This window comes from Giraffa tippelskirchi, chromosome Y (assembly GCF_054371585.1).
Source record: "Giraffa tippelskirchi isolate mGirTip1 chromosome Y, T2T-mGirTip1v1.2.pri, whole genome shotgun sequence".
NCBI classification, from domain to species: domain Eukaryota; kingdom Metazoa; phylum Chordata; class Mammalia; order Artiodactyla; family Giraffidae; genus Giraffa; species Giraffa tippelskirchi.
The window spans coordinates 20,582,460-20,870,817 of record NC_137290.1 but is presented as its reverse complement, the minus strand read 5'-3'; the positions used below and the strand labels follow the sequence as shown (position 1 = coordinate 20,870,817).

The following is a 288,358-nucleotide window of genomic DNA, read 5'->3' as shown; positions in this document are numbered from 1 at the left end:
CAAATCACTGGAAAGAACCTGATGCTGGGAAATATTGAGGGCAAGAGGAGAAGGGAAACACAGCAGACGGGATGGTTGCAAGGCATCACCGAATCGATGGACATGAATGTGACAGGGAGCCCAATATAATGCAGTAAATGGTCTCCGAGTGTCAGACACAAAACAAAACATCATAAATTAAGTGTAGCACAGCTTGTGGGACATTTCATAAAGCATATTAATCTCTCATAGTACATAGGGTGATAAGTGAGATTGAGGACAATGAGAAAGCACGCAGTTCTTGTCAGTTTCCCTCCTATCCTTCCTCAAAATGTAATTTTACACATTTTTTGGAGAGCTTTCCAGGGCAGGAAAACTTCTGTAGAGTCATGTGGAATGCTGAGATGGAAGCCTTACCCACGTGTCACTCGAATGTACAACCTTGGTCTTATGCAGCAGCAGGCATTGTCTCTAAATACTTCCTAGACCTCACCATTTTTGGAGGTGTTGGCATGCCTGCCATGTGACCTGAGCTAGGAGATGAGAGGTAAAACAAAACTAAAATATCTCAATCAAGCTCTGTAATCCTGGGAGCAGCATCTTTGACCTGTGCATGCTAGTAGCCCTTAGAAATACTTATGTGGGTTGACTTTGCTGAGCATATAGGGAAGTAGGCTACCTGCTTCATTTTTACTTTCCCAATTGCCTTCTCTGTGAAGAAGTCATTTCTCTCCTCTTAATGTTGCATTTTTTGTCTACATATGAAGGGTAAGGGTTGGGAAAGTAAGTGAACGTGTATTGAAGCCCCCCAAAATTGATGACTGAGAGCACAAAGTTTTCCACTTCGAGTCAGCTCTCAAATATTGTGGCCTTATTAAGACACACACACTATCAATGCATACTAAAATAAATTATATTCATGAAATTCTTATTGGCTGGTTGCTACAGACAGTTAAAGCCAGAAGTCCTGTATAGTCAGCAGCTTAGCAGTGGGGTGCGGCTTGGAATTTGAAGGTATTAGGTGAGAAGAATATGGATGTTATACCTTCTGTCTATTTTAACTGTCTTTCTGGTACACTTGGGCATGGGGAAGGCATGTTCCACCTTGTGGGAACAGAATTCCAAATTTCATTCTTTGTTTCATTTGATTCCCAAGAGTATTTTTCCTTATTGATGAGTGAGCAGCCTACCTGCTCCCCATAATTCTTAACTGTATCTTCCTGCCTAGAAAGGGAAGGAATATTCCATTACATGAAGGTCTGATAGAAAATTCACATGTCTAGTTATCCTTCTCTCTTACTGCCATAATAGAGGGAGGCTGTTTTGTTATTGCCAGATAGTAGACATCTAAGGTCCCACTCAATTTATGCTTGGCTGACTGTGAAAGTTCCAGAGTTTTTAGCTGTGTTTTGCTGAAGTAGCTTGGTTATTAACTAATTGTTCTCAATCTTTTTAATTCACCCCTGTGAATAGAGAAACTAGTCCTTGTAAGTTCATTTTCATTTGTATTTCATTTCCCCATTTATATTTCTGGGTTAATCATTTTTTTAGGGAAAAATCTGTAAAGTGGAAGTCAAAAAGAGTACTCAGACATACACAAACATTTTATTCCTATGCACACACACACAAGCCCTGCCATACTCTTATATGTCCAAATCACAAATAACAGGGAAAAAAATGGAAAATTGAGAATTGTAACTCAGGGACCCTTATTGATTCCAAAAATCTCTCTCTCTTTTTTTTCTTAACCAAATGTGGGAAATTATTTTTATAGTTAAATGATTTCACTCTAGTGACATCCTAAACAATAACACTTTAAAAGATACATCTTCATTCTACATTTCAGGGTTTCTTAGAATATTTTGTATGTAAGACTATTCTGTGATTGGTTACATAAAATTATGCTGTCAGGAAACAATTTTGAAGTCGCACTGATCTCTGTATCCTGCATTTACCCATTTGCTTGTTACACTTTAAGCATCCAATTACATCCTCTGATCTTACCCATCATTTTATCTGTCTTTTTTCCAAAATTTCTGCATTTTCATCCCTGAAATTTTCCTTTTCACTCTTACTATTTTAGGCACCAGACAGAAAAAAAAAATGAATCCATGCACACTGTCTAACTAATATACTGAGATATATTTTCTTATCCTTTTCAGGATTGTAAACACTGATACAACAAAGACATATAGGAATAGAGCAAAGGTGTAATGTGTCATGAAATGTGAGGATGTAGCCAGGTTTCCCTAGGTAGGATGATGGAGGCATAATTTGATTATATGTGCCACAATTTGATAATATTCAGGAGTGGATAGAAACAGAGGCTTGTCAACTTGAGATATCTTGACGTCAATATCCGTGCCTTTTTAAAAAAAAATAAATTTATTTATTTTAATTGGGGGCTAATTACTTTACAACATTGTAGTAGTTTTTGCCATACATTGACATGAATCAGCCATGGGTTTGCATGTGTTCCCCATCCTGAACCCCCTTCCCACCTCCTTCCCCATGCCATCCCTCTGGGTCATCTCATTGCCCCAGTCCTGAGCATTTGTCTCATGCATCGAACATGGAATGGTGTTCTGTTTCACATATGGCAATATACATGATTCAATGCTATTGTCCCAGAACGTCCCACCCTCACCTTCTCCCTCAGAGTCCATAAGACTGTTCTATGCATCTGTGTCTCTTATTCTGTCTCACATATAGGGTTATCATTACCATCTTTCAAATTCCATATATGTGCATTAGTATACTGTATTGGTGTTTTTGTTTCTGGCTTAATATCCATACCTTTTAGTAGCTATCCCAAAGGACTATAGAGATTAATCCTGTTATCATTGGGAAGGACCTTTCACTCAAGGTAGAATATGAAAAGAAGCTGAAAGGGAGTCAGAAGGAATAGTCTGTAGCAGGCAATTAAATTGAAGATGCAATCGCGTTTATGTAGATTCTGCTCAAAGCACGCACATTTGCCTACATATCACGATGCCTGAAATCTAAACTGAGGCCATTTAACTTAGTGCTTGAAATGATGATTAAGGACACCAGTGTCAGTGACTCAGATTTGCTGCAAAATGCTTAATTCTCTAATGCATAGTATTCTGACCTGCATTTTAAAGACAATTTTCAGGGCAAGAAGAATGTGCTGTTGTGAACAACTCCCTTATCTACACAAAGATTTCCCAAACCTCACTGTGCATTAGCCGCAAGTATGAGAATGATGACCTTAACTTGATGTTGCCCTATGTGGAGTAGCAAACAAACATACGGACATGATTCGATGTTGCCACCACTGCCTAAGGGAATGGCTACAAGTGAGATTGCCCACAGTTCTAAATAGAGTTCATAAAAGTCTGGGTAGCACAGGCCAGCAAGCAGATACTTTGCTCAGAGTATTTCATTGCACAATATATTAAGGAGCAGCCACCGATTTGGGGCCATGCTTTCTCCATGACTTTGCTAGATGATTAAACTGAATGATTACATTTTGTTTTATATTTATCTGTAATTACTATTGAATTTTAGGGAAGTGCCGGCTGAAACAGCATGCTTAGAATGGGTTCTAATAGACTAAATTTCTTGAGAGCATACAATCGTTCTATACTTTGAATTATCTCATTTGCCTTTCACATAAATATAATACATATTTGATAAAGCAAAAAATTCTCAGTCAATTATAAGGGTCAATTATAGCAATACTGGAGGATATGAGATGTTGTTGAGTAATGAATATAGCTTTTGATTGGTTATTACACTTTTTTATTGCTAACTCAGAAAGTACTTAAAATACCTCATTTGGCAGGCACTATATGTTTGCTGATGTGCAAAATACATAAGGAAATGTGTGTAAATACATAGAAGGCCTGATATCTGTGCTTACTTTGGCAGGTAGGCTAACAGGTGCCTTCCATCTGCAAGAAAAGGTTGAAGCAAAGTGGTGAGAAAGGGCTTAACGTGACTGAAAGTAGTTTGCCTTCTGCAGCTACAGAAGGACAATGAAAGAGGAACTTAATGAAGCTACTAAAGCAAGCAGATATCAGGTCTTCCAAGAATATTTGAACCAACCTGAGGTGTTGCATTCCACAGAAGGATGTAAGTCTGTCTTTGCAGGAAAAGGCAAGAAACATCAAAATATGCATTTGGAAAAATAGAGTGAAATCCTATTAATAGGCAATAAACATACGCATTAAAGACAGAAGAGCAAAAGTGACCGTTTATAATACCATTTGTAAAATACCTATTTTGTGCTATGTTACAATTTTTCACTCTGTCATATTCTCTCTGATATTATCATCCTGATCATGATTACTGAGCAGGCTACACCACATATATTTTCAAGTGTGAAACATACTTTTTAATGGAGATAACCTCATGTCTAACTTCTTTTTCTTTTAAGTGAGAGACTAGCATGCAGCTGAGACAGCAGTAGGATACATACTGTGCATTTGCTTTGTCTCAGATAGATTTGTATCTGTGCTTTCTCCCATACCATCCTAATTTTGTTATCCATTCAGATCAGCCTAAGTGATTTCAAAAGTCACTTTATCCATGACTGCTTTGCCCTTTGCTTTCATTTCCTTTTTTTTCAAACAATTGATTATATGTAATTTACATAGGATGCTTATCAAAAGGTTCCTGGAAGTAAAGTGTTTATATTAAAACACTGTCCAATAGTCAGACATTGAAGGAAAGTGTAATTTTACTCTTATTAAAAAAAAAGTCTATTAAGATGAGCATATATCTTACTGTTGAAATAAGAGATGTAAGAATTTATTAACATGCACCAGCATTAATTTCACTCTTCATTATCCTGCATAATCTGACACTTATTTGTTAGATCATTTGTAATTAGCATAATTTTCATATAAGAAAGACAGTTGATGAGTTAACCTTGAAAGAGAGGCAGCAGATGTATCAGCGATCATTGGCACTGGGAACCATGAATTTCCTGTATGTCCCAGCTCAGAGACAGGTCCATAATGTGCTGACATATCTCTGTACCTAACTGGAAAGTTAGACATCTCAACCATTAGTCCAAAATAACTGCTCTGTCATGGAGATAAGATGTGGTACTGTGACGTAGAGGTAGTCATAGTAGCAAACTTCTCAATATGATCATTTGTTTGGTGTAGCTGTTCTGTGAGTGTTGATGGAAAAATGTTCAAGTGATTGAAAACCATAGGTTGATCTATCACAGTTTGCTCTGGTGGTCTAACTGATATTGATGATGGAGAAGAAAAGCCCTTTGATTTGGGGCACGTGTATTACCAATTATCTGGCTAGTAGAAGGTTTTAGTATGAAAGGCACACTTAAACTTGTTGAGGCTGAAAATACACTCCTCTAGTTTCAGAAGGAAAACCAGAGGAAAACCAGATTATGACAATCCACATTGTCCCTTGCTTTAACATGCTTCTTCTTGTAACCATTGATTATAATGAAGATAGTGGAGAGATATTTTTAATTCCAGTTTATTGTTTTCGTTCTTACAAAAAGCTGGGGATAGCCTCGTTTAAAATTCAGATTATGATAAAACTGCATCTAAATCCCAAGAAGAAAATTAGTGAGTTTATAAAGCACGGTAAAACAAAAAAGCATAGCTCAAATATAAAATCGATTCATTTAAGCATACAAACTTATTAGCATCTAAACACCTCCATTAGAAGTTTTAAATACATACATATTCGAATTTATTGTGTTCCACAAGTAAAAATATATTGCATAGCAACAGTAAATAACACTTTCAGTGGCTTCAGGATTTCTTTCTAGTTGAAAATTGCTAGGAAATTTTTGAAATCTCAAATGTTTTAACATCCAGCTCTTCTCAACTTAAAAAAGAAAAAAGAAAAGAAAAAAAAAGAAAAGAAACAAATATCAGTAGCATGTTATCTCAGTTTTAAAATCAGTTTTAAGTACCTATGTGAACACATTCACTAGGTCACACGGATTAATCTCATGCGTCCCTGAACTAAGTGAAAAAATATGAATAACATGTTCAAAACATATATATGTGTGTGTATATATATATATATATATATTTTTTTTTTTTTCTGCCAGAAAGTCGGTTAGTGAAGGAGATTTTGAAAAGTCTGTTGCATTTTACTAAACCCATAAAGGTTAAGCTGTTGTGCTAAATTTTTCATATTATCGGTTTTAGATATTTTGCAAGGGGCCTTTCCTGGTGGCTCAGACAGTAAAATGTCTGCCTACAATGCAGGAGACTGGGGTTTGATCCCTGGGTCAGGAAAATTTCCTAGAGAAGGAAATGGCAACACATTCCAATATTCTTGCCTGGAAAATCTCATGGATGGAGAATTCTGGTAGGCTACAGTCCATGGGGTTGCAAAGAGTCAAGAGCTCTTTCTTGACCTCTTTTCATTGATCACTATAGAAAGGTCACTCCCATCCCACCGAATTGATGTAAGCTGATCACTTTCAACTATATTCCAACGTTTTTGAGGAAAAGTGAGTGAAAGAAAGTCATTTGGTTCACCTGGATCAGAGATAGAAAATGTGTAAAATGATTCTTTTATCAGAAATTCTTCAGACAAAACCTGAAAAGGATCTTCTTCAATCAGAGACCTCAAGACCAAGTTCCCAGTAATTGTGTGAAATGATGAAGGAGATCTAATGAAGGTTTCTGAACCAACTGATCCATCTTTGGGAAATACACTTTTAATTTCTGAAAAACTATGTGCCATCTCAAATCTTTCTTCAGACACTTTTCTAATTTGTCTGATTTTACACAGTGCAAATTCAAATGATGTGTAGTTACACTACAAAGCTGATCTCTCTACCTCATCACAGATCGTCACTGTTTCTCAATCTGAGTAGCACTGACATCACACAATCACTCGTTTCCTAAAAATTAAAGGGTAACACTTACCCAGTGTTTACTTCAGTTCAGTTCAGTCTCTCAGTCGTGTCCGACTCTTTGCAACCGCATGAATTGCAGTACACCAGGCCTCCCTGTCCGTCAGCAACTCCCAGCGTCTCCCCAAACCCATGTTCGTCGAGTCGGTGATGCTATCCAACCATCTCATCTTCTGTCGTCCCCTTCTCCTTCTGCCCCCAATCCTTCCCAGCATTAGGATCTTTTCCAATGACTCAACCCTTCACATAAGGTGGCCAAAGTATTGGAGTTTCAGCTTCAACATCAGACCTTCCAATGAACACCCAGGATTGATCTCTTTTAGGATGGATTGATTGGATCTCCTTGAAGTCCAAGGGACTCTCAAGAGTCTTCTCCAACACCACAGTTCAAAAGCATCAATTCTTCGGCGCTCAGCTTTCTTCACCGTCCAACTCTCACATCTGTACATGACCACTGGAAAAACCATAGCCTTGAGTAGACGGGCTTTTGTTGGCAAAGTAATGTCTCTGCTTTTAAATATGCTATCTAGGTTGGCCATAACCTTCCTTCCAAGGAGTAAGCATCTTTTAATTTCATGGCTGCTGTCACCATCAGCAGTGATTCTGGAGCCCCCAAAAATAAAGTCTGACACTGTTTCCACTGTTTCCCCATCTATTTCCCATGAAGTGATGGGACTAGATGCCATGATCTTAGTGTTCTGAACGTTGAGCTTTAAGCCAACTTTTTCACTCTCCTCTTTCATCTTCATCAAGTGGCTCTTTAGTTCTTCTTCACTTTCTACCATAAGGGTGGTGTCATCCACATATCTGAGGTTATTGATATTTCTCCCAGCAATCTTGATTCCAGCTTGTGTTTCTTCCAGCCCAGCATTTCTCATGATGTACTCTGCATATAAGTTAAATAAGTAGGGTGACAATATACAGCCTTGACGGACTCCTTTTCCTATTTGGAACCAGTCTGTTGTTCCATGTCCAGTTCGAACAGTTGCTTACTGACCTGCATACATGTTTCTCAAGAGACAGGTCAGATGGTCTGGTATTCCCATCTCTTTCAGAATTTTCCAGTTTATTGTGATCCACACAGTCAAAGGCTTTGACATAGTCAATAAAGCAGAAATAGATGTTTTTCTGGAACTCTTTTTCGATGATTCAGCACATATTGGCAATTTGATCTCTGGTTCCTCTGCCTTTTCTAAAATCAGCTTGAATATCTGGAAGTTCACGCTTCACCTATTGCTGAAGCCTGGCTTGGAGAATTTTCAACATTACTTTACTAGTTTGTGAGATGAGTGTAATTGTGTGGTAGTTCGAGCATTCTTTGGCATTGCCTTTCTTTGGAATTGGAATGAAAACTGAGATTTTCCAGTCCTGTGGCCACTGCTGAGTTTTCCAAATTTGCTGGCATATCTAGTGTAGCACTTTCACAGCATCACCTTTGAGGATTTGAAATAGGTCAACTGGAATTCCATCACCTCCACTAGCTTTGTTTCTAGCGATGCTTTCTGAGGCCCACTTGACTTCACAGTCCAGGATGTCTGGCTCTAGGTGAGCGATCTATTATGTAAATTATATCAACCTAAATTATAGGCTGCTTACTTAATAGAATCCACAAATGTGAAACTTGCAAAATTTCATTCCTCAAGAAATTTTACACAAACAAATCACATCAATAAATCTCCTTGGTTCTTGAAATAAAAGTATTGTATCACTCTTTGGTACACACACTCTTAGATGTGAATACTGTTACCAAAACAAATTTGGGTGTGCTCGTTTGTGTGCATTAAAGTCAAACAACTGACTGTGAGCTGTGGTGAAAGCAAGTGTAGTGTAATGTTTATTGTAGGTCCAAGCAAGCAGTATTCTTTGGCATTGCCTTTCCTTGGGATTGGAATGAAACCTGATCTTTTGTAGTCCTGTGGCCACTGCTGAGTTTTCCAAATTTGCTGACGTATTGAGTGCAGAACTTTCACAGAATTATCTTTGAGGATTCAAAAATGGAATTCCATAATTTCCACTAGCTTTGTACGTAGTGCTTCTTCCTAAGGCTCCCTTGGTGTCACATAGCAGGATGCCTGTCTCTAGGTGAGTGATCACACCATGGTGACTATCTGGGTCATGAAGATATTTTTGTACAGTTGTGTGTATTCTTGTCACCTCTTCTTAATATATTTTGCTTCTGTTAGGTCCATACCATTTCGGTCCTTTATCGAGCCAATCTTTGCATGAAATGTTCCCTTGGTATCTCTAATTTTCTTTAAGAAGTCTCAAGCCTTTCCCATTCTATTGTTTTTCTCTATTTATTTGCACTGATCACTGAGGAAGGCTTTCTTAACTCTCCTTGCTATTCTTTGGAATTCTGCATTCAAATGGGTATATATTTCCTTTTCTCCTTTGCTTTTCACTTCTCTTCTTTTAACAGCTATTTGTAATGTCTCATCAGACAGCCATTTTCCTTTTTTGATTTTTTTTTTCTTTGTGGGATGGTCTTGATCCATCTCTCCTGTACAGTGTCATGAACCTTCGCCCATAGTTCATCAGGCACTTTGTGTATCAGATCTAGTCCCTTCAATTTGTTTCTTACTTCACTGTATAATCGTAAGGGATTTGATTTCAGTCATACCTGAACGGTCTAGTGGTGTTCCCCACTTTCTTCAATTGAAGTCTGAATTTGTCAATAAGGAGTTTATGATCTGAGCCACAGTGAGCTCTCGGGCTTTTCTTTGCAGACCATAGGAAGTTTCTCCATCTTTGGCTGCAAACAATATTATCAGTATGATGTTGGTGTTGACCTTCTGGTGATATGCATGTGGAGAGTCTTCTTTTGTGTTGTTGGAAAAGGGTGCTTGCTATGATCCATGAATTCTCTTGGCAAAACTCTATTAGCCTTTGTCCTGCTTCATGTTTTTTACTTCAAGATCAAATTTGCCTGTTCCTCCAGGGGTTTATTGACTTTCTACTTTTCCATTCCAGTCCTCTACAATGCAAATGACATCTTTTTTTGGATGTTCGTTCTGTAAGGTCCTGTAGATCTTCATAGAACCGTTCGGCCTTCTTCTGCTTTATTAGTCAGGGTATTTACTTGGATTACCATGATATTGAAGGGTGTGCCTTCAAAAGGAACAGAGATCATTCTGTAATTTTTGAGATTGCAATCAAATACTGCATGTCTTTTGTCAACTATGATGTCTACTCCGTTTCTTCAAGGGGACTCTTGCCCACAGTAGTAGATATAATGATCATCTGAGTTAAATTTACCCATTCCTGTCCATTTTAGTTTGCTGATTCCTAAAATACTGCTTTTCCATCTCCTGTTTGACCACTTGCAATTTTACTTGATTCATGGGCCTAACATTCCAGATTCCTAAGCAATATTGCTCTTTACAGCATGGGACTTTGCTTCCGTCACCAGGCACATGCACAAGTGGGTGTTCATTTTGCTTTGGTTCTTTTTCTTCATTTTTCCTGCAGGTATTTCTCCACTGATCTCCAGTAGCATATTGGGCACATACCGACTTGGGGAGTTCATCTTTCAGTGTTCTAGCTTTCTACCTTTTCATACTGTTCATGGAGTTCTCAAGGCAGGAATACTGGAGTGGTTTGTCATTCCCTTCTCCAGTGAACCACATTTTGTCAGAGCTTTCCACCAAACCTGTCCGTCGTGGTTAGTCCTTCACGGCATGGCTTAGTTTCATTGAATTAGACAAGGCTGCAATCCTTGTGATTTGATAGGTTAGTTTTCTGTGACTGTGGTTCAGTCTGTCTAACCTCTGGTGCCCTCTCTCATCACCTACCGTCTTAATGCAGTTGCTCCTACTTGGATGTGGGGTATTTCTTCACAGCTATTCCAGCAAAGTGTAGCCACTGCTCCTTACCTTGGACGTGGGGTATCTCCTCACAGCTGCCACTACTGACCTTGGCTGTAGGGTACCTCCACTCTGTAGCTCGCTACTCCAGCGCCATGCAGCCGCCATTTCCCACTCCATCTCCAGTGCCACACAGCCACCACTCGCTGCTAAATCTGCATCCAGGTGAGGAAGAAACAGTTAGATCCGGACTGGCAAAGACAGACTGGCTCCAACTAGGAAAAGGAGCACAATCGAGGGTGTATATTGTCACCCTGCTTATTTAACTTATATGCAGAATACATCATGAGAAATGCTGGGATGGTTGAAGCACAGGTTGGAACCAAAGTTGCTGGGAGAAATATCAATAATCTCAGATACACAGATGACACCACCCTTACGGCAGAAAATGAATAAGAACTAAAGAGCCTCCAGAGGAAATGAGAGAGGAGACTGAAAAAGGTAGCTTAAAGCTCAACATTCAGAAAAATAAGATCATGGTATATGGTCCCATCACTTCATGGCAAATAGATGAGGAAACAGTGGCTGACTTTATTTTTATGGGCTCTCAAATTCCTACAGGTGGTGACTGCAGCCATGAAATTAAAAGACGCCTATTCCTTGGAAGGAAAGTTATGACCAAACTAGATGGCATATTAAAAACCAAAGACAGCGCTTTGCCAACAAATGTCAGTCTAGTCGAGGTATGCCCCCCCCCCCCCAGTAGTCAGGTATGGATGTGAGAGTTGAACTACACAGAAAGCTGAGCACTGAAGAATTGATGCTTTCGAACTGTGGTGCTGGAGATGACTCTTGAAAGTCCCTTGGACTGCAAGGTGATCCAACCAATCCATTCTAAAGCAGATCAGTCCTGGGTGTTCATTGAAAGAACTGATGTTGAAGCTGAACCTCCAATATTTTGGCCACATGATGAGAAGAGCTGACTCATTGGAAAAGATCCTGATGCTAGAAAAGATTGAGGGCAGGAGGAGAAGGGGACAACAGAGGAGGAGATGGTTGGATAGCATCACTGACTCAATGGAGATGAGTTTGAGTAAAGTCCGGGGGTTGGTGATGGATAGGGAGGCCTACCGTTCTGTATTCTGTGGGGTGGTAGAGTCAGACATGACTCAGCCACTGATCTGAACTGACCTGAGGCGTCCAAGCAGCTAATGCTTAAGAGACCCACACTCCCCAACGGCTTTCAGGGAAAGACTTTCAAAGTCAGAATGGTACCCATGGGGTGTGTGTGTGTGATCAGTTTTAGGACAGTCTTCTAGTGGGTTGTTACCAAGGAAATTGGGAGTCAATGTGTTTGATCGTCCAGCTCCAACTTCTCTGGAGTATATACACTTAACATGTCCAGCCTGGTTGAGGATCCATATCTATAAGAATGCTCATAGTATATCAATCATAATATTATCTCTAGCTCTTGTGGAGGAACTAAAGGTCTTTGACTTGACTGAATGTTTAAAGCATTATCATTTTCTTTTGTTTGACTATTTTCCTTTGTTTCTGCCTTTTTTCAATTCTCTGATTTAAATTATTCTTGGAACTCACAGAAGTCTACAATCTCCTACTTCTTTCTCTCTTCATCATTTTCATACTTTTCAATCTTATTTAGGGACTGCTTAGAACAAGAAAGGGAGTAAAGATGGGAAAGAGTTAGATCATAATTGTGGCAGAAAATCTCAGTTACAGGTTCAAATTCTGTTTCATTTTCCCCCAGCTCTTGGAGCGATTCCATCAAAACTAACCGATTATTTCCTGTTGAAATGTAACACAGAGTTTAAATAATCCTGCGATTTAAGCTTGTCATCAATGCTTTTGATATTTTTTTGTGTGTTATATCACTCCTTGTTTTGCCATAAAACTTGTACAACTGTTTGAAAACCAGAGGGTATTTTTTTTTTTTTAAGAAAAGAGGATGGTTACACAAAAGGGCCCTCAAATATTAGATGCCACGAAGAGTATACATTTGGAAACCTGTATTCTCTACAATTACGCACAAAAAAAAAAGAAAGAAAAAAAAGAGAAAAAGTAGGCTTTCAAATCGTTTTATACTTGGATTTTAATTTTTCTTCATCGCTGTTATACATAACAGGAATTATAAGCCAATGTACTTTTCTAGAGTCTTTTTTTTCCTCAAAATATAATTTAAGTCAATTTTTCAGTTGATTGCACAGTTTACATCTGCTCTAAATAGACTAATGAACTCTTTGCACCACCCAATATTTGTTACTAACCTTCTGGCTGAATAATTTAGTGCTTTTCGTTGAAAGGCTAAATCTTAATCTGGCTCATCTTCTTCTATTCTTTCTGTAATAAGAGATGGTATTTATCCTTATGAGGAGACCTTGAGCCCATAAAGTTGCAACTGTCACTTGATTCGAGATATTGTTCTAAGAAAGCTGTCCTTTCCTTACATTAAATAGAATTTTAAGCATTCAAAGTTTCAGTAAAATAGTAACAAGTCTGAACAATATCCCCAATGGTCACCTAGCTGCATTTCGGGTAAGAGCTACCCCATTTTTCTTTTTTTAATGTATTCCCCTGCCCCCTCTCACATGACAATCTTTGGGGCTTGCCCTCCTTTGTATTTGCCTAGAGCCCACACTAGGGAAAAACTAACTAGATATCATAAACAATCTCAAGATATTATGTTAATGAGGACAGTTTTCATAGGTTGTGCATTTTATAAATATTTTAACCAGTTGTCACAAAACTATAGCACAGTAGAAAACTTAAAACAGCAGTATTATATATAATGAGTAAATATTTTCATAGAAATCTCCTAGACACGATTTCTTATCCAAAAAACTGAGGAAAAACAAGAGTAAAAAAAAATATCAATGTTGATAGGGAACTATCTGTTAAACAGTACATTTGAATTCTCAGTATGGCGGAAACTAAGATCACGGCATCTGGCCCCACAGTTCATGACAAATCTAAGGGGAAAAGACAGAAGCAGTGACAGGGTTCTTCTTTTGTGGTTCTAAATTTATGCAAATCATGAAAACAGCCTCACATTTAGAAGACAATTTCTTCTCAGTAGAAAAGCTATGACAGATCAGCAAATTGTGTTAAAAAGCAAAGACATGATTTGGCCAATAGAGGCCCGTAGTGTCTCATCTATGGTCTTTCCAGTAGAGGTGTACTGATGTCAGAACAACAAAATATTGAAGCTTTTGAACTGCTCTACTGGGAAGGGTTTGTGAAATTCTCTTGGATGGCAGAGAGATCAAATGTGTCGATCCTAAAGTAAATTAACCCTGATGATTTAATGGAAGGACTGATGTTGAAGATGAAGCTAATGCTTTGACCACATGAAGAGCTGGCTTATTAGAAAAAATACCGATCCTTAGGAAATGATGGCAGAAGAAGGAGCAGTGGATAAGAGAGGATGAAAATTTTGGATAGCACCACTGATTCAAAGGATTCGATCTCAGGAAGACTCTGGGAGAAGATGAGATACAGAGTCTTGGTGTGCTGTAGTCCAAGAGGACATGAAGAGTCAAACAAAGTTTAGTGACTGAACAACAACAGTGTTTCAGTTCATAAAATAGCCCTTCCAAGGGTGTCATTTGGGTCTCAAAATGTCAGAGGAATAGGAGTCAGAAACCAATTCTTTCCACATAAATATATCTAAGGATCATTGGCACATGGAACAACTTCCATAAAACAACTTGTATACTCTGTTGCCTGGCTCTTCAACTCAGTTCAGTTCAGTTCATTTCAGTTGCTCAGTTGTGTCCGACTCTTTGCGACCGCATGAACCACAGCATGCCAGGCCTCCTTGTCCATCAACAACTCCCAGAGTTTACCCAAACTCATGTCTATTGAGTCAGTGATGCCATCCAGCCATTTTGTCCTCTGTCGTCCCCTTCTCCTCCTGCCCACAATCCTTCCCAGCATTAGGGTCTTTTCCAATAAGTCAGTTCTTCGCAAGTGGCGGCCAAAGTATTGGAGTTTCAGCTTCAGCATCAGTCCTTCCAATGAACACCCAGGGCTGATCCCCTTTAGGATGGACTGGTTGGTTCTCCTTGCAGTCCAAGGGACTTTCAAGAGTCTTCTCCAAGAACATTGTTTAAAAACATCAAGTCTCTGGTGCTCAGCTTACTTCACAGTCCAGCTCTCACATCCATACATGACTACTGGAAAAATCATGGCATTGACTGGATGGACTTTGCTGGCAAAGTAATTTCCCTGATTTTTATTTTATTTTATTTTTTTAAAATTAGTTTATTTATCTATTTTTTAACTTTTCGATATTGTATTTGTTTTGCCATACATTGACATGTATTCACCGTGGATGTGCATGTGTTCCCCTTCCAGAATCCCCTTCGCTCCTCCCTCACCATCCCATCCCTCCGCATCATCCTGGTGCACCAGCCCCTTGTACTCTGTAATACGCTATCTAGGTTGGTCATAACTTTCCTTCCAAGGAGTAAGTGTCTTTTCATTTCATGGCTCCAACCACAATCTGCAGTAATTTTGGAGCCCCAAAATACAATGTCTGACACTGTTTCCCCATCTATTTGCCATGAACTGATAGAACCAGTTGCCATGATCTTAGTTTTTTCTGAATGTTGAGCTTTAAGCCAACTTTTTCACTCTTCTCTCTCACTTTCATCTGGAGGCACTTTAGGTTCTTCACTTTCTGCCATAATGGTGGTGTCATCTGCGTATCTGTTGTTATTGATAATTCTCCCGGTAGTCTTGTTTCCAGCTTGTGCTTCGTGAGAGTCCAGCGTTTCTCATGATGTACTCTGCATGTAAGTTTTATAAGCAGGGCCAATATACAGCTTTGAATTATTCCTTTCCCTATTTGGAACCAGTCTGTTGTTCCATGTCCAGTTCTAACTGCTGCTTCCTGACCTGCATACAGGTTTCTCAAGAGCCAGGTCAGGTGGTCTGGTATGCCCATCTCTTTTAGAAATTTCCACAGTTTACTATGACCCATACAGTCAAAGGCTTTGGCATAGTCAATAAAGTAGAAATAGATGGGGTTTTTGTTTGTTTGTTTGTTTGTTTGTTTCTGGAACTCTTGCTTTTTTTGATGATCCACCAGATGTTGGTAATTTGATCTCTGGTTCCTTTGGCTTTTCTAAAACCAGCTTGAACATCTAGAAGTTTATGGTTCATGTATTGCTGAAGCCTGGCTTGGAGAATTTTGAGCACTACTTTACTAGCATGAGATGAGTGCAATTGTGCGGTAGATTGTGCAGTCTTTGGCATTGCCTTTCCTTGGGATTGGGATAAAACTGACCTTTTCCAGTCCTGTGGCTGCTGCTGAGTTTTCCGAATTTGCAGGCATATTGAGTGCAGCACTTTCACAGTATCATCTTTCAGGATTTGAAATAGCCCAACTGGAATTTCACCACCTAGATATCCATAAAGGCAAACCAGTCTCCAAGAGGTGGAAGGACAAAGTATAAGAAACATAAACAGAGATAAATTAATCTGGGGATGGATTCCCGTTTTGTAGAAGGAGTCGTAAAGGAGGAGAAGCTTGCACACAATAGGAAACCCTCTCACATCCGTGTCAATGGGGAGCTTGTGATCACAGAGGGCAGCCTAACTGGGGAGAACAAAACAAAAACAAAAACACAGACTATACCCTTAAATGCAATTATCCACAAAGAAATGACTCAGAAACGCCTGTACACGATCATTTAATGGGTCTTAAAAGGTAGGCCCAGACTGTATCATCTGCCTCACGGTAAAGGCCAGCCTTTAATGTCCTGAGGACAATTTGACAGAGCAAAGGTGGCAGAGCAACCTAAACTGTGGGGAAACTAGAGATAAAATTTATGCAAAAACAACAAAAACAACAACAACAACTTTCTTCCAAATAGGCTATAAGGCCACATAGTGAATGCTGTCATGCTCACAAAACAAACATTTGCACACTGGAAAATACAAAAGGAGACCACGTCAGCCACCTTTTATGACCTTTTCACCAGGGAGGCAGAGTGCAATGTGTGTGACAGCAAGAGGCAGAAGTCAAGGGGCTGCTCATATCTCAGCCACAGAGACGACATCTCCCACCAAGCTCTGAACAGGCTGCCAATTGTTCACCGTGTCTTCCTGGGTTCATGGACAGTTCACATTGGCCAGCAGCCTCACAGCCTGAGACCAGCTCCGTTCTGGAGACAAGTGGCACACCTGCAACCGTGCCTTTTTGGCACAGCCAGCAAAGAGAGTGCCTGGGGCCATACAGGTGAGTAAGATGTATAGCCCATCTGAGACAGTGCCTTGCTCCCCACCCACTCACTTGTTCCTCATGGACCTTGTCAGGGGACAAAGCACATAGACAAACAAAATCAGTTGCCTTGCAGAAAACCTGAGAAACTGAGTTGCTTAGACCTGGGAAATGTATGAAATGCAGGGCTCATTTGGTTCAGTGGCCCTGTGGAACAGCCAGGTACCTGAGCAGAGTGGATCAAGAAATTACATGACACCTTTGGAAATGGTAAGCCCACTGTGGTCCATCCATTCAAAAATCCACAGATATCTCAGTGATAATTGTTTTCAATGTTCCCATTCTCACCACCAAACCACTGAGCATGTGAGCTTGAATGAGGGGTCGCTGCTCCCTCACCTCAGGGTGGAAAATCAACACCGAATTGACTTGCAAACAAAGGAAGTGAAATGAAGCAAAGAAGGGTAAAATACCCCAGAAGTGACATGTGCAACAGATTAAAACTCAGCAGCTAATATGGAGATTGTTCAGTTGAGGGTCAATCGTAGCCAATCATGACAAGCAGAATCTGGAACAAGTGACTATCTGACACTGAACTGCACCACATAACAAACAACTCAAAGGAAATACCTAGACCTCTCTTTAAATTATGCTTATTATCATTTTTCAAATTTGTGTTCATTATTATTTCCTTAACTTTCATTTCTATATTTTGTCCATGTAATGCAAAGAGCTGACTCATTTGAAAAGACCCTGATGCTGGGAAAGATTGAAGGTGAGAGGAGAAGGGGACGAAAGAGGAAGACATGGTTGGATGGCATCACCGACTCAATGGACATGAATTTGAGTACTCTCCAGGAATTGGTGAGACACAGGAAGGCCTAGCATACTGCAGTCCGTGGGGTCACAAATGACTGGATAACTGAAGTGAACTGAAATGAATGATTGCCTTTCTAATACTAATAATACTAATAATACTAAGCAAACCTATTTATTAACATATTTCATATATATATATATATATCTCTCATATATAGTAAGGTAGAAAACAACTGTGATCTGGGAGTCTCCCCTCTTTCTAGGTTCTTAATTTGTTTTTAAAATTTGCTATGAATGATATAACCTTAGGAATCTAACCTTTAGGATCTGTTTTAATTTATGTTTTTTAATCCTGAGTTGACTGCTGTATCCCACTTTGATTCTCCATTTTCTGCTCCCAGACACCTCTATATCTCTGCTCTATGTATTTCTGTGAATCCCATTTGCTATTTCTGGCTATGGAGAGTTGCTTCATCATTAACCTTGATTTTTATTTTCAGTTTTGTATGCACACAGAATTCCTGATGATACTGTAATCAATTCAGTTGCTCAGTCATGCCCAACTCTTTGCCCACAAATCCTTCCAAGTATCAGGGTCTTTTCAAATGATTCGGCTCTTTGTGTCAGGTGGCCGAAGTCTTGTAGTTTCAGCTTCAACATCAGTCCTTCCAATGAACACTCAGGACTGATTGCCTTTAGGATGGACTGGCTGGATCTCTTTGCAATCCAAGGGACTCTCAAGAGTCTTCTCCAACAACACAGTTCAAAAGCATCAATTCTTTGATAAAGATGGGGAGCCCAGCTCCTCATTTACCCAGAGACTTCATTCTTCATCAACCTAGTCTCAAGCTCACGTTAGAAAGAAAGGGAAAATAGGAATGTCCTTGGTATCTGCAGGTACAGACATTAAGACTCCATATTCCAAATGCGGGGAGCTCAGGTTTGATCTCTAGTCAGGGAACTAGATTCCACATGCCACAACTAAGGGTTCACATGCCACCAAGGAAGGTCAAAGATCCCGTGCCTCACAAATAAGACCCTGCCTAGCCAAATAAATATTTAGAGAATGGGAAAATAGAAGACAGACATATACTCCAGGTGGTGTGCTGTACCTCCTTTTGGCTCCTTGCATCTATCTGAGGAATGGGGACTAATTAGTCTTGGACATGAACATGTGTCTTATTGCTCAGGTAGGGTGCCAACTCCTCCTCACACTGACTGTGGGAAAATGCCTCTACTTAATGACTCAGATCCAAAGTTCCTGCCTGTCCCTACCACCAACCCAACCTCCATGTCTGCTGTGGGTCTTTGTTTGACCAAGCTGGCCCAGATTCCCAAGGATCCATGAGCTTGCATTTCTTGAATTCCTTCCCCTCTTCCTCAGCTGCTGCCTCTAGTGACCCCCAAAACGTAGCAAAGGGACAAAACGGTGGAAGCAGCAAAGGCCCAGAAAACAGTGAGAGACTATGCAGACAGGAAACATTGTCTTTCACCCTGACATCACCTCCGATAGACCCGAATGCACTTAGGCTCTGATAAGGGGTGCCGAGTTCCTCTGACTGTTCCCTGAAAGCAGGTCAGAAAGGATGTAGGCTCCCTCAAGGATCCCTCAGGAACAAAGATGAGCCACCTCTGAGCTAGTTCCACTGGCTGTGAGCTCACTACTGACTTCTCCCATCTCTTTGCTACCCCTACCCGGAACGTCAGCTCCATCCACCAACCTGGTAGAAAGACCAAGGTACAGACTGAATGCTGGAATGCAGGGCTCCTCCAAAGCCTTCATTCTCCCTCTTAACATGACCCTTGCATGCTGCCCTGCACCCAAGAAGTGGGGGGGGGTGCTCCTAATACCACACACCAGAGACTTACCATTTTAAGGGGCCACAGGTAGTCACCCCAAATCCCCACCCAACCCACTCATAGGAGACTGGAGCCACAAATCGCTCCAACTTCATTTATTACCATAATGAGGCAAGATTAGGAAGGGCCCTGTCCCAAGGAAACACTTGGGGTTGGCCACCAGCGAGAATCCAAAAGTGAGCTTTCAAAGCAAACTGGGACAGCAATCTTGTCATTAAAGAAATAGCTCTAAAAATTCTGACCCGAGTGTGCACGTGTGCATTCATGTGTTTGTCTGGTGTGTGTGTACCTGATGATCTGGGGCCCTTCAGAGACACTCTCAGGACCAGGGCTGAAGATGCTTGCAAGGAGAATGGCTGAATGTGCAGCTACTTTAGAGGAGGAAAAATGTGCATTCAATTTTACTGGAAAGGCCTCTTACAAACTGAACAGGCAGCATGAAAGAGGGATAAAAGTGCACCCCCCCAAAAAAAAGGAGGAGGAGGACTGATGAACATAGAAAAGAGGAAGTTCCAACTAAACAGCAGTATGATTAGGACTTCAACAGTTGAACTGAGAACATGACAGTAAAAGGGGAAAGACAGGAGGCCCATTTCATCGTTTCTGCTCTCAGAAATGAGGAACCCCTGCATTCCAGAGGGAAAACACAGGCAGCCTTTTCATGCATAAAGTTGGAAAAGAAGTATCTCACAAAAATTCTTCCCATGAAGCAGAGTAGCTGGGGATGGCAGTGTTGCCCATGTTACAGGAGGACATCTTGTTCTCTACAACATTCCTATGTGGTTAACAGATTCCACACAGCTCTTACCGAAAAACACAACTAATCATATCAGTCAGGGGTCACCCAATATTTTCCATAACAAGCCACAGAGTAAATGAATCTCTGCAGGAGTACAGGCTCTACTCCAAAAGTGCCATAAAATATTGTGTTACATGCAGGTGGCTGCGTTCCAATAAAACTTTATTTACAGAAACCAGTTGGGGGCCAGATTCTGTTCACAGGCTGGAAACTGTGCCAGCTGCTGACTGCTAAACTTGGCTTAACACTGGCATTGCTCCAGTCCAGAGCTTTAGAAAAATAAGCCTGACTACTTGTCCCCACCCCCAAACACTGAATTCAGCGGCATGAGGGAAGGCCCGAGCACTGGCCATATAAAGGTTCCTTAGGTGTTTACAATTGGCAGGTAAGGCCTTAAGCCCCTGTTTTGCACCAATGCTGTCTATGAGTACAGAAAATGCTGCATGATTTGCCTTAATCCTTGTGTACCTTGTATGAATCTTTGGGGTTCATACAAACAGATCTACACATCACCAAAATACTCAGGGTTGAGCATGCGTGTGTACCTGTGTGTGTCTGCACTGAATTTTGTTTGTTTATTTTTGCTTTTGTTTGTGTGTGTGTGTTCAGTCATGTCAGATTCTTTGCAACCACATGGACTGCAGTCCAACAGCCTTCTCTGTCCATGAGATTTCCCAGGCTGGAATTTTGGAATGGATAGCCATTTCCTTCTTCAGGGGATGCTCTTGACCCAGGCATCGAACCCACGTCTCCTGCACTGGAGGAGGATTCTTTCCCACAAAGCCACATGGGAAGCCTAAAGGGCATGTTGCCTCCCCGGGTGTATCTAGAGTAAGTGCAATCTCTTAATTTTAGCCTAAAAACTGAATATTCATAATCAAGAACAATGAAAAATAAAGCACTTCTTTTCACAAAACATGAGGTCAAGGAGCTATTGTAATGTGCATTCTAAGGAGAAACCACCCAAAGCCAGGGAGTGGACTGCTCTAGGCTCCCTGGGAGTGGACCTTTAGGAGTTAAGTCTCTCAAACTTTCAACTGTGTATGGACTCAACCATCTTCCACAGAGAGAAAAGATGAGCTTCTCTTTCTCATTTAGCTCCTAGTAGCTTATCAGGACACCTTCTACCTCTGCCCTTCTACATGGGGAATACTTGCAGAATTCACCCTGGCTGTCAACATTTGAACTTCTCAGCCGATAGGAAGACAGCTTAGGCTATAAATGCAAACCAGGGGTTAAAAGAAAGAAAGAAAGAAAGAAAGGAAGGAAGGAAGGAAGAAAAAGGAAGGAAGGAAGGAAGAAAGAAAGAGAGGAAGGAAGAAAGGAAGGAAGGAAGGGGGGGAAAGGAGGAAAGGAAATGCAGATACTAATATGTGTGTTCTTGTGTTTCTCAGTGTGGACATTTGGGCCTAGTGGGGTCAGGGTAGAGGGCCTGGAGCGATTCTGACACTGCAAAATGTTTGACAGAATTGCTGACCTCCACGCACTAGATGGCAGTAGCACTCACATTCCAGTTGGGACAATAAAAAGGGGTCCAGGGGATTCCCTGGTGGTCCAGTGTTTATGACTTCATCTTCCAACTCAAGAAGCACAGGTTTGATCCCTGGGGAACTAAGATCCCATATGAGACACACAGTGCAGCCCTCCCCTGGACTTCCTGCTTCAAAAGTGTCTAGACATTGTAAGATTGGGACCAGATCACCCAGACTGAGGTTTAAAAGAGCTACCCAAGGAGACTAAATAGAGACAACAGGGACCGAGGATGGACAAAAAAAAAAGGGGCCAACACTGGTCACACTTTTTTTTTTTTTTTGGTGGGTGAGGAGGTTGATAAAGAGGAACAGTGATCATAAGTTGCAGGTATAGACTGGATTTTCATTAATCATCTTTCTGTACTTTGACTTGCATAAGGGGGGACAACCCACTCCAGTATTCTTACCTTAAGAATTCCACTGCTGGGCATACACACCGAAGAAACCAGAATTGAAAGAGACGCATATACCCCAATGTTCATCGCAGCACTGTTTACAATAGCTAGGACATGGAAGCAACCTAGATGTCCATCAGCAGACAAATGGATAAGGAAGCTGTGGTACGTATACACAAGGGAATATTACTCAGCCATTAAAAAGAATACATTTGAATCAGTTCTATTGAGATGGATGAACCTGGAGCCCATTATACAGAGTGGAGTAAGCCAGAAAGAAAAACACCAATACAGTATACTAATGCATATATATGGAATTTCAAAGATGGTAACAAAACGCTATATGCGAGACAGAATAAGAGACACCGATGCATAGAACAGTCTTATGGACTCTGAGGGAGAAGGTGAGGGTGGGACGTTCTGAGAGAACAGCATTGAAACATGTTTATTATCATATGTGAAACAGAACACCAACCCAGGTTCGATGCATGAGACAAAGGCTCAGGGTTTGGGCAATGGGATGACCCAGAGGGGTGGGATGGGGAGGGAGGTGGGAGGGGGGTTCAAGATGGGGAACACAAGTGGACCCATGGCTGATTCATGTCAATGTATGGCAAAACCCACTACAATATTGTAAAGTAAGTACCCCAACTAAAATAAATAAATTTATTACAAAAAATAAAAAAGAATTCCATGGACAGAAGAGCCAGGCGGGCCATAATGGGATCGTACTTTGTTTGCTCCCATGTGCATTCATTATGTAAATAAAAACATTTCTTTTTCTTCAACTATGCGATTCTGCAAAAATCAAAACACACTAACCAACGCCCAACTCATCCCTGTGGTGTCCTGAAAGAAGACAAGCCAGCTTAGATACATGATGGACTAAAATCCCACTACCTATGTCTCCAGCCATAAGAGGAACAGCCATCCAAACAAAATGCTTTAAGGGCACTTCCTTGGCAGTCAGTGGTTAAGACCATGCTTTCACTACAGGGGGCACAGGTTCCATCTCTGGTCAGGGAACTAAGATTTTGCATGCCATGAGTCATGCCCCACCTACAACAAAGTTTTACAACAAAAATATAAGCACTTCTTTTTAAGTTAAAAAAAGGTAAAAACTCCTTTATTCAGAAGACATAGGCAGACTGTAAAGAATGGTCTTTCAGGAGGCACCAGATAATGGCTCCTTCACAGGAATAGTATTTTTAGACAGGACATCCTGGCAGATGCTCTTATCAATCAGTAAATCAGAGATCTTCCTCATCTCATTCACTCTGTAAGAAGAAAAAAAAAATTCAAGACAACATCTGGAAATCCGGGGTACCTGGCCCTGCATCCATGCCCTCAAAGAAAGCCTGGCTTCCAAAGTCTTGCTTTCTGCAGAGAAAAGCAAGGAGGCTGGTGATATTGACAGTGAAAGAATAAAAAAGAGGAAAGTTTTCAGGTGGGAGGATCGCCCTTTTTCTTCAAAATACAGGATTGGATAGAACTATTTCAATGGGTGGGAGCTGCTTTCTTGAAGAAAGCACTTTGTGCTTCATTCCACTCCCATAAAAATCCTCACCTAAGCCTTGATTCCTACCTCTGGGACAACGAACCCTACAACACTAAGTGGTGAGGACCCATGAAAGTGAAGAGATGCCCTGTCCTGCAACATTGCAGTTCATTGGTCTTAGTTGAAAACACAAGCTACATGGCAGACAGACCCAAGTCTAAAGGCCAATTTCAACCACAAATCATGCATGATCCTGGGTAGGTAACTTTATTTCTCTGTGCAATGGGGCCTTACCTTGAAGGTTACTATATATTTTAATGTATATTTTTATATTTGTATTTCTAAGGAAATGACACCCCACTCCAGTATTCTTGCCTGGAAAGTCCCATGGGCAGAGGAGCCTGGGGGCTACAGTCCATGGGGCTGCAAAGAGTCAGACAGGACTGAACAACTAAACAACAATAACATGGGCAAGTGGCTCAGGCCTCTCACTCTTTCTTTATGCTCTGGGTCAGGGTCTCTGAACGTTAGCACTACTGCCATTGCAGCTGGATAATTCTATGTCATGGGGAATGTTCTGTGCACTGCAGAAAATTTAGCAGCACCCCTGCTCAGCAATCACTTGCCAGCAGCATCCCTCACTCCCCACCTCCCCTAAGTTATGAGACCTACTGCTTTGAATCCAACCCCATGAATAAATCCATATTCTCAGAATTACATGTTCTGTCCTGACCTGGCCCGATTCAAGCCTCCACCTGCCCTCATGTCCTCCCCACCTAGGAATCTAGCAGGCATCTCAAACTTGCAAAATTGAAAACTGAGCCCCTGTCTCCTGTTTCTCCTGCTCTAACCAAATCTGTCAACCCAGGCACAATCCAGCAAATCTCTGTTGCAGAGCCTTCTCTAGATGCCAGTAGGAACAGCCTCCTTACCGAGCTGCAACAACGGCTTCAGCAATCCCACAGTGGTTGGAGCAAAACAGAAATGCAGCTCAGCTAGGCATGTGTCTGGAGATGAAAGTAGAGATCTGATGCTGTAAAGAATGGCATTGCATAGGCACCTGGAATGTTAGGTGCATGAATCAAGGTAAGGTGGACGGGGTCAAGCAGGAGAGAGCAAGTGAAAACCTCAAAATCTTAGGATTCAGGGAGCTAAAATGAATTGGAATGAGCAAATTTAACTCAGGTGATCATTATAGCTACTACACTGGGAAAGAATCCCATAGGAGAAATGGAGGAGACCCTGCAATGGCAGGAGACCCCAGTTCCTGGGTTGGGAAGATCCCCCGAAGAAGGGATAGGCTACCCAAGCCAGGATTCTTGGGCTTCCCTGGTGGCTCAGCTCATAAGGAAACTGTCTGCAATGCAGGAAACCTGGGTTTGGTCCCTGGGTCAGGAAATCCCCTGGAGAAGGGAAAGGCCACGCCCTCCAGTATTCTGGCTTGGAGAATTCCATGAACTGTATAGCCTAAGGGGTCACAAAGAGTCGGATATGACTGAGTGAATCCACTTCACTTCACTTTAGTTTATAAAGTGGCATCTCTGTCAGCTCTACCTCTTCCTGGCTCACTAAGAGAGGGCGGCCCTAGACCAGCAGTTCTTGAAGAAGAAGGAGTGACTGTGACAAATTCTAGGGGTGTGGTTTTTTACTGTTGTCTTGATACGGGGTGGGGGGGGCACTACACATGGGGGCAGGTGCCTGCTTCATGGCATACACGTTAGACATGAATGATTCTCAAATGTTCTGCCAGATATTTAAGTTAGTCCAAACCCATTCATAATACCCTGAGTGGAGACCCTTATCTGCACTTTGTCCCATGAGTTTAATAAAAGTTTTCCAGGGCTGCAATTATTGTGTAAACCTGAGAAGTCTATATTTTGTTTTATTCAGAGCCTAACCATGGGTTGCTTTGCAGTTTGTTGCAATCACATGATGACCACAGTGCCTCGATGGCTTTCTGAATGGCTGAGACTGCACACTTGTGTCCTCCTGCATTTGCCAGGCTGAATCCTCAGTGAGGACACATCTGGGTGCAAGTGTGAGTGCTCAAACATTGACCTACTGGAGCATGCGTTCTTGTGAGTATGAATACATGTGTGTGTTCAGTTGTGTCCAACTCTTTGTGACGCTATAGACCCCAGGTTCTTTTGTCCCTGAGATTCTCCAGGCAAGAATACTGGAGTGGGTTGCCATGGCCTCCTTCAGGGGACCTTCCTGACCCAGGGATCAAACCTGTGTCTCTTATTTCTCCTGCATTAACAGGTGGGTTCTTTATCACTACCACCATCTGAGGAACCCTTGAGTATAAATGACCTACTCTTAGTTCTTTAAAAAAAAAAAATGTGGACCAGTTTTGAGCTCTTTACTGAATTGTTATCATATCACTTCTTTTATGTTTATGTTATCATATCACTTGTTTTATGTTTTGTTCTTGAGACTTGTGGGATCTTAGCTCCATGTAGATAGAAGCTGCACCCCCTGCATTGGAAGGTCAAGTCTTAACCACTGAACCAACAAAGTGTTCACTCCCTATTTCTCTTTGTAGTACTGGATGTTGATCTCCAAGACAGTTGTGTTTTTCTTTTTGTTTCTTTTTAAAAATTTCCTGGAACAGAACATTTTAGTTTTAAGGAGGTATTATTATCCATTAGTATTTCACTTCACAATAGTAAATGATCATTTCAAAACATCTGCTACACCACCCTAGGAAACCCCCTTTAACGTGAGAAACCAAGTGAATAGCAGTAACAGCTCTATGGACTTCTCTGTCATTCTCCAGGTAAGAATGAGTGTGCATGTAGTGGGGTGCCCACGACCAGAAGCCTAAGCAGGTTCTCAATCTAACTCTGACAGAAGCAAAGTTTCTTTTGATCTCTGTCGCATGCTCAGGGTAGAGATTCTTCTCAATTAGATCTGAACTTGGAAAAGGGTCTCTAGACTCTCCCTCTCACCCCAACAGAGGGCTTCACATAGGCTCACCTGAGACCGGCACTTGACCTGGTACACCAATTCTGGAAACATGTGCTAATTCATTAGATTCACACCACTGATTTGGTCAGATCTTGGTGTATCACCCCTATCAGTCAGTTCACTCGCTTAGTCATATCTGATTCTTTGTGACCCCATGAAATGCAGTACGCCCTGCCGTAGGCTTACCTGTCCATCATCAACTCCCAGAGCTTGCTCAAACACTTGTCCATCGAGTCAGTGATGCCATCCCAGCAGCTCATCCTCTGTTGTCACCTTCTTTTCCTGCCTTCATTCTTTCCCAGCATCCGAGTCCTTTCCAATCAGTCACTACTTCCAATCACGTGGCCTAGGTATTGGAGCTTCAGAATCAGTCCTTCCAATGAATATTCCGGATGGATTACCTTTAAAATGGACTGGTTGGATCTCCTTGCAGTCCAAGGGAGTCTCAAGAGTCTTTCCAGCACCACAGTTCAAAAGCATCAATTCTTTGGCGCTCAGTTTTTCCCATGGTCATTCTTATAGCTATTATTAATATTGTCTCCTCCAAACTGAATATATGCCATGCCATGTGGCATGTGGGAACTCAGTTCCCCAAGCAGACGTCAAACCTGTGCCCCTGCATTGGGGCCCCTGAACCACCAGTGTTAAGGACAGCCAGGTAACAAAGTTCCTCTATATCGATTCATTGTTAAAGTTAAAGAAATCTGCTTTAAAAATAAGTGCTTGGACAAAATGTTGAAGTGCCTCCAAAGGCCCCAGGCACCTCCATGACCACACCACCCGTACCCACATTGCCCTTTGCTTGGTGCATCCCTGAGGGCACTCTGTCTTTCCACACAAAGCTCCAACCTTTGAACTCCTTGATTCCTCTCCGGAAATTCCATCCCTTTTATGCTGTCTAGGCTTAGTTCCTCTCCTGCCACCTTTTTCCTACTGTCACATCAAAACCAGGCAGGCCTTGATCACCACATACCCCCCCATCCTGCCTATCCCATAGAGCCTGCTCTGTTCTCCATTCTCCACTTTATTTTTTCTCCAAAGATCTGGTGGTCAACTGATACGCTTGTTACACTTAGGTGCTGACTGCTTGTAGACAGGCCATGAGCTGAGTGATGGGTGAGACGGCCTGCATATTCTGCTCACTGCCCGTGCAGAGCGACTGTGCATGAGAGACCAGCACACAGTATGTGCTCAGCTAATGGAGCTTACACTCCACGTGGAGGGTCGGTGATGAAGCCATATGTCACAAAGGTAACTCTTTCTTGACAAGAGGGGAGGAGGAATATTGGGAGCTGGGGGAGGGAAGTGCAGGCAGACCTGACTGAGCTGAAAGGTTCGAGTGCGAGCTGGGAGGGAATGCTTGCTCTGGAGTGAGGCCGAGGCTGGAAAAGGATGAGTCCATAGAGCTGGGCAAGGGGAGGAGCCTTCCAGGAGGCTGGAACGATATATGTAAAGCTTTCTCAGCTTTTCCTCTCATGAACCCTTCTCTCAGGACCCTCCATCTTCTCATGGGTTTCATCTGCTGAGACCCTAACCATTTTTGCATTTCCTTAGAATCTGTTTCTGAGGCAGGAAGTGGCAAACCATGTCCCCCAAATTAAGCTCTGTGACATTAACAATCCACTTGCCAGGCCTCTGGGTGGGGTGGGGGCTGGCAGGCTCTGTGGGGTGGTGCACACAGGTCCAGATCCAGGACTTTAGCAGCTCCTTCTTTTCCAAGAATGGAGCCGTGGCCACCAGAACCCCCTTGCAACGAGAAGCCCTTGCAACACAACTCTAGATTTGCCCCTTGCTCTCTGCAACTAGAGAAAAAGCTCGTGCAGCAATGAAGACCCAGCACAGCCCAAAATAAATCAATAGAGTACTTATCTATATGAAATTCTTACATTACAGAGATGTTGCAAAGAGCAAAAGAAGCTATTACTCTTGGACAAAAAGTCTTCATAACAGAGCCTTTCATAGAGGATATGCTCAATAACCATGCCCAGTTGCCAGGGCTGCAACCACAGAAAATCTGTCCTGAAGAACTGATGGTTTCTCTGCAGAAAGCAGACAACAGAGAAGAATCTAAAAGACTCTGAAGCATAACTGAAAGGAACTAGTGATAAATGCTACTGAGTACCTGCTGTACTCCAGGCACAGAATCCTGCCTTTTGTATGCATGAACAACAAACCTTTCAGTCACCAGGGATGCAGAATTATTTTTATCCCCATTTCACTGACTTAGAAACTAAGGCTTGGGGAATAAGAAAGTGGCAGCGTTGGGACTAGAAATGGGTTCTGTCCAGCCAGAGGCCCGAAGATCTTCCTGGGACTCTACTCTTTCTGAAAATGGGGTCAAGGAGCAGATGGAACAGTTTATTATCCACATACACAAATCGTATTCCCTTTACCAGCCAGTAGCTGCTTAGAGACATCATGATAATCAAAAACATCCCCATGTGCCTCCTGGGGGAGAAGCAGCCTCACCTGTAAAGGTCAAAGACCTAGAGAATTCCAGAAATAGTGATCAAGGGTCATTGGTGAATCAACCCTGCCTCCGGCACCCTGCAGGTTTCTTGTTCAGTGTGATAAACCAACGCTCTCCTGACATGGTAGCTGGTGGCTTTCATAACTTGTCCACACAGTAGAATCCTCCAGGGAACTCAGTAAGTCCCAATGCCAAGCAGCGGATAGGCCAAAAACAGCAGAACGGTAAATTCCTCAGGGGATCCCAAAATGAGCCAAGCTTACACACCAGTGTTTTCACAAATCACCGGGGAGTCTTGTTAAAGACACAGATCTGACTCAGTTGCCTTGGGAGGGGCCTGGAGTCTACATTTCTAACAAGCTCCCAGGAGAAGAACTCGTGTGGTTGCTTCAGAGACCACGGCCAGAGTAGTCAGGGCAAACCCCGTGGTCCTCAACTTTCAACAAGCATCAGAATCACCTGGAAGTCCACTTAAGATGTAGAGGGCCAGGCCCACCCCAGAGCTGCAGATCTGACAGGTTTGAGGTGGGGACCAGAGAGTCTGCATTTCCAAGGAACCTCCAGGTGACCCTGATGCTGCTGGTCCAAGGACCACATGTGGAGCACCACGGTAGGGCCCGAGGCAAAATCATGGATAGGCAAGACAAGTCATCTCTCCTTCAGCTTCCCCAGACCCAAAGTGGGGATGATGAGATCCTCTCCCAGAGGGTGTCATGAGGGCGACACTGAGTGGGCTAGGATTTGTAAGCCTCTTGGAAGCTGGCACCGAGCAGGTGGGATATGAGTGACAGCATCCATTCTTGATGAATTTCCCTTGGTCTTGGGGTGCTCCTGGAGCCCAGGCAGACAGACCCTTCAACCACCATGGATGGCCCTCTCCCTGGCTCACTCACTGCCGACATTGTTCCTGTAGGCGTTGTGCATCTCCTTCACCCAATGGTCGCAGAAGGACAGCTTTCTCATCCAGTCCGCACCATCGTGCACACTGGAATCCAGGCATAGCCTGGCTCCCGGGCGGAACTGTGGAAGCCATCAGTGGAGAAGTTGTAGGGGCTAGGGAGATGGAAGAGGACATGGGGATGGAGAGGAGACAGTGTTACTGTGGGGAGCTCAGAGCTTTTTTCCCAGGAGACCCATGGGTTGGCTTAGGGCTGTGTTTCACTATGTCCCCGAGTGCGTGCGGGTGCTGTGAGTATCTGGCTTCGGGGAGAAGCAGGATCAGAGCTTCCATTAACTTCCCAAACAACGGTAGCTTCCTGTGCTCGTACCCAGTCAGCCTCCATTCTCTTTTCTTCTGGTATCACGGAGCATGTTTGGTTTTTTGAGAGGCAGTCATTCTGTCCCCTGCATGCAGTGAGTGGCCAAGCCAAAGAAACCCTCTCTATCTCCCACTTTGGACTTTGAAGCTCGAAGGCAACTCCAAAAAGTGGTTGGCCTTGGTTCATCCCAAGAGTAGGGTGCAGAAGAAAATATCAGCGGGCTCTTGATACTTTGATCCCCAAATTTGCCTGCTTCACATGCCTCAAAAGGCCTGGCTGCTAACCTTTTCTTCCTATTCTGTGAGCATCTCTAAATCTTTCTATAGGCATTCCTCATGTTACTTTCATCTTTTCAATTAGGTGGAGTCAGACTTCTCTGCTGGTCCAGTGGTTTGGAATCCATTTGGAAATGCAGGGGGACACAGGTTCAATCCCTGGCCCCAGGAGATTTCACATGCTATAGAGTAGCTAAGCCCCCAGGCCACAATAACTGACACCATATTCTAGAATCTTTGCTGTGCAACAGGAGAAGCTACCTCAATGAGAAGACTGCACTCTGCAGTAAGAAGTAGCCTCTGCTTGCCCCAACTAGAGAAAGACTGTTCACAGCCATGGAGAAAAAAAAAAAAAGTAATAATAATAATAATAATAAAAATAATAATAATCAGGCAGAGCCAATTGAATACGTACAGTGTACTTTGCATACATTACCCTCCTTCAGCATGAAGCATGCCCTGGGACAACGTCGGAGTGTCATGGGACGTTAATGACAGGAGTGGTAGCTAGGAGCCAGTAGGGGAATTGTGGGGAATTTGTCACCGATAGCAGCTAGAGTATGAAAATGAAAATCCCAGCTCTCATGGAACACCATTTTCTTTCCCCCCACCAGAGGCCTGGTTTAGGTCTGCAAAATCACTGGACATCCCAAGGCAATGTGTAGACCAAAAACTTCAAAAGTGAAAGCCTTTTCAGAGAGAAAAAGCCTGGGTGGGGAGCAGTTCAGCATGGTACACCAGGGCCTCTCCATGGTTGGATTTGGCTGACACTTTTCTTTTTCTATTATTTTGTTGTTTCTGGATTTTTTTGTGATGAGTTTAAGGGTAGAGATATGAGGTTCTAGGAATGAAACAACACTTGGGAATTGTACCTAAGGTATCCCCAGTTTAATGCCAGTGCTGCCACAGAGAAAACAAATTGGAAAATGGGAAGCACTGGGTCATACTCTCCTGTGCTTCAGGCTCAGCTTGAATATCAAACCAGGGACAACAAAACCCCTGCAGGATCCACAGAGATGCCTTGAGTGATACCTCAACTTCGAAAGCAAATTTCACCACTGGGGCAGGCAGACCAGAAGGATGCTGACTTAATCGGAAAGGGCTCAGTGACAGACTAAGTTGTACTTAGAAGTTGTACTTTTCTAAGAATTTGTCCACTTCTTCCAAGTTGCTGATTTTATTGGCATCTACTAGTTGATAATAGTCTCATGATCCTTCATAATTTCTGTGCTGTCTATTTTGATCTCTCCATTTTCATATCTTATTTTGTTGATTTGATTCTTCTCCCTTTGTTTCTTGATGAGTCCGACTAATGGTTTGTCAATTTTATATATCTTCTCAAAGAACCCACTTTTAGCTTTGTTGATTTTTGCTCTAGTCTCTTTTGTTCATTTTACATCTGTTTCTGCCCTATTATATGATTTCTTTCCTTCTACTAACCCTGGATTCTTCATTTCTTCCTTCTCTAGTTCCCTTAGGCCTAGAGTTAGGTTGTTTGTTTGACTTTGTTCTTGTTTCTTGAGGTAAGGCTCTTTTGCTATGAACCGTTGTCTTTGCACTGATTTTATAGGGTCGCATAGGTTTTGGGGTGTTGTGTTTTCATTTTCTTTTGTTTCTATGAATATTTTGATATTTTTTTTTTGTTGTTCCATGGTGATTTGTTAGTTGTTTACCAGCGTGGTATTCAGCCTTCATATATTTGACTTTTGAATAGTGTTTCTCCTGCAGTTGACATCTAGTCTTACTTGACTGTGGTCAGAAAATATGCTTGGAATGATTTCAAGGTTTTTTTGAATCTACCAAGGCTGGACCTATGGCCGAGTATGTGATCTATCTTGGAGAAGTTTCCATATGTACTTGAGAAAAAGGTGAAATCCATTGTTTTGTGGTGAAATGTCATATAGATATCAATTATTTCTAACTGGTCCATTGTATCATTTAAAGTTTGTATTTCCTTGTTAATTTTCTGTTTACTTGATCTATCCATAGGTGTAAGTGGGGTAGTACAGTCTTTCACTATTATTGTGTTATTGTTCATTTCCCCTTTAATGCTTGTTAGCCTTTGCCTTACATATTGTGGTCCTCCTATGGTGCATGCATATGTATTTTTAATCGTTCTATCTTCTTCTCAGATAGAAGTTTTGATCATTATGTAGTGTGCTTCTTTGTCTCTTTTACAGGCTTTATTTTAAAGTATATTTTGTCTGATATGTGTATTGCTACTCCTGCTTTCTTTTGGTCTCCGATTTGCTTAGAATATCTTTTTCCAGCCCTTCAATTTCAGTCTGTAAGTGTCCATTGTTTTGTGGTGGGTCTGTTGTACACAACTTAAACAGCAGTCTTGTTTGTGTATCCATTAAGCTAGTCTTTGTCTTTTGCTTAGGACAGTCAACCCATTTCCATTTAAGGTAACTATTGATAAGAATGATCCTTTTGCCATTTGCTTTGCTGTTTTGGGTTTGAATTTATACAACCTGTCTGTGTCTCCTGCCTAGAGAAGATCCTTTAGCATTTGTTGAGGAACAAAAAGAAGAATTGGGAATAAAAATATCTCTACAGCATCTTCATTAGTCCGAGATTACAAGAAGCATGTTAAAGCAAAGGGTAATGTGGATGATCAAAACTCTAACTTTCATCCTGAAACTAGAGGACAGAGTGTATTTTCAGCCTGCACAAGTTTAAGTGTGCCATTCATACGAAAGCCTTCTACCCTCCGGATACCTGCTGATACAAGTGCCCCAACTGGAAATGATTTCTCTTCTCCATCATAAATATCAATTAGACCGCAGAAGCATTTATTGTGGGACATCAATCTACGGCTGCTTTAATTGTTGCTGTTTTAATTGAAGAGTAATTGCTTTCCAGAATTTGGTTGTATTCTGTCAGAATCCAAAATCAAAAAAGTAAAAAAATAAAAAATCAACCATAGATGCACATATAACCCTTCCCTTTTGGAATACCCTCCTATCTGCCTACCAATCCCACAATCTAGGTTGAGCATTTGTCATGGGATTTCACATAGTAGCTGCACTAAATCAAATAGCTCCAGTGAAAATTTTCCAGCTATGTCTACTTCTATTTCTCCGTACCACAACCTATCTCCATTACAGAACAGTTAGTTTGGACTGAGAGTGGAGCCTTCTACCTTTCCAGGTTTGTATGGTAATATGTCAGCCCATGACCATCCTTTTCCTAAACTACAACAGTCAGGCAATTTATTTTTCCCAGTGCCAAAGATCCCTGATACATCTGCTGCTTCTCTTTAAAGATCCACTCATCAAACATCTTCATTATTTGAAAACTGGCCTAATACAACTGATCTACCAAATAGGTGTCAGATTACGGAGGATACTGAAGTGTAAAATTAATGTTGGGAGATGTCAACAAATTCCCACAATTCTCTTATTTGAAGAATAAAGTTACATATTCATCTTCTTAGTGCCAATTTCTATTTTGAAATAATTAAGGTTAAAATGCTCAACCAGTTGAGCATGCTGCAGCTTAAATACACATGATTAATGACACAGACCCTGTGTCTATGGAATACATCAGAAGACAATAAGAGCTCAAACAAAAGAAAATGCCCAGGCTCAGGTAGCTGTAAGAATGCACAGGAGTTATAGCAGTTTTGAGTCTGAACTGTCCCTAGAGAGATCAATAGTCTAATTCTCTCCACCTTTGGAGAGCTTCCAAAAAAGTTGTAATTGTCCTGTGACTTACGTTGGGGAGGACAGTGATCAGATGAGGCACTAGGGAATATGTATTATTCTTCTGATGCTTTCAATTCTTGTGTTGTCGGTGCACTATTTTTCTCAGTTGTAGGCTTCTTTGTTCCTACACATTAATTTGGTCTTTAAAGATTATTTCAACCAATTTTTTGTCTATATATTTCTATTTTTATTTTGTTTTCCTATTTGCTGTGCCTTTTGGTGATGTTGCATATCTTCATTTTTTAAATAGATGTGTATTTCTCTATTAACTGTGATATTCGGCTATTCTGTATGAGCTGCATGTGTTCTTGTCAGATTTGCTTTCTTTTTTTTTTTCAGAACTTTACATATTTATTATAGAACTGATCCACAGTTTTTTATTTTTTTTATTTTATTTTTTTATAAATTTATTTATTTTAGTTGGGGGCCAATCACTTCACAACATTGCAATAGTTTTTGCCATACATTGACATGAATCAGCCATGGGTTTACATGTGTTTCCCCTCCTGGACCCCCCACCCACCTCCCTCCCCATCTCATCCTTCTGGATCATCCCATTGCCCCGGCCCTGAGCCCTTGTCTCATGCATCGAACATGGAATGGTGTTCTGTTTCACTTATGATAATATACATGTTTCAATGCTATTCTCCCAGAACGTCCCACCCTCACCTTCTCCCTCAGAGTCCATAAAATTGTTCCATGCATCTGTGTCTCTTATTCTGTCTCGCATATAGGGTTATTGTTACCATCTTTCAAATTCCATATATATGCATTAGTATACTGTATTGTTGTTTTTCTTTCTGGCTTACTTCACTCTGTATAATGGGCTCCAGTTTCATCCATCTCAGTAGAACCGATTCAAATGTATCAGATTTGCTTTCTTTATTCATCAGTTGACACTCTACAATGTTGTTATTTTTTGCCTTGAGATTCATTTGATGAGTTTCTTTTTTTTTCTGTTAAATTTGTTCTTTAATTAAATGACTACTTATTGCAGGAAATTAGCCTGAGTGTTACAGTTTCTTGGGGTGCAGGTAAGAGATTTTTTTTTTTAGAAGAAGGATCTGTGAAACAAGTCAAATATTATTGAGCCATCAGAAGCCAAACACAGAAAGGAGAATTCAAACTTTGCGTGTGTTTTGTAAATTCTTTTAGTATTTGTGGTTTGTGCCTTAGGAAATATTGAGATAACAAAGGATCAGAAGAGACTATAACAAACAATTTTAAGTTAATAAAGTTTAGAATCTGAAATCTATGGACAAACACTCAGAAATTCAAATAAGAAGAAACAGAAAATATGAACATAGCTATTAGAAACACTAACATTGAAACTGTGATGGCAAAAAATTTTGCAGTAAACAAAATTAAAGCCATATGGCTTAACAGGGAAATTTTATAAACCAGTCAGAGAACCACTAACAGATGAGCTTCTGAAACTCTTCCAAAATTCTAGAGAAGAAGGGAAACCCACAAACGCATCCTACAAGGTTACCATCACCCTGATACCGACACCAAGATAACACAGAAAAAGAAAGTTAGAGACCAATATCACATAGAGGAACAGAATCATACATCGTTAACAAAATGCCACAAAAAAACACCCCATCAATCTAAAAGGATTGAACACCATCATTAAATGGGGTTTATCCCAGATATGCAAACATTCTTCAGTAGCTGCATATCAATATATATTGAAGGATTAAAACTATATGATCACCTAAATAGATGTTGAAAAACCTTTGACAGAATTTAACAAGTGTTTGTGATAGAAACTCCTAGAACTGACCACAGCAAAAACTACCTCAACTTAGCAAAGGCACACAAATCAAAACTACAATGAAGTATCACCTCATACCATTCCCAATGGCCATCGATAAAAGCAAATCTACAACAGGAGACTTCTCTGCTAGTCCAGTGGCTAAGACACCATGATCACAATGCAGGGGTCCCAGATTTGACCCCTGGTCATGGAACTAGATTCCATATGCAGTAACTGACATTTGTCGCAACCAATAAAGAAGTATATATATATATGTACGCATCTCTGTGTGTGTGTATATAATTGTATAATAATATATGAAGAAGATGGTGTAGAGAATAGAGGATCCTCCTGCCCTCCTTCACTATTGTTATAAATGTAAATGAATGCTGCCAGGATGCCAAATATTATGAAAGATCTTTAGATAATTAAGAATGAAACTGCCATATAACCCAAAAATCCCACTATTTGATATACACTCAAAGGAAATGATAATTGAAATAGACATAGGTACCCCAGTAACCACTGCAACACCATTTATAGTAGCCAATAAAGAAAAGCAACCTTAGTGTCCATTGAAAGAATGGATAAAGAAGCTATGTTACATATGTAGGATGAAAAATTACTCACCCATAAAAAGAAACAAAATTGATTTATTTGTAGAGTTACAGATGAATCTAGAGCCCATTATTCAGTGAAATAATTCAAAAACAGAAGGACAAATATTGAATATTAATGCATATAAATGGAATCTATAAACCAGTAACTGAAGTCCCCGTTTGGAAGTAGAAAGAGATACAGTCATAGGAAACAGACTTGCGGACACAGAGTGGGATGGAGAGAATGGAATGAATTGAACAAATTGCACTGACAGATGTAAAATACCAAATATGTAGTAGATAGCTAGTGAGGAGTTCCTGCTTAGTGCTATGAAGTGCTTTAGTGGAGTGCATTGTGGGCTAGGAGAGCAGACTCCTGCGGGATATGGGAGGACTGTTCAAAAGGGTGGCTCAGCTATATTCACTAATAACTGATTTATTTTACTGTGCAGCAGAAACTAACATAACATTGTATATTTATTATACTCCAAATTTTAATCATTTTTTTCAAGTGAAGCAAGAAACTCAGTCCTTGGCCAACTTGTGCAAGTGACAAGAAAAGCATCACAGTGTGTGTCGAGAAAAATGTATAACCATGATTTCTTTAGTATGTATAGACAAAGAAAAAAAAAACTTAAAATGCAGAGCTAAGTTACTCAGAATAAATTCAGACTCTACACTTAGGTGTCCCTTCACTTCCCCTTTGTCATTGTTTCTAAAAGTAAAGAAGATGTTTTTAAAATTAAAGTAAACATGTATGGCTATAGGTTTTCTTAAATTGATGTCACCAATTTATGAAAAGATGAATTCCCACAAGTTTTAATAAATAGTAGCAAACTTTTGACTTTCAGAACAATGCTACGTAGGAATTAGTAAACATAGGCTAAAGCTGAAATGCTGCACAAGAATCCCTTATTTTGCAATTCTAGCATGTGTGCTACTGACTGAGAATAATGCATAGCCTAAAAGTGACTAATTATGTTTTCTTCCTCAGGACTTTCATCCTAAGAAGGATTTAATCATGTGGAGCAACTTCTCAAGTAATGCAAAAAGACTGCTCTGAAGAATTGGAGGAGCCAGGTTTTACAGAAGTTTTGGTACAATGATTAGGTATGGAGAAGGTCCAAATATTATGGTTAATGAAATAAAATCAGGACACATCAAGTGAATGGATTGAGATATTTTCTACCTATGGGAAGATGCAAGAATCTGGGTTCCTTGAAATAATTCCTTTGTTAAGCACCTTAACTAGGGCTAGTATCTATTCTTTCTGTCTCAAGTCAGTTTTTCGGGCACTGGTGACAGCTGTAGTAGCTAAGAACTTGACAGTGGGCAACCTGATTTCATCAAGGGTGCCCTCGTGTTTTACATTTAGAGATGGATACAATGGCTTATAACTTGATGCCCGCAGCCTCTTTTGTTTACTGATATGGCTGGCAACATTCTTGATTCACAGTGTGCTCTATTCCCTACCACCTCAGAAATAAGTTACTGTCTGTAGAGAGATTCTTATACTTAAAAAAAAAAAAAAAACAACAAAAAAGGTGACTGTTGGCTTCTCCCTCCACAGGACATAGAGTGGACCTAAGGTAATGTGAACATACTTAACTCAGGTTTACTACAAGTCCCAAAGAGAGAGGAGACTGAATGCAATATATAAATTTAAAGAGCATCATCTGAAACACTTCAAGATCAAGGAAGGGTAAGTAGGAGGGGGATGTTAGGTTTTCAAGTCATATACCTATATATACATATATATTGTATATATACATTGTGTGTATACACATGCACACACATATATGTATACACACACACATACACACACACACACATATTCATAAGTATCTGAACATTCTCTCGAATATTCTTGTAAGTACGCTTTACATTAAGCCATAAAAAATCTTTAAATATTTCAAATGATAGACAGTGTGTTCTCTGAAAATCAAGAAGTGGAGCTAAAAGTTAAAAATGGGATACGTGTTTGCAAATTTGTCAATCTGTGGAAAATTAAAGAATACTTTTCTAAAAACCAAATGTGTTAAAGTGTAAGTCACAACGGAAATTAGATACTACTCTGAGGTGAATGTAAGCTAAAGCACATTTAGCAAATCATCAGATCCTGCAAAGTAAATGTCTACAGTTACATACCTCCTGCTAAATATATACTATAATGTATAGACAGCAAAATTATATATCTAAACTGTCGACATATACATAGCCATGTATATGTGCAGGTATGTGTGTATATCAGTTCAGTTCAGTGTCTCAGTCGTGTCCAACTTTTTGTGACACCACAAATCACAGCACGCCAGGCCTCCCTGTCCGTCGCCAACACCCAGAGCTTATCCAAACTCATATCCATTGAGTTGGTAATGCCATATAGCCATCTCGTCATCTGTTTTCGCCTTCTCCTCACGTCCCCAATCCTTCCCAGCATCAGGGTCTTTTGCAATGGCTCAAATCTTTACATGAAGTGCCCAAGTATTGGAGTTTCAGCTTTAACATCAGCCCTTCCAATGAACACGCAGGGCTGATATTTTTACGGATGAACTGGTTGGATCTCCTTGCAGTCCAAGAGAATCTCAAGAGTCTTCTCCAACACAACAGTTCAAAAACATCAATTCTTCGATGCCCAGCTATCTTCACATTTCAACTCTCATATCCATACATGACTACTGGAAAACCATAACCGTGATTGGATGGACCTTTCTTGGCAAAGCAATGTCTCTGCTTTTTAATACGCTATCTAGGATGGGCAAAACTTTCCTCCCAAGGAGTAAGCATATTTTAAGGCCATGGCTTCAATCACCATCTTCAGTGATTTTGGAGCCCAAAAGGATAAAGCCTGTCACTGATTCCTCATCCATTTCCCATGAAGTGATGAGACCAGATGCCATGATCTTAGTTTTCTGAATGTTAAACTTTAAGACATCCTTTTTCACTCTCCACTTTTGCTTTCATCAAGAGGCTTTTTAGTTCCTCTTCACTTTCTGCAGAGAGATATTAAGATACTAAGAAGAGGTGGCAATAACACTCAGAGGAATAATTCAAAAAAGATCTCCATGACTCAGATAATCACAATGGTGTGATGACTCACCTAGAGCCAGACATCCTGGAATGTGAAGTAAAGTAACCTTAGGAATCATCAACATGAACAAAGCTAGTGGAGGTGATGGGATTCCAGTTGAACTACTTCCATTCCTGAAAGATGACGCTGTGAAAGTGCTGCACTCAATATGCCAGCGAATATGGAAACCTCAGCAGTGGCCACAGGACTGGAAAAGGTCAGTTTTCATTCCAATCCCAAAGAAAGGCAGTGCCAAAGAATGCTCAATCTACCCCCAATCGCACTCATCTCACACGGGAGTAAAATAATACTTAAAAATTATCCAAGCCTGGCTTCAGCAATACGTGAACAGTGAAAGTCCAGATATTCATGCTGGTTTTCACAAAGGCAGAGGAACCAGAGATCCAATTGCCAACATTTTGTGGATCATTGCAAAAGCAAGAGAGTTCCAAAAATAAAAATAAAAATCAATTTCTGCTTTATTGACTATGCCAAACCCTTTGACTGTATTGATCACAATAAAGTGTGGAAAATTCTGAAAGAGATGAGCATGCCACATCACCTGATCTGCCTCTTGAAAAACCTGTATGCAGGTCAAGAAGTCACTGTTAGAACTGGATATGGAACAACAGACTGGTTCCAAATAGGAAAAACAATAAGTACGTCAAGGCTGTATATTGTCACCCTGCTTATTTAACTGATATGCAGAGTACATCATGAGCAATGCTGACTGGAGGAAATACAAGCTGGAATGAAGATTGTCAGGAGAAATATCAATAACCTCAGATAGGAAGATGGCACACTCTTATAGCTGAAACTGAAGAAGAACTAAAAAGACTTTTGATGAATGTGAGAAAGAAGAATGACAATGTTGGCTTAAAGCACAGCATTCAGAGAACTAAGATCATGGCATTTGTTCCCATCGCTTCATGACAGATAGATGAGGAAAGAGTGGAAACAGTGGCTGACTTTATTTTTCTGGGCTCCAAAATCACTGCAGATGGTGATTGCAGCCATGAAATTCAAAGGTGTTCACTCCTTGGAAGGAAAGTTATGACCAACCTAGACAGCATGTTAAAAAACAGAGATATTACTTTACCAAAAAGGTCTGTATTGTCAACACTATGCTATTTGCAATGGTCATGTATGGATGTGAAAGTTGGACTATAAAGAAAGCTGAGTGCCAACGAATTAATGCTTTTGAACTGTGGTGTTGGAGAAGACTGATGAAAGTCCTTTGAACTGCAAGGAGATCCATCCTAAAGGAGATCAGTCCTTCAGCTTCATTGGAAGGACTGATGTTGTAGCTGAAACTCCAATATTTCGGCCACCTGATGAGAAGAGCTGACTCACTGGAAAAGATCATGGTGCCTGCAAAGATTATGGAAAGGAGGAGAAAGGGATGACAGAAGTTGAGATGGCTGGATGGCATCATTGATCCACTAGCCATGGGCTTGAGTGGACTCTGGGAGTTGGTGATGGACAGGGAAGCCTGGCATGATGCGGTTCATGGGGTCGAAAGTGATGGACATGACAGAGAGACTGAACTGACCTGAAGTCATGTTCTGCCATAAGAGTGGTGTGATTTTCGTATCTGAGGTTATTGGTATTTCTCCCAGGAATCTTGTTTCCAGCTTGTGCTTTTTCCAGCCCAGTGTTTCTCAAGATGTATTGTGCATATAAGTTAAATAAGCAGGGTGACAGAATGCAGCCTTCATGTACTCCTTTGCCTATTTGGAACCAGTCTGTTGTTCCATGTTCCATTCTAACTGTTGCTTCCTGACCTGTATAAATGTTGCTGAAGAAGCAGGTCAGGTGATATTGTATTCCCATCTCTTTCAGTTTTAACAGATTATTGTGATACACACCGTCACAGGCTTGGCAAAATCTCTCTCTCTCTCTTATATATATATATATATATATATATATATATATATACATATACATATATATATTTGTATGTGTGTATATATCTAAACATATATATATATATGCACATTATATATTTGTGTGTGTGTGTATACACACACACACACACACACACACACATATAATGTGTCACAGAGATGTTGTTTTGATCCATGGGTCGGGAAGATCTCCTGGAACTAGGCATTGCAGCACATTTTATTTCTTCTCCTTTAGAATCCCATGGATCGAAAATAAACGTGGGCAACAATTGTGTGATGAAGAGTGTCAGACAGGAGTGTAGTGACTTAATACACTTTAAGGTGTTACTAATATATATATAGTATACCTGTGTCTTTAATATATTGCCAATGAGATACTCAGCACAAATAGCACTATATATAGTACAGCATAAAAAAAAAAATCGGTTCTATGCACTTATTTATGAGCAATGCATTAAGCAATTCAAGTTTTTTTTATGAATCTATTCGTTTTTTCCAGTTTCCAAAATTGTTTTAGCCGTTCTGTTATTCTAGCTATTTGACTGCTTCACGTAACTTGAGACTATTGTTGACAGAAATACATTTTTTAAATACCAAAAATTCCTCTTTATTTAATATGTTTAAAAGCAGCTGAATTCTACCAAAAATTTAGAGAAGAGCTAACACCTATCTTACTCAAACTCTTCCAGAAAATTGCAGATGAAAATAAACTTCCAAACTTATTCTAGGAGGCCAACATCACCCTAATGCCAAAACCTGACAAAGATGCCACAAAAAAAGAAAACTACAAGCCAGTATCAATGATGAACATAGATGCAAAAATCCTTAACTAAACCCTAGAAAACACAATCCAACAACATATTAAAAGCATCATGCATCAAGACCAAATGGGCTTTATCCCAGGGATGCAAGGATTCTTGAATCTCTGCAAATCAATCAAGGTAATACACCACATGAACAAATTGAAAAATAAAAACCATATGATTATTTCAATAGATGCATAGAAAACCTTTGACAAAATTCAACATCCATTTATGATAAAAACCCTCCAATTAGCAGAAATAGAAGGAAAGTACTTCCACATAATAAAAGCTGTATATGACAAACCCACAGCAAACATTATCATAAATGGTGAAAAACTGAAAGCATTTCCCCTAAAGTTAGGAACAAGACAAGGGTGCCCACTCTCCCCACTCCTATTCAAAATAGTTTTGGAAGTTTTGGCCACAGCAATCGGAGCAGAAAAAGAAATTAAAGGAATCCAGGTTGGAAAAGAAGATGGAAATATCTCACTATTTGCAGATCACATGATTCTCGACATAGAAAACCCTAAAGGCTCCACCAGAAAATTACTAGAGCTAATCAATGAATATAGTAAAGTTTCATGATATAAAATTAACACATATAAATCCCTTGCATTCTGATACACTAACAACGAGAAAACAGAAAGAGAAATTAAGGAAACAATTCCCTTCACCATCACAACGAACACAATAAAATACTTAGGACTATATCTACTTAAAGAAACGAAAGACCTATATATAGAAAACTATAAAACACTGGTGAAAGAAATCAAAGCAGACAGAAATAGATGGAGAAATATACCGTGTTCATAGATCGGAAGAATCAATGTAGTGAAAATGAATATACTCCCCAAAGTAATGTATAGATTCAATGCAATCCCTATCAAGCTAGCAACGGTATTTTTTCAGAGAACTAGAACAAATATCATAATATGTATGGAACTACAAAAAACCTCGGACGCCAAAGCAATCTTGAGAAAGAAGAATGGAACTGGAGGAATCAACCTGCCTGAGTTCAGGCTCTGCTACAAAGTCACAGTCATCAAGACAGTATGGTACTGGCACAAAGACAGAAATACAGATAAATGGAACAAAATAGAGAGCCCAGAGATAAATCCACGCACCTATGGGCACCTTGGAGAAGGCAATGGCATCCCACTCCAGTACTCTTGCCTGGGAAACCCAATTGATGGAGGAGCCTGGTAGGCGGCAGCCCATGGGGTCGCCAAGAGTCAGACACGACTGAGCGAATTCACTTTCACTTTTTGCTTTCATGCACTGGAGAAGGAAATGGCAACCTACTCCAGTATTCTTGCCTGCAGAATCCCAGGGACAACAGAGCCTGGTGGGCTGCCGTCTATGAGGTCGCACAGAGTTGGACACGACCGAAGCGGCTTAGCAGCAGCAGCAGCATCAACACCTTATCTTCAACAAAGGAGGCAAGAATATACAACGGAGAAAAGACAATCTCTTTAGCAGGTGGTGCTGGGAAAACTGGTCAACCACTTGTAAAAGAATGAAACTAGAACACTTCCTAACACCGTACACAAAAATAAACTCAAAATGGATTAAATATCTAAACATAAGACCAGAAACTATAAAACTCCTAGAGGAAAACATAGGCAAAGCACTCTCCGACATAAACCACAGCAGGATCCTCTATGATCCATCTTCCAGAATATTGGATATAAAAGGAAAAATAAACAAATGGGATCTAATTAAAATTAAAAGCTTTTGCACAGCAAAGGAAACTATAAGCAAGGTGAAAAGACAGCCTTCAGAATGGGAAAAATAATAGCAAATTAAGCAATGGACAAATAATTAATCTCAAAAATATACAAGCAGCATCTGCAGCTCAATTCCAGGAAAATAAACGACCCGATCAAAAAGTGGGCCAAAGAACTAAACAGACATTTCTTCAAAGAAGACATCCAGATGGCTAACAAACACATGAAAAGATGCTCAACATCACTCGTTATCAGAGAAATGTAAATCAAAAGCACAATGAGGTACCATTTCATGCCCGTCAGAATGGCTGCTATCCAAAAGTCTAGAAGCAATAAATGCTGGAGAGGGTGTGGAGAAAAGGGAACCCTCTTACACTGTTGCTGGGAATGCAAACTAGTACAGCCACTATGGAGAACAGTGTGGAGATTCCTCAAAAAACTGGGAAAAGAACTGCCACATGACCCAGCAATCCCACTGCTGGGCATACACACCAAGGAAACCAGAAGTGAAAGGGACTCGTGTACCCTAATATTCATCACAGTGCTGTTTATACTAGCCAGTACATGAAAACAGCCTAGATGCCCATCAGCAAACGAATGGATAAGGAAGCTGTGGTACATATACACAATGAAATATCACTCAACCATTAAAAGGAAAACATTCAAATCAGTTCTAATGAGGTGGATGAAACTGGAGTCTATTATACAGAGTGAGGTAAGCTAGAAAGAAAAATACCAATAGAGTATACTAACACATATATATGAAATTTAGTAAATTGGTAAAGGTAACCCTGTATGCGAGGCTGAAAAAGAGACACAGATGTATAGAACAGTTTTATGGAGTCTATGGGAGAGGTTGAGAGTGGGATGAGAGTGGGATGATATGGGAGAATGCCACGGAAGCATATAAATTATCATATGTGAAACGAATCACCAGTCCAGGTTCGATGTATGATACTGGGTGTTCGGGACTTGTGCACCAGGATGACCCGAAGGGATGGGATAGGGAGAGAGGTGGGAGCGTGGTTCTGGAAGGTGAACACGTATACACCCATGGTGGATTCATGTCAATGTATGGCAAAACCAATACAATATTGTAACTTAAAAACAGATAAATAAACTAATTAAAATAAATAAAAGCAATGATATACTATTCATTCTCATTTCAGTAACTAAATCTTCTCTTTTTGTTTGTTTAGTTTACCTAATATTCTTATTACTAATTTTGTTTTTTGTTCAATTTTCTCTACTCCTTTACTATTTATAGTATCTTATACCCATACTAATATTTATTGATTTCCGATCAGGCCTTAATATTCATTGGAAGGGCTGATTCTGAAGCTGAAACGCCAATTCTTTGGCCACCTGATGCAAAGAGCTGACTCATTAGAAAAGACCCTGATGCTAGTACATCAGGTACCTCTGCCCTTCTCAGGGCAGGAGGAGAAGGGGTCCACAGAGGATGAGATGGTTGGATGGCATCACCAACTCAATGGACATGGGTTTGGGTGAACTCTGGGAGTTGGTGATGGACAGGGAGGTCTGGCGTGCTGCAGTCCATGGGGAGGCAAGGAATCAGATATGACTGTGTGACTGAACTGAATATATTTAATGTCATTTTTTTCATATACTTTTTTTTAATTTAAAATCTGTTTTGTCTACTGTTAGTATAGTAACTATTGCACTCTATCACTTATCGCTTGCATAAAATTTTGTTTACAACATAATGTTTAAAATCTATTCAATTGTAAGAGTTGTCTCTTTGACAGTCTATTGTTGCCATATTACAAAACAATCAAACAAACAAACAAAAACATTGTCCTGTCTTCTAGTATACCACCTTAATGTGTTCTGTTGTTTTCGTTGTTTATATTTCTTTTACTAAATAGATTTTAGAGTGATTGTAAAGATTAACTCTAGATATTTTGATTGCTATTGTTCATTCATTCAGTCATGTCCAACTCTTTTGTGACTCCCTGGACTGAAACACTACAGGCAACCCTCTCTTTCACGGTCTCCCATAGTTTGTTCAAACACATGTACATGGACTTAGTGAAGCCATCCAACCATCTCATCCTCTGTCACTCCATTCTCCTCCTGTCCTCAGTCTTTCCAAGCATCATGGTGTTTTCCAGAGTTGGTTCTTTGCATCAGATTTGGAAAATCCTGGAGTTTCAGCTTCAGCATTAGTGATTCAAAAGTATATTCAGGGTTGATTACATTGAGGATTGATTGATTTGATCTCCTTGCAGTCCATGGAAGCCCTAAGAGTTTTATCCAGCATCACAGTTCGATGGCATCAGTTATTCAGCTCTGAGGCTTCTTTATGTTCCAATTCTCACAATCTATGCATGACTACTCGATAAACCACGGGCGTTTGTGACTAAGGGGGCCTTAGTTAATAAGCTGATGTCTCTTTTTTTTAAACAACAAAAAAAGTCTAGGTTTGTCATTGCTTTTCCTCCATGAAGCAAGTAAGTATCTATTAATTTGATGACTGCAGTCTCCATTCACTGTGATTTTTGGAGCCCAGGAAAATTAAGTCTGTCACTGATTCCACGTTTTTCTCTTCTATTTGCCAAGTAGTGATGGGACCAGATTCCCTGGTGTTTGGCTTTTTGAATGTTGAGTTTTCAGCAAAATTTTTCACTTTCCTCATTCATCCTCAAGACACTCTTTAGTTCCTCTTCACTTTCTTTTCCTACAGAGTTCCCATCAGACTATGTAAGGTTGTTAAAGCTTGTCACAGAAACCTTGATTCCAGCTAATTATTCATCCAGCCCGGCATTTTCAATAGTATAGTCTGCATATATTTCACATAAGCAGAGTGATTATCAGCAGTTCTGTCACTATCTTTTCCCAGTTTTAAACTGGTCAATTGTTCCATGTCTTTTTCCAGTTCTTCCATCTTGACCTGAGTACACGTTTCTCAGGTAAGAGGTAAGATTGTCTGTGACTTCTGTCTCTTTGAAACTGTCCAGAGTTTGCTGTGATAGTACTCAGTACTGTGTGTGACACACTCAGCCAATGTCTTTGGTGGAATCACTGAAGCAGAAGTAAATGCTTTTCTGAAATCCCGTTGTTTCCTCTAGGAGCCAATGAATGTTCCCAAATGGTTCTCTGGCTCATCTATTGTTTCCAAATTTAGCTTTCACATGTGGGATTTCTTGGTTTATGTACTGCCTACGAATTTTGACTGTTACCTAGCTAGCATGTGAAAGGAGCAAGAGTGCGTGCTTGTTTCATTTTGAGAATGTGCTACCATCCTCTATTGGCCAAAAGAATTTCTCCTGAAAGATCAGCAGCTATCCTTATGGGGATCCAACTGTATGATATTTATGTCTTTCTTCTCGTTGTACTTGATGTTTGCTTTTATTTGTGTGTGTGTGTGTGTGTGTGCTTAAATTTTCTGAGTTTGAATAAAATATTTGTTGCGGGGTGTTTCAGTTTGGGTTCATCCTATGTGGGACTCTCTGGTGTGTTGGGACTGAGGGAGTTACTTCCTTCCACATTTAATGGAGGTTCTTCTTTTCTACCTCCAGCTTAATAGTTCTTTCTCCGTCTCAGTTATTCTACTGTTGGTTCCTTCCAGGATGTTGTTAATTTCCATTATTGCACTGACCATTACTGCTTGACTTTTCTTTATTCCTTATAGATCCATGGTAAATATGTTCATTTCTCCTCAGTGTGGGCCTCCAGTTCTATTTACTCGTGACTCCACTTAGCTTTCAAGCTTTTGGTCATCTTTACTATCATTGTTCTGAGTTCTTTTTCAGGAAGACTTTCTATCTCCTCTTCTTTTGCTTATTTTGGTGAGTTTTTATCATGTACCTTCACCGGCTGCATATTTCTCTCCCATTTCATTTTGTTTAGATCCTGTGGTTTGGGTCCCCTTTCTGCAGGCTACAGGGCTATGGCTCCACTTTGCTGTGGAAGCTGATCTTTGTGGGTGGGATTGGACCTGTAAGTTGTCAAGGTTTAATGCTTGGGGGATCTTGTGCCTGTGGTCTGTCAGGTGGAGCATGATCACTGCTCTATGAAGTGCAATGAGTTGTCCTATAATGTGCTTTGTGGTGTCTGTGACTTTGATATGGCTTCATGTAGCACCTTTTGTAATATTTATTTTTGTGTTTGGGCTTTGCTGAAGAATACCTGTGGGTTGTCGTGCACTGAAATTGCTGGCTTCAGCTTGGGGCTTGATTTCCATGTAGGCATGGGAACTTTTGGATGCACTCCTCTTTTAATGTTCACTGATGTCAGGGGTTCAAAAATGATCTAAATATCTGGAATTGACCTCGTGGCCTCTGGGTTTTGGTCCCCGAGTTACAGTAGCAACAAGAATTCTGTATCCACAGAACAGAAGATAAAACCCAAGGTTGATGGTGAAGCAGTTCTCCATAGCCAAAAACAGTCAAAGGGATTCATAGAGTTATACAGAGCAGAACAAGGTGAGGAGGGAGATAGAAACTTCTAAGAGGAGAAAAGGGAGAGTAAAAAGGGAAGAGTACGATCAACTCAGGAATTAAATCCGTAAATGGAAATCAATTCTAAAGATCGAATTCCTAAAGTTATAATCATTGATTTAAAAAAAAAATCAAAAAGCAAAGATTAAGAAACTAGAATAGAATTTAAACTACTATAAATACTGGAAAAAAGATGGAAGCCAAAGTCATTCTCAAAATATAACGCGGTATATAGAAACGAAAGTAAAGGGAATGATAAAGAACAACAACAACAAACATGAAAATAATAAAGAATAGTCTAACAATTTCTCTAAAGTTGCTCTGAGCTTTGTGGTGTCAGATCAGTGTCAGATAGTCTCTTTATCCTGCTTTTACTTGTTGTCAAAAGCTATTGTTGTCCCTAGATTACACAGTTTCTGCACTAACGTCAGTGTTTCAATTTGTTGCACCTGTCACTTCTGGGCTACTTTGCCCTTCTTTGATTGTTCTTACTTCCTCAGTTTGCAGCTCTCTTTCATGACTAATTTACTTATGACTAGTTTGCACCTGGAGAAGGTAATGGCAACCCACTCCCCTGTTCTTGCCTGGAGAAACCCAGAGACCGGGTAACCTGGTGGGCTGCCATTTATGGGGTCACACAGAGTCGGACACCACTGAAGCGACTTAGCAGAAGCAGCAGCAGTAGTTTGCACCATGACACGAGGGGACAGAAGGCCGTTATTCGACCTCACTTGCTCAGTGGTGCAGTGGTGGTGCTGGTGAGGGGGCGGGGGGTCACTGAGAACAAATACGACTGGGATATGTGGGGTGGTTAAGGTGCTTTGGCCACCAAGGTGGGCTTGCCACTGACAAATGTGACATATACTTTCTCAGTTCACCTTGCTCGGGTTCCCGGGTGATCTGCGAGGTCACTGTCCAAAGTGGGCCCTCTGATTCACACATTTCCCAAGTCTAAGCCACTCAAGTTCTCGGGTGGTGTGCAAGGGCACTGACCACAATCGACGATGTGCTTTGTTTCCCTCCCAGGTCCAAGTTTCTCAGGCAATTGGGTGGCAGGCAAGGCACTGTCCAAGGTAGTCCATGCATCTTAAGTATCTGTCGTGTTCCAGCCAATCAGTTTGTTTTTAGGGTAAGGGAGTTAGAGAAGGTGAGGTTCAGCAAAATAATGAGACTGGCACTTTATAGGAACAGATCACCTTTAATGAGGCAAAAAGGGGCAGCAGTCAGATAAATGAGCTGCTGCACTAACCCAAGAAAAGAGTAAGTATATACAGACATATATGTGGAAAGCTACTGTCTTAAGGGGGCCTGTTCTTCTCCAAGGTTGTTTTGAGTAGATATCTCTTAAATGGCTGGGGCCAGGAATTTTGGAGATCGGCCAGAAGCTAGAACGACTTGGAGCTGGGTGTAACAGCCTTAATGTCCATGTTTTTTTCAGGTGAGACAGTTCTTTGTTTTTCATTGAATGGTTTAGAGGACATTAAGGGGAGTTTTAACTCCAGGCTATTTAGCAGCCATGTAATTAAAAGACCCTTACTCCTTGGAAGGAAAGTTATGAGCAATCAAGATATCATACTAAAAGGCAGAGACATCGTTTTGCCAACAAGGTCCGTCTAGTCTGGGCTATGGTTTTTCCAGTAGTCATGTGTGAATGTGAGATTTGGACGGTGGAAGAATGTTGAGCACTGAAGAATCGATGCCTTTGAACTGTGGAGTCCCTTGGACTGCAAGAAGGTCCAACCAGTCCATCCTAAAGGCCATCAGTCCTGGGTGTTCATTGGAAGAACTGATGTTGAAGCTGATTCTCCAATAGTTTGGTGACCTCATGCGAAGATTTGACTCATTGGAAAAGACCCTGATGCTGGGAAGGATTGGGGGAAGGAGGAGAAGTGGAAGACAGAGGATGCGATGGCTGACTGGTATCACTGACTCGAAGGACATGAGTTTGGATAAGCTCCAGAAGTTGGTGATGGACAGGAAAGCCTGGCGTGCTGCAATTCATATGGTTGCAAAAGTCAGACACTACTGAGGGACTGAGCTTAACTGAACTGATTTAGAGACATCCAACTTTTCTTATGGAAGAAAGCAAAGAAGAACTCAAGAGCTTCCTGGCAGAAGTGAAAGAGGAGAGTGAAAAAGTTGACTTAAAACTCAACAATCAGAAAACTAAGATCATGATACCTGGTCCTATCACTTCACGGGAAATATATGGAGAAACCGTGCAAACAGTGTCAGACTTTATTTTTGGGGGGCTCCAAAATCACTGCTGATGGTGAATCCAGCCATGAAATTAGAAGACACTTACTTCTTGGAAGGAAGGTTGTAACCACACTAGATAGCATACTGAAAAGCAGAGACATTACTTTGCCAACAAAGATCTGTCTAGCCAAAGCTATGGTTTTCACATGACGTATGGATGTGAGAGTTGGACAGTGAAGAAGCCTGAGCGCTGAAGAATTGATGCTTTTGAGCTGTGGTGTTGGAGAAGACTCTTGCGAGTCCCTTGGTCTGCAAGAAGGTTCAACCAGTCCATCCTAAAGGAGATCCGTCCTGGATATTCTTTGGAAGGACTGATGTTGAAGCTGAATCCCCAATAGTTTGGTGACCTCATGCGAAGAGTTGACTCACTGGAAAAGACCCTGATTCTGGGAAGGATTGGGGCATGAGAAGAAGAGGACGACAGAGGATGAGGTGGCTGGATGGTATCACTGACTAGAAGGACATGAGTTTGGATAAGCTCCAGAAGTTGGTATTGGACAGGAAGGCCTGGCATGCTGTGATTCATGAAGTTGCAAATGTCAGACACGACTGAGTGACTGAGGTGAACTAAACTGATTTAGAGACATGTAACTTTTCTTTATTATTGGCTTTGCCATAAGGACAAATTGCAAGAGTGCATGTGTCTCTGGACGGGTGCTGAACTCAGGCTCTGACCCTTCTGTCCTATGTGAACTGTACATGAACGCATGAAGACATGATTAGCAACTGGCTGCCTGCTCAGATCTTGGAGGGAGATGTTTGTCTCGGAGGATGATATAACAGCACCATCTTGCCTTCTGTTCTCACTGATCCGAGCATTCCTCTCTGCCTCCGTGGAGGAAATGGCCATAAATGTTAGCTAGGTTACACATCTTTGATATCTGTAAGGTGGAAAATTTTGTGCTGTGAGTGTGTCAGTTTTCGCTATGTGGTCTTAGAGACTTCTCTCAAGAATGGCCCTTTTTTGCATTTTGTCTCTGGTATTCCAATGGTTTCGGTTGCTACATCACCTCACCTCTGTCAGATTGTCCTCAGAGCATTAAAGCTGGGTCTTTACCATAGGGCAGATGATACAGCCCAGATATCCCTCCCAGGTCCACCTCAATGATGGTGGACAGGAGCATCTGAGCTTCTTCTCTGCTGGTAGTTTCACTTAAGGACATGTGTTTTTGTTTTTCTTTCCCTTGATTATGTTGCTCTATGTGATCCCAGAGTTCTCCACTGTCACTGATCTGAGAGGGTTTACTATTCTTTTACAACGTCCTCTCCAAGACCAGCCTCAGCCCCTAAATACTTTGTCTCTTTTTATGTCTCTTTTATTTTGTCTACCTCCTTTTGAAAAGACATGTTTGACTTTCTCGGTATCTTGGGCCAGTCAACCATGTTCACAATTTGTTTTCTGAAAGTTCTTCCATGTGTAGTTGATCCTTAGATGAACTCGTTGGGGAGAGAGTGGTCTTTGTCTCCTATTCCTCTGATATTTTGGAACCAACCTTCAACCTGCAAGACCCATTTGATTAACTCAAGTGTCGCTGTTCTTCAACCACTAAGTCATGTTTGACTCTTTGTATCCCCTTGGACTGTAGCACATCAGGCTTCTCTGTCCCTCACCATCTCCCATAGACTCCCTGAGATCATGTCCTATGAATCGTTGATGCTATCCAAATGTCTCATCCTCTCTTACCTACTGCTCCTCCTGCGTTCAACATTTTTTAAAGATTAGGATCTATTTTAATGAGTCAGCTCCTTGCCTCAGATGAACAAGCTTTGGAGCTTTATTTTCAGCACCAGGCCTTCCAATGAATCTTCAGTGTTGATTACCTGAAGATTCACTGGATTGATCTTCCTGCAGTCCAAGGAACTCTCACTAGGCCACCACAGCAGAGTAGTTCAAAATAACCAATTCTTTGGTGTTCTCACATCTGTACGTGTCTTTGGAAAGACAGTGGTTGTGACTCTATTGGCCAATCAGGTCTTAGTTTTTAAAAAAAAAAAACTTCTAAATTTGTCACAGCTTTTCTGTCAAGAAGCAACTGTCTTGTAATTTTAAGGTTGTCGTCACCATTTGCAATGAATTTAGAGCCACAGGAAGTGAAATCTCTCATTTTTTTCTGCATGTTCCCATTTTATTTGCCTTGAACTGGTGGGAACAGACGCCATGATCTTACCTTTTGTAATACTGACTATTCAAATGTACTGTTTAGCAAATGTTTCCGTATTATTGGTGACAATTATTGTTTTCTCATAACTAAGTTTTCCCTCCGTGTTTAGGATAAGAAATTACTCTCTGTGTGTTTTCTAACACAATAGCTACTCATTTCATATAACACTGATGATTTTAATTTTCCTACTGAAACCGTGTGTACCATGATTCTGTGAAAACTGGGTGAAATGTTGATAAAATACCCAATCTTTGAAATATTTTCACATTAACATAATGTGTTAAGCCTGTTCAAGATATCTAGTTTGTTTTATTTTTTTCCCTAATATGGATACCAGGCAAATGCAAAGTATGACAATACCAAGAATATATGATGTGGAGAGGGGGCAGGCAGCTGAACCACCATGGTATGAAGGGACAGAAGTCTGGTTCACCCATGCTTTCTGTTCTAATATTTGCAGCAAAAATTTAGTGATGAAATAAAATTTTACCTACTGATGTATTGAGAAGATATTCTGATGTATACAACATTGAATTTCATTGTTAGGCTGTCTAGAATAGCCTGATTATGACCTATGCACTGTGCATTTTGCATCTATTTTACCCAATAAAGGGAAATATATATATTTTTAAAAGTATAGTAGCTGTATCCAAAATGTAACAGTTGACCACTAGAAATATTGTTCAGATATGTTTCTTTGTTACTGGAACTTTAAGTTTTAAATTTTTTATCCAATGTAAGGATAGCAGCTGCTTTCATAGAACAATATCTTTAAACACTTTACAGTTGCAATTTTATGGGCTGAAGGTCTCATCAGATATTTGAAATCTAGCTCTTATTATAGAAAGAATAGCAGAAGATGAACAAGGTAATGGCATAGCCTTGAGCAAGAGGACCTAAATTGTTCAGCCTGAAACATGTTAACAAATCTTGGATTGACCAAATAGTTCATTTACTGTCTTTGGTGTGGCAAATGTTTTGCCAGCTTAATAAACAGGCTTTAAATTACATTTGACAAAAAAAAGAGAGAAAAACTTGGAACAAGACACAAGTCCAGAAGCCATTTAAAGTTGTATTTACTGGCGATTTGTAACATATTTTACTTGAGGAGCATAATTTCTACTGTAATGTAAGTTTTTAAAAATACTAATGCAGGGGGTTATATGATGCTATTGGGAATAAAAATGTCTGTACAGTATCTTCATTAGTCTGAGATTATAAGAAGCATGTTAAAGCAAGGGGTAATGTGGATGATCAAAACTCTGACTTTCATCCTGAAACTAGAGGACAGAGTGTATTTTCAGCCTGAACACGTTTAAGTGTGCCATTCATGTGAAAGCCTTCTAGCATCCAGATAGCTGCTGATACAAGTGTCCGAACTTGAAATGACTTCTCTTCTCCATCATAAATATCAGTTAGACCACAGGAGCATATTGTGATACAACAATTTGCTGCTGATTTAGCTGTTGTTGTTGTTGTTTTAATGGAAGAGTAATTTCTTTAGAGAATTTTTCTGTATTCTGTTAGAATTCAAAATAAATCAATTATAGAGGCACATATATCCCCTCCCTTTGGGAATACCCTCCCATCTCCCTCCCCATCCCACAATCTAGTTTGAGCATTTGTCATGGGACTTCGCATAGCAGCTGCACTAAATCAAATGGCTCCAGTGAAAATTTTCCAGCTATGTCTACTTCTATTTCTCTGTACCGCAACATATCTCCATTACAGAACAGTCAGTTTGGACTGAGGGTGGAGCCTTCTGCCTTTCCAGGTTTGTATGGTGATATGTCAACCCATGACCATCCTTTTCCTAAACTACAACAGTCAGGCAATTTATTTTTCCCAGTGCCAAGGTCCCTGAAACATCTGCTGTTTCTCTTTCAAGATCCACTCATCAACCATATTCATTATTTGAAAACTGTCCTAAGACAACTGATCTACCAAATAGGAGTCAGATTATGGAGGATATTGAAGTGTAAAATTAATGTTGGGAGATGTTAATAAATTCCTACAATTCTCTTATTTGAAGCATAAAGTTACATATTCATCTTCATAGTGCCAATTTCTATTTTGAAATAATTAAGAGTAAAATGAGTCTTAATTTAAGTTCCTGTTTTACTCTGCATTAATATAAACACTTCTGTTCAAGGTCATACAATAAACACTACACTTGCTTTCACTGAAACCCACAGTCAGTTGATTGACTTTATTGCACAGAAGTGAGCAGACCCATGTTTGGGTTGGTAACAGTCCTGAATGTTAAGAATATGTATAGAAGGGTGATCAATCACTTTTATTTCAGGAACCAAGTAGATTTATTGATGTGACTTTTCTGCGTGAAAATTCTTTAGGAATGACATTTTGCAGGTTTCATGTTTTTGGATCCTATTTATGTAAGCAGACTTTATATTAAGTTGATGTAGAAGTAAACACTGGTTGAACATTGCCCTTCAATTGCTAGAAGACCAGTGACTTTATGATGTCAGAGCTACTCTTCAATTGCTAGGAGACCAATGACTTTGTGATGTCACAGCTTTTTGACTTTGAGAACCATGCTAATGGTCTAGAGAGTTTATCTCTGTACGCCAGCCAAGCAGCATTTGAAGTTGGACTGTGTAAAATCAGACAAATGAGGAAAGTATCTGAAGAAAGAGTTCTCTGAGATGGCACATATTCCTTCAGAAATTCAAGATGTGCCTCGTAAAGATGAATCAACTGCTTCCGAAACCTCCATTAGCTCTTCTTTGTGTGATTACACACTTACTGGGGACTCAGTTTTGAGATCTATGATTGAAGAATATGCTTTTCAGGCTTTGGCTGAGGAATTTGGGATAAAATGGCCACGCTACACATTTTCTGTCTCTGAAACAAATGAGTGGAATGATTTTCTTTCACTCACTTTTCCTCAAAAACTCTGGACTCTAGTTGAAAGTGATCAGTTTGAATCTATTTGGTGGGACGAAAGTGGCACTTCTATAGTGATCAATGAAGAACTCTTCAAGAAAGAAGTCTTGGAAAGAAAGGTCCCTTTCAGAATATTTAAAACTGATAGTATGAAAAGTTTAGTTCGCCAGCTTAACCTTTATGGGTTTAGTAAAAAGCGACAAACTTTTCAAAGATCTGCTTCACTACCTGACTTTCTGGAAGAAGAAAACAATGTCTCAGTTTTGAGCAAGGTATTAACATTTTCCACTTATTGGCAATATGTAAGATTAATTCATGTGACTTAGAAAGCATGTTCACATATGTAGCTAAAACTGAATTTAAAATTGAGATAGCAAATTGTTGAAAACATTTTATTTTTTGAAGTTGAGAACAGCTGGAGGGTAAAATATTTGGTATTTAACAAACTCTCCTAGCAACTTGAAACTGGATACTTGTCCTCAAGCTACTTTAACTGGTATTTATTGTATATATACAACATATTTTTTAGCTGAGGAGCATACCTGTTTCTAACACGTAGGGTGTTAAAACTACTAATGGAGATGTTTTATTTGATGCTATTTAATTTGTATCATTAAAGGAATACATTTTTATAGTTTAGCTTTGCTTGTCAGGTGTACCTTGGTTTACAAAAAATAACTAAATGATTGCATCCTTTGATTTTAGTTACAGGTCTACCAAAATCCAAATTTCAAAAGAGATTTTCCCCAACTTTTAGTAAGAATGAAAAGAAGAGTCGGGATTAACAATGTGTTTCCAAAATCTTCATTAGTTCCAGATTACAAGAAGCATGTTAAAGCAAGGGTCAACATAGATGATTGTAACTCTGGTTTTCATTGTGAAACTAGTGGAGAGAGTCCATTTTCAGCTTCTACAAGTTTAAGTGTGCCTTTCACAAAAAAGACACATACCAGCCAGATTGTCCCTAAAACAAGCTCCCTATCTCCACGTGACTTACCTTCTCCATCATCAATATCAGTTAGACAAACAGAACAGAATGTGGTAGATCAACCTTCTGTTTTAAACCAGTTGAGCATTTTTAATTGGCACTCCCATAGCACCTACACTCAAGTAAATGGCCACGTTGAGGACTTTGCTACTACCACTACCTCTACTTCTCAGAACCACATCGTATCTCCATTTCGGAGCAGTTCTTTTGGACTGATGGTGGAACCTTCTACATTTCCAGATATGTATAACGATATGTCAGTCCATGACAGTCCTATTCCTAACCAGCAACAGAGAGGCAACTCAAGGTCCTCAGTGCCAACGATCGCTTATACATCCACCTCCGCTCTTTCAAGTCAATTCATCAACGATATTCCTTATGTGAAAACCATGCTAATTAAAACTGACCTATCAAATAAGTATCAGCTTATGGAACCTAATGAAGATTAAAATTTATGTTGGGAGATGTCAACAAATACCTACAATTCTTGTATTTGAACAATAAAGTTACACATTCATCTGCACAGTTTTGTTTTCTATTTTGAAACAATGAAGAGTAAATTAAGGCTTTATTTCAATGTCTGGCTATTCTTCTGCACTCTTTTATAAACTCTTCAGTTCAAGAAAACATCCATTAGGCATCCTAGGTAAATGGCACCTAATCTATTGTTTGTAAACAAGAAAATGAGAGCAAACGGAAAAGAGTTAATGGATGTAAAGTGATTTGGGAAATCATCCCTGCTGAAATGAATGGGTGTCTAAATGAGGATGGTACGGGTGAAGGAAGAGATACAAATACAATTTAAAAAAGTACACATACACAGTACGTACCTTATTGCATTCACAGTTACATGATATTCTTTTAGGTACAGGTAGAGTCTTAAGATGAAGAAGGAAATGATGCCCCGCTCCAGTATTCTTGCCTGGAGAATTCCGTGGAATGAGGCTCCTGGTGGGTTGCTGTCCATAGGGTCGCACAGAGTTGGACACAGGTGAAACGACTTAGCAGCAGTAGAGTCTTAAGACATTAGACAGGAGATTGTCTCCATTATAGAAATTCATTTAATACTTGAAAATATAGATATTGTAGCATGTCCAAAATTAGGATAACTGTTATACCATCGCTGTGATACCAAAGATTACAGGACATGATCAGTTACTGGAACATGCTCAGCACAAGATAGGATTTTACAAGTGGTATTGTATAGGGTCATTTTAGCTCTGCTGTCCTTAAAGCATACTTTTATTTCCCGCCACGGTGATTCCACCCTATATTTTCTAATGCATATGTAGATTTTGTTTATCTGTTCCCTCAGAGACAAAATAAATTCCTGTAGTGATTACAGCACCTCAGGATGGTTAAGTTCTTTGAAGACAAGATATTTGTTTCCCATAGTAGCTTCATTATCGTTTTGTTACACCGTTCTTCTGGAGCTACAATCACACACACACTGCTTTCAGACATGCTAAGCCCCTTCTTACAACTTTGCCTCAACCCTTTCTTGTGGATGGAAGGAACCTCTGTTCACCCTCCTACCAAGGTGAGCACAGGTATCAGGTCTTCAATATGTTTTGCGTCTACCCTCTTTTCTTTATGTATCTTTCACATCAGCTAAAACGTAGACCATGCAAATGACATTTGGTAAGTACTTACTGAATTATCAATAATGAAAAGTAATCACCAATCCAATGCTATATACACTACTCAACAACATCCTATAACCTGCACTATTATCATAATTGGCCTTTCCTACTTACTGAGAATATTTTCTCCGTTGAGAAATATATATATATATTTACATGAATGTGAAATGTCGGAATTCAAATTATACAATGATTGCTGCTCTTATGAAGTTTACAGTCTATAAGAACCCATACTAAGCATGTTGTTTCAGGCCGCAGTTCCCTAAAATTCAGTAGTAGTTATAGAGATACTTCTGAAAAAACAAAAAAAAGGAATCATTCATGATAATCATCTAGAAAAGTAATGGAGTAAGGAGGGATCAAAATCAATGGCTGATCCTTCATATAGTTCACAATGAAATACAACGAGCAGAGTGTCTGCCTTTGGACTATGCAGACTGTCATGAACACTACCTAGGGATCTTGGCAATCTGCACTTTGTGGACATTCCTTTAGACAGTGACAGCTGTGGAATATTTGTGTGGATAAGGGAGGTGTCCACACAGCACACTCTTTTTCTTTCACTGAAAGTTTTCATTGAATTTGGCTGAGAATACTGTGCTTTAGAGAGGTACGCATTTTGCAGCCATTGTAAGAGTTATTGAAATCGGTGTCCTTAGTTATCATTTCAAGCCCAAAGTCCAATAGTCTGGTTTTCGGTTTCAGGCATTTTACTATGTAGTCAAATTGCATGCTTTGAGAAATAGCACCTTAAAAGCAATCATGTCTTCTATTTCATTGCCGTGTACTGATTATCCCTTCTCACTCCCTTTTATCTTTTTTCCTGTTCTGTTTTGAGTGGCAGGTCCTCCTCAAAAAGAACAGGATTAACTCCCTTAGTGCTCTGTGGTAAGTGGGAAAGGCATGCATAAGGGCAGTCACTATATCATGTGGCAAAACTACTGTTTTTGTTCCCTCCAGAAAACATGTTATTAAACTATACCTCAATTGTCCTACCATGGGAAGCCTGGTTACATGATACATTAGCTTGGTGATCAGTTCCCATATGGCTTTATCATATCAGTACCTTTAATTCTCAAAAGTTGACAGAGAAAATAGCTCAATACCTTAGGGAAATATTGTACAAGAGTTCAATTTTCTTTCCTTTACTTATTTATTTTATAATTGGTGCCTAAAATAGTAAAAGTTAGAACAAAAATGTAAGTTAAATACAGAAGATTGAGACAAGAAGTAGAAATTTGATGGGAGAAGGTCAGAGGATAAAATTGGATGCTTAAAATTTAACAAGCAAATGTGTAACTGCAGGGCCGAAATAGGTAAATATGACTTCAGTATTGTTACCCTACAAATTATTTTCATTTTAGCAAATCACAAAATAGTCTTACATGCAAAATATTTTAAGATCCCATGGAATGCACAACAAAGTTATATCTTTTAAAACATTCTGATTTAAAAAGTCACTAGAGAGAAATCATTCAAGTACAAAATAATTTCCAAAACTAAGCCGAGAGACGTATCAGAGGAACTCTGGGAAGCTCATAGGTGTCCTTCAGCGAGTCCTTGGGTTTTCTTTTCTTTTTGTAATTGTGTTTAAGCATATCAGATCATGACTGTGCTTGTGTGTGTGTGCATCAGATTAAAAATGTGTTTGTGAATGTATGTCTGGGCTCTCTTTTGGACTTTTCTGTTAGAAATTGCTGCTGAAGAAATAATTCATTCAAAAATATAAACAGGCAGAAATTAAAATGCTCATTCAAAAGTCTTTTTTCTTTTCAAAGTGCAAGACAAATGGATGTGTCAAAGGTTGAAAGCATTTCAATAATAACCAAGCTACTCCATCCAAACATAATTAAAAACCCTGGTGCTCTCCCAATCAGCCCAGCAAAAGATGCGTGGGACCTTAATGTTTATTATGTCTGGCGATAACAAAACACCCAGCCTCTAATATGGCAGTACCACAGAAGGCCATGTAGAGGCCTGGAGTTTCATCCGGGCCTTCCTTTAATAAGATATGACCTTCCTATAGGAAGCATCACACTCACCAGTAATAAACACACTTAGGCATCAAATGAAACTAAGAACGAAACCTGGAATTCTGTTCCCACATGGTGGAAGTCACCTTCCCCCTTCCCAAGTGGATGAGATAGACAGTTAAATTAAAAGGAAGTTATAACATGGCTCACATTCTTCTTACATAATACCTGAACTATCCAAGCCCCACCTCGCTGCTAACAAGCAGGTCGTCTGGCCTCAAATCTGTGTGACCATCATCATATCAGAATTTTATGAATATTTGAGATGCATTGATAGTGCGTATCTGTAAAGCCAAAAGTCTTGAGATCTGATTCAAATAAGAAAACTGTACTCCCTATCTTCAGTTTTATGGGGATTTCATATGCATTCACACACTTCCACAATGCTCAACCTTCATCTGAAGACAAAAACTGTGACATTGAGAGAAGAGGAATGGTCTATTCACAGAGAAGGCCAGTGGTAAAGTCAAAATGGATTCAGTTTCCTACCTACATACATGCTCAGTAATGTAACCCCTTGTAAGCATTCCTAAGGGTGACTAAGATACACAAGTCAAAGATGCTTCTCCCAGGATTACAGAGTTTGATTGAAAGGCTATAAGTTTGTTTACCTCTCACCCCATCCTTCAGATCACATACCATGACTGTTAACACATCAGAAGATGGGCAGCTCTGCACATATTTAGAGACAATGCCTGCTTCTGCCTAAGACCAAGGTTGTAGATCCAAGTGGCATATAGGGTAAGGTTTCCATCTCAGGATACCACATGACACCTGACAAGTTCTCCTTCTCTGGAAAGCTCTCAAAAGACATTGTGAGAAGCATGTTTTGAGGGAATGAAACCAACAAGAGTTGTGTTCTTTCTAATTATCCTCAGTCTCACTTATCATCACATGTACAATGACAAAGTCCCCCAAGCACTGCCAATACCAATTTTTTGATGTTGTTCACCACTCAGTCTTGTCTGACTCTTTGCGACTCCATGTACAGCAAAAACCCTGGGTTCCCCTGCCTTTCAAATCTCCAGAGCTTTCTCAAATGCATGATTTTTGAGTCGGTGATTCTTTGCAGCCATCTCACCCTCTGTCGTTCCCTTCTCATCCTTCCCTCAATCTTTCCCAGCGTAGTTAAGGTGCTTAACAAAGAAATTATTTCAAGGGGCCCAGATTCTTTCATCTTCCCATAGGTAGAAAATATCTCAATCCATTCAATTGATGTGTCCTGATTTTATTTTGTTAACCATAATATTTGGACAACCTCCACACCTGATCGTTGTACCAAAACTTCTGTAAAACCTGGCTCCTCCCATCCTTCTTCAGAGCAGCATTTTCACATTACTTGAGAAGTTGCTCCACATGATTAAAACCTTCTTAGGATGAAAGCCCTGATGAAGAACCATAATTAGTCCCTTTTAGGCTATGCATTTTTCTCAGTCATTAGCACACATTCTCGAATTAAAAAAAAAAAAGAAAAAAGGATTCTTGTGCAGCATCTCAGCTTTAGCCTATGTTTACTAATTCCTGCCTACCAATGTTCTGAAACTCAAAGGCTTGCTCCTACTTATTAAAACCTGAGGGAATTTATGTTTTCATTAATTTGTGGCATCAATTTAGGAAAACATATAACCATACATGTTTATATTATTTTAAAAACATCTTCTTTACTTTTAGAAACAATGACAAGGGTCAAGTGAATGGACACCTAAGTGTAGAGCCTGAATTTATTCTGGGTAACTTAGCTCTGTATTTTAAGTTCTTTTGTTGTTGTTGTTGTTGTTTTTTCTTTGTCTATACATACTAAAGCAGTCCTGGTTACACATTTTCCATGACACACACTGTGATGCTGTTCTTGTCACTTGCACAATTTGGCTGAGGACTGATTTTCTAGCTTCACTTGAAACAAAACGATTGAAATTTGGAGTATAAGAAATATACACTGTTGTGTTTGTTTCTGCTGCATAGTAAAATAAATCAGTTATTAGTGAATATAGCTGAGCCTCCCTTTTGAACAGTCCTCCCATATCCCTCAGGGGTCTGCTCTCCTAGCGCACCACACACTCCACTAAAGCATCTCATAGCACTGAGCAGGAACTCCTCATTAGCTGTCTACTACATATTTGGTATTTTACATCTGTCAGTGCAATTTGTTCAATTCATTCCATTCTCTCCATCCCACTCTGTGTCCACAAGTCTGTTTTGTATGACTGCATCTCTTTCTACCTTCCAAACGGATTCTTCAGTACCTATTTTAGAGATTCCATTTATATGCATTAATATTCAATATTTGCCCTTCTGTTTCTGAATTATTTCACTGCATCATAGGCTCTAGATTCATTTGTAACTCTACAAATAATCCAATTTTGTTTCTTTTTATGGGTGAGTAATTTTTCATCCTATATATGTAACATAGCTTCTTTATCCATGTTTCTTTCCATGGGCACTAAGGTTGCTTCCCTTTATTGGTTATTATAAATGGTGTTATAATGGTTACTGGGGTACATATAATTTTTTAAATTACCTTTTCCTTTGAGTATATAGCAAATAGTGGGATTGTTGGCTTATATGGTAGTTTTATTCTTGGTTATCTAAAGAACTCCCATAGTGTTAGGCAACATGGCAGCATTCAATTACATTCCTAACAATAGTGCAGGAGGCCAGGAGAATTCTGTATTCTCTACACCATCTCCTTCATATATTATTATACAATTATACACACACACACACACACACACACACACACACATATATATATATATATATACACACATATATTTACTTCTTTATTTGGTTGTGACAAATGTCATTTGCTGCATGTGGAATCTAGTTCCATGACCAGGAATCAAATCTGGGACCCCTGCATTGTGATCATGGTGCCTTAGCCACTGGACTAGCAGAGAAGCCCCCTGTTGTAGATTTGTTTTTATCGATGGCCATTTAGAATGGTATGAGGTGATGCTCCATTGTAGTTTTGATTAGTGTGCCTTTGTTAAGTTGAGGTAGTTTTTGCTATGGTCAGTTTCAGGAGTTTCTATCACAAACACTTGTTAAATTATGTCAAAGGTTTTTCAACATCTGTTGAGATGATCATATAGTTTTAATCCTTCAATATATATTGATATGCAGCTACTGAAGAATGTTTGCATATCGTGGATAAACCCCACTTAATAATGGTGTTCGATCCTTTTAAGGGATTGATGAATTTTCTTGGTCGCATTTTGTTAACTATGTTTGACTCTGTTCATCTATGTGATATTGGTCTCTAAGTTTCCTTTTCTGTGTTATCTTGCTGTCGGTATCAGGGTGATGGTGACCTTGTAGGATGAGTTTGTGGGTTTTCCTTCTACTCTAGAATTGTGGAAGAGTTTCAGAAGCTTAAGTGTTAGCAGTTCTCTCAATGGTTCATAAAATTTCCCTGGAAAGCCATATGGCTTTAATTGTGTTTACTGGAAAATTTTTCCATCACAGTTTCAACATTAGTGTTTCTAATAGCTGTGTTCATATTTTCTGTTTCTTCTTATTTGAATTTCTGAGCGTTTGTCCATGGATTTCAGATTCTAAATTTTATTGACTTATAATTGTTTGTTGTAGTCTCTTCTGATCGTTTGTTATTTCTGTAGTATCAGTTATATTGTCTCCTTTTGTATCACAAATTCTACTGATTTAAGTGTTTTTCTTTTTTTCTTTTTCTTGATAAGTCTGGCTCATGATATATCTTTTTTTTTTTTTTCCTCTCCAGGAGACTCTTTTTAATGATATTGACGTTGGCTATTTTTTCATCATTATATTTTCTTTAATTTCTGCTCTGATTTTTTACCATGTTCTCCCTTCGATTCACTTTTAGGAGTTTTGTCTGCTTTTTCTTCTTTCTGTCAATGATTTAGATTTACTGAGGATGAGTTTGGGGGTTGTGCCACAAACCTAGGTTAGGTTGATTACTTGAGATGTGTAGAATTTATCAACTTCACTCTTTTACTGCTTTAGTGTGCATCATAAATTTTAGATAATCATGTTTTAAGTATTATTTGTTTCTAAACTTATTCTTTCATTTTCTCTGAATTCATCAGTGATCGCTTGGCCACATAGAGGTGTAGAGGCGTATTTGTTAGCGGACACGTAATTGTGTATTTTAGAATGACCACCCCTTCCCCCTGGCCAAAGTCTGGTGTAAATCATAGCATTGAGATTCAAAAGAAAAAAAAATGCTTGATACAATTTCCATTATCTTAAATTTACCAAGGCTTGATTTGAGATTCAGTTTGTGATTTATCCTGGAGAGATTTTGTTTTCACTTTAGAAAAATTTATATTCTGCTGTGTTTTTGTGAAATGTCCTGTAAGTACCAAATAACTTTGTCAGGTCTGTTGTATCATTGAACACTTGTATTTCTTGTTAAACTTCAATGTGTAAATAGGAGGATGTTTTCTTTCCAATGTTGTGTTGGCTTCAGCAGGACAACAATGTGTATTAGCCTATAGTATACCAATGTCAGTTTTTTGGTTGTTAATTACTTGTTGTTGCTTATTCATTTTGCCAGGCCCTTCAAGAATATTTCTTGTCTTTTCCCTTCTATTTCTGGAATGTTTGATCATCTTTACTATCATTACTCCCAAGTCTTTTTCAGGGAGTGTTCTCATTTCTTCTTTAATTATGCTTTGAGTTTTTCCCATGTCCCTTTGCCCACAACATATTTCTCTGTCTTCACATTTACCTATTCACTGTGTTTACAGTCATTTCTTCTCAGACTTCTGGGTTATCGTTATTGGTCCTAGTGTCCACTCCAAGTTGATAAGGTTGGTCAAGTGGCTAGTGTGGGCTTTGGAGTTGAAGAGATGGCAATTATGTTCTTGAGTCTACAGCTGAGTCTTCCCTGTCTAATGGTGGGACCATATCTGTTTGTGTCATTCGCAGGTATCTATTGGGTTAATCTGACATTAGGCAGTCTATCTGCCGATGATTTGGTTTGTGTTTCTGTCATGCTTGCTGTGAGGCATGAGGCGTCAGCTCTGGGTTGTTCAGGCAGTGGGGTGGAGTGCATTTTAGATTAAAAAGGGAACCTTCATGGAGACTGTCCTAGTTAATATTCACTGTAGACAGGAAGTATGATCCTGGTCTCAGTGCTGGCACCCTGCACGATCAGGGTCAACTTATGTTCAGAGAACCACAATACCATAATAAGTGTTTGAGGAGATTAAAAAAGTAGCATAGATAAATGGCAAGGAAACAAAACCAACAGTAGCACGCACAATAGACACAACAGCGGAGATGGCAGATTCATAGAGAAAATTGATCAAATAAATCTCAAGAAAAAAACAACACCAGAGCAGAGCGACAACTGACAAATAAAGAAAGCAAATATGACAAGATCAGATACAGCCCCCACAGAATAGCAGAAAATCACAGTTAATATAGAAATATACATCTATTTAAAAATGAAGATAGGCACCATCGGCAAAAGGCACAGAAAATAGGAAACCAAAGTAAAAATAGAAGTATATATACATAAATAAATGGTCAAAATAATCTTAAAATACCAAATCAATATGCAGTAATAAAGAAGCCTACAACTGAGAAAAATAGTGCACCGACAACACAAGAATTCAAAGCATCAGAAGAATAATACATATTGCCTTGTGTCTCATCTGATTAGCATCCTAGTCCCCAACATGAGTCACAGGACAATTGCACCTCTTTTGAAAGCTCTCCAGAGGTGGAGAGAGTTGGACTCTGGATCTCTCTAGGGAGAGCTCAGACTCAAAACTGCTATAACACATGTGCATTCTTACAGCTGCCTGAGGCTGGGCATTTTCTTTCATTTGAACTCTTACTGTCTTTTGATGTATTTCATAGACACAATGTCCGTGTCATCAATCATGTATATTTAATCTGCAGCATGCTCAGCTGGTTGGAAGATATGCTAGCCACTGCCTTAATGGCTCTGTTCCTTGGTCTCAGATGTAATTTTTATCCTTCTTTTACATGTGGTCACCAAAGGAGTCTGCCCTGAGACACTTGTGGAGCACTGGGGTCTCTCTTGGTGAGCACAGGGGGTGGTACAGCTGCTTGGACTGCTGGAACCTGGCAGTGCCAATTATCAATAGGAGATAGCAGCCATGGGCAGAAAATATTTGGCTTTAATGGGATCCTTTTCTATCCTGAGGTTGAAGAAGCATGAGTGGTACTTCTGGCTGGTCTTTTTCTATTGCCTTGTAGTAGCTTTCAAAAGGTGGGAAGAGGAGGAGCTGCAATGGTATCTCTACCTCCTGAGTGTGACACAGCAAGTAAGGTCCTGCATCTTTGGCAGTTTGGGAATGCTCAACAGGAATTTCCTACAGCACAACTAATTGTACTTGTTCCATCATGCCATCTCCACATAGTCAACAGCAGTCCTCTCCCAGGAGGGCTTTCTAAATCCTCTGTTCCAGCTTCCAGACCCCATGCACACAGGTTGAGCTGTATTGCAATTTGGGGCATGTAGGGTCACATCACACATTGTCTGTGTGACTCTTGCTCTATACAGTTTATATTTCATCAGTTGTTTTACCTTGCTTCCTTTCAGTCCAAAGTAATTTACCCTTTAGTGAAGGGGCTTGCCTTCTTCTGGAAATCTCTTTCCTGTTTCTCCATCTCCCACCACCCACAAGACAGAGGTTTTTTTTTTTTTTTTATATAAATTTATTTATTTTAGTTGGGGGCTCATTACTTTACAATATTGTAATAGTTTTTGCCATACATTAACATGAATCAGCCATGGGTTTACATGTGTTCCCCTTCCTGGACCCCCCACCCACTTCCTTCCCCATCCCATCCCTCTGGGTCATCCCATTGCCCTGGCCCTGAGCCCTTGTCTCATGCATCGAACATGGAATGGTGTTCTGTTTCACATATGATAATATACATGTTTCAATGCTATTCTCCCAGAACGTCCCACCCTCACCTTCTCCTTCAGAGTCCATAAAATTGTTCTATGCATCTGTGTCTCTTATTCTAAGACAGAGGTTTTGTCTTGCTTCATCTCATCCTCCTTCTCCCATCTTAATTCCTTTCCATCCAGATATGTCTGATATCCACATGGGCCACTCTGGTGAGCATGGTATTCTGTTAGTATTGATCTGATGCTCTGGGAGAACTATTTTCAGGCAGTATAAACGTATAATTTGTAATCCATTCATTGAGAAAGATGCATTTCAAGTTCTCCTACATTTCTGCCTTTTTGGAACTTATCAGTTTTCCTGGCAAGCTCTGTTATTCTTTTTTTTTTTTCTCTTGATAACAAAACATGAAATATTAGTTGACATGAATTAATCTATGTGATGGGAAGCCCCATTCAAACACACATAATTGGTACAACTTTGACTTCTGACATGCAATCAAGCACATTTTGTTGTTGTTGTTTTTCTACCGTCCTCTCCCTGAAATGTCTGTCAATGAGGGATTGTCATCAACATGGAGGAATGCAGAACTTTTCCACATAAAATATAATAGCATAATTTGGTTCGAAAAGTCAGCACTTGAATATATCTAGCAATATTTTTAACGTTCCTGACATTTTCCCGGAGTACACATGCCAGATTTCGGATCTCAAAGTTTGACTCCATTCAGTCGGTGTTGAAGGCCAGAGACTGCCATGGACATAATTTAATTCTTGTAGAAGTAATATGGGAAGTTCACAGGAAACTACCAGTTGTTGTTTGACTACTTGATAAAGAGAGAAAGCAACAACAGCAACAACAACGACCAAAAAAACCAAAAAACAAACAAACAAAAAACTGGCAAGTGTAGTTAGTGCTTTGATCATAATTATTACTTGATTTTTGGATCGTAGAAAAAGCATGGGAATATCATAAAATCATTGTTATCTGCTTAATTGTCCTTGTTAATGACGTGTACACTGTGAAGCATACACACAACCACAACAACAAATTGTGGAAAATTATTAAAGAGGTAAGAATACCAGACTACCTCCTGGGAAATGTGTATGCTAATCAAGGCACAACAGTTAGAATTGGACATGGGGCAATTAACTGGTTCAAAATCGGGAAAGGAATATGTCAAAACTATATGTTGTTACTCTGCTTATTTAACGTCTGTGCAGAGAACATCATGAAAAATAAAATCCTAGATGGATCTCAAGCTTGAAATAAAATTTATGTGGGAGTTATGAATAACCTTAATTAACATGATGACACCACCCGAATGACAGAAGAATAGGAACAAGAAGCCTCTCGATGAAAGTGAAAGAGGAGTGTGGAAAACCTGGATTGATACTCAATATTCAAAAAACTAAGAAAGCGGAATTTGGTCCACCATTTCCAGGCGCATCAATGAAGAGAAAATGAAATCAGTGAAATATTTTGTTTTCTTGACCTACAACACCACTTCGGGCATGGACTGCAGCCATGAAACTGAAAGACTCTGTCCCTTGGATGAGAAGCTTTGACTAATCTATTCCACATATTAAAATGTGAAGACATTCCTGGCAAAGATCTGAATATACAAACTTGTTTACCAACAGTCGTGTATGGAGCTGAGAGAAGGACCACAAGAACCGAGCTTCAAAGCATCAATGCTTTGTAACTGTGGGGCTGGAGAAGAATCTTGAGAGTCTTGTGAAGAGCAGAGAGATCAAAGAAATCAACCATGAAGGGAATTAACCCTGACTATTCACAGAAAGACCGATGCTGATTCTGAAGGGCCAATATTTGGTCATCTGAGGCCAACAGCCAAATCACTGGAAAGAAGCTGACACTGGGAAAGATGGAGGGCTGGAGGAGAAGGGAAACACAGAGGATGGGATGGTTGCAAGGCATCACCGAATCGATGGATATGAATTTGAGCAAACTCTGCCTTATCCCAATGAAAGAGAGCCCAGTATAATGCAGTAAATGATCTTAGAGTGTCAGACACAACAGAACATCAAAAATTAAGTGTAGGCACGGCTTGTGGGATGGTTCATAAAGCATATTAATCTCTCATAGTACATAGTGTGATAAGTGAGATTGAGGACAGTGAGAAAGCACAGAGTTCTTGTCAGTTTCCTTCCTATCCTCCCTCAAAATATACTTTTTACAAAGACTTTGGAGAGCTCTCCAGGGATGGAAAATTTCTGCAAAGTCATGCGGAATGCTGAGATGGAACCCTTACCCCACATACCACTTGAATGTACAACCTTGGTCTTCTGCAGCAGCAGACATTGTCTCTAAGTACTTCCCAGACCTCCCCATTTTTGGAGGTGTTAGCATGCCTGGTATGTTACCTGAGGAAGAAGATGAGAAGTAAAATATAATTAAAATATCTCAATCAAGCTCTGTAATCCTGGGAGCAGCATCTTTGACCTATGCATGCTAGTATCCCTTAGAAATACTTATATGGGCTGACTGTGCTGAGCATATAGGGAGGTAGGCCACCTGCTTCATTTTTACTTTCCCTATTGCCTTCTCTGTGAAGAAGCCATTCCTCTTCTCTTAATGTTGCAGTTTTTGTCTACACATGAAGGGTGAGGATTGTGAAGGTAAGGAAATGTATATGGAAGCCCCATGAAATTGAAGACAGAGAGTACAAAGTTTTCCTCTTCGAGTCAGCTCTGAAGTCTTGTGGTCTTTTAAAGACACGCACTATCAATGCATATCAAAATAAATTATATTGATAAAATTCTTATTGGCTGGTTGCCACAGACAGCTGAAGCCAGAAGTCCTGTATAGTCAGCAGCTTAGCAGTGGGGCGCGGATTGGAATTTGAAGATATTAGGTGAGAAGAATATGGATGTTATACCTTCTGTCTATTTTAACTCTCTTTCTGATACTCTTGGGCATGGGGAAGGTATGTTCCACCTTGTAGGGACAGAATTCCAAATGTCATTCTTTGTTTCATTTGATTCCCAAGAGTATTTTTCATTAATAATGAATGTGCAGCCTACCTGCTCTCCATCATTTTTAACAGTATCTTCCTGGCTAGGAAGGGAGGGAATATCCCATTACATGGTGATCTGATTGAAAATCCACATGTCTAATTAGCCTTCTCTGTCACTGCCATAATAGAGGTAGGCTGTTTTGTTATTGTGAGATAGTAGACATCTAAGGTCCCTCTCAACTTATTCTTGGCTAACTGTGAGAGTTCCAGAGTTTTTAGCTGTTTTACTGAAGTAGCTTGATCATTAACTAATTGTTCTCAATCTTTTCAATTCACCCCTGTGAACAGAGAAAGTAGTCTTTTCTAAGGTCATTTTCATTTGTATTTCATTTCCCTATTTGTATTTCTGGGTTAATCATTTTTTTTCAGGGAAAAAATCTGTAAAGTGGAAGTCAAAAAGAACACCCAGACATACACAAACACATTTTATTCCTATGCACACACACAGAAGCCCTACCACACTCTTATATGCCCAAATCACAAATAACAGGAAAAAAAAAAAAAGAAAATTGAGAATTCTTACTCAGGAACTCTTACTAATTCCATTTTTTTTTTCCTCTCTCTCTCTCTCACACTTTTTTTTTCCCTTGACCAAATGTGGGAAATTATTTTTCTAGTTAAATGGTTTCACGCTAGTGACATCCTAAACAAGAACACTTTAAAAGATGCATCTTTGTTCTACATCTCAGGGTATCTTAGAATATTTTGTATATAAGACTATTCTGTGATTGGTAACATAAAATGATATTGTCTGGAAACAGTATTGAAGTCACACTGACCTTTGTGTCCTGCATTTACCTATTTGCTTGTTATACTTTAAGCATCCAATTCCATCCTCTGATCCTACCCGTCATGTTATCTGTCTTTTTCTCAAAATTTCTGCAGTTTTGTTCCAGAAATTTTCTTTTGCACTTTTACTATTTTAGACACCAGACTTAAAAAAATGGAATCATGCACACTGTCTAACTAATGTACTGACCTATATTTTCTTAATGTTATCAGGATTGTAAACACTGATACAATAAAGACATATAAGAATAGATCAAAGTTTTAATGTGTCATGAAATGTGAGGACGTAACCAGGTTTCCCTAGGTAGGATGATTGAGACACAATTTGATAATATGTGCAACAATTTGATAATATTCAGGAGTGGATAGAAACACAGGTTTGTCAACTTGAGATATCTTGATGCCCATAGCCATGGCTTTTATTGGATATCCCAAAGATCTATGGAGATTAATCCTGTTATCTTTGAGAAGGATCTTTCACTCAAGGTAGACTATGAAAAGAAGCTGAAAGGGAGTCAGAAGGAATAGTCTGCACAAGGCAAAGAAATAGAAGGTTCAATCACATTTGTGTTGATTGTGCTCAAAGCACGTACATTTGCCTACACATCAAGATGCTTGAAATCTAAACTGAGGCCATTTAACTTAGTGCTTGAAATCATAATTAAAGACACCAATTTCAGTGACTCAGATGTGCTGCAAAATGCTTAATTCTCTAATGCATAGTACTCTGACCTGCATTTTAAAGACAATTTTCAGTGCAAGAAAAAAAAAAGTGCTGCTGTGAATGTGCCCTTATCTACACAGATTTCCCAGGCCTCACTGTCAATTAGCTGGAAGAATGAGAATGATGACCTTAACTTGATGTTGCCGTATGTGAAGTAGCACACAAACACACGGACATGACTCCATGTTTCCACCACTGTCTAAAGGAATGGCTACAAGTTGAGATTGCCCACAGTTCTAAATAGAGCTCATAAGAGTCTGTATAGAACAGACCAGCAAGCAGATATTCTGCTCAGAATATTTCATTGCACAGTATATTAAGGAGCAGCCATTGACTTTGGGCCATGTTTTCTCCATGACTTTGATAGATGATTAAACTGAATGCTTATTCTTTGTTTTATATTTATGTATAATTGCTATTGAATTTTAGGCAAGTGCAGGCTGAAACAAAACGCTTAAAATGGGTTCTAATAGACTGCAAATTTGCTGAGAGCATACAATCATTTTATAATTTGAATTACCTCATTTGTCTTTCACATAAATATAATACATATTTGATAAAGGAAAACATTCTCAGTCAATTATAACGGTCAATTATAGCAATAGTGGAGGATATGGGATTTTGTTGAGTAATGAATAAAGCTTTTGATTGGTTATTACATCTCTTTATTGCTAACTCAGGAAGTACTTAAAACACATCATTTGGAAGGAGCTATATGTTTGCTGATGTGCAAGATACATAAGTAAAAGTGTGTAAACACATAGAAGGCCTGATATCTGTGCTTACTTTGGTAGGAAGGCTAACACATTCGCCTTCCAGCTGCAAGAAAAGGTTGAAGCAAAGTTGTGAGAAGAGACTTAGCATGCCTGAAAATAGTTTGCCTTTCATAGCTACAGAAGGACAACGAAAGAGGAACTTAGTGAAGCTACTAAGGCAAGCAGATATCAGGTCATCCAAGAACATCTGAACCAAACTGAGGTGTTGCATTCCACAGAAGGATGTAAGTCTGTCTTTACAGGAACAGGAAAGTAATATCAAATTATGCATTTGGAAATATAGGGTGAAATCCTGTTGGTAGGCAATAAACACACGCATTAAAGACAGAAGAGTAAAAATGACCCTTTATAATACCATACTATTTTATGCCATGTTACAATTTTTCACTCTGTCATCTTCTCTCTGATATTATTATGCTGATCATGATAACTGAGCAGGCTACACCACATATATTTTCAAGTGTGAAACATAGTTTCTAATGGAGACAACCTCATGTCTAACCTCTCTTTATTTTAAGTGACAGAATAGGATGCACCTGAGACAGCTATAAGGTATATATTGTGCATTTGCCTTGCCTCAGTTAGATTTGTATCTGTTATTTCTCCCGTATCATCCTAATTTTGATATCCATTCAGATCAGCCTGGATGGTTTCAAAAGTCACCTTATCCATTACTTCTTTTCCCTTTACTTTAATTTCCTTTTTTTAAAAAACAAGTGATTGTTTAATTTACATGGGATACATATCAAAAGTTTTCTTGAACTGAAGTCTTTATATTAAAGCACTGTCCAATAGTCAGACATTGAAGGAAATTCTAATTTTACTCTTATTAAAAAAACAAACTATGAATATGAATATATACCTTATTGTTCAATTAAGAGATGTAGGGATTTGTTAACATGTACCAACATTAATTTCACTCTTCATTATCCTGCATATTTGACACATATTTGTTAGATCGGTTGTAATTAGGATAATTTCCATATAAGGAAGATGGTTGATGAGTTAACCTTGAAAGAGAGGCGGCAGATGTATCAGCGGTCATTGGCACTAGGAACCATGAATTGCCTGCATGTTCCAGCTTAGAGAAAGTATCATATAGGGCTCACATATCTCTGTATGTAACTGGAAAGTTAGACATCTCAACCATTAGTCCAAAATAACTGCTCTGCCATGGCGATAAGATGTGGTACTGTGAAGTAGAGGTAGTCATAGTAGCAAAATTCTCAATATGATCTTTTGTTGGATGTAGCTGCTATGTGAGTGTTGATGGAAAAATGTTCAAGTGATTGTAAACCATAGGTTGATCTATCACAGTTTGCGCTGGTGTTCTAACTGACGTTAATGATGGAGAAGAAAAATCCCTTTGATTTGGGGCACTTGTATTACCAGTTATCTGGCTAGTAGAAGGTTTTAGTATGAAAGGCACACTTAAACGTGTTGAACCTGAAAATACACTCCTCTAGTTTCAGAAAGAAAAGCATATTTATGATAATCCACATTGCTCCTTGCTTTAACATGCTTCTTCTTGTAATCATGAATTAATGAAGATACTGGAGAGACATTTTTAATTCCAGTTTATTCTTTTTCTTCTTACAAAAAGCTGGGCATGGACTCGTTTAAAATTCAGATTATGATAGAAGTGCATCTAAAACTCAAGAAGAAAATTTAATGACTTTTTAAAGCACGGTAAAACAGAAAAGCATAGCTCAACTACAAAACTGATTCATTTAAGCATACAAAGTTAATAGCATCTAAACACCTCCATTAGCAGTTTTAAATACATACATATTAGAAGTTACTGCGTTCCACAAGTAAAATCATGTTGTATATCTACAGTAAGTTCCACTTTCAGTGGCTTCAAGATTTGTGTCTTGTTGAAACTTGCTCGGAAATTTTTGAGATCTCAAATGTTTTGATATCCAGCTGTTCTCAACTTAAAAAAAGAATAAAGAAAAGAAAAAGAAAAAAGAAAACAAAAGTCAATAACATGTTTTCTCAGTTTTAAAGTCAGTTTTAAGTACCCATGTGAACACACTCACTGGGTCACATGGATTAATCTCATACATTCCTGAACTAAGTGAAAAAAAAATATGAACACCATATTCAAAACAGAGATTTTTTTTTTTTCTGCCAGAAAGTCAGCTACTGAAGGAGATCTTTGAAAAGTTTGTCGTATTTTACTAAACCCATAAAATTTAAGCTGTTGTACTAAATTTTTCATATTATCGGTTTTAGATATCTTGTGAGGCGGCCTTCCTGGTGGCTCAGACAGTAAAACGTCTGCCTACAACGCAGGAGACCCGGGTTTAATCCCTGGGTCGGGAAGATTCCCTAGAGAAGGAAAACGCAACACACTCGAATACTCTTGCCTGGAAAATCGCATGGATGGAGAATTCTGGTAGGCTACAGTCCATGGGGTTGCAAAGAGTCAAGAGCTCTTTCTTGACGTCTTTTCATTGATCGTGAAGAGCTCTTTCTTGACGTCTTTTCATTGATCGCTATCGAAAGGTCACTCCCACCCCAACAAATAGATTTAAGCTGATCACTTTCAACTATATTCCAACGTTTTTGAGGAAATGTGAGTGAAAGAAAGTCATCTGATTCACCTGGATCAGAGATAGAAAATGTATAACATGGTTCTTTTATCACAAATTCTTCAGACAAAACCTGAAAAGGATCTTCTTCAATCAGAGACCTCAAGATCAAGTTCCCAGTAATTGTGTGATATCATGAAGGAGATCTAATGCAGTTTTCTGAACCAACTGATCCATCTTTAGGAAACACATCTTTAATTACTGAAAAATACTACGTGCCATTTCAAATCATTCTGCAGATACTTTTCTAATTTGTCTGATTTTACACAGTGCAAATTCAAATAATGCATGACTACACTACAAAGCTAATCTCTCTAGATCCTCACAGATCATCACTGTTTCTCAATCTGAGCAACAGTGACATCACACATCACTGGTTTCCTAACAGTTAAAGGGTAACACTCAGCCAGTGTTTACTTCACTATGAAGTAAATTATATCAACCTAAAATATAGGCTGCTTAGTTAAATAGAAACCACAAATATGAAACTTGCAAAATTTCATTCCTCAAGAAATTTTACACAAACAAGTTACATCAATAAGTCTACTTGGTTCTTGAAATAAAAGTATTGTATCCCTCTTTGGTACACACACACTTAGAAGTCAATACTTTTACCAAAAAAACTTGGGTGTGCTCTCTTGTGTGCAGTAAAGCCAAACAACTGACTGTGAGCTGTGGTGAAAGCAAGTGTAGTGTAGTGTTTTTTGTAGGCCCAAGCAAGGAGTATTCTTTGGCATTGCCTTTCCTTGGGATTGGAATGAAAACTGACCTTTTGCAATCTTGTGGGCACCTCTGAGTTTTCCAAATTTGCTGACATATTGAGCGCAGAACTTTCACAGCATCATCTTTTAGGATTTAAAAATGGAATTGCATAATTACCACTAGCTTTGTACATAGTGCTTCTTCCTAAGGCCCAATTGGCTTCACATTCCAGGATACATGTCTCTAGGTGAGTGATCACACCATGGTGACTATCTGGGTTATGGAGATTTTTTTGTACAGTTCTGTGTATTCTTGTCACCACTAATTAATGTATTTTGCTTCTGTAAGGTACATACCATTTTTGGTCCTTTTTCAAGCCCATTTTTGCATGAAATGTTCCCTTGGTATCTCTGATTTTCTTGAAGAAATCTCGAGCCTTTCCCATTCTATTGTTTTCCTCTATTTCTTTGCACTGATCACTGAGGAAGGCTTTCTTAACTCTCCTTGCCATTCTTTCGAATTGTGCATTCAAATAGGTATATATTTTCTGTTCTCCTTTGCTTTTCACTTCTCTTCTTTTCACAGCTCTTTGTAAGGTCTCGTCAGGCAGCCATTTTCCTTTTTTGTATTTTTTTTTTTCTTGTTGGGATGGTCTCGATCCATGTCTCCTGTACAATGTCATGAACCTTCATCCATAGTTCATCAGGCACTCTGTGTATCATATATAGTCCCTTCAGTTTGTGTCTTACTTCCACTGCATAATCATAAGGGATTTGATTTATGTCATACCTGAATGGTCTAGTGGTGTCCCCCACTTTCTTCAATTTAAGTCTGAATTTGGCAATAAGGAGCTCATGATCTGAGCCACAGAGAGCTTCTGGTCTTTCTGTGCTGGCTCTATGAAGTTTCTACATCTTTGGCTGCAAAGAGTATAATGGAGTTCATGATCTGAGCCGCAGTCAGCTCCTGGTCCGTGGATTAGATTAGCAATTGGATCAGATTGCCAGTTGCCGAACTCTAAGCTTTAACCTTTTCTGCCTCAGAGAACAGTGTATGCGATAGATACTATTTAAGCTGTTAGAGCTGAATTATGGAATGAATGTGGGCCTGCAAAGCTCTGTCTTCTATTTTTTCCTTTCCCTGCAAGCTTCATAATCAAGACATCTCCCTGGAACTTCTAAACTCTTTCATATAGAGATATTTTCAATAGCAACCACTTGGTCATTTTGCTCCTTAGAAGCCTTCTTACTTGTACTTATCTAATTCTGTGCACATCACTTTGTAATAGGACATGCAGTTTAGAGGTTGGCCTTACTGCCAAGATTGGGCTTCTCTGATAGCTCAGTTGATAAAGAATCTGCCTGCAACGCAGGAGACCCCGGTTCAATTCCTGGATCAGGAAGATACACTGGAGAAGGGATAGGCTACCCACACCAGTATTCCGGCCTAGAAGATTCCATGGGCTGCTGAGTCCATGGGGTCACAAAGGCTCAGACATGCCTGAGCAACTTTCTCTTTGACTTTAGAGCCTGGATTACTAGCAGCAACCATTAAAGGAATCATTCAGTAGGACAATTGGACCCTGGACTTGGACTTTGAGTATGGCGGCTAGTCAGTGAAATACCTGGTATTCTCTTTGTCCTTGATGTGCACGACTCAGACAATAAGATATCTGCCTGCAACGTGGGAGACCCAGGTTCAATTTGTCAAGATCCCCTTGCAAAGGAACTGTCTACCCATTCCAGTATTCTTGGCTGGAAAATACCATGGACAGAAGAGCCTGGTGGGGTCCAGTCCATGAGGTCGCCAAGATTGGGCACCACTGAGCAACTGACACTTTCTAATTCCTATAATATGTGGATGTGGCTTGCTTCATGGCAAATTTTAGTGGTCCAAGGGTCAGTGGTAGCCTCTGTTTCAGGCATACAGTAAGTAGGAAGACCAGCGGTAAAAAACGAGAAGCAGTGTGGCCTGCTGGGTAGAACACACCAGACTATACTTATTATAGTGCACCACTCAGGTTACTTTCACTAGGCATCCCTCAACTCCATAAACCCTGGCCACTAATTTTTGTGAAAAGTTTCCTGTTCTGGAAAATTGCCTTTGGTCATATGAAAGCTTCCTCACCCAAGAGGTGAAATTCCCACATCTGTGGGTGAGATTTGGACTGAGTGACACGGAAGTAAATGTCTTAATACAAAGTGAGATAAAGCCTGGTGTAACTTGGTCTCTGCTTGACATTAGATTTTGTTTCCCCTCTGCTATACCCTGTTTCCCTCATTCCATTTCTTCTGGAAAACCCTCACCATTGAGTCCTCTGAGTAACAAAGATGGGCTCTGCTTTTAGGAAATCTGATGGAAAACATTCCCACCACAGAATAACAACTACCATTCGTCAAGAAAAGGAACGGGAAAAATATTCATACTCTAGCCTCAATTTCTCTTACGGTGAAATGCCATTGTCTGCTGCTATTTACTATCTTTTGTACAGACCTGTGAGATTACTTTGTTTGTATGTTTTTATTTTTTCCTTTTTGATGTTCCTTGGCCACGTAAGTCATGGAAAGATAAGCTTTTCTTAGAAGCTGATGATTTTTTTTAGCTGATCTTGAGATGGACACCCAAAGTTGGTGGTTTTAACTTATAAACAATATACTTCCTTTTTTTCAAGGGATAGGATCTTAATAATCTGTCTTCAAGTCCAGAGTTTATCAAGAATAGTAAGGTTAAACATGTTTCTTATCGATTCCACTATTTAGGTTGTATGTTGCAAACACAGACCTCTATTCCAGAAGACAACTGAATAAAATCCCAAGCGAAATAGACTTGGGAGATGATCGTCTATTCCAGTCAGAGAAGACAATCTATCAAAGTGCATTGAACAGGTCAATCTAAAATAGTAGTCTAATAACAATCTGTAAAGTCAGAAAAAGCTGCATGAGGAAGTTAAAATAAGATCTCATAGGCATTAACAGACAAGAGAAACCAAGGGGAGCAGTAGAATGGCATAGGCACAGATGGTGAGACTAAGAAGAAAAGAGCACAGATTGAAAGGTCGGTGTGATTGAAGAATAGACTTAAAGAAACAACGTGAAGACTGAGAATAAGGTAGAATCCAGAGTCCTCATAGGCTCTTCTCAAGATCTTGCTTTCCATCACATGGCTTAGCTGGTGAGTGACAATTTTCTCTGATTGTAGCAAGGTAGACAGTGTCCGAGGAACATACGTGGATGCTAGAGAATGAATTGCAGTCCCTTGAGTCATCTGCAGTTGAGAAATCTGCACATTTTGTGCCAGGTGAGTGTCAATAAAGACAGTGATATGTGGCTGAATCTAAAGCATGATAAGGGGTAAAATTAACAACACTGAGGTATGGATAGGGTGAAGTGCATTAGAAAAGGAAGTAGTCAAGAATGAATAGTAGTATCAATCACAGAAGGAGAGAATTTGTGTTGTTATTCAGTCAGTAAGTCATACCCAACTCTTCAGAACCCCATGGACTCCAGCCTGCCAGACTTCTCTTCCCTATTTCCCAGAACTTGTTCAGATTCATGTCCATAGGGTTGGTGATGTTATCTAACCGTTTCATCATCTGCTGACCACTTCTCCTTTTACCTTCAATCTTTCCCAGTATCAGGACATTTTCTACTGAGTCAGCTCTTTGCATCAGGAGGCGAAAGGAAGAAAGAACACTGAAAGGTAACGAAGTTTTCCAAGGAGAGGCCTTGAAACTCTTCAGGATACAGATGCAGAAAACACTTTTGACAACATTCAACACCCATTCATGACGGGTATATGCAAAAACATGTACAGGCAGTGGGATCACAGGGAACCTTCTTCAACCATATATGAATAAATCCACTGCACACATGATTCACAATGGTAAAAACCTGAGAGCATGCCCCCTAATGTTATGAATAAGATAAAGATGCCAACTCTCACCATTGTTATTCAGCATCGTCTCTGGACTCCAATTGCGAGCGATCAGAGGAGAAGAAGAAAACAATTTTCAAACGAACTGGGAAAGAAGAGGTGAAACTGTCACTGTTTGCACATGGCATGATACTATGCCCAGAGAATCCAAAGATGCCACCAGGAAATGACTAGAACTAATCCAGGACTTTAGGGAAGGGGCTGGATACAAAGATAACACACAGAACACTCTTGCTTTTCTATAAAATAACAACAAAAATAAAAAAAAAATAGAAATGAAGGAAGCAATCCCATTCACCATGGAAACAAGAAAAGAAAAATTTCTGGGAACAAACCTACCTAGGCTGGGAACAAACTTGTGCACAGAAAAAAATAAGGCATGGATGAAACAAAAGTGATACAAAGAGATAGTGAGATACACGACTCTCATGTACTGGAAGAAAAAACGTTGTGAAAATGGCTACACTACAAAATGCAGTTTACAGATTCAGTGCCATTCCTATGAAATTGCCAATGGCATTTTTCACAGATAGTAGAACAAAAAAGTTTTTCAACTTGTATGGAAATACAGAAGACCTTGAAGAACCATGTTGCCTTGAGAGAGAAAAACAAGAGCTGGAGGATTCAGACTCCCTGATTTCAGTCTATACTACAAAGCTGTAGTAATCAATGTGGTATGGAACTAACACAGAAACAGGAATATAGAGCAATGGAACATGACAGAAAACCTGGAGATAATCTCATGCCCAAATGGGTCCCCTAATCTATGACAAAGGAGGCAGCAATATTCCATGGAAAAAAGACAATCTCTTTTATAAGTGATGGTGGAAAATCTTGACAGCTAAAGGTAAAAGAATGAAATTAGGAAACTTCCACATCGTTGTTCTGTGGCCACGTCGTGTCTGACACTTTGTGAAGCTGTGGGTGGCAGCACACCAGGGCTCCCTGTCCTCCACTATCTCCCGGAGTGTGCCCAGGTTCATATCCACTGCATCGGTGATGCCATCCAACCATCTCATCCTTGTTTCTGGCTTTGCATTCTGCCTTCAGTCTTTCCCAGCATCAGGGTCTTTACCAGGGAGTTTGCTTTTCGCATCAGGTGGACAAAGTTTTAGAGCTTCAGCTTCAGCAGTGGTCCTTCCAATGAGTATTTAGGGTCGATTTCCTTGAAGATTGACGGGTTTGGTCTCCTTGCTGTCCAAGGGATTATCAAGAGTCTTCTCCAGCCCCACAGTTCAAAAGCATCTGTTCTTTGGCGTTCCGCCTCCACTGTGGTTCATCTCTCACAACCATATATGACTACTAGAAAGAACGTAGCCTCGACTCTACGAACCTTTGTCAGCAACATGATAGCTTTGCTTTTTACACACTGTTTAGGTGTGTCATAGCTTTCCTGCCAATAAGCATTTGTTTTCTAATTTCATGGCTGCAGTCACCATCTGCAGCGATTTTAGAGCCCAGGAAGAGGAAATCTGGCACAGCTTTCCCGTTTCCCCTTTCTAGTTGCCATGAAGTGATGGAAACGGATATTGTGATCTGCGTTTTTATACTGAGTTTTATGCCTGATTTTGCACTGTCCTCCTTCACCCTCATCAAAAGATTCTTTAGTCCCTCTTCATTTTCTATCATTAGAGTGGTATGCATATGCATATTGTAGATGGTTGACATTTCTCCCATCAATCATGATTCCAGGTGTAACTCATCCAGCCTGGCATTTCTCATGATGTGCTATGTGCTTAAGTTAAATAAACAAGGTGACAATCAACAGCCTTGTCATCCTTTCTCAATCCTGAACCAGTCACTTTTTCCATACGTGGTTCTAATGCTTGGTTCTTGACCTGCCCACAGGTCTCTCAGGATCCAGGTAAAAGATGGTCCTGTATTCCCATCTCTTTAAGGGTTTCTCACAATTTGTTATGATCCACACAATCAAAGACTGTATAGAGTCGTCAGTGAAAAAGAAGTAGAGGTTTTTCTGGAATTAACTTGCTATTTCTCTCATCCAGCAAATGGTGACAACTTGAGCTCTGGCTCCTCTGCTGTTTCTAAAGCTACCTGAAGATCTGGAATTTCTCAGTTCACGTAATGCTGAAGCCTAGCATGAAGGATTTTGAGCATAAATTTTTAGCATGGGAGGCCAGCACTATTATATGGTGGCTTGAATGTTCTTTAGTCCTACTCTTCTTGGGAATTGGGGAAAGGATTTACTTTTTCCAGGCCTGTGGCCATTGTTAGGTTTTTGAGATTTGCTGACATCTTGAGTGCAGCACAGGTCATAGCAAAAACCCTCCTCCAACAACACAAGGAGATCACCAGATGGTCAACACCGACATCAGATTGATTATATTCTTTGCAGCCAAAGATGGAGGAGCTCTATACATTCAGCAAAACAAACAAACAAACAAAATAATGGGGGAAGACTGTGGCTCAGATCATGAACTCCTTATTGCCAAATTTAGACTTAAATTGAAAAAAGTAGAGAAAACCACTAGACCATTCATGTATGACCTAAATCAAATCCCTTATAATTATACAGTGGAATTGACAAATAGATTTAAGAGACTAGATCTGGTAGACAGAGTGCCTGATGAACTATGGACAGAGGTATATGACGCTGTACAGGAGACAGGGATCAAGACCATCCCCACTGAAAAGAAGTGCACAAAAGCAAAATAGCTTTCTGAGGAGGCCTGAAAAACAGCTGCGGAAAGAAGAGAAGCAAAATGCAAAGGAGAAAAGGAAAGATATTCGCATCTGAATGCAGAGTTCCAAACAAGAGCAAGGTGATATAAGAAACCCTTCCTCAGTGATCAATGCAAAGACACAGAGGAAAACATCAGAATGGGAAAGATTAGCAATCTGTTCGAGAAAATTAGAGATACCAAGGGAACTTTTCATGCAAAGATGGTCTCGATAAAGGACAAAAATGGTATGAACCTGACAGAAGCAGAAGATATTAAGTAGAGGTGGCAAGAATACACAGAAAAACTGTACAAGAAAGATCTTCACGCCCCAGATGATCACAATGGTGCAATCACTCACTACAACCAAACATCCTGGAATGTGAAGTCAAGTGGGCCTTAAAAGCCTCACTACGTATAAAGCTAGTGGAGGTGATAGAATTCCAGTTGAGCTATTGCAAATCCTCAGAGATGATGCTGTGAAAGTGCTGCACTTGTTATGCCAGCAAATCTGAAAAACTTAGCAGTGGCCACAGGATTGGAAAGGGTCGGTTTTCATTCCCATGTCACAGAAATGCAATGCCAAAGAATGCTTAAAATCCGTATAATTGCACTCATTTCACACACTTGTAAAGTAATGCTCAAAATTCTCCAAGCCAGGCTTCAGCAATACGTGAACTGTGAACTTCCAGAGGTTCATGCTGGTTTTAGAAAAGGCAGAGGAACCAGAGATCAAATTGCCAACATCCACTGGATCATCGAAAATGCAAGAGAGTTCCAGAAAAACATCGATCTGCTCTATTGACTATGTCAAAGCTTTTGACTGTGTGGATCAAAATAAACTGTGGACAATTCTGAAAGAGATGGGAATGCAAGACCATCTGAAGTTTCTCTTGAGAAACCTGTATGCAAGTCAGGAAGCAAGAGTTAGAACTGGACATGGAACAACTGACTGCTTCCAAAAAGGAAGAGGAGAACGTCAAGGTTGTATATTGTCACCCTGCTTATCAAACTTATATGCAGAGTACATCATGAGAAACGTTGGGCTGGAAGAAACTCAAGCTGGAATCAAGATTGCCATGAGAAATAGTGATAATCTCAGATACACAGACCACACCACCCTTGGCAGAAAGTGAAGAAGAACTCAAGAGCCTCTTGATGAAAGTGAAAGAGGAGAGTGAAAAAGCTGGGTTAAAGCTCAACGTTCAGACAACTAAGATCATACATCTGCTCCCATCTCTTCATGGGAAATAGATGGGGAAACAGTGGAAACAGTGAAAGACTTTAATTTTGGGGGCTCCAAAATCACTGCTGATGGTGATTTCAGCCATGAAATTAAAAGACACTTGTTCTTTGGAAGGAAGGTTATGACCTACTTAGATAGCATATTTAGAAGCAGAGACATTACTTTGCCAACAAAGGCCCATCTAGTCAAGGCTATGGTTTTTCCAGTGGTCATATATGGATGTGAGAGTTGAACGGTGAAGAAAGCTGAGCACCGAGGAATTGATACTTTTGAACTGTGGTGTTGGAGAAGACTCTTGAGAGTCCCTTGGACTGCAAGGAGATCCAACCTGTCCATCCTAAAGGAGATCAGTCCCGGGTGTTCATTGGAAGAACTGATGTTCAAGCTGAAACTCCAGTACTTAGGCCACCTCATGCGAAGAGTTGATTCATTGGAAAATACCCCAATGCTGGGAAGGATTGGGGGCAGGAGGAGAAGGGGATGACAGAGGATGAGATGGTTGGATGGCATCACCGACTCAATGAACATAGGTTTGGGTGAACTTCGGGAGTTGGTGATGGACAGGGAGGCCTGGTGTGCTGCAATTCATGGGGCTGCAAAGAGTCGGACATGACTGAGCGACTGAACTCAACTGAATTGATCTGAGTGCAGCACCTTGATAGCATCGTCTTTTAGGACTCTAAGTAGCTCTGCTGGAACTCCATCACCTCACTTGGTTTCACACTCCTGAATGGCGGGCTCTGGGCGAATGGTCACACCATCGTGCTTATCTGAGTCGTTTAGGCCTGTTTTTCTACACTTCTGTAGATTCTTTTCATCTCATCTTGATCTCTTCTACTTATTTTCGGTCTTTGCTGTTGCTGTCCTTTATCATGGCCATCGTTGGATGAAATGTTCTTTTGATATCTCCAATTTTCTTGAAGAGATCTCTAGTCTTTCCTTTCTATTGTTTTCTTCTATTTCCTTGCATTGTTTATTGAAGAAGCCCTGTTTGTCTCTCTTTGTTATTCTCTGGAACTCTGCGCTCAGTTGGGGTACCTTTGCCTTTTCCACATGTTTTTTGCTTCTCTCCTTTCCACAGCAACTTGTAAACCCTCCTCAGACAGTCACTGTGCCTTCATGCTTTTATTTTTCATCAGGATGGTTTGCTCACTGTTCAATATTTTGGACCTCCTACCACAGTATTTGAGACACTCTCTTTACTAGATATAAACCCTTGAAACTATTTGTTACCTCCACTGCATATTCAGAGGGGATTTGATTCAAGTTGTACCTGGCTGGCCTAGTCGTTCTGCCCTCTGCACCCCACCCCAACTCCTCCCCATTTAGTTTAAGCCTGCATTTTGCCAAGAGAAGATGATGATCTGATGACGACCCACAGGTCTTGTTTTTGCTGACGGTATGCAGCTTTTCCCACTTGATTGCTACCAAGAAGATGATCAATCGGATATCGGCAGAGACCATTTGATGACATCCTTCTGTAAGGTCGTCTCTTCTGTTGTTGTAAAAGGATGATTGCTATGACCAGTGCAATTCATGACAGAATTTGATTAGTCCATGTCTTGCTTCATTTTTCACTCCAAGGTCAAACTTGCCTGTCACTCCAGGTACCTCTTGACTTCCTACTTTTGAAATCCAACCCCTATAATGATAAGGATATCTTTCATTTGATGTTAGCTCTACAAGGTCTTGTAAGTCTTCATAAGAACTGATTATTTCAGCTTCTTCAGCATCTGCATTTGTGGGATAGACTTTTATATCTCACGTAAAAAAACAATCTTGGCAGAGACCTAATCCATGAGATAAGGAACTTTTTATATTTCATTTAGGAAAATCTGGGTCGCGATTTTCCAAATGAGATATGCAGTTCTCTATATTTCATGAATGAAAGTCTAGGCACTGATTTTCCTACATGAAATATGGATTTCTCTACTTTCACATTTGAAACTCAAGGCACAGAGCACTTTCCCCTGAAATATGAAATTCTTGTATTTCACATGGAATTGGCAATAAATAAGGTCATGTTTTGTAACACGAAATATGGAATTTTTCATATTTCTCATCTGAAAACCTGTGTACTGACTTTACTTCCTGAACTACAGAATACTGTATATTTAACAGTTGAAACACTTGGCATCGATTTTCCTAAAGAAATATGGAAATTTCTGTTTCATTCATTAAGTGATTTTCATGCTTGAGGTGTGAAACTCTCTGTACTTCACCCAAGAAAACTTGCATGAAGCTCTTCAGTATGAAATATGGAATTCTGTATATTTTGCATTTGCAAATCTGGGGACAGATTTTCTCATGTGAGATACAAAATGTCAGTTATTCACATGTGAATATTTGTGTCAGATTTTGACATACAAAATACGGGATTTTCCGTGATTCGCAAATTAACATCTGGGCCAGACAGTCAAATATAGAATGAGCTATATTTCATATATGAAAATCTGGTCACAGATTTCCCTATTGAAGTTTGGAATTCTCTGGATTTCATTTCTGAAAATCTGGGTGAAGACTGCCCTGCATGATATATGGAATAATCCATATTTCACACATGAAAACCTGGGTGCCAATATTTCTACATGAATTGCATAAATCTCTGAAGTAACAGTTGTATTTCTAGGTTTTGATTTTCCCATATGAAAAATGTGCATCTGTATATGTCACATATGAGACTGTGAAAGCAATTTTTTGGGGGCATGATATATGAAATACTCTGTATTTTATTTATGAACATCTGCATGTCTGTATTACTACATGAAGTTTTGAAATTCTGTGTATTTCTCATCAGAAAATCTTGGCATCCATTTTCCTATATTAAATATGAATTTCTCAAATTTTCCAACATCTACATCACAGCACAGTTTTCATTACATAAAATACGGACTTATTTATATTTCACATCTGAAAATCAGGGTGCATATTTTCCTGCATGAATGATGGCATTATCTCTGTTTCTCATGTGAAAATCTGGACACCAATTTCCTTTTTGCTGTTTGTTTGGTTGGTTTTTGCTAACAATAAATATTTTAATAGAAACAGATATATTGTTTCATTCAATAAAAATGTGAAAGATTATGTCTAAGTAGATGTAAAGACTGGAAGGAAATCTACTCCATCTTTTCAGTAGTCAAAAAACAAACAAACAAACAAACAAAAAAACCTGATGACTAGCCCAGACTGAAGGGATAGAATGGGACGAATGAAGTTCAGTTCACAGGACTTGTTAGCTCTAGAGCATTCTTTTTTTTTTCTTTTTTACGAAAATGTAATTAGTTTATTTTCAGGTAACTTTTATTTTTTATTATAAATTTATTTATTTTAATTGGGCGCTAATTACTTTACAATATCTAAGTGGTTTTTCCACACATTGACATGAATCCGCCACAGGTGTACATGTGTTCCACATCCTGAAGCCCCTTCACACCTCCCTCCCCATCCCATCCATCTGGGTCCTCCCAGTGCACCAGCCCCGAACACCCTGTCTCATGCATCGAATCTGGTCTGTCATATGATACGATATGGCATATGATCTGGTTTGACATATGATAATATACATGTTTCAATGTCATTCTCCCAAATCATTCCACCCCTGTAATCTCCCACAGAGTCCAAAAGACTGTTCTATACATCTGTGTCTATTTTGCTGTCCCGCGTATAGGGTTATCGTTAGCATCTTTCTAAGTTCCATATATATTTGTTAATATACTGTATTGGTGTTTTGCTTTCTGACTTACTTCACTCTGTATAATAGGCACCAGTTTAATCCACCTCGTTAGAAGGGATTCAAATGCATTTATTTTAATAGCTGAGTAATATTCCATTGTGTATATGTATCACAGCTTTCTTATCCATTCGTCTGCTGATGGCCATTTGGGTTGCTTCCGTGTCCTGGCTATTATAAACAGGCCTTCGATGAATATTGGGGTACACGTGTCTCTTTCAGTTCTGGCTTCCTCGGTGTATATGCGCAGCAGTGGGTTTGCTGGGTTGTATGGCAGAACCTCCACACTGTTCTCCATAGTGCCTGTACTAGTTTGCATTCCCACCGAGAGTGTAAGAGGGTTCTTTTGTCTCCGTACCCTCTCGAGCATTTATTGTTTGTAGATTATTGGATGGCAGGCATTCTGACCAGTGTGAGATGGTACCTCGTTGTGGTTTTGATTTGCATTTCTCTGCTAATGAGTGATGTTGAGCATCTTTTCATGTGTTTGTTAGCCATCTGTATGTCTTCTTTGGAGAAATGTCTGTTTAGTTCTTTGGCCCAATTTTTGATTGGTTCACTTACTTTTCTGGACTTGAGCTGCAGGTGTTGCTTGTATACTTTTGAGATTAACTCTTTGTCAGTTGCTTCATTTGCTATTAGTTTCTCCCATTCTGAAGGTAGGCTTTTCCCCTTGCTTCTAGTCTCTGTGGTTGTACAAAAGCTTTTAAGTTTCATTAGCTCCCATTTGTTTATTTTTGCTTTTATTTCCATTACTCTGGGAGGTGGGTCATAGAGCATTCTGCTGTGATTTGTGTCGGAAAGTGTTTTGTCTATGTTTTCCTCTAGGGCTTTTATAGTTTGTGGTCTTATGTTCAGATCTTCAATCCATTTTGAGTTTATTTTTGTGTACGGTGTTAGAAAGTGTTCTAGTTTCATTCTTTTACAAGTGGTTGACCAGTTTTCCCAGCTCCACATGTTAAAGAAATTGTCTTTTCTCCATTTTATTTTCTTGCCTCCTTTGCCAAAGATAAGGTGTCCATAGGTACATGAATTTATCTCTGGGCTTGCTATTGTGTTCCATTGATCTATGTTTCTGTCTCCACGCTAGTACCATACTGTCTTGATGACTGTTGCTTTGTAGTATAGCCTGAAGTCAGGCAGGTTGATTACTCCTATTCCATTCTTCTTTCTCAAGATTTCTTTGGCTATTTGCGGTTTTATATATTTCCATACAAATTGTGAAATTATTTTTTCTAGCTCTGAAAAATACCGCTGGTAGCTTGATAGGGATTACATTGAATCTATAGATTGCTTTGGGTAGTATACTCGTTTTCACTATATTGATTCTTCTGATCCATGAACATGGTATATTTCTCCATCTATTTGTGTCTTGTTTGATTTCTTTCATCAGTGTTTTATAGTTTTCTATATGTATCTCCTTTGTCTCTTTAGGTAGATTGAGGTTTTTAAAGGCATAAGCCACACTTCTTGCATGGCTCTGCAATAAAACATACTCTGCTTTAAACTCTAATGTTTCGATATTGCTTGGCCCAAGGTTGCTGGGTACAGGGGTATTTAGTTACAGTAACACCTTATCTCTCAAGTCTGTGGAGGTTAACAGAATCTCTTGAGAGAATGTCTCATTTCAAAACCACATACACTCATAAAAGGATGACCAGTTTTTTCTTGTGTGTGAAGCAAATTAACAGACACTGAGAGCTCTCCTAGTTACCAGGTGAATTTAGGACAAAGTGTGACAAAGGTTTTCATCAGGTCTTACTTGAGGACTACTCATTATTTTGGAAACTTTGTCATGAACTGATTTGCTAGGATATATAGAGAGAGTATATCTTTTATCTTTTCTATCATTTAGTAGTTTGCTTCTCATGTGTGTCACATTATGTTTTAATATGTGCATACATTTTCATACTGTAAAATATGGGGAATTTCATTCTCAATTTGGAAAGTGTGTGGTGAGATATTCACAGATGAAATGCAGAGAATTCTGTATTTCATTCAGGAAATCTACATGCATGTATTCAGATGTGAAATACCAAGTTCCATGCTTCACGTAGAACACTTTTGCCCTCATGTCAAAATGTGATACAGACATGGAATTCTCTCTGTTGAGAGAAATTTATACAGAGATGCTAAGGATAGTGCCCCACCAAGGGCCACGGCTCTCCATTGTCAGAGGAATTGAAGTCTGCCCATTTATTGTACAGAGGCCCTTTCACAGTGATTCTGTTCTCACCCAGCCTCCAGGTGAGAACACAGCCCAGCCTACCCCATCAGCCCAGGCCTGTGGGACTAGGAGGGGTAAGAGGATCAACCCAAGACACCCTTTTAAGGAGTGATGTTTCAAACTGACAAACTCTGCATGTAGCAGGTGCTTCTGCTACAGTGCTACCAGTCTCCCAAACCTTACAGAAAAGGGCAAGCTGTGCTCAGATGCCTGGTCATGTAGAGGATAGAATGGTCCTGCACTTGAGAAGGACAGAAAACCCTTTGTAGCTGGGTGTCCTAGGGGCTGTGCAGAGCCCCTCTTCTGTGCCTGGGAATCTGGCCCACTTCATTTTTCTGCTCCTTCGTATCCTCCCTGACTGCGCCCAGGTGCTTCGTTTCTGCCTCTCCTTTCTGATCAGGCATCCATGTTTACATTTACATGCCTGTTTACACTTCCAGCTTGCTCTGTCGGTGAGACCCCTGTGCTTTTTTCCGTGGTGTCAGTGCTTCTGCTGCCCTATGATCTTTCTACCTTACACAAGCTCTTTCACGTTTTCAGTGTCCATTCTTCCATCCCACAGCCAGACCAGCTCAGACAGCTCACACACACATTTGTGTCAGCACATGTGTGTGCATGCTCTCCCACCCACCTACCCCCCCACACAAACAATCCTGAAAAGAAACTTGCACAGATGTGCCGCTAATTGTTTACTTGTCCAGTATAATGAACTTTGGTAAGCACCCCTCTTTTTTTGGCCCGGTTATTATTATTTTTTTCACTCACTAGTTGATCAAATCAGCGTCCTCTTCTACTTCTATGATACATCCTGGAAGGTGAATGGGATTTGCTCATGAGGGGGCTGACTTACAAAGAGGTTGGCAGGGTTGGAAGTCCTCACTGTGGATGGTTGAGTGACATGTGCCTGTGTTCTCTACTCCCATCACAACAGACTGGTTCACAGTGCCAATCATGGTGGCATGATTCCATTCCCTGTGCTTTCCTTCCAGAAAAAGCACAGAAATAGCAAGGGGCTTTGAACTTGAAATTGATCATGCACCCCCTTTGCCCAGGCTATAGCAGGTCACTGAGGACAAGAATTCTTTAACAAATTCCTATTCACAGAAAGGCAAGTCCCAACTCTTACTGCCTGAGTGATGCTTCACTTAAAATCATGAAGAAATTCTGCATGGGTAATGCCAGGTTAACGATCACTGCAAGAAGTGGTAATAGTCAATGTCCTTCTTTCCTGCAGCAGTGTTTATAGAACACTTAACAAGTCAACCCCAAATCTCTCCTGACAGATCAAAAATTTTCTGACAGATGCATTCCTGCAACATCTTTGCCCTTTGTGATCCTAATTAATATTCTCATTTCAACGAGTGATATTCTTGCCCCATGGGCATTTGTGTAAGTGTGTGGGTATTGCTGTTTCCAAACGGGGGTCACTGTTAACTATTCCTGTGATAAAGCATTTCTTGCTGTTCACAAATATCGTGTATCTCTTAAAAAAAAGTCACAAGTCAAGATGTTGGAAACATTTGATCCAGGAATGAAAGAAATCATCCAATTCACACACAGTCTGACAAAGACACACAAACTTAAAAAACAAAAGTGAATACAAGCAACACAATTCACGTATGTTGAATAGGGCCGTGCAAGAACTGACACAGCTATTGCAGCAGAGCTGTGTATAATGGCACAGGCATGGGTGTCATATCAAAGAAGACAGGAGGCATAGGCAGACCCAGAGGAAGAAACATCAACTCACATTCAAGGGCAGGCACAACAGAGACACCCAATCTTCATTCTAAACAGAGGAAAACATGAACACATCCAGGGAACAGGAAACAAATGCAGCTCAGGGTGATTGAGCCAGAATGCTCAAGAAATCATCAGTAACCCGCCAAGTCTCACACGCATTGATATTCAGTGGAAGAAAACCTTACACAACACGTCCAAGTGTGCAGTCAAATCTAATAGCACCTAGATCTTAGGGCCCAAGTGAAAGCCCGAAAGACACTGGGACACATGTCATGGCAAGTTTCCAGAGAATGACCATCAAGTCAACGATGCACAGTTCAGTTTTACTAACCAACCCATGACTATCTCTGCACTCTTCACTTCAGGACAGGTTAGAGCTAAAGCCACCCCTGGTACTGAATCACTGGTACTGAAGACAGGCGATATTAGGCGTTGGGGCACCCTGTCCTTAACACTTCTTGTCTTTAAGTTCTTTGCAGTGCCTTACTAAAACTTCTGAATGTGGATAACTAGAATGAGCCCAGTCTAAGGTCCCCAAACACATGCACCAATATGCTATCCCACACCCACAGCAGAGTTATTACACATTAGTTTCTGCTTTGCATTGTTTTGTTTTGAACTGGTGCTGAGAAACACAGGTACCAGCCTGCCGGAGCCCCAAGTATTCTTTGAAGATTACAGATTAAGAAAGTAAGAAGACATGTTTCCATTGTTTGCTGAGCTGCTTGTACAGAAAGCACCCAGAGAAGGCCAAGCCTTGCCTTCTGGAACTGTAGATGCTCCTCTGCAGAAGGGGCATACTGGGGTGCAGATAGTCAAATGCAAAAGTTGGCCCTGAGCAGGAGATCTCATTCAGTGCACCTTGAAGGGGGCATCCATGAACCCATGAACTTTGACGTTCATTCTTTACCCTTTGCCCTCAAAAGAGATGCTGCTGTCGGGAGACAATTTTTGGAGTGAGAACTCCATGTGAGACAGAAATATCACCCTCAGGGAAGCCCACGTTGGAGCCATTGTATCTGGGGCGAGTGGACAAACGTTGACCTCTCCCTACTCACTTTGTGCCAGTCTGTCCTTTGCCCAATCCAGAGGTGGACGTGATTCCGGAAAGCAGCCATCTACTTGGAAAGGGCCACCCTAAGTTCTGACCAGTCCCTCAGTGAGCTCTGTATTCTCCAGGCGTTCCCATTGGCCCTTGGCCCGCAGAGTAGCGACAAAGCCCCAGAAGAATGTCCCTTGTGGTTTTATACAGTCTGTGCTGAGCCATTCAGCAAGGAAGAGACACTGTCACCAGAGGGTTCGTGAGAAAAATGTTATTTCTACACCTAGTCCTGACAGAGGGCCTTGGGCACAGAGCTTAAGCCTTCCTGGAAAAAAGGATATTAACCGCTGAGCCATCATGGGACACAGAGTGCACGGCTGGGTAGGCTGGACCTTGCCTGTTTAACATCCCCATTCCCCTGACTTCTGCCCCTGCAGACTTTGTACCTAAACTGAGTTCCTCGAAAAAAGAACAGAGTTCACATGAGCTCAAACATATATGATGGGATCTGGTTTTGTTTGTCTGTCTGTTTCCTGGCGATTTATCTTTTCCCCTGGTCACTTTTGCCAGAAACTAATATCCTGACTGCCTTCCCACCCCCTCACTTTCACCCTGGGCCACAGCCCCTCCATATACTTTATGCCCCCATCCCCTAAGATGTTACCTGGAACCCTAGCTCTGGGAAGATGACTCTCAGCAAAGCTGAACCGTGCAGTCATATACACAAGAAGGCTATGTGGTTCATAGTGAGTTGAATGTTAAGGCTTTTTCCTTGTCCTGTACTCTTAAAATGCCTGATGATATCCAGCAGTGATGATACCTGGGACACCACCTTCCAATAAAGTTGTGTTCCATTATTTCAATCTCTGGCCCTTGTTCACCAGACCCTTTCCATGAACATCCACATTTCCCTTGTGAAGTTGCCAGAACCACAGTTAATGGCCCCTGCTCTTCCTTCTCCTTCCTCCCCAACCCCGCCCCACAGGAAGAACTGTGTCCCCTGACACAACCCCAACATATGGCTTAACCCCCTCTACAACTCTCCATGGTCTGGTAATTCCCACGCCTTAAACTGAGACCCTACATGGAGTTGAAGTATTTGTCTTGAGGACCTGGCCAAACAATACACAGACACATACGGTTGATGCTTTCTATTTATCCTTCGGAATTATTTCATGCTTACTTGTTTCTCCCTCTCGATCTATTTCACCACCAGACCACTCTTCATTACTTTCCTGTCCGAGAGAACTAGCTGGCCATTGATCTTCATGTGAAGCACCTTCTTAGATTTTCTATTTTAGGTAACGGGGGACACTCCATCATAAGCTTCTCAAAATCGGGGGTTTCCTTTCAAAACAGACAGAGACACAGACACAGATATGTCAACCTATCCTCTCTCAACAACACTAAAGACAGCTTTAATCTTTCAAGTCAGTTCCCAGGAGAGAGAGTCTGTGAACTTTTACATTTCCTCTCTCAGTTCAGTTCAGTCGCATAGTCGTGTCTGACTCTTTGCGACCCCATGAATTGTAGCACACCAGGCCTCTCTGTCCACCACCAACTCCAGGAGTCTACTCAAACCAATGTCCATCAAGTCAGTGATGCCATCCAACCACCTCATTCTCAGTCGTCCACTTCTCCTCCTGCCGCCAATCCTACCCAGCATTAGGGTCTTTTCCAATGAGTAAACTCTTCACATGAAGTGGCCAAAGTATTGGAGTTTCAGCTTCAACATCAATCCTTCCAATGAACACCCAGGACTGATTTCCCGTAGGATGGATTGATTGGATCTCCTTGCAGTCCTAGGGACTCTCAAGAGTCTTCTCCAACAACACACTTCAAAAGCATCAATTCTTCAGCGCTCAGCTTTCTTCACCATCCAACTCTCACATCCATACATGACCATTGAAAAAAACCATAGCCTTGTCTAGATGGACTTTTGTTGGCAAAGTAATGTCTTTGCTTTTAAATATGCTATCTAGGTTGGCCATAACCTTCCTTCCAAGGAGTAAGTGTCTTTTAATTTCATGGCTGCAGTCATCATCAGCAGTGATTTTGGACCCCCCCAAAAAAAAGTCTGACACTGTTTCCACTGTTTCCCCATCTATTTCCCATGAAGTGATGGGGCCAGATGCCATGATCTTAGTTTTCTGAACGTTGAGCTTTAAGCCAACTTTTTCACTCTCCTCTTTCACTTTCATCAAGAGGCTCTTTAGTTTTTCTTCACTTTCTTTTTTTTTTTTTTTTTATAAATTTATTTATTTTAGTTGGGGGCTAATTACTTTACAATATTGTAATAGTTTTTGCCATACATTGACATGAATCAGCCATGGGTTTAGGGTGGTGTCATCCGCATATCTGAGGTTATTGATATTTCTCCCGGCAATCTTGATTCCAGCTTGTGTTTCTTCCAGCCCAGCGTTTCTCATGATGTACTCTGTGTATAGAGTTAAATAGGCAGGGTGACAACATACAGCCTTGACATACTCCTTTTCCTATTTGGAACCAGGCTGTTGTTCCATGTCCAGTTCGAACTGTTGCTTCCTGACCTGCATACGGGTTTTTAAGCCACGTACCCCAATCTTCACCATACAACTATTTACAAGAACTAGGACATGCAAGCAACCTATATGTCCATCGGCAGTGAAGGGTTAAGGGAGTTGGGGTACATATACACAATGGTATGTTACTCAGCTCTTAAAAGAAATGCATTGAACTCAGTCCTAATGAGTTGGAATGAATATGGAGCCTATTAAACAGAGTGAAGTAAGTCAGAAAGAAAAAACAAATACTGCATGTTAACACAAATATATGGAGTTTAGGACCACGTAGATCGTACTGGACATCCAACATGCAGGACAGCAAATAAGACACAGACATATAAGAACAGACTTTGGACTCCGTGGTGGAACGTGAGGCTGGGTTAATTTGAGAAAATAGCCCTGAAACATTTATATTACCTTATGCAAAATAGATGATCAGGGCAAATTTGATGCGTGAAGCAAGGCAACCAAAGTCATGTTGTGGGACAACCCAGAAAGACATGTAGGGGAGGGCGGTGGGTGGTGGGTTCAGCATTTGGGGGGAGACGTGTATATCTATGGGTGATTCGTGTTGGCCAATGTATGGCAAAAACCGTCATGGTTTTATAAAGTAATCATCCTCCAGGTAAAATAAATAAGTTAAAAGACTATTCTCCATAATCCTGCACAGTGGTCAGTATTCTCAGAATGAGAGTGGCAGGTGAAAAAGATGTAAAAGAAAACAAAACCAGAAACAAGTGTGATGATCAAAATGGAATCAAATGATGGTCAGTGGGGAACAGCCTAGCAGAAAGGAGGCTCACAGACCTTTGTAGAAAGGGGACTTCAATAGTAGGTGGGCCCCAATTTAAGAGGAGCCTGAGGGTAGCCTTGTTGGCCATGGAATGCCAGTTCAGAGATGTTCAGCTGAGTCAGATATAAATTGGAGTGACATTGCCCTGACCAGAACACTTCATCTACCTCAAGCTTCTCTACTTAGAACCTGTTTTTCACTAGAGTTGTCTACTCCTGCTGTCTCTTGCAGATTCCCTCGTTCCTTGGTGTTACACTGCATTCCACGGACTCTCACTTTCTCCACAAGTGAAATAAATGACCCAAGTTTCTGGGAAACACTTATGCCAGTGCTCGATCCCTGGGCTCCTCACCTCTCGTCCTCCCAGTACCTCTCGTGGAAGAGCCTTCCTCTCATATAGTACCGCACTGGATTGGGCCACAGATCCTTTATGACGCTTTGTCAGGGCAATGAGGGAGGTCAGCACAGGACTGGCCAGACCCTGAGCCCTTCCGTCCTGTTTCCAGGGGTAAATCATGTCCTCTCCCCTCCCCAGTCACCTTCCCTCCACAATTATCAGTGTCTCCTGCATGACCTTCAAGTTGGTGATGAAGTGAAGCATGTCTTCATCTTGGTCAGACATCATAGCTGACATTTGGGGGTGGTTCATAAACTGCTTTAGGTCAAGGAGCCTCTAGATGCTAGAGGAAAAAAGTGCTGGAAGGACAAATCAAGCCTAAAGAGTAAAATGGCACTATCTGACTTCAACTTGCGATGAGTTAACTCCTCACATTTCTGTTAACGTAGACTGTATGAAGGCATGACAAGCCCCAAGGCTGTACCTATGAATGCACTACCAGAGGAGGTTCTGTTCCTAATAGGAAAGGCCCTAAGCTCCATCTCAGCCTCCTAAAACATAGCTTACTTCTGGAAAACAGGCACTCCTACGTACAGGCACTCCTATGTGCATGAGCATTTACACAACCGAACCTCACCCCCAAATTCACTCAGCTTTTCAGAGAAGACCTGGATCCCAGACAAGTCTTTTCTCTGAAGAGTCCCTGGTGCTAATGACAATTCTGATTGGGACCTCTGCAAGTAAAGCCCAAGTAGCAATTTGTGCTAATCAGAACAGCAAGGACATCATACCGAATATCGGGAACAGATACACAGAACGGTAACCAATACCCAGCATCCAAAAAATACATTTTGTACCAGAACTGCCAGATCTCTAAACCGCTTCTGCAATTACCCAGGTTAAAAAAAAAAAAAAAAAACATTCACAAGCACCACACCAAGGGATACAACTTCGACCCAGAATTCACGGATTCCCTGGATGATGGCACTTCTGTGTTCTAGACTCAGCTTCCACCTCTGGCAGTTGTTGTGCGAGCGTGGGCCCTTTGGGCTTTCTTATTCACGGAATCCAGCTCCACCTGCAGGGCCTTCAGGGCCTCCAGTGCGGGCTGGTCTCTGGGGGCTCTGGGGCTTGGATGTTCCTGGCCCTGTTCCTGCGAGGACACCTGTTCCTGCTCCTCGTAGGCCACCACCTCCACCTCCTCCATGACGTCTAACACCAGCAGCTGGAACTCCTGCCCGAATCCCGCCAACTCTCCCTCCTCCAGGGCCGCACCTTCCTCTACCGCCTCCACCCAGAAGAGGGCGGCCTCCTCGCCTGGTGCACTACCTGCAGCCTGCATTGCCTCTGCCGCCCCCACCGTGCTGGTAGGTCCCAGGGTCCCTCCCTCGTGAAGACCCGGGCACACAACTAAGACCCAGGATCCTGGGGTGCTGCCGCATTTCTCTGGCCCCGTCTCACTCTCCATGGTGTTCTGGCCGTAGCCCAGAACCACGAAGAAGCTGGACGTGAGAGCACAGCCGGCAGCCGGCAAAGCCTGCCCACCAGTGGCAGTCTACGTGGCACAACCAACTGGTTACTTGCCCACAGCCAATGAGCAGGGAAAGGGAGACAGCCATGCGCAGAACCGTGTGCCACCACGCATGGGTAATATGCTGGCGGGAAGGACCTGAACTCTATACCCTGACCTCCAGACCTCTTCACAGAACCAATCTAATGGAGTCAAAAGGCGTTCGCTCACGGGACACACCCCTTGGAATTCTGGGCACGCAGGGGCCCAACTTGGCTCAGTGCACAGTGTGCCGGTCCACACAAGCCATTTACCTGACCAACAGTATAGATGTGCCAGACCAGCGACTGGGCGAGCCAGGCCAGCTGGAGTCGAAGGCAAGGAATCTGAAGGTGACACTGCAGCCACCGTCAAGCTTGAAATTGCCACTGGGGAAGCGGGCGACTCTGTGTGCTCAGGGATTCACACAGGTGACACAGGGTTTGTGGGTACATCAGGGACACAGGTGCTCACCTTGGATCTAAACGGCAAGCCACGGGCAGAGCGTGGGTTTGGTGGGGGGTGGGGGGCGGCGGGGGAGGCGCTATTACCGCTGACCTCACCAAAGTTCACCACCTGCAGAGTCCGTCCCTAACCATGTGCCTTAGGCTTGAGCAGTGTCAGGAATGTAGCCATCCTCTGAGGATGAAGCAGCACACTTTCCTCGGCTAGCTCTTCGGGCCCCACAACGCAGCCCCAAGCCAAACCACCATGGAGCCCCTGGCCTGCTGTCTGTCAGCTCTTGGCCTTTCCCCTGGCCCAGAGCTTAGAGCAGGCACCCCGGCGGCTAAGGATGTGCTCCTGCGGATGCACTTCCCAGAGAAGCAGAGCTCCTCCTGCAAGTGTTTCAAGTGGACCGAAATTCTCCTCCTGACCATTGCTTCCTCTCTTCCTCTCGGCCACATAGCTAACGTGGGCACACTGAACTTAAGTGCCTGGATAGATGCAACGCTCAAACTCTGCCTCCTAGGATGTCTGGTGTTTCACACTGAGCACCTAACTTAGGCCACACACACACACACACACACACACACACACACACACACAGAGGAACAGGTGACACAAGCACAGACGTGTACACACATACGCGTAACGCACCGGGATACAAATGCAAACAGGTGTTTCAGAGACTGAAGAACCAATGGTTTACAGGAAATGCAAAGATTTCCTTATTTCTCATAGGGAAATGTTCATTCTGATCATCAGATGTGAAATATAGAGAAGTTCGAGTTTCACGAAGGAAAATTAGTGCCTAGATTTTGATGCAGTTAATAAAGAAAACTCCAGATTTCATGGTGGACAGTCATTCTTTTCTATATAAGAAATACAAAGAATTAAGTATTTCACGAAGAAACAGTGGTGCCCAGAATTTCTTTTATGAAACAGAATTCCAATTCCCTGTTGGTTCCCATATCTTAATTGCATACTTCATGTCAGTAAAATTTCATTGAGATTTTCACATAGGAAATGTATACAACTTCAGAGTTCAGGCAGCAAAGCATATGCTCAACTTTTCATATCTGAAATACCTGGAATTCCCCATTCATGTAGGAAAACGTGTGCACATATATCCACATGTGAAACAGACAAGATTCCATATATGATGAAAAAATTATACAAGTAGATTTTCAAACATGAAGTACATATTTCCTATTTCATGTAGAAAAATCTGCACCCATGTTCTCACATGTGAGATAGAGAAAATTACATATTTCATACAGAAAAATCATCTTTCGGATTTTCCTCAGCACGAAGCAGGGAATGCAAAGCAGTGCTCTGGAACAACCCAGAAAAATAGCGTAGGAGGGCATGTGGGAGAGGCTCCAGGATGGGCGGGACCCCGATATACTTATGGCTTATTAATGTTGATGCATGGCAGAAACCATCACGATATTGTATAGTAATTAACCTCCAGTTAACATTTAAGAAAATGTTACAGTTTGAGAAAAGTGAAAGAACAAGGGGACTCGACTCTGCTCTGTGGTGACCTAAATGGGAAGGAAATGCAAAAATGAGGGGATATATGTACACTTAAAATGGATTCACTTGGACATACGTACTCAGAAACTAAAGCAACATTGTAATGCAACTATAGCCCGATGATAATTGTTTCAATCATATTACATGTCAAGTATAATTCCAGCAGTGAATAAATAAATGGTAGCCTCGTTTGCAATATATATCCATGGGGACATTATTCTAAGTTAAATATTTCAGTTAGAGGAAGATGAAATCTTTTACATCACATGACATTGTGAAGTTGAAATCCCTGCATTATAGAAACAGAGTAGAATGTGGTCCTCGGGCTACTGGAAATGGCCCGTGATGGTCCAAGTTACCAACTTTTAGTCACCGGTTGAATAAGCTCATCAAGGAAGATACTGTAATAGAGGCAGGATGGAAAACGGTGTTGCAGGCCTCAGCCCAAGACCTTCAGTGGAGTTAGAAACCCCAACACCACCCACAGAAAGCCTCTGAGCAGAGTGTAGTGAGCTATATTACAGCCTTCCCACAGAGCCCTCTAGGCCCTTGGGCCTTGGGATGGGGAATGAACTGTGGAGCTTGGGAACAGGCTGTGTCTTGCAGAGTCCCAGAGCCTTTGCTGAAGCCACTGACTGGTCTGGCCCAGGTTTCAAAGCAGTGGCCAACGTGTTCCATTCCCACCTCCACGACTGAATGGTTGTGGCAATCTGCATGGGTCACAGTCTACAGGACCCAGCTCTCCAACTGGGTAGACTGAGGAGGCTGAGGGTCAGCTACATAGTGGGTACCTGGCTCCCTCATTGAAGGTGGCTGGACAGTGTATGGGGGCCTTGGAAAGAGGAGGGCACAGAGAACTGAGAACTGCCTCTTCCACCTAGGACTGGGCACTTCTGGAAGTAACAAGAGTGGGTGCTAGATGAATGCTCCATGACTAGGATAACCGGCCTGCACAGGGAACCCCCACATCCCAACCAGTACCGTGGAGGGTGAATGTCAAGCTTGGGACCTATCCTTTCGGGAAATAGGGAATAGGGAATATTTGCTTCCCTCAAGGATTACAGGAACACAGTTAGCTGACCACCAGTTACTTCAAGAACACAAGATCTGACACCAGGAAATTTGCAAGAGCTAATCACATCCATCCCTCACCTTTCCTATACATAGCCTTTGCTGAACGCTTTGAGGGAGTTGTGTTTTTTTTTTCTTTTTTCCATTGCCTTAGGCTTTTATTCTTTTTTAATACAAGCATTTAAAATTATGAACACTTCCAAACATGCATCTCATGAATTCTGGTACACTGTGTTTTTATTATCACTGAGTTAAAATATTTTCTAATTTTTCTTTTTATTTTTTACCTCTTTTTTAAAATTTATATCAATTGGAGGCTAATTACTTTACAATATTGTAGTGGCTTTTGCCATGCATTCACATGTAACAGCCCTGGGTGTACATGCGTTCCCCATCCCGACCCTCCCACCTCCCTCTCCATCCCATCCCTCAGAGTCATTCACCCCAGTACACCAGCCCTGACACCCTGTCTCATGCATCGAATCTGGACTCGCGATCTATTTCACATACTATACATGTTTCAATGCTATTCTCTCAAATCATCCCACCCTCACCTTTTCCCACAGAGTCCAGCAGTCTGTTCTTTACATATGTGTCTCTTTTGCTGTCTAACATATAGGGTCATCATTACCATCTTTCTAAATTTCATATATTTGCATTAATATACTGTGTTGGTGTTTTATCTTTCTGGCTTACTTTGCTCTGTATAATAGGCTCCAGTTTCATCCACCTCATTAGAACTGATTCCAATGCATTCTTTTTAATGGCTGAGTAAAATTCCATTGTGTGTATGGATCAGAGCCTTCTTCTCTTTTTGTCTGCCAATGGACATCTAGGTTGTTTCCATGTGCTAGCTATTGTAAACACTGCTGTGAATAACATTGGGGTACATGAGTCTCTTTCGGTTCTGGTTTCCTCCATGTGTATGTCCAGCAGTGGGATTTCTGGGTCATATGGCCATTCTATTCACAGTTTTTTAAGGAATCTTCAGGTTTCCTTTTCACTGGGTGCTCTTGACCTTCGGGTGAGAAAGGAGCTGTAGTTGGGTGTCACCTAGGCTGTCTAACCAAAGCACTCCTTGCTGGGTTGCCCATTTGGTTAGGTCATTGAGTGACATGGATGAACTATGCAGTCCATACCTTTCTTGGGTTCTTCCAGGCAGCTAGTCTAGCTCCTCGATTTGTTATTGTCAATAAGGATGTACGGAGGACTTCCTATCCCCCCTGCACTGTGCAAAGATTGCCCTGGAAGGTTGAAAGTGTTACCAAACCCATTGTCCAGGGGAAGAAACTGAGGCTCAGAGAGGTAGTTCACCCATTCAGGGTCGCACAACTAATAGAAGCAGAGGAGTAGGATCTGAATTCACCTCCTTTGGGCTCCAGTACCCAAGCAAATGTGGTCATGCTTGTCATTCTTGGGTCCGACCTTTAGTTGCCAACTGCACCAGCCCTGAGATCCAGAAATCAAACCAGATTTGGTTTTTAGATTCTTTCCCTTTGAGCCCTGGCGGAGGTGGATATAGTTCACTCCTGATCTTGCTAGGCTGTTTGTGGCTCTTGCCCTTTTACGATTTTCTCTTCCATGATCCCACTCATGGTAACCATTGCTCTAGAATGAAGACAATACAGAGTTGATGGGGATTTCCTCTTTACAAACTTGTAGGTAACAGATTATTTACCTACAGATGGATGACAGTCACTACTGGGAGAGGAAACATAAACAGGTTAAATGAAATTATTGTTAGAAATAGACTTTTCCCCATTTTTGCTTGTATATGCAGGAAACTCCTGTTGTTTGATCGGTTTTCCTTTTGTTTGAGACATGGAAATGGGTGCCTTTCCTCTGGAATCAGTTACAAGTAGAGAAACAGTAGAAGCACAATGGTGGTTGACTCTGTTTCCGGGCAGGGAGCCAGATGGGGGCTGGGCAGCTGGGTGACCTGGAGACAGTGCTCCCCCAACTGAAATGGGCCAGTAGTTCTCAGCCTCAGTCAGCCTTGAAGCCCTGTGACCCAGAATGGCCAGGTCTTCTGCTCTTTCAGGCAAGCCTAAAATCTTAATTTCTGTGTGAAACTTCCAGATTTCTGAATTGGCCAGCACATTCTAAGTTATAAGCAACAAATAACGAAAGATTGGAAAGCATTGGGTCAAATCATTGCTTCCTAAATAACACGTCTGCTCACCCCACGTGGCTCTTGGGCTGTGAGTTTGCGTTCCCTGCTTTAAGGCTTGGCTTATTTCTTTGAGTCCTGGACACAAAGAGTAAAAGACATAATGCTTTGGGAATATGTGGGAAGAGCCCAAGTGGTGACTCAAGAACCCATGTCTCTGGCCTCGCCTCTCTGTCTTGGTTTTCTTTGTGTCCCAGGACAAGGGATTTCTCAGGCCCTCTTTTATTTCTAATCTGTAAAATGCAAGCACCAGCTGGAATCAAGATGGCTGGGAGAAATATCAATAACCTCAGGTATGCAGATGACATCACCCTTATGCCAGAAAGTGAGGAAGAACTAAAAAGCCTCTTGATGAAAGTGAAAGAGCAGAGTGAAAATGTTGGCTTAAAGCTCAACATTCAGAAAACTAAGGTCATGGTATCCGGTCACGTCACTTCATGGCAAATAAATGAGGAAACGATGGCTGACTTTATATTTCTGGGCTCCAAAATCACTGCAAATGCTGACTGCAGCCATGTCATTAAAAGACGCTTACTCCTTGGAAGGGAAGTTATGACGAAGCTAGACAGCATATTAAAAAGCAGAGACATTACTTTGTCAACAAAGGTCTGTCTAGTCAAGGTTATGGCTTTTCCAGTTGTCATGTGTGAATGTGAGAGTTGGACTATAAAGAAAGCTGAGAGTTGAAGAATTGATGCCTTTGAACTGTGGTGTTGGAGAAGACTCTTGAGAGTCCCTTGGACTGCAAGGAGATCCAAACAGTCCATTCTAAAGGAGATCAGTCCTGGGTGTTCATTGGAAGGACTGCTGTTGTAGCTGAAACTTTAATACTTTGGCCACCTGATACGAAGAGCTGACTCATTAGAAAAGACCCTACTGCTGGGAAAGATTGAGGGCAGGAGGAGAAGGGGGCAACAGAGAACGAGATGGTTGGATGGCATCACTGACTCAACGGAGATGAGTTTGGGTGGACTCCGGGAGATGGTGGTGGACAGAGAGGCCTTGCGCGCTGCCGTTCATGTGGTCGCAAAGAGTCAGACAAGACTGAGCGACTGAACTCTACTGAACTGAAAATCGATCAGTTTTAACAAATCCTGTGTAGTGTTCCCTTCCATCCCTCCCATTCTATGTTTCCCAGTAGTTAGCCTGTGCTGCCAAGATTGAGATCTGTATAAATTAGAAATTCACGTGGTTTGGTCCAATGCCATTTTTGAATGTCAGTAACTGAAACACTCTTCAGGCAAGCTCGATTTGTCACCTCTATTCACCTGCAAGTTAAGTCTACTGCTAACGCCACCAGACCAGTGTGACGCAATGTGATTTTTTTTTTTTTTTTCAGCATTGAGCATGTTAAATATTTGTGGATTTCTGGTCCTGCTCTTTTATCTGTGAGTATGCTGCATCCTGTTTTCTTTCTTTTTTTTTTTTTAATGTAGGCATAAATGAAATCTCAGAAGATGTTTATATGACTGTTGAACCCAGCGATTCCAGGGATACTGAGAAGTCAGATAGTAGCGGAAGTGACCCTATCAGTGAAGAGGAATAGAGGTCCAAGAATGAGCCAGAAGATGCTGAAAACACAGAGTTGTCTCAGATGGAAAAAGAGCCATCTGCTGTCAAAAAAAAAAAAAAAAGTCCAAATTGTTGAATCCAGTAGAGATGGAAGAGGAGCTGAAAGCACGTCACCAGCCAGTGAGAAAGTGGACTCAAGACCAGTCAAGGAGAAGATGAGGCACCAGCTTGAGAAGGACTTTTCAGACAAAGCAAAACCCTTTCCTCATCCCACAAAGGATAATCTGAAGGGAAAAGGTGAGACCGACTCCCCAAGAGTGCATTTGGGCCTGGATTCTGATTCAGAGAGCAGATTTGTCATAGATTTAAGAGAAGACCTTTCTGCGCTGGAGGGTCGAAAACCTAGGAAGGAAGCCAAAGAAACATCTCCCAAACAGGAGCGTAAGTGACTGTATCAGTTTCTGGTTTCTTGATTTGGTTTTTGAATGTCACATTGCCATTTATAGCATCACATGTCATGTCACATGACGCTCAGACATCATGAAGTGTGCACAACAAAGCTTAGGTTAGCTCCAAGTCATCTAGCTAGTTACTGAGCAGGACAAGGACTTGAGCTGGGCCTGCCTACCTTTAACCTTCTTGATACCCAATGTGGTTGATTTTGAGCACAGGAGAAGAAGTCTCTTAGAAAGTAATAGTTGCTTCCAGCAGTCAGGTCATTTTGAACCTAAGCAGTTTCCTTTCCAATATGTTCACTTACATGTCTCAAGTGGTTATCGATGCTAAGACATTGGACAGGTCTGAAATTGATAAAAGCATTCAGGTCAAACACCTTGATAAGTTTATTCTCCCTTACCTCCCCTCACACTGCCCAGGCATCTCAAAATACATTTTCTTACTAGAGTATAAGGTTTTCTGGGTGAGCGGCACCAGACTGCTGAGTTCTTCTTCAGGCCTGTAGAAATCCAAGGGGCATTGTATGATGCACACATGAGCCCGTTTTCTGCCATATTTGCATTTATCTGACATGGGCCCCAGGCCTCTCAACCTTGGCGCTATTGACATTTTATGCTGGACAGTTCTTTGTCCTGTTTATTCAAGGATGCTTAGCAGTATCCCTGGCCTTTACAAACTGGATGTCAGTAGCATCTACCCAGTGGAGGACTTCAAAAGTGTCTAGACAAAGCTAAATCTCACCTAGTTGTGAACTGCTGCCTGAGTCTTCGCAGTTCTCCCTTTACTGCTGTTGGGGACTGAAAGAGCAGTGGCTTCTTTCAAACTTGCCACACCCCAGGCATGTTGGCAAAGCCTGCAGTGGAACATCAGTTCAGTTCAGTTCAGTTCAGTCGCTCATTCGAGTCTGACTCTTTACGACCCCATGAATTGCAGTACGCCAGGCCTCTCTGTCCATCATCAACTCCCGGAGTCTATCCAAACCCATGTCCATCGAGTCGGTAATGCCATCCAACCATCTCATCCTCTGTCGTGCCCTTCTCCTCCCGCCCCCAATCCTACCCAGCATTAGGGTCTTTTCTAATGAGTCAACCCTTCGCATGAGGTGCCCAAAGTTTTGGAGTTTCAGCTTCCACATCAGACCTTCCAATGAACACCCAGGGTTGATCTCTTTTAGGATGGATTGATTGGATCTCCTTGCAGTCCAAGAGAATCTCAAGAGTCTTCTCCAACACCACAGTTCAAAAGCATCAATTCTTTGGTGCTCAGCTTTCTTCACCGTTCAACTCTCACATCCATACATCACCACTGGAAAAACCATAGCCTTGACTAGACGGACTTTTGTAGGCAAAGTAATGTCTCGGTTTTTAAATATGCTATCTCGGTTGGCCATAACCTTCCTTCCAATGAGTAAGCGTCTTTTAATTTCATGGCTGCAATCACCATCAGCAGTGATTTTGCAGCCCCCCAAAATAAAGTCTGACACTGTTTCCCCATCTATTTCCCATGAAGTGATGAGACCAGATGCCATGATCCTGCTTTTCTGAACGTTGAGCTTTAAGCCAACTTTTTCACTCTCCTCTTTCATCTTCATCAAGTGGCTCTTTAGTTCTTCTTCACTTTCTGCCATAAGGGTGGTGTCATCCACATATCTGAGGTTATTGATATTTCTCCCGGCAGTCTTGATTCCAGCTTGTGTTTCTTCCAGCCCAGCGTTTCTCATGAGGTACTCTGCATATAAGTTAAATAAGCAGGGTGACAATATATATCCTTGACGTACTCCTGTTCCTATTTGGAACCAGTCTGTTGTTCCATATCCAGTTCTAACTGTCGCTTCCTGACCTGCATGCAGGTTTCCCAAGAGACAGGTCAGATGGTCTGGTATTGCCATCTCTGTCAGAATTTTCCACAGTTTATTGTGATCCACACAGTCAAAGGCTTTGGCATAGTCAATAAAGCAGAAATAGATGTTTTTTTCTGGAACTCTCTTGCTTTTTCAATGATCCAGCGGATATTGGCAATTTGATCTCTGGTTCCTCTGTCTTTTCTAAAACCAGCTTGAACATCTGGAAGTTCACAGTTCACGTATAGGTGAAGCCTGGCTTGAAGAATTTTGAGCATTACTTTACTAGCCTGTGAGATGAGTGCAATTGTGTGATAGTTTGAGCATTCTTTGGCATCACCTTTCTTTGGGATTGGAATGAAAACTGACCCTTCCAGTCCTGTGGCCACTGCTGAGTTTTCCAAATTTGCTGGCATATCGAGTGCAGCACTTTCACAGCATCACCTTTGGGGATTTGAAATAGCTCAATGGGAATTCCATCACCTCCACTAGCTTTGTTTCTAGTGATGCTTTCTAAGGCCCACTTGACTTCACATTCCAGGATGTCTGGCTCTAGGTGAGTGATCACACCATCGTGATTATCTGGGTCGTGAAGATCTTTTTTGTACAGTTCTTCTGTGTATTCTTGCCACCTCTTCTTAATATCTTCTGCTTCTTTTAGGTCCATACCAGTGGATCATAGGAATGATTTAAAAGATATTTAGCCCATTGGTGAAGCAGTCAGTGAATTTCTCAGCTGGCTTGGCAAGTGGGTATTGATATGCCCAAGAAAGATAAGAATTAATTAAGGGCCCAGGAGACACGTGGCCTAAGAACAAATTGGAGATTGTAGCCATAAAAACTCTTATAGTTTGTGAGTTACATACACGGATAGCCAGATTTAATTATGTAGCTCAGTGGTAAGGAATCTGCCTGCCAATGCAAGAGACGCAAATTTGATACTTGGATTGGGAAGATCCCCAGGGGAAGGAAATGACAACCTACTCCAGTAGTCTTCCCTGGAGAATTCCATGGACAGAGGAGTGTTGTGGTCTATATAGTCCATGGGATCACAAAAGAGCTGGACATGACTTAGTGACAAAACAGACAATGGGCAGCTTCTGACAGGACCCATCTTCTCAGTTCTGTGTCCCCTGGGGTTTTCTTCGTCTCACTGCTTAAAGCAGGAGGGGGGATGGGTTTTGAGCTTTTATCCTCTGTGTTTGTATCATTGTGAACTGTTCAGGTTCCTGAACCTCAGTTCCTGGAATTCATTGAAAGAGGATGGAATATCTCTCAGTGATATGGGGCAGGAAGAGAGAGAGCAGTTGAGTCAGTCAGGAAGGATGGATCACCATCTCATCCCTTAAAATTATGAGTGGCATCTGAAACATCCAATTCTGTGTGGATTGGGGTTTGAGGGAGCACTTCTGATGCTGCATAAAGCAACGGGAGTAGCATTTTTTCAATAAAGTTTGTGGAATTGTTGGGTCCCAGATGGCAGTGTTCCTATGAGTGATAGATTTATACTATTCCTTTCTTTCTGAAGTACATTGTTTGTTTAGTTGTGGGTTTTTTCACTGCTTCCAGAAAGGATTTCAGATATACTGATAAAATGGAAATCAAGACACTGAGAAAAATGAACATGAAATAGGGAGAGATGTAGGGAAATTTTACATACAGAAATAACTATGTCAGCCTTCTGAATTAGCAAAGTCACTCTTCCCTTTTGGCCCTGAGCTTCCTGAAGTTGAAGTGAAAAGGGAAAAAACATATGAGTGCTTTAAAATAGCTCATGTCTCCCCCCCCCAAATAGAAAGCACTCCAGGTGATAAAATGAAGCTGAGCTGTTCCTCTCACTGGTGTCGGAAGGAAGTTTCTCTAGCATCCTCTGAACGTGGTGGGAATTTTACGCAAAGGATGATTCTGAAACAAGAAGTCAGTTAGAGGAACTTCACAGAAGTTGAAATCCAGAGCCACCTGAGGATGATTTCGGTCTTGAAGAATTGGCTTCATGTCAGACTCTGCAGTTGAGCATCTTTTCAAAGGTGTGCTTTCACTTACGTGTTTATTAAGTGACTGGTGTTTTGAAGAGTGCTTGGTGACCTCCAAGTGATCTTCAGTTAGGAGTGCAGCTTATACAGAGAAACTGAATCCTCAGATCGAAAGATGGCTTTTCTAGCTAGAGATCCCAGAGCAGAGGCTAAGGGAGCTCGCTTCAGGACCTTGACTCCACGTACAGGTGTCATATCAGTCGTTTCCAGCCTTCTCTTAAAAAGTCCCTTTTTAATGTACAAGACTGCGACCTAGGTCTGATATCAGTAGGCTAGTTGGGTGGGGTCGCCTTTGGAGTGTTGACCTTTAAGAAATTCACTTCTTTTTGAGACAGCAGGTGAGTGCATACTCCCAAAGTTTTAGGACAAATGGAATTTTCCATGGCCTTTCCTCTCCCTCCCCACTGCCCCAGTAAACCTTCCATATCCTTTAGAAATTAAAACGTTTTAGTGTATAAATGAAGACTCCCCAAAAGTGTGTCAAGCCTGGAAAGTTTTCAGATTGCATACTCCTGCTTTGTTGTTGTTTGTTTGTTTGTCTTTTAATTTGGAAAAGAGCTCGAATGGGACTCTTTCAGAGCAGTTACCACTCTGCTCAAAGCCAGTTGTTTGCTTCGGCAAGATGAGAGAGAGAAAGGACCTTTTTGTGGTTGCCCTTTGCCCAAGGAGGTATCAGACTAGCTAATCCACAAGGACAGCATATTTTTTAATCACATGGCAGAAAAGAGAGGCGCAAATGTTGCTTTTGCTTTTGCAAGTTAGAAGCCTTGCCTGTGGGATCTCTACGTTTTACAAGGGGCAAGCTCAAAGCCACTTCTGCCCCTGCAAGGGGAAGGGGTAGAGGCTGTGACCGATATCTGAAAGGTTATCCTGGGAAAGGATGGGGGCAACCTCACTCTAGGTAGAGCTCTTCTCCCAGCCCCACCCTGTGTTCTGGCCCAGGACTTTGGTTGAATTCTTCCCCGGAGGAGCAAGAGGGACAGTCAGTTGTGTAACCACCAAGACCCCCTCCCCCCTCCGCCCTCGGGTGGAAAAGTCAACCTGTCAGCATACTTTTCCTTTCACACTCCTTGATTTTCCTAGAACGACAGCTAACTGAAAATGTCCCCTAGAATAATCAAGAATTCACATCTTTTCTGGGTGACAGACATCTAAAAATGACAGGCATGGAGTCATGCAGTGGAAGCATGCTGAGCCCCTCAAAAAAGGTGTTGTCATTAAGGGCTTCCTTGGTGGCTCAGATAATAAAGAATCTGCATGCAATCCAGGAGGCCCAGGTTTCTTTCCCTGGGTTGGTTAGATCCCCTGGGGAAGGAAATAGCAACCCACTTCAGTATTCTTGCCTGGGAAATCCCATGGACAGAGGAGCCTGGAGAGCTACAGTCCATGAGGTTGCAAAAGAGTTGGACACGACTGAGCGACCTCACTTTCAGTCTTTATTAAACCCAGTTTGAGGTCCAGGCACATTGTGTGAGATCAAGGATGCTGACTTGCATCCGTGTTTTTTTTGTGTGAACCCGAGGGAATCCTCTCTGGGGATGCATGTTCATCTCTCCAGTGCCTGGGGCCCCTGCAGTCGTAACAGACTCCTTCTCCTTACAGATAAATACTCATGTGGTCACCCCCGGGCCAGCCCTTCTCACTGCCTGACCTCACCCACCAAAATTCTGCCTATTCCTGGGCATGTCTTGGCTAAAACTGTTCTCTTCCAAATTTTCCCTGCTGTCTGTTGAAATGCTGCCCTCCACTCTCATAGCTCATTTTCTCCCAGAAGATGCACTCCAAAAGGCAGCACTTTTCAAACTCAGTCACTCGTAGTCATTATTTTTGTCATTCCCAAAACCTGCTTGTTCACGTATTGCCTTAGTATATTTTCTTATCTGAAGCAGCAGCTGTTTAAAAAAATGAACTCAATTTTGAACTTAAACTTAACTACCACACAGTAGGGAAAACAGTATGTTGTGCTGTGCATAAAAGATGCAAAATGGAGAACTACAGTCAAAACGAAAGCAAGGCTTCTAAATTCTCCATAAATACCATTGTGCTGGGGATGGTTCTGTCCTTGGTGTGGAGTTCCCTTGAGTGATAGGTGTCAAGACTGCCAGGACCACACTGAGACTTCTCGTGAAGGAATTAGAAGAGATGAAAGGGAATATTCTTCGTTCTGGGTGATTCATTGGTATTCAGTGCTTTGGCCACTGGGAGGCTGTCTGGTTCCTTGGGGTACATGCTCTGTAGGTTTCCTATCCAAGCAAAGGATTCCTGTTAATGACCAGAGGGAATTTGGCTAAGTCTTTCTCAAAGTGCTTACTAACTCTAACTTTGTAAAACAGGGTACTTGCAACGATTCTGTTCAGCCAGTGGGTCATCGACTAGCAGGTGGGCAACTCCAGGCCAAGGGCTGGGTCATGTTGGCCTCAGTCCCTCAGAGGCCTTGACAAGTTTCTCAAATATCAGCAAGCCCACATTTGAGTACCCCCAAGGAGCCTGATATTTGAAGCTAGCACATACTGAAGAAGTGGCTTAATCATGTAAAGCAAGAATGTGCCCATTCACGTGGAGGCCCTTGGCATGGCAGCCTGGGATGGTCACTTAGAACTCACTGGCCTGGAGACCCTGCAGGTCAGCCTGAGTCCCGTCAACTTTCTGTTTTGTTTTTTCATGTGTTGGCTTCCGTTATAGGTGAAGCTTCATCATCCACAACAGCGGGCAGCCGGTCTCCCCCCAATATGCTGGTCCTCACCCACTCATCCTCCCAAACTCCCATGGCTGGGGTCACGGCCACCAACAGCACCATCTGCACAGCCACGGCCCAGCCACCACCACCAGCAGCAGCAGCAGCAGCCTGAGAAACCCGGTGAAAAAGCAGAGGCCAGTTTTACCGAAGGAGACTGCGCTGGCCATGCAACAGGTTGTGCGGACCTCATCAAGTAAGTTTCAAACGTCCACCCAAAAGAGGCACATGCAGAAGATGCAGCACCAGCAGAAGCCGCAGCAAAGCCAGCAGCAGCAGCCTCAGTCTTCCAAGAGGACGAGATATCAGAACAGACAGGCTGTGAAATGTACCAAGCCTCCCTATCTGCACTCCATGGCACCAGCTCTTTTTTTGCCACATGGACAGGAGAAAAATAGTCCTTGTTTTATTTGTTTACTTCCCCTTGGTTGCCTGGCCACTGTATCCTAGAGGCCTGACACGTTCCATTTGGCATTATTTTTAAAAATTAATTTGCAGCTTGCTGTTTTACTTTTCTCTTTTCTTTTCTCATTTTACAGACAGTGCATACATGTCTTCTTAGAACGAAGTGAAATGGATACCTAGACACACAAAAATCTATTGTCTTGATTGAATTCATATTTCATTCTCCACCCTTTCTCAGAGGTATTGTTAACCATAAGATCTTTTTCTAATATGTACGTGTATGTATTTCCGTATAAGTTGGCTTAAAGCTCAACATTCAGAAAACTAAGATCATGGCATCCGGTCGCATCACTTCACGGCAAATGGATGGGGAAAGAGTGGAAATAGTGGCTGACTCAAATTTTCTGGGCTCCAAAATCACTGCAGATGCTGATTGCAGCCATGAAATTTAAAGATGCTTACTCCTTGAAAGGAAAGTTATGACCAAGCTTGACAGCATATTAAAAAGCAGAGAGACATCACTTTGTCAGCAGAGGTCAGTCTAGTCAAGGCTATGGTTTCTCCAGTGGACATGTATGGATGTGAGAATTGGGATATCAAGAGGGCTGAGAACAAAAGAATTTAAGCTTTTGAGCTGTAGTGTTGGAGAAGACACTTAAGAGGCCCTTGGACTGCAGGAGATCCGGCCAGTCCATCCTAAAGAAGATCAGTCCTGGGTGTACATTGGAAGGACTGATGCTGAAGCTGAAAGTCCAACACTTTGGCCACTGGATGCAAAGAGCTGACTCATTTGCAAAGACCTTGGTGCTGGGAAGGATTGAAGGCAGGAGGAGAAGGGGAAGGCAGAGGATGAGATGGTTGGATGGCATCACCGACTCAACAGACATGGGTTTGGGTGGACTTCGGGAGTTGGTGATGGACAGGAAGGCCTGGTGTCCTGCAGTTCATGGAGTCGCAGAGCATTGGACATGACTGAGGGGCTGAATAGAACTGAAGTCTCTTATGTGTGAACCTTCAAGTTGGGAATTTTGAAAGACGTGAATGTTTGCCTGTTTAATCCTGTAAGTTAGTTCACCTCCCTGGCATATATTGTCACCCGCACACATCCTCTACAAGTCGTTGTGCTTTGTGTGCTTTACTGTACAGAGTGCAGTATTACAGTATCTTTATTTCAAGCTCAGGACGTCCATAAGCAAGCATAAAAGCAGCAGTGATGTACCTGGTATTGTACTATCTAGCTGATTGTGTGAGTTGGTTGCTTAGGCTAACTTTGTTGGACTTCTACAAAGAAATTGCACTTATGACCGTGCTCTAGGAATGGAACTTGTTCATAGGTAGGTCACTCACTGTCCTATTTATTTTGAAAATCTGGCCTTTTTCACTTTAAATGGCTTTTACTGCAGCATCTCTTAGAAAAGATGGACCACTTGTATTTGTTTTTTTTTGTTGTTTTTTTATTTGTTTGTTTGTTTGTTTAAGCAGAACTTCTCATGAATTTGAATTAACCCACTGACAACCATCTGGGGGAGGCCAGCAGAGACCAGGCTTCCCACTCTTTGATTCAGCAGATGACATTAACCGTATCGTGATTCTGGAGCTTCCAAGCCCTATTGACAGCAAACACCCAGATGCACTTTATAGGTCTTTCTGTCTCCATACAGATCTGCAGGCTGAGGATTGAGATACAAAGGGGAAGCCAGAATTGAAAGAGACACGTATACCCCAGTGTTCATTGCAGCCCTGTTCATAATAGCCAGGATAGGGAAGCAACCTAGATGTCAATGAGCAGACGAATGGATAGGAAAGCCGTGGTACAAATACACAATGGAATATTACTCAGCCATTAAAAAGATTACATTTAAATCAGATCTAATGAGGTGGATGAAACTGGAGCCTATTATACAGAGTAAAGTAAGCCAGGAATAAAAACACAAATACAGCATACTAATGCATATATATGATTCAGAAAGATGGTAATTATAACCCTAAATGCGAGACAGACAGGGAAAGAGACACAAAGGTATAGAACAGGATTTTAGACTATTTGGGAGAGGACAAGTATGGGATGATTAGGGAGAATGGAATTGAAACATGTATATTATTGCATGCAAAATTAATCGCCAGTCCATTTTTCATGCATGAGACAGGGTGCTCGGGGCTGGTGCACTGGGATGACCCAGAGGGATGGGATGGGAAGTGAGGTGTGGGGAGGGTTCAGGATGGGGAACACATGTACACCCGTGGCAGGTTCATGTCTATGTATGGCAAAACCACTAAAATATTGCAAAGTAATTAGCCTCCAAATAAAATAAATAAATTTATATTTAAAAAATTAAAAAAACAATAATAATGGAGAATTTGAACAAGGAATAAATATATAACTGTATGGGGGGGGAACCTCCAGTGGCTGCACCAACAGGAGCTCTCGGGCATGAAATACAACTTGGGTAAGTGCTGCTGACCTGGCCTCCACTGACAAAGGTTCTGGATAGGAACTTCTTGGCATGTCTAGAGTTAGGCCCAAATGTGCACTGAGTCAAAAGTAGGCCAGGCCGCCTTACCACTCTTAGGGAGAACACAGCATCCTAGGGAGTCTAACCTGGAGAAACCAGGTATGAAGCAGGAGCTGGCAGAAACCCGTTTTCCTCTCTTCCAAATACCAACATCAGCAACAAATTCATCACAACAGCTGTGGTAGCTTCTCCTGCTTGTGAGCTCTGACCTGTTGTAAAATTGCGAGAAGTCTCAGTAGCCTGAGCAGTTGGATAATTGTCCTGTCAGCCCAGTGATCAGTCCTGATGCCCTGTCTGGAAGATTAGATCTGCTGCCACTAAACACATCAAAAAGGAAATATACCCAAGTTGTAGCCGCAGCTCTGCTCATCTTAGCTGTGTGCCTCAGTTTCCTCATCTGTGAAATGGGTATTATAGGAGTATACACCTCCTTAAGGTTGGAGTACGGATTAAAAGAGTTCATATTTATAAAGTCTTTACAACAGTGCCTACAGATCATAGGTACTCTGTATTTGATAGAGAAACAAGCTTATACAAATGATAAATTTCAAAGTGAATTGAGTGGACATTTTTCAGAGGTTTTATGTGAGTACTTCCTGCAGAATCACCGCAGGGCCCCATTTTCAGTATCCTCAGGACCTGACGTTCATGATCATGCTGACATTCATGGTCAGCATGGTGGATGCCCGTTCTACAGATAAAGACGTTGGATCTCAGGGAAGCTGGGTGAGTCTCTGAACGGGCTCATATGACCAGGACATCCCCGACCCAAGGATTCACACCTGATAGGATTCACCTTCGGACCTGGTGTGAATGAGCCCATGGCTTGGGATGGACGATGAAGTCGGTATCCTCTCCCCTCCCCTCCTCTGGCAGAGCTGACCAAGGCAGAGATGCGGCAGAGCCTAGAAATGGAGCACGACCAGCTCATTGCTGAGGTGAAGAAGCAACTGGAGCTGGAGGAGCAGCAGGCAGTGGCCGAGACCAAGAGGAAGCTGTGGTGTACCAACTGCAAGAAGGAGGCCGTTTTCTACTGCTTCGGAATACCAGCTACTCTGACTACCCCTGCCAGAAGGCCCACTGGCCTGAGCACATGAAGTCTTGCACCCGGTCAGGTGGGACTTAGGAGTGTCCCCTGGCCCTGACTGTGGTGGACGGGCCCTTGGCTCCTCCTGGATCACAGGGCACTTGCCACGCTCACTCACCACAAGTGACTCCTACATACACGAGAGTAGCAGGCAGACACATAGCCAAGTCTTCAGGCACCATTGTCTCCACCCTCCAGTTTACTTGGATGCATTCACTTGTGTGAATGGAGCTTGTAATGACAGCCCAGATGACTTTAGCTTCATGTGGTTTGCTGTGGTTCTCTGCTGGGGGCAATATTTGTCTCTGCCCAAAGCAATGTGGGCATCCCTGGTAGCTAAGATGGTAAAGAAACTGCCTGCCATGCAGGAGACCTGGGTTCATTTCCTGGGTCGTGAAGATCCCTTGAAGAAGGAAATGGCAACACACTCCAGTATTGTTGCCTGGAGAAGGCCACAGACAGAGGAGCCTGGCAGGCTACATTTCATGGGGTTGCAAAGCGCTGGACATGACTGAGTGACTAAGCAGACACACACACACACACACACACACACACACACACACACACATCAAATGCATCTTCTACCCCTTTCTACAATGCACAAGCAGCATTATACAAGCCAGCCCCCACCATGGAGCCCATCTTGGACTCAAGGCTATAACAATCATTAGTTCTTACATGAAGGACAAAGTGCTGCTTTGGAACTAATCTGTCTTTTAAATCTCTTTCCAAAGCACGGCAAGCAGATCCTAGGCCAGGAAACTCTAGCTGGAGACATCACCTAGTAAGACTTGATTAATAATATATATTAGTAATATTTTATACTTAGTGCTCATTTATAGCCAATACTAGATTTCTGTATTTAGAAGTAGAAGTCTCCACTTCAAAGAATATATTTAAGTACAGATAACATAAATAATGTAACAAGGAAATGTGTCAGTGGATTGCTAAATTTTTCAAGGGTTGTAGATAAATGACCCAAGTTTCAGAAGCTCTAGGCAGGGGTTCGTAAGCTTTTTTTAAGAAGGTCTAGAGAATAAACATTTTATGATTTGTGGTCCATGTGGTCTGTGAAAACCTCTCAACTATGCTGTAACAGAGTGATAGCAAGTGCATGGGGATGTACACTCGTCTAAAATAGGAAATTATGAAACTGGAAGAGTCGTACTGTTTGCTTCACGAACATGCTTATATCTCCAGAATGATTTAATCAAACTTAAATCAGTTCAGGTCAGTTCAGTCACTCTGTCATGTCCGACTCTTTGCGACCCCTAGAACCACAACACGCCAGGCCTCCCTGTCGTTCAGCAACTCCCAGAGTTTACCCAAACTCTGCTGGATGGCGGTGATGACATCCAGCCACCTCATCTCCTGTTGTCCCCTTGTGCTCCTGCTCCCAATTATTCCAGCATTAGGGTCTTTTCTGGCGAGTCAATCGTTCATATCAGGTGGCCAAAGAATTGGAGTTTCAGCTACAACATCAGTACTTTCAGTGAACACCCAGGGCTGATCTTTAGGATGGACTGGTTGGATCTCCTTGCAGTCCAAGGGACTCTCAAGAGTCTTCTCCAACACCACAGTTCTAAAGCATCAATTCTTCGGGGCTCAGGTTTCTTCACAGTCCAACTCTCCCATTCATTCATGACTACTGGAAAAACCATAGCCTTGACTAGATGGACTTTGGTTGGCAAAGTAATGTCTCTGTTTTTTAATATGCTCTCTAGGTTCGTCATAAGTTTCCTTCCAAGGAATAAGGGTCTTTTAATTTCATGGCTGCAATCACCATCTTCAGTGATTTTGTAGCCCCACAAAAAAAAAGTCTGACACTGTTTCCCCATCCATTTCCTATGAAGTGATGGGACCAGTTGCCGTGATCTTAGTTTTCTGAATGTTGAGCTTTCAGCCAACCTTTTCACTCTTCTCTCTCACTCTTAAAAATGAACATATTTTCACACACAGTCTGGAATTCCTGTGTCTGGGAAGGCTTCGATCCAGCTATTCAGGGCCCACACTGTAACCTGGGTGGAGCTGGTTGGTATGTCTTAACACATGGTGGTTTGCACAGAGCAGGGTTCCCCGCAGTCCTGGGAACTACTATGCTCGGCGTATATGTGACTTCTGTCCCCTTCTGCACTCAACTACCACCCCTCAGCAGGAAGTAGACCCCGAGGTGAACACGGAAACATTGATAAGTTATCCCAGGGCACCTCCTCCGAAACTCAGGCAGCCCCCCTGGAAACCAGTGCCTTGAACGCGAAGAGGACGCTAGCTGAGAAATGCAAGGACAGTGGCTCGGTGAGTATCCATCGCACACACCTAGGGCCAAGCAGAATCTCAGAGGAGCCCACTCCCAATGCCACGGTGATTCCCGTGATGTGGGAAGTTGTCTGTCTTCAGGCTGCATGTAGAGGTGACAGAGTCTCTGCAGGGCTTCTTCTCCCCAGGTGTGTGTTGAGGGCAAGTGTGGTCTAGTAGAACCTTCTGTGATGATGGGAATGTTCTACATCCCCTCTGCCCATTGTGAGAACCTCCGACCAGCCTCATGTGGCACTTGAACTATTAGCACTTGAACTGGGGATAGTGTGACCAAAACTTGGATTTCAGGTTAATTTAATTAAATCAATTTAATGATAATTAATGTAGATGCAATAGCCATGGGTGGCTGGTGACTGTCATATTGGACACAGACGTCAAATTTCTTATTTTCCCAGGGGGTGCCATATGGATTGCATGCAGACTTATTTTAGAGGACACACTGGTCATTTTTTACATTTGTAGTCATTATGATTTTAATTCATGTGCATCAGGGAAAAACATCAATTCATCCCAGAAGTCAAACCTCTTTGACTTCATTGATATCATTGACTAGGAAGAGGTTATTGTGGAATAAAAGTGAATTGATATAATATGATTTAATATATAGGCAGCCTTCTCTATCCATGGATTTCTCACGTGTACATGCAACCAACCAAAATTCCATCTCTGTTTGGTTGAATACGTGAATGTGAAACCGTTGGATACAAAGGCATAGTTGTATTCATCCTTCTAGGGCATTTTATATAAGGAACTTGCACGTCCTTGGATTTTAGTATCCTTGGGAGGTCCTGGAACCATTCCACCTTGGGTCCTAGGGGATGGCTGTACATCCTTTGGGGATAGGGTAGAAATCCAGAGAGTGGAATAGGTCAGAGAGGGGGGAGTTGACAAGCAGTGTTCTTGAACCTGAGGCTCTAGCATTGAGTAAGGGACCTCCCTAGTTCTGTGTCCAGGGAGATGGAGCAGAAAAGGGCACAGAGCTTAGGCCACACTGACTGGTCTGGCCTTCCCTCCCTGAGCATGCCAGGCAGAGGGCGTGAAGGTGTTGTCGGGGCCGTGATGAGCACCCACATGGATCCCCAGGCTTCCCTGGGGTGGGGTAGGGGGGAGGCCCTGTTTAACACAGTGCCTTGGCTCCATCTGTCTCTTTCTGTGTTTCTAGATCCTTGACCTCTCTGGGTCCAGGGAAATACCCTCTCCTTTCTCTTATGCTCCAAGATAGACTCTGGTAAATGGCCCCCTGATGGTTGTATGTACTCTCATGTTCCACAGGGGCAGAGGGGAGCCATCTCCTCCAGGGGAGCCTGAAGGGTTCAGGGACGTGGTTTGCAAACTGTGGTTCCTTAGTGATCTTTGAGGGAACCCTGGGCTGGTCAGTAGAGGTGAGGGATAGCTGAGCAAGCAGCTTTGAGGCATTTCTCCAAGTCGAGAATTTACCTTATTTGTGTGAGTTTTGTGGGGTTTTTTGTTTGTTTTTTGTTTTTTGCTGTGTTGTGTTTGTTTTTTTCAGTTCTGAATCAAAGACAGAGAGAGTTTCTATTGTTGAACTGGGGAGGGGTAGAAAATACACTTGGTTTGTACAGTTCTTCTGCCCTCAGAAGTGACCATAGTAAATTAAACTGTGTGAACCCGTCCCTGAGGTACCAGCACCCACAGTCCGTGGAGGCCTTCAGAGGAGAAAAGCATTTCTACAGAAGTGATCTTTCTGTAGAAATTTTTCCTCTCAAGGAATAAGCTGGCAGGCTGTTTTGGGGAGTTTATCTGGCACTAACTTTTCTAGTTCTCTTCTGTGGAATTTGAGCTGTGTTCTTTAGGCTTTCCTCTGCACCCTCTCAAATAAGTTTTAGGGCCTTCTAAAATGGTTCATTCTCAGTGAGAACAGTTCTGCTTCTTTCAGGGTCCTTCAGCTCCAGGGTCTTTCTCTCTCCCAGATTATTCTCTTCAGCTGAAAACCAAATTTTCTTTGTTAGTTAGTTTCTGCATATTGAGTACTTAGAGTAAGAAATGATGTATCTTGTTAGGGTGGCTGGAGGTTTCCCAGTGGCACTGGAAGCGGGGTTTAGGTCCAGCAGAAAAGATGGGAGAGTGGCATGAGCTGATTATAGGGGGAATACGAACATGTATAGGCATGGAAGTATGGCTGAACCGCCTGTCAATCCCCTTCTCACTCTCACTAGGGTCTTGTGACTGCATCTGGAGGACACGTTGAGTTTGGAGCTGAGTGTCTTCCTCATCCCTTCTTCTAGCTTCTCTTTTTAACAATGGCAGAGCAGACTTCAGACTTCAACAGCAGCGCAGCACCCACCTCGAGTTTTCTGCTACAGTTGGGTGTTCATTATGTTGATTTGTGGAGTTGCCGTCTGTGTAGCGCAGGTATTCTGATTTCCTGCTTTTGGTGTTGATAGAGTTTCTGTTTGACTTAAGTGGAATGTGAGTTTAGGAACACCAGCTGAGCCATAAGTAGGGGGACGTGGGAAGTGTCAAAGCCATGGAGGTGGTTGGCCGGGGGAAGGGTTCAAGTTGGGAAAACACTGCTGCAGGCAGGGAGCCCTGCTGGGGATTTGGAGCAGCCAAGTGGTGTCATCCACATGGGAAGATGAGGATTGGTGATGCTGTGGGGTATGGAATCTGGTGTGACAAGGAGGCTTGCATGTACAAACGTGGTTGGGAGATACAGCATCTCCCAGTTGTGAGGTGGATGAGGTGTTTCTTGGCCCAGGGGTTGTTGGACCACCAGTCTTTATCAGAACTGCCATTGTCAGATGAAAGCAGCCAGAGATGGCACATAAAGAGATGTTCCTGTGCTGCAGTGAACTTGCCCTTGGGAAAGCAGGCATTGGGCTGGATTTGGCCTGTGGACCATCATTAGTTGACCCCCCGACCTGAAGCACCCTAGTGTGTGAGAGGATACAAAGGGAGGATGGAGAGAGGAAGTAAGAGTCTAGAGATGCTGGTGAGTTGGTGCAGAGGCTGGAGGGGGGAGAAGAACATCTCAGGGAGCCTGATGACTATGGGGGAGGGAGGGAAGGAACCCAAATTGTCAGCATTCATGAGGGAGTGTTTAAGGATTATTCTAGAGTGTGAGCTGAGCTGGAGGTTCCTGGAGGACTCATCAGGACTGCGAGCTCATGCCTGTTCATTTCCCCCTGTTTGCACTCCACAGCCATCTGGCTGAAGGCTTATGTCAAAGTAGACAGACCAGCTCATTTTGTCATTCCTCATATGCCTCCGGACTTCTGTTTGTGCTCACTGCTTGCTGACAGTGGAGGTGGAAGCGGGAGGAAAGCTGAACGTTACAAACATGGAGGTTCCTGTGCTCTTTATCAGCTTCTGGAAACAGGTTGGTTAAGATGAGCGTCTAGTTGAGAGAAAGAAAGGTTAAATAGGAGATAGGAACTTCCTTGGGGTGTCCATATGCCTTTCCTGTTCACTTGTCTCTTCAGCTTAAGAGTTTAAAGTGATGCATGCATATCGAGTTGACCCTTGAACAACATGGGTTTGGACTGTGCAGGTCCAAGTCTGAGTGGATTTATTTTCCTGTAATGAATACATTGCTACACAATCTGTAGCTGGTTGAATCTGTGGATGTGGATATGGAGGGCTGACCGTGAGACTAAGTTTCCATGGAATCTGGTGTCCATGGTGGGTCGTGGAATGAATCCCCTGTGGCATCCCTAATACAACGGGATATGTGTAGTCAGAGAAAATAAAATCATACAGGGAAAAACAATTCCTCGTCCCAGTCTTCATGGCTATTTTTTGCACCCTGTACTTATTTATAGATAACTTGTTTCCTCATATTTCTGTTTCTTGACTTTATCTAGACATTGCGTGTTGACTTCTCACTTTAGAAGATGAGAATCGGGGTCACTTACCACCTCTCTTCTCCCCTCTTTCCCAGACCACTCTGTCACTGTTTGACGTGCTCTATGGGCTTCCTTGCTCCAATACAACACTTATTCCTTAGTTCATGTTCTCCAGCTGGAGGAAACTGTCTCTGGACCCCTCTCTTGGTGCACATTTCCTCCCTCACCTCTCCTCCATTGTCATTTTCAGACTTTTCCATCTTCCTGCTCTGATTTCCCATCACCAAGGTGGAGAGAACTTGTGCATTCTATTCTATAACTGTAGTTGGTCCGTCTCAGTTCTGGCTGTTGGCTGAGTCATAAATGTGGCCAGATGACCATCTGTGTGTCCATCATTATGGTCGTTCTGTTTGTCTCAGAGTCAACTAGTGCACTGTGATTACATTTCCATCTTTGTACAGCCTTACGTTTCCCTGCGTGTTTCTTCTCCCCGCTCACTGCTCTCATATCTTCAACCATTTCCCTGCCAAATTCTTTGCCATAACAGTTGTTTTCTTGAGACACTTTTCATGTCACACATTTTGGGCTCTTCCATTTCAAATAAGTATGTGTCTGTGTCCTACCGTCATGGCTGAGGTGTGGTCCACTGAAATCTCACCTGTGGCTCCTTCCTCAACTCTTCTCACTCCATGCACCTCCATAATACTCTTTCCTGATCTGTCATTAGCCTTGGCAGTCGATTCAAGATTATATTTACCCTAAATAATCTAGGTTCCTTTGATGGAGCCTTGCCACCTAAGTGTGGTGGAGCCAGCGCCTCCAGTTTCCCTGGATGAACTAAGCTCTTGGCAGAGTGGTTCTGAAGGAAATTTGCTTTCAAACTTCTGGGAATGTATGGCTTTTACATCATGGTATGCCTTATTTCCACCTGTAATCTCGTGCAGCGTCCAGAGATCTTAGTTCATGGTTTAATATACATTTGTAAAAGCCTTAGTCTTCTATGAATGCCTCAAGTTGGAAAATGGCAACACTGACCCAGCAGTTCTCCAGTGCTAAGATCAGTAGCCTGTTGGACAGCAGGATGGAGAGCTGGTGGGGTTGTATGGACTCGAGCTCTCTTCCATACTCTAGCCCTCAGCCAGTCTCTGAGGTTGCCTTGCTGTCTCTTCAGTTAGCAACAGGTGTGACAAATCACCTGCCTCTGCCCCCAAACATCACAGAGCGCCAGCCTCACCCAAACTACCCAGCACAGAAGTGGAAGTATGAACCAACTTCATGGCAGCCAACGGGGATCTTTTCCCAGCAGGCAGTGTGCTCGTCTCTTGAGTGACTGTGTGTGTGTGTGTTTTCTTTGTGAGCATGCCTTTTCCTGAGTGATGGGTCTTGGCTTTGCCTGGTTTCTTCCTCGCTGTGCTCCTGATGGCCATTGGAAGCAGCAGTAGGAAATGAGAGAGCGAGGATGGATGGTCTGGCCTCTGTCTCTCTCTCTCTCTCTCTCTCTCTCTCTCTCTCTCCTGTTTTTATTTTATTTTATTTATTTATTGACCATGCTAAGCAGCTCATGAGATCTTAGTTCCCCATGTAGGCATTGAACCTGCACCCTTGACAGTGAAAGCACCAGGTCCTAACCACTGAACTGCCAGGGAATTTCAGATCTGGCTTCTTGAAGGGGCTTCATCCTTGCTCTTTTCATGATGAGTCCTGGATTAACACCCATTTCCTCCGCAGTGACTGGCTGAATCAGCCAGCGTGCCCTGTCCTGTCCACGGGAGAGGTTAGGCTCTGCACTTACTCAGGTGGCCTGGCTCCGGGATGTGGCTTCTGTGCTAAGTAAGCTAAGCCCTGCTGCCTAGCTGGTCTCGGCCTTCAGCAGAGCTGGGGAGATTCGATGTGACTTGAGTATATTGTTGTCAGTTTCTGCGTCGTGATGACCAGCTCCATCACCGACCTTCCAGAGGACTAACAATGTAGGTGTCACAAGTAGAGAAGAATGTTTAAGAAGGGGTGGATTTGGATTCAAGAACCCTAAGAGAGCTCCACCCTGGACCCCAGCTCTGTCCACCACAGTAGCACTCCCTTTGGGCCATAGATGCAAGTGATGAGGGTGTGTTCTCTCCTGAGTGAATATGTGATTTGGGAGATCCTTATCACTGTCTTTGCTGCTTCCCTTTCAGAACCAGAGCTCAGAACCAAACACAACCTGCCTATCACTAGGCAATAATAAGAGTACTTTCTCTTCTAGGTGATGATCTGGTCCCTTGTTCCCCGACTCTGATTCTGTCTCTAAGTTTGACAGTCGACTTCTTGTGTTCAAATATTATCATCCCACCTCAAGAAGTTAAAAAAAAGAAAAAAAAGTTGTGTCCCAATCTGTCTGAACTTGGTAAATGATCTAACATATGATGAGATCTTAGTGATGTGCTGGCAGGTCTCTCAGAGTCGGCCATCCCGCTGAGCCTGCAGGCTGGGTGTCTCCCCACTGGACAGACACCTCATTTGGCTCTTCCTTCAGTGTCCTCACATCTTACTCATCCACGATGTAGCTCCTTATGGTGCACATGTCCTTGAAACTCCCTTAGCCCTTACTGTGGGTCTTTCATCCTTCTGTTGACCCATTAGCTTGTCCATCCTGGGAGCCAGGTGGGGTTAACCATTAAGCCCAGGTGGGCTTAATCATTCTGGTCCTCACTTCTTTTCCTTTGGCTGGTTGAGGTATAATTCTGCTTTCAAGTTGCCTATACAGTGATGAAACAAACTCCATTAACAGAATTAAGTAGATTGAACACCAAATCTCAGTGCCTTTCTTGGTGCCCAAGGTTAAATATAACAAGAGCCTGGGGTTCTTTGTGTCTACACATGCAGTAAGAGTGCCTGGTCCCAATTACTGCATAAGAAACCTTTCTCCATTTATGGCCCAGGATGTGATCTATCCTGGAGAAAGTTCCATGTGCACTTGAGAAAAAGGTAAAATTGATTGTTTTGGGGTGGAAACTCCTGTAAATATCAATTAAATCTAATTTGTCTATTGTATCATTTAAAGTTTGTGTTTCCTTGTTAATTTTCTGTTTAGTTGATCTATCCATATGCGTGAGTGGAGTATTAAAGTCTCCCACTATTATTGTGTTATTGTTAATTTCCCCTTTCATACTTGTTAGTATTTGCCTTATATATTGTGGTGCTCCTATGTTGGGTGCATATATATTTATGATTGTTACGTCTTCTTCTTGAATTGATCCTTTGATCTTTATGTAGTGTCCTTCTTTGTCCCTTTTCACATCCTTTATTTTAAAGTCTATTTTATCTGAAATGAGTATTGCGACTCCTGCTTTCTTTTGGTCTCCGTTTGCATGGAATATGTTTTTCCATCCTTTCACTTTCAGCCTGTGTGTGTCTCTAGTTTTGAGGTGGGTCTCTTGTAGACAGCATATATAGGGGTCTTGTTTTTGTATCCATTTTTTATGGACTCTGAGGGAGAGGGTGAGGGTGGGACGTTCTGGGAGAATAGCATTGAAACATGTATATTATCATATGTGAAACAGAACACCATTCCATGTTCGATGCATGAGACAAGGGCTCAGGGCCGGGGCAATGGGATGATCCAGAAGGATGGGATGGGGAGGGAGGTGGGTGGGGGGTCCAGGAGGGGGAACACATGTAAACCCATGGCTGATTCATGTCAATGTATGGCAAAAACTATTGCAATGTTGTGAAGTGATTGGCCCCCAACTAAAATAAATACATTTATAAAAAAAAAAAAAGAAACCTTTCTCGATACGTTAGTATGTTTCCCCACTCATCTTTATTTTCTCCGAGCACGAAGCCCTTCTGTTTTTCCAACCAGCTCTTGTTAAATCCTTAAAGACCCAAAAATTCAGGTCAGTAAATGATGGCAGTATTTTCCCCCTGTGTGTTGGAGAGTTGCGAGGGGAAGGTGGCTTCCTGGGGAAGCAGGTGCAGATCAAGTAGAAGGGGATGGGAAGGAATGCTAAATCTCCTTTTCCCCTTGGCTTTCCCCCTCCCAGACCATTCCCAGAGCAGTAAATCCACTTGCTGGAGCGGCAGTGAGCAGAAGCAAGGCTCCACCCACTCTGAGCAGAACACTGGTACCAGTTCAAAGAGCCTCATCCTGAAAGAGTCCCACCTGGACACGTTCTGTACCTAGGGACATGCCAGGACACAAGCCACCCACTCCATGGAGGGAAACAACTCAGGCACCTGGGAAATCTGAAACGGCAAAGAAACATGAGATGGAGGACTGCCACCCTCTGACTTGGCCTCTGCAACTGGCATGGAGGGCAGAGCACATTATTTCATGTCTTGCATTATCCTTGACTGAGGACTCTTCCACCCACATGAAACCTTTGCTTTAGATGTAAATAATACACAATTTGTGACTGTCATCAAGCCTAGAGTACCTTCCCCTTTTCACACTTGTACTAACTTTAACTTATTAAAAAAAAAAGAGAGAGAGAGATAAAGAGAAAGAGAAAAACAAAACAAAAGACACACCCAACAACAAAAAGAATGTTTGGATGCTGGAGAAAGGATGGTCACCCAGCCAGTCTGTCACAGGGGTACAGAGAGGGCACAGGGGTTGTTTTACGGTGCACAGCTCCTCCTCTGTGACACCCTGTGAGCTGTTTCCATTTGTATGTCTGTACACAGCACATTGGGATCAAGAATTTCCAGCACAGAATTTAGTGCTGCTATGGACACATCACATGCACCCACTGGCCCCTTTCAAGTACTATGTTACCATGTTTTCAATGGGAAGCTCTCTGGACCAAAAGGGCACATAGATGTGCTCATTAATCTGATGTGATTTCCAGGATGACTCTACTCCAATAAAAGGGACAAAAGAAAAAAAATCCATATCTTTGTTTACATATGATTAACTAGAAACAACCCTGCTCACCTCAGTTTGCAGAAGAGAAGACCGTAGAAACCATTCAAGTCCGAAGCTCCAAAACAGAGATTTTCTTTACTTTGTGGTTCCTTTAAAGATACTCAAACCTTCTTGGTAAGAGATGGCCATGCCTCATAGAAGTGAAAAGTCAAAGGCAAGACACACGTGGAGGACATTTGAGCCTGAGATGAAGCATGTATGTGATATTTATACAATGGAATTTTAGGTTTTTATGTCAGTGTGAAACGAAGGCAGTTTGAGGGGAAGCAGGACACCACTCTGCCGTTACACTCCGTATGCTGTAGTACCATTTTGTATGTATGTTCAAGAAGCATTGAACAAAGCAAAAAGGTGATGTATGTATAGGATAAAAATTAATTGTACGATATCATTCTAGTACATTCTGTTGTACATTTTAGTCTTGTTTTCTTTCTTTTCATTATTGATAAGAGGATGCGAACTGTACAGTTTCCAGCTAGTTACTCATAATAGAAAATAAATAGAAAGTGGTACATATACACAATGGAATATTACTCAGCTATTAAAAAAAATACATTTGAATCGGTTCTACTGAGATGGATGAAACTGGAGCCCATTATACAGAGTGAAGTAAGCCAGAAAGAAAAACAACAATACAGTATACTAATGCATATATATGGAATTTGAAAGATGGTAACGATAACCCTATATGCGAGACAGAATAAGAGACACAGACGCATGGAGCAATTTTATGGACTCTGAGGGAGAAGGTGAGGGTGGGACGTTCTGGGAGAATGGCATTGAGACATGTGTATTGTCATATGTGAAACAGAGCACCATTCCATGTTCGATGCATGTGACAAGGGCTCAGGGCCGGGGCAATGGGATGATCCAGAAGGATGGGATGGGGAGGGAGGTGGGTGGGGGGTCCGGGAAGGGGAACACATGTAAACCCATGGCTGATTCATGTCAATGTATGGCAAAAACTATTACAATATTGTAAAGTAATTAGCCCCCAACTAAAATAAATAAATTTATTAAAAAAAAAAAAAGAAAAAAAAAGAAAAAAAAAAAAAAGAAAAGAGAGTACTAGAAGAAAACAAGAAAGAACATTTGTCAATTGCAGTTGTCAAAAGATACAAAAACCTAGCCATATTTGTGAAGCATAATTGCTTTTCACATACAGAAGTATTTTTTTCACAATTGTTTTGCATAACATTTGTATTAAACTTAAATATCTTGTCTGATGAGGGTGTTTCTTTGTGACTGAACCAGTCGATTCACGAGGTATGTTCTTATGGGTTCTCCCTACCCCCTAATTTTTTCAGAATCTTCACCTTTTTTATTTTTCTATTTTATTTTATTTTTTTAAAATAAATTTATTTATTTTAGTTGGGGGCTAATTACTTTACAATATTGTAGTAGTTTTTGCCATACATTGACATGAATCAGCCATGGGTTTACATGTGTTCCCCTTCCTGGACCCCCCTCCCACCTCCTTCCCCATCCCATCGCTCTGGGTTTATCCCATTGCCCCAGCCCTGAGCATTTGTCTCATGCATTGAACATGGAATGGTGTTCTGTTTCACATATGATATTATACATGTTTCAATGCTATTCTCCCAGAACGTCCCACCCTCACCTTCTCCCTCAGAGTCCACAAGACTGTTCTATCCATCTGTGTCTCTTTTTCTGTCTCGCATATAGGGTTATCATTACCATCTTTCAAATTCCATATATATGCATTAATATACTGTATTGGTGTTTTTCTTTCTGGCTTCCTTCACTCTGTATAATGGGCTCCAGTTTCATCCATCTCAATAGAACCGATTCAAATGTATTTTTTCAATGGCTGAGTAATATTCCATTGTGTATATGTACCCCGGCTTCCTTATCCATTCGTCTGCTGATGGACATCTAGGTTGCTTCCATGTCCTGGCTATTGTAAACACTGCTGCAATGAACACTTGGGTACACGCGTCTCTTTCAATTCTGGTTTCCTCGGTGTGTATGCTCAGCAGTGGGATTGCTGGATCATATGGCAGTTCTATTCCCAGTTTTTTAAGGAATCTCCACACTGTTCTCCTTAGTGGCTGTACTAGTTTGCATTCCCACCAACAGTGTAAGAGGGTTCCCTTTTCTCCATACCCTCTCCAGCATTTATTGCTTGTAGACTTTCGGATAGCAGCCATTCTGACTGGTGTGAAATGGTACCTCATTGTGGTTTTGATTTGCATTTCTCAAATAATGAGTGATGTTGAGCATCTTTTCATGTGTTTGTTAGCCATCTGTATGTCTTCTTTGGAGAAATATCTGTTTAGTTCTTTGGCCTATTTTTTGATTGGGTCGTTATTTTTCTGGAATTCAGCTGCAGGAGGTGCTTGTATATTTTTGTGATTAATTGTTTGTCTGTTGCTTCATTTGCTATGATTTTCTCCCATTCTGAAGGTTGTCTTTTCACCTTGCTTATAGTTTCCTTTGTTGTGCAAAAGCTTTTCATTTTAATTAGGTCCCATTTGTTTATTTTTTGCTTTTATTTACAATATTCTCGGAGGTGGGTCATGGAGGATCCTGCTGTGATTTATATCAGAGAGTGTTTTGCCTATGTTTTCCTCTAGGAGTTTTATAGTTTCGTGTCTTACGTTTAGATCTTTATTCCATTGTGAGTTTATTTTTGTGTATGGTGTTAGGAAGTGTTCTAGTTTCATTCTTTTACAAGTGGTTGACCAGTTTTCCCAGCACCACTTGTTAAAGAGGTTGTCTTCTCTCCATTGTATATTCTTGCCTCCTTTGTCGAAGATAAGGTGTCCATAGGTGTGTGGGTTTATCTCTGGTCTTTCTATTTTGTTCCATTGATCTATATTTCTGTCTTTGTGCCAGTACCATACTGCCTTGAGGACTGTGGCTTTGTAGTAGAGCCTGAAGTCAGGCAGGTTGATTCCTCCAGTTCCATTCTTCTTTCACAAGATTGCTTTGGCTATTCGAGGTTTCTTATGTTTCCATACAAATTGTGAAATGATTTGTTCTAGTTCTGTGAAAAATACCATTGGTAGCTTGATAGGGATTGCATTGAATCTATAGATTGCTTTGGGTAGTATACTCATTTTCGCTATTTTAATTCTTCCAATCCATGAACATGGTATTTTTCTCCATCTGTTTGTGTCCTCTTTGATTTCTTTCATCAGTGTTGTATAGTGTTCTATATATGTCTTTTGTTTCTTTAGGTAGATATAGTCCTAAGTATTTTATGCTTTTTGTTGAAATGGTGAACGGTATTGTTTTCTTAATTTCTCTTTCTGTTTTCTCATTATTGGAGTATAGGAGTGCAAGGGATTTCTGTGTGTTAATTTTATATCCTGCAACTTTACTATATTCATTCATTAGCTCTAGTAATTTTCTGGTAGAATCTTTAGGGTTTTCTATGTAGAGGATCATGTCATCTGCAAACAGTGAGAGTTTTATTTCTTCTTTTCCTATCTGTATTCCTTTTATTTCTTTTTCCGCTCTGATTGCTGTGGCCAAAACTTCCAAAACTATGTTGAATAGCAGTGATGAAAGTGGGTATCCTTGCCTTGTTCCTGACTTTAGGGGAAATGCTTTCAATTTTTCACCATTGAGGATAATGTTTGCTGTGGGTTTGTCATATATAGCTGTTATTATGTTGAGGTATGTTCCTTGTATTCCTGCTTTCTGGATGGATTTTATTAGAAATGGATGTGGAATTTTGTCAAAGGCTTTTTCTGCATCTATTGAGATAATCATATGGTTTTTATCTTTCAATTTGTTAATGTGGTGTATTACATTGAGTGATTGGCGGATATTAAAGAAACCTTGCATCCCTGGGATAAAGCCCACTTGGTCATGATGTATGATCTTTTTAATACGATGTTGGATTCTGTTTGCTAGAATGTTATTAAGGATTTTTGCATCTATGTTCATCAGTGATATTGGCCTGTAGTTTTCTTTTTTAGTGGCATCTTTGTCTGGTTTTGGAATTAGGGTGATGGTGGCCTCATAGAATGAGTTTGGAAGTTTATCATCTTCTGCAATTTTCTGGAAGAATTTGAGTAGGATAGGTGTTAGCTCTTGTCTAAACTTGGGGTAGAATTCCACTGTGAATCCGTCTGGTCGTGGGCTTTTGTTTGCTGGAAGATTTCTGATTACAGTTTCGATTTCCGTGCTTGTGATGGGTCTGTTAAGATCTTCTATTTCTTCCTGGTTCAGTTCTGGGAAGTTATACTTTTCAAGAATTTGTCCATTTCTTTCAAGTTGTCCATTTTGTTGGCATATAGCTGTTGGTAGTAGTTGCTTATGATCCTTTGTATTTCTGTGGAGTCTGTTGTGATCTCTCCATTTTCATTTCTCATTTTGTTGATCTGATTCTTCTCCCTTTGTTTCTTGATGAGTCTGGCTAATGGCTTGTCAATTGTGTTTATCTTCTCAAAAAAACAGCTTTTAGTTTTTTTGGGTTTTGCTATGGTCTCTTTTGTTTCTTTTGCATTTATTTCTGCCCTAATTTTTAAAATTTCTTTCCTTCTACTGACCCTGGGGTTCTTAGTTTCTTCCTTCTCTAGTTGCTTTAGGTGTAGAGTTAGTTTATTTGTTTTATTTCTTTCTTGTTTCTTGAGGTACGCCTGTATTGCTATGAACCTTCCCCTTAGCATTACTTTTACAGTGTCCCATAGGTTTTGGGTTGTCGTGTTTTCATTTTCATTTGTTTCTATGCATAATTAGATTTCTTTTTTGATTTCTTCTGTGATTTGTTGCTTATTCAGAAGCGTGTTGTTTAGCCTCCATATGTAGGAATTTTTAATAGTTTTTTTCCTGTAATTGAGGTCTGATCTTTTCCATTGTGGTCAGAGAAGACGGTTGGGATGATTTCAATTTTTTGGAATTTACCAAGGCTAGATTTATGACCCAGGATGTGATCTATCCTGGAGAAAGTTCGGTGTGCACTTGAGAAAAAGGTAAAATTGATTGTTTGGGGGTGAAAAGTCCTGTAAGTATCAATTAAATCTAATTTGTCTATTGTATGATTTAAAGTTTGCGTTTCCTTGTTAATTTTCTGTTTAGTTGATCTCTCCGTATGTGTGAGTGGAGTATTAAAATCTCCCACTATTATTGTGTTATTGTTAATTTCCCCTTTCACATTTGTTAGTATTTGCCTTATATATTGTGGTGCTCCTATGTTGGGTGCATATGTATTTATAATTGTTATATCTTCTTCTTGGATTGATCCTTTGATTATTATGTAGTGTCGTTCTTTGTCCCTTTTCACAGCCTTTATTTTAAAGTCTATTTCATCTGAAATGAGTATTGCGACTACTGCTTTCTTTTGGTCTACGTTTGCATGAAATGTGTTTTTTCCATCCCTTCACTTTCAGTCTGTATGTATCCCTGGTTTTGAGGTGGGTCTCTTGTAGACAGCATATATAGGGGTCTTGTTTTTGTATCCATTCAGCCAGCCTTTGTCTTTTGGTTGGGGCATTCAACCCATTTACATTTAAGGTAATTATTTGTAAGTATGATCCCGTTGCCATTTACTTTGTTGTTTTGAGTTCGTGTTTAAACACCCTTTCTGTGTTTCCTGTTTAGAGGAGATCCTTCAGCATTTGTTGGAGATCTGGTTTGGTGGTGCTGAATTCCCTCAGCTCTTGCTTGTCTGTAAAGCTTTTGAATTCTCCTTCATATCTGAATGAGATCCTTGCTGGGTACAGTAATCTGGGTTATAGATTATTCTCTTTTGTTACTTTAAGTATGTCCTGCCATTCCCTTCTAGCCTGAAGAGTTTCTATTGAAAGATCAGCCGTTATCCTTATGCGGGTCCCCTTGTATGTTATTTGTTGTTTTTCCCTTGCTGCTTTTAATATTTGTTCTTTGTGTTTCATCTTTGTTAATTTGATTAATATGTGTCTTGGGGTGTTTCACCTTGGCTTTATCCTGTTTGGGACTCTCTGGGTTTCTTGGACTTCTGTGACTATTTCCTTCCTCATTTTAGGGAAATTTTCAACTATTATCTCCTCGAGTATTTTTTCATGGCCTTTCCTTTTATCTTCTTCTTCTGGGACTCCTATGATTCGAATGTTGAGGCGTATCATATTGTCCCAGAGGTCCCTGAGGTTTTCCTCATTTTTTTGGATTCTTTTTTCCTCTCTGCTTCATTTATTTCCATCCATCTATCTTCTACCTCACTTATCCTATCTTCTGCCTCTGTTATTCTACTGTTGGTTCCCTCCAGAGTGTCTTTTATCTCCTTTATTTCATTATTCATTTTATATTGACTCCTTTTTATTTCTTCTAGGTCCTTGATAAACATGTCTTGCATCTTTTCAATCCTTGTCTCCAGGCTATTTATCTGTAACTCCATTTTGTTTTCAAGATGTTGGGTCATTTTTATTATCATTATTCTAAATTCTTTTTCAGATAGATTCCCTATCTCCTCTTTTGTTTGGTTTAGTGGGCATTTCTCATTTTCCTTTACTTGCTGAGTATTTCTCTGCCTTTTCATCTTGTTTAGCTTGCTGTGTTAGGCATGGCCTTTCTGTATTCTGGTAGTTTGAGGTTCCTCTTTATTGTGGAGGTTCCACACTGTGGGTGGGGTTGAACGGGTGGCTTGTCAAGGCTTCCTGGATGGGGGAGCTTGTGTTGGTGTTCTGGTGGATGGAGCTGGATTTCTTCTTTCTAGAGTGCAATGGAGTGTCCAGTATTGAGTTTTGAGATGTCTATGGATTTGGTGTGCCTCTGGGCAGCCTGTATATGGACGTTCAGCGCTATGTTCCTGCGATGCTGGAGAATTTGTGTGGTATGTCTTGCTCTGGAGCTTATTGGCTCTTGGGTGGAGCTTGGTTTCAGTGTATATGTGGAGGCTATTGGATTATCTCTTATTAATTAATGTTTCCCCTGGCTTTGAGTCTTATTCTTGTAGTAGCCTCAAGACTTCTCCATCCATACATCATCAATAATAAAACTTTTAGGTTAATGGTGAAAAGATTCTCCACAGTGAGGGATACACAGAAAGGTTCACTGAGTTACATGGAGATGTGAAGGGGGGGGTTGAGGTCACCAGGAAGGGAAGAGGGGGACTCCAACGTGGAGAGAGCAGTCTAGCCAGTAAGCACTTCCCTCTGTGCTCTCCACAGTCTGGAACCCTCAGAGCGGTTCACAGAGATACATAGAGAGGGGGGAGGAAGGTAATAGAGGTGAGCATAAGTAGAAAGGGAGGAATCAGGAGGGGAGAGAGAGATCTGGGCAGTATTCTGTTCCCGATGTGTTCTGCAGTACCCAGAACACCCTCAGAAATTCACAGAATTGGGTTGAGAAGAGAAGGAGGAGGGTGGGAGATAGAGGTTCCCTGGGGGAGAAGAAAGAGCGTCAATAGGGGGAGAGAGTAGTGAAGCCAGTAATCACACTCCTGAGTAAAAATGAGTCCTAAAGATTGGGTTCTGAAGTGTGCAAAATTGATATCAAATATGTAAATCAAAGATTAAAAATCTAGAGTAGAGGTTAGCTTCTTATAAAACATACAATATAAAAAAAGAAAAAAAGGAAACAGTGTAAAAAGAAAAAAAATAATAAAATAGTAAAACAGTAAAAAAAAAAAAAAAGAAACAGTAAAAAAAAAAGTAAAACAGGAAAAAAAAACTGTAAAAAAAAAGAAACCACAAAAGGTATACGATATATGTATGCAGTTTGCTTTAAAAATAGGGTTTTTTTTTTTTTTTGCAAGGTAATAGTGGGTTATGAAACTGAAAGTTGAAGGTGTAATAGAGGACTTCAAGAAAAAAGAAAGAAAAAGAAAAAAATTTAAAAAATAATGACAATAATAAAAATATGTATCCCAGTCTTTCTCTGGAGCTGTTGTGATCAGTGTAGGGTCTGATCAGTTTCAGATAGATCCTTGTTCCTGCTTATACTTTTCAAGATCTGTAGGCCCCTTTCAATGCAGTCGGTGGTAACTACAGCGATTTTAATCTGTTGGCCTGTCACTTCCAAAGCGCTTCCCTCTGTTTATTTGGCTTCTGTTTGCAGGTCTCTTCAGTATCTAATTTCTGCCCTGCCACAAAGGGGCAGAGGTGGTCTCTTTAGGTTCGCTTGTCCAGTCATGCTGTGGGGAGGGAGGAACACTGAAAACCTATATCACTGGCATGTGTGTGGCGAGCTCGCAGTGTCTCGGCCACACTGGGTTCGCCCCCGCTCATGGCATGTGTGCTTTCCCCGTCTACCCTGCTCAGGCTTCAGGTTACTCGGTCGGGGAGTGCGCCCTGAGATGTGTGCACTTCCTAGGTCTAAGCCGCTCAGGTTCAGGCTCCCAGTTACTCCACAAAGGCGCAGACTCAGTTGCGCCCGCGGTGTGTGCTGTTCCCGATCGGAGCAGCTCAGGCAGCCAGGAGTTTGGCGAGCGCACTCTCCCCTGTTGGGGCAGTGCGGCTTATCACCTCCCTGGTCCCCGCCTCGGTTTACGGGCGCGCCCAGCTCCGGTGTGTTTTGTGTCGGTTCTGGGGAGCTGGTTTCTGGTTGCGACCCTCCCGGCGGCTGTCGACCCTCTGACACCTCAGGCAGTCTTTGCTTAGAAACTGGGAGCCTGTTTGCAGTTTGGTAGTGGGTGCCCTCTCTCGGGCCGAGTTTGCCCCTTTCCGGCTCTGGCTGGCCCCGCCTGCCCACTGTGTCCGGCAGGGGATGGGGCGGTCCGCAGCCGGCTAGGTCTCCCCCGGTATCACTCAGTCCTTTGTTCTGTGAGCCGGCCGGCAGTGCCTTAGATTTGGGCTTTTCACGGGATAGTTCTCTCTCTCTGGCTGTCCCACGGTTTAGGTTACTATCTCACATTAGCTCCCTCAGATTGCCCTCAGGGCATTCGGGCCCAGTCCTTACCCGAAGCAGTGCCGCCCGCTCCTCTCCGTTCAGCCCCCTCTTGCTGGTGGCGGCTGCAAGCGTCTGGGGTTCTTTGCTGGGAGTTTCCTTTAGGCACGTAATCTGTGGGTTTTATTTATTTTTTCTCCCAGTTATGTTGCCCTCCGAGATTCGAAATATTCCCCCAAACCAACCGGTGAGAGGGTTTCCTGGTGCTTGGAAATTTCTCCTCTTTACAACTCCCTCCTCGGGATGGGTCTCCATCCCTAACTCTTTTGTCTCACTTTTTATCATTTATAATTTCTCCTATCTCTTTTTGAAGATAATGTGCCATCTTTGTGGATGCCTGACGTCTTCTGCCAGCGTTCAGATATAGTTTTGTGAAGTTTGCTCAGCGTTCAGATGTTCTTTCGACAAATTTGTGGAGGAGAAAGTGGTCTCCCCATCTTATTCTTCCGCCATCTTAGCCCCGCTCCTCCTTCACCTTTTTAAAATGAAGCTGTTTTGGAAAAAAAAATGCCTTGTTCTTCCTCGAAATAGCTGTTTTCCGTTTGGTCAGGATGGATGCATCAGGTTTGGGCCAAAGACAGAGATGTGGCCACATGAGGTCAGGAAGGTTTCTCTCCACATTATAAATAAATGTCCCCAATGGGAGCTTTCCTGGGAAGTCCAGTTCTAGAGAATTTACTGACAGAGACAGAGACAGAAGGGAAATCCGGGGTCACTCTCAGAAGAACACTGGGAGGGAATGAATTAGTCTTTCAGTGGCTAAGATGGCAACCTGAGCTACAAGGAGCTTTGTGGGCAACGTGTGACCTTGACTCTGCCCAGGCACATCCTGGTCATTTCATCTTCATGGGTCACATAAGTATTTCTCTTTCCATCATTTAAACATGTGAACACTCCTCAGCTCCATGGCTGGACAAAAGTAGGGCATGGTTTGGCCCCTCAAGCCATCCCTGGCTGGTGCTGTGAAAGGAATGGGATGGGACTGGTTTAGAGAGGACCTTACAAGAGCTTCCTTGTTCTTCTTTCTGGGTATGGGAGCCTGCCATGTGGAAGGTGACAGTGTGTGTCACAACTCCCAGTTGATGGATATTCAGGTTGTCTGCTAACATCAGCCATGGCCAGCAGACCAGCCTTGTGTGCAAGTCATGAGCTAGGTGAGGAAGCTATGGAATTCATCTCAGGAGGTTACATCCAGGGCTCAGGGACTGGCCAGGACTTGGAGGTTCCAGACAGGGCAGCAGGAACTTCTGCCTCTGATTTTAGTCTGAATGAGCTGTTCTCAGGGCTCAGTGGCTCAGAGTCTAGAAATGAGGAGGAGAGGAAGGCCACCAGCTGTCTGCCGTGGGCCTTGCTCCTGGCTCTGAGCAATGGCTAAGCGCAGGGCAGGATGGCCACCACCACCTACCCCCTTCTACCACTGCCCCGACCTGCACAGCTGGCCTGGTAGGTCTCCTGCTGCTGCTAAGTCCCTTCAGTTGTGCCCGAGTCTGTGGGACTTCATTGATGGCAGCCCACCAGGCTCCCCTGTCCCTGGGATTCTCCAGGCAAGAACACTGAAGTGGGTTGCCATTTCCTTCTCCAATGCATGAAAGAGAAACGTGAAAGTGAAGTTGCTCAGTCGTGTCTGACTCTTCACGACTCCAGGGACTGCAGCCTACCAGGCTCCTCCATCCATGGGATCTTCCAGGCAAGAGTACTGGATTGGGTTGCCATTGCCTTCTCCACTGGTGGGTCTAGAGATGACCTTTAATGCAGCCAGGCATTATCGCTACCTAGTGGTCATCTTGGAGAGCTGCAGCGCTTAGAGCTGGAGCTAGACCCAGGAGGGCACCGGTGAAGGGTCATTCATGAAACAGCTGTGTGCTGAGCATCTGTGGTGAACCAGGCACTGAGGACACAGGCTCTGCCTTCATCCATCTGACATTCTCACTGGGAAGCAGATCTGTATATGATAGAATCCTAGGTGGGATAGAATCAAATATGTAGAGTATGGAAGGGAAGTAGTTGGTGTGATTGGGGACGGCCTCTTGTAGAACTGGCCTTTGAACTGAAACCTTTATGCGGGAATTGAGCATGATATCTTTGGCAATGATTTCGTAGTGCTGGCTGAATGTTAGAAGCTCCTGGCAAGTATTAAAACAACAATAAATGTTCAGGTGCCACCCTCTTTCCCCAAGTAACTATATCTGACTCTCTCAGGTGGGGTTGGGGCATCCATAAGTTCTTCAGGTGATTCTGCTGGGCAGCTGAATCTCAGAGCCTGTAATCTGATTGGAAAAATGCCCATGGTAGAAGGGAAAGCAAATAGAAAAACCTGAGGGGGCTTCTGGATCTTCTCAGAATAGGAGGAAGGTGAGGGAGGCCAGAATGAGGGAATGAGCATTGGAAATGGAGCTGATGAGGTCAGAGAATGAAGAGAAATCAAGGAGTATGGGGCTGAATTATGATCAGAAGGAACTGGGAAGCCAAGGTGGTTGGCATTTTAAAAAGGCTTTATTGAGATAGCATTTAAAGTGTATAATTGCTTTGGGTATTTTACAATTTTTTTTAAATGTGGTAAATGAGATGTAACAAAATTTGTCCTTTTAATCATTTTTTAAGTGTGTTAGTCAAGGTCTGGGTTTAAACATGTAAATCAGCAGGTAAAGGAACATGATAAATGTGCACCAAACCAAACAAAAGGGGAAGAGATAGAGAGTCTTCCGGAAAAAGAATTCAGAATAAGGAAGTTAAAAATGATCCAAAATCTGGAAAACAAAACGAAGTTACAGATAAATAGTCTGCAGACAAGGATTTAGAAGACGGAAGAATCATTGAACAGGAATCTAGAAGAAATAAAAAAGAGTCAATCAATAATGGATAATGCAATATATGAGATCAAAAACTCTCTGAAGGGAAACACAAGTAGAATAACAAAGGCAGAAGATAGGATAACTGAGGTAGAATTGAATGGTAGAAATAAATGAAGCAGAGAGGGAAAAAAAAAATAGAATTAACAGAATAGAGGACAACCTCAGAAAATTCTGGGACAACGTTAAAGGCCCCAACATTCAAATCAGAGGCGTCCCAGAAGAAGAAGAGAAAAAGAAATGCCATGAGAAAATACTTGAGGAGATAATAGTTGAAAAATGCCCTAAAAAGGGAAAGGAAATAGTCACCCACATGCAAGAAACCCAGAGAGTCCCAGGCTGGATAAACATAAGGTGAAACACCACAAAACACATATTAATCAAATTCACAAAGATGAAACACAAAGAACAAATATTAAAAGCAGCAAGGGAAAAACAACAAATTACACACAATGGGATTCTCACAAGAATAACAGCTGATGTTTCAACAGAAACTCTTCAGGCCAGAGGGAATGGCGGGACATACTTAAAGTGATGAAGAAGAAAATGTTTCAACCCAGATTACTTTACCCAGCAAGGATCAAATTCAAATCTGAAGGAGAAATCAAAACTTTACAGACAAGCAAAAACTGAGAGAATTCAGCACCACCAAACCTGCTCTTCAACAAATCCTAAAGATCTTCTCTAGGCAGGAAACACAGAAAGGTTGCATAAACCTGAACCCAAAAAGTAAAGCAAATTGCAACAGGATCATACCTGTCAATAATTAACCTCACATGTGAGGGGTTGAATGCCACAATCAAAAGACAAAGACTAGCTGAATGGATACAAAAACAAGACCTCTAATTATGTTGTCTACAAAAGACCCACCTGAAAACAAGAGACACATACAGACTGAAAATGAGGGGCTGGAAAAAGAAACCAGAAGAAAGCAGAGGTGGTAATACTCATATCATATAAAATACACTTTAAAATAAAGCCTGTGAAAGAGACAAAGAAATACACTATATAATGATCAAAGCATCAAACTGAGAAGAAGATTTAACAGTTAAAGATACATAAACACCCAACATAGGAGGACAGCGATATGTTAGGAAAGTGCTATCAAGCATCAAAGGGGAGATTAACAATAACGCAATAATAGTGGAAGACTTGAATTCCCCACTCACACTTATAGATGGGTCAAGTAAACCGAAAATCAACACGGAAATACAAACTTTAAGTGATACAATAGGACAGAGAAACCTAATTGATATCTATACTAATTTCACCCCAAAACAATGAATTTCACATTTTTTCTCAAGTATACATGGAAAGTTCTCCAGGAGAGATCATATCCTTGGACATAAGTCCATCCTTGGTAAATTCAAAAAACCTTGAAATCATTCCAAGCATATTTTCTGACCACAATGCAGTAAGACTGGAGGTCAACTGCAGGAGAAAAACTATTAAAAATTCAAACATATGGAGGCTGAATGCCACGCTGGTAAATAACCAACAAATCACAGAGGAAATCAAAATATGCATAGAAACAACTGAAAATGAAAACACAACAACCCAAAACCTATGGGACGCTGTAAAATCAGTGCTAAGGTGAAGGTTTATAGCCAAACAGCCTTACCTCAAGAAACAAGAACAAAGTCAAACAAATAACCTAACCCTATGCCTAAAGCAACTAGAAAATGAAGAAATTAAGAACCCCAGGGTTAATAGAAGGAAAGAAATCGTAAAATAGGGCACAAATAAATGTAAAAGAAACAAAAAAGACCAGAGCAAAAATCAACAAAGCTAAAAGCTGATTCTTTGAGAAGATAAATAAAATTGACAAACCATTAGCCGGATTCATCAAGAGACAAAGGGAGAAGAATCTAATCAACAAATTAAAAATGAAAATGGAGAGATCACAACAGACAACACAGAAATACAAATGATTATAAGAGACTACTATCAGCAACTATATTCCAATAAAATGGACAACTTGGAAGAAGACACATGCTTAGAAAAGTACAACTTTCAAAAACTGAGCCAGAAAGAAACAGAAAATCTTTACAGACCCATCACAAGCACGGACATTGAAAGTGTAATCAGTAATCTTCCAGCAAACAGAAGCCCAGGACCAGACAGCTTCACAGCTGGAATCTACCAAAAATTGAGAGAAGAGCTAATATCTATACTACTCAAACTATTCCAGAAAATTGCAGAGGAATGGAGACTTCTAAACTCATTCTATGAAGCCACCATTACCCTAATACCAACACCAGACAAAGATGCCACAAAAAAAGATAACTACAGGCCAATATCACTGATGAACATAGATGCAAAATCCTTAACAAAATTCTAGCAAGCAGAACCCAACAACATATGAAAACAATCATATATCATGACCAAGTGGGCTTTATCCCAGGGATGCAAGGGTTCTTCAATATCTACAAATCAATCAACATAATCCACCACATTAGCAAATTGAAAGATTAAAAAAAAAACACATATGCTTATCTCAATAGCTGCAGAGAACGTCTTGAACAAAATTCAACATAAATTAATCATCAAAACACCTCAGAAAGCAGGCATAGAAGGAACATACCTAAACATAATAAAATCTATATATGACAAACCCACAGCAAACATTATCCTCAATAGTGAAAAATTGAAAGCACTGCCCTTAAAGTCAGGCTCAAGTTAAGGGTGTGCACTCTCAGCATTACTATTCAACACAGTTTTGGAAGTTTTGGCCAGAGGGATCAGAGCAGAAAAACAAATACAAGGAATCCGGATTGGAAAAGAAGAAGTAAAATTCTCACTGTTTGCAGATGCCACGATCCTCTACATAGAAAACCCTAAACACTCCACCAGAAAATTACTAGAGCTAATCAATGAATAGAGTAAAGTTGCAGGATACAAAATGAACACGCAGAAATCCCTTGCATTTCTGTGCACTAACAAGGAGAAAACTGAAAGAAATATTAAAGAAACAATTCCATTCACCACTGCACCAAAAAGAATAAAATAGTGAGGAATATATCTACCTACAGAAACAAAAGTCCTATATATAGAAAACTATAAGATGCTGGTGAAAGAAATGAAACTGGACACAAATAAATGGAGAAATACACCATGTACATGGATTGAAAGAATCAATATAGTGAAAATAGGTATGCTACTCAAAGCAATCTATACATTCAATGCAATCCCTATCAAGCTACCAACAGTATTTTTCAGGGAACTAGAAGAAATAATTTCACAATTTGTATGGAATTACAAAAAACCTCGAATAGTCAAAGCAATCTTGAGAAAGAAGAATGGACCTGGAGGAAATGTCCTGCCTGATTTCAGGCTATACTACAAAGCTACAGTCATCCAGACAGTGTGGTCCTGGCACACACACACACACACACACAATATATATATATATATATATATATATATATATATATATATATATATATATATATATATATATGAATGGATCAAAATCGCAAGCCCAGAGATACATCCACACACCTATGGATACTTTAACTTTGACAGAGGAGGCAAGAATATACAATGAAGACAAGACAATCTCTTTAACAAGCAGCGCTGGGAATACAGGTCAACCACTTGTAAAAGAATGAAACTAGAACACTTTCTAACACCGTACACAAAAATAAATTCAAAATAGATTAAAGATCTAAATGTAAGACCACAAACTATGAAACTCCTAGAGGAAAACACAGGCAAAACACGTTCTGCCAGAAATCACAACAGGATCCTCTATGACCCATATCCCAGACTAATGGAAATAGAAGCAAAAATACACAAATGGGACCTCATTAAACTTAAAAGCTTTTGCACAACTAAGGAAACTCTAAGTAAGGGAAAAAGGCGGCCTTCACAATGGGCGAAAATAATAGCAAACGAAGCCACTGACAATGAATTAATCTCAAAACTATACAAGTAATGCCTGCAGCTCAATTCCAGAAAAATAAATGACCCAATCAAAAAATGGGCCAAAGAACTAAACAGATATTTCTCCAAAAAAGACATACAGATGGCTAACAAACACATGAAACGATGCTCAAATCACTCATTATAAGGGAAATGCAAATCAAAACCATAATGAGGTACCATCTCACACCAGGCAGAAAGGCTGCTATCCAAACGTCTACAAACAATAAATCCTGGAGAGGGTGCAGAGAAAAGGGAACCCTCTTACACTGTGGGTGGGAATACAAACTAGTAGAGCTACTATGGAGAACAGTGTGCAGATTATTAACAAAACTGGAAACGGAACTGCCATATGTATCAGCAGTCCTACTGCTGAGCGTAAACCCCAAGGAAACCAGAACTGAAAGAGACACATGTGCCCCAATGTTCATCGCAGCACTGTTTATAATAGCCAGGACACGGAAGCAACCCAGATGTCCATCAGCAGAAGAATGGATAAGAACGCTGTGGTGCATATACACAATGGAATATTACTCATATATTCAAAAGAATGCCTTTGAATCAGTTTTAACGAGGTGGATGAAACTGGACCCTATTATACAGAGTGAAGTAAGCCAGAAAGAAAAGCACCAACAACACACACACGCACACACACACACATACACACACACACACACACACACACATGCCATATGTGTGTGTATATATATATAGGCTTCAGAAAGATGGTAATGATAACCCTATATGCAAGACAGGAAAAGAGACACAGATGTATACAACAGTCTTTTGCACTCTGCAAGAGAAGGAAAGTGTGGGGTGGATTCAGAGAATAGTGTTGAAACATGTATATTTCCATATGTGTAACAGAACTCCAGTCCAGGTCCCATGCATGAGACAGAGTGTTCAGGGCTGTGGCAATGGGGTGACCCAGAGTGATAGGACTGGGCGAGGGAGGGGTTCAGGATGGGAAACACATGTACAACCGTGGCTGATTCAGGTCAACGTATGACAAAACCACTACAATATTGTAGAGTAATTAGCCTCCAATTAAAATAAATAAATTAAAAAAAGAAAGAAAACTAAAAAATTCAAAATGAAAAACATGTAACTGTTTTCTAAACTGCAGCATTCACAGACCATCTTCATCTTGGACTACATGAGGACACCACCTCTATTATTACTATTTTTTTTTAATCCAGCAAAAGAAAGGTCACTCTCATTCCTTCTAGCATCACTGGTGTGGGTGTATCCCACGTGCTGAGCTGTGTGCTTGAGCGATTGCTCCGAACAGGAATCTTTTGGTCTCCATGACAACCCGAGGAGGCAAGTACTAATCACAGTCCATTCTCAAGATGAGGAAAGTGATATGCTCAATGTCACACGACAGGTCAGTCAGCACCACAGCCTGGATTCAGATGGGTCTACCCGACTCACAACCCAGGTCAGTGACCCCCTCAGAGGGACACTGGCCCAGAGTCTGTGGCACTATAATAATTTGACAAAATGCCTCTCCCTGACTCCACTGCCCATGGGGTTGGACATTGTTCCTTAGTTAGTCTAGTTTTGCAAAGAGGCTTGATGGTTAAATGAAGTTAGAGGGGTGTCAGCTTTCTACTTGAAAAGAATAAAATCCATTACAGGTAACTTTGAGCAGGAAAGAAACTTATTAAGAATATTAAGTGACTCAGATTTCTGGGAGGGAAGGCTGCAGAGGCAGCCATGGACAATATAGAAATTAATTGCAGGATCTTCTGTCACTCATTGGAAAAGACCCTGATGTAGGGAAAGATTGAGGGCAGGAGAAGAAGGGGATGGCAGAGGATGAGAAGGTGGGATGGCATCGCCAACTCAGTGGACATGGGTTTGGATGGACTTTGGGAGTTGGTGACAGACAGGGAGGCCTGGCATGCTGCAGTTCATGGGGTCGCAGACAGTCGGACTCGACTGAGTGACTGAACTGAACTGAACTGTCACTACCACTGGCTCCAGACACAGCAGCTGTCACTAGTGTCATGGCTTATGTCTCTTCCACCTCTGCTAGATTGAATTCTATGCATCAGAATCCACTTGCCTTGCTTTCACCTATAGGTATATCCATTGGTTAAGCCTGCATTCCATGTGGCTGTAGTAATTGAGTCTTAAGTGCCATCTGGATGTATTTGATTGGCTAAGCCTGGGTACCATCTGGGTGCATCTAATTGATTGAGCCTAGGTCACATGGTTACGTTCTGACTGCAAAAGAGGTGGCAAAACTGAGATTCAGACTGTTTCTAGTGCAGATTCGTAAGATGGAAAATTAAAGAATTGACTAAAAATCTCCTCCCTGCAGACTTGTCCAAAGTCTCTTTTTCAGTCAGGTCAGCTTTTCAAAGCTCAATTCACCCTACTAAGTAAAGCAGAAGGGTTTAGTAAGTCAAGTGGTCTGTGCTCTGCTGTGTTAATTTGCCTAGGCTGGGGCTACATTTCCTAGAACCCTTTTCTTTGATTTTGAATTCAGTCAGTCTGTTCGGCGGCTTAGTTGTGTCCATTTCTTTGTGAGCCCATGGACTGCTGCAAGTCAGGCCTCCCTGTCCATCATCAACACCCTGGAGCTTACTCAAACTCATGTCCATTGAGTCGGTGATGCCATCCAACCAACTCGTCTTCTGTTGTCTCCTTCTCCTCCCACCTTCGATCTTTCCCAGCATCAGGGTCTTTCGAATCAGTCAGTCGTTTGCGTCAGATGGCCAAAGTATTGGAGTTTCAGCTCAGCATCAGTCCTTCCAATGAATATTCAGGACTGATGTCTTTTAGGGCGAACTGGTTGAATCTCCTTGCAGTCCAAGGGATTCTCGAGAGTCTTCTCCAACACCACAGTTTCACAGCATGAATTCTTTTGGTGCTCAACTTTCTCTCTACTCCAGCTCTGACATCCATACAGGACTACTGGAAAACCCATAGTTTCAACTAGGGGATTCCTCTGCCTTTTGTAAAACCAGCTTGAACATCTGGAAGTTCACAGTTCACATATTGCTGGAGCATAGCTTGGAGAATTTTGAGCATTAATTTACTAGTGTGGGAGATGAGTGCAATTGTGCGGTAGTTTGAGAATTCTTTGGCACTGCCTTTCTTTGGGATTGGAATGTAAACTGAACTTTTCCAGTCCTGTGGCCACTGTGGAGTTCTCCAAATTTGTTGCCATATTGAGTGCAGCACGTTCTCAGCATCATCTTTCAGGATTTCAAAATAGCTCAACTGGAATTCCAGCACTTCCACTAGCTTTGTTCCTAGTGGTGCTTTGTAAGGCCCATTTGACTTCATATTCTAGGATGTCTGGTTCTAGGCGAGTGATCACACCAGTGTGATTATCTACATCGTGAACATCTTTTTGTACAGTTATTCTGTGTATCCTTGCCACCTCGTCTTAATATCTTCTGGCCTAGAGGCACACAGATACCCTCTGTGCCTGCCCAGTAGCCTCCTACTGGAGACATGAGTGCTCAGACCACTGGATGGGAAGTGATCTGAAGCTATTCCTCCACAGCCTCTTTATAAAAAAAAAAAAAAAAAGCCACGGAAAAGAGGTAGAAAGAAATTAAATTAAAAAAACAAAATCATGTTGTAAGATGAGAACCTTGACAGTGGAAAAGGAGGAGCATGTGGCAAAAAGCATAGGTTCTTGGGAAATAGGATTCTCCTTAGTAACAACATTTGCATTTCAAAATTTGGAACATGGCCTCTTATAATATATCTTCCTAGGGACATGGTCCTTGTATTGTAATTTATCAAAATCCACTGACTTTCATAAAAAGTATGAATTTTTACAACATATGCAAAAAATTCTAGTCAAATCTCTCTCGTTAGGTTAGTCATATCCATGGTTTTAAATACTACTTCAAAATGGAAAAAATTAAATTTCAGGAAAATGTGTTTTAATATTTTTTATAAAGCAACACGAAATATCCAAAATATTTTCTCTTACTGTATCAATGGATAAAAGCATAAAATTTCCTTTACTTGATAAAATAATGAGTTAAGAATGAAAAAAAAAATCCAGAGTAGAGGCCTTGTAGTTGTCTGTATACAACAAGCTATGTAATGATTTCCATTTTACGTTAGTCATAGTGGTGGTCACTCTAATGAGAAGTAACCTTGTATTTATCGAAATACCCAATAAATCAAAATTCTCAGGTGGAAAAAAAAAATCATGGGTTCTGGAAAAGAGGATCTCTGATGGGATGACGTCACATAGACCCTTTCTCATAAACTTAAGAATGTGCTTAAAAAGTGACCAGCACAGTGTGTAATCCTTACTAAATGGTTCTCTGTCTTTCTGATTAGACGTTGTCTGCTCCCTTTCAGTAGTTGGGGAGTATTTTCTTTCTCTTTAGCCTCAGATTACTGCCACCCAAGGAAGGGGCTGAGAAAAAATGACAGCAACACCTCTGTGTAATAAGCCCACTGGCATCTTTCGTGGGAAAGAAGAAGGATTCCATAATTTCACTTGCTAGTACTCAGGGGAGATGGTGCCAGCATATGCAGAGCTTCCTGGCCAGCATCCACTGAATCAGATCCATGGTGGAGGCTCCCTTGTAGTGCATGGATGGTGGGGAGGGGAGTCTGTGCACACAGAACTGCAGTAGGCGTGTTAACCCAAGTGCCTCTGGGAGACACAGGCAGTCAGCTCTGGGAACAGAGTCATAAAAGCAAGTTATTAGAACAGCCACATCTTATCTCCATGTAGAAAATATTTGTTAGTAATCTTCTCAAGATCTCAGAAGTTAGGATGTTAAATACCATGATATCAAGCTAGTGGTTGATCAAGTTAATTGCACACAATTTTTATTTGATTTATTCGATTTGGTTTGTTTGTTTGTTTTTTATCTGCTACAGAGCTTATGGGCTCCTCATACCCTGACCAGAGATTGAACCCACAGCCTCAGCAGGGAAAGCACGGAATCCTAACCACTGGACTACCAGGGAATTCCTCATCTTTTAAAATCTGAGTAATTCGGTAAAGAGTAGAGCAGAGACTTTGATCACCCCTATGCCCACCAACTCCAAATCACCACTTCCTGACATTATCACTTACTTTCTTCCAATCTTGTACACACTCACAAATGTCTGTGAAAAATGACTCAAGTGAATGTGTATGTGCTTGAGTGTATGTTTACTGGGCATATTGCAAATAATTTGAAGATATCTGAAGAACAGCCTTTGTCAGCCGGTTGGTATATCTGTGATTGTCCATCCAGCCTCTCCTGGAGAGAATGCTAGAGTCTGCCACTGAGCCCTTTCAGATTAAGTCAGCGTCCTTCTGGGCTACCTGCCCCAGTGGTGAAATTTGCTTTCAAAATTGAGGTATCACTCAAGGCATCTCTGTGGATCCTGCAGGGGTTTTGCTCTCCCAGGTTTGATATTCAAGCTGAGCCTGAAGCACAGGAGAGAATGACCCTGTGCTTCCCATTTTCAAATTTGTTTTCTCTGTGGCAGCACTGGAATTAAACTGGGGATACCTTAGGTACAATTCCCAAGCATTGTTTCATTCCTAGTACATCATATCTCTACCCTTAAACTCATCACAGAAAATCCAGAAACAGCAAAATAAGAGAAAAAGAAAAGTGTCAGCCAAATCCACCCATTAAGAGGCCCTGGTGTACCATACTGAACTGTTCCCCACCCAGGCTTTTTCTCTCTGAAAAGTTTTTCGAAGTTTCTGGTCTACACGTTGCCTTGGGATGTCCAGTGATTTTGCAGACCTATACGAGGCTTCTGGTGAAGGGAAAGAAAATGGTGTTCCATGAGAGCTGGGATTTTCATTTTCATACTCTAGCTGCTATCGGTGACAAATTCCCCACAATTCCCCTTCTGGCTCCCAGCTGCCACTCCTGTCATTAACTTCCCATGACACTCGGTTGTGTTCCAAGGGCAGGCTTCATGCTGAAGGAGGGTAATATATACAAAGTACTCTGTACGTATGCAATTGACTCTGCCTGATTATTATTATTGTTATTATTATTCTTACTTTTTTTCTTTTTTGTTTCAATACTGTGCACAGGCTTTCTCTAGTTGGGGCAAGCAGGAGCTACTCCTCATTGCAGAGTGCAGTCTTCTCATTGAGGTAGCTTCTCCTGTTGTGGAGCAAAAGCTGTAGAATATGTTGTCAGTAGTTGTGGCCTGGGGGCTTAGCTACTCTATAGCATGTGAAATCTCCTGGGGCCAGGGATTGAACCTGTGTCCCCCTGCATTGCCAAATGGATTCCCAACCACTGGACCAGCAGAGAAGTCTGACTCCGCCTAATGGAAAAGATAAAATTAACATGGGGAATGCCTATAGAAAGATACAGAGATGCTCACAGAATAGGAAGAAAGGGTTAGCAGCCAGGCCTTTCGAGGCATGTGAAGCAGGCAAATTTGGGGATCAAAGTATCAAGAGCCCACTGGTATTTTCTTCTGCACCCTACTCTTGGGATGAACCGAGGCCAACCACTTTTTGGAGTTGCCTTCGAGCCTCAAAGTCCAAAGTGGGAGATAGAGGGATTTTCTTTGGCTTGGCCACTCAGTGCATGCAGGGGACTGGATGACTGCCCCTCAAAAACCAAAGATGTTCTTAGATACCAGAAGAAAAGAGAACGGAGGCTGACTGGGCATGAGCACAGGGAGCCACTGCTGTTTGGGAAGTTAATGGAAGCTCTGATCCTGCTTCTCCCAGACGGCAGATACTCACAGCACTCTCACACACTCGGGGACATAATGAAACACAGTCCTAAGCCCACCCATGGGTCTCCTGGTGAAAAGCTCCCAGCTCCCCACAGTGACACTGTCTCTTCTCCATCTCCCTGCCCTCTTCCATCTCCCCAGCACCTGCAACTTCTCCACTGATGGCTTCCACGGTTCTGCCCCGGGAGCCAGCCTGTGCCTGGGTTGCTGTGTGCACGATGGTGTGGACTGGGTGAGAAAGCTTGCCTTCCGCGACCATTAGGTGAAGGAGATGTACAATGCCTACAGAAACAAAGTCGGCAGTGAGTGGGCCAGGGAGAGGGCCATCCGTGGTGGTTGAAATGTGTCTGCCAGGGCTCCAGGAGCACCGCCGGACCAAGGGAAATTCATCAAGAATGGATGCTGTCACTCCTATCCCACCTGCTCGGTACCAGCTTCCAGTTCAGTTCAGTTCAATCACTCAGTCGTGTCCGACTCTTTCTGACCCCATGAATCGCAGCACGCCAGGCCTCTCTGTCCATCACCAACTCCCGGTGTCCACCCAAACCCATGTTCCTCGAGTCGGTGAGGCCATCCAACCATCTCATCCTCTGTCGTCCCCTTCTCCTCCCGCCCCCAATCCTACCCAGCATTAGGGTCTTCTCCAATGAGTCAACACTTCGCATGAGGTGCCCAAAGTACTGGAGTTTCAGCTTCAACATCAGACCTTCCAATGAACACCTAGGATTGATCTCTTTTAGGATGGATTGATTGGATCTCCTTGCAGTCCAAGGGATTCTCAAGAGTCTTCTCCAACACCACAGTTCAAAAGCATCAATTCTTCGGTGCTCAGCTTTCTTCACCGTCCAACTCTCACATCCCTACATGACCGCTGGAAAAACCATAGCCTTGACTAGACGTACTTTTGTTGGCAAACTAATGTCTCTGCTCTTAAATATGCTATCTATGTTGGCCATAACCTGCCTTCCAAGGAGTAAGCGTCTTTTAATTTCATGGCTGCAATCACCATCAGCACTGATTTTGGAGACCCCAAAAATAAAGTCTGACACTGTTTCCACTGTTTCCCCATCTATTTCCCATGAAGTGATGGAATCAGATGCCATGATCTTAGTTTTCTGAACGTTGAGCTTTAAGCTGACTTTTTCACTCTCCTCTTTCACCTTCATCAAGAGGCTCTTTAGTTCTTCTTCACTTTCTGCCTTAAGGGTGGTGTCATCTGCATATCTGAGGTTATTGATATTTCTCCCGGCAATCTAGATGCCAGCTTGTGTTTCTTCCAGCCGAGCGTTTTTCATGATGTACTCTGCATATAAGTTAAATAAGCAGGGTGACAATATACAGCTTTGAGGTAGTCCTTTTCCTATTTGGAACCAGTGTCTTGTTCCATGTCCAGTTCTAACTGTTGCTTCCTGACCTGCATACACCTTTCTCAAGAGACAGGTCAGGTGGTCTGGTATTCCCATCTCTTTCAGAATTTTCCACAGTTTATTGTGATCCACACAGTCAAAGGCTTTGGCATAGTCAATAAAGCAGAAATAGATGTTTTCCCGAAACTCTCTTGCTTTTGCAATGATCCAGCAGATATTGGCAATTTGATCTCTGGTTCCTCTGCCTTTTCTAAAACCAGCTTCCAAGAGGCTTACAAATCCTAGCTCACTCAGTGTCGCCCTCATGACACCCTGTGGGAGAGGATCTCTTCATCCCCATTTTGGGTCTGGGGAAGCTGACGGAGAAATGACTTGTCTTGCCCATCCATAATTATGCCTCCAGCCCCACCGTGGTGCTCCGCATGTGGTCCTTGGACCAGCAGCATCAGGGGCACCTGGAGGCTCCTTGGAAATGCATATTCTCTGGTCTCCATCTCAAACCTGTCAGATTGGCAGCTCTGGGGTGGGCCTGGCCCTCTGCATCTTAACTGGACCTCCAGGTGATTCTGATGCTTGTTGAAAGTTGAGGACCACGGGCTTTGCCCTGACTACTCAGACTGTGGTCCCTGGAGAAGCCACAAGAGTTCATCTCCTGGGAGCTTGTTAGAAATGTAGGCTCCATGCCCCTCTGAAGGCAGTTGGGTCAGATCTGTGTCTTTAACAAGACTCCCAGGTGATTCGTGAAAACATTGGTTCGCAAGCTTGGCTCCAATTGGGATCCCCTGAGGAATTTACAGTTCTGCTTTTTTTGGTCCTACCTGCTGCTTGGCATTGGGACTTATTGAGTTCCCTGGGGGTTTCTACTGTGTGGACAAGTTATGAAAGTGACCAGCTTCAGTGTCAGGAGAGCATTGGTTTATTACACTGAACAAGAAGCCTGGAAGGTGCCGGAGGCAGGGTTGATTCACCAGTGACCCTTGATCACTATTTCTGGAATTCTCTAGGTCTTTGACCCGTTACAGGTGAGGCTGCTTCTCCCCCAGGAGGCACGTGGGGGTGTTTTTGATTATCATGATGTCTCTAAGCAGTTACTGGCTGGTAAATGGAATGCAATTTGAATAGGCGATTAATAAAATGTGCCATCTACACCTTGACCCCATTCTCAGAAAGAGTAGAGTCCCAGGAAGAACTTCGGGCCTCTGACTGGAAAGAACCCTTTTCTAGTCCCAATGCTGCCACTTTCTTACTCCCCAAGCCTTAGTTTCTAAGTCGGTGAAAGGGGGATAAAAATAATTCTGCATCCCTGGTGACTGAAAGGTTTGTTGTTCATGCATACAAAAGGCAGGATTCTGTGCCTGGAGCACAGCAGACACTCAGTAGCTTTTGACACTACTTCCCTTTAGTTTTGCTTGAGAGTCTTTTAGATTCTTCTCTGTTGTCTGCTTTCTGCAGATAGACCATCAGTTCTTCAGGACAGATTTTCTGCCGTTTCTGTGGTTGCAGCCCTGGCAACAGGGCATGGTTACTGAGCATGCCCTCTATGAAAGGCTGTGTTATGAAGGCTTTTCATCCAATAGTAATAGCTTGTTTTGCTCTTTGAAATGTCTCTGTAGTGTAAGAATTTCTTCTAAAGACTTTCTCTATTGATTTATTTTGAGCTGTTGCTGGGTCTTCATTGCTGCATGGGCTTTTTCTCTAGTTGCAGAGAGCAGGGGTCAACTCTAGAGTTGTGATGCAAGGTCTTCTCGTTGCAAGGGGGTTCTGGAAGCCACAGCTCTGTCCTTGGAAAAGGAGGAGCAGTTAAGGTCCTGGGTCTGGACCTGTCTGCACCATCCCAGAGAGTCTGCCAGCCCCCACGCCACCCAGAGGCCTGGCAAGTGGATTGTTAATGTCACAGAGCTTAATTTGGGGAACCTGGTTTGCCACTTCCTGCCTCAGAAACAGATTCTAAGGAAGTGCAAAAATGGTTAGGGTCTCAGCAGATGAAACCCATGAGAAGATGGAGGGTCCTGAGAGAAGGGTTCATGAGAGGGAAAGCTGAGAAAGCTTTACATATATCGTTCCAGCCTCCTGGAAGGCTCCTCCCCTTGCCCAGCTCTTTGGACTCCTCCTTTTCCAGCCCCGGCCTCACTCCAGAGCAAACATTCCCTCCCAGCTCGCACTCCCAGCCTCCAGCTCAGCCAGGCCTGCCTGAACTTCCCTCCCCCAGCTCCCAGTATTTCTCCTCCCCTCTTGTCAAGAAACAGTTACCTTTGTGACACATGGCTTCATCACCGACCCTCCATGTGGAGGGTAAGCTCCATTAGCTGAGCACCTACTGTGTGCCGGCCTCTCATGCACAGTCTCTGTGCACGGGCAGTGAGCAGAACACGCAGGTCATCTCACCCTTCACTCAGCTCACAGCCTGGCTACAAGCAGTCAGCACCTAAGGGTAACAAGTGTGTCAGTTGACCACCAGATCTTCGGAGAAAAATAAAGCGGAGAGTGGAGAACAGAGAAGGCTCTAGGGATGGGCAGGATGGGAGGGTAGGTGGTGATCAAGGCCGGCCTGGTTTCGAGGTGACAGCAGGACAAAGGCGGGAGGAGAGGAAGTAAGCTAAGTGAGCATAAGAGGGACAGAATTTCCCAAGAGGAACCGAGGAGTTGAAAGGTCCAAAGACTGGAGCTTTCTGTGGAGAGCCAGAGTGCCCTCAGAGATGCACCAAGCAAAGGGCAAGGGGAGGGTGTGGGGAGGGTGGGGCCATGGAGGTGCCTGGGGCCTTCGGAGGCACTTCAACTTTTTGTCCAAGTACTTCTTTTTAAAGAAGATTTCTTCAACTTTAACAGTGAATTGATATAGAGGAACTTTGTTACCTGGCTGTCCTTAACACTAGTGGTTCAGGGGTACCAATGCATGGGCACAATTTTGACGCCTTCTTGGGGAACTGGGATTCCACTTGCCACATGACATGGCGTGGCATATATTCAATCTGGAGGAGACAATATTAACAATATCTATAAGGATGACCATGAGAAAAGCTGAGCACCGAACAATTGATGCTTTTGATCTGTGCTGCTGGAGAAGACTGTTGAGACTCCCTTGGACTGCAAGGAGATCCAACCAGTCCATTTTAAAGGTAATCCATCTGGAATTTTCATTGGAAGGACAGACGCTGAAGCTCCAATACCTAGGCCACGTGATGGGAAGTAGTGACTGATTGGAAAGGACTCTGATGCTGGGAAAGATTGAGGGCAGGAGGAGAAGGGGACGACAGAGGATGAGGTGGTGGGATGGCGTCACTGACTCAATGGACAGGTGTTTCAGCAAACTCTTGGAGTTGATGATGGACAGGGAAGCGTACGGCAGGGTGTACTGCATTCCGTGGGGTCACAAAGAATCAGACATGACTGAGAGAGTGAACTGACTGATAGGGGTGATATAACAGGATCTGACGAAATCAGTGGTGTGAACCTGATGAATTACCACACGGTCCCAAAACTGGTGTACCAGGTCAAGAGCTGGTCTCAGATGAGCCTATGTGAAGCCCTCTGTTGGGGTGGGAGGGGGCGTCTTGAGGCCCTTTTCCCAGTACAGATCTAATTGAGAAGAATCTGTACTCTGAGCATGTGACAGTGATCAAAAGAAACTTTGCTTCTATCAGTTAGATTGAGAACCTGCTTAGGCTCCTGGTCGTGGGCACCCCACTACATACCCTCTCATTCTTACCTGGAGAATGACAGAGAAGTCCATAGAGCTGTCACTGCTATTCACTTGCCTTCTCACGTTAAAGGGGGTTTCCTAGGGTGGTGTGGCAGATGTCTTGAAATGATCATTTACTATCCTGAAATGAAATATTAATGGATAATAAAACCACCTTAAAACCAAAATGTTCTGTCCCAGGAAACTTTGAAAAAGAAAAAAACATAAAACCCCACAACTGTCCTGGAGATCAACATCCAGTAACACAAAGAGAAATAGGGAGTGAGCTCCCTGGTGTTCCAGTGGTTAAGACTTGACCTTCCAATGCAGGGGGTGCAGCTTCTATCCACATGGAGCTAAGATCCCCCGTGTCTCAAGACCAAAATGTAAAACAAGTGATATGATAACATAAACATAAAAGAAGTGATGATAACAGATTCAGTAAAGAGCTTTAAAATGGCCCACATATTTTTTTTTTTTTTTTAAAACTAAGAGTAGGTCATTTGTACTCAGGGTTTCCTCAGGTGGTGGTAGTGGTAAAGATTCCACCTGTTAATGCAGGAGACATAAGAGACACAGGTTTGATCCCTGGGTCAGGAAGGTCCCCTGAAGGAGGCCATGGCAACCCACTCCAGTATTCTTGCCTGAAGAATCCCAGGACAAAAGAGCCTGGGGTCTATAGCGTCACGAAGAGTTGGACACAACTGAGCACACACATGTATTTATACTCACAACAGCGCATGCTCTAGTACGTAAATGTTTGAGCACTCCCACTTGCACTCAAACGTGTCCTCACTGAGGATTCAGCCTGGCAAATGCAGGAGGACACAAGTGTGCAGTCTCGGCCATTCAGAAAGCCATCGAGGTACTGTGGCCATCATGTGATTGCCACAAACTGCAAAGCAACCCATGATTAGGCTCTGAATAAAACAAAACATAGACTTCTCCAGTTTGCACAATAATTGCAGCCCAGAAATCTTTTCTTAAACATATGGGTCAAAGTGCAGATAAGGGCCTCCACTCAGGGTATTATGAATGGGTTTGTACTTACCTAAATATCTGGCAGAACATTTGAGAATCATTCACGTCTAACGTGTATGCCATGAAGCAGGCACCGGCCCCCATGTGTAGTGCCCCCCCCATATCAAGACAACAGTAAAAAAAACCACACCCCTAGAATATGTCACATTCACTCCTTCTTCTTCAGGAACTGCTGGTCTAGGGCCGCCCTTCCTGGCCCTCCCTTAGTGAGCCAGGAAGAGGTAGAGCTGACAGAGATGCCGCTTTATAAACTGAAGTGAAGTGAAGTGGATTCGCTCAGTCATTTCCGACTCTTTGTGACCCCTTAGGCTATACAGTTCATGGACTTCTCCAGCCCAGAATACTAGAGGGGGTGTCCTTTCCCTTCTCCAGGGGATTTCCTGACCCAGGGACCAAACCCAGGTCTCCTGCATTGCAGGCAGTTTCCTTAAGCTGAGCCACCAGGGAAGACCAAGAATCCTGGCTTAGGTAGCCTATCCCTTCTCCACGGGATCTTCCCAGCCCAGGAACTGGGGTCTCCTCATTGCAGGCAGATTCTTTACCAACCGCGTTATGAGGAAAGCTGAATAAAATAGTTCCTTATTTTTTGAGATCTTAGTTCTCCAAGCAGAGATTGAACCCATGCCCGCTGCAGTGAAAGCACAGAGTCTTAACCGCTGGACACCCAGGGAACTCCTGGAGGTGCCTCTTTCAATTCTGTGTCCCAGGTCCCTCCCTCGCATCACCCAACAGCCACCTGCCTCTCACAGAAACAGGTGACCAGGAGAGCGCATTTTGCCCTGAATCCCTGCTCTGCCATTGTTAGCTGTGTGGTCTTCAACCAGTGGCAACCCTCTCTGAGCTGCCTTTTTCTCTGTCACACTGCAGAGAACAGACGCCAAGGGGGCCAGTAGAGGACCTGTGCAGAGTTAGCACTCAGGAACCCAAAGAGGGTGTCATTAATACTTCCTGGGGCTGCGGGGGTGGGGGAGAAAGCTAAATCCATCTGCAGAAACTCAGAGGAGGGTCTCTCTCCAGGGGAGTCAGCAGAGAAAGAAAACAGGAGCCTGACTTTGCACATAACAAAGGGGAAAAACTGAATGAGCAAGGAATGTAATTAAAAATAAAGCAAAGAAGAGGGGAATTTCCTGGGGGCTCAGTGGTAAAGAACCCACCTGCCAATGCAGGAAACACTGGTTCCATCCCTGATCCAGGAGGATCCCATATGCCATGGTGCAGCTGAGCCCATGCATCCCAACTACTGAGTCTGTGTTCTAGAGCACGGGAGCCTTAATTACTGAGTCCACTTGACCTGAGTCCATGCTGGCCAACAACAGAAGCCACTGCAATGAGAAGCCTCAACGCCACAACTAAAGAGTAGCCCATGCCACCTTAAGCTAGAGAAACCCTCATGGAAATGAAGACCAACACATGCAAAGATAAATACATTTTTAAAATATGGCAAAGAAGTGATACAAGAAAACAAGGGAAGTCTGACAAATAGAAGACACAAAGTAAACTGATATCGAAAAAAGCCAAATTGCATCACAATAAATGGGAATAAGGCAAACTTTCAAAGTAAGAGATTTTCTGACAGTTTTTTTGTTTGTTTGTTTGCTCATTTAAAGCTGGCTGAATATGAAAGATTCCTAGTATATACAACAGTTGAAAAATACAGAATAAGAATTTATATATATATATATACTGACAACGAAAGCCAATGCAGCTGTACTCAGTTCCGTTCAGTCGCTCAGTCGTTTCCGACTCTTTGTGATCCCATGAACGCAGCATGCCAGGCCTCCCTGTCCATCACCAGCTCTCGGAGTTTACCCAAACCCATCTCCATCGAGACAGTGATGCCATCCAACCATCTCACCCTGTACTCCTCTTCTCCTCCTGACCCTAAACTTACCCAGCATTAGGGTCTTTTCCAGTGAGTCAACTCTCACATGAGGTGGCCAAAGTATTGGAGTTTCAGCTTCAACATCAGTCCTTCCAATGAACACTTAGGACTGATCTCCTTTAGGATGCACTGATTGGATCTCCTTGCAGTCCAAGGGACTCTCAAGAGTCTTCTCCAGCACCAGTGTACAAAGGCATCATTTCTTCCGCCCTCAGCTTTCTTCACCGAGCAGCTCTCACATCCATACATGACCACTGGGAAAACCATAGCCTTGACTAGACGGAACTTTGTTGGCAAAGTAATGTCTCTGCTTTTAAATATGCTATCTGAGTTGGTCATAACCTTCCTTCCAAAGAGTAAGCGTCTTTTAATTTCATGGGGGCCATCACCATCAGCAGTAATATTTGAGCCCCCCTCCCCAAAATAAAGTATGACACTCTTTCCACTGTTTCCCCATCTATTTTCCACGAAGTGATGGGACCAGATGCCATGATCTTAGTTTTCTGAACGTTGAGCTTTAAGCCAACTTTTTCACTCTCCTCTTTCACTTTCATCAAGAGGCTCTCTAGTTCCTCTTCACTTTCTGCCGTAAGGGTGATGTCATCTGCATATCTGAAGTCACTGATATTTCTCCTGGCAATCTTGATTCCAGCTTGTATTTCTTCCAGTCCAGTGTTTCTCATGATGTACTCTGCATACAACTTAAATATACAGGGTGACAATATGCAGCGTTGATGTACACCTTTTCCTATTTGGAACCAGTCTGTTGTTCCATGTCCAGTTCTAACTGTTGCTTCCTGACATGCTTACAGGTTTCTCAAGAGACAGGCCAGATGGTCTGGTATTCCCATCTCTTTCAGAATTTTCCCCAGTTTATTACTGTCAAGCAAATGGATTTTAAGGTGAGAAAGCATTACTAAAATTTGGAAGTATAAAAGTATTCATTTGAGCTAAATTTGGAAGTACCTAATAATTAAATTAAAAAAAATCTGCCCTCATAATAAAAGCTCACCTCAAAGTCTTGCTTGTGCAAAATCCACAGGAGCAGTGTGTCACTGAATCCAGGCTGAGGCAGTGAACGAGGTAGTCCCCAACAGGGCCAGTTTCTGTGAAATTGAGTTTGTGTTGCCAGAGATGCCAGCCAGCAGCTTAAAAAATCGAGAGCTGTCTCTTTGTCTCATTAGCTGCTTATAGAGCTGGAACAGCACCAGGGAAACAGGCGCCTTCTGTCTTGTTGCTCTGCCAATCCAAGTACTGTTCTTACCATACAGTCCAAGTTGGCTTCTCAGCCCCTCAAGGTCTGCAATCCCCCTGCACCAGAAAAGTAAAGGGGGAGGGGAGAGGGACGGACTCTTCTTCCCTTTAAGAGCACAGCTGACACAGGTCAACATCGCTGTTGCTCAAATCCCAATGGCCAGATATGTGTGTCAGAAAATCACACCTTACCACAAAGGGAGCTGGACGATGTAGCCTTTATTCTCAGCCACTCCTGCCTAGCGAGGAAACAAACAAATACGGGAGCATTTTCTGAGAGAGAAGGGGAGAATGAATGTAGGGAGCCAGCCAGTAGGCTCCATCACAGCCAGCGGGGGGGGGGGGGGGCTGTAACTCCCACCCTACCTAATCCCAGGCCTTACCCATTACTCTTTCTTTACGAATATCATCACTTTATTTAATCCTCCAATCCCTCCCCTGACAAAGTGGGCACCATCCCACTTCATTTTATAAAGGACATGTTTGAGATTGAGAAAGATTAATTAATTTCTTTAAAGTCACACAGCTGGTACAGGTAAACTGCTATGTGTTTTGCTCCAAACACCTGGTATGGAGGAGGTGGATTCAGGAATATCAAACACTGCCATTCCCCAACCTTAGCTGGTTAGAAGAGAGTGGAGTCCACCAAAGAAAACTAGGATACAGTACCCCCATATGACAAGCTCCCCTAAAAATTCCCACCAGTGTCTGAAGCAGCAGCTTCAGCCCACTCATGAGAAAGTCTGTGTGCCAGCAGCTCTCCCAGCCTGATGGATGGGCCTCATTAGCCCAGGCCATGAACACCTGAGCAGTGTGTAATACGGCGACAGGACAGGGGGCTTTGGCTGTTCCGGCTGACGATATTGCTAATATCTCCATTTTAGCAGGTCATTTGTCTCCACCTCTCCACCAGTTGCAAACCCCCCTGGGTTCTGCAGCCACCAGGCCTGGGAGGGAGGCTGCTGAGATAGTCTCTTCCCCTTTGCTCATTTCCCCCCCAGAAAAATAAATTACATAGTTTAAACAGGGACCGGATTGGCCACGCACCCACCAACATCCATCTTTGCAGAGAATGAAAGACTCAGCCAGGCTGAGGGCAGGAGAGTGGGGGAGCTGAAAAGCATTAAAGAGATGGCATCTGTTGCCCATGATGGATCACGTTTTGCTTCATTTCCAGCACTACTGTCTTTTCCAATGAGTCAACCGTTCACATTAAGTGGCCAAAGTATTGGAGTTTCAGCTTCAACATCAGTCCTTCCAATGAACACTCAAGACTGACCTCCTTTGCAATGGACTGGTTGGATCTCCTTGCAGTCCAAAGGACTCTCAAGAGTCTTCTCCAACACCACAGTTTAAAAGCATCAAGTCTTGGGAGCTCACCTTTCTTCACCGTCCAACTCTCACATCCCTACATGACCACTGGAGAAACCATAGCCTTGACTAGATGGACCTTTGATGGCAAAGTAATGTCTCTGCTTTTTAACTATGCTGTTTAGTTTGGTCATCACCTTCCTTTCAAGGAGTAAGCTTCTTTTAATTGCATGGCTACCATCACCATTAGCAGTGATTTTGGAGCCCCAAAAAATAAAGTCTGACTGAGTTTCCGCTGTTTCCCCATTTTTCCCCATGAAGTGATGGGACCAGATGCCATGATCTTAGTTTTCTAAACTCGTAGAGCTTTAAGCCAACTTTTCCAGTCTCTTCTTTCACTTTCGTCAAGAGGCTCTTTAGTTCTTCTTCACTTCCTGCCATAAGGGTTGCGTCATATGCATATCTGAGGTTATTGATATTTCTCCTGGCAATCTTGACTTCAGCTTGTGCTTCTTCCCGCTTTGACTACCTACCCTTCTATTTGCATGGCCCCAGCCTTCCCCTTCACTAGCTCTTACTCAAATGTCACCCCTCCAGAGAGGCTGTCCTGACCCAGCTATCAAAATTGTAGAGCCCTCAGAGGCAAGAAAGGGTGTATGGTGCTCCTGGAACCAAAAGGACACGTGTATAGTTTTTTTCCTGTAGGCATACAACCTCACAGTGCACAGAACTGGGGGCATTCATGTATATTCATCAAGCACCTTCTATTCACTCACTAAAAAATTGAAGGCCAGTGACTATCTTGAGCTGGCCTTGAGTCTCTTTTAGCTGTAATGAAGACTTAAACACTTGCTCACCTAACAAGATTAGACGTAGGTGTATCTTAGGTTGATTCAGTTGAGTTCAGTTCCGTTCAGTCGCTCAGTCATATCCGACTCATTGTGACCCAGTGCACAGCACCCCAGGCCTCCCTGCCCATCACCAACTCCCGGAGTCCATCCAAACCCAGGTCCAATGAGTCAGTGATGCCATCCGACAGTCTCATCCTCTGTCGTCCCCTTCTCCTCCTGCCCTCAAACTTTCCCAGCATCAGGGTCTTTTCTAATGAGTCAGCTCTTGGCATCAGGTGGCCAAAGTACTGGAGTTTCGGCTTCAACATCAGTCCTTCCAATGAACACCCAGGACTGATCTCCTTTACGGTGGACTGGTTGGAACTCCTTGCAGTCCAAGGGACTAGAGATCTCTTCAAGAAAATTAGAGATACCAAAGGAACATTTCCTGCAAAGATAGGCCCGATAAAGGTCAGAAATGTTATGGACGTAACAGAAGCAGAAGATACTAAGATGAGGTGGCAAGAATACACAGAAGAACTGTAGAAAAAAGATCTTCACAACCCATATAATCACGATGCTCTGATTACTCACCTAGAGCCGGACATCCTGGAATGTGAAGTCAAGTGGGCCTTAGAAAGCATCACTATGAACAAAGCTAGTGGAGGTGATGGAATTCCAGTTGAGCTATTTCAAATCCTTAAAGGTGATGCTGTGAAAGTGCTGCACTCGATATGCCAGCAAATCTGGAAAACTCAGCAGTGGCCACAGGACTGGAAAAGGTCAGTTTTCATTTCAATCCCAAAGAAAGGCAATGCCAGAGAATGCTCAAACTACAGCACAATGGCACTCATGTCACATGCTAGCAAAGTAATGCTCAAAATTCTCCAAGGCAGGCTTCAGCACTATGTGAACCGTGAACTTCCAGATGTTCAAGCTGGTTTTAGAAAAGGCAGAGGAACCAGAGATGAAATTCCCAATATCCGCTGGATCATTGAAAAAGCAAGAGAGTTCCATAAAAACATCTATTTCTGCTTTATTGCCTATGCCAAAGCCTTTGACTCTGTGGATCACAATAAACTGTGGAAAATTCTGAAAGAGATGGGAATGACAGACCACCTGACCTGTCTCTTGAGAAACGTGTGTGCAGGTCAGGAAGCAACAGTTAGAACTGGACATAAAACAACAGACTTGCTCGAAACAGGAAAAGGAGTCTGTCAAGGCTGTATATTGTCACCCTGCTTACTTAACTTATATGCAGAGTACATCATGAGAAATTCTGGGCTGGAAGAAACACAAGGTGAAGTCAAGATTGCCAGGAGAAATAACAATAACCTCAGATATGCGGATGACACCACCCTTATGGTAGAGAGTGAAGAAGAACTGAAAAGCCTCTTGATGAATGTGAAGGAGGAGAGTGGAAAAGTTGGCTTAAAGCTCAACGTTCAGAAAACTAAGATCATGGCATCTGGTCCCATCACTCCATGGGAAAGAGATGGGGAAACAGTGGAAACAGTGTCAGACTTTAATTTTTTGGGCTCCAGAATCACTGCTGATGGTGATTGCAGCCATGAATTTAAAAGACGCTTACTCCTTGGAAGGAAGGTTATGGCCAATCTAGATAGCATATTTAAAAGCAGAGACATTACTTTACCACCAAAAGTCCGTCTAGTCAAGGCTATGGTTTTTCCCGTGGTCATGTATGGATGTGAGAGTTGGATGGTGAAGAAAGCTGAGCGCCACAGAATTGATGCTTTTGAACTGTGGTGTTGGAGAAGACTCTTGAAAGTTCCTTGGACTTCAAGGAGATCCAATCAATCCATCCTAAAAGAGATCAATCCTGGGTGTTCATTGAAAGATCTGATGTTGAAGCTGAAACTCCAATAATTTGGCCACCTCATGCGAAGTGTTGACTCATTGGAATAGACGCTGATGCTGGGTAGGATTGGGGGCAGGAGGAGAAGGGGACGACAGAGGATGAGATGGTTGGATGGCATCACCGACTCGATACATGGGTTTGGGTAGACTCCGGGAGTTGGTGATGGACAGGAAGGCCGGGCGTGCTGCAATTCATGGTGTCGCAGTGAGTCGGACACGACTGAGCGACTGAACTGAACTGAACTGACTTAGCATAGTTCTAAATGTCAAAGGTTACTATTATGTACTAAAGCATGCAGGAATTTGTGTTTCTATAAATTGTTGACATCATTTGGTAATCGCTCTTTCCTTTGAGAAACATTGCCAATCAAATGAAGTGAGGAACGCTTATGTCTAGAGTCTGAGTTTATTCTGGCTAGGTTAGCTCTGAATTGTAAGTTTTTGCTTTATGTTTTTTCTATACATACGAAAGCAGTCTTTGGTGCAGATTTTACTTGACATATGCACTGGTACACATTATACTTGACTTATGCCCTGTGATGCATTTCTTGTCACTTGCCCAAGTTTGCCAAGGACTGACATTCATTTTCCAATTTAAGAAACAAGTTGAAATTGGAGTGTGATTGCTTTACAATGGCTGGTACTTTCTGCTGTACAACAATGTAAATCATCTATCAGTATATATGCATGAGCCTCCCTTTTGAGAAGCCCTCCCACCTGCTCTTAAGCCTCCTCTCCTACTCCACAATCCACTTCCCTAGAGCACCTCAGAGTCCTGAGGAGGAGCCTCTCACTGGCTAACTACTTCATACTTGGTATTGTACACATGCCTGGGCATCTTGCTCAATCCATTCCACTATCTGCTTCCACTTCTGTGCCCAAGTCTGTACTTTACCTCTGCATTTCTTTTCCCAGCCTTCAAATAGATTCTTCAGAACCAGTTTTCTAGATTCCACATATATGCCTTAATCTACAATATTGGACTCTTCTTTCTGAATTACTTCACTCTGTAAAATAGGCTCTAGATCCATCCATATCTCTAGAAATAATCCATTGGTTTTTTTTTTTTCCTTTTTGTGCACGAGAAAGTTTCCATTCTGAGCATGTGCCATAACTTCTTTATCTATTCTTCAGTAAATGGATACCTAGATTGCTTACATAACTTGTCTACTGTAAATGGTATTGAAATGGATACTGGGATACACCTTTTTTTTTTCAATGGTGGTTTCATTTGGGTATATGTCACATAATGTGATTTTTAGGGTCATATCATAGTGTTATTGCTAGTTTTCTAAACAACTTTCATACTCTGCTGTATCATGGCAGTATTTATTTACATTCCTAACAACACTGTGAAGAGTTCCCTTTCTTCCACATCATATCCTTCATTTATTGTTTTAAGATTTATATTTGTGTGTGTGTGTGTATACTTGTTAATTTATAATATAATTATTTGTATATTACATCTATATTATGAATGTATATTATAGTGTAAACACATATTTGTTAATTTATGAATATGAATGCATACACACACACACACACACACATTTACTTCTTCATTTGTTTACACCAGGGTTTAATTGCTGCATGTGGAATCTAATTCCCTGACCAGGGATCAAACATGGAATCCTTGATTTAGGATCATGGTGTCTAGCTTCTGGACCACTAGCCAAGTCCCCTGTTGTCGATTTTATAATGATCACCATGCTGGATGGTGTGAGATGATACTTCATTGTAGTTTTGATTTGTGTGCCTTTATTATGTTGAGGCAATTTTTGCTATGCTCAGTTTCTGGAGAGTTTTTTTTATCACATATGATTTTTGAATTTCTTCCAAGTTTTTTCAGCATCTATCGAGGTGCTCACATGGTTTTAATCCTTCAATTTGTTACAGTGCATCTGATGGACTGATACACAGATCCTGGAGGATGTTTGCATATCTGGGGAAAACCTCAATTAATTAAGCTGTTGGATACTTTTAATGTGGTGTTGGATTCTTCTTGGGAGTATTTTGTTGAGGATGTTTGCATCTATGTTCAACTACGTGATGGTGGCCTATAATTTTCCTTTCCTGTCTTATCTCTGGGCTTGCTATCAGGGTGATGCTGTACTCGTAGGATGAGTTTGTGCGTTTTCCTACCACTGTAGTATTTTGGAAGAGTTTTAGAAGTGTATGTGTTAGCATTTCTCTTAATGGTTTATAAAACTAACCTGTTCCATTGATCTATATTTCTATCTTTGTGCCAGTACCATACTGTCTTGATGACTGTGGCTTTGTAGTAGAGCCTGAAGTCAGGTAGGTTGACTCCTCCAGTTCCATTCTTCTTCCTCAAGATTGCTTTGGCTATTCGAGGTTTCTTATATTTCCATACAAATTGTGAGATGATTTGTTCTAGTTCTGTGAAAAATACCATTGGTAGCTTGATAGGGATTGCATTGAATCTATAGATTGCTTTGGGTAGTATACTCATTTTCACTATATTAATTCTTCCAATCCATGAACACGGTATATTTCTCCATCTGTTTGTGTCCTCTTTGATTTCTTTCATCAGTCTTTTATAGTTTTCTATATATAATAAATTTATAAAATAATAAAAAAAAACAGAAAGAAAAAAAAAACTAACCTCTGACACCATCTGGACCTTGAATTTTGTTAACTGGAAAAATTTTTATACCAGTTTCAATATTAGAGCTTGTAATGCTGTGTTCATATTTTATGTTTCATCTTAGTTGAGTTCTTAAGAATTAGTCTGTGGCTTCCAGATTCTACATTTTATTGGCTTAAACTTGTTTGTTGTAATCTCTTATGATCCTTTGATGTTTCTGTGGTATCGGTTATAATGTCTCCTTTCTCATGTCTAACTTTATTGATTAGAGTGTTCTCCCTTTCTTTGTTGATGAGTCTGGCTCATGATTTATGTATTTTCTTTATGTTTCCCAAGAGCCCCCTTTTGGTATTATTGATCTTTGCTATTGCCTATATTTTTTCTTTTGTTTTCCTGTTCTAGCTTCAGTGACTTTTTTTCCCGAAAGCCAATTTTGGGTTTTGTGTTTTTTCTTCTTTCTCTAATTGCCTCAGTTGTAACGTTAGGTTGATTACTTGAGACATTTCTTTATTGTAATCTTTACTCTTTTAGTGTTTTATCCTGTTTCATAGGTTTTATGTAATTGCATTTTTATTGTCATTCGTTTCTATCAATATATATATATTTTCTCTCTGATTTTTTGTGGATTTCTTGGCCATGAAGAGGTACATTCATGAGACTGAATATTCAAGTGTTTTTTTGGTTGTTTTGTTTGTTTGTTTTGTCTTTGTTACTTACATTTTTGTTTGTTTGTTTTTGTTTTGTCCCCCTACACACACCATGACTGACATTTATTATTTTTTTTTTTACAGGATACAATACCATTTATTTGTTTTTGTTTTTTTTTTATTTTAGTTGGGGGCTAATTACTTTACAGTATTGTAATAGTTTTTGCCATACATTGACATGAATCAGCCATGGGTTTACATGTGTTCCCCTTCCTGGACCCCCCACCCTCCTCCCTCCCCATCCCATCCCTCTGGGTCATCCCATTGCCCCGGCCCTGAGCCCTTGTCTCATGCATCGAACATGGAATGGTGTTCTGTTTCACATATGATAATATACATGTTTCAATGCTACTCTCCCAGAATGTCCCACCCTCACCTTCTCCCTCAGAGTCCATAAAATTGTTCTATGCATCTGTGTCTCTTATTCTGTCTCGCATATAGGGTTATCGTTACCATCTTTCAAATTCCATATATGCATTAGTATACTGTATTGGCGTTTTTCTTTCTGGCTTACTTTACTCTGTATAATGGGCTCCAGTTTCATCCATCTCAGTAGAACCGATTCAAATGTATTTTTTTTAATGGCTGAGTAATATTCCATTGTGTATATGTACCACTGCTTCCTTATCCATTCGTCTGCTGATGGACATCTAGGTTGCTTCCATGTCCTGGCTATTGTAAACAGTGCTGCGATGAACATTGGGGTACACGCGCCTCTTTCAATTCTGGTTTCCTCGGTGTATATGCCCAGCAGTGGGATTGCTGGGTCATATGGCAGTTCTATTCCCAGTTTTTTAAGGAATCTCCACACTGTTCTCCATAGTGGCTGTACTAGTTTGCATTCCCACCAACAGTGTAAGAGGGTTCCCTTTTCTCCACACCCTCTCCAGCATTTATTGCTTGTAGACTTTTGGATAGCAGCCATTCTGACTGGTGTGAAATGATACCTCATTGTGGTTTTGATTTGCATTTCTCTAATAATGAGTGATGTTGAGCATCTTTTCATGTGTTTGTTAGCCATCTGGATGTCTTCTGTGGAGAAATGTCTGTTTAGTTCTTTGGCCCATTTTTTGATTGGGTCGTTTATTTTTCTGGAATTCAGCTGCAGAAGTTGCTTGTATATTTTTGAGATTAATTGTTTGTCTGTTGCTTCATTTGCTATTATTTTCTCCGATTCTGAAAGCAATCTTGAGGAAGAAGAATGGAACTGGTGGAATCAACCTGCCTGACTTCAGGCTCTACTACAAAGCCACAGTCATCAAGACAGTATGGTACTGGCACAAAGATAGAAATATCGATCAATGGAACAAAATAGAAAGCCCGGAGATAAATCCACGCACATATGGACACCTTATCTTCGACAAAGGAGGCAAGAATATACAATTGAGAAAAGACAATCTCTTTAAAAAGTGGTGCTGGAAAACTGGTCAACCACTTGTCAAAGAATGAAACTAGAACACTTTCTAACACCGTACACAAAAATAAACTCAAAATGGATTAAATATCTAAACATAAGAGCAGAAACTATAAAACTCCTAGAGGAAAACATAGGCAAAACACTCTCCGACATAAATCACAGCAGGATCCTCCATGACCCACCTCCCAGAATATTGGAAATAAAAGCAAAAATAAACGAATGGGACCTAATTAAAATTAAAAACTTTTGCACAACAATGGAAACTATAAGCATGACTGACATTTAAATCATAACATGAATGCATGCTAAGTCACTTCAGTCGTGTCCGACTCTGTGTGACCCCATGGACAGCAGCCCACCAGGCTCCTCTGTCCACAGAATTCTCCAGGCAAGAATACTGGAGTGGGTTGCCATTTCCTTCTCCATAAATCATAACATATATTGCGGTAAAAAAAAAAAAATGCTTGATAATTTTTTGATTAACTTCAATTTACCAAGGCCTGATTTGTGATCCAGTATGTGATTTATCCAGACATATTTCATTTGCCCTTGAGAAGAAATTGCATTCTGCTGGTGTTTTGAATTAATCTACTTAAGTATCAATTGAATTGCCAGGTCTGTTGTGTTATTTAAAGTCTGTTTTTCTTTAATACTTTATTTTTAATTTGGAAGATAATTATTTTCCAATGTTGTTCTGGCTTCTGCTGTACAAAGGCATGGGTGAGCCTACAGTACACATATGGCAGTTATTGTGCTATCATTCATTTGTTGTTGTTGTTTAGTTGTTCCACGCCCTTCTTAAATGTTTCTTGCATGATCTCCAATTATTTTCTGAGACGTTTGATCACCTTTACTATTGTTCCTCTCAATTCTTTTTCAGTGACAATTCCTATTTCCTCTTTAATTATGGCTCATATGTTTTTACATTGTTTCTTTGCCTGCAACGTACTTGACTTTCTTCACATTTGTTTATCTTACTATGTTAATGGTCTTTTCTCCCCAGGCTGCAGGGTTGCAGTTCTTGCTTCCAAATACACCCTGAGTGGATAAGTTTGGTGCAGTGGTTTCTGTGTCCTTGGAGGGGGAGGGACTGGCAACTATATTCTCTGGCATCTATATTCCACAGCTGACACTTCTCTTTCTCATGGTGGTATCTTTTGCAGGTATGTACGGGTTTAGTCTGACTTTAGGCCGTCCATCTGTGGATGATATGGCTTGTGTTTCTGTTTTGCTTTTGGTGTGGTGTGAGGCATCAGCTCTGGATAATATAGCCTTTTGAGTGGAATTGGTTCTTAGTTTCTGATGGAAGCCTTCATAGACACTCTCACCAATTAATATTCGCTGGAACCAGAAATTCTCTGGTAGTCTATGGTCTTCGATATGGTGCTGAAACTCTACAAGAACAGGCCCGACTTCTGGTCAGAGAACCAAGATCACATAGTAAAAGATTAGACAGAGGAAACAAAGGAAGTCAGACAAATTGTAAGAAACCAAAATCAAAGAAAAAAATAATAAAAAAAAAGAAAAGAAAATAACACAAGCAAAAATCACAATAGGGAAGAACACAGAACCAATAATACAACTAAGAAAATAACTTGCAAGACATAAAACAACACTAGAGCAGAGTGTCAGGTAAAAAATAAAGAAATCTGACAAAAATGACAAGAGCTTTCCCACAGAACAACATAAAATCACAGTTAATATAGGAATATATACCTATTAAAACAAACATGACAAGGATCAACATCAACAAAAGGCACAGAAAGGAGGAAAACAAAGTACATGTTAGATACATACAAAAAAATAAATATATGATGTAAACAATCTTAAAACACTAAATAAGCAAGAATAATGAGAAAGCCTACAAGCGATAAAACGAGTGAACCAACCACACAGCATAGCAAAACGTGGTCAGTATAATGAATGTTATTAGGGTCCCTGCTGTCAGTGTTCTGGTCCTGAACACGAGCCACAGCACAGCTCCACCTCTTGAGAAAGCTTGCCCAAACGTGGGCAGAAATGAACTTGGATCTTCAGTAGGGACAGGTCAGACTCTAATCTGGGATAACTCCTATTTGTTTTTAGTGCTGCCAGAGCCTGAATATTTTCATTCATTGGAAATCTATTGTCCCTTTTGTATGCCATAGACAAAGAGTCTGCAACCACAGGCAGAAAATTTATGGCCCTACTGGGATCGGTTTCTAGCCTGTGGTGGCAGAAGCATGAGTGTTAGTTCTAGCTAGTTGTTTTCTATTGCCTGATAGTAGGTCTTAGCTTGTGGGAAAGGGTGGGGGTGGGGGGGAGGATTCAATGGTGTTACCTCCTCTGTGTGACTGAACCCTAAGGTCCCGCTTCTCTGTCAGTTTGGGATTTTTCAAAAAGCATTCCTTCCTACACACTTTGACATCCCAGATCCATCACTCCATCTCTACACAGTCAAACGCAGTTCACTCCCAGGTTGGCTTTCTAACCCCATGTTTCATCTTCCAGGCCCTATGAACACTGGTTGACCTGCATTGCAGTTTTGGACATGTAAGACCACACCACACATTCTCTGTTTGATTCTCACTCTAGACAAACCATATTTCATCAGCTTCTTCACCTTGCTTCCTTTCAGTCAAAAGTAATTTAAGTTTACTGAGGTGACTTACCTGAATCCTCAATCTATCCCCTGCTTCTCCATCTCCCACCGCAAGACACAGGTTTGGTCCTAAACCTCTCATCCTCCTTCTCCCATCTTCCTTCCATTCTTCCCAGTTACGTCTTGTTCCCATATAGTTGAGGAAGGTCTTCTGGTAATATTCATTGGATGCACTAGGGGAACTGTTTCCTTTATAGAGGTATTATTTGTGATGACCCATGAAGAGAGTTGCCCTCAACATCTTCTTATTTTCTGCCAAATCAGAACTTCTGATTTTCTTTCTAGGCAAGCTCTGTAATTCATTTATGCATGCCAGTAAAGCAACAAAGTTTCACTTCAGTTCAGTTTAGCCACTCAGACGTGTCCGACTCTCTGCGACCCCATGAAATGCAGCGCACCAGGCCTCCCTCCCAGAGTCTAACAAACCCATGTTCATCGAGTCGGTGATGCCATCCAACCATCTCATCCTCTGTCATCCCCTTCTCCTCCCGCCCCAAATCCTACCCAGCATTACGATCTTTTCCAATGAGTCAACCCTTCGCGTGAGGTGGCCAAAGTATTGGAGTTTCAGCTTCAACATCAGACCTTCCAAAGAACACCCAGGATTGATCTCTTATAGGATGGATTGATTGGATCTCCTTGCAGTCCAAGGGACTCTCAAGAGTCTTCTCCAACACCACAGTCCAAAAGCATCAGTTCTGCGGTGTTCAGCTTTCTTCACCGTCCAACACTCACATCCATACATGACCACTGGAAAAACCATAGCCTTGACTAGATGGACTTTTGTTGGCAAAGTAATGTCTCTGCTTTTAAATATGCTATCTAGGTTGGCCATAACCTTCCTTCCAAGGAGTAAGCGTCTTTTAATTTCATGGCCGCAATCACCATCAGCAGTGATTCTGGAGCCCAAAAAAATAAAGTTTGACACTGTTCCACTGTTTCCCCATGTATTTCCCATGGAGTGATGGGACCAGATGCCATGATCTTAGTTTTCTGAACGTTGAGCTTTAAGCAAACATTTTCACTCTCCTCCTTCACCTTCATCAAGAGGCTCTTTAGTTCTTCTTCACTCTCCTCCATAAGGGTGGTGTCATCTGCATATCTGAGGTTATTGATATTTCTCCTGGCAATCTTGATTCCAGCTTGTGTTTCTTCCAGCCCAGCGTTTTTCATGATGTACTCTGCATATAAGTTAAATAAGCAGGGTGACAATATACAGCCTTGACGGACTCCTTTACCTCTTTGGAACCAGTCTCTTGTTCCATGTCCAGTTCTAACTGTTGCTTCCTGACCTGCACACACGTTTCTCAAGAGACAGGTCAGATGGTCTTGTATTCCCATCTCTCTCAGAATTTTCCACAGTTTATTGTGATCCACACAGTCAAAGGCTTTGGCATAGTCAATAAAGCAGAAATAGATGTGTTTTTTTTTTTCTGGAACTCTTGCTTTTTCGATGATCCAGTGGATATTGGCAATTTGATCCCTGGTTCCTCTGCCTTCTCTAAAACCAGCTTGAACATCTGGAAGTTCACGGTTCACGTTTTGCTGAAGCCTGCCTTGGAGAATTTTGAGCATTACTTTGCTAGCATGTGAGATGAATACAATTGTGCTGTAGTTTGAGCATTCTTTGGCATTGCCTTTCTTTGGGATTGGAATGAAAACTGACCTTTTCCAGTCCTGTGGCCACTGCTGAGTTTTCCAAATTTGCTGGCATATCGAGTTCAGAACTTTCACAGCATCACCTTTGAGGATTTGAAATAGCTCAACTGGAATTCCATCACCTCCACTAGCTTTGTTCATAGTGATGCTTTCTAAGGCCCACTTGACTTCACATTCCAGGATATCTGGCTCTAGGTGAGTAATCAGAGCATCGTGATTATATGGGTGGTGAAGATCTTTTTCGTACAGTTCTTCTGTGTATTCTTGCCACCTCTTCTTAGTATCTTCTGCTTCTGTTAGGTCCATACCATTTTTGTCCTTTATCGGGCCTATCTTTGCAGGAAATGTTCCTTTGGTATCTCTAATTTTCTTGAAGAGATCTCTAGTCTTTCCCAATCTGTTGTTTTCCTCTGTTTCTTTGCACTGATCGCTAAGGAAGGCTTTCTTATCCCTCCTTACTATTCTTTGGAACTCCGCATTGAGATGGGAATATCTTTCCTTTTCTCCTTTGCTTTTCGCTTCTCTTCTCCTCCCAGCTATCTGTAAGGCCATCTCAGACAGCCATTTTGCTTTTTTGCATTTCTTTTCCATGGGGATTTTCTTGATCCCTGTCTCCTGTACAATGTCACGAACCTCTGTCCATAGTTCATGAGGCACTCTGTCTATCAGGTCTAGTCCCTTGAATCTATTTGTCACTTCCACTGTATACACATTAGGGATTTGATCTAGGTCATACCTGAATGGTCTAGTGGTTTTCCCTACTTTCTTCATTTTGAGTCTGAATTCGGCAATAAGCAGTTCATGATCTGAGCCACAGTCTGCTCCTGGTCTTGTTTTTGCTGACTGTATAGAGCTTCTCCGTCTTTGGCTGCAAAGAATATAATCAATCTGATTTCAGTGTTGACCATCTGGTGGTGTCCACGTGTAGAGTCTTCTCTTGTGTTGTTGGAATAGGGTGTTTGTTATTACGAGTGCATTCTCATGGCAAAACTCTCTTAGCCTTTGCCCTGCTTCATTCTGTACTCCAAGGCCAAACTTGCCTGTTACGCCAGGTGTTTCTTGACTTCCTACTTTTGCATTCCAGTCCCCTATAATGAAAAGGACATCTTTTTTGGGTGTTAGTTCTCGAAGGTCTTGTAGGTCTTCATAGAACCGTTCAACTTCAGCTTCTTTGGCGTTACTGGTCGGGGCATAGACTTGGATTACCGTGATATTGAATGGTTTGCCTTGAAAACAAACAGAGATCATTCTGTCGTTTTTGAGATTGCATGCAAGTACTGCATTTTGGACTCTTGTTGACCGTGATGGCTACTGGATTTCTTCTAAGGGATTCTTGCCCACATTAGTAGATATAATGGTCATCTGAGTTAAATTCACCCATTCCAGTCCATCTTAGTTCGCTGATTCCTAGAATGTCGACGTTCACTCTTGCCGTCTCCTGTTTGACCACTTCCACTTTTCCTTGATTCATGGACCTAACATTCCAGGTTCCGATGCAATATTGCTGTTTACAGCATCGGACTTTGCGTCTATCACCTGTCACATCCACAGCTGTGTATCGTTTTTGCTTTGGCTCCATCCCATCATTCTTTCTGGAGTTATTTCTCCACTGATCTCCATTAGCATATTGGGCACCTACTGACCTTGGGAGTTCATCTTTCAGTGTCCTATCCTTTTGCCTTTTCATACTGTTCATGGGGTTCTCAAGGCAAGAATACTGAAGTGGTTTGCCATGCCCTTCTCCAGTGGACCACAATCTGTCAGACCTCTCCACCATGACCCATCCGTCTTGGGTGGCCCCACACGGCATGGCTTATTTTCATTGAGTTAAACAAGGTTGTGGTCCGTGTGATCAGATTAGCTAGTTTTCTGTAATTTTAGTTTTAGTGTGTCTGCCCTCTGATGCCCTCTCGCAACACTTACCATCTTACTTGGGTTTCTCTTACCTTGGGTCTTGGGTAATTCCTATCGCCGCCGCCGCCGTCACCGGCCCCAGCCCCAGGTCCAGACTAGGACCTGTCGGCCACCATCACCCTCCCTCGCCCGGGGGCCTAGGCCCTGTCCGCCGACGATCCTGGCCCTCGGCCCCGGCCTGACCTAGGCCCTGTCAGCCGCCGCCCCCGGCTGCCGGCCCGGTCTAGACCCTGTCGGCCGCTGCCCCGGCCCCCGGACCTCGGCCCGGCCTAGCCCCTGTCGGCCGCCACCCCCGGCCCCCGGCCTGGCCTAGCCCCTCTCGGGCGCCACCCCCGGTCCCCGGCCCGGCCTAGGCCCTCTTGGCCGCCGCCCCCGGCCCCTGGCCCGGCCTAGGCCCTCTCGGCCGCCGCCCCACCCCCCGACCCGGCCTAGGCCCTCTCGGCCATGCTTCTGCGCCGAGCCGTCGCAGCCACCTCGCTTCTGCACAAAGTTTAGTTGACATGAATTTATCCGTTTAATGGGAACTTTCATGCATAGACACATAACTGGTACATCATTGACTTCGAACATGCAGATAAGCGGAGTTATTTTTCCTGAAATTTCTGCTAATGAGGAATTGTCATCAGTTTGAGGAAGCATAGTTCTTTTCCAGACAAAAGATGATACAGGTATTGGGCTCAAAAAGTCCGTTCCTGAAAATATCTAGCTGTTTGTCAAATTGTCCTGACATTTTCCCGGAGCACAGATTCCTTATTTCCGCTCTGGAAACTTAACTGTTTCAAGTGGGTGTCAAAGGTCAGAGATGGGCATGGGCATAATTTAATACTAATTTTCCAGGCAAGCGCACTGGTGTGGGTTCCCATTTCCTTCTGCAGGAGATCTTCCCGACCCAGGGAGTGAACCCAAGTCTCCAGATTGCAGGCAGTTGCTTTGCCAACTGAGCCACCAGGAGAGCCCATAAGAAGATGGCAAGTGCCCAGGAATGTAACAGTTGGTAGATGATAGCTTGAAAAATGGAGATGGCAATGGCATCTCACTCCAGTACTCTTGCCTGGAAAATCCCATGGGCATAGGAGCCTGCTGGGCTTCAGTCCATAGGGTCGTGAAGAGTCGGACACAACTGAAGGACTTCACTTTCAATTTTCACTTAAATGTATTGGAGAAGGAAATGGCAACCCACTCCAGTGTTCTTGCCTGCATAATCCCAGGGATGGAGGAGCCCGGTACGCTGCCGTCTCTGGGGTCGCACAGAGTCGGACACAACTCAAGCGACTTAGCAGCAGCAACAACTTGAAACAAAGAGAGAGAGAGCAGGCAGGTGTAGTTAGTCATTTAATCTTAATAGGTAAACCTTAATTGGAGTCTGGATCATAGAAAAAGCAAGGATGTTTCATAAAGTCATTTACATCTCCTTTATTATCTCTGTTAATGGCTTAGACTGCGTGTGAAAGTGAGGTCATTCATTTGTGTCTGAGTCTTTGAGACCCCATGGGCTGTAGCCTACCATTTCTTTCTCCAGGGGATCTTCCAGACCCGGCGATCGAACTTGGGCCTCCCCCATTGCAGGCAGACGCTTTACAATCTGAGTCATGGGGGAAGCGGTAGAACTGTGTGGGTCACAACAAACTGTGGAAAATTCTTAAAGAGATAAGAATATAAGACCACCATACCTGTTTCCTGGGAAAGGTGCATGCAGGTCAAGAAACAACAGTTGTAACTGGAGAAGGAACAACAGACTGGTACAAAATAGGGAAGGAAATACATCAAGGCTATATATTGTCACCCAGCTTATTTGACTTCTGTGCAGAGTATATCATGGACAATAACTTGCTGAAAGAATTTGAAGCTGGAAACAGAATTACTGTGAGAAGTGTGAATAACCTTAGTTATAAGATGACAGCACACAAATGGCTGAAAAACACTAGGGACTAAAGAGCCTTCTGAAGAGGTGAAAGGAAAAGCTGGATTAAAACTCAATCTAAACACAAACCAACAAACACTAAAAATAAGATCATGGAATGTGGTCCAAACATTTTGAGATCTAGCAATGGGATACAATTGACTCAGTGACAGGTTTCACTTTCTTGACCTCTGATATCACTGCGGGGAGTGACTTCAGCCACGAAATGAAAAGGCACTTGCCACTTGGATGAAAAGCTACGACCAATCTAGACACCATGTTAATAAGCTGAGTGATTACTGAAAAAGATCCGAATGGTCAAAGTTGATTTTCAGGAGTAACGTATGGCAGAGTGAGCAGGACCACAGGAACTGAGTGCCAAAATACCGATGCTTTGCAGTAGTGGGTCTGGAGAAGATGTGTGAGAGTTTTGTTGTGAGCATGGAGTTCAAACTAGTCAAGCATGAAGGAGTTCAACTCAGACTATTCACGGAAGTTCTGACGCTGACCATGAAGAGCCAATATATTGACCACTTAGGGCCTAGAGTGAAATCACTGGGAAGAAACTGATGCTGGGAAAGATTGAGGGAAGGACGAGAAGGGAATGCCAGAGGGTGAGATGGCTGCAAAGCATCACTGACTCAAAAGTCATGAGTTTGAGTAAACTGATGATTTGAAAGTCAGGGGAAACCAGGGTTCTTGCTTACACGGAGTCACAAAGAGTCAGACAAGACTGAGTGGCTGAAGAACATCAAAAAATTGGTATTGGCAGTGCTGGGGAGACTTTGTCATTATACATGGGATGATAAGTGAGACTGAAGACAATTAGAAAGAACACAACTCTTGTCGGTTTCCTTGTTTTCCTCCCTCAAAATATTCTTCTCACATCATCTTTTGAGAGCTTTCCAGAGAAGGAGAATCCCTGGGGAGTCATGTGGTGTCCTGAGATGGAAACCTTACCCTATATGCCACTTGGATCTACAACCTTGGTCTTAGACAGAAGCAGGCATTGTCTCTAAATATGTGCTAGAGCTGCCCATCTTCTGATGGGTTAACAGTTATGGTATGTGATCTTAAGAATGGGATGAGAGGTAAACAAACGTATAGCTTCTCAATCCAACTCTGTAATCCTGGGAGAAGCATCTTTGACTTGTGTATCCTAGTTGCCCTTAGGAATGCTTACAAGCGGTTACACTACTGAGCAGGGATGTAGGCAGGAAACTGGATCCATTTTGACTTTACCACTAGCCTTCTCTGTGAATAGACCATTCTTCTTCTCTTAATGTCACAGTTTTTGTCTTCAGATGAAGGTTGAGCATGGTGGACGTGTGGGAATGCATGTGAAATCCCCATAAAACTGAAGACAGGGAGTACACAGTTTTCCTATTTGAATCAGATCTCAAAGACGTTTGGCTTTACAGATCCGCACTATCAATGCATCTCAAATATTCATAAAATTCTTATGTGATGATTGTCCCACAGATTTGAGACCAGAAGACCTGTATAGTCAGCTGCTTAGCAGTGTGGTGGAGCTTGGACATTTCAGGTATTATGTGAGAACAATGTGAGCCATGTTATAAAAATTCCTTTTATTTGAACTGTCTATCTCATCCACTTGGGAAGGGGGAAGGTGACTTCCACCATGTGGGAAGAGAATTCCAGGTTTTGTCCTTAGTTTCATTTGATGCCTAAGAGTGTTCATTACTGGCGAGTTTGCAGCCTCCTATAGGAAGGTCGTATCCTATTACAGGAAGGCCTGGTTGAAACTCCAGGCCTCTACATGGCCTTCTTGAGTACTGCCGTATTAGAGGGTGGGTGTTTTGTTATTGCCAGGCATAATAGATACCTAAGGTCCCACTCATCTTTTGCTGGGTTGATTGGGAGAGTACCATAGTTTTTAACTATGTTTGGGTGGAGTAGCTTGATTATTATTGAAATGTTTTCAACCTTTGATGCATCCGTTTGTCTTGCACTTTGAAAAGAGAAAGAAGAGTTTTGAATGGGCATTTTAATTTGTGCCTGGCTATATTTTTGAATGAACTATTTCTTCAGCCGAAATTTCTAACATAAAAGGCCAAAAGAGAGCCCAGACATACACTCACAAACACATTCTTAATCTGATGCACACACACACACAAGCACAGTCATGATCTTACATGCTTAAACACAATTACAAAAAGAAAAGAAAACCCAAGGACTCACTGAAGGACACCTATGAACTTCCTAGAGTTCCTCTGATACTTGTCTCTAGGCTTAATTTTGGAAATTGTTTTCTACTTGAATGATATGTCTCTAGAGACATTTTAAATCAGAATGTTTTAAAAGATACACTTTCGTTGTGCATTCCATGGGATCTTAAAATACTTTGCATGTAAGACTATTCTGTGATTTGCTAAAATGAAAATAATTTGTAGGGAAACAATACTGAAGTCATATTGAGCTATTTAGGACCTGCAGTTACACATTTGCTTGTTCCATTATAAGCATGCAATTTCATCCTCTGATCTTCTCCCATCACTTCTTCTACTTCTTGTCTCAAACTTCTGTGTTTAACTCACTGCGTTAACTCACTTAAATTTTTGTTCTCACTTTCACTATTTTAGGCACAAATTATAAAATAAATAAGTACAGGAAAGAACACTGAACTCATGTATAATATTTCCCTACTGTATTGAGATATCTTCTCTATAAGCTTTTGAGAATTAAAGGTACTGATATGTTAAAGCCATTTGGGAACTGATCACCAAAGTAATGTATCATGTAACCAGGCTTCCCATGGTAGGACAGTTGAGGTACAATTTAATAATATGTTTTCAGGAGGGAACAAAAACAGTAGCTTTCCCACATAATATATTGCATGTCCTTATGCATGCCTTTTCCAAGTTACCACAGAGCACCAAGGGAATTAGTCCTATTCTTTTCGAGAAGGACCTGCCACTCAAAGCAGAACAGGAAAAGAAGATCAAAGGGAGTGAGAAGGAATAATCAGTACACGGCAATGAAATAGAAGATGTGATTGCTTTTAAGGTGCTATTTCTCCAAGCATGCAAATTTGGCTCCATAGTATGATGCCTGAAATCGAAAACCAGACCTTTGGACTTTGGGCTTGAAATACTAACTAAGGGCACCGATTTCAATAACTCTTACAAGCGCTGCAAAATGCTTACCTCTCTAAAGTATAGTGTTCTCTGCCGAGTTTAATGAAAGTTTTCAGTGAAAGAAAAAGCGTGTGCTGTTTGGACACCTCCCTTATCTACACAAATAGTCCACAGCTTTCACTCTGCATTAGCCCCAAACATGAGAACGGCGAACTTAACTTGGTGTTGTCCTATATGGGTTACCATACCAAAACAGGGCCATGACTTGATATGGCCACCACTGTCTAAAGAAATGGCCACAAAGTGGAGATTGCCAAGATTTCTAGGTAGTGTTCATGACAGACTGGGGAGTCCAACTGGCAGACACTCTGTTCATCTTACTTCATTGTGAACTATATGAAGGATCAGCCATTGATTTTGATCTTTCGTTACTCCATGACTTTTCTAGAGAATTAAAATGAATGATTCTTTTTCGTTTGTTTGTTTTTTCATAAATATCTCTGTAACTACTACTGAATTTTAGGGAACTGGGGCCTGAAACAACATGACTAGTATGGGTTCTTATAGACTGTACACTTCATGAGAGCAGCAATCATTTTATAATTTGAATTCCCACATTTGACATTCATGAACATATAAGATATATATTTATCAACTGGGAAAAGATTCTCAGTAAGTAGGAAAGGTCAATTATGATAATAGTGCAGGTTATAGGATGTTGTTGAGTAATGTATATAGCATTTGATTCGTGATTATGTTTCTTTGTTGATAATTCAGTAAGTACACATTTTAGCTGATGTGAAAGATACGTAAAGAAAAGAGGGTAGACCCAAAACACATTGAAGACCTGATATCTGTGCTCACCTTGGTAGGAGGGTGAACAGAGGTCCCTTCCAACCCCAAGAAAGAGTTGAGGCAAAGTTTTGAGGAGAAGGGGCTTAGCACGTCTGAAAGCAGTGTGTGTGATTGTAGCTCCAGAAGCACGGTGTAAGAGGATGATACTGAAACTACTACAGAAAACAAATATCATGTCTTCAAAGAACTTGTTAACCACCCTGAGGTGCTGCAATCACCACAGGGATTTGTTTTGTCTCTGAGGGAACAGATAAGCAAAATCCAAATATGCATTAGGAAATATAGGGTGGAATCATGGTGGCAGGAAATAAAGGTACGCCTTAAGGAGAGCAGAGCTAAAATGACCCTATACAGTACCACTTGTAAAATACCTATCTTGTGCTGGCCATGGTCCAGTCACTGATTATGTCCAGTAATCTTTGGTATCACAGTGATGGTATAACGGTTATCCTAATTTTGGACATGCTACAATATCTATATTTTCCAGTATGAAATGAATTTCTATAATGAAGACAATCTCCTGTCTAATGTCTTAAGACTCTGCTGATGCTAAGTCACTTCAGTTGTGTGCAACTCTGTGCGACCCTATGGACAGCAGCCCACCAGGAGCCTCTTTCCACGGAATTCTCCAGGCAAGAATACTGGAGCGGGGCGCCATTTCCTTCTCTATCTTAAGACTCTACCGATACCTAATAGAATATCATGTAACTGTGAATGCACTAAGGTACGTACTGTGTAGATGTGCTTTTTTTGATTTTATTTGTATGTCTTCCTTCACCCGTACCATCCTCATTTAGACACCCATTCATTTCAGCAGGGTTGATTTCCCAAATCACTTTACATCCATTACCTCTTTTCCCTTTGTTCTCATTTTCTTGCTTAGAAACAATAGATTAGGTGCCATTTACCTAGGATGCCTAACGGAGGTTTTCTTGAACTGAAGAGTTTATAAAAGAGTGCAGAAAAATAGCCAGACATTGAAATAAAGCCTTAATTTACTCTCCATTGTTTCAAAGGAGAAAACAAAACTGTGAAGATGAACGTGTAATTTTATTGTTCAAATACAAGAATTGTAGGTATTTGTTGACAACTCCCAATGTAAATTTTAATCTCCATTCGGTTCCATAAGCTGATACTTATTTGGTAGGTCAGTTTTAGTTAGCATGGTTTTCACATAAGGAATATCGTTGATGAATTGACTTGAAAGAGAGGAGGTGGGTGTAAAAGCGATCGTTTGCACTGGGGACCTTGAGTTGCCTCTCTGTTGCTGGTTAGGAAGAGGACTGTCATGGGCTGACATATCGCTATACCTGTCTGGAAATGTAGAAGGCTCCACCATCAGCCCAAAAGAACTGCTGCATAATGGAGATACGATGTGGTTCTGAGAACTAGATGTAGCGGTAGTAGCAAAGTTCTCAACGTGGCCATTTACTTGAGTGTAAGTGCTATGGGAGTGCCAATTAAAAATGCTCAACTGGTTTACAACAGCAGGTTGATCTACCACATTCTGCTCTGTTTGTCTCACTGACATTGATGGGGAAGGAAAGTCACGCGGAGATAGGGCGCTTGTTTTAGGGACTATCTGGCTGGTATAAGTCTTTTGTGGGAAAGGCACACTTAAACTGGTGGAAGCTGAAAATGGACTCTCTCCACTAGTTTCAACATGAAAACCAGAGTTACGATCATCTGTGTTGACCCTTGCTTTAGCATGCTTCTTCTTGTAATCTGGAACTAATGAAGATTTCGGAAACACATTGCTAATCCCAACTCTTCTTTCATTCTTCCTAAAAGTTGGGGATAACCTCTTTTGAAATTTGGATTATGGTAGATGTGTAACTAAAATCAAAGGATACATTTATTTAGTTTTTTATAAACCAGGGAAAAACTGACAAGCAAAGTTAAACTATAAAAATGTATTCCTTTAATGATGCCAATTAAATAGAATCAAAGAAAACCCCTCCATTAGTAGTTTTAACACCTTACATGTTAGAAACAACTATACTCCTCAACTAAAAAATATGTTGTATATATACAGTAAATACCACTTAAGGTAACTTGAGGACATGTATCCAATTTCAAGTTGCTAGGAGAGTATATTAAATATCAAATGTTTTAACCTCCAGCTGTTCTCAACTTCAAAAAATAAAACGTGTTCAACAATCTGCTATCTCAAATTTAAATTCGGTTTTAGCTACATATGTGAACATGCTTTCTAAGTCACATGACTTAAACTTATATATTGACAGTAAGTGGAAATTTTGGATTACCTTGCTCAAAACAGAGACATTGTTTTCTTCTTCCAGAAAGTCAGGTAGTGAAGCAGATCTTTGAAAAGTTTGTCGCTTTTTACTAAACCCATAAAGGTTAAGCTGACGAACTAAACTTTTCATACTATCAGTTTCAAATATTCTGAAAGGGGCCTTTCTTTCCAAGACTCCTTTCTTGAAGAGTTCTTCATTGATCACTATAGAAGTGCCACTCTCATCCCACCAAACAGATTCAAACTGATCACTTTCAACTACAGTCCAGAGTTTTTGAGCAAAATTGAGTGAAAGAAAATCATTCAACTCATTTGTTTTAGAGACAGAAAACGTGTAGCGTGGCCTTTTTATCCTAAATCCCTCAGACAAAGCCTGAAAAGCATATTCTTCAATCATAGATCTCAAAACTGAGTCCCCAGTAAGTGTGTAATCACACGAAGAAGATCTAATGGAGGTTTTGGAACCACTTGATACATCTTTACGAGGCACATCTTGAATTTCTGAAGGAATATGTGCCATCTCAGAGAAATCTTTCTCCAGATACTCTTCTCATTTGTCTGACTTTACACACTCCAACTTCAAATGCTGCTTGGCTGGCGTACAGAGATAAACTCTCTAGGCCATCAGCATGGTTCTCAAAGTCAAAAAGCTGTGACATCACAAAGTCACTGGTCTCCTAGCAATTGAAGGGTAGCTCTGACATCATAAAGTCACTGATCTTCTAGCAATTAAGGCCAATGTTCAACCAGTGTTTACTTCTACATCAACTTAAAATAAAGGCTGCTTGCATAAATAGTAACCAAAAACAGGAAACCTGCAAAATGTCATTCCTAAAGAATTTTTACACAGAAAAATCACATCAATAAGTCTACTTGGTTCCTGAAATAAAAGTGATTGATCACCCTTCTAGACACATATTCTTAACATTCAGGACTGTTACCAAACCAAACATGGGTCTGCTCGCTACTATGCAATGAAGTCAATCAACTGACTGTGGGTTTCAGTGAAAGCAAGTGTAATGTTTATTTTATGACCTTGCACAGAAGTGTTTATATTATGCAGAGTAAAATAGTCAGGCACGGAAATAAAGACTCATTTTACTCTTAATTATTTCAAAATAAAAATTGGCCCAATGAAGATGAATTTGTACCTTTATTCTTCAAATAAGAGAATTGTAGGAATTTGTTGACATCTCCCAACATTAATTTTACACTTTGATGTCCTCCGTAATCTGACACTTATTTGGTAGATCAGTTGTATTAGGACCGTTTTCAAATAATGAAGATGTTTGATGAGTGGATCTTGAAAGAGAAGCAGCAGATGTATCAGGGATCTTTGACACTGGGAAAACTAAATTGCCTGACTGTTGTAGTTTAGGAAAAGGACGGTCATGGGCTGACATATTACCATACCAACCTGGAAAGGTAGAAGGCTCCACCCTCAGTCCAAACTAACTGTTCTGTAATGGACATAAGTTGTGGTACGGAGAAACAGAAGTAGACATAGCTGCAAAAATTTTCACTGGAGCCATTTGATTTAGCGCAGCTGCTATGTGAAATCCCATGACAAATGCTCAACCTAGATTGTGGGATGGGGAGGGAGATGGGAGGGTATTCCCAAAGGGAGGGGATATATATGACTCTATGGTTGATTTATTTTGAATTCTGACAGAATACAGCAAAATTCTGTAAAGCAATTACTCTTCAATTAAAACAACAACAACAACTAAAGCAGCTGCAGATTGATGTATCACAGTATGTTCCTGTGGTCTCACTGATATTCATGATGGAGAAGAGAAATCATTTCAAGTTAGGGCACTTGTTTCAGCAGCTATCTGGACGGTAGAAGGCTTTCGTATGAATGGCACACTTCAACTTGTGCAGGCTGAAAATACACTCTGTCCTCAAGTTTCAGGATGAAAGTCAGAGTTGTGATCATCCACATTACCCCTTGCTTTAACATGCTTCTTCTTATAACCTCGGACTAATGAAGATACTGTAGAGACATTTTTATTCCCAACTCTTCTTTTCATTCTTCAACAAATGCTAAAGGATCTTCTCTAGGCAGGAAACACAGAAAGGTTGTATAAACTCGAACCCAAAACAGCAAAGCAAATGGCAACAGGATCATTCTTATCAATAGTTACCTTAAATGCAAATGGGTCGAATGCCCCAAACAAAAGACAAAGACTAGCTGAATGGACACACAAACAAGACCACTGTTTATGTTTTCTACAACAGACCCATCTCAAAACAAGGGGCACATACAGACTGAAAGTGAAGGGCTGGAAAAAAGGTATTCCAAGCAAATTGAGACCAGAAGAAAGCAGGAGTAGCAATGCACATATCAGACAAAATAGACTTTAAAATAAAGCCTGTAAAAAGAGACAAAGAAGGACACTACATAATGATCAAAACATCAATCTGAGAAGAAGATATAATGATTATAAATTCACATGCACCCAACATAGGAGAACCACAATATGTAAGGCAAAGGCTAACAAGCAGGAAAGGGGAAATTAACGATAACACAGTCATAGTGGAAGACTTTACTACCCCACTCACATCTATGGAGAGATCAAGTCAACAGAAAATTAACAAGGAAATACAAACTTTAAATGATACAATGGACCACTTAGACATAATTGATATCGATACGATATTTCACCGCAAAACAATGGGTTTCACCTTTTTCTCAAGTACATATGGACACCTCTCCAGGACTGATCACATCCTCGGCCATAAGTGCAACCTTGGTAGATTCAAAAAACCTTGCAATCATTTCAAGCATATTTTCTGACCACAGTGCAGTGAGACCAGATGTCAACTGCAAGAGAACACTATTTAAAATTCAAACATATGAAGGCTGAATACCATGCTGCTAAATAACCAACAAGTCACAGAGGAAATCCAAAAAGATATCAAAACATGCATAGAAACGAATGAAAATGAAAACACAACAACCCAAAACCTATGGGACGCTATAGAATGAGTGCAAAGGCGAAGGTTCATAGCAAAAGTGGCTTCCCTCAAGAAAGAAGAACCAAGTCAAATAAATAACCTAACTCTACACCTAAAGCAACTAGAGAAGGAAGAATTGAAGAACCCCAGGGTTAGTAGAAGGAAAGAAATCATATAATAGAGCAGAAATAAATGTAAAAGAAACAAAAGAGACCAGAGCAAAAATCAACAAAGCTAAAAGATGGTTCTTTGAGAAGATATATAAAATTGACAAGCCATTAGCCGGACTCATCAAGAAACAAAGGGAGAAGAATCAACTCAACAAAATTAGAAATGAAAATGGAGAGATCACAACAGACAACACAGAAATACAAAGGATCTTAAGACACTACTATCAACCATTATATGCCAATAAAATGGACAACTTGCAAGAAGTGGGCAAATTCTGAGAAAAGTACAACTTCTGAAAACTGAACCAGGAAGAAAAAGAAAATCTTAACAAACCCATCACAAGCACGGAAATTGAAAGGGTAATCAGTAATCTTCCAGCAAACAGAAGCCCAGGACCAGACGGCTTCACAGCTGGATTCTACCAAAAAGTGAGAGAAGAGATAATACCTGTCATACTCAAATGCTTCCAGGAAATTGCAGAGGAAGAGAAACTCCCAAACTCATTCTATGAGGCCACCATCACCCTAATACCAAAACCAGACAAAGATGCCACGAAAATAAATAAATAAATAAATATAACCACAGGGCAATATCACTGATGAACATAGACACAAAAACCCTTAACAAAATTCTAGCAAGCAGAATCCAATAACATATTAAAACGATCATACATCATGACCAAGTGGGCTTTATCCCAGGGATGCAAGGATTCTTCAATATCCACAAACTAATCAACATAATACACCACATTAACAAATTGAAAGACAAAAATCATGAGATTATCTTAATAGATGCAGAGAAACCCTTGGACAAAATTCAACATCCATTTATCATCAAAACCCTCCAGAAAGCAGGCATTGGAGGAACAAATCTCAACAAAATAAAAGATATACATGACAAACCCACAAAAAACATTATCCTCAATGGTGAAAAATTGAAAGCAATGCCCCTAAAGTAAGGATCAGTACAATGGTGCCCACTCTCACCACTCCTATTCAACATAGTTTTGGGAGTTTTGGCCACAGTGATCGGAGCAGAAAAAGAAATAAAAGGAACCAGTTTGGAAAAGTAGAAGTAAAACACTCACTGTTTGCAGATGCCATGATCCTCTACAGAAAAAATCCTAAACACTCCACCAGAAAATTACTACAGCTAATCAATGAATATAGTAAAGTTGCAGGATACAAAATGAACACACAGAAATCCCTTGCATTCCTAAACACTAACAAGAAGAAAACTGAAAGAAAAATTAAAGAAAGAATTCCATTCACCACTCCAATGAAAACAATAAAATACTGAGGAATATATCTACCTAAAGAAACAAAAGATCTATCTATCTATCTATCTATCTATTTATCTATCTATCTATCTATCTATATAAATATATATATATATATATATAAAACTATAAAACACTGGTGAAAGAAATCAAACAGGACACAAATAGATGGAGAAATATACCGTGTTCATGGATTGAAAGAATCAATATAGTGAAAATGAGTATCCTACCCAAAGCAAACTATAGATTCAATGCAATCCCTATCAAGCTACCAACGGTATTTTTCAGGGAACTAGAAGAAATAATTCCACAATTTGTATGGAATTACAAAAAACCTCGAATAGCCAAAGCAATCTTGAGAAAGAAGAATGGATCTGGAGGAATCACCCTGCCTGATTTCAGGCAATACTACAAAGCTACAGTCATCAAGACAGCGTGGTTCTAGCACAAAGACAGAAATATAGATAAATGGATCAAATAGCAAGCCCAGAGGTCAAGCCACGCACCTATGGACACTTCATCTTTGATAGAGGAGTCAAGAATATACAACGAAGACAAGACAATCTCTTTAACAAGTTGTGCTGGGAAAACTGGTCAACCACTTGTAAAAGAGTGAAACTAGAACACTTTCTAACACCGCACACAAAAATAAATTCAAAATGGATTAAAGATCCAAATGTAAGACCACAAAGTATACAACTCCTAGAGGAAAACATAGGCAAAACACTTTCTGACAGAAATCACAGCAGGATCCTCTATGACCCACCTCCCAGAGTAATGGAAATTAAAGCAAAAATCCACAAATGGGACCTAAATAAACTTAAAAGCTTTTGCACAGTGAAGGACACTATAAGCAAGGGAAGAAGACTGCCTTCAGAATGGGCCAAAATTATAGCAAATGAAGCAATTGACAATGAATTAATCTCAAAACTATACAAGTAACGCCAGCAGCTCAATTCCAGAAAAATAAGCGAGCCAATCAAAAAATGGGCCAAAGAACTAAACAGACATTTCTTCAAAGAAGACATACAGATGGCTAACAAACTCTTGAAAAGATGATTAACATCACTCATTATCAGAGAAATGCAAAGCAAAACCATAATGAGGTACCATCTCACACCAGTCAGAATGGCTGCTATCCAAACGTCTACAAACAATAAATCCTGGAGAGGGTGTGGAGAAAAGGGATCCCTCTTACACTGTTGATGGAAATGCAAACTATTAGAGCTACTATGGAGAACAGTGTGGAGATTCCTTAGAAACCTCAAAATGGAACTGCCACATGATTCAGCAGTCCTACTGCTGGGCATGAACCCTGAGGAATCCAGAATTGAAAGAGACACGTGTACCCCAGTGTTCACCCTAGCACTGTTTATCATAGCCAGGACACGGAAGCAACCCAGATGTCCATCAGCAGATGAATGGATAAGAAAGCCGTGGTACATATACACAATGGAATATTACTAAGCCATTCAAAAGAATGCATTTGAACCAGTTTTAGCGAGGTGGATGAAACTGGACCCTATTAAACAGAATGATGTAAGCCAGAAAGAAAAACACCAATAACACACACACACACACACACACACACACATGGAATTCAGAAAGATAGTGATGATAACCTTATGTGAAAGACAGGAAAAGAGACACAGATGTATAGAAGAGTCTTCTGGACTCTGTGAGAGAAGGCAAGCCTGGGATGGATTCAGAGAATAACATTGAAACATGTATATTTTCATATGTGAAACAGACCTCCAGTGCAGGTGCAATGCATGAGACAGGGTGCTCAGAGCTGGTGCACTGGGGTGACCCAGAGGGATGGAATTGGGAGAGAGTGGGGGTTCAGGATGGGAAACCCATGTACACCCGTGGCTGACTCATGTCAATGCATGACAAAACCACTATGATATTGTACCATAATTAGCCCCCAATTAAAATAAATATAATAAAAAAAAAGAAAACTAAAAAATATAAAACCAAAAACATGTAACTTTTCTAAACTGCAGCGTTCACAGACCATCTTCATCTTGGACTACATGAGGACACCACCTCTATTATTATTTATTTTCTTTAATCCAGCAAAAGAAAGGTCACTCTCATTCCTTTTATCATCACTGGTGTGGGTGTGTCCAATAAGCTGAGCTGTGTGGTTGAGAGATTGCTCCGTACAGGAATCTTTTGCTCTCTATGATATCCCCAGGAGGCAACACTAAGCATAGTCCATTCTCGAGATGAGGAAAGTGATATGCGCAATATCACACAACAGGCCAGTCAGCACCACAGCCAGGATTCAAATGGGTCTACCCGACTCACAACCCAGGTCAGTGACCCCCTCACAGGTGACACTGGCCCAGAGTCTGTGGCACTATAGTAATTTGACAAAATGCCTCTCCCTGACTCCACTGCCCATGGGGACACTGTTCCTTATTTTATCTAGTTTTGGAAAGAGGCTAGATGGTTAAATGAAGTTAGAGGGGTGCCAGCTTTCTACTGGAAAGAATAGAATTCATTACAGGTAACTTTGAGCAGGAAAGAAACTTATTAAAGGATATTAAGTGACTCGGATTTCTGGGAGGGATGGCTGGAGAGACAGCCATGAACATTATAGAGTTTGAGTGCAGGATCTTCTGTCACTCACTGGAAAAGACCCTGGTGCGGGGAAAGATTGAGGGCAGGAGAAGAAGGGGATGACAGAGGATGAGATGGTGTGATGGCATCACCAACTCAATGGATATGGGTTTGGGTGAACTTCAGGAGCTGGTGATGGACAGGGATGCCTGGCATGCTGCGGTTCATGGGGTCACAGAGAGTCGGACTTGACTGAGTGACTGAACTGAACTGTCACTACCACTGGCTCCAGACACAGTGGCTGTCACTAGTGACATGGCTTATGTCCCTTCCACCTCCTCTAGATTGAATTCTATGCATCAGAATTCACTTGCATTGCTTTCTCCTGTAGGTGGATCCATTGGCTAAGCCTACATTTCATGTGGCTGTACCTAATTGTCCTTAAGTGCCATCTGGATGTATTTGATTGGCTGAGCCTGGGTACCATCTGGGTGCATCTAATTGATTGAGCCTAGGTCCCATGGTTACGTTCTGACTGTAAGGCAGGTGGGAAAAATGACATTCAGACTGTTTCTAGTGCAGATTCGTATGATGGAAAATTAAAGCAGTGACTAAAAGTCTCCTCACTGCAGACTTGCCCAAAGTCTCTTTATCAGTCAGGTCGGTTTTTCAAAGCTCAATTCACCCTACTAAGTAAAGCAGAAGGGTTTAGTAAGTCAAGTGCTCTGTGCTCCGCTGTGTTAATTTGCCTAGTCTGGAGCTACATTTCCCAGAATCCCTTTCTTTGATTTTGAGTTCAGTCAGTATGTTCAGTGGCTTAGTTGTGTCCAATCCTTTGCAAGCCCATGGACTGCTGCAAGTCAGGCCTCCTTGTCCATCACCAACACCCCGGAGTTTACTCAAACTCACGTCCATTGTGTTGGTGATGCCATCCAACCAACTTGTCCTTTGTTGTCCCCTTCTCCTCCCACCTTTGGTCTTTCCCAGCATCCGTTAACTTCAGTTGAGTCTTTCAGTCATGTCCCAGTCTTTGTGACCCCATGAATTGCAGCACACCAGGCCTCTCTGTCCATCACCAACTCTCGGAGTTTACCCAAACCCATGTCCATCGCGTCAGTGATGCCATCCAATCACCTCACCCTCTGTCGTCCCCTTCTCCTCCCGCTCCCAATCCTACCCAGCATTAGGGTCTTTTCCAATGAGTCAACTTTTGGCATGAGATGGCCAAAGTATTGGAGTTTCAGCTTCATCATCAGACCTTCCAGTGAACACCCAGGATTGATCTCCTTTAGAATGGATTGACTGGATCTCCTTGCAGTCCAAGGAACACGCAAGAGTCTTCTCCAATACCACAGCTCAAAAGCATCAATTCTGCGGCACTCAGCTTTTTCACCATCCGAATCTCACATCCATACATGACCACTGGAAAAACCATAGCCTTGACTAGACAGACTTTTGTTGGAAAGTAATGTCTCTGCTTTTCAATATGCTATCTAGGTTGGCCATAAGCTTCCTTCCAAGCAGTAAGCATCTTTTAATTTCATGGCTGCAATCACCATCAGCAGTGATTTTGGAGCCCCCCAAAATAAAGTCTGACACTGTTCCCTCATCTATTTCCCATCAAGTGATGGGACCACATGCCATGATCTTAGTTTTCTGAACGTTCAGCTTTAAGCCAACTTTTTCACTCTCCTCTTTCACTTTCATCAAGAGGCTCTTTTGTTCTTCTTCACTTTCTGCCATAAAGGTGGTCTTTCTAATCAGTCAGTCCTTCACATCAGGCGGCCAAATTGTTGGAGTTACAGCTTCAGCATCAGTCCTTCCAACGAACATGCAGGACTGATGTTCTTTAGGGTGGACTGGTTGGATCTCCTTGCAGACCAAAGGACTCTCGAGAGTCTTCACCAACATCACAGTTTCAAAGCATCTATTCTTTGGTGCTCAACTTTCTTTCTATTCCAGCTCTGACATCCATACATGACTACTGGAACAACCATAGCTTCGACTGGATGGTTCCTCTGCCTATTCTAAAACCAGCTTCACCATCCGGAAGTTCACAGTTCACATACTGCTGGAGCATGGCTTGGAGAATTTTGAGCATTGATTTACTACCGTGGGAGATGAGTGCAATTGTGCGGTAGTTTGAGCATTCTTTGGCACTGCCTTTCTTTGGGATTGGAATGAAAACTAACCTTTTCCAGTCGTCTGGCCACTGCGGAGTTCTCCAAATTTTTCGGCATATTGCGTGCAGCACGTTCACAGCATCATCCTTCAGGATTTCAAGATAGCTCAACTGGAATTCCAGCACCTCCACTAGCTTTGTTCCTAATGATGCTCTGTAAGGCCCACTTGACTTCATATTCCAGGATGTCTGGCTCTAGGTGAGTGACCGTACCATTGTGATTATCTGCGCCTTGAAGATATATATATATATATATATATTCTGTGTATTCTTGCGACCTCTCCTTAATATCTTCTGCTTCTGCTAGGTCCCTATCATTTCTGCCCGTTATCGAGCCCATCTTTGCATGACGTGTTCCCTTGGTAGCTCTAATTTTCTTGAAGAGATCTCTAATCTTTCCCATTCTGTTGTTTTCCTATATTTCTTTGCATTGATTGCTGAGGAATGCTTTCTTATCTCTCCTTGCTATTCTTTGGAGCTCTCTATTCAAATGGGAATTACTTTCATTCTGTCCTTTGTTTTTCGCTTCTCTTCTTTTCATAGTAATTTGTAAGGCCTCCTCAGACAGCCATTTTTCTTTTTTGGCATTTCATTTCCATAGGGATGGTCTTCAGTCATGAACTTCCGTCCATTGATCATCACGCACTCTGTCTATCAGATCTAGTCCCTTTAATCTATTTCTCATTTATGCTGTATAATCATAAGGGATTTGATTTAGGACGTACCTGAATGAGATGGAATTGCCAACATCCGCTGAATCATCGAAAAAGCAAGAAAATTCCAGAACAATATCTATTTCTGCTTTATTGACTATGCCCAACACTTTGACTGTGTGGATCACAATAAACTGTGGAAAATTCTGAAAGAGATTGGATTACCAGACCACTAGGCCTTTCTCTTGGGAAATCTGCATGCAGGTCAGGAACAACAGTTAGAACCGGACATGTAACAACAGACTGGTTACAAATACGAAAAGAAGTACGTCAAGGCTGTATATTGTCACCCTGCTTATTTAACTTATATACAGAGTACATCATGAGAAACGCTGGGCTGGAAGAAGCACAAGCTGCAGTCACGATTGCTGGGAGAAATATCAGTAACCTCAGGTATGCAGATAACACCATCCATATGGCAGAAAGTGAAGAGGAATTAAAACCTCTTGATGAAACTGAAAGAGGAGAGTGAAAAAGTTGGCTTAAAGTTCAGCATTCAGAAAACTAAGATCATGGCATCTGGTCCCATCACCTCATGGCAATTAGATGGGGAAACAGTGGAAACAGTGTCAGACTTTATTTTGGGGGGCTCCAGAATCACTGAAGATGGGGACTCTCGCCCTGAAATTGAAAGACGCTTACTCCTTAGAGGGAAAGTTATGACCAACCTAGCCACAATATCAAAAGGCAGAGACATTACTTTGCGAAAAAAGGTCCATCTAGTCAAGGCTATGGTTTGTCCAGTGGTCGTGTATGGATTTGAGAGTTGGACTGTGAAGAAAGCTGAGCGCCGAAGAATTGATGCTTTTGAATTGTGGTGTTGGAGAAGACTCTTGAGAGTCCCTTGGACTGCAAGGAGATCCAACCAGTCCATGCTAAAGGAGATCAGTCCTGGGTGTACATTAGAAGGACTGAGGTTGAAGCTGAAACTCCAATACGTTGGCCACCTCATGTGAAGAGTGTACTCATTGGAAAAGACCCTGGTGTTGAGAACGATAGCGGGCAGGAGGAGAAGGGGACGACAGAGGATGAGATGACCGGATGGCATCACCGACTCGATGGACTTGGGTTTGGGTTAGCTCCAGGAGTTGGCAATGAACAGGGAGGCCTGGCGTGCTGTGATTCATGGGGTCACAAAGAGTCAGACATGATTGAGTGACTAAACCGACCTGAACTGAACTGACTAGAGGGACCTTTTTTTTTTTTTTTTTTGACGAAGTAATGCCTCTGCTTTTTAATAAGCTGTCTTGCCTGCTCATACCTTTTATTCCAAGAAGCAAGCATCTCTTAATTTTATGGCTACCATCACCATCTGTATTGATTTCAGAGACCAACATATTATTTGTCACTGTTTCCTCTTCTATTTGCCAAGAAGGGATGGGACCAGATACCATAATCTTAGTTTTCTGAATGTTCAGTTTTAAGCCAACTTTTTCAATATCCTCTGTCACTTGCATCAATAGGCTCTTTTGTTCATGCTTTCTGCCATAAGGGTGGTGTCATCTGCATATCTGAGGTTATTGATATTTCTCCTGGCAATCTTGATTCCAGTTTGAGTTTCCTCCAGCACAGCATTTCTCAAGGGGTACTCTGCATATAAGATCAATAAGCAGGGTGACAATATATAGCCTTCATGTACTCCTTTCTGATATGGAACCAGTCTGTTTTTCCATGTCCAGCTGTAACTGCTGCTTCTTGTTCTGCCTACAGATTTCTCAGGAGGCATATCAGGTGGTCTGGTATTCTCATGTCTTGAAGAATTTTCCACCGTTTGTTGTGATCCACACAAAGGCTTTGGCATAGTCAATAAAGCAGACATAGATGTTTTCCTGGAACTCGCTTGCTTTTCAATGGTCCGGTGGAGGTTTGAAATTTGATCTCTTCTTCCTCTGCCTTTTCTAAATCCAGCTTAACATCTGGAAGTTCATGGCTCACAATCTGTTGAAGCCTGGCTTGGAGAATTTTGGACATTAATTTGTTAGCATGTGAGATGAGTGCAATTGTGCAGTAGTTGAGCATTCTTTGCTATCACCCTCCTTTGGGATTGAAAACTCATCTTTTTCAGTCGTGTGGAAAGATTTGCTGGCCTACTGAGTGCAGCACTTTCACAGCATCATCTTTTAGGATTGGAAATAATTCAACTAGAATTCCATCACCTCCACTAGCTTTGTTTGTCGTGATGCTTCCTAAGGCCCACTTGACTTCACATTCCAGGATGTCTGGGTCTAGGTGAGTGATCACCTCTTCGTGTTTAGCTGGATCCTGAAGATCTTTTCTGTATTATGCTGTGTATTCTTGCTATCTCTTCTTCATATCCTCTGCTTCTGTTAGGTCCATGCCATTTCTGCTCTTTACTGTGCCCTTCTTTGCATGAAAAGTTCCTGCGTGCAAAGTTGGTCACTCTAATTTTCTCAAAGAGAACTCCGTCTTTCCCATTCTATTGTTTCCACTATTTCCTTGCACTGATCTCTGAAGAAAGCTTTCTTGCCTCTCCTCGCTATTCTTTGGATCTCTGCATTCAAATGAATATATCTGTCCTTTCCTACTTTGCCTTCCGTTTCTCGTCTTTTCATAGCTCTTTGTAAGGCCTCCTCGGAGAACCATTTTGCCTTTTTGTGTTTCTATTCCTTGGGGATGGCCATGATCCCTGCCTCGTGTACAATGTCATGAACCTCTGTCCATAGTCCTTCAGGCACTCTGTCTATCAGATCTAATCACTTGAATCTATTTCTCCCTTCCACTGTGTAATCGAATCATAGGGATTTGATTTAGGTCATACCTGAATGGTCTAGTGGTTTTCCCTACTTTCTTCAAGGTAAGTCTGAAATTGGTAATAAGGAGTTCATGATCGGAGTCACAGTCAGCCCCACGTCTTGTTTGTGCTTACCCTATACAGCTTCTACCTCTCTGGCTGCAAAGCACATAATAAATCTGATTTTAGTATTGACCCTCTGGTGATACCCATGTGTAGAGTCTTCTCTTGTGTTGCTGGAAGAGGGTGTCTGCTCGGACTGGTGCAATCTTTTGCCAAAACTCGCTTAGCCTTTGTCCTGCTTCATTCTGTGCTATAAGGCCAATGTTGCCTGTTACTCCAGGTCCTTCCTGACTTCCTACTTTTGCATTCCAGGCCCCTATAATGAAAAAGACGTCTTCTGGGGGAGTTAACTCTAGAAGGCTGGGTAGGTCTTCATAGAACCGTTCAACTTCAGCTTCCTCAGCATTACTGGTTGGGGCGTAGACTTGGATTATCATGTTATTGAATAGTTTGCCTTGGAAATGAAGGGAGATCGTTCTGCCCTTTCAGAGATTGCATCCTAGTACTGCATTTCGGGCTCTGTTGTTGACCATCAAGGCTACTCCATTTCTTCTAAGGGATTCCTACCCACAGTAATAGATATAATGGTCATTTGAGTTAAATTCACCCATTCAGGCCCATTTTACTTTGCTGATTCCAGAAATGTCGATGGTCACTCTTGCCATCTCCTGTTTGACCACTTCCTATTTGCCTTGATTCAGGGACCTAACTTTCCAGGTTCCTTTGCAATATTGCTGTTTACAACGCTGGATTTTACTTCCATCACCAGTCTCATCCCCCACTGGGTGTTGTTTTTGCTTTGGCTTCTTCCCTTCATTCTTTCTGGAGATATTTCTCCACTGATCTCTAGTAGCATTTTGGACACCTATTGACCTGGGGAGCTCATCGTTCAGTGTCCTATTTTTATTTCTGTTCATGGGGTTCTGACAGGACGTGGTCCACTGGAGAAGGGAATGACAAACTACTTCAGTATTCTTGCCTTGAGAACCCCATGAACAGTATGGAAAAGTTCCGAGGTAGAATTGACCAGAAGAGTAACTTGAGAGAGGGTTTGAAAGTGGAAAGGGAGCAGCAGTCTCTCCTCTTGCAAGGGTGCTGTGCTTTGATGTGGTGACAAGTAGGCACAGACAGGTCGGCAGGCACTGGCGTGTCCTTGCTGTCGTCTGGGATGCATCCACAACTCCCTCCTGACTCCTGGACATCAGCACTCGCCCTGTCACTGTACACTTGGCTGCAGAGGTAATGGTTTCCTCTCCATTTCTCTAGTGTTGGCCCTCAGCAGCCTCACTTTGATGACTAGACTCTATGGCCTCTCAGTTTGCCTGGTTGGTGGCTCCAGAAGTCTCTTTTCAGACCTTACTTCTCAACCTGCTCCCACAGCTGACATAGAAGGCTCATTAATAATTATCATAATAATTTGTGCATGCACGTGTGTGTCCTAAATCCCTTCAGTCATGTCCGACTCCATGTGTGGCCCTGTGCACTGTAGCCCACCTCTGGCTTCTTCTGTCCATAGAATTCTCCAGGCAAAAATACTGCAATGGGTTATCATGTCCTCCTCCAGGGAATCTTCTCCACACAGAGAGAAGATTAACTCACATCTTTTGCATCTCCTGCACGTGGCTTCTTCATCACTAGTACCATACCCTAAGCACATGGGCTGGATCTAGCTTCCCTTCTTGGGTGTGATTGATTGTTGTTCAGTCAGTAAGTCTTTCCAATTCTTTGCAATCCAGTGGACTGCAGCATCTCAGGCTCCTCTCTCCTCCACTTTCTCCGTGACTTTGTTCAAATTTCCTAGGGCATGAATGATAACACTATGAGTATTTACAGACTCACAGGAAGGCTCAGGAAGACACACTGCAGGACTGGGCCCCAAGGGACCACTGCCACAGGATCACGAGGCCCTACTCCTCTCCCCAGCAATTTTTCCTTTCTTAACTTTGCATAAGTGCAGTTGTCTCATGGACACAGCTGATGAGTGGGCCCTTAAAGGCTTCAGATCCCTGGCTGCAAGCGAGTCTGGGAAATGGAATTTTCATCGCTCCAGCCTCTTCAATTCAGGAGGGTGAGCAGCAAGAGGAATGCATGTTGAAAAGCCATTTCTCACACAGAGATATGCCTGGGGATCGAATCTTTGACGTTGCCATCTGGCCCAGGATTTCCTTGTCAGGCCATGATGTTAGTGGGCGATCTTTGCCTCCCCAGCCCTGCAGATAATCCAAGGCCAGGATAACTGGTCACCAGACTCGTTAATATGATCGAGTACTGACCTTGGTTCACCTTGATGAAATGAAGGAGGAGAAGTGAATTTTATTTACTCAGCGATTTTCACATTCCTGATCACTTATGTACATAGCGCCTCATCACATGCATTTTGCAGCTGAGGACACATCAGACCCAGAGAGACTGAGGAAACTACCTCAGGTCACACAGCTAGTTATGGCAGAAGCTGGACCTGAGCCATCCTGTGGATCAAAGAATGCCTGCTCCTCACCATTACTGTATGTCTGCTAATATTGGGAGAAGCTTTTGTATAAAAGCCATTCATTCTAATTAGGCACTTTTTCTTGGCTCAGCAGTTTCAGGTGCTGGGGAAATGATGGTGGGCAAAACAGGTGGTGGTAGATAAAGGGTATTGGTTGAGATGGGGGTTGTAAATGCTCAACAAGTCAGGGACTAGAAACAAGTGAAACAGATTTGGGGTTAAGTTGATATTGATGTGGTTTCTTTGTATTTAAATATGTGAGAAAAGATTTGTGCGTCTCCTTTTTTTTTTTTTTTTTTTGGAAATGTAAGTCCCTTGGTTTAGCTTTTGTTTTTCCTTTTTTGGAAAATATATTTATTTTGGACTGTGCCAGATCTTCGCTGCCAAGGGAGAGTTTTCTCTAGTTGCAGTGCATGGGCCTCTCCTTGTGGTGTCTTCTCTTGTTCCAGAGTATGGGCTCTAGAATGCAAGTTCAGTAGTTTTCATGGGCTTAGTTGTCCCACAGCATGTGGAATCTTCCAGATCAATGGTCGAACCTGTGTCCTTTATACGGGCAGGCAGATTCTTAACCACTGGACTACCAGGAAAGTCCTGTTTTTCCTTCTTGAAAAATATTTCTCCAGTCTGAAAAAAACACAGACTATGGCAACTGATGGTTTGTCTCAGTGTCTGGGACACAAAATGGCATGGTGATTGTTGCTTTTTCGTTTCTAAGTTGTGTCCGACTCTTTGAGACGCCATGGACTGAAACTTGCCAGGCCCCTCTGTCCATACACGGTGGGGACTGTGGCAAAGTAATGAACCTGGAGAGCAGCTGGAAGTGGCAGTTCGGGTGTGGCTCCTGCTGGTCACGTGCATACGTAGGTCCCCGTATTGCCAGATTGCCCACTTTCAGTGATAAGTTGAAAATTCATATTTTGAGTTATGTCTTCCAATGATACATTTTATATAGTTGTAACAAAACTTGCAAACCTATTGTGAAAATTAGTCCAACGTCTCTGTGGGTCAGATCTGGCCTGTGAGCTGCCAGTTTGCATCTTGTGTGGAAGAGCCTTAATTTAGGCATCAGAGATGCCGGGTTGGAGTCTGGGCTCTGCTGCCTTCCGGTAGCTGGGGTCAGAGGCAAGCCGCAACACTTTCTGGACCTCAGTTTCCCATTCTGTAAAATGGGACTTCTGAGAACCACATGGTCTGCCGAACCCTTTACTAAACCAATATTTTCTAAACGGCGTGTCAATTTAGTAGATTGTTACTTGCATCTTTGAAATAGAAAACAGGACAGGATGGAAACTAAGAGGATGTATCATGGTATTATAGGTTAACATTGCCTTGTGGAACATATTTTAGTTTACACACATAATATGCACACACATATATCCATATCATACTGGGTCTTGATGTAATATTCATTTCTTATGCAGAGGGACTGAAAGGGAAGCTTTCAAACAAAGTGTTGGTCATGTCTTAATGCGCTCAATGCCGGCAACATTTCTGTGAGGTGGGTTTTCGCCTCAACCCCATTTCACAGGTGAGAACGCTGAAGTGCAGAGAGTGAAGTTTCCACAAACATGAAAAGAAATAGCTGGGACTTGACCCCAGGCCACATCTGAACCATGTGCTATCTGACCTCTCCAGACAGCACCTGTGTGATTACGATGAAGGAGCTAACGCAAGTCAAGGGCTTAGCTGGGTGCCTGGGACAGAGCAGGTGTTTAATAAATGTAGAAGCCAGACTTGTGTGTGCAGCTCCTTATTCAGCCACACCATGTGGTGTATAGGAACCCATGGGCAATGAGAGAGAGGGGGGCTGGGCTTCTGCGGTCCTGATACCCGTGGGGCACTGAAGGGGGTATAAGGGCAAAGAGACACCCCCGCCCTGTAGTCCGAGTTCCCCAAATACTCATTTTTGCCCAAATACTTGATGGTTACATTTTAAAATCAGTATTTGGTTGGAGCTGGCTTATCCATCATCCTTTAATGAACTGCTACATATTTTGCTATCTTGAATTTATGGTTTAAGCACACACACACACACACACACACACACACACACACACACACACACACACACACACCATTTTGTCAAACAATTTTAACTATCACGGCGACAGTATTATTAAACATTAGTGCAGTTATCTTTTATAATCGGGCTGAGTGTGGCAAGAAGTGCTTCCGGGGTCATGGTTGCTGATGGCTCTTGAGGCCATCAATGCTGCCCTCGGCTGGGATCCCCACTGTGACCACAGCAGGTCACTTAATCCTTAACTTTGGGGCCTGAACAGATCCTCGAAGGTGCTGCAATATCAGGGAAGCACTCCTGCAAAGCAGGGGCGCAGCCCAAGAAGATACTTCTGGAATCCTTGCAGTGCTAATTCCATGCCAAACTTTGGGTGGCCCCTGCGGGCAGTTCGGGCCGATGGCGGGGTCGCACTGCCCTCTGGTGGTCACTGGCGAGCACAGCTTCACGGGTGCTGATCCGGCCCCATTGTCGGTGCTGTGGGCGCTGCAGCAGAATGGCGGAGCGCTCTGAACTCAGATTTCCCTTTACCCAGAACGAACTGTCTGTCTATCCACATCCTAGGAGTTTCCCCAAATCCTTGTGAGTAAAAATGGCAGGCTGTATTGTCTATGGGTCCGATTATAAGGGCTTGGAGATCTGGGGTGACAGAAATCAAGAGCGAGGTGGAAGGCACGGGAGCAGCTAGGAAGGACCACGAGGGGCCCTTTACGGGACCTGGGGACGTCGTCTGTCCTCATCTGCGTCGGGAGAGAATGGTTTCCAGCGAGAAGGATGGAAGCAGGGTGTCTGGTCAAAAACAGCTGGTCATGGGCTTTCTCAGGAATGTGAAGGCATTTTCTCATTTTATAACCTACACACAGTTTACTGAACCAAGCTCATGTGGTTATCATCATGATATTTTCTTACAGATGATTATACTTGGGTACCCATCCCCCAGATCAGGCTGATTCTTCAAAATAGAAGTCGGATTATGCCCGTCTCCTCCTTTAAACTCTCTGGCTTCTTCTCACTGGATTTGGAAAAAGATCCAAACTCCAACCGAATAAAAAGTCCCACAGCCAATAAATATCAGTCCACTGCTGGTGGATATTCGGCTTGTTTTCATTCTTTGCTATTACAGACGGTGTTGTAGAAAAGAACTCTATACAGAATATGCATACTTACTTAAATATATCTGTAGATAGATACTCAGAAGTGGAATTACTGAGTCGAACTTACAAATTGCATAAACATTGCCAGCTTTTCTCCTTAGGAGTTGTACCAGTTTCAGCTTCCACAAGCAATGCACGAAGCCCCAAAGCTCAACCAGCACTGTGAGTCATTAAACATTCAAACGTTTGTCAATCCGGTGCGAGAAGTGGTATCTCAGTATATTTGCATTTCTCTTATGATGAGCGAACTTGAACATCTTTGTATAAGTTTAAGAAACAGTTGAACTTTTAACAAATATATTAAAATGCCTGTACATGCCCTAGGATCATTTTTTTATTTGGGTTGCTGGTTTACTCTTTATTTCTAAGAGATTTTTATATATCAAGGGGGATTAACACTTGCTGTTGTCTGTGATTTGAATTTCAATTTGACTTTGGTCTCATATCTTTATTTGTATAATAGTATCTATTTATGGCTGTGCTGGGTCTCATTGCTGCCAGGGCTTAACTCTAGTTGGGGAATGCGGGCCTCCTCTCTAGTTGTGGTGCACAGGCTTCTCATTGCAGTGGCTTCTCTTGTTGTGGAGCACAGGCTGTAGGGCAAGTGGGCTTCAGTAGCTGGGGCTCCTGGGCTCTGAGCACAGGATCAGTAAGTTGTAGTGCATGGACCCAGTTGCCCCTAGACATGTAGTAACTTCCCAAACCTGGTATCAAACTGGCATTTCCTGCATTGGCAGGTGGATTCTTTACCACTGAGCCACCAGGGAAGCCTTACTTATGTATTTTAGTAACTTTTTTAAGGTGGTCAAATTTCTTAACTTTGTTTTTTTTTTTTTTTACAAGCACCATGTCTTATTCAAATATGTGTCTATTGTTCTTGGGTCACTGCCGGTGCATTGTAGATGCTCAATTAATATCTGATGGAGTAAAAATACCCGCTCCACTTGAATGATTGATTTTGTAAGTAGACATCTGAGTCCATGAGATATAATACTACTATTTATTATGTCTTATATATATTGGGATGCTTTTGGCTGCAAATAACTAAGGAAGAAGAAACTCAAAATATTTCAACCATAAGGACATTTTAATCTCACATAATAAATTTAACCTATCTTTCCTAAGCACTTGTCCTTCTCAGAATTAACCAATGTTCAATCAATGGAAATATTTGTTGAATCATTCCTGCCACATCTTTTCCCCCATGTAGATTATTGTCTACAAATGAAGCCAAGTTAGAGGAAACAGTGTCCAGGGATAGAGACAAAGAGACTGAATTTAAAAGAATTTAAAGATACTTGTTGAATTCTGCATTTGGGGTGTTGGTGGTCACGGGGTCTGAGATCACACATTCCTGAACCTTTCAGTCAAGTAGGCCAATTTTTTTAAAGCCACTTTGATGGTACTTATGCTATTTGCAATTGAAAAATTCCCATGTTAGATCTCTGACTTCTAAATCCCTTGTGAAACAAACACCATCTTCCCTGGAGTTTGACCTGAAAACTTCTTTGATTTTCTGTCCTTCTGCTGAGCTAGCCAGGAAGTTCTGGTGTCATGCTCAGACTTCTAGAAAGCCAAGGGTTTTTGTTTGGGAGTTTTGCATAGTGCAGCTACTCTACTTCTAAGAGGGTTCCAGAGGCCTGGAAGATACTGTTGGATAGAGTGAAGGCAAGAAGCCTGGGACCACTGAAACTTAGCTACCCATCCATCCATCCATCCATCCGTCCATCCATCCATCTACCCGACACCCTCCAATCCATCCATCATCCACTCATCCATCCATCTATCATCCAACATTCATTAATTGCTATCTCTCTTATAGAATGAGAAAGATAGTGCCTTTATCCACTGAGAGCTCCGAGTCATACCAGAATTCAGAATGAAACATTTACAGACTGTGGACTGTCAGCACCAGGCTTTAACATTCAATCATCACAACAGAAAAGTAGTTGACCACCTAGGCAGTTAATTTCAGGAATAAAGAACAGGTCTGTTTCATCCCAAACCTCTCTCTGTGTGGAAAGCTGAAAGAGTCTACTATTCGTGACACTAATGGAAACCTTTTAAAATAAAATTTCTTTTTTTATAAGTGATTTAGTCTTTGTTAACTCTCAACAGAATTTTTCTTGAAAGCATTTGTTTCTGTTTTTTCTTTCCCTTTTATCAGTAGGGCCGGAAAAAAGGTAGGAGAATGTTATTCTTGTTATTTTTTTTTCAATTTGTTAAAATATACTTGATTTACAGTGCCATGTCAGTCTGCAAATCACTAAAGTGTCTCAGTTATACACATATACACATTCTTTTTTTACATTCTTTTCCATTACAGTTTATCACAGGATACTGAATATTGTCCCCTGTGCTATCCATTAGGACCTTGTTGTGTATCCACTGTAAATGTAGTAGTTTGCATCTACCAACCCCAGATTCCCAGCCCATCCCTCTCCCCTCCATCCTTGGCAACTACAACTCTGTTCTCTATCTGACAGCAGGTGTGATGGTGGCTGGAAGGGAAGAGTGGATAGCATGTGTGGTGAAAAGTGGGTACCGAGGTGCCTAGGTTATCAAACAATGAGAAAACAGGGAGGATCCAGGAGCACATCACTGATTCCCTGGATGGTTCCGCTCCAGTCTCTTTCTTCTCCAGCCAGAAGTCAATTCATTCAGTACAACATTTACACTCATCAGAAGAAACTAATTCAGCAGATTACAGTGAGGTCGATCTGTGTTTTTGCCAGCTAATTCTAGGGATTCTTTACCTTCATTTAACTATCTGTCTGTCTAACCATTATACCATTCTTGCAACTACATATCCAAACATCACAGTATTACTATCAATCACCCATCAACCATTAGTCATTCTATCCGCCTACCCATTCCATTACTCATCCATCCATTTAGCCACTCATTCATCCACTTAAACATCTGTCCAACTTTCCATCTCACCATGCAACCACTCACACATCCAGACAAACATCCATCCATCCGCCTCACCATGTCACCATTTAGTCATCAATTCAGTTCAGTCGCTCAGTGCTATCTGACTCATTAAGACACCATGAACCACAGCACACCAAGTCTCCCTGTCCGTCACCAACTCCCGGAGTCCACCCAAGCCAATGTCCATAGAGTCGGTGATGCCATCCAGTCAGGTCATCTTCTGTCGACCCCTTCTCCTCCAGCCCTCAATCTTTCTCAGCATCAGGGTCTTTTCTAGTGAATCAGCTCTTCACCTGAGGTGGCCAGAGTACTGGAGTTTCAGCTTCAACATCCGTCCTTCCAGTGAACACCCAGGACTGATCTCCTTTAGGATGGACTGGTTGGATTTCCTTGCAGACCAAGGGACTCTCAAGAGGCTTCTCCAACACCACAGTTCAAAAGCATCAATTCTTCTGCGCTCGGCCCTCTTTATAGTCCAACTCTCACTTGTTTACACGACCACTGGAAAAACCATAGCCTTGACTGAACAGAACTTTGTTGGCAAAATAACTTCACTGCTTTTTAATATGCTGTCTAGGTTGGTCATAACTTTGCTTCCAAGCAGTAAGCGTCTTTTAATCTCATGGCTGCCATCACCATCTTCAGTGATTTTGGAGTCCAGAAAAAGAAAGTCAGCCAATGTTTCTACTGTTTCCACATCTGCTTGCCTTGAAGTGATAGGACCAGATGACATGATCTAAGGTTTCTGAATGTTGAGCTTTAAGCCAACTGTTTCACTCTCCCCTTTCACTTTCATCAAGAAGCTCTTTGGTTCTTCTTCAGGTTCTGCCATATATGCGGTGTCATCTGCGTATCTCAGACTATTGATATTTCCCCCGGTAATTTTGGTTCCAGCTTGTGCTTCCTCCAGCCCAGCGTTTCTCTTGATGTACCCTGAATACAAGTTAAATAAGTAGGGGGACAAATTACAGCCTTGACGTACTCCTTTTCCTATTTGGAATCAGTCTGTTGTTCCATGTCCATTTCTAACTGTTGCTTCCTGACCTGCATACAGATTTCTCAAGAGGCAGGACAGGAAGTCTGGCGGAAACAGATACTTGATGAATTTTTGAACCAACTGAAACAACACTGCAGATGGTGATTGCAGCCATGAAATTAAAAGACGTTTAGTCCTGGGAAGGAGCGTTATGAGCAGCCTAGACAGCATATTAAAAGACAGAGATGCTACTTTGTCAACAAATGTCCGTCTGGTCTGCTGCTGCTGCTGCTCAGTCGCATCGGGCATGCCGGACTCTGTGCGACCCCATAGACGGCAGCCCACCAGGCTCTGCCGTCCCTGGGATTCTCCAGGCAAGCACACTGTAGTGGATTGCCATTACCTTCTCCAGTGGGTGGAAGTGAAAACTGAGAGTTCGCTCGTCCGTGTCTGACTCTTTGCGACCCTATGGACTGAAGCCTACCAGGCTCCTCCGTCCGTGGGATTTTCCAGGCAAGAGTACGGGAGTAGGGTGCCACCACCTTCTCCACCATCTAGTCAAGGCTATGTTTTTTTCCAGTGGCCATGCATGGATGTGAGAGTTGGACTAGTAAGAAAGCTGAGCTCATAAGAATCGATGCTTTGAACTGTGGTGTTGGAGAAGACTCTTGAGAGTCCCTTGGACTGCAAGGAGTTCCAACCAGTCCACCGTAAAGGAGATCAGTCCTGGGTGTTCATTGGAAGGACTGATGTTGAAGCCGAAACTCCAGTACTGTGGCCACCTGATGCAAAGAGCTGACCCATTAGAAAAGACCCTGATGCTGGGAAAGTTTGAGGGCAGGAGGAGAAGGGGATGACAGAGGATGAGATTGTCGGATGGCATCACTGACTCATTGGACCTGGAATTGGGTGGACTCTGGGAGTTGGTGATGGGCAGGGAGGCCTGGTGTGCTGTGCTTCATTGGGTCGCAATGAATCGGGCATGACTGAGCGACTGAACGGAATTGAACTCAACTGAATCAACCTAAGGTACACCTACGGCTAATCTTGTTAGGTGAGCAAGTGTTTAAGTCTTCATTACAGCTAAAAGAGACTCAAGGCCAGCTCAAGATAGTCACTGGCCTTCAATTTTTTAGTGAGTGAATAGAAGGTGCTTGATGAATATACATGAATGCCTCCAGTTCCGTGCACTGTGAGGTTGTATGCCTACAGGAAAAAAACTATACACGTGTCCTTTTGGTTCCAGGAGCACCATACACCCTTTCCTGCCTCTGAGGGCTCTACAATTTTGATAGCTGGGTCAGGACAGCCTCTCTGGAGGGGTGACATTTGAGTAAGAGCTAGAGAAGGGGAAGGCTGGGGCCATGCAAATAGAAGGGTAGGTAGTCAAAGCGGGAAGAAGCACAAGCTGAAGTCAAGATTGCCAGGAGAAATATCAATAACCTCAGATATGCATATGACGCAACCCTTATGGCAGGAAGTGAAGAAGAACTAAAGAGCCTCTTGACGAAAGTGAAAGAAGAGAGTGGAAAAGTTGGCTTAAAGCTCTACGAGTTTAGAAAACTAAGATCATGGCATCTTGTCCCATCACTTCATGGGGAAAAATGGGGAAACAGCGGAAACACAGTCAGACTTTATTTTTTGGGGCTCCAAAATCACTGCTGATGGTGATGGTAGCCATGCAATTAAAAGAAGCTTACTCCTTGAAAGGAAGGTGATGACCAAACTAAATAGCATAGTTAAAAACCAGAGACATTACTTTGCCATCAAAGGTCCATCTAGTCAAGGCTATGGTTTCTCCAGTGGTCATGTATGGATGTGAGAGTTGGACGGTGAAGAAAGGTGAGCTCCGAAGACTTGATGCTTTTAAACTGTGGTGTTGGAGAAGACTCTTGAGAGTCCTTTGGACTGCAAGGAGATTCAACCAGTTCGCCCTAAAAGACATCAGTCCTGAATATTCATAGGAAGGACTGATGCTGAGCTGAAACTCCAATACTTTGGCCATCTGACACAAACGACTGACTGATTCAAAAGACCCTGATATTGGGAAAGATCGAAGGTGGGTGGAGAAGGGGACAACAGAAGACGAGTTGGTTGGATGGCATCACCGACTCAATGGACATGAGTTTGAGTAAGCTCCAGGGTGTTGATGATGGACAGGGAGGCCTGACTTGCAGCAGTCCATGGGCTCACAAAGAAATGGACACAACTAAGCCGCCGAACAGACTGACTGAATTCAAAAACAAAGAAAGGGGTTCTAGGAAATGTAGCCCCAGCCTAGGCAAATTAACACAGCAGAGCACAGACCACTTGACTTACTAAACCCTTCTGCTTTACTTAGTAGGGTGAATTGAGCTTTGAAAAGCTGACCTGACTGAAAAAGAGACTTTGGACAAGTCTGCAGGGAGGAGATTTTTAGTCAATTCTTTAATTTTCCATCTTACCAATCTGCACTAGAAACAGTCTGAATCTCAGTTTTGCCACCTCTTTTGCAGTCAGAACGTAACCATGTGACCGAGGCTCAATCAATTAGATGCACCCAGATGGTACCCAGGCTTAGCCAATCAAATACATCCAGATGGCACCTAAGACTCAATTACTACAGCCACATGGAATGCAGGCTTAACCAATGGATATACCTATAGGTGAAAGCAAGGCAAGTAGATTCTGATGCATAGAATTCAATCTAGCAGAGGTGGAAGAGACATAAGCCATGACACTAGTGACAGCTGCTGTGTCTGGAGCCAGTGGTAGTGACAGTTCAGTTCAGTTCAGTCACTCAGTCGAGTCCGACTGTCTGCGACCCCATGAACTGCAGCATGCCAGGCCTCCCTGTCTGTCACCAACTCCCAAAGTCCATCCAAACCCATGTCCACTGAGTTGGCGATGCCATCCCACCTTCTCATCCTCTGCCATCCCCTTCTTCTCCTGCCCTCAATCTTTCCCTACATCAGGGTCTTTTCCAATGAGTGACAGAAGATCCTGCAATTAATTTCTATATTGTCCATGGCTGCCTCTGCAGCCTTCCTTCCCAGAAATCTGAGTCACTTAATATTCTTATTAAGTTTCTTTCCTGCTCAAAGTTACCTGTAATGGATTTTATTCTTTTCAAGTAGAAAGGTGACACCCCTCTAACTTCATTTAACCATCAAGCCTCTTTGCAAAACTAGACTAAGTAAGGAACAATGTCCAACCCCATGGGCAGTGGAGTCAGGGAGAGGCATTTTGTCAAATTATTATAGTGCCACAGACTCTGGGCCAGTGTCCATCTGAGGGGGTCACTGACCTGGGTTGTGAGTCGGGTAGACCCATCTGAATCCAGGCTGTGGTGCTGACTGACCTGTCGTGTGACATTGAGCATATCACTTTCCTCATCTCGAGAATGGACTGTGATTAGTACTTGCCTCCTCGGGTTGTCATGGAGACCAAAAGATTCCTGTTCGGAGCAATCGCTCAAGCACACAGCTCAGCACGTGGGATACACCCACACCAGTGATGCTAGAAGGAATGAGAGTGACCTTTCTTTTGCTGGATTAAAAAAAATAGTAATAATAGAGGTGGTGTCCTCATGTAGTCCAAGATGAAGATGGTCTGTGAATGCTGCAGTTTAGAAAACAGTTACATGTTTTTCATTTTGAATTTTTCAGTTTTCTTTCTTTTTTTAATTTATTTATTTTAATTGGAGGCTAATTACTCTACAATATTGTAGTGGTTTTGTCATACGTTGACCTGAATCAGCCACGGTTGTACATGTGTTTCCCATCCTGAACCCCTCCCTCGCCCAGTCCTATCACTCTGGGTCACCCCATTGCCACAGCCCTGAACACTCTGTCTCATGCATGGGACCTGGACTGGAGTTCTGTTTCACATATGGAAATATACATGTTTCAACACTATTCTCTGAATCCACCCCACACTTTCCTTCTCTTGCAGAGTGCAAAAGACTGTTGTATACATCTGTGTCTCTTTTCCTGTCTTGCATATAGGGTTATCATTACCATCTTTCTGAAGCCTATATATATATACACACACATATGGCATGTGTATGTGTGTGTGTGTGTGTGTGTGTGTGTGTGTGTGCGTGTGTGTGTTGTTGGTGCTTTTCTTTCTGGCTTACTTCACTCTGTATAATAGGGTCCAGTTTCATCCACCTCGTTAAAACTGATTCAAAGGCATTCTTTTGAATATATGAGTAATATTCCATTGTGTATATGCACCACAGCGTTCTTATCCATTCTTCTGCTGATGGACATCTGGGTTGCTTCCGTGTCCTGGCTATTATAAACAGTGCTGCGATGAACATTGGGGCACATGTGTCTCTTTCAGTTCTGGTTTCCTTGGGGTTTACGCTCAGCAGTAGGACTGCTGATACATATGGCAGTTCCGTTTCCAGTTTTGTTAATAATCTGCACACTGTTCTCCATAGTAGCTCTACTAGTTTGTATTCCCACCCACAGTGTAAGAGGGTTCCCTTTTCTCTGCACCCTCTCCAGGATTTATTGTTTGTAGACGTTTGGATAGCAGCCTTTCTGCCTGGTGTGAGATGGTACCTCATTATGGTTTTGATTTGCATTTCCCTTATAATGAGTGATTTGAGCATCGTTTCATGTGTTTGTTAGCCATCTGTATGTCTTCTTTGGAGAAATGTCTGTTTAGTTCTTTGGCCCATTTTTTGATTGGGTCATTTATTTTTCTGGAATTGAGCTGCAGGCATTACTTGTATAGTTTTGAGATTAATTCATTGTCAGTGGCTTCGTTTGCTATTATTTTCGCCCATTGTGAAGGCCGCCTTTTTCCCTTACTTAGAGTTTCCTTAGTTGTGCAAAAGCTTTTAAGTTTAATGAGGTCCCACTTGTGTATTTTTGCTTCTATTTCCATTAGTCTGGGATATGGGTCATAGAGGATCCTGTTGTGATTTCTGGCAGAACGTGTTTTGCCTGTGTTTTCCTCTAGGAGTTTCATAGTTTGTGGTCTTACATTTAGATCTTTAATCTATTTTGAATTTATTTTTGTGTACGGTGTTAGAAAGTGTTCTAGTTTCATTCTTTTACAAGTGGTTGACCTGTATTCCCAGCGCTGCTTGTTAAAGAGATTGTCTTGTCTTCATTGTATATTCTTGCCTCCTCTGTCAAAGTTAAAGTATCCATAGGTGTGTGGATGTATCTCTGGGCTTGCGATTTTGATCCATTCATATATATATATATATATATATATATATATATATATATTGTGTGTGTGTGTGTGTGTGCCAGGACCACACTGTCTGGATGACTGTAGCTTTGTAGTATAGCCTGAAATCAGGCAGGACATTTCCTCCAGGTCCATTCTTCTTTCTCAAGATTGCTTTGACTATTCGAGGTTTTTTGTAATTCCATACAAATTGTGAAATTATTTCTTCTAGTTCCCTGAAAAATACTGTTGGTAGCTTGATAGGGATTGCATTGAATGTATAGATTGCTTTGAGTAGCATACCTATTTTCACTATATTGATTCTTTCAATCCATGTACATGGTGTATTTCTCCATTTATTTGTGTCCAGTTTCATTTCTTTCACCAGCATCTTATAGTTTTCTATATATAGGACTTTTGTTTCTGTAGGTAGATATATTCCTCACTATTTTATTCTTTTTGGTGCAGTGGTGAATGGAATTGTTTCTTTAATATTTCTTTCAGTTTTCTCCTTGTTAGTGCACAGAAATGCAAGGGATTTCTGCGTGTTCATTTTGTATCCTGCAACTTTACTCTATTCATTGATTAGCTCTAGTAATTTTCTGGTGGAGTGTTTAGGGTTTTCTATGGCATCTGCAAACAGTGAGAATTTTACTTCTTCTTTTCCAATCCGGATTCCTTGTATTTGTTTTTCTGCTCTGATCCCTCTGGCCAAAACTTCCAAAACTGTGTTGAATAGTAATGCTGAGAGTGCACACCCTTAACTTGAGCCTGACTTTAAGGGCAGTGCTTTCAATTTTTCACTATTGAGGATAATGTTTGCTGTGGGTTTGTCATATATAGATTTTATTATGTTTAGGTATGTTCCTTCTATGCCTGCTTTCTGAGGTGTTTTGATGATTAATTTATGTTGAATTTTGTTCAAGACGTTCTCTGCAGCTATTGAGATAAGCATATGTGTTTTTTTTTTAATCTTTCAATTTGCTAATGTGGTGGATTATGTTGATTGATTTGTAGATATTGAAGAACCCTTGCATCCCTGGGATAAAGCCCACTTGGTCATGATATATGATTGTTTTCATATGTTGTTGGGTTCTGCTTGCTAGAATTTTGTTAAGGATTTTGCATCTATGTTCATCAGTGATATTGGCCTGTAGTTATCTTTTTTTGTGGCATCTTTGTCTGGTGTTGGTATTAGGGTAATGGTGGCTTCATAGAATGAGTTTAGAAGTCTCCATTCCTCTGCAATTTTCTGGAATAGTTTGAGTAGTATAGATATTAGCTCTTCTCTCAATTTTTGGTAGATTCCAGCTGTGAAGCTGTCTGGTCCTGGGCTTCTGTTTGCTGGAAGATTACTGATTACACTTTCAATGTCCGTGCTTGTGATGGGTCTGTAAAGATTTTCTGTTTCTTTCTGGCTCAGTTTTTGAAAGTTGTACTTTTCTAAGCATGTGTCTTCTTCCAAGTTGTCCATTTTATTGGAATATAGTTGCTGATAGTAGTCTCTTATAATCATTTGTATTTCTGTGTTGTCTGTTGTGATCTCTCCATTTTCATTTTTAATTTGTTGATTAGATTCTTCTCCCTTTGTCTCTTGATGAATCCGGCTAATGGTTTGTCAATTTTATTTATCTTCTCAAAGAATCAGCTTTTAGCTTTGTTGATTTTTGCTCTGGTCTTTTTTTGTTTCTTTTACATTTATTTGTGCCCTATTTTACGATTTCTTTCCTTCTATTAACCCTGGGGTTCTTAATTTCTTCATTTTCTAGTTGCTTTAGGCATAGGGTTAGGTTATTTGTTTGACTTTGTTCTTGTTTCTTGAGGTAAGGCTGTTTGGCTATAAACCTTCACTTTAGCACTGATTTTACAGCGTCCCATAGGTTTTGGGTTGTTGTGTTTTCATTTTCAGTTGTTTCTATGCATATTTTGATTTCCTCTGTGATTTGTTGGTTATTTACCAGCGTGGCATTCAGCCTCCATATGTTTGAATTTTTAATAGTTTTTCTCCTGCAGTTGACCTCCAGTCTTACTGCATTGTGGTCAGAAAATATGCTTGGAATGATTTCAAGGTTTTTTGAATTTACCAAGGATGGACTTATGTCCAAGGATATGATCTCTCCTGGAGAACTTTCCATGTATACTTGAGAAAAAATGTGAAATTCATTGTTTTGGGGTGAAATTAGTATAGATATCAATTAGGTTTCTCTGTCCTATTGTATCACTTAAAGTTTGTATTTCCTTGTTGATTTTCGGTTTACTTGACCCATCTATAAGTGTGAGTGGGGAATTCAAGTCTTCCACTATTATTGCGTTATTGTTAATCTCCCCTTTGATGCTTGATAGCACTTTCCTAACATATTGCTGTCCTCCTATGTTGGGTGTTTATGTATCTTTAATTGTTAAATCTTCTTCTCAGTTTGATGCTTTGATCATTATATAGTGTATTTCTTTGTCTCTTTCACAGGCTTTATTTTAAAGTGTATTTTATATGATATGAGTATTACCACCTCTGCTTTCTTCTGGTTTCTTTTTCCAGCCCCTCATTTTCAGTCTGTATGTGTCTCTTGTTTTCAGGTGGGTCTTTTGTAGACAACATAATTAGAGGTCTTGTTTTTGTATCCCTTCAGCTAGTCTTTGTCTTTTGATTGTGGCATTCAACCCCTCACATGTGAGGTTAATTATTGACAGGTATGATCCTGTTGCCATTTGCTTTACTTTTTGGGTTCAGGTTTATGCAACCTTTCTGTGTTTCCTGCCTAGAGAAGATCTTTAGCATTTGTTGAAGAGCAGGTTTGGTGGTGCTGAATTCTCTCAGTTTTTGCTTGTCTGTAAAGTTTTGATTTCTCCTTCAGATTTGAATTTGATCCTTGCTGGGTAAAGTAATCTGGGTTGAAACATTTTCTTCTTCATCACTTTAAGTATGTCCCGCCATTCCCTCTGGCCTGAAGAGTTTCTGTTGAAACATCAGCTGTTATTCTTGTGAGAATCCCATTGTGTGTAATTTGTTGTTTTTCCCTTGCTGCTTTTAATATTTGTACTTTGTGTTTCATCTTTGTGAATTTGATTAATATGTGTTTTGTGGTGTTTCACCTTATGTTTATCCAGCCTGGGACTCTCTGGGTTTCTTGCATGTGGGTGACTATTTCCTTTCCCTTTTTAGGGCATTTTTCAACTATTATCTCCTCAAGTATTTTCTCATGGCATTTCTTTTTCTCTTCTTCTTCTGGGACGCCTCTGATTTGAATGTTGGGGCCTTTAACGTTGTCCCAGAATTTTCTGAGGTTGTCCTCTATTCTGTTAATTCTATTTTTTTTTTCCCTCTCTGCTTCATTTATTTCTACCATTCAATTCTACCTCAGTTATCCTATCTTCTGCCTTTGTTATTCTACTTGTGTTTCCCTTCAGAGAGTTTTTGATCTCATATATTGCATTATCCATTATTGATTGACTCTTTTTTATTTCTTCTAGATTCCTGTTCAATGATTCTTCCGTCTTCTAAATCCTTGTCTGCAGACTATTTATCTGTAACTTCGTTTTGTTTTCCAGATTTTGGATCATTTTTAACTTCCTTATTCTGAATTCTTTTTCCGGAAGACTCTCTATCTCTTCCCCTTTTGTTTGGTTTGGTGCACATTTATCATGTTCCTTTACCTGCTGATTTACATGTTTAAACCCAGACCTTGACTAACACACTTAAAAAATGATTAAAAGGACAAATTTTGTTACATCTCATTTACCACATTTAAAAAAAATTGTAAAATACCCAAAGCAATTATACACTTTAAATGCTATCTCAATAAAGCCTTTTTAAAATGCCAACCACCTTGGCTTCCCAGTTCCTTCTGATCATAATTCAGCCCCATACTCCTTGATTTCTCTTCATTCTCTGACCTCATCAGCTCCATTTCCAATGCTCATTCCCTCATTCTGGCCTCCCTCACCTTCCTCCTATTCTGAGAAGATCCAGAAGCCCCCTCAGGTTTTTCTATTTGCTTTCCCTTCTACCATGGGCATTTTTCCAATCAGATTACAGGCTCTGAGATTCAGCTGCCCAGCAGAATCACCTGAAGAACTTATGGATGCCCCAACCCCACCTGAGAGAGTCAGATATAGTTACTTGGGGAAAGAGGGTGGCACCTGAACATTTATTGTTGTTTTAATACTTGCCAGGAGCTTCTAACATTCAGCCAGCACTACGAAATCATTGCCAAAGATATCATGCTCAATTCCCGCATAAAGGTTTCAGTTCAAAGGCCAGTTCTACAAGAGGCCGTCCCCAATCACACCAACTACTTCCCTTCCATACTCTACATATTTGATTCTATCCCACCTAGGATTCTATCATATACAGATCTGCTTCCCAGTGAGAATGTCAGATGGATGAAGGCAGAGCCTGTGTCCTCAGTGCCTGGTTCACCACAGATGCTCAGCACACAGCTGTTTCATGAATGACCCTTCACCGGTGCCCTCCTGGGTCTAGCTCCAGCTCTAAGGGCTGCAGCTCTCCAAGATGACCACTAGGTAGCGATAATGCCTGGCTGCATTAAAGGTCATCTCTAGACCCACCAGTGGAGAAGGCAATGGCAACCCAATCCAGTACTCTTGCCTGGAAGATCCCATGGATGGAGGAGCCTGGTAGGCTGCAGTCCCTGGAGTCGTGAAGAGTCAGACACGACTGAGCAACTTCACTTTCACGTTTCTCTTTCATGCATTGGAGAAGGAAATGGCAACCCACTTCAGTGTTCTTGCCTGGAGAATCCCAGGGACAGGGGAGCCTGGTGGGCTGCCATCAATGAAGTCCCACAGACTCGGGCACAACTGAAGGGACTTAGCAGCAGCAGGAGACCTACCAGGCCAGCTGTGCAGGTCGGGGCAGTGGTAGAAGGGGGTAGGTGGTGGTGGCCATCCTGCCCTGCACTTAGCCATTGCTCAGAGCCAGGAGCAAGGCCCACGGCAGACAGCTGGTGGCCTTCCTCTCCTCCTCATTTCTAGACTCTGAGCCACTGAGCCCTGAGAACAGCTCATTCAGACTAAAATCAGAGGCAGAAGTTCCTGCTGCCCTGTCTGGAACCTCCAAGTCCTGGCCAGTCCCTGAGCCCTGGATGTAACCTCCTGAGATGAATTCCATAGCTTCCTCACCTAGCTCATGACTTGCACACAAGGCTGGTCTGCTGGCCATGGCTGATGTTAGCAGACAACCTGAATATCCATCAACTGGGAGTTGTGACACACACTGTCACCTTCCACATGGCAGGCTCCCATACCCAGAAAGAAGAACAAGGAAGCTCTTGTAAGGTCCTCTCTAAACCAGTCCCATCCCATTCCTTTCACAGCACCAGCCAGGGATGGCTTGAGGGGCCAAACCATGCCCTACTTTTGTCCAGCCATGGAGCTGAGGAGTGTTCACATGTTTAAATGATGGAAAGAGAAATACTTATGTGACCCATGAAGATGAAATGACCAGGATGTGCCTGGGCAGAGTCAAGGTCACACGTTGCCCACAAAGCTCCTTGTAGCTCAGGTTGCCATCTTAGCCACTGAAAGACTAATTCATTCCCTCCCAGTGTTCTTCTGAGAGTGACCCCGGATTTCCCTTCTGTCTCTGTCTCTGTCAGTAAATTCTCTAGAACTGGACTTCCCAGGAAAGCTCCCATTGGGGACATTTATTTATAATGTGGAGAGAAACCTTCCTGACCTCATGTGGCCACATCTCTGTCTTTGGCCCAAACCTGATGCATCCATCCTGACCAAACGGAAAACAGCTATTTCGAGGAAGAACAAGGCATTTTTTTTTCCAAAACAGCTTCATTTTAAAAAGGTGAAGGAGGAGCGGGGCTAAGATGGCGGAAGAATAAGATGGGGAGACCACTTTCTCCTCCACAAATTTGTCGAAAGAACATCTGAACGCTGAGCAAACTTCACAAAACTATATCTGAATGCTGGCAGAAGACGTCAGGCATCCACAAAGATGGCACATTATCTTCAAAAAGAGATAGGAGAAATTATAAATGATAAAAAGTGAGACAAAAGAGTTAGGGATGGAGACCCATCCCGAGGAGGGAGTTGTAAAGAGGAGAAATTTCCAAGCACCAGGAAACCCTCTCACCGGTTGGTTTGGGGGAATATTTCGAATCTCGGAGGGCAACATAACTGGGAGAAAAAATAAATAAAACCCACAGATTACGTGCCTAAAGGAAACTCCCAGCAAAGAACCCCAGACGCTTGCAGCCGCCACCAGCAAGAGGGGGCTGAACGGAGAGGAGCGGGCGGCACTGCTTCGGGTAAGGACTGGGCCCGAATGCCCTGAGGGCAATCTGAGGGAGCTAATGTGAGATAGTAACCTAAACCGTGGGACAGCCAGAGAGAGAGAACTATCCCGTGAAAAGCCCAAATCTAAGGCACTGCCGGCCGGCTCACAGAACAAAGGACTGAGTGATACCGGGGGAGACCTAGCCGGCTGCGGACCACCCCATCCCCTGCCGGACACAGTGGGCAGGCGGGGCCAGCCAGAGCCGGAAAGGGGCAAACTCGGCCCGAGAGAGGGCACCCACTACCAAACTGCAAACAGGCTCCCAGTTTCTAAGCAAAGACTGCCTGAGGTGTCAGAGGGTCGACAGCCGCCGGGAGGGTCGCAACCAGAAACCAGCTCCCCAGAACCGACACAAAACACACCGGAGCTGGGCGCGCCTGTAAACCGAGGCGGGGACCAGGGAGGTGATAAGCCGCACTTCCCCAACAGGGGAGAGTGCGCTCGCCAAACTCCTGGCTGCCTGAGCTGCTCCGATCGGGAACAGCACACACCGCGGGCGCAACTGAGTCTGCGCCTTTGTGGAGTAACTGGGAGCCTGAACCTGAGCGGCTTAGACCTAGGAAGTGCACACATCTCAGGGCGCACTCCCCGACCGAGTAACCTGAAGCCTGAGCAGGGTAGACGGGGAAAGCACACATGCCATGAGCGGGGGCGAACCCAGTGTGGCCGAGACACTGCGAGCTCGCCACACACATGCCAGTGATATAGGTTTTCAGTGTTCCTCCCTCCCCACAGCATGACTGGACAAGCGAACCTAAAGAGACCACCTCTGCCCCTTTGTGGCAGGGCAGAAATTAGATACTGAAGAGACCTGCAAACAGAAGCCAAATAAACAGAGGGAAGCGCTTTGGAAGTGACAGGCCAACAGATTAAAATCGCTGTAGTTACCACCGACTGCATTGAAAGGGGCCTACAGATCTTGAAAAGTATAAGCAGGAACAAGGATCTATCTGAAACTGATCAGACCCTACACTGATCACAACAGCTCCAGAGAAAGACTGGGATACATATTTTTATTATTGTCATTATTTTTTAAATTTTTTTCTTTTTCTTTCTTTTTTCTTGAAGTCCTCTATTACACCTTCAACTTTCAGTTTCATAACCCACTATTACCTTGCAAAAAAAAAAAAAACCCTATTTTTAAAGCAAACTGCATACATATATCGTATACCTTTTGTGGTTTCTTTTTTTTTACAGTTTTTTTTTCCTGTTTTACTTTTTTTTTTACTGTTTCTTTTTTTTTTTTTTACTGTTTTACTATTTTATTATTTTTTTTCTTTTTACACTGTTTCCTTTTTTTCTTTTTTTATATTGTATGTTTTATAAGAAGCTAACCTCTACTCTAGATTTTTAATCTTTGATTTACATATTTGATATCAATTTTGCACACTTCAGAACCCAATCTTTAGGACTCATTTTTACTCAGGAGTGTGATTACTGGCTTCACTACTCTCTCCCCCTATTGACGCTCTTTCTTCTCCCCCAGGGAACCTCTATCTCCCACCCTCCTCCTTCTCTTCTCAACCCAATTCTGTGAATTTCTGAGGGTGTTCTGGGTACTGCAGAACACATCGGGAACAGAATACTGCCCAGATCTCTCTCTCCCCTCCTGATTCCTCCCTTTCTACTTATGCTCACCTCTATTACCTTCCTCCCCCCTCTCTATGTATCTCTGTGAACCGCTCTGAGGGTTCCAGACTGTGGAGAGCACAGAGGGAAGTGCTTACTGGCTAGACTGCTCTCTCCACGTTGGAGTCCCCCTCTTCCCTTCCTGGTGACCTCAACCCCCCCCTTCACATCTCCATGTAACTCAGTGAACCTTTCTGTGTATCCCTCACTGTGGAGAATCTTTTCACCATTAACCTAAAAGTTTTATTATTGATGATGTATGGATGGAGAAGTCTTGAGGCTACTACAAGAATAAGACTCAAAGCCAGGGGAAACATTAATTAATAAGAGATAATCCAATAGCCTCCACATATACACTGAAACCAAGCTCCACCCAAGAGCCAATAAGTTCCAGAGCAAGACATACCACACAAATTCTCCAGCATCGCAGGAACATAGCGCTGAACGTCCATATACAGGCTGCCCAGAGGCACACCAAATCCATAGACATCTCAAAACTCAATACTGGACACTCCATTGCACTCTAGAAAGAAGAAATCCAGCTCCATCCACCAGAACACCAACACAAGCTCCCCCATCCAGGAAGCCTTGACAAGCCACCCGTTCAACCCCACCCACAGTGTGGAACCTCCACAATAAAGAGGAACCTCAAACTACCAGAATACAGAAAGGCCATGCCTAACACAGCAAGCTAAACAAGATGAAAAGGCAGAGAAATACTCAGCAAGTAAAGGAAAATGAGAAATGCCCACTAAACCAAACAAAAGAGGAGATAGGGAATCTATCTGAAAAAGAATTTAGAATAATGATAATAAAAATGACCCAACATCTTGAAAACAAAATGGAGTTACAGATAAATAGCCTGGAGACAAGGATTGAAAAGATGCAAGACATGTTTATCAAGGACCTAGAAGAAATAAAAAGGAGTCAATATAAAATGAATAATGAAATAAAGGAGATAAAAGACACTCTGGAGGGAACCAACAGTAGAATAACAGAGGCAGAAGATAGGATAAGTGAGGTAGAAGATAGATGGATGGAAATAAATGAAGCAGAGAGGAAAAAAGAATCCAAAAAAATGAGGAAAACCTCAGGGACCTCTGGGACAATATGATACGCCTCAACATTCGAATCATAGGAGTCCCAGAAGAAGAAGATAAAAGGAAAGGCCATGAAAAAATACTCGAGGAGATAATAGTTGAAAATTTCCCTAAAATGAGGAAGGAAATAGTCACAGAAGTCCAAGAAACCCAGAGAGTCCCAAACAGGATAAAGCCAAGGTGAAACACCCCAAGACACATATTAATCAAATTAACAAAGATGAAACACAAAGAACAAATATTAAAAGCAGCAAGGGAAAAACAACAAATAACATACAAGGGGACCCGCATAAGGATAATGGCTGATCTTTCAATAGAAACTCTTCAGGCTAGAAGGGAATGGCAGGACATACTTAAAGTAACAAAAGAGAATAATCTATAACCCAGATTACTGTACCCAGCAAGGATCTCATTCAGATATGAAGGAGAATTCAAAAGCTTTACAGACAAGCAAGAGCTGAGGGAATTCAGCACCACCAAACCAGATCTCCAACAAATGCTGAAGGATCTCCTCTAAACAGGAAACACAGAAAGGGTGTTTAAACACGAACTCAAAACAACAAAGTAAATGGCAACGGGATCATACTTACAAATAATTACCTTAAATGTAAATGGGTTGAATGCCCCAACCAAAAGACAAAGGCTGGCTGAATGGATACAAAAACAAGACCCCTATATATGCTGTCTACAAGAGACCCACCTCAAAACCAGGGATACATACAGACTGAAAGTGAAGGGATGGAAAAAACACATTTCATGCAAACGTAGACCAAAAGAAAGCAGTAGTCGCAATACTCATTTCAGATGAAATAGACTTTAAAATAAAGGCTGTGAAAAGGGACAAAGAACGACACTACATAATAATCAAAGGATCAATCCAAGAAGAAGATATAACAATTATAAATACATATGCACCCAACATAGGAGCACCACAATATATAAGGCAAATACTAACAAATGTGAAAGGGGAAATTAACAATAACACAATAATAGTGGGAGATTTTAATACTCCACTCACACATACGGAGAGATCAACTAAACAGAAAATTAACAAGGAAACGCAAACTTTAAATCATACAATAGACAAATTAGATTTAATTGATACTTACAGGACTTTTCACCCCCAAACAATCAATTTTACCTTTTTCTCAAGTGCACACCGAACTTTCTCCAGGATAGATCACATCCTGGGTCATAAATCTAGCCTTGGTAAATTCCAAAAAATTGAAATCATCCCAACCGTCTTCTCTGACCACAATGGAAAAGATCAGACCTCAATTACAGGAAAAAAACTATTAAAAATTCCTACATATGGAGGCTAAACAACACGCTTCTGAATAAGCAACAAATCACAGAAGAAATCAAAAAAGAAATCTAATTATGCATAGAAACAAATGAAAATGAAAACACGACAACCCAAAACCTATGGGACACTGTAAAAGTAATGCTAAGGGGAAGGTTCATAGCAATACAGGCGTACCTCAAGAAACAAGAAAGAAATAAAACAAATAAACTAACTCTACACCTAAAGCAACTAGAGAAGGAAGAAACTAAGAACCCCAGGGTCAGTAGAAGGAAAGAAATTTTAAAAATTAGGGCAGAAATAAATGCAAAAGAAACAAAAGAGACCATAGCAAAACCCAAAAAAACTAAAAGCTGTTTTTTTGAGAAGATAAACACAATTGACAAGCCATTAGCCAGACTCATCAAGAAACAAAGGGAGAAGAATCAGATCAACAAAATGAGAAATGAAAATGGAGAGATCACAACAGACTCCACAGAAATACAAAGGATCATAAGCAACTACTACCAACAGCTATATGCCAACAAAATGGACAACTTGAAAGAAATGGACAAATTCTTGAAAAGTATAACTTCCCAGAACTGAACCAGGAAGAAATAGAAGATCTTAACAGACCCATCACAAGCACGGAAATCGAAACTGTAATCAGAAATCTTCCAGCAAACAAAAGCCCACGACCAGACGGATTCACAGTGGAATTCTACCCCAAGTTTAGACAAGAGCTAACACCTATCCTACTCAAATTCTTCCAGAAAATTGCAGAAGATGATAAACTTCCAAACTCATTCTATGAGGCCACCATCACCCTAATTCCAAAACCAGACAAAGATGCCACTAAAAAAGAAAACTACAGGCCAATATCACTGATGAACATAGATGCAAAAATCCTTAATAACATTCTAGCAAACAGAATCCAACATCGTATTAAAAAGATCATACATCATGACCAAGTGGGCTTTATCCCAGGGATGCAAGGTTTCTTTAATATCCGCCAATCACTCAATGTAATACACCACATTAACAAATTGAAAGATAAAAACCATATGATTATCTCAATAGATGCAGAAAAAGCCTTTGACAAAATTCCACATCCATTTCTAATAAAATCCATCCAGAAAGCAGGAATACAAGGAACATACCTCAACATAATAACAGCTATATATGACAAACCCACAGCAAACATTATCCTCAATGGTGAAAAATTGAAAGCATTTCCCCTAAAGTCAGGAACAAGGCAAGGATACCCACTTTCATCACTGCTATTCAACATAGTTTTGGAAGTTTTGGCCACAGCAATCAGAGCGGAAAAAGAAATAAAAGGAATACAGATAGGAAAAGAAGAAATAAAACTCTCACTGTTTGCAGATGACATGATCCTCTACATAGAAAACCCTAAAGATTCTACCAGAAAATTACTAGAGCTAATGAATGAATATAGTAAAGTTGCAGGATATAAAATTAACACACAGAAATCCCTTGCACTCCTATACTCCAATAATGAGAAAACAGAAAGAGAAATTAAGAAAACAATACCGTTCACCATTTCAACAAAAAGCATAAAATACTTAGGACTATATCTACCTAAAGAAACAAAAGACATATATAGAACACTATACAACACTGATGAAAGAAATCAAAGAGGACACAAACAGATGGAGAAAAATACCATGTTCATGGATTGGAAGAATTAAAATAGCGAAAATGAGTATACTACCCAAAGCAATCTATAGATTCAATGCAATCCCTATCAAGCTACCAATGGTATTTTTCACAGAACTAGAACAAATCATTTCACAATTTGTATGGAAACATAAGAAACCTCGAATAGCCAAAGCAATCTTGTGAAAGAAGAATGGAACTGGAGGAATCAACCTGCCTGACTTCAGGCTCTACTACAAAGCCACAGTCCTCAAGGCAGTATGGTACTGGCACAAAGACAGAAATATAGATCAATGGAACAAAATAGAAAGACCAGAGATAAACCCACACACCTATGGACACCTTATCTTCGACAAAGGAGGCAAGAATATACAATGGAGAGAAGACAACCTCTTTAACAAGTGGTGCTGGGAAAACTGGTCAACCACTTGTAAAAGAATGAAACTAGAACACTTCCTAACACCATACACAAAAATAAACTCACAATGGAATAAAGATCTAAACGTAAGACACGAAACTATAAAACTCCTAGAGGAAAACATAGGCAAAACACTCTCTGATATAAATCACAGCAGGATCCTCCATGACCCACCTCTGAGAATATTGTAAATAAAAGCAAAAAATAAACAAATGGGACCTAATTAAAATGAAAAGCTTTTGCACAACAAAGGAAACTATAAGCAAGGTGAAAAGACAGCCTTCAGAATGGGAGAAAATCATAGCAAATGAAGCAACAGACAAACAATTAATCACAAAAATATACAAGCACCTCCTGCAGCTGAATTCCAGAAAAATAACGACCCAATCAAAAAATAGGCCAAAGAACTAAACAGATATTTCTCCAAAGAAGACATACAGATGGCTAACAAACACATGAAAAGATGCTCAACATCACTCATTATTTGAGAAATGCAAATCAAAACCACAATGAGGTACCATTTCACACCAGTCAGAATGGCTGCTATCCGAAAGTCTACAAGCAATAAATGCTGGAGAGGGTATGGAGAAAAGGGAACCCTCTTACACTGTTGGTGGGAATGCAAACTAGTACAGCCACTAAGGAGAACAGTGTGGAGATTCCTTAAAAAACTGGGAATAGAACTGCCATATGATCCAGCAATCCCACTGCTGAGCATACACACCGAGGAAACCAGAATTGAAAGAGACGCGTGTACCCAAGTGTTCATTGCAGCAGTGTTTACAATAGCCAGGACATGGAAGCAACCTAGATGTCCATCAGCAGACGAATGGATAAGGAAGCCGGGGTACATATACACAATGGAATATTACTCAGCCATTGAAAAAATACATTTGAATCGGTTCTATTGAGATGGATGAAACTGGAGCCCATTATACAGAGTGAAGGAAGCCAGAAAGAAAAACACCAATACAGTATACTAATGCATATGTATGGAATTTGAAAGATGGTAATGATAACCCTATATGCGAGACAGAAAAAGAGACACAGATGGATAGAACAGTCTTGTGGACTCTGAGGGAGAAGGTGAGGGTGGGACGTTCTGGGAGAATAGCATTGAAACATGTATAATATCATATGTGAAACAGAACACCATTCCATGTTCAATGCATGAGACAAATGCTCAGGGCTGGGGCAATGGGATAAACCCAGAGCGATGGGATGGGGAAGGAGGTGGGAGGGGGGTCCAGGAAGGGGAACACATGTAAACCCATGGCTGATTCATGTCAATGTATGGCAAAAACTACTACAATATTGTAAAGTAATTAGCCCCCAACTAAAATAAATAAATTTATTTTAAAAAAATAAAATAAAATAGAAAAATAAAAAAGGTGAAGATTCTGAAAAAATTAGGGGGTAGGGAGAACCCATAAGAACATACCTCGTGAATCGACTGGTTCAGTCACAAAGAAACACCCTCATCAGACAAGATATTTAAGTTTAATACAAATGTTATGCAAAACAATTGTGAAAAAAATACTTCTGTATGTGAAAAGCAATTATGCTTCACAAATATGGCTAGGTTTTTGTATCTTTTGACAACTGCAATTGACAAATGTTCTTTCTTGTTTTCTTCTAGTACTCTCTTTTCTTTTTTTTTTTTTTCTTTTTTTTTTCTTTTTTTTTTTTAATAAATTTATTTATTTTAGTTGGGGGCTAATTACTTTACAATATTGTAATAGTTTTTGCCATACATTGACATGAATCAGCCATGGGTTTACATGTGTTCCCCTTCCCGGACCCCCCACCCACCTCCCTCCCCATCCCATCCTTCTGGATCATCCCATTGCCCCGGCCCTGAGCCCTTGTCACATGCATCGAACATGGAATGGTGCTCTGTTTCACATATGACAATACACATGTCTCAATGCCATTCTCCCAGAACGTCCCACCCTCACCTTCTCCCTCAGAGTCCATAAAATTGTTCCATGCGTCTGTGTCTCTTATTCTGTCTCGCATATAGGGTTATCGTTACCATCTTTCAAATTCCATATATATGCATTAGTATACTGTATTGTTGTTTTTCTTTCTGGCTTACTTCACTCTGTATAATGGGCTCCAGTTTCATCCATCTCAGTAGAACCGATTCAAATGTATTTTTTTTAATAGCTGAGTAATATTCCATTGTGTATATGTACCACTTTCTATTTATTTTCTATTATGAGTAACTAGCTGGAAACTGTACAGTTCGCATCCTCTTATCAATAATGAAAAGAAAGAAAACAAGACTAAAATGTACAACAGAATGTACTAGAATGATATCGTACAATTAATTTTTATCCTATACATACATCACCTTTTTGCTTTGTTCAATGCTTCTTGAACATACATACAAAATGGTACTACAGCATACGGAGTGTAACGGCAGAGTGGTGTCCTGCTTCCCCTCAAACTGCCTTCGTTTCACACTGACATAAAAACCTAAAATTCCATTGTATAAATATCACATACATGCTTCATCTCAGGCTCAAATGTCCTCCACGTGTGTCTTGCCTTTGACTTTTCACTTCTATGAGGCATGGCCATCTCTTACCAAGAAGGTTTGAGTATCTTTAAAGGAACCACAAAGTAAAGAAAATCTCTGTTTTGGAGCTTCGGACTTGAATGGTTTCTACGGTCTTCTCTTCTGCAAACTGAGGTGAGCAGGGTTGTTTCTAGTTAATCATATGTAAACAAAGATATGGATTTTTTTTCTTTTGTCCCTTTTATTGGAGTAGAGTCATCCTGGAAATCACATCAGATTAATGAGCACATCTATGTGCCCTTTTGGTCCAGAGAGCTTCCCATTGAAAACATGGTAACATAGTACTTGAAAGGGGCCAGTGGGTGCATGTGATGTGTCCATAGCAGCACTAAATTCTGTGCTGGAAATTCTTGATCCCAATGTGCTGTGTACAGACATACAAATGGAAACAGCTCACAGGGTGCCACAGAGGAGGAGCTGTGCACCGTAAAACAACCCCTGTGCCCTCTCTGTACCCCTGTGACAGACTGGCTGGGTGACCATCCTTTCTCCAGCATCCAAACATTCTTTTTGTTGTTGGGTGTGTCTTTTGTTTTGTTTTTCTCTTTCTCTTTATCTCTCTCTCTCTTTTTTTTTAATAAGTTAAAGTTAGTACAAGTGTGAAAAGGGGAAGGTACTCTAGGCTTGATGACAGTCACAAATTGTGTATTATTTACATCTAAAGCAAAGGTTTCATGTGGGTGGAAGAGTCCTCAGTCAAGGATAATGCAAGACATGAAATAATGTGCCCTGCCCTCCATGCCAGTTGCAGAGGCCAAGTCAGAGTGTGGCAGTCCTCCATCTCATGTTTCTTTGCCGTTTCAGATTTCCCAGGTGCCTGAGTTGTTTCCCTCCATGGAGTGGGTGGCTTGTGTCCTGGCATGTCCCTAGGTACAGAACGTGTCCAGGTGGGACTCTTTCAGGATGAGGCTCTTTGAACTGGTACCAGTGTTCTGCTCAGAGCGGGTGGAGCCTTGCTTCTGCTCACTGCCGCTCCAGCAAGTGGATTTACTGCTCTGGGAATGGTCTGGGAGGGGGAAAGCCAAGGGGAAAAGGAGATTTAGCATTCCTTCCCATCCCCTTCTACTTGATCTGCACCTGCTTCCCCAGGAAGCCACCTTCCCCTCCCAACTCTCCAACACACAGGGGGAAAATCCTGCCATCATTTACTGACCTGAATTTTTGGGTCTTTAAGGATTTAACAAGAGCTGGTTGGAAAAACAGAAGGGCTTCGTGCTCGGAGAAAATAAAGATGAGTGGGGAAACATACTAACGTATCGAGAAAGGTTTCTTTTTTTTTTTTTTTATAAATGTATTTATTTTAGTTGGGGGCCAATCACTTCACAACATTGCAATAGTTTTTGCCATACATTGACATGAATCAGCCATGGGTTTACATGTGTTCCCCCTCCTGGACCCCCCACCCACCTCCCTCCCCATCCCATCCTTCTGGATCATCCCATTGCCCCGGCCCTGAGCCCTTGTCTCATGCATCGAACATGGAATGGTGTTCTGTTTCACATATGATAATATACATGTTTCAATGCTATTCTCCCAGAACGTCCCACCCTCACCCTCTCCCTCAGAGTCCATAAAAAATGGATACAAAAACAAGACCCCTATATATGCTGTCTACAAGAGACCCACCTCAAAACTAGAGACACACACAGGCTGAAAGTGAAAGGATGGAAAAACATATTCCATGCAAACGGAGACCAAAAGAAAGCAGGAGTCGCAATACTCATTTCAGATAAAATAGACTTTAAAATAAAGGATGTGAAAAGGGACAAAGAAGGACACTACATAAAGATCAAAGGATCAATTCAAGAAGAAGACGTAACAATCATAAATATATATGCACCCAACATAGGAGCACCACAATATATAAGGCAAATACTAACAAGTATGAAAGGGGAAATTAACAATAACACAATAATAGTGGGAGACTTTAATACTCCACTCACGCATATGGATAGATCAACTAAACAGAAAATTAACAAGGAAACACAAACTTTAAATGATACAATAGACAAATTAGATTTAATTGATATTTACAGGAGTTTCCACCCCAAAACAATCAATTTTACCTTTTTCTCAAGTGCACATGGAACTTTCTCCAGGATAGATCACATCCTGGGCCATAAATGGAGAAAGGTTTCTTATGCAGTAATTGGGACCAGGCACTCTTACTGCATGTGTAGACACAAAGAACCCCAGGCTCTTGTTATATTTAACCTTGGGCACCAAGAAAGGCACTGAGATTTGGTGTTCAATCTACTTAATTCTGTTAATGGAGTTTGTTTCATCACTGTATAGGCAACTTGAAAGCAGAATTATACCTCAACCAGCCAAAGGAAAAGAAGTGAGGACCAGAATGATTAAGCCCACCTGGGCTTAATGGTTAACCCCACCTGGCTCCCAGGATGGACAAGCTAATGGGTCAACAGAAGGATGAAAGACCCACAGTAAGGGCTAAGGGAGTTTCAAGGACATGTGCACCATAAGGAGCTACATCGTGGATGAGTAAGATGTGAGGACACTGAAGGAAGAGCCAAATGAGGTGTCTGTCCAGTGGGGAGACACCCAGCCTGCAGGCTCAGCGGGATGGCTGACTCTGAGAGACCTGCCAGCACATCACTAAGATCTCATCATATGTTAGATCATTTACCAAGTTCAGACAGATTGGGACACAACTTTTTTTTCTTTTTTTTAACTTCTTGAGGTGGGATGATACTATTTGAACACAAGAAGTCGACTGTCAAACTTAGAGACAGAATCAGAGTGGGGGAACAAGGGACCAGATCATCACCTAGAAGAGAAAGTACTCTTATTATTGCCTAGTGATACGCAGGTTGTGTTTGGTTCTGAGCTCTGGTTCTGAAAGGGAAGCAGCAAAGACAGTGATAAGGATCTCCCAAATCACATATTCACTCAGGAGAGAACACACCCTCATCACTTGCATCTATGGCCCAAAGGGAGTGCTACTGTGGTGGACAGAGCTGGGGTCCAGGGTGGAGCTCTCTTAGGGTTCTTGAATCCAAATCCACCCCTTCTTAAACATTCTTCTCTACTTGTGACACCTACATTGTTAGTCCTCTGGAAGGTCGGTGATGGAGCTGGTCATCACGACGCAGAAACTGACAACAATATACTCAAGTCACATCGAATCTCCCCAGCTCTGCTGAAGGCCGAGACCAGCTAGGCAGCAGGGCTTAGCTTACTTAGCACAGAAGCCACATCCCGGAGCCAGGCCACCTGAGTAAGTGCAGAGCCTAACCTCTCCCGTGGACAGGACAGGGCACGCTGGCTGATTCAGCCAGTCACTGCGGAGGAAATGGGTGTTAATCCAGGACTCATCATGAAAAGAGCAAGGATGAAGCCCCTTCAAGAAGCCAGATCTGAAATTCCCTGGCAGTTCAGTGGTTAGGACCTGGTGCTTTCACTGTCAAGGGTGCAGGTTCAATGCCTACATGGGGAACTAAGATCTCATGAGCTGCTTAGCATGGTCAATAAATAAATAAAATAAAATAAAAACAGGAGAGAGAGAGAGAGAGAGAGAGAGAGAGAGAGAGAGAGAGAGAGGCCAGACCATCCATCCTCGCTCTCTCATTTCCTACTGCTGCTTCCAATGGCCATCAGGAGCACAGCGAGGAAGAAACCAGGCAAAGCCAAGACCCATCACTCAGGAAAAGGCATGCTCACAAAGAAAACACACACACACACAGTCACTCAAGAGACGAGCACACTGCCTGCTGGGAAAAGATCCCCGTTGGCTGCCATGAAGTTGGTTCATACTTCCACTTCTGTGCTGGGTAGTTTGGGTGAGGCTGGCGCTCTGTGATGTTTGGGGGCAGAGGCAGGTGATTTGTCACACCTGTTGCTAACTGAAGAGACAGCAAGGCAACCTCAGAGACTGGCTGAGGGCTAGAGTATGGAAGAGAGCTCGAGTCCATACAACCCCACCAGCTCTCCATCCTGCTGTCCAACAGGCTACTGATCTTAGCACTGGAGAACTGCTGGGTCAGTGTTGCCATTTTCCAACTTGAGGCATTCATAGAAGACTAAGGCTTTTACAAATGTATATTAAACCATGAACTAAGATCTCTGGACGCTGCACGAGATTACAGGTGGAAATAAGGCATACCATGATGTAAAAGCCATACATTCCCAGAAGTTTGAAAGCAAATTTCCTTCAGAACCACTCTGCCAAGAGCTTAGTTCATCCAGGGAAACTGGAGGCGCTGGCTCCACCACACTTAGGTGGCAAGGCTCCATCAAAGGAACCTAGATTATTTAGGGTAAATATAATCTTGAATCGACTGCCAAGGCTAATGACAGATCAGGAAAGAGTATTATGGAGGTGCATGGAGTGAGAAGAGTTGAGGAAGGAGCCACAGGTGAGATTTCAGTGGACCACACCTCAGCCATGACGGTAGGACACAGACACATACTTATTTGAAATGGAAGAGCCCAAAATGTGTGACATGAAAAGTGTCTCAAGAAAACAACTGTTATGGCAAAGAATTTGGCAGGGAAATGGTTGAAGATATGAGAGCAGTGAGCGGGGAGAAGAAACACGCAGGGAAACGTAAGGCTGTACAAAGATGGAAATGTAATCACAGTGCACTAGTTGACTCTGAGACAAACAGAACGACCATAATGATGGACACACAGATGGTCATCTGGCCACATTTATGACTCAGCCAACAGCCAGAACTGAGACGGACCAACTACAGTTATAGAATAGAATGCACAAGTTCTCTCCACCTTGGTGATGGGAAATCAGAGCAGGAAGATGGAAAAGTCTGAAAATGACAATGGAGGAGAGGTGAGGGAGGAAATGTGCACCAAGAGAGGGGTCCAGAGACAGTTTCCTCCAGCTGGAGAACATGAACTAAGGAATAAGTGTTGTATTGGAGCAAGGAAGCCCATAGAGCACGTCAAACAGTGACAGAGTGGTCTGGGAAAGAGGGGAGAAGAGAGGTGGTAAGTGACCCCGATTCTCATCTTCTAAAGTGAGAAGTCAACACGCAATGTCTAGATAAAGTCAAGAAACAGAAATATGAGGAAACAAGTTATCTATAAATAAGTACAGGGTGCAAAAAATAGCCATGAAGACTGGGACGAGGAATTGTTTTTCCCTGTATGATTTTATTTTCTCTGACTACACATATCCCGTTGTATTAGGGATGCCACAGGGGATTCATTCCACGACCCACCATGGACACCAGATTCCATGGAAACTTAGTCTCACGGTCAGCCCTCCATATCCACATCCACAGATTCAACCAGCTACAGATTGTGTAGCAATGTATTCATTACAGGAAAATAAATCCACTCAGACTTGGACCTGCACAGTCCAAACCCATGTTGTTCAAGGGTCAACTCGATATGCATGCATCACTTTAAACTCTTAAGCTGAAGAGACAAGTGAACAGGAAAGGCATATGGACACCCCAAGGAAGTTCCTATCTCCTATTTAACCTTTCTTTCTCTCAACTAGACGCTCATCTTAACCAGCCTGTTTCCAGAAGCTGATAAAGAGCACAGGAACCTCCATGTTTGTAACGTTCAGCTTTCCTCCCGCTTCCACCTCCACTGTCAGCAAGCAGTGAGCACAAACAGAAGTCCGGAGGCATATGAGGAATGACAAAATGAGCTGGTCTGTCTACTTTGACATAAGCCTTCAGCCAGATGGCTGTGGAGTGCAAACAGGGGGAAATGAACAGGCATGAGCTCGCAGTCCTGATGAGTCCTCCAGGAACCTCCAGCTCAGCTCACACTCTAGAATAATCCTTAAACACTCCCTCATGAATGCTGACAATTTGGGTTCCTTCCCTCCCTCCCCCATAGTCATCAGGCTCCCTGAGATGTTCTTCTCCCCCCTCCAGCCTCTGCACCAACTCACCAGCATCTCTAGACTCTTACTTCCTCTCTCCATCCTCCCTTTGTATCCTCTCACACACTAGGGTGCTTCAGGTCGGGGGGTCAACTAATGATGGTCCACAGGCCAAATCCAGCCCAATGCCTGCTTTCCCAAGGGCAAGTTCACTGCAGCACAGGAACATCTCTTTATGTGCCATCTCTGGCTGCTTTCATCTGACAATGGCAGTTCTGATAAAGACTGGTGGTCCAACAACCCCTGGGCCAAGAAACACCTCATCCACCTCACAACTGGGAGATGCTGTATCTCCCAACCACGTTTGTACATGCAAGCCTCCTTGTCACACCAGATTCCATACCCCACAGCATCACCAATCCTCATCTTCCCATGTGGATGACACCACTTGGCTGCTCCAAATCCCCAGCAGGGCTCCCTGCCTGCAGCAGTGTTTTCCCAACTTGAACCCTTCCCCCGGCCAACCACCTCCATGGCTTTGACACTTCCCACGTCCCCCTACTTATGGCTCAGCTGGTGTTCCTAAACTCACATTCCACTTAAGTCAAACAGAAACTCTATCAACACCAAAAGCAGGAAATCAGAATACCTGCGCTACACAGACGGCAACTCCACAAATCAACATAATGAACACCCAACTGTAGCAGAAAACTCGAGGTGGGTGCTGCGCTGCTGTTGAAGTCTGAAGTCTGCTCTGCCATTGTTAAAAAGAGAAGCTAGAAGAAGGGATGAGGAAGACACTCAGCTCCAAACTCAACGTGTCCTCCAGATGCAGTCACAAGACCCTAGTGAGAGTGAGAAGGGGATTGACAGGCGGTTCAGCCATACTTCCATGCCTATACATGTTCGTATTCCCCCTATAATCAGCTCATGCCACTCTCCCATCTTTTCTGCTGGACCTAAACCCCGCTTCCAGTGCCACTGGGAAACCTCCAGCCACCCTAACAAGATACATCATTTCTTACTCTAAGTACTCAATATGCAGAAACTAACTAACAAAGAAAATTTGGTTTTCAGCTGAAGAGAATAATCTGGGAGAGAGAAAGACCCTGGAGCTGAAGGACCCTGAAAGAAGCAGAACTGTTCTCACTGAGAATGAACCATTTTAGAAGGCCCTAAAACTTATTTGAGAGGGTGCAGAGGAAAGCCTAAAGAACACAGCTCAAATTCCACAGAAGAGAACTAGAAAAGTTAGTGCCAGATAAACTCCCCAAAACAGCCTGCCAGCTTATTCCTTGAGAGGAAAAATTTCTACAGAAAGATCACTTCTGTAGAAATGCTTTTCTCCTCTGAAGGCCTCCACGGACTGTGGGTGCTGGTACCTCAGGGACGGGTTCACACAGTTTAATTTACTATGGTCACTTCTGAGGGCAGAAGAACTGTACAAACCAAGTGTATTTTCTACCCCTCCCCAGTTCAACAATAGAAACTCTCTCTGTCTTTGATTCAGAACTGAAAAAAACAAACACAACACAGCAAAAAACAAAAAACAAACAAAAAACCCCACAAAACTCACACAAATAAGGTAAATTCTCGACTTGGAGAAATGCCTCAAAGCTGCTTGCTCAGCTATCCCTCACCTCTACTGACCAGCCCAGGGTTCCCTCAAAGATCACTAAGGAACCACAGTTTGCAAACCACGTCCCTGAACCCTTCAGGCTCCCCTGGAGGAGATGGCTCCCCTCTGCCCCTGTGGAACATGAGAGTACATACAACCATCAGGGGGCCATTTACCAGAGTCTATCTTGGAGCATAAGAGAAAGGAGAGGGTATTTCCCTGGACCCAGAGAGGTCAAGGATCTAGAAACACAGAAAGAGACAGATGGAGCCAAGGCACTGTGTTAAACAGGGCCTCCCCCCTACCCCACCCCAGGGAAGCCTGGGGATCCATGTGGGTGCTCATCACGGCCCCGACAACACCTTCACGCCCTCTGCCTGGCATGCTCAGGGAGGGAAGGCCAGACCAGTCAGTGTGGCCTAAGCTCTGTGCCCTTTTCTGCTCCATCTCCCTGGACACAGAACTAGGGAGGTCCCTTACTCAATGCTAGAGCCTCAGGTTCAAGAACACTGCTTGTCAACTCCCCCCTCTCTGACCTATTCCACTCTCTGGATTTCTACCCTATCCCCAAAGGATGTACAGCCATCCCCTAGGACCCAAGGTGGAATGGTTCCAGGACCTCCCAAGGATACTAAAATCCAAGGACGTGCAAGTTCCTTATATAAAATGCCCTAGAAGGATGAATACAACTATGCCTTTGTATCCAACGGTTTCACATTCACGTATTCAACCAAACAGAGATGGAATTTTGGTTGGTTGCATGTACACGTGAGAAATCCATGGATAGAGAAGGCTGCCTATATATTAAATCATATTATATCAATTCACTTTTATTCCACAATAACCTCTTCCTAGTCAATGATATCAATGAAGTCAAAGAGGTTTGACTTCTGGGATGAATTGATGTTTTTCCCTGATGCACATGAATTAAAATCATAATGACTACAAATGTAAAAAATGACCAGTGTGTCCTCTAAAATAAGTCTGCATGCAATCCATATGGCACCCCCTGGGAAAATAAGAAATTTGACGTCTGTGTCCAATATGACAGTCACCAGCCACCCATGGCTATTGCATCTACATTAATTATCATTAAATTGATTTAATTAAATTAACCTGAAATCCAAGTTTTGGTCACACTATCCCCAGTTCAAGTGCTCATAGTTCAAGTGCCACATGAGGCTGGTCGGAGGTTCTCACAATGGGCAGAGGGGATGTAGAACATTCCCATCATCACAGAAGGTTCTACTAGACCACACTTGCCCTCAACACACACCTGGGGAGAAGAAGCCCTGCAGAGACTCTGTCACCTCTACATGCAGCCTGAAGACAGACAACTTCCCACATCACGGGAATCACCGTGGCATTGGGAGTGGGCTCCTCTGAGATTCTGCTTGGCCCTAGGTGTGTGCGATGGATACTCACCGAGCCACTGTCCTTGCATTTCTCAGCTAGCGTCCTCTTCGCGTTCAAGGCACTGGTTTCCAGGGGGGCTGCCTGAGTTTCGGAGGAGGTGCCCTGGGATAACTTATCAATGTTTCCGTGTTCACCTCGGGGTCTACTTCCTGCTGAGGGGTGGTAGTTGAGTGCAGAAGGGGACAGAAGTCACATATACGCCGAGCATAGTAGTTCCCAGGACTGCGGGGAACCCTGCTCTGTGCAAACCACCATGTGTTAAGACATACCAACCAGCTCCACCCAGGTTACAGTGTGGGCCCTGAATAGCTGGATCGAAGCCTTCCCAGACACAGGAATTCCAGACTGTGTGTGAAAATATGTTCATTTTTAAGAGTGAGAGAGAAGAGTGAAAAGGTTGGCTGAAAGCTCAACATTCAGAAAACTAAGATCACGGCAACTGGTCCCATCACTTCATAGGAAATGGATGGGGAAACAGTGTCAGACTTTTTTTTTGTGGGGCTACAAAATCACTGAAGATGGTGATTGCAGCCATGAAATTAAAAGACCCTTATTCCTTGGAAGGAAACTTATGACGAACCTAGAGAGCATATTAAAAAACAGAGACATTACTTTGCCAACCAAAGTCCATCTAGTCAAGGCTATGGTTTTTCCAGTAGTCATGAATGAATGGGAGAGTTGGACTGTGAAGAAACCTGAGCCCCGAAGAATTGATGCTTTAGAACTGTGGTGTTGGAGAAGACTCTTGAGAGTCCCTTGGACTGCAAGGAGATCCAACCAGTCCATCCTAAAGATCAGCCCTGGGTGTTCACTGAAAGTACTGATGTTGTAGCTGAAACTCCAATTCTTTGGCCACCTGATATGAACGATTGACTCGCCAGAAAAGACCCTAATGCTGGAATAATTGGGAGCAGGAGCACAAGGGGACAACAGGAGATGAGGTGGCTGGATGTCATCACCGCCATCCAGCAGAGTTTGGGTAAACTCTGGGAGTTGCTGAACGACAGGGAGGCCTGGCGTGTTGTGGTTCTAGGGGTCGCAAAGAGTCGGACATGACAGAGTGACTGAACTGACCTGAACTGATTTAAGTTTGATTAAATCATTCTGGAGATATAAGCATGTTCGTGAAGCAAACAGTACGACTCTTCCAGTTTCATAATTTCCTATTTTAGACGAGTGTACATCCCCATGCACTTGCTATCACTCTGTTACAGCATAGTTGAGAGGTTTTCACAGACCACATGGACCACAAATCATAAAATGTTTATTCTCTAGACCTTCTTAAAAAAAGCTTACGAACCCCTGCCTAGAGCTTCTGAAACTTGGGTCATTTATCTACAACCCTTGAAAAATTTAGCAATCCACTGACACATTTCCTTGTTACATTATTTATGTTATCTGTACTTAAATATATTCTTTGAAGTGGAGACTTCTACTTCTAAATACAGAAATCTAGTATTGGCTATAAATGAGCACTAAGTATAAAATATTACTAATACATATTATTAATCAAGTCTTACTAGGTGATGTCTCCAGCTAGAGTTTCCTGGCCTAGGATCTGCTTGCCGTGCTTTGGAAAGAGATTTAAAAGACAGATTAGTTCCAAAGCAGCACTTTGTCCTTCATGTAAGAACTAATGATTGTTATAGCCTTGAGTCCAAGATGGGCTCCATGGTGGGGGCTGGCTTGTATAATGCTGCTTGTGCATTGTAGAAAGGGGTAGAAGATGCATTTGATGTGTGTGTGTGTGTGTGTGTGTGTGTGTGTGTGTGTGTGTGTGTGTGTCTGCTTAGTCACTCAGTCATGTCCGGCGCTTTGCAACCCCATGAAATGTAGCCTGCCAGGCTCCTCTGTCTGTGGCCTTCTCCAGGCAACAATACTGGAGTGTGTTGCCATTTCCTTCTTCAAGGGATCTTCACGACCCAGGAAATGAACCCAGGTCTCCTGCATGGCAGGCAGTTTCTTTACCATCTTAGCTACCAGGGATGCCCACATTGCTTTGGGCAGAGACAAATATTGCCCCCAGCAGAGAACCACAGCAAACCACATGAAGCTAAAGTCATCTGGGCTGTCATTACAAGCTCCATTCACACAAGTGAATGCATCCAAGTAAACTGGAGGGTGGAGACAATGGTGCCTGAAGACTTGGCTATGTGTCTGCCTGCTACTCTCGTGTATGTAGGAGTCACTTGTGGTGAGTGAGCGTGGCAAGTGCCCTGTGATCCAGGAGGAGCCAAGGGCCCGTCCACCACAGTCAGGGCCAGGGGACACTCCTAAGTCCCACCTGACCGGGTGCAAGACTTCATGTGCTCAGGCCAGTGGGCCTTCTGGCAGGGGTAGTCAGAGTAGCTGGTATTCCGAAGCAGTAGAAAACGGCCTCCTTCTTGCAGTTGGTACACCACAGCTTCCTCTTGGTCTCGGCCACTGCCTGCTGCTCCTCCAGCTCCAGTTGCTTCTTCACCTCAGCAATGAGCTGGTCGTGCTCCATTTCTAGGCTCTGCCGCATCTCTGCCTTGGTCAGCTCTGCCAGAGGAGGGGAGGGGAGAGGATACCGACTTCATCGTCCATCCCAAGCCATGGGCTCATTCACACCAGGTCCGAAGGTGAATCCTATCAGGTGTGAATCCTTGGGTCGGGGATGTCCTGGTCATATGAGCCCGTTCAGAGACTCACCCAGCTTCCCTGAGATCCAACGTCTTTATCTGTAGAACGGGCATCCACCATGCTGACCATGAATGTCAGCATGATCATGAACGTCAGGTCCTGAGGATACTGAAAATGGGGCCCTGCGGTGATTCTGCAGGAAGTACTCACATAAAACCTCTGAAAAATGTCCACTCAATTCACTTTGAAATTTATCATTTGTATAAGCTTGTTTCTCTATCAAATACAGAGTACCTATGATCTGTAGGCACTGTTGTAAAGACTTTATAAATATGAACTCTTTTAATCCGTACTCCAACCTTAAGGAGGTGTATACTCCTATAATACCCATTTCACAGATGAGGAAACTGAGGCACACAGCTAAGATGAGCAGAGCTGCGGCTACAACTTGGGTATATTTCCTTTTTGATGTGTTTAGTGGCAGCAGATCTAATCTTCCAGACAGGGCATCAGGACTGATCACTGGGCTGACAGGACAATTATCCAACTGCTCAGGCTACTGAGACTTCTCGCAATTTTACAACAGGTCAGAGCTCACAAGCAGGAGAAGCTACCACAGCTGTTGTGATGAATTTGTTGCTGATGTTGGTATTTGGAAGAGAGGAAAACGGGTTTCTGCCAGCTCCTGCTTCATACCTGGTTTCTCCAGGTTAGACTCCCTAGGATGCTGTGTTCTCCCTAAGAGTGGTAAGGCGGCCTGGCCTACTTTTGACTCAGTGCACATTTGGGCCTAACTCTAGACATGCCAAGAAGTTCCTATCCAGAACCTTTGTCAGTGGAGGCCAGGTCAGCAGCACTTACCCAAGTTGTATTTCATGCCCGAGAGCTCCTGTTGGTGCAGCCACTGGAGGTTCCCCCCCCATACAGTTATATATTTATTCCTTGTTCAAATTCTCCATTATTATTGTTTTTTTAATTTTTTAAATATAAATTTATTTATTTTATTTGGAGGCTAATTACTTTGCAATATTTTAGTGGTTTTGCCATACATAGACATGAACCTGCCACGGGTGTACATGTGTTCCCCATCCTGAACCCTCCCCACACCTCACTTCCCATCCCATCCCTCTGGGTCATCCCAGTGCACCAGCCCCGAGCACCCTGTCTCATGCATGAAAAATGGACTGGCGATTAATTTTGCATGCAATAATATACATGTTTCAATTCCATTCTCCCTAATCATCCCATACTTGTCCTCTCCCAAATAGTCTAAAATCCTGTTCTATACCTTTGTGTCTCTTTCCCTGTCTGTCTCGCATTTAGGGTTATAATTACCATCTTTCTGAATCATACATATGCATTAGTATGCTGTATTTGTGTTTTTATTCCTGGCTTACTTTACTCTGTATAATAGGCTCCAGTTTCATCCACCTCATTAGATCTGATTTAAATGTAATCTTTTTAATGGCTGAGTAATATTCCATTGTGTATTTGTACCACGGCTTTCCTATCCATTCGTCTGCTCATTGACATCTAGGTTGCTTCCCTATCCTGGCTATTATGAACAGGGCTGCAATGAACACTGGGGTATACGTGTCTCTTTCAATTCTGGCTTCCCCTTTGTATCTCAATCCTCAGCCTGCAGATCTGTATGGAGACAGAAAGACCTATAAAGTGCATCTGGGTGTTTGCTGTCAATAGGGCTTGGAAGCTCCAGAATCACGATACGGTTAATGTCATCTGCTGAATCAAAGAGTGGGAAGCCTGGTCTCTGCTGGCCTCCCCCAGATGGTTGTCAGTGGGTTAATTCAAATTCATGAGAAGTTCTGCTTAAACAAACAAACAAACAAATAAAAAAACAAAAAAAACAAATACAAGTGGTCCATCTTGGAGAGAGGGGAGAAGAGAGGTGATAAGTGACCCCAATTCTCATCTTCAAAAGTCACAAGTCAACACACAACGTCTAGATAAAGTGAAGAAACAGCAATGAGGAAATAAGTTATCTATAAATAAGTACAGGATGCAAAAAATAGCCATGAAGACTGGGGCAAGGAATTGTTTTTCCCTGTGTGATTTTACTTTCTCTGACTACACACATCCCGTCGTATCAGGGATGGTACAGGGGATACATCCCACGACCCACCATGGACACCAGATTGCATGGAAACTTAATCTCATGGCCAGCCCTCCATATCCACATCCACAGATTCAACCAGCTACAGATTGTGTAGAAATTCATTCATTACAGGAACGTAATTCCGCTCAGATTTGGACTGCATAATCCAAACCCACGTTGTTCAAGGGTCAACTCGATATGCATGCATCACTTTAAAATCTTAAGATGAAGAGACAAGTGAACAGGAGAGTGATATGGACACCCAAAGGAAGTTCCTAACACCTGTTTAACCTTTCTTTCTCTCAACTAGACCCTCATCTTAACCAGCCTGGTTCCAGAGGTTGATAAAGAGCACAGGAACCTCCATGTTTGTAACGCTCAGCTTTCCTCCAGCTTCCACCCACACTGTCAGCAAGCAGTGAGCACATACAGAAGTCGTCAGGCATATGAGGAATGAGAAAATGAGCTGGTCTGTCTGCTTTGACACAAGCCTTCAGCCAGAAGGCTGTGGAGTGCAAACAGGGGGAAATGAACAGGCGTGAGCTCACAGTCCTGATCAGGCATCCAGGAACCTCCAGCTCAGCTCACACTCTAGAATAATCCTGAAACACTCCCTAATAAATGCTGACAATTGAGGCTCCTTCCCTCTGTCCCCTCTAGTCATCAGGCTCCCTGAGACGTTCTTCTCCTACTCCAGCCTCTGCACCAACTCACCAGCATCTCTAGACCCTTACCTCTTCTCTCCACCCTCCCTTTTCATCCCCTCACACACTAGGGTGCTTCAGGTCGGGTGGTCAACCAATGATGGTCCACAGGCAAAATCCAGCCCAATGCCTGCTTTCCCAAGTGCAAGTTCACTGCAGCACAGGAACGTCTCTTTATGTGCCATCTCTGGCTGCTTTCATCTGACAACAGCAGTTCTGATAAAAACTGGTGGTCCACAAACCCCTAGGCCAGGAAACACCTCATTCACCTCACAACTGCCAGATGCTGTATCTCCCAACCACGTTTGTACATGCAAGCCTCCTTGTCACACCAGATTCTGTACCCCACAGCATCACCAACCCTCCTCTTCCCATGTGGATGACACCACTGTGCTGCTCCAAATCCCCAACAGGGCTCCCTGCCTGCAGCAGTGTTTTCCCAACTTGAACCCTTCCACCGACCAACCACCTCCACGGCTTTGACACATCCAAAGTCCCCCTACTTATGGCTCAGCTAATGTTTCTAAACTCACTTTCCACTTAAGTCAAACAAAAACTCTTCTATCAACACCAAAAGCAGGAAATCAGAATACCTGCCCTACACAGATGGCAACTCTACAAATCAACATAATGAAAACCCAACTGTAGCAGAAAACTCGAGGTGGGTGCTGTGCTGCTGTTGAAGTCTCAAGTCTCCTCTGCCATTGTTAAAAAGAGAAGCTAGAAGAAGGGATGAGGAAGACACCTCAGCTCCAAACTCAACGTGTCCTCCAGATGCAGTCACAAGACCCGAGTGAGAGTGAGAAGGGAATTGACAGGCGGTTCAGTCATACCTCCATGCCTATTCATCTTCATATTCCCCCTAAAATCAGCTCATGCCACTCTCTCATCATGTCTCCTGGATCTAAACCCCGCTTCCAGTGCCACTGGGAAACCTCCAGCCACTCTAACAAGATACATCATTTCTTGCTCTAAGTACTCAATATGCAGAAACTAACTAACAAACAAAAGTTTGGTTTTTAGCTGAAGACAATAATCTGGGAGAGGAAAGACCCTGGAACTGAAGGACCCTGAAAGAAGCAGAACTGTTCTCACTGAGGATGAACCATTTTAGAATGCCCTAAAACTTACTTGAGAGGTTGCAGGGGAAAGCCTAAAGAACACAGCTCAAACTCCACAGAAGAGAACTAGAAAAGTTAGTGCCAGATAATCTACCCAAAACAGCCTGCCAGGTTATTCCTCGATAAGAAATATTTCTACAGAAAAATCACTTCCGTAGAAATGCTTTTCTCCTCTGAAGGCCTCCACGGAATGTGGATGCTGGGACCTCAGGGACAAGTTCACACAGTTTAATTTATTATGGTCATTTCTGAGGGCAGAAGAACTGTCCAAACCAAATGTATCTTCTGCCCCACCTCAGTTCAGCAATAGAAACTCTCTCTGTCTTTGATTCAGAACTGAAAAAAACAAAACAAAACACAGCAAAAAAAAAAAAAAAAAAAACTAACACAAATATGGTAAATTCTCAACTTGGAGAAATGCCTCAAAGCTGCTTGCTAAGCCATCCTTCACCTCTACTGACCAGCCCAGGGTTCCCTCAAAGACCCCTAAGGAACCACAGTTTGCAAAACCACTTCCCTGAACCCTTCAGACTCCCCTGTAGGAGATGGCTCCCCTGCCCCTGCGGAACATGAGAGTACATACAACCATCAGGGGGCCATGTACCAGAGTCTAGCTTGGAGCATAAGAGAAAGGAGAGGGTATTTCCTTGGACCCAGAGATGTCAAGGATCTAGAAACACAGAAAAAGACAGATGGAGCCAAGGCCCTGTTTTAAACAGGGCCTCCCCAGCACCCCGCCCCAGGGAAGCCCGGGGATCCATAGGGGTGCTCATCATGGCCCCGACAACACCTTAACACCCTCTGCCTGGCATGCTCAGGGAGGGAAGGCCAGGCCAGTCAGTGTGGTCTAAGCCCTGTGCCCTTTTCTGCTCCATCTCCCTGGACACAGAACTAGGGAGGCCCCTTACTCAATGCTAGAGCCTCAGCTTCAAGAACACTGTTTGTCAACTCCCCCCTCTCTGACCTATTCTACTCTCTGGATTTCTATCCTATCCCCAAAGGATATACAGCCATCCCCCAGTACCCAAGGTGGAATGGTTCCAGGACCCCCCAAGGATACTAAAATCCAAGGACGTGCAAGTTCCTTATATAAAATGGCCTAGAAGGATGAATACAACTGTGCCTTTGTATCCAACAGTTCCACATTCACGTATTCAACCAAACAGAGATGGAATTTTGGTTGTTTGCATGTACACATGAGAAATCCATGGATAGAGAAGGCTACCTATATACTAAATCATATTATATCAATTCACTTTTATTCCACAATAACCTCTTCCTAGGCAATGATATCAATAAAGTCAAAGAGGTTTGACTTCTGGGATGAATTGATGTTTTTCCCTGATACACACGAATTAAAATCATAATGACTACAAATGTAAAAAATGACCAATGTGTCCTGTAAAATAACATCTGCATGCAATCAATATGGCACCCCCTGGGAAAATCAGAAATTTGATGTCTGTGTCCAATATGGCAATCACCAGCCACCCATGGCTATTGTATCTACATTCATTATCATTAAATTAACCTGAAATCCAGGTTTTGGTCACACTAGCCCCAGTTCAAGTGTTCATTGTTCAAGTGCCATATAAGGCTGGTCGCAGGTTTTCACAATGGGCAGAGGGGATGTAGAACATTCCCATCATCACAGAAGGTTCTACTAGACAACACTTGTCCTCTACATGCAGCCTGAAGACAGAAAACTTCCCACATCACGGGAATCACCATGGTATTGGGAGGGGGCTGCTCTGAGGTTCTGTTTGGCCCTAGGTGTGTGCGATGGATACTCACCGAGCCACTGTCCTTGCATTTCTCAGCTGGTGTCCCCTTCGCTTTCAAGGCGCTGGTTTACAGGGGGGCTGCCTGAGTTTCAGAGGAAGCGCCCTGGGATAACTTATTTAGTGTTTCCGTGTTCACATCGGGGTCTACTTCCTGCTGAGGGGTGGTAGTTGAGTGCAGAGGGGGACAGAAGTCACATATACGCCGAGCATAGTAGTTCCCAGAACTGCGGGGAACCCTGCTCTGTGCAAACCACCATGTGTTAAGACATGCCAACCAGCTCCACCCAGGTTACAGTGTGGTCCCTGAATAGCTGGATCGAAGCCTTCCCAGACACAGGAATTCCAGACTGTGTTTGAAGATATGTTCATTTTTAAGAGTGAGAGAGAAGAGTGAAATGGTTGACTGAAAGCTCAACGTTCAGAAAATTAAGATCACGGCAACTGGTCCCATCACTTCATAGGAAATGGATGGGGAAACAGTGTCAGACTTTTTTGTGTGTGTGGAGCTCCAAAATTACTGAAGATGGTGATTGCAGCCATGAAATTAAAAGACACTTATTCCTTGGAAGGAAATTTAGGACGAACCTAGATAGCATATTAAAAAGCAGAGACATTACTTTGCCAACCAAAGTCCATCTAGTCAAGGCTATGGTTTTTCCAGTAGTCATGAATGAATGGGAGAGTTGGACTGTGAAGAAACCTGAGCCCCGAAGAATTGATGCTTTAGAACTGTAGTGCTGGAGAAGACTCTTGAGAGTCCCTTGGACTGCAAGGAGATCCAACCAGTCCATCCTAAAAATCAGCCCTGGGTGTTGAATGAAATTATTGATGTTGTAGCTGAAACTCCAATTCTTTGGCCACCTGAGACTAATGGTTGACTCACCAGAAAAGACCCTAACGCGGGAATAACTGGGAGCAGGAGGAGAAGGGGACAACAGGAGATGAGGATGGCATCACCACCATCCAGCCGAGTTTGGGTAAACTCTGGGAGTTGCTGAACGACAGGGAGGCCTGCTGTGGTGCCATTCTAGGGGTGGCAAAGAGTGGGACATGACAGATTGACTGAACTGAAAGTCGCTCATTCGTGTCTGACTCTCTGCGACCCCATGAATTGCAGCACGCCAGGCCTCCCTGTCCATCACCAACTCCCGGAGTCCACCCAAACCCATGTTTATCGAGTAGGTGATGCCATACAACCATCTCATCCTCTGTCGTCCCCTTCTCCTCCCACCCCCAATCCTACCCAGCATTAGGGTCTTTTCCAATGAGTCAACCCTTCGCATGAGGTGGCCAAAGTATTGGAGTTTCAGCTACAACATCAGACCTTCCAATGAACACCCAGGATTCATTTCTTTTAGGATGGATTGATTGGATCTTCTTGCAGTCCAAGGGACTCTCAAGAGTCTTCTCCAACACCACAGTTCAAAAGCATCAATTCTGTGGCACTCAGCTTTCTTCACCGTCCAACTCTCACATCCATACATGACCACTGCAAAAACCATAGCCTTGATTAGACGGACTTTTGTTGGCAAAGTAATGTCTCTGCTTTTAAATATGCTATCTAGGTTGACCATAACCTTCCTTCCAAAGAGTACGTGTCTTTTAATTTCATGGCTGCAGTCACCATCAGTTTTATTAAATCATTCTGGAGATATAAGCATGTTCGTGAAGCAAATAGTACGACTGTTCCAATTTCATAATTTCCTTTTTTAGACGAGTGTGCACCCCCATGCACTTGCTATCACCCTGTTACAGCATAGTTGAAAGGTTTTCACAGACCACATGGACCACAAATCCTAAAACGTTTATTCTCTAGACCTTCTTAAAAAAAGCTTACAAACCCCTGCCTAAGCTTCTCAAACTTGGGTCATTTATCTACCACCCTTGAAAAATTTAGCAATCCACTGACACATTTCCTTGTCACATTATTTATGTTATTTGTGTTTAAATATATTCTTTGAAGTGGAGACTTCTTCTAAACACAGAAATCTAGTATTGGCCATAAATGAGCACTAAGTATAAAATATTACTAACACATATTATTAATCAAGTCTTACTAGGTGGTGTCTCCAGCTAGAGTTTCTTGGCCTGGGATCTGCTTGCTGTGTTTTGGAAAGAGATTTAAAAGGCAGATTAGTTCCAAAGCAGCACTTTGTCCTTCACATAAGCACTAGTGATTGTTATAGCCTTGAGTCCAAGATGGGCTCCATGGTGGGGGCTGTCTAGTATATTGTACATTGTGCATTGCAGAATGGGGTAGAAGATGTGTTTGATTTGTGTGTGTGTGTGTGTGTGTGTGTGTGTGTCTGCTTAGTCACTCACATTTCTGACGCTTTGCAACCCCATGAAATGTAGCCTGCCAGACTCCTCTGTCTGCGGCCTTCTCCAGGCAAGAATACTGGAGTATGTTGCCATTTCGTTCTTCAAGGGATGTTCTCGACCCAGGGATCAAATCCAGGTCTCCTGCATTGCAGGCAGTTTCTTTACCACCTTAGATACCAGGGATGACCACATTGCTTGGGGCAGAGACAAATATGGCCCCAAGCAGGGAACCACAGCAAACCACATGAAGCTAAAGTCATCTGGGCTGTCATTACAAGCTCCATTCACACAAGTGAATGCATCCAAGTAAACTGGAGGGTGGAGACAATGGTCCCTGGAGACTTGGCTATGTGTCTGCCTGCTACTCTCGTGTATGTAGGAGTCATTTGTGGTGAGTGAGCGTGGCAAGCGCCCTGTGATCCAGGAGGAGCCAAGGACCCGTCCACCACAGTCGGGTCCAGGGGACACTCTTAGTCCCACCTGACTGGGTGCAAGACTTCATGTGCTCGGGCCAGTGGGCCTTCTGGCAGGGGTAGTCAGAGTAGCTGGTATTCCACAGCAGTAGAAAACATCCTCCTTCTTGCAGTTGGTACAACACAGCTTCCTCCTGTTCTCGGCCACTGCCTGCTGCTTCTCCAGCTCCAGTTGCTTCTTCACCTCAGCAATGAGCTGGTCCTGCTCCTGTTCTAGGCTCTGCCGCATCTCTGCCTTTTTCAACTCTGCCAGAGGAGGGGAGGGGAGAGGATACTGACTTCATCGCCCATCCCAATCCATGGGTTCATTCACACCAGGTCAGAAGGTGAATCCTAACAGGTGTGAAACCTTGGGTCAGGGATGCCCTGGTCATATGAGCCCGTGCAGAGAATCACCCAGCTTCCCTGAGCTCCAATGTCTTCATCTGTAAAATGGGCATCCACCACGCTGACCACGAATGTAAGCATGATCATGAACGTCAGGTCCTGAGGATACTGAAAATGGGGCCCTGCGGTGATTCTGTAGGAAGTACTCACATAAAACCTCTGAAAAATGTCCACTCAATTCACTTTGAAATTTATCATTTGTATAAGCTTTTTTCTCTATCAAATACAGAGTACCTATGATCTGTAGGCACTGTTGTAAACACTTTATAAATGTGAACTCTTTTAATCCTTTCTCCAACCTTAAGGAGGTGTATACTCCTACAATACCCATTTCACAGATGAGGAAACTGAGGCACACAGCTAAGATGAGCAGAGCTGGGGCTACAACTTGGATATATTTCTTTTCTGATGTGTTTAGTGGCAGCAGATCTAATCTTCCAGACAGGGCATCAGGACTGATCATTGGGCTGACAGGACAGTGATCAAACTGCTCAGGCTACTGAGATTTCTCTCAGTTTTACAACAGGTCAGAGCTCACAAGCAGGAGAAGCTACCACAGTTGTTGTCATGAATTTGTTGCTGATGTTGGTATTTGGAAGAGAGGAAAACGGGTTTCTGCCAGCTCCTGCTTCATACCTGGTTTCTCCAGGTTAGACTCCCTAAGATGCTGTGTTCTCCCTAAGATTGGTAAGGCGGCCTGGACTACTTTTGACTGAGTGCACATTTGGGCCTAACTCTAGACATGCCAAGAATTTCCTATCCAAACCTTTGTCAGTGGAGGCCAGGTCAGCAGCACTTACCCAAGTTGTACTTCATGTCCAAGAGCTCCTTTTGGTGCAGCCACTGGATACCCACCCCATGCAGTTATATATTTATTCCTCATTCAAATTCTCCATTATTATATTTTTTAATTTTTTTAAATATAAATTTATTTATTTTATTTGGAGGCTAATAACTTTCCAATATTGTAGTGGTTTTGACATACATAGAGATGAATCTGCCACGGGTGTACATGTGTTCCTCATCCTGAACCCACCCCACACCTCACTTCCCATCCCATCCCTCTGGGTCATCCCAGTGCACCAGCCCCGAGCACCCTGTCTCATGCATCAAAAATGGACTGGTGATTCATTTTGCATGCGATGATATACATGTTTCAATTCCATTCTCCCAAATCATCCCACACTTTCCCTCTCCCAAAGAGTCTAAAATACTGTTCTATAACTTTGTGTCTCTTTCCCTGTCTGTCTCGCATTTAGGGTTATCATTACCATCTTTCTGAATCATATATATATATATATGCATTAGTATGCTGTATTTGTGTTTTTATTTCTGGCTTACTTTACTCTGTATAATAGGCTCCAGTTTCATCCACTTCATTAGACCTGATTTAAATGTTTTTTTGTTGTTGTTGTTGTTTTTTAATAAATTTATTTATTTTAGTTGGGGGCTAATTACTTTACAATATTGTAATAGTTTTTGCCATACATTGACATGAATCAGCCATGGGTTTACATGTGTTCCCCTTCCTGGACCCCCCACCCACCTCCCTCCCCATCCCATCCCTCTGGGTCATCCATTGCCCCGGCCCTGAGCCCTTGTCTCATACATCGAACATGGAATGGTGTTCTGTTTCACATATGATAATATACACGTTTCAATGCTATTCTCCCAGAACGTCCCACCCTCACCTTCTCCCTCAGAGTCCATAAAATTGTTCTATGCATCTGTGTCTCTTATTCTGTCTCACATATAGGGTTATCGTTACCATCTTTCAAGTTCCATATATATGCATTAGTATACTGTATTGTTGTTTTTTTTCTGGCTTACTTCACTCTGTATAATGGGCTCCAGTTTCATCCATCTCAGTAGAACCGATTCAAATGTATTTTTTTAAATGGCCGAGCAATATTCCATTGTGTATATGTACCACAGCTTCCTTATCCATTCGTCTGCTGATGGACATCGAGGTCGCTTCCATGTCCTGGCTATTGTAAACAGAGCTGCGATGACCATTGGGGTACACGCGTCTCTTTCAATTCTGGTTTCCTCGGTGTATATGCCCAGCAGTGGGATTGCTGGGTCATATGGCAGTTCTATTCCCAGTTTTTTAAGGAATCTCCACACTGTTCTCCATAGTGGCTGTACTAGTTTGCATTCCCACCAACAGTGTAAGAGGGTTCCCTTTTCTCCACACCCTCTCCAGCATTTATTGCTTGTAGACTTTTGGATAGCAGCCATTCTGACTGGTGTGAAATGATACCTCATTGTGGTCTTGATTTGCATTTCTCTAATAGTGAGTAATGTTGAGCATCTTTTCATGTGTTTGTTAGCCATCTGTATGTCTTCTTTGGAGAAATGTCTGTTTAGTTCTTTGGCCCATTTTTTGATTGGGTCGTTTATTTTTCTGGAATTCACCTGCAGAAGTTGCTTGTATATTTTTGAGATTAATTGTTTGTCTGTTGCTTCGTTTGCTATTATTTTCTCCCATTCTGAAGGCTGTCTTTTCACCTTGCTTATAGTTTCCTTTGTTGTGCAAAAGCTTTTCATTTTAATTAGGTCCCATTGGTTTATTTTTGCTTTTATTTCCAATATTCTGGGAGGTGGGTCATGGAGGATCCTGCTGTGATTTATGTCGGAGAGTGTTTTGCCTATGTTTTCCTCTCGGAGTTTTATAGTTTCTGGTCTTACGTTTAGATCTTTAATCTTTTTTGAGTTTATTTTTGTGTACAGTGTTAGGAAGTGTTCTAGTTTCATTCTTTTACAAGTGGTTGACCAGTTTTCCCAGCACCACTTGTTAAAGAGATTGTCTTTTCTCCATTGTATACTCTTGCCTCCTTTGTCGAAGATAAGGTGTCCATATGTGCGTGGGTTTATCTCTGGGCTTTCTATTTTGTTCCATTGATCTATATTTCTATCTTTGTGCCAGTACCATACTGTCGTGATGACTGTGGCTTTGTAGTACAGCCTGAAGTCAGGCAGGTTGATTCCTCCAGTTCCATTAAGCAATCATTATCCTCAATGGTGAAAAATTGAAAGCATTTCCCCTAAAGTCAGGAACAAGGCAAGGATGCCCACTTTCACCACTACTATTCAACATAGTTTTGGAAGTTTTGGCCACAGCAATCAGAGCAGGAAAAGAAATAAAAGGAATACAGATAGGAAAAGAAGAAGTAAAACTCTCACTGTTTGCAGATGACATGATCCTCTACATAGAAAACCCTAAAGATTCTACTAGAAAATTACTAGAGTTAATCAATGAATATAGTAAAGTTGCAGGATATAAAATTAACACACAGAAATCCTTTGCATTCCTATACTCCAATAATGAGAAAACAGAAAGAGAAATTAAGGAAACAATACCATTCACCATTGCAACAAAAAGAATAAAATACTTAGGAATATATCTACCTAAAGAAACAAAAGACTTATATATAGAAAACTATAAAACACTGATGAAAGAAATCAAAGAGGACACAAACAGATGGAGAAATATACCGTGGTCATGGATTGGAAGAATTAATATAGTGAAAATGAGTATACTACCCAAAGCAATCTATAGATTCAATGCAATCCCTATCAAGCTACCAATGGTATTGTTCACAGAACTAAAACAAATCATCTCACAATTTGTATGGAAATATAAGAAGCCTCGAATAGCCAAAGCAATCTTGAGGTAAATGTATTCTTTTTAATGGCTGAGTAATATTCCATTATGTATATGTACCACAGCTTTCCTATCCATTTGTCTACTCATTGACATCTAGATTGCTTCCATATCCTGGCTATTATGAACAGGGCTGCAATGAACACTGAGGTATACGTGTCTCTTTCAATTCTGGTTTCCCCTTTGTATCTCAATCCTCAGCCTGTGGATCTGTATGGAGACAGAAAGACGTATAAAGTGCATCTGGGTGTTTGCTGTCAATAGGGCTTGGAAGCTCCAGCTTACACGATAGGGTTAATGTCATGTGTTGAGTCAACGAGCGGGAAGCCTGGTCTCTGCTCGCCTCCCCCAGTTGGTTGTCAGTTGGTTAATTCAAATTCATGAGAAATTCTGCTTAAAAAAACAACAAACAAATAAAAAACAAATACCAGTGGTCCATCTTTTCTAAGAGATGCTCCAGTAAAAGCCATTTAAAGTCAAAAAGACCAGATTTTCAAAATAAATAGTACAGTGAGTGACCTACTTATGAACAGGTTCCATTCCTAGAGCATGTTCCTAAGTCCAATTTCTTTGTAGAAGTCCAACAAAGTTAGCCTAAGCAACCAACTAACACAATCAGCTAGATAGTACAATACCAGGTACATCACTGCTGCTTTTATGCTTTCTTATGGACATCCTGGGCTTGAAATAAAGATACTGTAATACTGCACTCTGTACAGTAAAGCACACAAAGCACAACGACTTGTAGAGGATGTGTGCGGGTGACAATGTACGCCAGGGAGGTGAACTAACTTACAGGATTAAACATGCAAACATTCACGTCTTTCAAAATTCCCAACTTGAAGGTTCACACATAAGACACTTCAGTTCCATTCAGCCCCTCAGTCATGTCCAGCGCTCTGCGACTCCATGAACTGCAGCACGCCAGTCCTCCCTGTCCATCACCAACTCCCGAAGTCCACCCAAACCCATGTTCTTTGAGTCGGTGATGCCATCCAACCATCTCATCCTCTGCCGTCCCCTTCTTCTCCTGCCTTCAATCCTTCCCAGCACCAGGGTCTTTGCAAATGAGTCAGCTCTTTGCATCCAGTGGCCAAAGTATTGGACTTTCAGCTTCAGCATCAGTCCTTCCAATGTACGCCCAGGACTGATCTCTTTAGCATGGGCTGGTCGGATCTCCTGCAGTCCAAGGGCCTCTTAAGCGTCTTTTCCAACACTACAGCTCAAAAGCTTAAATTCTTCTGTTCTCAGCCCTCTTGTTATCCCAATTCTCACATCCACACACGCCCACTGAAGAAACCATAGCCTTAACTAGACTGACCTCTGTTGACAAAGTGATGTCTCTGTTTTTTAATATGCTGTCAAGCTTGGTCATAACTTTCCTTTCAAGGTGCTGGGAAAGCTGGTCAACCACTTGTAAAAGAATGAAACTAGAACACTTCCTAACACCATACACAAAAATAAACTCAAAAAGGAGTGAGCATCTTTTAATTTCATGTCTGCAAACAGCATCTGCAGTGATTTTGGAGCCCAGAAAATTTAAGTCAGCCACTGTTTCCACTCTTTCCCCATCCATTTGCCAAGAAGTGATGCCAGCAGATGGCATGATCTTAGTTTTCTGAATGTTGAGCTTTAAGCCAACCTACAGAAAAATACATATGCATACGTGAATGAGAAAAAGACCCTATGGTTAACAATACCTCTGAGAAAGGGTGGAGAATGAAATATGCATTCAGTCAAGACTGTAGATTTTTGTGTGTCTAGGCATCCATTTCACTTCGTTCTAAGAAGACATGTATGCACTGTTTGTAAAATGAGAAAAGAAAAAAGGAAAGTAAAACAGCAAGCTGCAAATTAATTTTTAAAAATAATGCCGAATGGAACGTGTCAGACCTCTAGGATACAGTGGCCAGGCAACCAAGGGGAAGTAAACAAATAAAACAAGGACTATTTTTCTCCTGTCCATGTGGCAAAAAAAGAGCTGGTGCCATGGAGTGCAGAGTAGGGAGGCTCGGTACATTTCACAGCCTGTCTGTTCTGATATGTCGTCCTCTTGGAAGACTGAGGCTGCTGCTGCTAGCTTTGCTGCTGCTTCTGCTGGTGCTGCATCTTCTGCATGTGCCTCTTTTGGGAGGACGTTTGAAACTTACTTGATGAGTTCCACACAACCTGCTGCATGGCCAGGGCAGTCTCCTTCGGTAAAACTGGCCTCTGCTTTTTCACTGGGTTTCTCATGCTGCTGCTGCTGGTGGTGGTAGTGGTGGTTGCTGGGCCGTGACTGTGCAGACGGTGCCGTTGGTGGGCGTGACCCCAGCCATGGAAGTTTGGGAGGATGAGAGGGTGAGGACCAGCATTTTGGGGGGAGACTGGCTGCCCACTGTTGTGGATGATGGAGCTTCACCTACGACGGAAGCCAACACATCAAAAAACAAAACAGAAAGTAGACGGGACTCAGGCTGACCTGCAGGGTCTCCAGGTCAGTGAGTTCTAGGTGACCATCCCAGGCTGTCATGCCAAGGGCCTCCCCATGAATGGGCATATTCTTGCTTTATATGCTTAGGCCACTTCTTCAGCATGTGCAACTTCAAGTATCACACTCCTTGGGTTACTCAAATGTGGGCTTGCTCACATTTGAGAAACTTGTCAAGGCCTCTGAGGGACTGAGGCCAACATGACCCACCCCTTGGCCTGGAGTTGCCCACCTGTTAGTCGATGACCCACTGGCTGAACAGAATCGCTGCAAGTACCTTGTTTCACAGTTAGAGTTCAGTAAGCACTTTGAGAAAGACTTAGCCAAAGTCCCTCTGGTCATTAACAGGAATCCTTTGCTTGGACAGGAAACCTACAGAGCATGTACCCCAAGGAACCAGACAGCCTCCCAGTGGCCAAAGCACTGAATACCAATGAACCACCCAGAATGAAGAGTGTTCCCTTTCATCTCTTCTAATTCCTTCCCAAAGAGTCTCAGTGTGGTCCTGGCAGTCTTGACACCTACCACTCAAGGGAACTCCACACCAAGGACAGAACCATCCCCAGCACAATGGTATTTATGGAGACTTTAGAAGCCTTGCTTTCGTTTTGACTGTAGTTCTCCATTTTGCATCTTTTATGCACAGCACAAAATACTGTTTTCCCTACTGTGTGCTAGTTAAGTTTAAGTTCAAAATTGAGTTCATTTTTTTTTAAACAGCTGCTGCTTCAGATAAAAAATATATACTAGGGCAATATGTGAACAAGAAGGTTTTGGGAATGACAAAAATAATGACTACGAGTGGCTGAGTTTGAAAAATGCTGCCTTTTGGAGTGCATCTACTGGGAAAAAATGAGCTATGAGAGTGGAGGGCAGGATTTCAACAGACAGCAGGGAAAATTTGGAAGAGAACAGTTTTAGCCAAGACATGCCCAGGAATAGGCAGAATTTTGGAGGGTGAGGTCAGGCAGTGAGAAGGGCTGGCCCGGGGGTGACCACAGGAGTGTTCATCTGTAAGCGAAGGGGTCCGTTACGACTGCAGGGGCCCCAGGCACTGGACAGATGAACATCCATCCCCAGAGAGGATTCCCTCGGGTTCACACAAAAAAATATGGATGCAAGTCAGCATCCTTGGTCTCAGACGATGTGCCTGGACATAAAACTAGGTTTAATAAGGACTGAAAGTGAGTTCGCTCCGTCGTGTCCAACTCTTTTGCAACCTCATGGACTGTAGCCCTCCAGGCTCCTCTGTCCAAGGGATTTCCCAGGCAAGAATACTGGAGTGGGTTGTTATTTCTTTCCCCAGGGTATCTAACCAACCCAGGGAAAGAAACCTGGGCCTCCAGGATTGCATGCAGATTCTTTATTATCTGAGTCACCAAGCAAGCCCTTAATGACAACACCTTTTTTGGGGGGCTCAGCATGCTTCCACTGCATGACTCCATGCCTGTCATTTTTAGATTTCTGTCACCCAGAAAAGACGTGAGTTCTTGATTATTCTAGGGGAAATTTTCAGTTAACTGTTGTTCTGGGAAAACCAAGGAGTGTGAAAGGAGAAGAGTGATGACAGGCTGACTTTTCCACCCGAGGGGGGAGGGGGTCTTGCTGGTTACACAACTGACTGGCCCTCTTGCTCCTCCGGGGAAGAATTCAGCCCAAGTCCTGGGCCAGAACACAGGGTGGGGCTGAGAGAAGATCTCTACCTAGAGTGAGGTTGCCCCCACCCGTTCCCAGGACAACCTTTCAGATATTGGTCACAGCCTCTGCCCCTTCCCCTTGCAGGGGCAGAAGTGACTTTGAGCTTGCCCCCTTTAAAAGGCAGAGATACCACAGGCAAGGCTTCTAACTTGCAAAAGCAACGTTAGTGCCTCTCTTTTCTGCCATGTGGTTAAGAAATATACTGTCCTTGTGGATAAGCTAGTCTGATACCATCTTGGGCAAAGGGCAACCACAAAAAGGCCCTTTCTCTCTCTCCTCTTGCAAAAGCAAACAACTGGCTTTGTAGAGTGGTAACTTCTCTGAAAGAGTCCCATTCGGGCTCTTTTTCAAATTAAAATTACAAACAAACAAACAACAACAACAAAGCAGGAGTATGCAATCTGAAAACTTTCCAGGCTTGACACACTTTGGGGGAGTTTTCATTTAGTCACTAAAACGCTTTAATTTCTAAAGGATATGGAAGGTTTACTGGGACGGTGGGGAGGAAGAGGAAAGGCCATGGAAAATTCCGTTTGTCCTAAAAATTTTGGAGTATATACTCACCTGCAGTCTCAAAAAGAAGTGACTTTCTTAAAAGTCAACACTCCAAAGGCGACCCCACCCAACTAGCCTACTTATATCAGACTTAGGTTACTGTCTTGTGCATTAAAAAAGGACTTTTTCAGAGAAGGCTGGAAACGATTGATATGACACATGTAAGTGGAGTCAAGGTCCTGAAGCGAGCTCCATTAGCCTCTGCTCTGGCATCTCTAGCTAGAAAAGCCATCTTTCGATCTGAGGATTCAGTTTCTCTGTATAAGCTGCACTTCTAACTGAAGATCACTTGGAGGTCACCAAGCCCTCTTCAAAGCACCAGTCACTTAATAAACACATAAGTGAAATCACACCTTTGAAAAGATGCTCAACTGCAGAGTCTGACATGAAGCCAATTCTTCAAGACCGAAATCATCCTCAGGTGGCTCTGGATTTCAACTTCTGTGAAGTTCCTCTAACTGACCTATTGTTTCAGAATCATCCTCTACATAAAATTCCCACCACGTTCAGAGGATCCTAGAGAAACTTCCTTCTGACACCAGTGAGAGGAACAGCTCAGCTTCATTTTGTCACCTGGAGTGCCTAGTATTTGGCGGGGGGGGGGGGCATGAGCTCTTTTAAAGCACTCATATGTTTTTTCCCTTTTCATTTCAACTGCAGGAAGCTCAGGGCCAAAAGGGAAGAGTGACTTTGCTAATTCTGAAGGCTGACATAGTTATTTCTGTATGTAAAATATCCCTACATCTCTCACTATTTCATGTTGATTTTTCTCGGTGTTTGATTTCCATTTTATCAGTATATCTGAAATCCTTTCTGGAAGCAGTGAAAAAATCCACAACTAAACAAACAGTCGACTTCAGAAAGAAAGGAATAGTTTAAATCTATCACTCATAGGAACACTGCCATCTGGGACCCAACAATTCCACAAACTTCATGGAAAAAATGCTACTCCTGTTGCTTTCTGCAGCATCAGAAGTGGTCCCGCAAACCGCAATCCACACAGAATTGGATGTTTCAGATGCCACTCATAATTTTAAGGGATGAGGTGGTGATCCATCCTTCCTGACCGACTCAACTGCTCTCTATCATCCTACCCTGCATCACTGAGAGATATTCCATCCTCTTTCAATGAATTCCAGGAACTGAGGTTCAGCAACAGTTCACAATGATACAAACACAGAGGATAAAAGCTCAAAACCCATCCCCCCTCCTGCTTTAAGCAGTGAGACTAAGAAAACCCCAGGGCACACAGAACTGAGAAGATGGGTCCTATCAGAAGCTGCCCGTTGTCTGTTTTGTCACTAAGTCATGTCCAGCTCTTTTGTGATCCCATGGACTATATAGACCACCAGACTCCTCTGTCCATGTAATTCTCCAGGGAAGACTACTGGAGTAGGTTGTCACTGCCTTCTGGGGATTTTCCCAATCCAAGGATCAAATTTGCGTCTCCTGCATTGGCAAGCAGATTCTTTACCACTGAGCTACATAATTAAAACTGGCTATCCGTGTATGTAACTCACAAAGTACAAGAGGTTTTATGGCTACAATCTCCAACTTGTTCTTAGGCCATGTTTCTCCTGGGCTCTTAATTAAATCTTATCTTTCTTGGGCATACCAACAGCCACTTGCCAAGCCAGCAGAGAAATACACTGACTGCTTCACCAATGGGCCAAATATCTTTTAAATCATTCCTATGTTCCACTGGTATGGATCTAACAGAAGCAGAAGATATTAAGAAGAGGTGGCAAGAATACACAGAAGAACTGTACAAAAAAGATCTTCACGACCCAGATAATCATGATGGTGTGATCACTCACCTAGAGCCAGACATCCTGGAATGTGAAATCAAGTGGGCCTTAGAAAGCATCACTATGAACAAAGCTATTGGAGGTGATGGAATTTCAGTTGAGCTATTTCAAATCCTCAAAGGTGATGCTGTGAAAGCGCTGCACTCGATATGCCAGAAAATTTGGAAAACTCAGCAGTGGCCACAGGACTGGAGGAGGTCAGTTTTCGTTTCAATCCCAAAGAAAGGCAATGGCAAATAATGCTCAAACTACCGCACAATTGCACTCATCTCACAGGCTAGTAATATAATGCTCAAAATTCTCCAAGCCAGGCTTCAGCAATACGTGAACTGTGAACTTCCAGACGTTCAAGCTGGTTTTAGAAAAGGCAGAGGAACCAGAGATCAAATTGCCAATATCTGCTGGATCATCGAAAAAGCAAGAGAGTTCCAGAAAAACATCTATTTCTGCTTTATTGACTATGCCAAAGCCTCTGACTGTGTGGATCTCAATAAAATGTGCAAAATTCTGAAAGAGATGGGAATACCAGACCATCTGACCTGTCTCTTGAGAAACCTGTATGCAGGTCAGGAAGCAACAGTTAGAACTGGACATGGAACAACAGACTGGTTCCAAATAGGAAAAGGACATGGAACAACAGACTGGTTCCAAATAGGAAAAGGAGTACGTCAAGGCTGTATATTCTCCCCCTGCTTATTTAACTTCTCTGCAGAGTACATCATGAGAAACGCTGGGCTGGAAGAAACACAAGCTGGAATCAAGATTGCTGGGAGAAATATCAATAAACTCAGATATGTGGATGACACCACCCTTATGGCAGAAAGGAAAGAAGAACTAAAGAGCCTCTTGATGAATTTGAAAGAGGACAGTGAAAAAGTTTTCTTAAGGCTCAACGTTCAGAAAACTAAGATCATGGCATCTGATCCCATCACTTCATGGGAAATTAATGGGGAAACAGTGGAAAGAGTGTCAGACTTTATTTTTTGGGCTCCAAAATCACTGCTGCTGGTGATTGCAGCCATGAAATTAAAAGACGCTTACTCCTTGGAAGGAAGGTTATGGCCAACCTAGATAGCATATTTAAAAGCAGAGACATTACTTTGCCAACAAAAGTCCGTCTAGTCAAGGCTATGGTTTTTCCAGTGGTCGTGTATGGATGTGAGTGTTGGATGGTGAAGAAAGCTGAGCGCCGAAGAATTGATGCTTTTGAACTATGGTGTTGGAAAAGACTCTTGAGAGTCCCTCGGACTACAGGAGATCCAATCAATCCATCCTAAAAGAGATCAATCCTGGGTGTTCATTGGAAGGTCTGATGTTGTAGCTGAAACTCCAATACTTTGGCCACCTCATGCGAAGTGTTGACTCATTGGAAAAGACCCTAATGCTGGGTAGGATTGGGGGCGGGAGGAGAAGGGGACGACAGAGGGTGAGATGGGTGGATGGCATAACCGATTCGATGGACATGGGTTTGGGTAGACTCCGGGAGTTAGTGATGGACAGAGAGGCCTGGCGTGCTGCAATTCATGGGGTCACAAACAGTCAGACACGAATGAGCAACTGAACTGAACTGGACTGATGTTCCACTGTAGGGTCTACCAACATGTCTGGGGTGTCTCAAGTTTGAAAGAAGCCACTGCTGGTTCAGTCCCTAACAGCAGTAAAGGGAGAACTGCTAAGACTCAGGCAGCAGTTCACAACTAGGTGAGATTTAGCTTTGTCAAGACACTTTTGAAGTCCTCCACTGGGTAGATGCTACTGGCATCCAGTTGGTAAAGACCAGGGATACTGCTAAACATCCTTCAATAAACAGGACAAAGAACTGTCCAGCATAAAATGTCAATAGCGCCAAGGTTGAGAGGCCTTGGGCCCATGTCAGCTAAATGCAAATATGGCAGAAAACAGGCTCTGGTGTGCATCATACAATGCCCCTTGGATTTCTACAGACCTGAAGAAGAACTCAGTAGTCTGGTGCCGCTCACCCGGAAAACCTTATACTCTAGTAAGAAAATGTATTTTGAGATGCCTGGGCAGTGTGAGGGGAGGTAAGGGAGAATAAACTCACCAAGGTCTTTGAACTGAACGCTTTTCTCAATTTCAGCCCTGTCCAACGTCTTAGCATTGATAACCACTTGAGGCATGTAAGTGAATATATTGGAAAGGAAACTGCTTAGGTTCAAAATGACCTGACTGCTGGAAGCACCTATTACTTTCTAACAGACTTCTTCTCCTGTGCTCAAAATCAACCACATTGGGTATCAAGAAGGTTAAAGGTAGGCAGGCCCAGCTCAAGTCCTTGTCCTGCTCAGTAACTAGCTAGGTGACTTGGAGATACCCCAAGCTTTGTTGTACACACTTCATGGTGTCTGAGGGTGACATGACATATGATAGTATAAATGGCAATGTGGCATTCTAAAACCAAATCAAGAAAGCAGAAACTGATACAGTCACTTACCCTCCTGCTTGGGAGATATTTCTTTGGGTTCCTTCCTAGGTTTTTGACTCTCCAGTGCAGAAAGGTCTTCTCTTAAATCTGTGACAAATCCGCTCTCTGAATCAGAATCCAGGCCCAAATGCACTCTTGGGGAGTCAGTCTCACCTTTTTCCTTCAGCTTATCCTTTGTGGGATGAGGAAAGAATTTTGCTTTGTCTGAAAAGTCCTTCTCAAGCTGGGGGCTCATCTTCTCCTTGACTGATCTTGGCTTTCTCACTGGCTGGTGACATGCTTTCAGCTCCTCTTCTATCTCTACTGAGTTTGCCAATTTGGATTTTCTTCTTTTCTTTTTTTTTTTTTTTTTGAAAGCAGATGGCTCTTTTCCCATCTGAGACAACTCTGTGTCTTCAGCAACTTCTGGCTCATTCTTGGACCTCTGCTCCTCATCACTGATAGGGTCACTTTCGCTACTATCTGACTTTTCTGTATTCCTGGAATCGCTGGGCTTGACAGTCATATAAACACCTTCTGAGATTTCATTTATGCCTACATTAAAAAAAAGAAAGTAAGAAAACAGGATGTAGCATGCTCACAGAAAAAGGAGCAGGACCAGAAAACCACAAATATTTAACATGCTCAATGCTGAAAAAAAAAAAAAAATCGCATTGCCTCACACTGGCTTGGTGGCGTTAGCAGTAGACTTAAGTTGCAGGTGAATACAAGTGACAAATGGAACTTGCCTGGAAAGTGTTTCAGTTACTGACATTCAAAACTGACATCGGACCAAACCACGTGCATTTCTAATTTATACAGAGCTCAATCTTGGCAGCATAGGTAAGTACTGGGAAACATAGAATGGGAGGGATGGAAGGGAACACTACACAGGATTTGTTAAAACTGATCAATTTTCAGTTCAGTTGAGTTCAGTTGCTCAGTCTCGTCTGACTCTTTGCGACCACATTAACAGCAGCACTCAAGGCCTCCCTGTCCACCACCATCTCCCAGAGTGCACCTAAACTCATGTCCATTGAGTCGGTGATGCCATCAAACCATCTCATTCTCTGTTGTCCCCTTCTCCTCCTGCCCTCAATCTTTCCCAGCATTAGGGTCTTTTCTAATGAGTCAGCTCTTCGCATCAGGTGGCCAAATATTGGAGTTTCAGCTACAACATCAGTCCTTCCAACGGACACTCAGGACTGATCTCCTTTAGCATGGACTGTTTGGATCTCCTTGCAGCCCAAGGGACTCTCAAGAGTCTTCTCCAACACCACAGTTCAAAAGCATCAATTCTTCAGCTCTCAGCTTTCTTTATAGTTCAACTCTAGCATTCACACATGACAACTGCAAAAGCCATAACCTTGACTAGACAGACCCTTGTTGACAAAGTAATGTCTCTGTTTTTAATATGCTGTCTAGCTTCATCATAACTTTCCTTCCAAGGAGTAAGTGTCTTTTAATGACATGGCTGCAATCAGCATCTGCAGTGATTTTGGAGCCCAGAAATATAAAGTCAGCCACTGTTTCCTCATTTATTTGCCATGAAGTGACGTGACCGGATGTCATGATCTTAGTTTTCTGAATGTTGAACTTTAAGCCAACATTTTCACTCTCCTCTTTCACTTTCATCAAGAGGCTTTTTAGTTCTTCTTCACTTTCTGGCATAAAGGTGGGGTCATCTGCCTATCTGAGGTTATTGATATTTCTCCCAGCCATCTTGATTCCAGCTTGTGCTTCTATTTTACAGATTAGAAATAAAAGAGGGCCTGAGAAATCCCTTGTCCTGGGACACAAAGAAAACCAAGACAGAGAGGCGAGACTAGAGACATGGATTCTTGAGTCACCACTTGGGCTCTTCCCACATATTCCCAAAGCGTTAAGTCTTTTACTCTTTCTGTCCATGACTCAAAGAAATAAGCCAAGCCTTAAAGCAGGGATTGCAAACTCACAGCGCAAGAGCCACGTGGGGCAAGCAGACGTGTTATTTAGGAAGCAATGATTTGACCCAATGCTTTCCAATCTTTCGTTATTTGTCGCTTTTAACTTAGAATGTGCTGGCCAATTCAGAAACCCAGAAGTTTCACACAGAAATTAAGATTTTAGCCTTGTCTGAAAGAGCAGAAGACCTGGCCATTCTCGGTCACAGGGCTTCAAGCCTGGCTGGGGCTGAGAAGTACTGTCCCATTTCGGTTGGGGGAGCACTGTCTCCAGGTCACCCAGCTGCCCAGCCCCCATCTTGCTCCCTGCCCTGAAGCAGAGTCAACCATCATTGTGCTTCTACTGTTTTTCTACTGGTAACTGAGTCCAGAGGAAAGGCACCCATTTCCATGTCTCAAACAAAAGGAAAAACGATAAAACAACAGGAGTTTCCTACATATACAAGCAAAAATTGGCAAAAGTCTATTTCTAACAATAATTTCATTTAACCTCTTTGTATTTCCTACTCCCAATAGTGAGCGTCATCCATCTGTAGGTAAATAATCCGTTACCCTACAAGCTTGAAAAGAGGAAATCCCCATCAACTCTGCATTGTCTTCATTCTAGAGCAATGGTTACCATGAGTGGGATCACGGAAGAGAAAATCGTAAAAGGGCAAGAGCCACAAACAGCCCAGCAGGATCAGGAGTGAACTATATCCACCTCCTCCAGGGCTCAAAGGGAAAGAATCAAAAAATCCAATCTGGTTTGATTTCTGGATCTCAGGGCTGGTGCAGTTGGTAACTAATGTTCGGACCCAAGAATGACAAGCATGACCACATTTGCTTGGATACTGGAGCCCAAAGGAGGTGAATTCAGATCCTGCTCCTCTGCTTCTATTAGTTGTGTGAGCCTGAACGGGTGGACTACCTCTCTGAGCCTCAGTTTCTTCCCCTGGACAATGGGTTTGATAACATTATCAACCTTCCAGGACAATCTTTGCACAGTGCCGGGGGGATAGGAAGCCCTCCGTAACTCCTTATTGACAATAACAAATCGAGGAGCTAGACTAGCTGCCTGGAAGAACCCAAGAAAGATATGGACTGCATAGTTCATCCACGTCACTCAATGTCCTAACCAAATGGGCAATCCAGCAAGGAGTGCTTTGGTTAGACAGCCTAGGTGACATCCAACGACAGCTGCTTTCTCACCCAAAGGTCCAGAGCACCCAGTGACAAAGAAATCTGAAGATTCCTTTAAAAACTGTAAATAGAATGGCCACACGACCCAGCAATCCCATTGCTGGACTTACACACCGAGGAAACCAGAACCAAAAGCGACTCGTGTACCCCAATGTTCATCGCAGCCGTGTTTACAATAACTAGCACATGGAAGCAACCTAGATGTCCATCGGCAGATGAATGGAGATGAAGGCTCTGACCCATATGCACAATGGAATTTTACTCAGCCATTAAAAAGAATGCATTGGAATCAATTCTAATGAGGTGGATGAAACTGGAGCCTATTATACAGAGCGAAGTAAGCCAGAAAGATAAAACACCAATAGAGTAAATTAACGCATATATATATGGAACTTAGAAAGATGGTAATGATGACCCTATATGTGAGACAGCAAAAGAGACACAGATGTAAAGAAGAGACTGCTGGACTCGGCGGGAAAAGGCGAGGGTGGGATGATTTGCGAGAATAGCATTGAAACATGTATAGTATGTGAAATAGATCACCAGTCCAGGTTTGATGCGTGAGACAAGGTGCTCAGGGCTGGTGCACTGGGATGAATGACTCTGAGGGATGGGATGGGGAGGGAGATGGGAGGGTCGGGATGGGGAACACATGTACACCCAGGGCTGTATCATGTGAATGTATGGCAAAAGCCACTACACTATTGTAAAGTAATTAGCCTCCAATTGCTATAAATTTTAAAAAAGAGGTAAAAAATAAAAAGAAAGATTAGAAAATATTTTAACTAAGTGATAATAAAAACACAGCGTATCAGAATTCATGAGATGCATGTCTAGAAGTGTTCACAATTTTAAATGCTTCTATTAAAAATGAATAAAAGCCTAAGGCAATGGAAAAAAGAAAAAACAAAAACAAAAACCTCCCTCAAAGCGTTCAGCAAAGGCTATGTATAGGAAAGGTGAGGGATAGGTGTGATTAGCTCTTGCAAATTTCTTGCTGTCAGATCTTATGTTCTTGAAGTAAGGTGGTGGTCAGCTAACTGTGTTTCTGTAATCCTTGAGGGAAGCAAATATTATTCCCTATTCCCTATTTCCTGAAAAGATAGGTCCCAAGCTTGACGTTCACCCTCCATGGTCCTGGTTGGGGGGGAGGGGTCCCTGTGCAGGCTGGTTTTTCTAGTCATGGAGCATTCATCTAGCACCCACTCTTGTTACTTCCAGCAGTGCTCAGTCCTAGGTGGAAGAGGTAATTCTCAGTTCTCTGTGCCCTCCTCTTACCAAGGCCCCCATACACTGCCCAGCCACCTTCAATGAGGGAGCCAGGTACCCAGCATGTAGCTGACCCTCAGCCTCCTCAGTCTACCCAGTTGGAGAGCTGGGTCCTGTAGACTGTGACCCATGCAGATTGCCACAACCATTCGGTCATGGAGGTGGGGATGGAACACGTTGGCCATTGCTTTCAAACCTGGTCCAGACCAGTCAGTGGCTTCAGCAAGGGCTCTGGGACTCTGCAAGACACAGCCTGTTCCCAAGCTCCACAGTTCATTCCCCATCCCAAGGCCCAAGGGCCTAGAGGGCTCTATGGGAAGGCTGTAATATATCTCACTACACTCTGCTCAGAGGCTTTCTGTTGGTGGTATTGGGGTTTCTAACGCCACTAAAGGTCTTGGGCTGAGGTCTGCAGCACCGTTTTCCACCCTGCCTCTATTACAGTATCTTCCTTGATGAGCTTATTCAACCTGGGGCTAAAAGTTGGTAACTTGGACCATCACGGACCATTTCCAGTAGCCCAAGGACCACATTCTACTCTGTTTCTATAATGAAGGGATTTCAACTTCACAATGTCATGTGATGTAAAAGATTTCTTCTTCCTCTAACTGAAATATTTAACTTAGAATAATGTCTCAACGGATATATATTGCAAACGAGGCTACCATTTATTTATTCACTGCTGGAATTATACTTGATGTGTAAGGTGATTGAAACAATTATCATTGGGGTATAGTTGCATTACAATGATGCTTTAGTTTCTGAGTACGTATGTCCAAGTGAATCCATTTTAGGTGTACACATATCCCCTCGTTTTTGGATTTCCTTCCCATTTAGGTCACCACAGAGCAGAGTCGAGTCCCCTTGTTCTTTCACTTTTCTCATACTGTAACATTTTCGTAAATGCTAACTGGAGGTTAATTACTATACAATATCGTGATGGTTTCTGCCATGCATCGACATTAAGAAGCCGTAAGTATATCTGGGTCCCACCCATCCTGGAGCCTCTCCCACATCCCCTCCTATGCTATTTTTCTGGGTTGTTCCAGAGCACTGCTTTGCATTCCCTGCTTCGTGCCAAGGAAAATCTGAAAGATGATTTTTCTGTATGAAACATGTAATTTTCTTTATCTCACATGTGAGAACATGGGTGCAGATTTTTCTACGTGAAATAGGAAATATGTACTTCATGTTTGAAAATCTACTTGTATAATTTTTTCATCATATATGGAATCTTGTCTGTTTCACATGTGGATATCTGTGCACACTTTTTCCTACATGAATGGGGAATTCCAGATAGTTCAGATATGAAAAGTTGAGCATATGCTTTCCTGTGTGACCTCTGAAGTTGTATCCATTTCCTATGTAAAAATCTCAATGAAATTTTACTGACATGAAGTATGCAATTAAGATATGGGAACCAACAGGAAATTGGAATTCTATTTCATAAAAGAAATTCTGGGCACCACTGTTTCTTCATGAAATACTTAATTCTTTGTATTTCTTACATAGAAAACAATGACTGTCCACCATGAAATAGGGAGATCTCTGTATTAACTGCATCAAAATCTAGGCACTAATTTTCCTTCATGAAACTTGAACTTCTCTATATTTCACATCTGATAATCAGAATGAACATTTCCCTATGAGAAATAAGGAAATCTCTGCATTTCATGTAAACCATTGGTTCTTCAGTCTCTGAAACACCTGTTTGCATTTGTGTCCCTGTGTGTTACATGTGTGTGTGTACACATATGTGCTTGTGTCACCTGTTCCTGTGTGTGTGTGTGTGTGTGTGTGGCCTAATGTAGGTGCTCAGTGTGAAACACCAGACATCCTAGGAGGCAGAGTGTGAGCATTGCATCTATCCAGGCACTTAATGTGAGTGTGCCCACGTTAGCTATGTGGCCGAGAGGAAGAGAGTAAGCAATGGTCAGGAGGAGCACTTTACTCCACTTGAAACACTTGCAGGAGGAGCTCTGCTTCTCTGGGAATTGCATCCGCAGGAGCACATCCTTAGCCGCTGGGGTGCCTGCTTTAAGCCGTGGGCCAGGGGAAAGGCCAAGAGCTGACAGACAGCAGGCCAGGGGCTCCAGGGTGGTTTGGCTTGGGGCTGCATTGTGGGGCCCAAAGAGCGAGCCAAGGAAAGTGTGCTGCTTCATCCTCAGAGTATGGCTGCATTCCTGACACTGCTCAAGCCTAAGGCACACGGTTAGGGACGGACTCTGCAGGCGGTGAACTTTGGTGAGGTCAGCGGTAACAGCGCCTCCCCCGCCGATCCCCACCCCCCACCACACCCACCCACGCTCTGCCCGTGGCTTGCCGTTTAGATCCAAGGTGAGCACCTGTGTCCCTGACGTACCCACGAACCTTGTGTCACCTGTGTGAACCCCTGAGCACACAGAGTCGCCCGCTTCCCCAGTGGCAATTTCAAGCTTGACGGTGGCTGCAGTGTCACCTTCAGATTCCTTGCCTTCGACTCCAGCTGGCCTGGCTTGCCCAGTCGCTGGTCTGGCACATCTATACTGTTGGTCAGGCAAACGGCTTGTGTGGACCGGCGCACTGTGCACTGAGCCAAGTTGGGCCCCTGCGTGCCCAGAATTCCAAGGGGTGTGTCTGTCCCGTGAATGAACGCCTTTTGACTCCATTTGATTGGTTCTGTGATGAGGTCTGGAGGTCAGGGTATAGAGTTCAGCTCCTTCCCGCCACCATATTACCCGTGCGTGGTGGCACACGGTTCTGCGCATGCCTGTCTCCCTTTCCCTGCTCATTGGCTGTGGGCAAGTAACCAGTTGGTTGTGCCACGTAGACTGCGGCTGGTTGGCGGGCTTTGCCGGCCGCCAGCTGTGCTCTCACGTCCAGCTTCTTTGTGGCTCTGGGCTACGGCCAGAACACCATGGAGACTGAGACGGGGCCAGAGGAAGGCGGCAGCACCCCGGGATCCTGGGTCTTAGTTGTGAGCCCGGGTCTTCTCGAGGGAGGGACCCTGGGGCCTACCAGCGCGGTGGGGGCGGCAGAGGCAATGCAGGCCGCAGGTAGTGCCCCAGGCGAAGAGGCCGCCCTCTTCTGGGTGGAGGCGGTAGAGAAAGGTGCAGCCCTGGAGGAGGGAGAGTTGGCGGGATTCGGGCAGGAGTTCCAGCTGCTGGTGTTAGACATCATGGAGGAGGTGGAGGTGGTGGCCTACGAGGAGCAGGAGCAGGTGTCCTCGCAGGAGCAGGGCCAGGAACATCCAAGCCCCAGAGCCCCCAGGGATCAGCCCGCACTGGAGGCCCTGACGGCCCTGCAGCTGGAGCTGGATTTCGTGAATAAGGAAGCCCAAAGGGCCCGCGCTCGCCTGAAACACAAGAACTGCCAGAGGCGGAAGCTGCGTCTAGAACACAGAAGTGCCATCATCGAGGGAATCCGTGGATTCTGGGTCGAAGTTGTATCCCTTGGTGTGGTGCTTGTGAATTTTTTTTTTTTTCAATCTGCGTAATTGCAGAAGCAGTTTAGAGATCTGGCAGTTCTGGTACAAAATGTATTTTTTGGATGCTGAGTATTGGTTACCGTTCTGTGTATCTGTTCCCGATATAAGGTGTGATGTCCTTGCTGTTCTGGGTAGCACAAATTGCTACTTGGGCTTTATTTGCAGAGGTCCCAATCAGAATTGTCATTAGCACCAGGGACTCTTCAGAGAAAAGGCTTGTCTGGGATCCAGGTCTTCTCTGAAAAGCTGCGTGAATTTGGCGGTGAGGTTGGGATGTGTAAATGCTCATGCTGCTTGTACGTAGGAGTGCCTGTTTTCCAGAAGTAAGCTAAGTTTTAGGAGGCTGAGATGGAGCTTAGGGCCTTTCCTGTTAGGAACAGAACCTGCTCTGGTAGTGCATTTATAGGCACAGCCTTGGGGCTTGTCATGCCTTCATACAGTCTGCGTTAACAGAAATGTGACGAGTTAACTCGTCGCAAGATGAAGTCAGACAGCGCCATTCTACACTTTAGGCTAGATTTGTCCTTCCAGCACTTTTTTCCTCTAGCATCTAGAGGCTCCTTGACCTAAAGCAGTTTATGAACCACCCTCAAATGTCAGCTATGATGGCTGACCAAGATGAAGACATACTTCACTTCATGACCAACTTAAAGGTCAGGCAGGGGACACTGATAATTGTGGGGGGAAGGTGACTGCGGAGGGGAGAGGACATGATTTACCCCTGAAAACAGGAAAGGACAGCTCTTCTGTAAAGGGGTTTCACACCCATCCACCCCTACCCTACTCCCCACACTTTGTCCTGGCAGGTGGAGGAACTCAGGCATCCCTCTCATCACTGCAAGATCACATTGTCCTTCTGGAAGAATAGGTATTTCCAGAATGAAGTGACTGTTAAGGATTATCTCATTAATGTCACTGGTAAGAGGCAGCTCCTTGGATTTGGTGGGTGGGGGCAGAAAAGTGTAGGTTGAATTGGAAAGTGATTTAGGTCTTTCTCCCATACTCCTTTTCCTGCAGGATATCGAGCATCTCATTCCACCCTAATTCACTGGAACCAGGGATTTGAACGCAAGGCATACAGCCGCAGGCACCATGACAGCAGCGTTAACTTCTTCAACTGGTCCTTTGACCACAATTTCACAGGATCTGACCGGATTGCTGAGGTAGGGTCCCACGCGGCCACTGGGCCAGAACTGGTGATGTATGTTGGAATTCTTGGCGGTGTACAGGAGGGCTCAGGGTCTGGCCAGCCCCGTGCTGACCTAGCTCATTGCCCTGACAGTTCATCATAAAGGATCTCTGGCCCAATCCCGTGTGGTACTATATGAGGAGGAAGGCTCTGACATGAGAGGTACTGGGAGGACGAGAGGCGAGAAGCCCAGGGATTGGGCACTGGCATAAGTGTTTTCCAGAAACTTGGGTCACTTATTTCACTTGTGGAGAAAGTGAGACTCTGTGGAATGCAGAGTAACACCATGGAATGAGGGAATCAGCAAGAGACAGCAGAAGTAGAGAACTGTAGTGAAAAACAGGTTCTAAGTAGAGAAGCTTGAGGTAGATGAAGTGTCCTGGTCAGGGCAATGTCACTCCAATTTATATCTGGCTCAGCTGCACATCTCTGAACTGGCATTCCATGGCCAACAAGGCAACCCTCAGGCTCCTCTTAAATTGGGGCCCACCTACTATTGAAATCCCCTTTCTACAACGGTCTGCGAGTCTCCTTTCTGCTAGGCTGTTCCCCACTGACCATCATTTGATTCCATTTTCATCATCACACTTGTTTCTATTTTTGTTTTCTTTTACATTTTTTCCACATGCCACTCTCATTCTGAGAATACTGACCACTGTGTAGGATTATGGAGAATAGTCTTTTAACTTATTTATTTTACCTGGAGGATGATTACTTTACAAAACCATGATGGTTTTTTTCCTACATTGGCCAACACGAATCACCCATAGATATACACGTGTCCCCCCAAATGCTGAACCCAACCCCCACCGCCCTCCCCTACCTGTCTTTCTGGGTTGTCCCACAACATGACTTTGGTTGCCTTGCTTCACGCATCAAATTTGCGCTGGTCGTCTATTTTGCATAAGGTAATGTAAATGTTTGAGGGCTATTTTCTCAAATTAACCCAGACTCACATTCCACCACGGAGTCCAAATTCTGTTCTTTATATGTCTGTGTCTTATTTGCTGTTCTGCATGTTCGATGTCCGGTACCACCTACGTGGTCCTAAACTCCATATATTTGTACTAACATGCAGTATTTGCTTTTTCTCTTTCTGACTTTCTTCACACTCTTAATAGGCTCCATATTCATTCCAACTCATTAGGACTGAGTTCAAGGCATTCCTTTTTAGAGCTGAGAAACATACCATTGTGTATATGTACCCCAACTCCCTTAACCTTTCATCTGCCGATGGCCATATAGGTTGCTTGCATATCCTAGCTCTTGTAAATAGTTGTACAGTGAAGATTGGGGTGCGTGGTTTAAAAACCTGTATGCAGATCAGGAAGCAACAGTTCGAACTGGACATGGAAAAACAGACTGGTTCCAAATAGGAAAAGGAGTACATCAAGGCTCTACGTTGTCACCCTGCCTGTTTAACTCTCTATGCAAAGTACATCATGAGAAACGCTAGGCTGGAAGAAACACAAGCTAGAATCAAGTTTGCCAGGAGAAATATCAATAACCTCAGATATGCAGATGACACCACCCTTATGGCAGAAAGTGAAGAAGAACTAAAGAGCCTCTTGATGAAAGTGAAAGAGGAGAGTGAAAAAGTTGGCTTAAAGCTCAACGTTCAGAAAACTAAGATCATGGCATCTGGTCCCATCACTTCATGGGAAATAGATGGGGAAACATTGGAAACGGTGTCTGACTTTATTTTGGCGTGGGTCCAAAATCACTGCTGACGATGATTGCAGCTGTGAAATTAAAAGACACTTACTCCTTGGAAGGAAGGTTATGGCCAACCTAGATAGCATATTTAAAAGCAGAGGCATTACTTTGCCAACAAAAGTCCATCTAGTCAAGGCTATGGTTTTTTCAATGGTCATGTATGGATGTGAGAGGTGGACGGTGAAGAAAGCTGAGCGCCGAAGAATTGATGCTTTTGAACTGTGGTGTTGGAGAAGACTCTTGAGAGTCCATTGGACTGCAAGGAGATGCCATCAGTCCATCCTAAAGGAAATCAATCCTGGGTGTTCATTGGAAGGATTGATGTTGAAGCTGAAACTCCAATACTTTGGTCACTTCATGCAAAGTGTTGACTCATTGGAAAAGACCCTAATGCTGAGTAGGATTGGCGGGAGGAGGACAAGGGGACTACCGAGGATGAGATGGTTGGATGGCATCACTGACTCGATGGACATAGGTTTGGGTAGACTCCTGGAGCTGGTGATGGACAGAGAGGCCTGGAGTGCTGCAATTCATGGGGTCACAAAGAGTCAGACACGACTGTCCGACTGAACTGAACTGAACCGAACTGAGAGAGGAAATGTAAAAGTTCACAGACTCTCTCTCCTGGAAACTGACTTGAAAGGTTAAAGCTGTCCTTAGTGTTGTTCCGGGAGGCTAGGTTGACATATATGTATCTGTTTCTCTGTCCGTTTTGAAAGGAAACCCCCGATTTTGAGAAACTTATGTTGGAGTGTCCCCCTTTACCTAAAATAGAAAACCTAAGAAGGTGCTTCACATGAAGATCAATGGCCAACTAGTCCTCTCTGACATGAAAGTAATGAAGAGTGGTCTGCTGGTGAAACAGATCGAGAGGGAGAAACCAGTAAACATGAAATAATTCTGAAGGATAAATAGAAAGCATCAACCATAGGTGTCTGTGTATTGTTTGGCCAGGTCCTCAGGACAGATACTTCAACTCCATGTAGGATTCTCACTTTAACGCGTGGGAATTACCAGACCATGGAGAGTTATAGAGGGGGTTAAGTCATATGTTGGGGTTGTGTCAGGGGACAAGTTCTTCCTGTGGGGTGGGGTTGGGGAGGAAGGAGAAGGAAGAGGAGGGGCCATTAACTGTGGGTCTGGCAACTTGACAAGGGAAATGTGGATGTTCATGGAAAGGGTCTGGTGAACAAGAGCCAGAGATCGAAATAGTGGGACACAACTTTGTTGGAAGGTGGTGCCCAAGGTATCATCACTGTTGGATATCATCAGGCATTTTAAGAGTACAGGACAAGGAAAAAGCCTTAACATTCAACTCACTATGAACCACATAGCCTCCTTGTGTATATGACTGCACAGTTCACCTTTTCTCAGAGTCAGCTTCCCAGGCCTAGGGTTCCAGGTAACATCTTAGGGGATGGGGGCATAAAGTATATGGAGGGGCTGTGGCCCAGAGCAAAAGCGAGGGGGTGGGAAGGCAGTAAGGATATTAATTTCTGGCAAAAGTGACCAGGGGAAAAGATAAATCACCAGGAAACAGACAAACAAAACAGATCCCATCGTGTATGTTTGAGCTCATGTGAACTCTGTTCTTTTTTCCAAGAACTCAGTTTAGGTACAAAGTCTGCAGGGGCAGAAGTCAGGGGAATGGGGATGTTAAACAGGCAAAGTCCAGCCTACGCAGCCGTGCACTCTGTGTCGCATGATGGCTCGGTGCTGGTGCTTAATATCCTTTTTTCCAGGAAGGCTTACGCTCTGTGCCCAAGGCCCTCTGTCAGGCCTAGGTGCAGAAATAACATTTTTCCACAAACCCTCTGGTGACAGTGTCTATTCCTTACTGAATGGCTCAGCACAGGCTGTATAAAACCACAAGTGGCCTTCTTCTGGGCTTTGTCGCTACTCTGTGGGCCAAGGGCCAATGGGAACACCTGGAGAATACAGAGCTTACGGAGGGACTGGTCGAACTTAGGGTGGCCCTTTCCAGGTAGATGGCTGCTTTCCGGAATCACGTCCACCTCTGGATTGGGCAAAGGACAGACTGGCACAAAGGGAGTAGGGAGAGGTCAACGTTTGTCCTCTCACCCCAGATACAATGGCTCCAACGTGGGCATTCCTGTGGGTGATATTTCTGTCTCACATGGAGTTCTCACTCCAAAAATTGTCTCCCGACAGCAGCATCTCTTTGGAGGGCAAAGGGTAAAGGATGAACGTCAAAGTTCATGGGTTTACGGATGCCCCCTTCAAGGTGCACTGAATGAGATCTCCTGCTCAGGGCCAACTTTTGCATTTGAATATCTTCAGCCTAGTATGCCCCTTCTACAGAGGAGCATCTACAGTTCCAGAAGGCAAGGCTTGTCCTTCTCTGGGTGCTTTCTGTACAAGCAGCGCAGCAAACAATGGAAACATGTCTTCTTACTTTCTTAATCTGTAATCTTCAAAGGATCCTGGGGGCTCCAGCAGGCTGGTACCTGTCTTTCTCAGCACCAGTTCAAAACAAAACAACACAAAGCAGAAACTATGCTGTAATAAGTCTGCTGTGGGTGTGGGATGGTGTATTGGTGCATGCTTTGGGGGACCTTAGACTGGGCTCATTCTAGGGGCTGCATGGTAGTTATCCACATTCAGAAGTTTTAGTAAGGCATTTCAAAGAAGTTAAAGACAAGAAACGTTAAGGACAGGGTTCCCCAACACCTACTAACTCCTGTCTTCAGTACCAGTGCTTCAGTACCAGGGGTGGCTTTAGCTCTAACCTGTCGTGGAGTGAAGAGTGCAGAGATAGTCATGGATCGGTTAGTAAACCTGAACTATGCATGGTTGACTTGATGGTCATTCTCTGGAAACTTGCCATGACATGTGTCCCCATGTCTTTCGGGCTTTCACTTGGGCCCTAAGGTCTAGGCGCTATTAGATTTGACTGCACACTTGGACGTGTTGTGTAAGGTTTTCTTCCACTGAATATCAATGCGTGTGAGACTTGGCGGATTACTGATAATTTCTTGAGCATTCTGGCTCAATCACCCTGAGCTGCATTTGTTTCCTGTTCCCTGGATATGTTCATGTTTTCCTGTGTTTAGAATGAAGATTGGGTGTCTCTGTTGTGCCTGCCCATGAATGTGAGTTGATGTTTCTTCCCGTGGGTCTGCCTATGACTCCTGTCTTCTTTGATGTGGCACCGATGCCTGTGCCATTATACACAGCTCTGCTGCAATAGCTATGTCAGTTCTTGCATGGCCCTATTCAACATACATGAATTGTGTTGCTTGTATTCACTTTTGTTTCTTAAGTTTGTGTGTCTTTGTCAGATTGTGTGTGAATTGGATGATTTCTTTCATTCCTGGATCAAATGTTTCCAACATCTTGAATTGTGTCTTTTTTTTTTTTTAAGAGATACACGATATTTGTGAACAGCAAGAAATGCTTTATCGCAGGAATAGTTAACAGTGACCCACGTTTGGAAACAGCAATACCCACATACTTACAGAAATGCCCGTTGGGCAAGAATATCACTCGTTGAAATGAGAATATGAATCAGGATCACAAAAGGCAAAGATGTTGCAGGAATGCACCTGTCAGAAAATTTTTCGTCTGTCAGGAGAGATTTGGGGTTGATTGTTAAGTGTTCTATAAACACTGCTGCAGAAAAGGAGGACATTGACTATTACCACTTCTTGCAGTGATCGTTAACCTGACATTACCCATGCAGAATTTCTTCATGATTTTAAGTGAAGCATCACTCAGGCAGTAAGAGTTGGGGCTTGCCTTTCTGTGAATAGGAATTTGTTAAAGAATTCTTGTCCTCAGTGACCTTCTATAGCCTGGGGAAAGGGGCTTGCATGATCAAGTACAAGTTCAAAGCCCCTTGCTATTTCTGTGCTTTTTCTGGAAGGAAAGCACAGGGAATGGAATGATGCCAACGTGATTGGCACTGTGAACCAGTCTGTTGTGATGGGAGTAGAGATCAGAGGCACACGTCACTCAACCGTCCACAGTGAGGACTTCCAGCCCTGCCAAACTCTTTGAATGTCAGTCCCCCTCATGAGAAAATCCCATTCACCTTCCAGGATTATCATAGAAGTAGAATAGGATGCTGATTTGATCAACTAGTGAGGGAAAAAAATAATAATAACTGGGCCAAAAAAAGAGGGGTGCTTACCAAAGTCCATTACACCGGACAAGTAAGCAATTAGTTGCACATCTGTGCAAGTTTCTTTTCAGGATTGTTTGTGTGTGTATGTGGGTAGGTGGGTGGGTGAGCATGCAGACACATGTGCGCTGACACAAATGTGTGTGTGAGCTGTCTGAACTGGTCTGGCTGGGGGATGGAAGAATGGACACTGAAAACGCGAAAGAGCTTGTGTAAGATGTAAAGATCATAGGGCAGCAGAAGCACTGACGCCATGGAAAAAAGCCCAGGGATCTCACCGACAGAGCAAGCTAGAAGTGTAAACAGGCTTGTAAGTGTAAACATGGATCCCTGAGCAGAAAGGAGAGGCAAGAACAAAGCACCTGGGTGCAGTCAGGGAGGATGCGAAGGAGCAGAGAAATGGAGTGGGCCAGATTCCCAGGCACAGAAGAGGGGCTATGCACAGCCCCTAGGACACCCAGCTACAAAGGGTTTTCTGTCCTTCTCAAGTGCAGGACCATTCTATCCTCGACATGACCAGGCATCTGAGCACAGCTTGCCCTTTTCTGTAAGGTTTGGGAGACTGGTGGCACTGTAGCATAAGCACCTGCTACATGCAGTTTGTCAGTTTGAAACATCACTCCTTAAAAGGGTGTCTTGGGTTGATCCTCTCACCCCTCCCAGTCCCACAGGCCTGGGCTGATGGTGTAGGCTGGGCTGTGTTCTCACGGGGAGGCTGGATGAGAACAGAACCACTTTGAAAGGGCCTCTGTACAATAAATGGACAGACTTCAATTCCTCTGGGAATGGAGAGCCGTGGCCCTTGGTGGGGCGCTATCCTTAGCATCTCTGTATAAATTTCTCTCAACAGAGAGAATTCCATGTCTGTATCACATTTAGACATGAGGGCAAAAGTGTTCTATGTGAAGCATGGAAGTTGGTATTTCACGTCTGAATACATGCATGTAGATTTCCTGAATGAAATACAGAATTCGCTGCATTTCGCCTGTGAATATCTCACCACAAACTTTCCAAATTGAGAATGGAATTCCCTATATTTTACAGTATGAAAATGTATGCACATATTAAAACATAATGTGACACACATGAGAAGCAAACTACTAAACGATGGAAAAGATAAAAGATATACTCGCTCTAAATATCCTAGCAAATCAGCTCATGACAAAGTTTCCAAAATAATGAGTAGTCCTCAAGTAAGACCTGATGAAAACCTTTGTCACACTTTGTCCTAAATTCACCTGGTGACTAGGAGAGCTCTCAGTGTCTGTTAACTTGCTTCACACACAAGAAAAAAACTGCTCATCCTTTTATGAGTGTATGTGGTTTTGAAGTGAGACATTATCTCAAGAGATTCTGTTAACCTCCATAGACTTAAGAGATAAGGTGTTACTGTAACTAAATACCCCTGTACCCAACAACCTTGGGCCAAGCAATATCGAAACATTAAAGTTTAAAGCAGAGTATGTTTTACTGCAGAGCCATGCAAGAAGTGTGGCTTATGCCTTTAAAAACCTCAATCTACCTAAAGAGAAAAAAGAGCTACATGTAGAAAAGTATAAAGCACTGATGAAAGAAATCAAACAGTACACAAATAGATGGATAAATATACCGTGTTCATGGATCAGAAGAATCAATATAGTGAAAACGAGTATACCACCCAAAGCAATCTATAGATTCAATGCAATCCCTATCTATAGATTCAATGCAATCCTTATCAAGCTACCAGCGGTATTTTTCAGAGAACTAGAAAAAATAATTTCACAATTTGTATGGAAATACAAAAAACCTCGACTAGCCAAAGAAATCTTGAGAATGAAGAATGGAATAGGAGGAATCAACCTGCCTGACTTCACGCTATGCTACAAAGTAACAGTCATCAAGATAGTATGGTACTGGCACGGAGACAGAAACATAGATCAATGGAACGCAATAGCAAGCCCAGAGATAAATTCATGCACCTATGGACACCTTATCTGTGACAAAGGAGGAAAGAATATAAAATGGAGAAAAGACGATTTCCTTAATACGTGGAGCTGGGAAAACTGGTCAACCACTTGTAAAAGAATGAAACTAGAACACTTTCTAACACCGTACACAAAAATAAACTCAAAATGGATTGAAGATCTGAATGTAAGACCACAAACTATAAAACTATAACAATTAATCTCAAAAATATACAAGCAACTTCTGCAGCTGAATTCCCGAAAAATAAACAACCCAATCAAAAAATGGGCCAAAGAACTAAACAGACATTTCTCCAAAGAAGACATACAGATGGCTAAAAAACACATGAAAAGATGCTCAACATCACTCATTATTAGAGAAATGCAAATCAAAACCACAATGAGGTATCATTTCACACCAGTCAGAATGGCTGCTATCCAAAAGTCTACAAGCAATAAATGCTGGAGAGGGTGTGGAGAAAAGGGAACCCTCTTACACTGTTGGTGGGAATGCAAACTAGTACAGCCACTATGGAGAACAGTGTGGAGATTCCTTAAAAAACTGGGAATAGAACTGCCATATGACCCAGCAATCCCACTGCTGGGCATATACACCGAGGAAACCAGAATTGAAAGAGACGCGTGTACCCCAATGTTCATCGCAGCACTGTTTACAATAGCCAGGACATGGAAACAACCTCGATGTCCATCAGCAGACGAATGGATAAGGAAGCTGTGGTACATGTACACAATGGAATATTACTCAGCCATTAAAAAAATACATTTGAATCGGTTCTACTGAGATGGATGAAACTGGAGCCCATTATACAGAGTGAAGTAAGCCAGAAAGAAAAACAACAATACAGTATACTAATGCATATATATGGAATTTGAAAGATGGTAACGATAACCCTATATGCAAGACAGAATAAGAGACACAGATGCATAGAACAATTTTATGGACTCTGAGGGAGAAGGTGAGGGTGGGACGTTCTGGGAGAATAGCATTGAAACATGTATATTATCATATGTGAAACAGAACACCATTCCATGTTCGATGCATGTGACAAGGGCTCAGGGCCGGGGCAATGGGATGACCCAGAGGGATGGGATGGGGAGGGAGGTGGGTGGGGGGTCCAGGAAGGGGAACACATGTAAACCCATGGCTGATTCATGTCAATGTATGGCAAAAACTATTACAATATTGTAAAGTAATTAGCCCCCAACTAAAATAAATAAATTTATTAAAAAACAACAACAACAAAAAAACATTTAAATCAGGTCTAATGAGGTGAATGAAACTGGAGCCTATTATACAGAGTAAAGTAAGCCAGAAATAAAAAACACAAATACAGCATACTAATGCATATATATATATATATATATATATATATATATGATTCAGAAAGATGGTAATGATAACCCTAAATGCGAGACAGACAGGGAAAGAGACACAAAGGTATAGAAGAGTATTTTAGACTCTTTGGGAGAGGGAAAGTGTGGGATGATTTGGGAGAATGGAATTGAAACATGTATATCATTGCATGCAAAATGAATCACCAGTCCATTTTTGATGCATGAGACAGGGTGCTCGGGGCTGGTGCACTGGGATGACCCAGAGGGATGGGATGGGAAGTGAGGTGTGGGGTGGGTTCAGGATGAGGAACACATGTACACCCGTGGCAGATTCATCTCTATGTATGTCAAAACCACTACAATATTGGAAAGTTATTAGCCTCCAAATAAAATAAATAAATTTATATTTAAAAAAATTAAAAAATATAATAATGGAGAATTTGAATGAGGAATAAATATATAACTGCATGGGGGGGGATATCCAGTGGCTGCACCAAAAGGAGCTCTTGGACATGAAATGCAACTTGGGTAAGTGCTGCTGACCTGGCCTCCACTGACAAAGGTTTGGATAGGAACTTCTTGGCATGTCTAGAGTTAGGCCCAAATGTGCACTCAGTCAAAAGTAGTCCAGGCCGCCTTACCAATCTTAGGGAGAACACAGCATCTTAGGGAGTCTAACCTGGAGAAACCAGGTATGAAGCAGGAGCTGGCAGAAACCCGTTTTCCTCTCTTCCAAATACCAACATCAGCAACAAATTCATGACAACAACTGTGGTAGCTTCTCCTGCTTGTGAGCTCTGACCTGTTGTAAAACTGAGAGAAATCTCAGTAGCCTGAGCAGTTTGATCATTGTCCTGTCAGCCCAATGATCAGTCCTGATGCCCTGTCTGGAAGATTAGATCTGCTGCCACTAAACACATCAGAAAAGAAATATATCCAAGTTGTAGCCCCAGCTCTGCTCATCTTAGCTGTGTGCCTCAGTTTCCTCATCTGTGAAATGGGTATTGTAGGAGTATACACCTCCTTAAGGTTGGAGTAAGGATTAAAAGAGTTCACATTTATAAAGTGTTTACAACAGTGCCTACAGATCATAGGTACTCTGTATTTGATAGAGAAAAAAGCTTATACAAATGATAAATTTCAAAGTGAATTGAGTGGACATTTTTCAGAGGTTTTATGTGAGTACTTCCTACAGAATCACCGCAGGGCCCCATTTTCAGTATCCTCAGGACCTGACGTTCATGATCATGCTTACATTCGTGGTCAGCGTGGTGGATGCCCATTTTACAGATGAAGCCATTGGAGCTCAGGGAAGCTGGGTGATTCTCTGCACGGGCTCATATGACCAGGGCATCCCCGACCCAAGGTTTCACACCTGTTAGGATTCACCTTCTGACCTGGTGTGAATGAACCCATGGCTTGGGATGGGCGATGAAGTTAGTGTCCTCTCCCCTCCCCTCCTCTGGCAGAGTTGAAAAAGGCAGAGATGCGGCAGAGCCTAGAACAGGAGCAGGACCAGCTCATTGCTGAGGTGAAGAAGCAACTGGAGCTGGAGAAGCAGCAGGCAGTGGCCGAGACCAGGAGGAAGCTGTGTTGTACCAACTGCAAGAAGGAGGATGTTTTCTACTGCTGTGGAATATCAGCTACTCTGACTACCCCTGCCAGAAGGCCCACTGGCCCGAGCACATGAAGTCTTGCACCCAGTCAGGTGGGACTAAGAGTGTCCCCTGGACCCGACTGTGGTGGACGGGTCCTTGGCTCCTCCTGGATCACAGGGCGCTTGCCACGCTCACTCACCACAAATGACTCCTACATACACGAGAGTAGCAGGCAGACACATAGCCGAGTCTCCAGGCACCATTGTCTCCACCCTCCAGTTTACTTGGATGCATTCACTTGTGTGAATGGAGCTTGTAATGACAGCCCAGATGACTTTAGCTTCATGTGGTTTGCTGTGGTTCCCTGCTTGGGGCAATATTTGTCTCTGCCCCAAGCAATGTGGTCATCCCTGGTAGCTAAGGTGGTAAAGAAACTGCCTGCAATGCAGGAGACCTGGATTTGATCCCTGGGTCGAGAACATCCCTTGAAGAACGAAATGGCAACACACTCCAGTATTCTTGCCCGGAGAAGGCCACAGACAGAGGAGTCTGGCAGGCTTCATTTCATGGGGTTGCAAAGCGTCGGAAATGTGAGTGACTAAGCAGACACACACACACACACACACAAATCAAACACATCTTCTACCCCATTCTGCAATGCACAATGTACAATATACTAGACAGCCCCCACCATGGAGCCCATCTTGGACTCAAGGCTATAACAATCACTAGTGCTTATGTGAAGGACAAAGTGCTGCTTTGGAACTAATCTGCCTTTTAAATCTCTTTCCAAAACACAGCAAGCAGATCCCAGGCCAAGAAACTCTAGCTGGAGACACCACCTAGTAAGACGTGATTAATAATATGTATTAGTAATATTTTATACTTAGTGCTCATTTATGGCCAATACTAGATTTCTGTGTTTAGAAGAAGTCTCCACTTCAAAGAATATATTTAAACACAAATAACATAAATAATGTGACAAGGAAATGTGTCAGTGGATTGCTAAATTTTTCAAGGGTGGTAGATAAATGACCCAAGTTTGAGACGCTTAGGCAGGGGTTCGTAAGCTTTTTTTAAGAAGGTCTAGAGAATAAACGTTTTAGGATTTGTGGTCCATGTGGTCTGTGAAAACCTTTCAACTATGCTGTAACAGGGTGATAGCAAGTGCATGGGGGTGCACACTCGTCTAAAAAAGGAAATTATGAAATTGGAACAGTCGTACTATTTGCTTCACGAACATGCTTATATCTCCAGAATGATTTAATAAAACTGATGGTGACTGCAGCCATGACATTAAAAGACACTTACTCTTTGGAAGGAAGGTTATGGTCAACCTAGATAGCATATTTAAAAGCAGAGACATTACTTTGCCAACAAAAGTCCGTCTAATCAAGGCTATGGTTTTTGCAGTGGTCATGTATGGATGTGAGAGTTGGATGGTGAAGAAAGCTGAGTGCCACAGAATTGATGCTTTTGAACTGTGGTGTTGGAGAAGACTCTTGAGAGTCCCTTGGACTGCAAGGAGATCCAATCAATCCATCCTAAAAGAGATGAATCCTGGGTGTTCATTGGAAGGTCTGATGTTGTAGCTGAAACTCCAATACTTTGGCCACCTCATGCGAAGGGTTGACTCATTGGAAAAGACCCTAATGCTGGGTAGGATTGGGGGCGGGAGGAGAAGGGGACGACAGAGGATGAGATGGTTGTATGGCATCACCTACTCGATAAACATGGGTTTGGGTGGACTCCGGGAGTTGGTGATGGACAGGGAGGCCTGGCGTGCTGCAATTCATGGGGTCGCAGAGAGTCAGACACGAATGAGCGACTTTCAGTTCAGTCAATCTGTCATGTCCCACTCTTTGCGACCCCTAGAACGGCACCACACCAGGCCTCCCTGTCGTTCAGCAACTCCCAGAGTTTACCCAAACTCTGCTGGATGGTGGTGATGCCATCCTCATCTCCTGTTGTCCCCTTCTCCTCCTGCTCCCAGTTATTCCAGCGTTAGGGTCTTTTCTGGTGAGTCAACCGTTAGTATCAGGTGGCCAAAGAATTGGAGTTTCAGCTACAACATCAATAATTTCATTGAACACCCAGGGCTGATTTTTAGGATGGACTGGTTGGATCTCCTTGCAGTCCAAGGGACTCTCAAGAGTCTTCTCCAGCACTACAGTTCTGAAGCATCAATTCTTCGGGGCTCAGGTTTCTTCACAGTCCAACTCTCCCATTCATTCATGACTACTGGAAAAACCATAGCCTTGACTAGATGGACTTTGGTTGGCAAAGTAATGTCTCTGCTTTTTAATATGCTATCTAGGTTGGTCCTAAATTTCCTTCCAAGGAATAAGTGTCTTTTAATTTCATGGCTGCAATCACCATCTTCAGTAATTTTGGTGCTCCACAAAAAGAAAAAAAAAAGTCTGACACTGTTTCCCCATCCATTTCCTATGAAGTGATGGGACCAGTTGCCGTGATCTTAATTTTCTGAACGTTGAGCTTTCAGTCAACCATTTCACTCTTCTCTCTCACTCTTAAAAATGAACATATCTTCAAACACAGTCTGGAATTCCTGTGTCTGGGAAGGCTTCGATCCAGCTATTCAGGGACCACACTGTAACCTGGGTGGAGCTGGTTGGCATGTCTTAACACATGGTGGTTTGCACAGAGCAGGGTTCCCTGCAGTCCTGGGAACTACTATGCTCAGCGTATATGTGACTTCTGTCCCCCTCTGCACTCAACTACCACCCCTCAGCAGGAAGTAGACCCCGATGTGAACACGGAAACACTAAATAAGTTATCCCAGGGCACTTCCTCCGAAACTCAGGCAGCCCCCCTGTAAACCAGCGCCTTGAAAGCGAAGGGGACGCCAGCTGAGAAATGCAAGGACAGTGGCTCGGTGAGTATCCATCGCACACACCTAGGGCCAAACAGAATCTCAGAGCAGCCCCCTCCCAATACCATGGTGATTCCCGTGATGTGGGAAGTTGTCTGTCTTCAGGCTGCATGTAGAGGACAAGTGTTGTCTAGTAGAAACTTCTGTGATGATGGGAATGTTCTACATCCCCTCTGCCCATTGTGAAAACCTGCGACCAAAACCTGGATTTCAGGTTAATTTAATGATAATGAATGTAGATATAATAGCCATGGGTGGCTGGTGATTGCCATATTGGACACAGACATCAAATTTCTGATTTTCCCAGGGGGTGCCATATTGATTACATGCAGATGTTATTTTACAGGACACATTGGTCATTTTTTACATTTGTAGTCATTATGATTTTAATTCGTGTGTATCAGGGAAAAACATCAATTCATCCCAGAAGTCAAACCTCTTTGACTTTATTGATATCATTGCCTTGGAAGAGGTTATTGTGGAATAAAACTGAATTGATATAATGTGATTTAGTATATAGGTAGCTTTCTCTATCCATGGATTTCTCATGTGTACATGCAAACAACCAAAATTCCACCTCTGTTTGGTTGAATACATGAATGTGGAACCGTTGGATACAAAGGCACAGTTGTATTCATCCTTCTAGGCCATTTTATATAAGGAACTTGCACGTCCTTGGATTTTAGTATCCTTGAGGGGTCCTGGAACCATTCCACCTTGGGTACTGGGGGATGGCTGTACATCCTTTGGGGATAGGATAGAAATCCAGAGAGTAGAATAGGTCAGAGAGGGGGGAGTTGACAAACAGTGTTCTTGAAGCTGAGGCTCTAGCATTGAGTAAGGGGCCTCCCTAGTTCTGTGTCCAGGGAGATGGAGCAGAAAAGGGCACAGGGCTTAGGCCACACTGACTGGCCTGGCCTTCCCTCCCTGAGCATGCCAGGCAGAGGGCGTTAAGGTGTTGTCGGGGCCATGATGAGCACCCCTATGGATCCCCGGGCTTCCCTGGGGTGGGGTACTGGGGAGGCCCTGTTTAAAACAGTGCCTTGGCTCCATCTGTCTTTTTCTGTGTTTCTAGATCCTTGACCTCTCTGGGTCCAAGGAAATACCCTCTCCTTTCTCTTATGCTCCAAGCTAGACTCTGGTACATGGCCCCCTGATGGTTGTATGTACTCTCATGTTCCGCAGGGGCAGGGGAGCCGTCTCCTCCAGGGGAGTCTGAAGGGTTCAGGGAAGTGGTTTGCAAACTGTGGTTCCTTAGGGATCTTTGAGGGAACCCTGGGCTGGTCAGTAGAGGTGAAGGATGGCTTAGCAAGCAGCTTTGAGTCATTTCTCCAAGTTGAGAATTTACCTTATTTGTGTCAGTTTTTTTTTTTTTTTTTTTTGCTGTGTTTTGTTTTGTTTTTTTCAGTTCTGAATCAAAGACAGAGAGAGTTTCTATTGCTGAACTGAGGTGGGGCAGAAGATACATTTGGTTTGGACAGTTCTTCTGCCCTCAGAAATGACCATAGTAAATTAAACTGTGTGAACTTGTCCCTGAGGTCCCAGCATCCACATTCCGTGGAGGCCTTCAGAGGAGAAAAGCATTTCTACGGAAGTGATCGTTCTGTAGAAATATTTCTTATCGAGGAATAACCTGGCAGGCTGTTTTGGGTAGATTATCTGGCACTAACTTTTCTAGTTCTCTTCTGTGGAGTTTGAGCTGTGTTCTTTAGGCTTTCCCCTGCAACCTCTCAAGTAAGTTTTAGGGCATTCTAAAATGGTTCATCCTCAGTGAGAACAGTTCTGCTTCTTTCAGGGTCCTTCAGCTGCAGGGTCTTTCTCTCTCCCAGATCATTGTCTTCAGCTGAAAACCAAACTTTTGCTTGTTAGTTAGTTTCTGCATATTGAGTACTTAGAGCAAGAAATGATGTATCTTGTTAGAGTGGCTGGAGGTTTCCCAGTGGCACTGGAAGCGGGGTTTAGATCCAGGAGACATGATGAGAGAGTGGCATGAGCTGATTTTAGGGGGAATATGAAGATGAATAGGCATGGAAGTATGACTGAACCGCCTGTCAATTCCCTTCTCACTCTCACTCGGGTCTTGTGACTGCATCTGGAGGACACGTTGAGTTTGGAGCTGAGGTGTCTTCCTCATCCCTTCTTCTAGCTTCTCTTTTTAACAATGGCAGAGGAGACTTGAGACTTCAACAGCAGCACAGCACCCACCTCGAGTTTTCTGCTACAGTTGGGTTTTTGTTATGTTGGTTTGTAGAGTTGCCGTCTGTGTAGGGCAGGTATTCTGATTTCCTGCTTTTGGTGTTGATAGAAGAGTTTTTGTTTGACTTAAGTGGAAAGTGAGTTTAGAAACATTAGCTGAGCCATAAGTAGGGGGACTTTGGATGTGTCAAAGCCATGGAGGTGGTTGGTCGGTGGAAGGGTTCAAGTTGGGAAAACACTGCTGCAGGCAGGGATCCCTGTTGGGGATTTGGAGCAGCACAGTGGTGTCATCCACATGGGAAGAGGAGGATTGGTGATGCTGTGGGGTACAGAATCTGGTGTGACAAGGAGGCTTGCATGTACAAACGTGGTTGGGAGATACAGCATCTGGCAGTTGTGAGGTGAATGAGGTGTTTCCTGGCCTAGGGGTTGGTGGACCACCAGTTTTTATCAGAACTGCTGTTGTCAGATGAAAGCAGCCAGAGATGGCACATAAAGAGACGTTCCTGTGCTGCAGTGAACTTGCACTTGGGAAAGCAGGCATTGGGCTGGATTTTGCCTGTGGACCATCATTGGTTGACCACCCGACCTGAAGCACCCTAGTGTGTGAGGGGATGAAAAGGGAGGGTGGAGAGAAGAGGTAAGGGTCTAGAGATGCTGGTGAGTTGGTGCAGAGGCTGGAGTAGGAGAAGAACATCTCAGGGAGCCTGATGACTAGAGGGGACAGAGGGAAGGAGCCTCAATTGTCAGCATTTATTAGGGAGTGTTTCAGGATTATTCTAGAGTGTGAGCTGAGCTGGACGTTCCTGGATGCCTGATCAGGACTGTGAGCTCACGCCTGTTCATTTCCCCCTTTTTTTGCACTCCACAGCCTTCTGGCTGAAGGCTTGTGTCAAAGCAGACAGACCAGCTCATTTTCTCATTCCTCATATGCCTGACGACTTCTCTATGTGCTCACTGCTTGCTGACAGTGTAGGTGGAAGCTGGAAGAAAGCTGAGCGTTACAAACATGGAGGTTCCTGTGCTCTTTATCAACCTCTGGAACCAGGCTGGTTAAGATGAGGGTCTAGTTGAGAGAAAGAAAGGTTAAACAGGAGTTAGGAACTTCCTTTGGGTGTCCATATCACTCTCCTGTTCACTTGTCTCTTCATCTTAAGATTTTAAAGTGATGCATGCATATCAAGTTGACCCTTGAACAACATGGGTTTGGATTATGCAGTCCAAATCTGAGCGGAATTACGTTCCTGTAATGAATGAATTTCTACACAATCTGTAGCTGGTTGAATCTGTGGATGTGGCTATGGAGGGCTGGCCATGAGATTAAGTTTCCATGTAATCTGGTGTCCATGGTGGGTCGTGGGATGAATCCCCTGTACCATCCCTGATACGACGGGATGTGTGTAGTCAGAGAAAGTAAAATCACACAGGGAAAAACAATTCCTTGCCCCAGTCTTCATGGCTATTTTTTGCATCCTGTACTTATTTATAGATAACTTATTTCCTCATATTGCTGTTTCTTGACTTTATCTAGACGTTGTGTGTTGACTTGTGACTTTTGAAGATGAGAATTGGGGTCACTTATCACCTCTCTTCTCCCCTCTCTCCAAGACCACTCTGTCACTGTTTGACGTGCTCTATAGGCTTCCTTGCTCCAGTACAACACTTATTCCTTAGTCCTTGTTCTCCCAGCTGGAGGAAACTCTCTCTGGACCCCTCTCTTGGTGCACATTTATTCCCTCACCTCTCCTCCACTGTCATTTTCAGACTTTTCCATTTTCCTGCTCTGAGTTCCCATCACCAAGGTGGAGAGATCTTGTGCATTCTATTCTATAACTGCAGATGGTCCACCTCAGTTCCGGCTGTTGGCTGAGTCATAAACGTTGCCAGATGACCATCTGTGTGTCCATCATTATGGTCGTGCTGTTGGTCTCAGAGTCAACTAGTGCACTGTGATTACATTTCCATCTCTGTATAGCCTTACTTTTCCCTGGGTGTTTTTTCTCCCCGCTCACCACTCGCATATCTTCAACCATTTCCCTGCCAAATTCTTTGCCATAAGGGTTGTTTTCTTGAGACACTTCATGGCGCACATTTTAGGCTCTTCCATTTCAAATAAGTATGTGTCTGAGTCCTACCATCATGGCTGAGGTATGGTCCAGTAAAATCTCACCTGTGGCTCCTTCCTCATCCCTTGTCACTCCATGTACCTCCATCACACTCTCTTTCCTGATCTCTCATCAGCCTTGGCAGTAGATTCATGATTATACTTAGCCTAAATAATCTAGGTTCCTTTGATGGAGCCTTGCCACCTAAGTGTGGTGGAGCCAGCGCCTACAGTTTCCCTGGATGAACTAAGCTCTTGGCAGAGTGGTTCTGAAGGAAATTTGCTTTCAAACTTCTGGGAATTTATGGCTTTTACATCATGGTATGCCTTATTTCCACCTGTAATCTCGTTCAGCGTCCAGTGATCTTAGTTCATGGTTTAATATACATTTGTAAAAGCCTTAGTCTTCTATGACTGCCTCAATTTGGAAAATGGCAACACTGACTCAGAAGCTCTCCAGTTCTAAGATCAGTAGCCTGTTGGACAGCAGGATAGAGAGCTGGTGGGTTTGTACGGACTTGAGCTCTCTTCCAGACTCTATCTCTCTGCCAGTCTCTGACGTTGCCTTGCTGTATCTTCAGTTAGCAACAGGTGTGACAAACCACCTGCCTCTGCCCCCAAACATCACAGAGCACCAGCCTCACACAAACTACCCAGGGCAGAAGTGGAAGTATGAACCAACTTCATGACAGCCAACGGGGATCTTTTCCCAGCAGGCAGTGTGCTCGTCTCCTGAGTGAATGTGTGTGTGTGTGTGTGTTTTCTTTGTGAGCATGTATGTTTCTGAGTGATGGGTCTTGGCTTTGCCTGGTTTCTTCCTCACTGTGCTCCTGATGGCCATTGGAAACAGCAGGAGGATATGAGAGAGAGAGGATGGATGGTCTGGCTTTTCTCTCTCTCCTGCTTTTATTTTATTTATTTATTTCTTGACCATGCTAACCAGCTCATGAGATCTTAGTTCCCCAAGCAGAGATTGAACCTGTACCCTTGGCAGTGAAAGCACGAGGTCCTAACCACCGAACTGCCAGGGAATTCCCGATCTGGCTTCTTGAAGGGGCTTCATCCTTGCTATTTTCATGGTGAGTGCTGAGGTAACACCCATTTCCTCTGCAGTGATTGGCTGAATCAGCCAGCGTGCCCTGTCCTGTCCATGGGAGAGGTCAGGCTCTGCATTTACTCAGGTGGCCTGGCTCTGGGATGTGGCTCCTGTGCTAAGTAAGCTAAGCCCCGCTGCCTAGCTGTTCTCTGCCTTCAGCAGAGCTGGGGAGATTCGATGTGACTTGAGTACATTGTTGTCAGAGTTTCCATGTCGTGATGACCAGCTCAATCACCGACTTTCCAGAGGACTAACAATGTAGGTGTCACGAGTAGGGAAGAATGTCTAAGAAGGGGTGGATTTGGACTCAAGAACCCTAAGATAACTCCACCCTGGAACCCAGCTCTGCCCACCACAATAGCGCTCCCTTTGGGTCATAGATACAAGTGACGAGAATGTGTTCTCTCCTGAGTGAATATGTGACTTGGGAGATCCTTATCACTGTCTTTGCTGCTTCTCTTCTCAAACCAGAGCTCAGAACCACACACATTCTGCCTATCACTAGGCGATGATAAGAGTACTTACCCTTCTAGGTGATGATCTGGTCCCTTGCTCCCCCACTCTGATTCTGTCTCTAAGCTTGAGAGTCGACCTCTTGTGTTCATATATTATCATCCCACCTCAAGAAGTTAAAAAAAAAAAAAAGTTTTGTCCCAATCTGTCTGAACTTGGTAAACGATCTAATATATGATGAGATCTCAGTGATGTGCTGGTGGGTCTCTCAGAGTCGGCCATCCCACTGAGCCTGCAGGCTGGGTGTCTCCCCGCTGGACAAACACCTCATTTGGCTCTTCCTTCAGTGTCCTCATGTCTTACTCATCCATGATGTAGCTCCTTATGGTGCACGTGTCCTTGAAACTCCCTTAGCCCTTACTGTGGTTCTTTCATCCTCTGTTGACCCATTAGCTTGTCCATACTCGGAGCCAGTTGGGCTTAACCGTTAAGCCCAGGTGGGCTTAACCATTCTGGTATTCACTCTTTTTCCTTTGGCTGGTTGAGGTATAAGTCTGCTTTCAAGTTGTCTATACAGTGATGAAAGTAACTCCGTTAACAGGATTAAGTAGACTGAACACCAAATCTCAGTGCCTTTCTTGGTGCCCAAGGTTAAATATAACAAGAGCTTGGGGTTCTTTGTGTCTACACATGCAGTAAGAGTGCCTGGTCCCAATTACTGCATAAGAAACCCCTTTCTCGATACGTTAGTACGTTTCCCCCCTCATCTTTATTTTTTCTGAGCACAAAGCCCTTCTGTTTTTCCAACCAGCTCTTGTTAAATCCTTAAAGACCCAAAAATCCAGATCAGTAAACAGTGGCAGGATTTCCCCCCTGTGTGTTGGAGAGTTGGGAGGGGAAGGTGGCTTCCTGGGGAAGCAGGTGCAGATCAAGTAGAAGGGGGTGGGCAGGAATGGCCAGGGATGGGCAGGAAAGCTAAATCTCCCTTTCCCCTTGGCTTTCCCCCTCCCAGACCATTCCCAGAGGAGTAAATCCCCTTGCAGGAGCGGCAGTGAGGAGAAGCGAGGCTCAGCCTGCTCTGAGCAGAACACTCGTACCAGTTCAAGGAGCCTCATCCTGAAAGAGTCCCACCTGGACACCTTCTGTGCCTAGGGACATGCTAGGACACACACCACCCACTCCATAGAGGGAAAAAATCCAGACACCAGGGAAACCAGAAATGGCAAAGAAACATGAGACAGGAGGACTGCCACCCTCTGACTTGGCCTCTGCACCTGGCATGGAGGGCAGGGCACATTATATCATGTCTGGCATTACCCTTCACTGTGGAATGTTCCACCCACATGAAATCTTTGCTTTAGATGTAAATAATATACAATTTGTGACTGTCATCAAGCCTAGAGTACCTTCCCCTTTTCACACTTGTACTAACTTTAACTTCTTTAAAAGAGAGAGAGAGAGAGAGAGAAAGAGAAAAGCAAAACAAAACAAAACAAAAGACACACACAACAACAAAAAGACTGTTTGGATGCTGGAGAAAGGATGGTCACCCAGCCAGTCTGTCACAGGGGTACAGAGAGGGGACAGGGGTTGCTTTACGGTGCACAGCTCCTTCTCTGTGACACCCTGTGAGCTGTTTCCATTTTATGTCTGTACACAGCACATTGGGATCAGCAATTTCCAGCACGGAGTTTAGTGCTGCTATGGACACATCACATGCACCCACTGGCCCATTTCAAGTGCTATGTTACCATGTTTTAAAAGGGAAGCTCTCTGGACCAGAAGAGCACATAGATGTGCTCATTAATCTGACGTGATTTCCATGATGACTCTACTCCAATAAAAGGGACAAAAGAAAAAAAGGAAAAACCCATATCTTTGTTTACAGATGATTAACTAGAAACAACCCCGCTCACCGCAGTTTGCAGAAGAGAAGACCGTAGAAAGCATTCAAGTCCGAAGCTCCAAAACAGAGATTTTCTTTGCTTTGTGGTTCCTTTAAAGACACTCACACCTTCTTGGTAAGAGATGGCCATGCTTCATAGAAGTGAAAAGTCAAAGGCGAGACACACTCGGAGGACATTTGAGCCTGAGATGAAGCATGTATGTAATATTTCTATGATGGAATTTTAGGTTTATATGTCAATATGAAACAAAAGCAGTTTGAGGGGAAACAGGACACCACTCTGCCGTTACACTCTGTATGCTATAGTACCATTTTGTATGTATGTTCAAGAAGCATTGAACAAAGCAAAAAGGTGATGTATGTATAGGATAAAAATTAATTGTACGGTTTCATTTCAGTACATTTTGTTGTACACTTTAATCTTGTTTCCTTTCTCTTCATTATTGATAAGAGGATGTGAACTGTATAGTTTCCAGCTAGTTACTCATAATAAAAAGAAATTAAAAAGAGGGTACTAGAGGAAAACAAGAAAGAACATTTGTCAATTGCAGTTGTCAAAAGAAACAAAAACCTAGCCTTATTTGTGAAGCATAATTGCTTTTCGCATACGGAAGTATTTTTTTCACAATTTCTTTGTATAACATTTGTATGAAACTTAAATATCTTCTCTGATGAGGGTGTTTCTTTGTGACTGAACCAGTAGATTCACGAGGTATGTTCTTATGGGTTCTCCCCACCCCCTAATTTTTTCAGAATCTTCACCTTTTTTAAATGAAGCTGTTTTGGAAAAAATATGCCTTGCTCTTCCTCGAACTGACAGTTTTCCATTTGGTCAGGATGGATGTATCAGGTTTGGGCCAAAGACGGAGACGGGGTCACATGAGGTCAGGAAGGTTTCTCTCCACATTATAAATAAATGTCCCCAC

At 42.4% G+C, this 288,358-nt stretch overlaps 1 protein-coding gene, 1 non-coding gene and 2 pseudogenes across 3 annotated transcripts; 2 read left to right on the top strand and 2 right to left on the bottom strand.

Moving 5' to 3' along the window:
* Window positions 1-23,094: 23,094 nt before the first annotated feature.
* Window positions 23,095-23,241, bottom strand: LOC145537859 (small nucleolar RNA SNORA79). Its single transcript, XR_014076457.1, has one exon. It is a non-coding gene; the product is annotated as a small nucleolar RNA SNORA79 (small nucleolar RNA).
* A 32,527-nt stretch (window positions 23,242-55,768) lies between these two features.
* On the top strand, window positions 55,769-57,654 carry LOC145537576 (heat shock transcription factor, Y-linked-like). The gene is made up of 2 exons (XM_081568272.1): window positions 55,769-56,415; window positions 56,849-57,654. The coding sequence occupies exons 1-2, from the start codon at window positions 55,903-55,905 to the stop codon at window positions 57,578-57,580; spliced, it is 1,245 nt and encodes a 414-aa protein (XP_081424398.1). The 5' UTR covers window positions 55,769-55,902; the 3' UTR covers window positions 57,581-57,654.
* Window positions 57,655-79,531: 21,877 nt separating this feature from the next.
* LOC145537724 (MYND-type zinc finger-containing chromatin reader ZMYND8-like) lies at window positions 79,532-173,722 on the top strand (annotated as a pseudogene).
* Window positions 173,723-180,333: 6,611 nt separating this feature from the next.
* Window positions 180,334-182,082, bottom strand: LOC145537539 (heat shock transcription factor, Y-linked-like; annotated as a pseudogene). The gene is made up of 2 exons (XR_014076395.1): window positions 181,570-182,082; window positions 180,334-181,138 (listed from the first exon to the last, which is right to left on the bottom strand). The product of XR_014076395.1 is annotated as a heat shock transcription factor, Y-linked-like (transcript).
* Between the last annotated feature and the right edge of the window lie 106,276 nt (window positions 182,083-288,358).

Bases quoted from the DNA above. Each gene is read 5' to 3' on its own strand.
- LOC145537576 (XM_081568272.1), top strand. From the start codon at position 55,903: ATGGCACATATTCCTTCAGAAATTCAAGATGTGCCTCGTAAAGATGAA. The intron at 56,416-56,848 runs GTATTAACATTT...CTTTGATTTTAG, and splicing joins ATGTCTCAGTTTTGAGCAAG to TTACAGGTCTACCAAAATCC.